General features: G+C 45.5%; 2 protein-coding genes across 2 annotated transcripts; both read right to left on the bottom strand.

Moving 5' to 3' along the window:
• Positions 1-63120: 63120 nt before the first annotated feature.
• Positions 63121-218762, bottom strand: BIN3 (bridging integrator 3). Its single transcript, XM_061556558.1, has 9 exons — positions 218573-218762; positions 204443-204491; positions 184951-184991; positions 182894-182955; positions 178760-178896; positions 164964-165004; positions 98159-98300; positions 87281-87415; positions 63121-67566 (listed from the first exon to the last, which is right to left on the bottom strand). The coding sequence occupies exons 1-9, from the start codon at positions 218578-218580 to the stop codon at positions 67420-67422; spliced, it is 762 nt and encodes a 253-aa protein (XP_061412542.1). The 5' UTR covers positions 218581-218762; the 3' UTR covers positions 63121-67419.
• Positions 218763-233405: 14643 nt separating this feature from the next.
• EGR2 (early growth response 2) lies at positions 233406-239407 on the bottom strand. Its single transcript, XM_061556557.1, is given in 3 exon segments — positions 233406-236570; positions 238538-238559; positions 238561-239407. Coding segments are annotated over 3 exon segments (1686 nt in total). The 5' UTR covers positions 238726-239407; the 3' UTR covers positions 233406-235071.
• Positions 239408-288358: the final 48951 nt, after the last annotated feature.

The following is a 288358-nucleotide window of genomic DNA, read 5'->3' as shown; positions in this document are numbered from 1 at the left end:
AGATTGGCCCAGTACGGTCTTTTGTTCTCGCAATATATTGAAGATTTTGTATCCCACGTGCTTGGAGCTTCTTAAAGAACGTGGAACAAAACGTCGGACATCACACGTAGTACAGCCTAACACGTCGGGAAAGCTATACAGTACTGATTATTTGGTTCTTTCGGTTAAGTCACGTCTAAAGATAAAATAATAAATTAAATTAAATAATAGCATACGACGTTTCGATTGCAACACAAGCAATCATCATCAGGTATAATGGAATCTTTAATAAAGTTCTAAAAGTAAGACTATACAGTACTGTTCAGATGAGGGGCGGTTTCTTCATTAGGGCGATTGGGCGACGCACCACCAATGTCATTCAACCACAGAGTCACGCTAGCAGTCACTGTGCCTCTGGATATAGTCCAATCAGCGTCATGTCACGTTCTGTGGAGTACCGCCTCTTTTTGGGCGATTTCCCTCCGGCTGAGAATCGCCCCGAGTGGCCCCATAGACTTACATTCAAAAATGTTTTTTTTTCGACCGGGGGCGCTGCAATGCATTCTCTATGGCTTCCGGGAGGGCTCGCACTAACGTGCTTACGTCATCATACGTAAGCACGTTTCATCCAACAATATAATTTGTCGTCACCTAGTGGAATCTTTAATAAAAGAAACTTGAGTGGATTGTATTAATAGTGAGTATAGAAACAAACAAGATGTATTATAAGAGTCACTTTATTTTTCATTAATATTAAAGAAGTGAAGTTGCCTTTACATGCTTAAGCTGTTAATTTATCCATTGCATGGGTGGACCTTATCCTTATCAATCATCCAGACATTTGCCCCCCCTGAGAGATTTTGCAGGAGCCGCCACTGGTTCAGATCATGGGACGTCCCTTGCCAGTATCAAAATACAAGAAGATGTCCCGTGATGTAGCTCCTCACCCCGAGCTCTCAATGCCCTGAGAGTGGCATTGTCTTCGTGCTGTTCGCCTTTTGGCGTCATCTGGTCTAACTCTGTTTGAGACGAGGCTCTAAAGAAAGCTGTCTCTGGTATGGACCAATCAGTTTCAAAGACAATGCAACATCATCTACTACCAGAGCATGTTTTTAGTTGCATGTTCACCACAAGTATATGCGGTTACTGCAGACATGATTCCTTGCAAAAGGTTTCAGTTTGGTGTTTTAGCATCTTAACGCCCGTTTTATTGCCAGAAAGGTTAAAACCTATTCTTATACGATCACTAAATCCTACACAGGAGCGAGCTTAGCAATCCGTGGCCTTCCAGATGTCACGATGCAGTCCCCTCCCGCGCCCTGCAGAGAGCGCTCCAGCCACGCTGCCGAAAGGACGCGTGCGGATCATCCGAACACACGATCGCAGCAGAAAGCAGAATGCTTTAAAACAAAACGGCCAAAAAAAAATCTCATCGAATAAATCTCTTTGCAACATGCCCGGAAGGGCCGATTCATTTGCATCGCTGTTGTGTGTGGAGAAAAGCGTCGGCGCAAACGTGGAGTGGAAAGGGAAGTTGTGAGTCAGACACTCGGCCCGGAGCTTAAAACAAAATTCAGCATAAAAGCACTCAGAACACTGCAGGTGCTTTTTATCAATTGCCTTTAATGTAGCAAACTCCCTTATTATTTGCCCCCCCCCGTACGATTTATTGTTCAAACAGAACATTTTGGCCTCTTATTATATCTCGGGATCATGTGTACATTAAATAATTGCAAGCCATTAGTGATGGCTCCATGTTCTTTGCCAGCACGGGGACTGTGCGGTGTTTGCTTCTCAGATGTGCGTGTCTGATACAAATGTTTGTGTAAACATCACGATTGTATTTGCAATGCAGCTGTGTCGCGTGTTACACTATATATACAAACAAAAACTATTTTATTTGACGAGATATGGCCCACTGAGCTATGTAGCTTTTTTTTAGAAGCGACCCGGTCACCACAAGCTCATCAAAGCGGCTTGTCATTATGAGCAATTTTATAGCAGCCAAATACTCGAAAGGCAGTGATGTTGATTCTGAATGTGGAGGGAAAAACTGGAGGACCCCGAGAAAAATCCACTCGACCACATTGGGGAACATGGAAACTCCAAATATACAGCAGCAGGCGTCAGGAGTCGGGATCGCACCCACGACCTCCCGTATACCAGGCGAGGTAGTTAACATCTCATGGCCACCGTGGCCCCCACAACACGCACGGTGCTTTTGTCTTATCCTCGTAAATAATTTAACTGTACTTTTAAAAATATATATATGCTTCGCCCTGCTTGCTAAAATGCATTTTAATGAGTCAGTGTTTGTTTTCATGAATAACCTGCCCTGAATATGCTTAATTCGGATTTAATTTGATTTTGCTTCGTGTGAAGGGTTTCTACAATATTAAGATAAAATAATGTGATCCTGCTGTAAACTGGTTTACCATATAGTGTAATGCATTTTACGATTACCACTGGTTATGACTTAATCAACAAGCCTAACCGAGTGTTATGACGTTTTCAGAAAACTGTTAAATGTCCGGACCCAATTCGGTAGAAAATTAGTGACAGGGGAAAAGCCCATGCAAATGCGGGGAGACAACTCAAATTCATGACCGAGATCAGTAACTGACTTGCTTTACTGCCTCTTGCAAGCACCTTGTGATCTCTATGAGATCTCTTTTACCAGTGGCAAAATATAGTAGTAGGGTTTTACCCTTTTAAACTGGTACAAAACTGACTACCTTTATTCAATGCATCATGTTTGCAATAACCACAACACAAGTAGTAAAAAAAGCAAACAAAAAGAAGCAACTCTGATAATGATTATTATTATCAGAGTTATTATCATTATCAGAGTTGCTTCTTTTTGTTTGCTTTTTTGACTACTTGTGTTGTGGTTATTGCAAACATGATGCCTTGAATAAAGGTGTCAGTTTTGTACCAGTTTAAAAGGGTAAAAACCTACTACTACACATTGTGATCATTACAATATATAATTTCCATAATCACTGTCTCATGTAATTTGCCTTGAGCAAAGGACAAACAAAATCTGCTCCCAGTCATAGTACAGAACAGTGATACCCCCGGTTTACGTCCGGGGATGCGTTCCTGAAAGGTGCGACGACGAATATCGAAACGACGTCAATCGAAGCGAATTACAGGGTAAGGTGGTGGAGTCGAAGGCTGAGAGGTGACAGATAACGAGATGCTGGACGGATGATGCTGTCAGGGACGTAGTTGTGGGTTGAGGCGACGCAAATCTGGCAGCGGTGTTCGTAATCTAGTGACGACGTACAGCATGTGCGAAACGACGTTAAAGAGGGAGACGTCAATTTGGAGATTTACTGAACATGCACATGCCTCATCCGATTCAATTCTAAATTACAAAAAAACCCTCCAAATACCCTTTAGCATAAGGTCGCGTTCATCTCCATATGTATATAAGGCAAAGTGGTGAATATCTGTCTGTTCAACATGTTTAGCGTACTTCCCGACATGCAACAAACTGCAAATTTGCCATGTGGGTACTTTCCAGACTGTATACCATGCAAACAATTATTAAAAATACACTTTTATTTTTTTTCTTGGGGGGGGGGGGGGGGGTGGGGAGCTCAATAATGCATTTATTTTTTTCTTAGGGGGGGGAGATTAATAATGCATTTATTTTTTTTCTTAGGGGGGGGAGATTAATAATGCATTTATTTTTTGCACGGCAAGTGAGCTGTGACGTCACATCTGTCACGTGACATGTGGAAGCGCAACGCATTGTGGTGCAGCGGTTAGCGCTACGCTGCGCTACGAACCCGGCGACCCGAGTTCGATTCCCGCTCACGGCCACCACCGGTGACGATTATTTCAACCGTTCCTGGGCCTCCCCTAGGTCGCCTCAGCCTCAAACGAGTAACTGGTGTGCTGTGTGAACATCGCCACTGGGGAGACAAAGGCGGCCGAGCGTCGTGAATCCAAATCCCGGGCGAAGCCGGGTAGTAAAGCTAGTTACTGATAAATTGCTTCCCACAAATTAACCACCATACCTCGCTGATCTCGTCAAAGAGCATAAACCATCACCACGCGAACTCCGCTCATCCTTGCTGCAGCGGCGGCATTTGGCTGTTCGCCATTGAACAAATACGGTGGTCACCGATGCGCTTCTGCGGCCGTCTGGAACGCTCTTCTGTCCAACATTAGGACGCTACACACTTTTAAATCATCTAGATAAAAAAACACTCCATCTCTTAAGAACTGCTTTTTGTGTTTAGTTTGCTGTCCATCCCGCACGCACCTCAGATCAGCGCGGTTGGCTACGTACGGTGCGAAAGAAGTTCAACACGCACTTGTGCTGGAGAGACCGGAAGCTGATTTGTGTGAGCCCGTGTGATCCGTGAGAGTTGGTGGTGGTGGTGTGGTTAGGTAGTAGCAGCAGGAGCGCCTCTGAATAGGAGGGGGGGGGGGGGTCAAAATCGAACTTTCCCGAGTCGTTCGCCCTCCTTGCTCCCTCACCGCTCCCACTGGATGTGCCTTAGCTCTCTTTTTTTATTTTTACGATCAGTGGAAACAAGAAGATGCTCAGTGTATTCGGCACTTTGCTTCGTTCATCATTTCGTAATTTTTTTTAACTTAGCTTTATGTAAAACCCCAACCTCTCGCTCACTCTCCCGCTCACTTTCTTGCTCACTCTCTCGCTCACTCTCTCGGTCACTCTCTCGCTCACCCTCTCGGTCACTCTCTCGCTCACTCTCTCGCTCACTCTCTCGCTCTCTCTCGTTCTGCACGCAGCCCTTCTTGCAGTCCGACGGCCTCCGACGGGTAGCTCATATCAGCATGCAGAGCTCCCCGTCATCTGCCACCGAGCACACGGCCTCCTCCATCGCCCACTGCTCATTGAAGGCCGGGACGGCGTGGGTCAGCCGCGCATGGCGGAACTCCAGCCCACACACCCTGGCTCCGACCAGAGCGCGGAAGATGCCCAGGCTGCTGGCCGGACGTTTCCCTTCTAGGGCCACCTTCCTCGCCCTGCCTTCGCTCTCACCCACGTGGCCCCTACGAGTTGCCAGCATGCGCCTGCTGGCACACCCTCGGTTATTACGTCTCGGATCGATGGACAACAAGGGGAGGGGGGGGGGCTATGCAAGATCCGACTGTGACCCCCCGCCTGCTCCTTTCTCCCGACTCACTTTTACTGAAATAGCTACGTCTGTTTTTGTTTTAATACGAACACAATGTTAGGCTATAACTATACAGGGCGCTTCAAAAAATGTTAACACTTACATGAGACTATTGTTATTAATGGATAAAGAACGGATAATACACTGTAATATAGCTTCAAAAAGTCAAAGAGTCTCCACTTATTAGCCAACGTTGTCAACACTTGGCCTGGAATCTTCTCCAGGTGGGCTCCAGAGCATGGAGGCACATTTCTTGCGGTGTTGTTGCAAATTGTCAGTAATATTTAAAAAAGAATTGAAGCACCCTCTATATATTATTTTGTCTTGCACCGTGTATTGCGTTTCGAGGAAAACAGTCTGACAGTGACAGTTATTTTAAAAACATATATTTAAAGGTACAATACTACTCACAACTAAGTTATCATGCGTCTTGATTTCATTCCGACTCCATCAGTCGAGGATTTCCTCAAAGGGGGTGGATCGTGTAACTGTATGCCGCTCTAATTGATACGATGGCCAGATGCGTTAATCGGGCATGGTTCATGGTAGACCGCATGTAATTTTATTTTTATTAATACATAAACAAATTCTCAACACGTTTGTTCTTTACACCATTGGAACCTCATTCGCTAGTAAAAAATATTTTACTAGCAAATGAGGTTCCAATGGTGTAAATGCTTACCCCGAGCTCTCATACTCTGATGGTGCATTGTCTTTGAGTTGTGCGCCTTTTGGCGTCATCTGGTCCAACACCATGTGAGACTAGGCTCTAAGGAAAGCTGTCTCGGGTGTGGACCAATCAACTTCAAGGACAGTGCATACATTATCAGAGTTATGTTTTTTGTTTGCATTATGACTGCAGGTATTGTGGTCTATGCAAACATGACTCCTTGTAAAAAAGGTGTCAGTTTTGTTGCCAGATAGAAGGGTAAAAAAACAATTATCACGTTTGTTCTTGTTTATATGTTAATTCGGGTCCCCCTTGTGGCCGACTGGGCCCCTATGCGTCGCATAACGCTGCCACGTACCCCCACCCATGGTTGTGCGCCATGGCCAACGTCTTTGAAGCCCTTTGCTGAGACATGGGGGAGGGCATGGCTCTCCTCGCACGCGAAGAGCGGGCGGAAGAGATCGACCAACCGATTCGGCGGTCACGCAGGTGGCTCAAAGCAAAGTTGTTGTAGAGCGCTCAGAGCAATCGGAAACTTCAGAATCTTTATTTGTGGAATCAGATTCTTGATATATTACTGGAGGAATCCGATGAGCTGTAAAGCTCTTTTTTCTCTCTCTCACAATTGGGGTCAGAAAGTGACAACGAACAATACAAAAACACGATACAAGTGTAAAGTAGAGGACAGGCGAGCACTGAGGAATCCATTGGCCACCGACGTAATTTTCAGCCGTCTTCACCTTCATCTTGCCATCGGGACTTTGATGGGATGGGCGCCCGGACGAGAGAGCGAGGCTGATGTCGCGCAAACTCTCCCTCAACCCCAACACAGCGCACGCGCGAGTCGTCGCACCACCGTGGTCCTCGTCGATTACGGTGGACAAAGCAAGAACATTCCGAGTGGAACGTCGAACCCAGGGCTCTCTCGTAACACAGACGCAGTACACGCAGCGGTCAGCGCTACGCTGCGCTACGAACTTGGCGACCCGGGTTCCATTCCCGCTCACGGCTATCACCAGTGACGATTATCTGAACCGGTCCTGGGCCTCCCCTAGGTCGACTCAACCTCAAATGAGTACCTTGGTGCGATGTGTAAACATCGCCACTAGGAAGACAAAGGCGGCCGGGCGTGGTGCTGGCCACCCACCCCCTCGTGTGCCGTGCCTGTCTTCATAGGGCCTCGCTAACAGCACTTGCCCCTATACTCTTAGGTTTTGTCGGTAAAGTCACGTAGGTAAAAAAATAAAATAAAACATTACTAAAAGTAATAATAGAAATCAAATAAAATAATAAATCACGACGTTTCGGAGGCAACACAAGTCTCCGTCATCAGGTGGGACCGTCACAGCTAAAATGACTGCATCAAGTGCCCCTATAGTCTGTTAAGGCTATACGGGGGTTCTTTGTGTTTGAGGGATGGGAGCGTGATCGGCGCAGCTCGTGAGAGAGATTTCGCGAGAGGTTCCCGTCGCACTCCTGACACCACGGGGACGGCACCAACTTCTCACGCATTACACGGCTGCGAGGAAGTGAGAACAGAGGAGAGCACTTTCCCGTCCCCTTTCGCTGCGTCCCACGTTGCTTCAATCTCACGTCGCCAGCAGCTGGAGTGTCAGGCGCGTTGCCCATCTCAATGATTCGAGTCAAGTTCATAAAAGTATCGATACGTACAGCCAGTACCGCGACGAGCCCTGGGGGCAGGGGGTGCCTTGCCCCCCCCCCTGTCCCTCATCCGGTGGCCAAAGCCACGAGCACGAGTTGGGTCCCCCTTGATAATCACATTGTGTAACTCGAGCAAAAGAACATTGGGCATAGAACTCTGATTCTGGGATATTGGTGTCATCAGATAACACTGGTCAACAAAAAAAAAGTTTTATTCTGGCCTGGACTTTTGCCGCTGTTTTAGACTAATTTCAGGGTGCTGATTCCAAATGTGATCTCAGATTTGCTCTATCACATCTCATTTTTATGCTATCGGCATACCCCATTTTCATTGATTTTACCCGAAATTAACTCTGTCACTTATGATTGCAAGTTGTTGCGAGTCCATTATATATACGGGGTAGTAGTTCTTGTGATCTCTCATTTACTTGATACAGCTGTCGTGGCTGTGACGGTTCCACCTGAAGATGGAGGCTTGTGTTGCTTCCGAAACGTCGTGAATTTTTTTATTTGTTTTATTTTACTTTTATTAATTTAAATTTTTTACCTACGTGACTTTACCGAAAAAACCTAAGAGTATAAACCCGAGTTTGTGTATGCCACCCACGATGAACAAGGTGACTCCAGCAGGCCTGGTTGGGGTTCCACCGCCGTGGCCACGCGAAACACGCGGATTGCGGGGGTCTGGAGCCAAAGTGCATGCAGTTTCATAGGTAGATCGAATTGAATGCATCGATGAGCACGAAGCGTGTGAATTGGGAAAGGGAGAGATTTGAAGCTCATGAGAGTCACGTGTAGTTCTTTTGTAGACGGCTCAAAATCCCAGCAGCAGGTGGCAGCAGCGACTGAAAATTCACCAAACCCCCGTTGGGTGCGTGTTGAACGTTCCACGTTCAGCAATGTACACAGCGCAACAGGTAAATAACAACTACCCGTGCACAGTGCCGGATTATCCTAGTAGCAAAAGTAGCTACATATGTAACTACGGGCCCCGCACTTTAAAGGGCCTCGCGCTAAATGCTTTCAAGCTATCAATTACGATTCAGTGATTCTGCACTTGCTCTATTACTGTAGTACTATACCGCCTTCAACTTTTATGAACGACTGGGTGTTTAATGTTAGCGTTTTATCGTATTATCTGGCTGTATAGCAAATGAAAAAATATAATTACTTTACTATGCAAGTTAAACATTTGTGTGTGTTTTTTATGTTTATTTAGTGCCCCTTTATAACATATGCTACAGGCCCCGCACTAACTTAATCCAGCACTGACCGTGCACGTGATTTTGTAGCACGTTGTTAAACGGAAACCAGTAAAACCGGTAACCCTTTTGTAGTTCTCTGGTTTGACACTGGTGGTGAAACGAGACCCTAAAGAAGGCTGTCTCTGGTGTAGGCCAATCCGTTTGAAAGACAATGCCCATATATTATAAGAGCGTGTTTGTTTGCATGTTCGCCACAAGTACGTGTGGTTAATGCAGACTTGATTCCTTGCAAAAGGTTTCTATTTGGTGTTTGAACATTTTAACACCCTGTTTTAGGGCCAGAAATCGTAAAACCTATTCTTATTTTTCATAACCCGTGACTGTAAACATGCTATTTATATTTATTGTTATCCATTTATATTTGTGCGGGTTTTTTTATTCGGGGTTTTGGTAAATGCCAAAAAAAGTCAACAACCCCAGTATTGTGTGTGTGTGTGGGGATTTTTCTTTATCAGCACTCATTTTTATCAGTTGATTTTCAATCAAACTTTTAAAAATATAAATTATAATTTAAAGGTCACATGCATACGATTTTTGTTAGTACTACTATTCCCCCCCCCCCTCCGTTGACACTTTCATTTTTTTTTTGCGGTAGAAGCGTTGGCAACATTCTTGAGAAAAATACAGCACCAAGAACAACCACTCGAAAATGTCCCCCCACCCCCACCACCCGACCACCCAACCCCCCTTTCTCGTCACGAGCGTGAGCTGCGATTGTGCTGAGTCCGCATATCTGGTGCACACATTCCCAAATGCACGACACCAGAACGGGATAATCTCTGCTACTACCACTACACACGATTTTTTTTTAAACAATGCAATATTTTGTGTTCATGCGTGGGAACACAAGGTCGGCGCTTTGCCCCTCCCCCCCCCCAAAAAAAACCGTCGGTGCACACAAAAGGACACTTGTATGTACGTCGAAATGTCTCTCGATGTATGTACGCTGAACTTCTTTCGCACCGCACGTAGCCAACCGTGCTGATCGGAGGTGCGTAGCAACGTTGCCCCGCGAGTCGCTAGGTGGATGTCACCGTGTCACGAGTGATTCACTTGGGGGGGGAAGGTTTCAACCACAGGCTACTGAACATTAAACGCGTCTCTCTTTCTCACTCTCTCATGGTCGTCTTTACAAAATTGTAATTTGAATTAGAAAAACCGTTATAGTGTTCAGGGAACGGTTAAAGTTGCATTGTAGCTTAATCTTTCGGTTCCGGTGATGAATGAATTGCATAAAAGGTTGCGTTATGTTTTTGTTGTTGTTGTTGAAAAGCAATATTGCTTGCTTGGTTAATCTGGTTAGGTTAAATAATCTCGTGATAACTTTTAATGGCGGGGTAATCTCATCTGCTGGAACATTTTAATCCAGGGCCCATGATAATACATAGTACACACATTTACCTTATCCCGTTCGTGAATTTGTATTTACATGTAAAAAAACTGACCTTTATGAAGTGTACACAAAGCCGATGAATAATGCTTGCCCAATCTAGGGGGGGAGGGGGGGTCGGTGCGTGATGATTGGTACACCGGAACAACGCCCGGGCGCAGATAAGGGCAAACACAGTGTTGTTGCATACTCTTTGTTTTTTTCGGTAAAGTCACGTAGGTAAAAAATAAATAAAAGTAAATAAAAATAACAAAATGTAGTTGGCAATATTTTTTTCCCGCCTTTTTTCCCCCTACGTGACTTTACCAAAGAAACCAAAGAGTATGAATCTTTGCAGTCACGAAAGCTTCAAATCTAGAAACAGCGTTGTTGCACACTTACACACTCCTTCTATAGTTGCCCAATTTGCAGGCATTGTTCAGAGAAAGAGCTCAAGGAAGCTAAACGTGCGACATGTAAGGATTGAACAATGCCAACTTTGTACGTGTTATGAAACGCATTGCATATGTATTCACCCAATTTGATTAAGCGTGTACGCGGCACACCCAATAATAATTATGTAAGTTGTCTCAAAGATTAGTTATGTAGATGAAAAAAAATGTTACGTACTGTAGTTACAAACCCATAAAAACATATTTTGTCCCGAATTTCCTCTGGGGGTGGCTTTCCCTAATGGAGGCCCCCTTCCGTGACCAGTACCGCGAGCAGCAATTGGAGGGTTCCACATTTACCTTTTCAATCTACCTCCCTTGGTAAATGAGGGCAAGCCTTCTCCACAACTTGTCAGTGAGCCCCTATAGGGGGATACGCACGCCTAAGGTATTTGTTGGAGTGTGTTTGCTCATACTGCTGTGCTGCTCATACAAATGTAACAACAGCAGCAGGGTGCATGATCACACACTGACTGTAATACATCAATCCGGGCTCAGTATTAATGACACTACCCAGGCACAGAATCTTGTCACATTTTGCAAACAGTGCCATTTTGCCGAGCCAACTGGATCTTGCTCCACTTGACGAACTGACAGTGGTATTGTGCAGGGGCCGTTCAGCAGATGACAACACATTGCTACACCAGGCAGGTGAGCTTGCGGGCCAAACTAAAAGTGGCATAACGGAGAACTGTTACGGCATTCGTGTCAGAGTGTGTCCTATGGGATTCGAAAGCTCATGCGATCCACATTAGTCACGACAGGCATGCAAAAACACACACACTCATTTTCACTATTAAATATTTGATATTTTGTTTGGTGACCGGTCAAAAAAAAATCAGTGTTTTATAAAATATCCTACAAATTTTAGTATCAAAGTATTGTAATACTTTTTGCAACGTACGTAGCCAACCGTGCTAATCAGAGGTGTTGGAAATACCTTATATCTCTAAGCCAAAATAAATTTTAAAACATCTTCACCTCATGATGGATTTTTATGTATTTTGTGAACAGGCTGAGCCTCTCAACTCACCAAAAAACTTGAGAACCCAGTTTAATCGAGAGAACCTGGAACCCATACGTGAACCCAGGAGCCCCAACAGCGCTCTGACATTTAAAATATATATATGTGGCTTGGACTGTGATGTTGCGTCACACTTTAGACCAAAAAGGCTTTAAAGAAACATCAGAAAACGGCGCTTAAAAAGAGTGGCTGACAGTGACACACAGAGAGGAATACAACGCACCCTTGGCACGCGGACCCCTTGGATGTCACAGCGTTATTTCCGTCACACTCGACACAGTGAAGCTCCGATGCCCCGCTGCCTTTCTAATCTGATTTAATTTGAATGTCACCTCTTTGTGAAGGGTCCAGAGACTGGGTCTCTCTACGTCTTACTTGAAGTGGTCAAAATTAGCCAGAGCTCTCTTATGCCATTGGCCCCCTATTCCACCAAACGGATTCCACAATGTTCATAAACCCTGGGCATCATGGGAGTAGTCCACAGTAAACAAAAAAAACGACCTTTGTTGTCGACCAACTGAGTCCATCACCCCTCCAGGGCCGATAAAACACATTCCACTTTTTGGGAAGTTAGCAGTTGGTTGCCCCATTGGTCGACTGACTGGGCCCTGCAATCTGAATGAGGAATTCCCACCACTGGCTCAGTGTTGGAAATGTTGATGAGCACAGAACAACGTCTCACTTTTTGAATGGAGTCACTTCTGCTGTTGACTTTTCGTGATACTCAACTGCCTACTCTATATTCCATGTAAATTGTAAGAAAAAAGCAAGTGGCTACTTTTAAATGTCTTATAGAGGTATTGACATTGCTTGAGTTGGATTCTGGCGAACCCAGAAAGCTCAACTGACAATTGCACACATCCCTTTTGGTCGTTTTCCCACATTTGTCTATTCTTCTTGCTCATTTTACCAAAATTATCTGGCGATGACTCATCTCTGGGTCACTGGCTCCTATTTAAAACATACATCCCTTTCCAAGTCCCTACACGTGATAATATCACACTGGCTAAACAGACGCATAGCCATTATGTATGTATGTTGAACTTCTTTTACACCATACGTAGCCAACCGAGTTACTTGGAGGTGCGAGGGAAGACCAAGAAACTATGCACAAAAAGCAGTTGTAAAGAAATGAGTTTCCAATATATTAGTACACACTGCAGACATGTTTACATTCATACTTGAGCGTAGGTCTGCGCAGTTGTTCTCTGTTGCTCTCCAAAGTGTTTTCGAGTTGTACCACGGAGTTGATTGGACTGATGTCCGACGTTTCACGTCCTGGGAGCTTTTTTCAGGAAAATAAATCTCAACGTTTTTTTCGGCACGCACACATATGGCTGACCCGGTAAAGAAGCTTCCCAGCGCTTGCGGCAAAACGCCGAACAACAAGCTGCACACCTCGACATCCCAACAGAGATGCCTCCAATCCATGTAATTGCTTCAGTGCCTTTTTCTTTGGGACATGGTGAGCATTGTGATAAATTGTAAGTCTATATAAAGATAAACTCTAAATTTCGATTTAAAGCTTTCGTGACTGCAGGGATTCATCTTCTTGGTTCTTTCGGTAAAGTCATGTAGAATGGAAATAAAAAAAACATAATAAAATAATTCTCACGACTGTCGAGAGACCTGTTCTCCACCTGAGGACGGCTACTTGCGTTGTGGCCGAAACGTCGTGAGAATTATTTTATTGTTTTTTTATTATGATTTATTATTTTATTATTTCCATTCAACGTGACTTTACCGAAAGAACCAAGAAGATGAACTCTAAATTATGTTTTTTTTTATTTTAGCAGGTAATGCCCACTGAACTATGTAGTGGCCAAGAGAATTACAACCGTTAAAGTGCTTTTCAGAAGCGACGTGGCTATCACAAATGATAGCTCAACCAAGTGGCTTATCACGTGGAAATCTATCGCAGCCAAATACTCGAAAAGCACGTTCCTAAATGTGGTGGGAAAACCCGGAGGACCCGGAGAAAAATCCACGCGGCCAAGGGAGGAGAGAGAGCGACACACGCAAACTCCAAATATTCGACAGGCGCCCAGGGTCGGCATCGAACCCACGACATTAGTTAACATCTTGCCACCGCACCGTCCACAATGTGAAAGTGGGATCCATGCCCCTGCTTGTTTGTGTGGACCAACGCCTCCGTTGCTCTGTAGCTGCTGTGGTTTTTTTTGGGGGGGAGGGGGGGGGGTTTCCCAAGCGTCGGCCGCTGAGTCACTCGCGGGCTGAGTTCGCCGCAAGGCGCGCCGGGCACCAGGCAGGGCGCGAGGGCCCTTCGCACCGAGTAGTTATCGGGCGTCCTCACACGTCCCCATTCACTTGCCTTGCCAACCGCACTCGGGTCAGCCTGCCAAAAATAGAAAGTCACCACGGGCTTAGTTATTTAGTTATTTTCATACTTTGGTTTGGTTTCCAGGGCCTCACTCACTGGCAACTTCTCGGTTCCGTTCTGCGAGTTATACGATGTCTATTTGTGTATTAATTTTTTTAGTTTTCGTGAATGTTTGTTTTTGTGTTTTTGGATTTCGGATTTTTCTTATTGACAGTGTCAAGCTTCTCAAATGAGCGCATGGAGGCAAAGGAAGTGGTGCTTATGTTTCTTGTTCGTTCTCAGACAGTTTTATAAATTGCATATTGCCATGGCGGTATCAGTGGCCAAGAGAATTACCACTATTAACGAGCTTCCAAATGGAACTCATTGTATTGACCCCAGAAGGCTGAGCAGACAACTGTGTGTGTGTATGTTGAACGTCTTTCGCACAGTACATAGCCGACTGTGTTTCTCTCTGGCATTCGAACTGAGCCCCAGCCTTCTGTCAGCTCAGTTGGCTACCACTGTGCCACCTTGTTGTTATTTTGAAATGTGACAATTGGCTGTTTTCATTGAATTACCTCAGATCATTTAGCTGATATGGACACGTAAACGTCCATACGCGGGTTGTCTTTGTTTGGAACAGAGACCTGTTTCCGTTGTATTTATATGCACAAAGACTATTCGATTTGCATGACATAATGGATGGTTTAAGTTTTAAAAATATGCCCTGATCTACCACAGTTTGGAGAGTTTCACAATAGGAACATTCACGTGGAATTAAACTTGTGTTTCCATGACACTTTTTACAGTGTATTTAGTTTATTTAGTAACTATCGGGACTAGTGTACGTAATTAACAATTTCAATGAAAGCATAGACAATGGCCTTCTGGGACTCCTTCAGTCAAACGAGCATCACTTCACGTCAGGGAATGGCCCCGGAAGATGACACTACAGAACTACGTTTGAAGTCACTTCACTCAGCCTCTCCTTCCAGAGTGGGTTCTGCTGCATGCCAATCATCCAACACATTTATTAATATTAATGCCCAAAGCTGGAATGGGCAATCTTAAGTGAAAATAATGAATGAAGTGTTCTATACTGGGCATTCATTGGTGTCGAGGCTAGGACTATAATTGAGAAATCTGCTCTATTCGCGAGTAGATGCTCAGATTCAAATCCAGCATCTCAGCAATATAATTCTGCTTGTTCTGACACAGGAATTATATTAGCATCAGTCACCGGGCCACCTACCTACGTTATTATTTTCTGAAAGGCTTTGCATTGTATATATAAAGTTACATCCAATTGCAGTACAGCGTCGTATATCGGGACTTGCAGGCAAATGAGGTATGGGCTGATATATAAATTGGTCGCATATGTGAACACCTTATAGAAAATGGAATGTTCACCACGCACAGCTATAGAACTGGGCATGGGCAGTTCATTGGAGAGGACAGATATGATATAGTCAGATATGTGATGTCATTTGCTGTTGTATACGTATGATAATAGGAATGCAAATGTATAAATGATGAGAAATCCCATCAAAATTAAAACATATAGCATGCAATCGTGCAGTTTAAGGAAGGCAGTTGTGGGCACGGTTAGTTGAAAACAGAAATTCTATTGAAACGCAGATTCTTAGAAACACAAAGCAGACCACACATCCCTCTGCCTCGTGTATAAATGTACTTCATCCCAGCTCGGTTAAAATGAATTCAAGGGTTCTTCTTTTGAATGACTGGATGACACATTTTTCGTAGAAAATCTATTTTCAAAAAACACTCGACAAAAATTTTACTGCGCCAGCGAATTGTATTATTATTATTAAACTATCGCGATCACAGATCAACACAGAAGTGTTTTTGAAGCGCTCGTGAATGCATTAACAATACCTTTAGCAAACTCAGAGACTCCTGGTTGACCAATCTTGTTGACTGCATCGAAAAACTTATTTCCAGAGAAATACATTTTAAATATTAAGAAAAGTACGTGGGCGAGGATAAATGGGGTGGAGTGTAATTTAATAAGAAGGTTAATTTCCTTTATTCTACAGGTACTGTGTACGGATAATACAGTAATGTCAATTGTCGATCCAGGTAAGGCTGAATGCACTGTGATGTTTGATTAGTGCGACCGCAGGTCAAAATCGGTTCTCGTGATGTCGAAGCAGCCGGACAAGCGTCACGACCAGCTGACCACGAAGCTGCACAGTCTGTTGCCGTATAGCAGCACCCAGCCAGATGACGATTTGGCCGGCTCCGTGTTCCAAAGGCGAAGATTTGACTCCTCGTGCTCGAGACTTGGTCGGAGGGTTCCTCGATTCAACGGATCCAAATCAACGGTCAATATTGACTTTTTTAGCAAGTCTCAGTAAACTGAATAACCTTCGAATCGTGTCAAATTTGGCGACAGGGTCAAATAAAGACTGATACACAGATTTGCTCATTCAAATTTAGATTTTGGACTGTTTTATGAGGACCGATGTGTTATGCTGCACCGGTGTATGTCCATTTGGCGACGTCGCAGCAAGCAGCCTCATGCCTACAAACACCCGGTATGCACTTGGTGATCACGTATCCAAGTTGTAACTAGGCACAGTTCCGCTTAGCTTCTGAGATCGGGCACATTCAGGGGTGATTTGGTCCTAGGCAGTACAATATATTGACCATATCGTACACTCGACATAGAGTACTATATGAAGGCAAAGTGACGGAGTGGCATTTATGTCTTTTGATGACCTGGAGCCAGCTGTCAAAATTCCACGTACCCATGGTCTTACAAAGTGATGAACCAAGCCGGACTCTGATTGGGGCTTTGCACTTACAACCCCGAATTGCGAATCGAGCTCCATCACAGCACCACAATATTCGATATCAACGAAATGATTAATTTCTATTCCATCTGATAAATACGTGACAATTGTAGAATACGAACACTTTCAATAGATTTACGAAGCCATTGTAACGGTTCTTTGGGGTCGAGTGGTGACAGTGTAAGCGCATTGTGCTCTCAAATTTGCGGCGTGAGTCTGATTCCCGGTAACAGCAAATTTTTTTACGAAAACTATTTTTATTTTACCAGGTAATGGCCACTGAGCTGTATAGCTCTTTTTCAGAAGCGACCTGCCCACAAATGATAGTGAATCGAAGTGGCTTATCATGGGGAAAATTTATCGCAGCCAAATACTCTAAAATCATGTTTCTAAACGTGGAGCGAAAAATCGGAGGACACAGAGAAAAATCCACGTGACCACGGGGAGAGAGACACGCAAACTCCAAATACACAGCAGGCGTCAGGGTCGCGCTCGAACCCACGACCTCCTGTATACCAGGCGAGGTAGTTAACATCTTGCGAGGGTGGCCCATATAGGGGGTTTCCGTTTATTTTAACACTGGCATTAAACATTTTTATTCTCTATTCTTTACGTTCATATTTTATCTCTTACCATTCTTAATATCTAAATGTTTCTTCTTCTTGTGGTGTCACCTCTAATCCATCCTTGACAAAACTCGACCAAGAATCCTTAATGAACTGAGTGAAAACAATTGATGAATGTTCAAAGGTTACACCTGTAATCTCAAAAAAAGTCCTAAATTAATTAAAAAAGATTATCCATGCACGCATTAACGTTAACGGGAGTCAGTTTTAATATTTGTCAAAATAAATTAAATAACCCAATGCGATGCCTTAAATAAACACATTGATTCTAGATTTTAAGTTTTCGTGACTGCAAGGGTCCATACTCTTTGTTTTTTTCGGTAAAGTCACGTAGGTAAAAAAAGAAAATAAATTAAATTACTGTATCACAGTAATTTTGCTGTGACTGTTCCACCTGAAGACGGAAGCGTGCGTTGCCTCCGAAACGTCGTGATTTAATTTAATGTAATTTCTTTTTTTACCTACGTGACTTTACCGTATCGTGGCTTTTGGGCCACCCTGCGTACGGCTCTTTAGCCAGTGCGTGTGCGTCAAAGAGAAAGGTTGTACAGGCAGCCTGTGAAAGTTCTAGATTTGCAGCTTTCGTGACTGCAAGGATTCATAATATTAGGTTTTTTTCGGTAAAGTCACGTAGGTGTGTTGCCTCCGAAACGTTGTGATTTTTATTTTTATTTTTTATTTTATTTTCATTTTACTTTTATTATTTTAAAATTTTTACCTACGTGACTTCACCGAAAAAACCTAAGAATATGAAGCCTAAATTTCGATTTAAAGCTTTCGTGACTGCAGGGATTCATCTTCTTGGTTCTTTCGGTAAAGTCACGTAGAAGGGAAGTAATAAAATAATAAAAATAAAACATAATAAAATCAAATAATTCTCACGACGTTTCGGCTACAACGCAAGCAGCGTTGTAGCCGAAACGTGACTTTACCGAAAGAACCAAGAAGATGAATATGAAGCCTGTGAAAGCTCGCTCACGGCACACAGGTACCACCACGAGAGGGCGCTCTCGTGCACACCGCTCCAACCCCAAGCACACGCCGCTGATGCTGTGGCTTTGTGATGGCTGTTGGCACCTGCAGGGTCTCTGATGTTCTTCACTGCCGTAGTTCCCTTCAAGTAAATTCTACCTCCACCCTTTCACTTTTTTCTTTCGTCGTGATGATGCTGTATCTCTATGGTTTATATATTTTTTTCACATGTTGTTTCAAACAAAACAACTGACAGGCCCGTTACAACGCATCACGGGGCAGGGGACAGGGGGTGTTATTTTCATCGCACAGGGTAAACCTGTGAGTTCCCTGAGGTCTGCGGATGTATTCTGTGGAGCATTACCTCTGGCATGGGAAGGGGAGCGGTGGAAGGGGGGGTGTAACCTAACTAACTTACACGCGGCCTTTTAAAAAACGTTTATTACCTTTTACTCCGATTCTCCGGCCCCCGTCTCTAGAGGGGTTATGGCTTTGTGTTTAGTTGAGGCGGTGTTTTCATGGTTTGTTGTGTTTCGTTTGAAATGCTTTGAGACGCCGTTGCATCGAAGCGCCTAAAAAACAAAACCTCATCCTGAAGTAGCCCCAATGCAGCACAGCAAGGTAGCCCGGCGGGGCTGATTGAGCATGGATGTTGCACTGATCCAGCACTGCCCAGGTGCTTAGTCCCAACATGAGTTGAAGTCACTCGTTAGTCATGAACCGGGTTTTCAAATTGCAGCGAGATAGTGTTCTCGACAATGAATACGCAGCGAGCACAACACGTAACCTTTTGGTTTTCTACTTCCATAAGGCCAACCCGCAGCCTCGGAAGGTTATCATTCACGCAACGGAACCACTGTTTACAAAGCACGAAGGTTTAGTCTTCCTGCTTTCTACCTACGCATGCTGAACTTCTTTAACGCACAGTAAAGAAGTAATACATGCCAACCGTGCTTACGGGATGAGCGAAAGATGCTCGTTGAAGTGACGCCATGAACATCGGTCGTGGTGTAGTTGTTCCAGTGTCATTCTCCGGCAGTACTTGATGTTCTCTTCACTAAAGGAGCTCTCTTTTTTCTCCAACGACACAATGATGGAATTATCATTATATATATTTACAAGAAAACACCGCAGTTATAATAACATAATTACGAGGACAACCTTATAAATACGCATTGACGATGGATAATATTCAACCCTTGTTCTGCCTCTCAATATAATCATTCTCATTACACGGAGGCAACAATGTGAAGGAAAATAGGGTTGAAAAACACTGGCCAATCACACACCACTCACCCCCTTCCTACCGGCCCTGTGCTGTGAACTTGTTGAACTTAAGATTGCCTCACTCAGATGTTATTAATAAGTTGTACCTTATTCCCATGAGTCATTGGGAATAAGGTACAACATCAAGAACCTGGCAGTTATGTTATGTTCCTTGTCAAGCCTTGACATTACTGTGCGATCTTGCCGCGCGACTTTTCAGTCGCATTGTATCGATGTCCCGCCCTGACCACGACAAGTGGGTGTGCGGTCAGGTAAACATCATCGCATATTAAGGAATAATTGTTTTGCCCTTTCTGGCAATGAAACAGGTGTCAAGATGTTCAAACCCCAAATAGATACCTTTTGCAGGGCATCAAGTCTGTATTAACCACACGTACATGTGGCAAAACATGCAAACCAACAACCTCTGATAACATATGCATTGCCTTTGAAACTGATTGGCCTACACCTAGTAACATCTTGCTTTATGGCCTAGTCTCACCAGTGTCAGATCAGAGAACGCCAAATGGCGAACAGTACAAATAACAATGCACGTGTAGTGTAGCATCACCGACTGGCGACCGAGAGTAGCAATTACGGGTGTACCCACACACGGGGAAGATCTGGGCCAAGGGTCATGGAAGGAATTCGTCTTTAAGCTCCCAGAACCAGCTAGATGGTTCCAGAAGAGGGGTGTGGCCAGGGCAGGGCCAGGGCGTGGCCAGGCCCCGCTGGAAGGATAAAAGAGGGTGACAGAGGGAGCTCGGGGCTGTCCGTGGGAGTCAGGGTCGTGCCGTCGTTGCTGCCGTCCTCGTCGTCGCCGTCGTCGCCGTCGTCGTCGCTGCTATCTTTGTCATCGCTCGACGTCGCCACCGCTATATAGTTAGCCAGCTGTCTAGTCAGTTAGCGCCGTCGTTGCTAGGCGGTCGGTCTTGTGTCATGTGCTAGCGAGTGTAACGGTGCAAGTTGTGAGTAATAAATAAGGTGCCTCTACAGTTGATTGTCTCCTGAGTCGTACACTACACATGTAAAGGAGCATTTATAGCTCGCGTTGAGCAGCTATGTCATCTCGGACCCTTTACTTACAGGAACAAAGTATGAAAAATAAGACTAGGTTTTAACCCTTTATGGAAATTAAACAGGTGTTAAGATGTTCTAAACACCAAATAGATACCCTTTGCAGGGCATCAACTCTGCATTAACCACATGTCTTTGTGGCAAAACATGCAAATAAACATGCATTGTCTTGGAAACTGATTGGCCTACGCCACAGAGAGCAGCCTTCTCTATTTCCAGAAAGGGCACAATATATAGATACATCCCACCCCCCCCCCCCCAATATTCAAATATGCTCAAAATGTCCCCCCCCAATATATGATATATAAAAAAAATAATTGCGATGCTACGACAGGCAACCACGCACCGCCGTCCGAAATAATCATTAGCAAGTGTCATCATAATCATAACTAAACTTAACACATTGCCATTATTATTACCACCGGTTCGAGTATTACGATGTACTGCAGTTCTGCGTGTGGTTTGTTCACGTGGTGTTGCCGTGCCCCCAGCAGAAGCCGTTGCTCGACTGCTGTGGGTAGGTACAATCAATGTTACACACTGCACTGTCTCTCCATTTCATTACTTTCAAATTTATTAAAAAGTGGAAAACTAGAATGTAATGTGAGTGTTATGTAGGCTATATCACTGTTGAGTGGAAACAAACGTTTTTGGTGAAAGCGGGCCGATTTGCGATTGCTAATCAATCAACCATCACTAACGTTAGCTATCACAGCTAAGTAAGTTACTGTACTTGGAAGGTTAATTAGCCACACATTCACCCAGCGACCAACAATGGCACTTGCGGGCGTATTCAACTAACGTTAATGTCTTTATTACGTTATAGTTGTCAGAAAGCCCACGTGAGGTCTGAGTAGTGTCAATCATATATGTTGCACTGCATGTGTTACACATGCAGTGCAAATATTACACATGTGTAATATTTGTAGACAGTAATAGCTTTTTGATTTAAAGCTTTCGTGACTCCAGGGATTCATCTTCTTGGTTCTTTCGGTAAAGTCACGTAGAAGGGAAATAATAAAATAATAAAAATATAAAACAATACAAATTCTCACGACGTTTCAACTGCAACACAAGCAATCATCATCAGGTGTGAAATCCACGGCAAAAAAATTTGAAAATAAATTCTTGCTGTGGATTTCACACCTCATGACGATTGCTTGTGTTGTAGTCGAAACGTCGTGAGAATTTTTGTTTTATATATTTTTATTTTATTATTTCCCTTCGATGTGACTTTACCGAAAGAACCAATAATATGATAGTAAGCTTTCATTTATTGCACACAAGCTTTACTACCCGGCTTTGCCCTGGACTTGGATTCACCACGCCCGTCCCGCTTTTGTCCCCCCTAGTGGCGATGTTCACACACCACACCCAGTTACTCGTTTGAGGCTGAGTCAACCTAGGGGAGGCCCAGAACCGGTTCAAATAATCGTCACCGGTGGTGGCCGTGAGCGGGAATCGAACTTGGTACACTACCGCTCCCCCCCCACACACACAAACGCGCACGTCCATAGGTACACATACACGCGCTTGCAGCAGACACACACAACTTTCAGGGTGCGTACGGCAGTAAACGACTGAAATAATAAAGCAATGCTGCGCGAAGAACGCCTTAGACCTGCAACACATTTGTATTTCACTTTACCCGCAATCAGCAGGCACACTCCGTTACGCTTCCACATGCGCGGGTCACATGACAGATGTGACGTCACAGCTCACTTGCCGTGCACAATATATGCATTATTGCGCCCCCCCCCCCCCCAAAAAATATATATACAAAAGTCTATTTTTATAATTTTTGCATGGTGTACAGTCTGGAAAGTACCCACATGGCAAATTTCAAGTTTGTTGTATGTCGGGAAGTACGCTAAGCATTTTTAACAGACACACATATTCACAAATTTCCATTTTTTACATATATATAGATCGTATAATATAGTGTATAGCTGTACCTGCTTAGGATAAATAGCGTTATTAGTGTTTATTTGATCAAAGTGCAAGCAGTTTTATTACAGTCGGCTTTCATTCACAGTGAGTGTCATCATGAGCAAGAGGAAGGGTGGCAGTGATATTCGTCAGTTTTTGGGCAGCCTCGGAAAAAAATAAAAGTAAGTTGAGAGCAGTGAGAAAATGAGTACCAGTCAGATGATAGAAGTATACAGTAGTACAAGAGATGAGTCAATGTTTCTCGATATAATAATAATAATTGCTATTCAGATCAGAAATGCTTATTAATCCATTCCTGAACATCATGGAAAGAAACCCCACTTCTTTACTGATAATATGTATTTTATGTTCATTCTGGTGCATGCAGAGTAAAGAGAGAGAGGGAGAGAGCATGAGGATGCCGAAAGGGCAGGGAGAGCAAGTGACATGGAGGTGAGTGAGAAAAGGAGCAAATATTGATGGTTCAGACCGAATAATGACATCACAACAGTCTAATCCTAATGTTAATTTAAGCTGAGATATTCCTCTAGGTATGGCTTCTCATGTGTATTTCAGATAATACAATCAAGCAGGGAGAGTGAGTTTGAGACAATGACAGAGAGAGAGCAGACAGGCAAGCGAAGATGAAGATGCAGGAGAGAGAGGGGAGGAGCTTGGACCTCGCCCAAATCAGCCAAATGTTAATGTCGTACCTAGTCAAATCCTATCAAATAGGAGAAATGGTTTAAAGATTATACTTGGCTCCATTGCAGCCCCTCCTTAAAGTGGGTCCTCTGTTTCTATTGTGCTAAATACTTTGCAACACAAAAGTCTAAGCTTGCGTCAAAAGCAGATTCAGCTTTTGTCAAGACTGGCTTTCAAAATTGAAAGAAGGCACTGGAGAAATGTAGTGCGCATAAAGACAGCTAGTGTCACAAATTAGTTGCGATGACTCGGATTCAGGAGCCAACACCTGTTAATGTGCAACTTTCACGTGAGTTTGAAAGACAGCAGCAACAAGCGAGGAGAAACCATATGAAGATTGTTGGGGGTGTGAATTACTTGGCACGGCAAGGTCTGGCTTTTCGATGCATTGATAAGGAGAGTGGGAATTTCAGCCAGCTTCTAAATTACAAGGCAGAGGGCGATGCAGAGCTGACCACCTGGCTGAAAGGTCACGTTGATTTCACCAGTCCCCAAATGCAAAACGAAATTTTGAAGCTGGTGGGCATTACAATCGTCAAAGGAATTGTGTCGGAAATAACATCAATGCCAGTGGTCCAGTTCGCACTTATCATTGATGGCACCCAGGATATATCAGGAGTTGAGCAGGAGTCAATATGTTTGTGCTATGTAGATGCAGATCTACAACCAAAGGAATAATTCCTGGGACTCTACGAAGTGTAATCAAAGACAGGGCAATATATAGTCAAGATGGCATGTGATGTGATGATGCGTCTTGGCCTTCCTCTGTCTCAACTTCGAGGACAAACCTATGACGGCGCCGCAAATATGGCTGGAGGATTGCAGGGGGTGCAAGCATTTAAGGAAAGAACAACCGCTGGCTATGTATTGTCACCATGGTCCACTCTGCATGAACTTAGTTACGTAGGCTGCCTGTATAGCCTCTCCACTAGTAAGATAATCAATGGGTCTGGTGCATGAATTGGGGGGCTTCTTTAATCAATCTGGCAAGTTCAAGGTGATTTTCCAGGAAATCGCAAAATCAGAGCATGGTTTCACCTCGTTGAAACCTCTCTGTCCCATCAGGTGGACTGTTCGCACCCCCTGCCATCCGCTCAGTTCTCAGCCAGTATGAGTCAGTGCTGACAGCCCTTGACGAAATAGCATCATGCAGCTCATCTGACACTACAACTAAGGCCAATGGTCTTCAAGGAACATTTCTAAAAGGGAACACTGTGCTCGGCCTGGTAATGGCTGAAGACCTGATGGGGGATTTGGAGTGCCTGAACACCTCCCTGCAGCTTAGGAAACAGACTGTTTCAGGCATGTTGGAGGCTGTGGACCATGTCAAAACAAGCATGCAGGACAAGCGAACGGAGAAACACTTTGATGTCTTGTTTGCAAAAGCAACTGCTATGGCAACAAAGTTGGACCTACAACCTATTCAGATGCCTCATATCCGCAGACCTACAAAGCGTTACACAGGTCAGGCTGCAGCCCACATCCATCCGGATGCCCAGTCTTTGTACAACGCCTTGGACACAGTGAACACTCAATTCATAGAGAGGTTTGATCAAGCTGGATTCCACAAGCTGCAGCAGCAGCTGGAGAATGTGCTGCTACGCGGAGACACGGACAAGGTGGTAGACGAGTCTCCTGAATTGAATTCAAGACGACTGCAGGTGCAGCTGGCCATGTTTGGGGCTAATTACTCATCTCAAACGAGCTCAGATGTTCCTAGAGTTATTAGGGAAATGGTGCCAGAGGTGAGAGGTCTCTTCAGTCAGTTGGAAGCTTTAGTAAGGCTTCTGCTGGTCGTCCCTGCCTCCTTTGTAGAGGCTGGGGAGTTTTAGTGCCCTGAAGAGGCTTAAGACATGGCTTAGATCTTCGATGAGTCAAACAAGGCTGAATCATGTGGCCATGTGTCACGTGCACCAGGAGAAACTGGACAGACTGGCCCTTGAAGGAATATGCCAGTTTTATCGGTGTCAACGATAAGCGCAAAAATGCCGTTGGATCCTTTGCTTGAAGAATGTCAAGTCAAAACACTTATCATTGCCTGGAGAGGAGAGGAGAGCAGAGGAAAGGAGCAAAAATGACTGCAGAGCAAGGGGAGAGGAAAAGAGATGACTGGAGAAGAGAAGAGAATATAGGACCAGAGGAGAGGATGAGAGAGGGCTGGAGAGGAGAAGATATGAGAGCAGAGCAAACGCTGCTGCCGCTGCCCACCCAAGTTTACTTGTAAATATGTAAATAAAAACAACAATTTGCTAAACCTTGGCCACAATATCTGGACATAACAATGCATAGTGTAGCGGTTAGCGCTACGCTGCGCTACGAACCCGGCGACCCAGGTTCGATTTCCACTCACAGCCAACACCAGTGGCGATTATCTGAAACGGTCCCCAGCCTCCCCTAGGTCGACTCAGCCTCAAATGAGTACCTGGTGCGATGTGTTATGATCGCAACTAGGGCGTGGTGCTGGTCACCCACCCCCTCGTGTGCCGGCCTTCATAGGTGCTCGCTAACAGCACTTGCCCCTACAGTCTGGTACAGGCTATACGGGAGATCTTTGTCTTTGGTTATGGTTGTACTTTATTAATCCCTAATCTCTGCCATTACATACAATGAAACAAGAAAAAGTAAAAAAACAACAGAGCAATGAAATACAATACACTATTAGACATTATTGTAAAAAAGTCCATATCATGTGTTAGTGAATTTTGTAATATTTTAGGCAGGAAATTAGTTTTCAAATTTAGATTTTTTTCTGGGGGGGGAGGCCTAGACCCCCTGGAAGATTTGGTCCCCCCCCAATGTTGACTCCATGGCTACGGCCTTGTGCCCCTGCAAACAAATTACATTTATCTTCGGCACAATACTTTGTATTTGACAAACAGACATTGCCAATGAGCCTGCTGCCTGGAAATTCTAAGGGAGACCTTTTTGTGCACGCGTTTTTAAATTGAGAAAATAGATAAAAACACCAACTATTATGAGTCTATTCACACTAAATGCGTCCGTGTCTCCATGCTAAAACTATCATTCTGAGTTTGTGCTGATCGCCATTGGCAGCCCTCTGTCCAGTGGTGGAAATTCCACGTTCCCATGACGGTGGCTAGATACGATAATACAGGCAGATGGTACGGACGTAGCAAATAAAATGCAGACACAATCTCGTGACAAGCTTTTCCATCGCGAAGTTTGGGCCAAATCAGTAACTTCTTGCCAAAAGTCGCACTCACTTCATGAATGTTAACATTATTAAACACCCAGGATATCTCGTATCTCTCTAAATGCACTGCGCGCAACCACATTTTGTTTCGACTGTAAACATAATATAAAACCATTACCGTATGAGTTTCTTCTATTACGAAAACCTATACGTTTAATTCGATCAGCATTCGTTCATATCGTCCGTCTTTTGAGCACCGGCAATCTTTCTGCCCTACCAAAGCCTGATGTTACGTATATCCATTTAGAAGTGGGGGGGGGGAGGGGGGGGGCATTCACCCATACAGGAGATACGCTTTGTCCTGAAGAAAGCAGCACTTCCTGCGGCTCTCAGTGGGTAGTTCTAACACCATTACGGCATCATTTAGCCACGACGATAGGACATCCGTCTAAAGCGCTGACGAATGGTCGCCCATTGACTTAATTTAATTGTGGGAAATAAGAGAAAGCCGCCCACAAAGGCGCATGAGACATTTCACGAAAGCCGGGCCCGAGTGCATCTCTTTGGTTTCCGCACATCGCCGTGAATGCAATTAAAGTAGATCCGAGATAATTGCCTTTCATCTCCATGGGAAACGCGGTGTGCTGCGGCCCAGCAGATGTTGCTGCCCACTCCGTGTATACATCCGCGCGCGACGATGTCTCCTCGTGTGCCGGTGGTGACTGACTGATGAAACTTCGCTCCCAAGTCATTGAGTGGCACGGGGCGTGTGGGGTGATGGGGGCCTTTGCCTATCGATCGCCGCTGTGCGGTTTGAGCCCTTGACTCACGTTCGAAAATGTTGCAAGTTCAAATGCCGGCAGGCGGTTGTTGACTCATCCTGTCTTTTTTGTTGTTGTTGTTGTTAAATCTTGGGTCAACAGCGTCGTGGGAAGGCAACAGTCGTCGTGTTGTGGATGGACTGAGACCCTCGCCAACCGTGGGAATGTGGAATTGACACTACTGGGTTAGGGTCGCCAGCAAAGGTCATTGCTGCTCCAGTGTTTTGTTTGTTTTTGATCGGCTTGACCGTGACTCGTTTAACAAAGCGTTTGTGTTGTATTTATATTTGCACTGAGTAGTTGTCTTAGATTTGTTTTACTTCTGTATCTTACCCCAGGTCTCTCTTGCAAATTAAATGTAATACATCACCTAAATGGGCTCTTAATCGTCGTAAAATAATAATTTGCTGCCCTTTTCCAATCCAGCGACGGATCATTCGTTAGCGAAAAGTTATTATAATTATTATTATGAGACTCCCCACGCTGTGTAGGTTGTGGGGGTTGCTTGATGTTAACTACCTCACCTGGTATGCAGGAGGTCGAGGGTTCGATCCCGACCCTGACGCCTTCTGTATATTGTAGTTTGCGTGGTCATGTGGATTATTCTCCGGGTCCTCCAGGTTTCCCCCTCCACATTTAGAATCAACATCATGCGTTGAGGAGTATTTAGCTGCTGTACATTTCAACATTGAAAGGCCACTTTGTTGAGTTATCATTTGTGATAGCCAGGTCGCTTCTGAAAAAGAGCTACATAGCTCAGTGGGGCTTCACCTGGTAAAATAGAAAAAAAAGTTGATACAAAGTTTATCAATAGTTTAAACTTCGCCACACTGGCCCGTGTGGCTTCGTGAAGAGGAGGGCCCAGGACGGGTTCATAGGTCACGGCGCAGGGCGCTCACCACTGGCGCTGCTGCTCCAACTGCTGCTGTGTGAATGTCACTGATGAACTCGGGGTGGATGAACTCTGCCCGTCATCCTGGTGGGGCTCGGTACAATGAGTACCGCTTGACGATGAGTCAGCACCGCTTGTCCTATGGAAAGACGGGAGCGAACAATGAGAATTTGGAATTTTTATCCGTGGCTCGACGCAGCTAAAGGATCGGAGCAAATTACCCCACGTTATTTTGAGCAGGAGAGACGCTTTGATTCGTGACCTAAATAAGTGCCTCCTCAGATATTTAATTTTAACACAGATGGTGTGTGTCTGTGTTTGTCGTGGTCAAATCTTATAATCTAAATTTCGTCCACTTTCCCTTGTCCAATCAATTCCACATTTGGCACACGTACTCAGATCCGGTGACAATGCATGCCTGTAGCAAAATCGGCATCAATTAATCAATTAATTCCCTACTTTAAAGCAATTTACATTTTGTATGGACGCCTTAGTATTTATAATATATGTGTAGGTCAAAAACGCCGTGGTCCCTAAACTGTGGAATTTTCTCGCACAAAACGCAGGCGCCATTGACGTACCTCTCGACCGTGGGCTAAACGAAGTAGTTAAGAAAACAGTTGTTTTTAAATAACTTTTTTAAAGGAGTTTATTCAACTGAAGACGGCTGCTTGTGTTGCGATCGAAACGTCGTGATTTATTATTTTTTCTACCTACGTGACTTTACCGAAAGAACCAAAGAGTATGGATAGGAGATGTTGACTACCTCGCCTGGTATACAGGAGGTCGTGGGTTCTATGCCGACCCTGACGCCTGCTCTATATTTGGAGTCTGCATGTTCTCTCCGTGGTCGCGTGAATTTTTCTTCGGGTCCTCCGGTTTTTGCCTCCACATTGATAATCAAAATCACGCGTTTAGAGTATTTGGCTGCTGTACATTTCCGCAAAATGAGCCAATTCGTTGAGCTCAGTGAGCCTTACCTAGTAAAATTATAGTTTAGTAGTAGTTTAGTTTAGCGTTGAAGAAGGGCTTCCTCGTGATCGCTGTCTCATGGGTTAGGTCGCGTCAATGTAAATGTGTTGTACACCCACCTCCACCCGGCGTAGCCAATCGGTATTTGTCACGTGAACAGAACGTGCCTTTTTTTCTTTCTTTCTTTTTCATGGCTGATGATGTAAATGGCAGAGCACCAACTAACAATGTCACAGTCAGGTGTGCCAAGCCAGCAGATAACCGCGTCCGGGGCAGCGGAGTGCCTGGCTCTGGTGTCTCCTTCGTATTTGTGGATCCGGCCATTGCGCCGTTATACTTTGTACGGTCTGTTCTGAAGGACCACAGTCGCACACTACTACTGGAGAGTTTTTAGTTTTCCATTCGTGCATCAGGTATCCGCATCTACCATGGGGTGTGCAGTGGATGCGATTTAGGGTGGACCCTGAGCTTCGTGGAAGACACAACTGCTTCAGCAGCACCAGCGTGTTAGAGAGCAAACCCACGGAATGTGCTATCGAGTACGACGCATCGCTGGTGAATACGACCAGCATCGTCAGGCGTTTCGCCAGAATTGTGACGATGTCTTCCTGTTGTCGGTCTTAATCAGGGGGAAGGGGATGTCATCACCATGCTCCTACAAGCGCGAAGGACCCAGGTACGCACATAGGTTGTAATAGCTTCCGTCTTCTTTACGGCCTCACAGTGGCTGTGTTGCGATTTCCACTGATGTGCCTGTTTGGGCCGAGCAAACTGTGGTGTTGCCAAGGGAAAGCACGTGGTGAAAGGGCAGACGGAACACAGCTTCCTGCAGGGTCAGCCCCAGACTCGAATTAATGATGACATAAAGAAACACACACACACACACTATATTCCCTTCAACATATCCATATCTTCCCATGTAATAAAATAAAAAAGCATATCTTACATAACTCATCCAGGGCCGGATTATGGTTAGGAGGCGTCTAAGGTTGATAGGAAATGAACTCATTAAATATATGTATGTACCTATGTAAAATTAACACATTTATTCGACTGCAGTTAATGCATCACACATAAATCAGCGACGACACTAATTTCTTCAACCAATATTCCCCCCCCCCTCGCTTTAGCTGTGGCGAAGTCATGAATGATATCGTCGTAATTCAAAGACAAAAACATTTCCGATGGCCGTTACTTCTGCATGAAACGGAGGGCCTTCAAGATACGAGGGTCTTGGGCGTTACTGGCCTGTGGGTTAATCCAGCCCTGGACCAATGGGCCACATACTCCGTCTGGGAGTGTGTGCGATTTCAGCAGCATTGAGTCAGCGCAAGCAAACTCCGGATCGATTTCGACGTTCAGCGTCCCAAAGAAATGACGCCTTTGTTTACAAATACGAATGGTGAGTTATGAAGTGTTGACAGTATGAAATGGTAAGTTGCGAAGGCTGGGAACGCATCCTCGTAGTACTAATGTTATACGTTATTCAATACACGACGATGCAATGCACAAACGAAACTCCATGAACGCATCTAGTTCGTATATCGAGGTAGTATTATACTATGGTTTGCTACGTACGGTGCGAAAGAAGTTCAACGTATTAAATCATCGGGGTTGTTGTGGTGGGGCAATCGTTCGCACTCCGCACGTACAATCAAGAGGTCGCCGATTCGATCACCCGGCACGGCATTTCCTAAATCCCTGCCCCCCCGCCGCCCCCCTAATCATCACTATAAATAACTGCAGTACATGTATAGTCAATCGGCAGGTCACATGAGTGGTGGGGTAAAGTGTTGCTACTCCCGCCTGTTACGCGACGTCTGGTCAAGCGTGGACGAGAAGGCCAAATATCTCGCAGAGGGGCTCTCTACGGCTCAATCTGGTGGAGGCCCTTTCACTGGCAGTGGCATAGGCAAGGAATTGCAGGGCTGCCCCTTGAGCAGCTTCTTCCTTTTTTGTTCAACGTGGGACTGTCTAAGTCAACGCTTGTATAAATGCCGAGACGTCAAAACGCCTCCTTCCTGAAGAAACATGAGGTGGCACATATCTGTTGTCAGTTCATAGCCGGTGATGGAATTCCACATTATGATGGCAGGAGCCAGTCTCTCCATAGGCTAACCACTCTGGGATTTCCCATACAATGGATTTATTTTCAACCCCAGTGAGATGATGATGATAATAAGATGTCTGCAAATGGTAAACTCTTGACCGTTAAATTCTGAGTCAAGCATTTTGCAGAAGCATCACCACCCAGCCACCTCTGACAACTACAATTTCTGCACCAATACCACGAATATTCAATAGTCGCACACTGATGGAAATTATGGATACATGCAGGGCCGTTGAAGTTCAATAAACATCTAAGCTGCTAATCAGAACCACAACATTCCGAAAATACAATGGGTATTTCCCGTGCCATTATTTATTTATTATTTCCCATGACGAGTATTTCATATAGTTCACCGTAACAGATATAAGCAATTCACCGTAGCAGATATATATATAAATTTACATAACTATAAGGGTGAACAATTTTACTTGAATTTTATTACATCATATGCTTCCAAACATTGTATAAAAATGTAAAACTGTTTTGCATTAATTTGCATGGTTCCTGAAAACAATTGGCTCTCTGAAGTACCCTATATTGTGTTACCCCCCAATATCTTGACATTAAAACCGGTATTTTTAGTAAGGCTGCCGGAAACCAATTTTACGTTTACAATATATAGAAGAAGAATAAAAAAAACCTCCAGATACCCCCCAACGGAAAATGTGATGACGACTGTCTTCCCAACCCCCCAGCTAGCGACTACAACTTGAGCTCAACAAGCGGGGCTGATAATGGGCGGGGGGGGGGTTAGTGGGGGGCTCCATCCAGGATGAGGAGGTGACGTGGCCGAGTTGGAGCCGCGTCTTGCCGCTCGTTGCGGACGTCTGCGGTTCCAGGTCCAGTGGCTGCTCTGGTTCATCGTGTCTGGGGGTGCATTGAGAACAACAACAAAAACCCCCATCGCTCACCGGTCCGCTTCACAGTGGGCGTTACATGTGGCGTGGCGTTATTAAAAAATTAACCCGTAAAAACAAAGTTTTTCACTATAAATCCTTTATATGCGTGGCATCGCTTTTATTTTATTATTCATTTCTGTTTTCTTGAGTAAGAGTTTCATTTTTATCACATTGGTATTTTAAATTAAATATGAAAAAAAAATATTCCTAAAAAGTAGAACATTTAGGAATTTTTTTTCACGAAAATAAATTGTCACGCACAACGAGTCTGTGTGCAAAATGTCAGCTCGATTGGATCACGGGAAGTGGGTTAAAAAACGACCGAAAGATTTGCACGGTCGTAAGCGCGCAAGCAAGCAAGCAAGTGAACTTAATATAAAGGATTTAAAAACAAAAAGGAATAGGCCGCGTGTGTTGGCATCGTGGTCCAAAAAATGTATATTTTCGTATATTAATTCATTGGCGAAAAGCCACTTAGCAACATCATCGCATCCGATTAGCGCGGTCGGCTACGTACGGTGCGAAAGAAGCTGAACATCCATACTGCAAAACATAGCGCGCTCATGATAGCCTTGTGCTTTAAGAATGGGGCCAACGGCAAATGTACTAAATTATTTATTGTTATGAATACATGTAAAAAAAAGCCCTTTTGTCAAGCCTCGACTGGAATGAGAGTATCCTCATCATGCAGTCGGATCGTGATGGGCTGTATTTGACCATACTTCACCATGCTGGTCAATGCGGGTTGGTGAAGTTGTTGGGAGCTGAGACGCGGGAAGCATAGAAGTCACCCAACCTGTGCAGCTGGGTCAGGATGTCCATAATGAGCTTCTGGCAAGTGACCCGGCTGAATCGCTTGACTCGCAACCAAGAGGTTACGAGTTCAAATGTCGGCTTGGGGTCAACTCCAACCTGCAGTGTCAGCCCTCGGAGAGGAGTGCACCCCTGGGTTACTGCCGAGCATCGTTGAGCACGATGTCTGAGAAACGGAAATTTTTCCCCGATACGAAGTCCGTGATACCCAGGTTCGCTGCACATGTGTTCTTCTTGTATACCTCTCGAAGGACTGTACGGTTGGATTCGTGAAAGAAAAAACCCGAAACGTTCCTGATACGTGCGCCGTCTGCTTCAACCGAAACGTTCCGTCAAGAAGCTCCCCCAGCACGTGGAGCGAAACGTCGGACGTCGTGCCGAACGTCGCGCGGCACGACAGCGCCGTGAAAACCCCCGTGGCAGCATACTCTTTGGTTCTTTCGGTAAAGTCACGTAGGTGAAAATGAAAATAATAATAAAAATAATAATAAAATTTAAAATACAAATGAAAAGAACTAAAAAAAACATTTTTATTTAAATGTTATTATTATTTATATTATAATTTTTATTTTCACCTACGTGACTTTACCGAAAGAACCAAAGAGTATGTATGGATCCTTGCAGTCATGAAAACTTCAAATCTAGAATTAACCCCGTGCAGCAGTTCCGCACGAGGACCGGTTTGTGGGAAGAAAACAGCGGGCGTCCTATGGATGGACTGGTCCCTGTCATAGGAATGCAGCGATTGATCTCCACTGGCTCAGCATCACCAATGGAATTGAGCGACGTCCAAAACGCAGTTGGGGTCGTGGCGCACTTTGGATTTCTGCGAGATACTTTCTTTTATTTCTTTTAGTTTTTGGTCAGCGATGCTCACTTTTCTTGCGATTTGTTTCGGAAAGGCTAGAGCACCATTCAGTCTCTCACTTTACAAATTAATATTCTCGCATTTACGGCGAGTTTTGCTTCGTCGCGACGTGGCCCCGGTGGAAGCACAGACGGGAAGGGGAGTAATTGAGTAATTGTGGGTAATGGAGCAAATTTGTCTTGACACGGGCAGACAAAGCCGTGGCTCTTGCAGACAATACCATGGGGACCTTAATACCCAGACAAATTGTGAGGCGGTGTGATTGCGAGTGATAATGGCCTTGCGATGCAAAATCAAGGAGCCGAGATTTTGTATTTGAACTGGTGAACTATGGGTGCAAGCCATGCAAACGCATTGAACGCAGGACGGCCCAGCCGACTTGCAGCAAATGGAGCTGTCGTGTTAAGAGCAGCACATTTGCTATAAAATGTCACCACCGCTGCGAAACGGTTGGGTGTCTGCAGTTGGAGAACGAGGAACCGATGCGATGAACATGAATGTTTATGTTTGAGGAGAGAGAAGGAACGCGTAAGCTTTAGAGGACATACGCGGATTCATGACGTAATTCCCACTGTTTAGAAACGTGAGCGAGCTTGGGCATAACGCACATTGATGGCCGATGGTCATCAATGTTGACGGAGTGGCCGCCAAGAGACTGAACATGCCCGAGAGAGGACGTCGGTAGGGGAGACGGAGCAACGAACCGAGTCCTCGTGTGCACGTGCTAGGACCGGTGAAACGTTAAATCGCGGGACCGTGAGAGATTGGCAACAACTGCGAGAGGGTGCCCCTTCATCCAGCAGTGGATTGACCATGGGCCAAGCGACGCTCATTTCACTAACACCAGAGGTCTGAGTTGACTCCAGAGTGACATTTGGCTGGAAGCGGTGGCGAGCTAACGAGACCAACTGAGGCTTTTGTTTCCCGTCAGTAAACACAGACGTCCTGCGACGTGTCAGTTGGACTCGTGATGATATCAATCAGCCAGCGGGAAATTTAAAACAAAATACTTTAAATATATATTCATGTAAATAACGTGCAAATGTTGAGTCACCGCGCAAACGAACGCACTCGTAATTCTGAAGAAAAAACTCGTGCCCGACGCGATATAAACAATTATCGTAAGGGGCTCAAAACCTTACGCCGCTCCTCAGAAATGAAAGTGGTTATGAATTATACTCTTAGTTCTTTCGGTAAAGTCACGTAGGTAAAAAATGAAATTAAAATTAATAAAAAAATAAAAACAATAAGAATCACGACGTTTCGGAGGCAACACAAGCTTCCGTCTTCAGGTGAAACTGTCACGTGACTTTACCGAAATAACTAAGTGTATGAATCATTGCAGTCACGAAAGCTTCAAATCTAGAACGGTTATGAGTTATTGTTTATTATTATTATATCTCGCCAAAATGTCCCACTTCGACGAATGTGAGTAACGGCCGCTAAAAGTCACACCAAGGAGGGTGGTCCCTGCAACCGCAAACTCGCACAGGAAATAAAGGGCGACAAAAAAACCCAAACCAAACCAAAGCGTCGTTTTCTTTTGTGAGGATGCCCCCCGTGCCACGCGTCCGTCGACGAGGACGTGGAAAGTCGCAGCGCAACGGAGCTTATCGGGGCGGGCGACGACGACGAGGAGGAAACGGGGCGCTTGCAGCAACCGGCGTCGCCAGGGATATTATCGGACTGAAGTTGGGGAAATTCCAAACACCGGGTTCCTCATTCGCCTCCGGCACGCGCCGGGCACTACCTCTTCGCACAAAACATTCAACGTTCGTGACAGCGACGAGGTCTGTCGCGTGACAGGCGCGAGGAATGTTTCCTTTCCTTTGTTTAGAACGGCGCGGCGTTGGCGATTTATGGGGTGAAAGTGAAATAATAAAAGAGTCAAAGTTGCCTTCATCCGCACATAAGTGTCCTCATTCAGCAGGGTAGATTCCACATTCCCCTGGCGCGGGCCAGTCGATCCGTAGGAGATGTGCAGAGGGCCATCACTGATGATTCCCTGATGATTCCCGCTTGCTGTCGCATTATTACCGCTGGTGATTTTGATCAAAGTGAAAGTTTTTTTCACAATACAGTACATTTTGTGGGAATGGATTTCGATTGCGTAGAACAATGTCTCTCTGTTGGTGGAGAGATTCCCAAGGTGGCTGACTGGCTTAGGAGTCTGGTGCTTTTGTCGGAGTACAAAGCCAACACTGCCGAATTTGAGCATTTAAATTTGAGTCGCTACTTGTCATTCAATTAGTTGTAGTACGTGTATGATTTCAACCTTCGTTATCAATTATGGACTGCTTATAAGGTTATACCTTTTCGGAAAACACTTTTTTCTGGTTATTTTTTCTGAATACATAAAAAAACACTATTCGGCTCAAAATTTGAATTTGGCCAAAGACCTAACAAGATAGCTTAACGCGGTGGTTTCCATAGCCATTGCAATGGTCCCCATTTGTTTCCGAGTTTGGCCACGTGGTGATAAGATTGCCACGTTTATACAGATATCAGTCACACGTGGTCAACAATATCGATCAAATTCTGACCGATGAAGATCTTCCTCGCTGGTGGTTTAAGGCTTCTCACGACTGAATTCACAAATCTAAGTCGTTCCTTTTTGTCGACTGAGAAGTAAAAGAACCGCAATTCGTTGCTCCCCTTAAAAAGTATGTTGGATTATTGACCAAACAAAAACAACCCCACGTACATGTGGATACATTGACACATAAAAAAAACAAGAACACACACTTAGATCAACGCACGTGTTATCCCTGCCTGATATCTCGGTTTTCCGTCCGGGGACGCGTTCCTAAAAGGTGCGAGGACGAATATCGAAACGACGTCAATCAAAGCGATGTACAGGATAGTAGGCGGAGCAGGCGAAGGCTGAGAGGCGATGGAGGCGAGAAAGGGCGGACGATGCTGTACGTATGTTGAACTTCTTTCGCACCTTACGTAGCCCACCGTGCTCATCGGAGGCCAGCGACGTAGGTGGTGGGTTTGAGGCGACGCAACTCATCAGGTAGCCGTGTGAATAATAAAGTGACGACGTATCTGCGAAACGACGTAGAAGGGGGACACGTAAGTCGGCGTATTTACTGCATCACCTTCGGCTGCTCTTCGTGCCACGATTTGTAGTGCGGCGCGCACGAAGCGTGCTGCGCCACCGCTCTGCACGTGCATACAGACCAGTGACGTGTGGCACTGGCTCGTGTCAGAGCCAGATTCATACACTGAGGTGGGCGGGTCCACATTGAGGGGGCGTGTTAGACACGTCCCCCTCAGTGAGGCAGATGTGATAGCTGCCTCCCCTGGTGCTTTTTCATTGCAGTTTCATGACGAGACCAGCGAGCCTAAATATCTTTATACACACAAACGTGAAATAAGTTACCTGGAGTATGGAAGGCGAGGACATGAAATGAAGGGGTCTACAAACATTACATTGGTGACATACTGAGATAGTAACAGGCACGCGCTTATTGCCCGCGCTCCATCCAGTTACTGAGGGGTTGCGCAATTAGAGGGGAGGCTGAGCTCGTCGCTGCCTCACCTCTCGTCTCTTCCTGTATTTGCAGCGGAGCTCCGCAAATTTGGCGATTTTTACTATAAAAATGATTGGAATCGTACAGAAATGACATGTATAACAGATCAGTGGAAAAATCGTAATATTTTTTAATTTTTTATTTAACTTTTTTTGCTTTTCGTAACAGCTATTTTCATTGGAGTATGACAGGCGAGGCTCTGCCTCTCCTGCCTGAGCGCACGTCCCTGATACAGACGCACGCACACACGTGCGCACACACGCGCTGGTTTGCAACGAGACATCGGCAAGGACACTCGAGTGCAACTCACAGCGTCGTCGGCGGCGCGAGGGTTCAAACAGCGTTCACCTCGAGTGGAAAGGAGCGGCCGGATAGAGGCTCGCAAGTGAAGGGGAGGGAGGGAGGCACGAGTGAATGTGCGGCTGCCACCCTGGTCGTGAACATCTCCGCTCGGCTGCTTCACGTGCAAATTTGGCTCCGAGAGCTTCACCGCGTACTTGCGTTGCATTTTTTTCGCACCCGTACGTAGCCACCTGTGCTCATCTAAACAATTTTTTTTATTTTACCAGGTAAGACCTACTGACCTCTATAGCTCTTATTCAGAAGCGACCTGGTCACAAATGGTAGCTCAACGGAGTGGCTTATCGCGTGGAAATGTATAACAGCCAAATACTCTAAACGCGTGTTTATAAATGTGGAGGGGAAAATCTGGAGGACCCGGAGAAAAATCCACGCGACCACGGGGAGAACACGCACACTCCAAATATTCAGCAGGCGTCAGGGTCGGGATCGAACCCCGACCTCCTGTATAGCAGGCAAAGTAGTTAACATCTTCTAGCCACCAGCATCAGTTGGACTTAGGAGAGACCGGCCCTGACATAAGAATGCAGAATTTCGACGACTGGCTCAGCCCATTCTTATGGATGTTTGAGGTTTGAGCAAGGATTCAATGAGAATAAGTTTTCCCCTTTTATCTGGCAACAAAACAGGTGTTAAGTTGTTTAAACACCAAACTGAAACATTTTACAAGGAATCATGTCTGCATTAACCACAATACTTGTGGTCAAAATGCAAACAAAAAAATACTCTGATAATATATGCATTGTCCTTGAAACTGATTGGTCCATACCCCAAGCTCTCATTACTCCGATATTGCATTGTCTTTGTGCTGTACGCCTTTTGGCGTCCTCTGGTCTAACACCATTTGAGACGAGGCTCTAAAGAAAGCTGTCTCTGGTGCGGCACTTGTCAAAACAGTGGGGCCTTAGTCTCGCGCAAAGCTCCCTCCAGGTGTCTCCAGGTGTCTCGTGTGGGCCCGGCTTGAGCTGCCTAGCGCCACGTTGGCACAACCCTCCCCGGCCCCATGGACTTGCTGCCCCCAATCTCATTGATCTCTACTCTTATTCGACTCTCTTTCTCTCTCCTCTGCACAACTGGCTCACAGAAAAAAAATATTGAGGGCCACGTGGTAACGTGGCACGCCAATTAACCCGCCCGCAACCGAGGGATAAAAACCCGCGCGCGGGTTTCCACTCAGCCCATCACCCCTCTCCAACGTTGTTGAAACAAGTCCCACTTGTATTCGCCTTCAGGGAGAGGCGCGTGGCGATGTTTAACGCGGCAACGTTGAGATTCCATCCGTGGCTCGGGAATCACCGACGACGATCAGTCAACGTTGGACCAACGTTGACCTAACCTTGGGAGCCGCCCATAAATGACGTCACGCGATTTTTGACGATTTTTGACCCCCCCCCCCCCCATCGTCACACAACTTCACAAAAAGTCAGACCCCCCCCCCTCAAATATGACGTCACAAAGCTCTGCCCCCCCCCCTCCCCCCAAAATAAAACATGCTTCAAATCGCTTTAAACTTTTGTCATTGTAGTGCGTATTTAATGTGCCGCTGCACTCTGATGTTGTAGAAGATAACATTTATTAAAAAGTATATTTAATTAGGTAGAACGCGTTGTCTATATTTATTTAAAGTTGCGCATTTCGAGGTGACGTCACATTTCACAAACAATCTCCCCCTCGTCACACATCGTCACAAATGTCTGACCCCTCCTCCCCCAGGTGCGTAAGGTGCGTGACGTCATTTATGGACGGCCCCTTGTGCGTTTTCTTGTATGTGCGGAGTGAACCCCAGACAAGGATTTGAACTTGAAACCTACAAACTCTGTGGGTCAAGCACTCTCTCACCGTGTCCTCGGCCAAACGCTTCTGAGACAATAGAAAACAGTGTGGGTTGCCATCGTTAAGCCCCGGTCACCTTGCCAAAACGTAGTTTCACTCCAAAGGGCTCAACTCTCTCTCCCCCCTCTCTCTCTCTCACCTTGGCTCAATAAAGAGTCCCACGTGCGTTGGAGGTGGCTGGGGTGGCCATGTGCGAAAGTGCCGCTAGGGGGCGCCATCGCGCCAGGCTGGGGGTCGGTTCCACTTGAGGCTTCGCGCTTGGGTCCCGTGAAGGTCAAGTACAGGGCGGTCCAAGATGTCTTGTTACACCACCCCCCCCAAGCCCCCTGCGGTGATTGTGCTGTGGAAATACTTGTCCCTTGCCATGGGAATGTGGAATTTCTCACCGCTGGCGAGGGCAGTACTCGCCACTTGAATGCGCCTCTCAAAGAGCAGAAACTGGAGGGCGACCCGGGGCTGATTTGGGGTGTTGGGAGTCGTCCATAAATGACGTCACGCGATTTTGGACGATTTTTGACCCCCCCCCCCCTCGTCACACGGCGTCACAAAAAGTCAGACCCCCTCTCAAATATGACGTCACAAAGCTCTGCCCCCCCCCCCCCCCCAAATAAAACATGCTTCAAATCGCTTTAAACTATTGTCATTGTAGTGCGTATTTAATGTGCCGCTGCACTCTGATGTTGTAGGAGAAAACATTTATCAAAAAGTCTATTTAATTAAGTAGAACGTGTTGTCTATATTTATTTAAAGTTGCGCATTTTTACGTAACGTCACATTTCTCAACCCCCCGCCCCCCTTGTCACACATCTTCACAAATGTCTGACCCCCCCCCCCCTAGGTGCGTGACGTCATTTATGGACGGCCCCTAACCCAAATTCCTCTACCGTGTTGTTTACTGAGTCGCGTGCGCGTACACAATTGCACATTTCTCTCTGCTCGAGCGAGAATCGGCACGTGGAGAGTTTCCGGCTGCTGTTGGTCAAGCCAACTTCTATTTGAAGGTTTCGTGACTGCAGGGATTCATCTTCTTGGTTCTTTCGGTAAAGTCACGTAGAAGGGAAATAATAAAATAATAAAAATAAAAACTATTAAATTTCGATTTAAAGCTTTCGTGACTACAGGGATTCATCTTCTTGGTTCTTTCGGTCAAGTCACGTAGAAGGGAAGTAATACAATAATATATTATATAAAAAAAACATAATAAAATAATATTTTATTTATATAAAATAATATATAAAATAATATATTATTTTATTATGTTTTACTTTATTATTTTTATTATTTTATTACTTCCCTTCTACGTGACTTTACCGAAAGAACCAAGAAGACAAGCCAACTTCGTCGAGCGATCGTTTGCGATCGCCAAGATCGCCACGTAGTAGCTCAGTGGAACTTACCTGGCAAAATAAAAACACGCGTTTAAATATGTATAGGGTAACACACCACAGAGCCGCATTGTAAACACAAGTGTGATGTTTGCGCCAACGTTTGTGTCAGACGCACACGCAGGCAAAGCCTCCAGCGTCAACAGTTTTCGTGCGTTTTTTTTTTAAACCTCCGAATAGCAAGCCGAGCGCTGTCCTCAGTAAACGTGGCGTGACACTGGAGGAGCCACCTCTTACACGTGGGCACGAAGAAGACCCACTCCGGCAAAAGAACAATAATAGGAGAAAATGTTTGAACCGCGCGAAGAAAACTGCGGAGAGGATGACCCCCGCTTGGAGTTCCACGAACAGAGAGACGCGGAGTGGAGGAATGCTTCGTTTGTACTCTCAGGTTTTTTAGGTAAAGTCACGTAGGGGAAAAAAATAAGTAATAAAAGATAAATAATAAAACTAATAGAAGAAATAATAGAAATAAAATAATAAATCACAACGTTTCGGAGGCAACACAAGCTTCCGTCTTCAGGTGGAACCGTCACAACACGATTGCTGTATCAAGTAATCAGTATATATACATGGTCGGGTCTCTTGGGATTTCTCTTTACTTGATACAACAATTGTGCTGTGACGGTTTCACCTGAAGACGGAAGCTTGTGTTGGCTCCGAAACGTCGTGATTTATTATTTAATTCTATTATTTCTTCTATTATTTAATTATGTATCTTTTATTATTGATTTATTTCTTACCTACGTGACTTTACCTAAAAAAAATAAGAGTATGAATCCTTGCAGTCACGAAAGCTTCAAATCTAGAATGCTTCGTTTGGTTTGGTGAGTTTGTTGAGCCGCCGCGTGGCCAGGATCGGGCAACAAAGAAAAACCCAAGAGACCACGTTTCAACCAGGCAACCGGAGAGCAGCAACAGACGTCAGTGTTTATAGCCTGACATTCCAACTAACAATACAATATTTAATCAATAAATAAACAACAGTATGCGTACTATTAACTCGAAGAATAAAAATCTCATAAATACTCAAAAATCTCATGAATTCGGAAGCCACTAAAGCTATGCACTTTTAAATAAAACTTGAAAACGAATTTTATTAGAACTGATTTTTGTGCTCAGTATTCTGTCCTTCCTCCGCACCTCCGATTAGCGCGGTTGAATACGTACGGTGCGAAAGAAGTTCAACATACTTGTAATCTAAGCAGATCGAAGACATTTTTATAAAAAAAAAACCAAAGGAACAAAAAACGTGATATTAAATTACAAAGTTAGGGGAAACTGATATCGCTAAGATCGTCATATCGTCAAATGCAGTGTCATGTTAACGAATATCTCGGCAACCCTGGGGGTGACGCGTTTGACTTTTGACTTGGTATCAATGTTGACATTATTCAAAACGTAATCACGGACTTCTTTCACTTTACCAATTTCCCAGCTGCGTCACGTCGTCATGTATCTTTGCCCGCTGCAAATCGAATACACGCGAGATCATATTTATCCTTAGAGCAATTTGCCATTGCACCCCTTTATGTCTTCTGACTCCGCCTTGACTGCCCTCCCACTGGGCCGTACATTGCCGTATTGATACAACCTTGAGTCGCTTTTGTTTACGTGGCGAGATCTGCACCGCATACTACGACTCGGAGGGTGTGGGGGGCGGAACGGGGGGTTTCACGTCTCACGGTGGAGCTGACGAGCCCTGGGGGATGTGTCCTCATGAATTAATTACGGGAAAGTGAGCGAGAGTCTAGAATAGCCAGCTGAATCTGTGCCTCGGGCGATTTACCAACCAACACCGCTTCTGCTGCTCTTTCCGACAGACCTGGTCTTCACCTGAGGACGGCTGCTTGCGTTGTGGCCGAAACGTCGTGAGAATTATATTTTATTATGTTTGATTTTTATTATTTTATTATTTCCCTTCTACGTGACTTTACCGAAAGAACCAAGAAGATGAATCCCTGCAGTCACGAAAGCTTTAAATCGTGAAACTATATCTCGTTTAGCAGCTATTTAGCTCTTTCTCAGAGGGGACCTGGCTATCACAACGATGTCGTGTATCACGTGGACATTTATAGCAGCCCAAAAAACATTAGTTTTAGAATTAACTGAAGTAAAACGTAGCTGAAAAGAACCATCGGTCTCGTTGCGGAGTATATAAGAAAAAGTAACAGAATAAATAAGCAAACCAATACGCCTCCCTCGTATATATATATCTGTCTCTCCGCATAGTAAACATTTCAACGCATCCCATCGGTCACACACGGCCGACTGGGAGCGAATGTTTTCAGCAGCAGCGTTGATTAAAGACCGTCAGACACCTCGTTTGTTGGTTGTGCAATGCTCCTCCAGGACCCGTTCTAACCAGTGCCGGATTATCCTCGCAGCCAAAGTAGCTACACATGCTACGGGCCCAGCACTTTCAAGGGCCCCGCGCTAAATGATTTCAAGCTATAAATTCCGGTTCAGTGATTCTGCACTTGCTCTATTACTATAGTACTATACTGTCTTCAACTTTTATGACCGACTGGGTGTTTAAGGTGTCGTATTATCTGGCTGTATAGCAAATGAAAAAATTAAATTACTTTACTACGCAAGTAAAAAAATGTGTGTTTACATTTTTACGTGTTTTTATTTATTTTATTTAGGGCCCCTCTATAACACATTCCTGCGGAGGGAGCTGGTAGGAACGTTGGGTTGCTCGGTCAATAGCCAGAGTCAACGGCGGCGTGGTGTATTCCGCAAATATGCCCAACTGTGAGGGCGGGCACAAGCCGGCGTGAGTAGGTTAAACGTTGAGTTTTATAAGGGCACCACGGGGTGACCAGCCCCTCCCCATCCAGCCCCACCCCTCCCACCTTCCCACCCAGTCCCACCCTCCCCACCCAGCGCCTCCCCACCCTCCCCACCCCACCCAGCCCCTCCCCACCCAGCCCCTCCCTGCATGACAGACACAATAATCCCCTGTGGGCTGGCTTAACCAGCAGGTTCCTACCAGTAACATCATGCTACAGGCCCCGCACGAGCTTCATCCGGCACTGGTTGTAACTCGCTCTCTCGCAATGTCGACGTTTCATGTTCTCGTTGTTGCTGCACGCACCACGGCACCTCCCGACTACAATAGCCGGGCCACTGGCTGAACGGGGACCTTCATGTACATTTATACACGATAAGCCACTTCGTTGAGCAGTCATTCGTGACCAGCTCGCTTCTGAAAAAGAGCGATATAGTTCCGTGGGACTTACCTGGTCAAAATAAATATTTTTCTTTGAATCCATGGAACAAATAAAATAAACTTTGAAGAGAAAAAAAACAAGCAAACTCTGGAACGGTTTTACCGTGGAGTGGCTCATCGTCAGGCTTGCTTCGATCAATGCTGGCGAACTGTCAGAGAGTTTCATAGGCACGAAGTATCTCTGTTCGAAATGAGACTCGTGATGAGATCCATTTCTACTGATGAGCCCTCCAGAGCCCTCCTCCAGGAACCCAGGAATTACTGCAAAGTAGCAGTGGGTGGTCGCAATCAGGAGGTCCCGGTCACTGCCGTCTCCACGCGCTCAAGTCAGCCACCCCGCTAAACGTGCGAGAGAGCGCAATGAGTGACAGCGACATATTCACCTGGGAGACCCCCACCCCCCGCACCCACCGTCTCAGAGGGCCCGTCAGCTTGACAACTCACGAATGTGGGAATGCGATCCGATCAAAACCTGTCGGCGGCACGCGCTCCGTACGCGGCCGCCGCCGCCGCCGTCGTCGGCATCTCAAAACAACGTCGCGTCATTCTTTAATGTGTCCATGTAAATGCGTCTCCAGGTTGGTCGGGTGGCTCGCTACTTTCAGGTGATGTAGCTGGAACGTGTTCCGCGTGCACTGGCTGCCCTGAGCGGAACCGTAGCTCTTCGCTGGGGGTAGGTTTCTCCAATAAGGCTTTTCACCTCCATGAGTCTTTTTTTTCAATGCTCTATGCCAGGAGAGGGCCTGGTAATTGATGGCAAAATTAGTGAAACCTTGACCTTGATAAAAATGTGTATATGTTGTTGACGATGATGATAGTTGATGAGGATGATGATCGAAGCAAGTCTAACCAGAGTATCTCCATGGTCAATAGAGAATTGGGGTAGCCCAGATCTAGTCATGGGAAATCCATGTTCTATATGTCAGGGGCCAGTGTCTCTAAATACTCATAAAAATTGCTGGGTTCCTGCAATCCCAGAGGTTCTGTGAGAGTTCCAAACGGATGTGTCTCTCCTAACGTGGCGCTAACGTTACGATTGAAGTGACATTTGTAAAGAGACAAATAATTCGATTTACACCGATCAAAACAAAGATGGACTTATGACAATTTGGGATATTAAACCCTGTAAATCTGTCACTTGCACGAGACATGTGGGGCTCAAGTTATTAATTCCTATTTTAACGCCAGGTCAAGATTATTATATATATTTTATAATAAAGTGGAAAATAAGAAGAATTGTACCGCTAAAATTACTCGGACTTCTCGAGTCTGCGTCTTTTCTTTTAATAAATCCATCACAGAACGATGCCATTAAGCGAGGTGATGTTAAAGTAATGAAAAACTGTCAGAGGCGTCAAGGTGCCAGCACTCGCAAAAAAAATCAACTCTTTCTTCGCAGACACCTGTAAAGATTGGGTATATCTAACAACGGCACTAATTTTAAAATTACAGGATAACAACCCATGGCTCAAAAATAGGCTCTGATTTGACCATTTTTGTCCTGGACAATTTAAACCTCATCTTTTCCAGGTCTGACTTCACACTCATTATTGTCTAGATTATTAAATAGTGGATGGAAATGGTTTTTGTCACCCCCTGTGTCGGCCCTACATCCACGCCAGGTTTAAAAAAAAGATCATTTAAGACGCAAGTCACTGATGGACTTTCATGGTGATACTGAATTACAAAACTGTGAAAACATCCACAGCATTGGATCGTAACTTTAACAATCCAATCTCCAGATCCGCTATCAATTGTTACACACAATCGATACTTACAGTTTCGGGATTACCAACAAACTACATCTCCTACATATAAACGTGTCTTTTTGGTTACACAATATCGCACCAGGTACTCGATCTAGGGGAGGCCCAGGACCGCTTCGGCCAATCATCACTCACTCGTGTTGGACGTGAACAGGAATCGAACTCGGGCCGAATCGAACATGGTTCGTAGCGCAGTGCGCTAACTACTGCACGACCACTCCCCCACTATACATTACAAATAAAAAGATCCCCCGTATAACCTTAACAGCAGAGTAAGCTACACTTAGCAGACACACAACCTTCACTTTTTATAGAATTAAAGTTTAGATGTTGTTCGATCAATGTCAGTGTCAACTAGACATGCAAAACGCACGCTGGAATTCTTGTTATGCGTTGTCTTTTGACGACACACATGTACGCAGACGCCGTATGCGCGTTTCACAAAGTGTTATTTTCTTCCATGAGCCGTTTTTGAAAGCGACTTTCGCTAACCAGGTGTAACACGATGCGGTCACACAAGGCTCACGGTAGAACGAGATTCACGCTTTGTTCAGTCGGCGTGGACGAGTTCAAAAAGCGCGTTTGGTGGCGCTCAACCGCATCTGTGGCCACGAGCCCTTCGCATCACAGGCACTGCTCTGCCTGTGATGCGCCTGTATATTGATCATCACACCGCCTGCGGTGGGGTGAAGTGTGGGTACCTCCCAACCTCTTCTCAGACGATTGGCCACTGTGGACGAGTAGACCAAATATAATCTAGAACGGTGGTGCTTCTTCTTCTTAACGCGGTGTGCACGCTGCACCCCCTGGGGATGCGAGATGCCCTTTTCGGGGGAGCGAGACGTGGCCAGATCTTTTTTTTAGTAGGTAAATAATCGAAAACACAAATAAAGCACGGGCAACGCAAGTACAACGACTTTGTTTCATGAAACCCCTCTGTGTGTGTATTACCATGATAGATGGGTCAACGGTTGAGAATCAAAGGGGTGCAGGCTGCAGATAAAAGTGAAGGACCACTGGTTGCGAAGGTCCTCTCCAGAGCTCGCTCCAGTCCAGGACTATTACTGGTAGGAACCTCCTGGTTACACCAGCCTACAGGGGATTATTGTGTCCGTCCGTCCGTCGTGCATCAAAAATGGGAGGGGTGGGGCTGGGTGGAGAGGGGAGGGTGGGGAGGGGCTGGGTGGGGAGGGTGGGGAGGGGCTGGGTGGCAGGGGTGGGGCTGGGTGGGGACGGGCTGCTCACCCCGTGGTTTTTAATTTTTATTTTATTATGTTTTATTTTTATTATTTTATTATTTCCATTCTACGTGACTTTACCGAAAGAACCAAGAAGATGAATCCCTGCAGTCACGAAAGCTTTAAATCGAAAAATGCCTCGCCATAGTATACAGGAGGTCATGGGTTCGATCCCGACCCTGCCGCCTGCTGCTGTATATTTGGAGTTTGAGTGCTCTCTCTGTGGTCGCGTGGATTTTTCTCCGGGTCCTCAAGTGTTTTTCTTCAGAGTTAGAAACACGTGTTTAGAGCATTTGACTGCTATACATTTCCACACGATAAGTCACTTCGTTGAGCTACCGTTTGTTGCCAGATCGTTTCTGAAGTGGACCTTATCTGCCAAAATAAAAATATAAAGTTTAGTTTAGACTGGATGATGTATTATTTGTGGGAAAATAATAATGCTTATTCTATCATAACCCAAAGCCTCTAATTCCTCTGAAGGCAACTTTTCATACCACAAGATGTTTGTTCCTTTGCTTATTTGGCGTTTTTGAGTGTCGAATGAAAGTGCAGTGCTGGAACAATCTCCTTGCACATGACGGGGGCAACACAAAATAACCAATCACAATCGCTTTCTCGATTGCTTTTATACAAACTTCTTCACAGTCATGCGGGCTGGATGTCTAACGTGCGGGGCGATCACCGCGTGGTCCACCAACCCCAGCTCCATTGCAGGCGTGCGCCGCCACGTGTATTCCGGGTGAATGCGGCAAAGTCAACGAACCCACGGACATGACGACGAGAGCGACAGGATTTGAATGCGCACAACCGCACAGAGACGGCCCCTCTCTCGTGCTCACTCCGAGTCGCTGGGGGAGCCGGCCACCTCGCTCCGCGCATCTACACAATGACGCCAATTATTGATTCCAGTTGAATTATGTTCGTCATTCGCTCACTCGCTCGCTCGCCCATTGTCCTCAAGATGTAATTGACTTTTGGCATTGCGGTGAAATTATATTCCTCCCCCCCCTCCCCCCCGTGCGTTCTCTCCCAAAGTCGGACTCTTCGATCAGATATTTTAGCGGACGTTATCGTCCGGTTGTTGTGATCTCTGCTGCATTGCGACTTTTTTGCAAGTTGTTTGGTGGTGGTTGCTGTTTCCGCTGATGCTTCGGGATGGCCCTGTTTTGCAACAAACGTCATGTCTAATCTTAATTTTGGAGCTTTCGTGATTGCAGGAATTATTCTTTGGTTTTTTCGGTAAAGTCACGTATAAAGATAAAATAATAAATTAAATAATAGCATACGACGTTTTGATTGCAACACAAGCAATCATCATCAGGTATAATGAAATAGCGACATAGAATCTAACCAGAAAACTGTACCTGGGTTGCTCTCTCTCTATGTATCTTGGTGATATCTGTCTGCTTATATGTCTGTCTATAGTTTTCTGGTTAGATTCTATGTCGTTATTTCATTATACCTGATGATGATTGCTTGTGTTGCAATCGAAACGTCGTATGCTATTATTTAATTTAATTTATTATTTTATCTTTATACGTGGCTTCACCGAAAAAAAACAAAGAAAACGTCATGTCTCTTGCACCGGGCCGGTTATCTTACCGTTGCTTTCGTCAGTGCCGGATGATCCTCGTAGCAAAAGTAGCTACATATGCAGTAGCTACACGTGTACTAGTAGCTGCACGTGTACTAGTAGCTGCACGTGTACTAGTAGCTGCACGTGTAATAGTAGCTGCACGTGTACTAGTAGCTGCACGAGTAGTAGTAGCTGCACGTGTAGTAGTAGCTGCACGTGTACTAGTAGCTGCACGTGTACTAGTAGCTGCACGTGTAGTAGTAGCTACGGGCCCCGCACTTTCAAGGGTCCCGCGCTGAATGCTTTCAAGCTATCAATTCCGGTTCAGTGATTCTGCACTTGCTCTATTACTATAGTACTATACCACCTTCAACTTTACGAACGACTGGGTGTTTAAGGTTAGCGATTTGTCGTATTATCTGGCTTTATAGCAAATGAAAAAATACAATTACTTTACTGTGCAAGTAAAAAAATGTTGTGTTTTAATATTTATGTTTTTTTTTTAATATTCAGGACCCCTTAATAACATATGCGACAGGCCAGCACAAGCTTAATCCGGCACTGGCTTTAGTCTAAGGCCAATGTTGCGGTAGAAATGTCAACTTCCGGAGACTGGTGCACTCTTGAGAACGAAGATTTATAACTGACAGTTAAAAAAAGCGATTTTCAGTTACAGTCCCCCGCGTTCATAGGTTGACATTGAGAGAGAGGATCGAATGTGATGCACTAAGTGGAACTTTTAAATCGTAAGAAATCAATTTGTTGAAAAGCCTTATGAAGCGTAGGCCTGAATGTGCATCAAGCTTTGTCCCATGGTACTAGTAGCTGCACGTGTACTAGTAGCTGCACGTGTACTAGTAGCTGCACGTGTAGTAGTAGCTACGGGCCCCGCACTTTCAAGGGTCCCGCGCTGAATGCTTTCAAGCTATCAATTCCGGTTCAGTGATTCTGCACTTGCTCAATTACTATAGTACTATACCACCTTCAACTTTACGAACGACTGGGTGTTTAAGGTTAGCGATTTGTCGTATTATCTGGCTTTATAGCAAATGAAAAAATACAATTACTTTACTGTGCAAGTAAAAAAATGTTGTGTTTTAATATTTATGTTTTTTTTGTAATATTCAGGACCCCTTAATAACATATGCGACAGGCCAGCACAAGCTTAATCCGGCACTGGCTTTAGTCTAATGTAATAAAAGGACTCAGACACTTCTTGCTGACTCCGTGTCCTTTATTTGGGGTTCGCGTTCTCCTTCCCACACGGCACTCCTCCTGAGACTCTCTCCCTGGCAGCCCCACATCTGCCTTCGCTCCCGTAGCCTTCCACGCTCCTGCAGCTCCGCTGCAGGCTCTTGGTGCAGCCCTCCGGCTGCCCCCACAGCAGCTCCATCGCTGCTCCCTGTTCCTCCGTGCGTGGCGATCTCGCCACCTCCCAACGCCAGCCCTTCGTGGCCTCTATGGCTATCTCGCCATTTCCTACCTCAGCCCTTCGTGGCCTCTGTGGCTATCTCGCCACTTCCTACCTCAGCCCTTCGTGGCCTCTGTGGCTATCTCGCCACTTCCTACCTCAGCCCTTCGTGGCCTCTGTGGCTATCTCGCCATCTCCAACCTCAATCCTCCACTCTCTCTTCCACCCCGCTGGCTGGCGCCGTCATGAGCCCCTCAGCCACCAGGCTGAGGCACGGCGACCACCCAACGTGTTCACCACCCTTCACTCCCCCGACTCCCCCAGATAGCTTCCTGTCTCCCCGCTATAACTTCTCCCCCACGTCACCCTGACTCCTCCCTCTTGGATCGTCATATCCGCCCCGCCCATTTACGCCCGCATTACACTACCCTCCCCCGTAGAGAAAATTCCAGCCGTCCTCGGCTGAAACAGAACAAAATAATGCGGGCGAAGGCATCACAATCAGGAGTCCCCCAGACACAACGGAGATTATAACAACAACAACACAAGCAACGAAAGGGGAGGTATCAGGAACTGGAACAGAACACCGGCCTGTCCTCCGCGCAACATCAACAAGAATAAGAATGGCACAATGAACAAAACGGCAACTGACACGCAAGAACAGCCAACGCGCACAACCCAGAAATGTGATGTTTTAGTGCGTGTCCATGTTGCAGTTCCATCCGCTCGGCTCAAGTCCAACGTCAAAGAGCAAGTGGTAGAGCAGAATGACGAACGGCGCTCAATTGCTCCTTCAAGTCCTCATCCAGCTAGCACACCAGGTAACACCCAGTGCGACGGGAGCTGAAGAATCTGTGACGAGAAGGAGAATCCAATCCCCTGAGGCACAGCACAACAACGCACATCCGCATGTCGTACACGACAGCCACCCGGCCTCAGGGTAGTGGAGATGATGTAAATCCAGCACGCTTAAAAAAAACTCCCCATAAATACCCAAAATAACGCAATGGATGCCCCAGTATTTACATTTTAACAACAATATTATTTACACGTGACAACAACAACAACAAAATTTCCTGCTCTTACCCACCAGCAGTCCTCCCTTGAGGACCAGCACAGACATCGCACGTACACAGCATGTACCCACGGTCACTCTCAGCAACCCAACAAAACACCTAATCACACACCCTCGCGTGGAGAGAGCCACGCTCCCCAGCGGTAACGTTTAACTCGCCCTAACCCCCACCGTGGTCGTCAACCCACAGCAACATCCACTGACCATACTCTCAGCTAGTGCAATTTCGGGGATGAGCAGCAACTCGGCCATGCTCCTCCCTTACTATCCCATCAGAGATGGACACACACCAGCCTCGTATAGTCCGATGCTTTATAGCCCAGGGAAGGTTCATCCCCCAGCAATGCCAGACCCCCTGTACTCCCCCCACGGGGCAATGTTCTCTTATAGAGACAATAACACCCTAACCCAGATCCCGTGAGCCCCCGGCACACCAGGTTCAGTCTGCCCCCGCACAACTGAACCATGACTCCCCGAGCCATATGAGCACATGGCCCATTAGTTTAAGACATACCACGGAGGTTTCGCCTCCGGGCTGTCAGGTCAGCCATCAGCCATAGGCCGATGTGACCACAACTCGTGCATCACCCAATCAACAATGGCAGGCATAACAGATGGAATATTTGCCCCACCCCGGTTTTTCCCGTGCGCTCAAAAATGGCGTCCCCCTTCGCCCAGCGCGTTCGCGCAATCTCTCGCGCGCACTCAAAATGGCGGCCCTTTCCGCAAAGCGCATCGTCGCCATACCCCGCGTGCGCGCAAAATGGCGGCCCAACGTGCGAACACGTGGCCAAAAAATGGCGGCCCAACGTACGAACACGTGGCCAGTTTTCTCCATTCGTGCACCCCAGCTTCCCTATGCTGGGGGTCACAAAATGCATCCCCCGTCTTATTGTAACAACCCCAACAACGATAGACGCACAGCCCCAGCTTGCTGCGCGCAGCAGTCATATCGGGGAATTTTTAACCAATTTTTTTTTTACCAACCACATTAGTTACACAACCCAACTCGCAAAGCAACTCGTGGCTGCATGCAATCAACCAATACACGACGCCACTTGGCGCCCATTTACGATCCCATTAGCATTAACATCTAAGCCACCCACAACGGCGTCATCGCGCACCCTCATTTTCAAAAAGCTCAATTACCCCTATAATATACACGCAATCTCGTGTGCACAACACCCATACAACCAAATGTTATGGTCCCCCTCTATAATATACACGCAATCTCGTGTGCACAACAACCATACAAGCAATATTTGGGTCCCCCTCGAATTTGTTACCAATTTCCAACAGGTACGCACAATATAATAACAATCTCAATTCCAATAGTCAACCACTGCATCGCACCCCATAACCATACAGAACGGTATAACAGCACATGCAATCAGCATATCGCGATCACACGCGTACATTTAAGCACAATAGCAAGCAGATCTGCAGGCAACCAACACACCATTAATCCTGTCGTAACTTTGCAGCAACAACACAATTATTCTCTCTCTTGCAACAATCGCATCGCACACAGCACCTCGCAGCACAATACACCAAAAAAAAAAAATATTTTTTTTCCAATTAAGCCCATCGCACAAGGTAACCCACAAATAATACAGCGCAAGATACCCGACGCTCCCAAGTTAATAATTAACTTCACCATCAAGATAAGAACTCCACGCAGCAGCGCACACACACAATTTGACACTCAGCAAATACAGCCGACTCTCCGTCCATTCTCAACACACGCACACACTTATATTAACACCAAGCAACAAGCAGATAGCGCGTTCATCGTTATTACACACACATACACACAGTCCGAACCGCGCTCCGCACAATCGAGTCATAAGAGAAAACCAAAATAGCCCCCCGGCCCTCGAAAGATGAGTGAGGTGTGTGTTAAGGCCGGGTGCGTATCGTTATGACTCGCCCGGGGCTGCAGCAAGAAGAGGACGGCAGGGTGGCAACTTGAGACGCCTCGCAGAACTCGTTCGGCGACTTGACGGCTCCGTTGTCACGCACCCGAGCCAGGACGGGGAGCTCCCGCCCCAGCAGCTGCAGCATCGGCGTCTTCTCCTCGCAGCACCCCCTCGAAAAACAGCAGCTCACAGCAGGCTGCTCACCCCGCGGCACCTCCAGATGGCAGCGCAAGGCTGCCTCTCCGCCGCGATGTTGAAGATGGCGGCGTCCTCCCGCCGCGGTGAAGACAAGATGGCGGCTTCCCGCCGTTTCTCCCCTGCCACGCCCAAGATGGCGTCTTCGTGCCACGTGGCAATGGCGCTGGCAGCGCAGGAAAGGCAGAGGCCTGCGAATCACCACCGGGCCTCCCCGACGTTGTCCTCGGCGTGGTGAACTCACACAGTTGCGCCAGCACGATTTTCAAGGTCCCCATCTGCATCGCCATCTGTCTCCATCGTAAGTTGGCGTCCTCCGGCTCAGACAGGTCCACCGACGCGGCGACACCTTGCTCACCCGGACCCGTACTCGTTCCAGAACGGATCTCCTCTTCCATCGCAGGCAGGTCCACCGTCTGAGGAAGGTCGTCGTCGTCGGATGATGTAGCAGGAATATTCTTTTTTTTTCTTTCTCTCAGTTGTTTTGAGATGCCGTTTCACTTCTGACTCCAGTGTAATAAAAGGACTCAGACACTTCTTGCTGACTCCGTGTCCTTTATTTGGGGTTCGCGTTCTCCTTCCCACACGGCACTCCTCCTGAGACTCTCTCCCTGGCAGCCCCATATCTGCCTTCGCTCCCGTAGCCTTCCACGCTCCTGCAGCTCCGCTGCAGGCTCTTGGTGCAGCCCTCCGGCTGCCCCCACAGCAGCTCCATCGCTGCTCCCTGTTCCTCCGTGCGTGGCGATCTCGCCACCTCCCAACGCCAGCCCTTCGTGGCCTCTATGGCTATCTCGCCATTTCCTACCTCAGCCCTTCGTGGCCTCTGTGGCTATCTCGCCACTTCCTACCTCAGCCCTTCGTGGCCTCTGTGGCTATCTCGCCACTTCCTACCTCAGCCCTTCGTGGCCTCTGTGGCTATCTCGCCATCTCCAACCTCAATCCTCCACTCTCTCTTCCACCCCGCTGGCTGGCGCCGTCATGAGCCCCTCAGCCACCAGGCTGAGGCACGGCGACCACCCAACGTGTTCACCACCCTTCACTCCCCCGACTCCCCCAGATAGCTTCCTGTCTCCCCGCTATAACTTCTCCCCCACGTCACCCTGACTCCTCCCTCTTGGATCGTCATATCCGCCCCGCCCATTTACGCCCGCATTACACTAAGGCCAATGTTGCGGTAGAAATGTCAACTTCCGGAGACTGGTGCACTCTTGAGAACGAAGATTTATAACTGACAGTTAAAAAAAGCGATTTTCAGTTACAGTCCCCCGCGTTCATAGGTTGACATTGAGAGAGAGGATCGAATGTGATGCACTAAGTGGAACTTTTAAATCGTAAGAAATCAATTTGTTGAAAAGCCTTATGAAGCGTAGGCCTGAATGTGCATCAAGCTTTGTCCCATGGTGCTTTCATGCATTTTGAAGTATAAACCCGTTACGCATCGCTCAGTCTCAGCCAGAGCAGTCTGCAACGCTTTAACAGGTCGGCTTTCGCGACCAATATGCAACTTTTTTTCTTCTAAATAATTTCCCCCCCCCTCCAGGCATTATTTTAGCATCCGGCCACAACCATCTCGCCTCCTCACTGTAAAAGAAAACTCCAGAAATACCCGCGTGGCCGTGCCACCTGGCGCACACTACATGGCCGTCCATAAATGACGTCACGCGATTTTGGACGATTTTTGACTCCCCCCCCCCCCCTCGTCACACGGCGTCACAAAAAGTCAGACCCCCTCTCAAATATGACGTCACAAAGCTCTGCCCCCCCCCCCCCCAAAAAAAACATGCTTCAAATCGCTTTAAACTATTGTAGTGCGTATTTAATGTGGCGCTGCACTCTGATCTTGTAAGAGAAAACATTTATTAAAAAGTCTATTTAATTAAGTAGAACGTGTTGTCTGTATTTATTTAAAGTTGCGCATTTTGATGTGACATTTCTCAAACCCCCCCCCCTTGTCACACATCGTCACAAATGTCTGACCTCCCCCCCTAGGTGCGTGACGTCATTTATGGACGGCCCCTACAGGGATTCCTCTGCGCATCGTTGCGAAGGGTCCGGCAGGTCTCCCGTGTGGCTGTCCCCGCTGTTCTGTGGCCGTGATGTGCTGATGTCACCGCCACCGAGTGGCCTGCGGTTGTTGTTGTTGTTGTCGTTGTTGAATAGTGCCATCAATATAAGATTGTACGTCTGTTGAACTTCTTTTGCACCGTACGTAGCCAACCGTGCTAATCGGACGTGCGATGGGAAGTGACAAAAATTGGAGGTGCAAAAATTGAAAGAGAGTGCTTAGGGTTAACGTATGGATTTGATGTATGAATGTACTGTATGTTGAACTTCTTCCACACCGTACGTAGCCAACTGTGCTAATCGGAGGTGCGGGGGAAGGACAACAAACTATGGATAGGCATACTATCTCGAGTGGCAGTGCCCTATGCCGAGAATCCGTTCTCCCGGCCAGCCCTAAAGCAGTCTTGTGACAAAATAAAAAAAAAAATAAGCCCTGTCTCTATGTACCCCGAGCTCTACGATTTATAAAACCACAAACGTTGCACCTAACCAAACATGACATTCATAATGTTTGTGTGTGTGTGTGAGAGGAGTTAAAAGAAATGGGCCAAGAAAAATTAGAGTATGCTTCTAATTTCTCGAGAAATAGATGATTAATTTAATATGGACCGCAAGACACGGTAGGCGATGGTTTTGATGGTGCATCTTGACAAAGGGCTCATGTCTGCGTCCGTTGGATCATTCGTGACTTGACAAGGGTTCTGTGGAGAGAATTGTACGGTACTTTAAGGCACAGTGGAAAATTACCCAGGTTTTTCATTGATAAGTCTGCCCGGAAAATGTCAATTGCTCCCATGAATGAACCCTTGCGCGGCCATTATAGTCCATTCAAAGCCACTGTTCAATGCCATAAACGCCCCTTCTATTAAGGTGTGATGCACAGGGTGTAATTTTCTTGTTTTTTTGTTATTTAGAGAGATGATGTGACCTTATTCAAGCAGGGGATACGGAACACGCCTGATAGTCCATCTGACGCCTGGGTTGTGTGCAGGGGAGAGAGATGCGTCACGTGCATCGCTCTGGAGGTTACATACGATAGTCCCCAACAAACTACAGCCATTCGCTAGCCACCGCTAGATGAAGCGGATCTCTGTACCTCGTTTGACGGCCCCTTGTAACTGATTATTTCAAATGCTAGCGCCGGGGGTGATAAGGAGATTCATTACGACAAATGTAAAACAACATTTCTAACGAAAAATGTGGACTGCATTTTCATAAACGACACTTCGTAAGCTTTCACGTGAATTGGTGGAGCGGCCTAGGAGAAGTCCTCTGGACAAATATACATACGTACATTCAAAGATACATACATACAAAGATACATACAAAGGTACATATATACAGAGATACCTACATACAAAGATCATCATCGTGATCATCACGATCCATGGGCAGATGGCCCGTGAGTGTCCACTGCACGTTTCGTCATTTGTTTCCACTTTCATCTGTGTCTTGTGCCAATGTGCAGTGGCCACATCTTGCTGGCACCGATCTCTTGTGAAGTCGTCATCAAGACATTCTCTGTTAGGTCTTCCTCTCTCTCCGGTTCCTTCCTTTTTCTCGAACATCCTACTACATGTGTCCAAATAGTGCCAGTCTCCTTCTCATCACTGCCTGCACCATCAGCTATTCTTCTTTGTGCAACTTTCTTTTTTTACTTCTACGTTAGTTACTCCTCGGTTCCATGAGCTTAGATGCAGCATCCTTCGGGAGCAATACATTTTTGACGCACTACCCACCAGCTTGAGACTGGCTGCTAACTTGCTGGGTTACACGGTGGTCATGATAAGCCGACACAGATCATTTGTTACTGTCCTATGCGTATACTCTCATACGCATGTGTGGAATCTCCCCACAGACCCGTTTCTTCCCGCATTTAATAAGGATATGGCCAAACATCCCAATGTAGGGCTATTTTGAAAATTGTGTTTGAGGGTTAATTTTTTTGCTAAATAAAAGAGCGATTTCGTTGTTAAAATCACCGCATCGATCTCAATGCGACTGTTCACCGATATCGATGGTTTTGATGAAGTCTGTGTCACTGTGCGTGTTATTAAGGCCTTGCGTTGTGAGAGCTTTGAATGACTGCATCAGTTCCCACTCAAATGCCTTTTCATCATACACGTAAATCAGGCGTAGTAGTATTTGATATTAATTTGCGTGTTTAAAAAATAAATGGAATCTGATTGATACGTACGTGATCAGCGGTAGAAGACACGTTCTGATTACACTGGCGGAGCAAGTGGGGGTGGCACGTGCCCCCCCCCAATGATCTGATCGAAATAGCTAATTTCGATCGGATCATTGGGGTTTATTAGTAATAAATCGGCATTTTGCGACCCCCACTGCCACTATGTATCATATTATTACGTGCCAGGGACTCTATGAGATGATAGGACAATAGTCTGAGTCCATAATTGGCAATAAGTAACGGCAAAGCAGCTATAAGTGACTCAGAATTGTGCGCAGTTGCGTATACAGCACACGACTTCCCTGAAGGCATTCACCTTCAGCGAGCGTGATGCAGATGACACCACGCGGTTCGAATTCGACCCTCGATCGATGTCTGCGCCATCGAATAAAAAGCAAGGGACAAGTCCTTACTTACTAGCAACTCCTCTATCATGTTTCATTACTGGAGGGGTTGCCCCCCCTACCTGAAAATCCTGGCTCCGCCATTGGTTCTGAATATAGCTTCCTGGCGTGACCTGTCGGCCTCTAAATTATCCGATATTTGGTTCTCTATGATCTCTGTAAAGCGTTGCATCTACCGGAGATCCGGGATTCTCCCCTTCTCTCACACTGCGAAGGGCCGTGGTCACCTTTTCAAATGTGACATCTCTCACATCGAAGTTTTAGTTGAGCTTGCTGGGGTATTCGATGGTAATTATTTGACGCCATTTCCATTAACCACTGGGTTAGTACATTGTGTGTCGGTGTGGAACTGCATTTGTGATCTATCCGAAAACTCCATCCATCCATCCACGCGCTGTTTGAAGATACACATTTATAAAGTAATCACCGAACTACTTCAGATTCACCTTCTCTCAAATGACCGTATTGGTGATGGCGAAACAAGCGTGAAATGACGACAGCGAATACAAAACCCCCACCCGAAATTCGAAGAATGACATTGTTTATATAAATGTTCATCCCCTTTAGTGTCACGCACATTCAAATTGCTTCCTGCGTCGTGCTGTTTGGGAGCCACGCTCTTTGACCCCCCCCCCCCCCACACTGACACGAGAACGAGAGGCATCTTCGGCCTCCTGGACGGACAACAGCGTGACCATCGGACCCGGTGGGTGGGGGTGGCTGAAAAACACCGCTACTTTTAAAGCCCTCCTACCACCGCCGCCACCGCCACCGCCGTACATTTGAAGGGGCACATAATTGGGTCCATTACGACGAAAATTAAGGCGCGCATTATCGAAATGTCAAGTTTGACGGAGGTCATTAATGCGCAGCTGTCAGTGAGTCACAGGTGAGCCTCGAGACTGGGCCTCAGAGCCGCTTGTTTTGCGGTTCTCCTGCCGGCCTCTCGGAAATTTTCCATTGCGCGTACGCGACGTTTGATGATGATGCAGACAACGCCGCCTTGGACGTGGAGTCGGTCAGATTTCTGGGGAAATGTTGGCAGCAGTACGAAGGAGAACTCAAGTCTGTAGGTGACAATGGAGAAAATCCACCACGGCGGGAAACAATGCAGGCTGGGAGTCAAACTGATAGAACGACACATAACCAGCTCAAAAGATCCAAATACGTGGGCAATTTCTCATTGCGAGGCACCAAGTCAGAGTTGAAAAGACGTACACAGGACAGTGGCCAGTGCTCACTGCTGCTCTACGCCTTGCGCTCAATTATTTTGAGACACGTGCTCAAAGTCACTCACCTCCTTGGACTTCTCCTCTGGGCGATTGTTGAAAGCGCGTCCTTTTGTTTCGAACGCAGCAATTTTGCATCGTGCGAAATTTTCCGTCCTCTTTTTCCCGTGACGCCATTTGTTAAGTGATTATGGCGGATTACAAAGAACAAAGTAAATGAAGGTGAAGCCTTGCAATTATTTTGCTCAGGCCACTGCTGAGCCACTTTGCCCAGTGAATCGCTACCCCAGCAATCCGTACTACTGCCATGGCCAGGGAGCGATTCTCTTAATGCGCCAGGAATAACTACTCCGTGGGACGTGGGACAACCCAACGGGGAGAATGGCAGGCTCGGAACATCAGTGGGCTTGCCTTTGAAAACCAGGTTGGATGTAAGGCAGCCAGCCGTCAGTATGGCTCCAGTTCGGCCAGTCTCCAACCACCAAGACAGCACGGTGCGCCATAAGCGTGACCTCCACTGCGTGCCTGAGCGGCGATCTATAACTTAATGTACAGCCCTTGTCAAATACAGCGCTGGGTGAAGGCGTTCAACACCATGCCTCGTTGACCGCAGATGTTGGTTAACCACCAGGGCGGTCAGTGCGGGGCGGGGAAGAAGCCCCAGGACCAGTTCAGGTTTCTCTCGCCGCCGATGTGAGCCTTGGTTGGGAATTCAACCCAAGCAAGCCAGGTTCATAGTGCAGTGCACCATGGCTGCAATTGCCTCGACCAAGTTAATTGGAATTGAATAACGAACGGGAACGAAAAAAACACGGCGATACATTTATCCCAGAACTTCATTGCTCAAACTGTGGTGGTCACGATCGCCCTTACAGGACAGGGCATCTGGGGAGGGCCGTGACCGTCAGGGGGTGGACGCAACCGCCTCGTCGAGTGAGTTCTGCGATGACACCCAACATGCAATTCTCGAGTTGGACGCAGATTTTTCCACTTCTCTGCGCCCCCCCCCCCTCCACAAAAAAAGAACTCCACGAGAAGACGCTCAAGAGCACCGCCACATTCTTGGCCTCTAAAGTAATTTTTTTTAAAGAGCCCTCGCCACATCTAACTTAGGGCGCCAAACGTGTTTGAGTTACTCTCTCGTGGTTTGCATGGAAGCCCGAGATTACATCTGGAGGAGGTGCTGATAATCTCCTCACCTTTGTGGACAATTATAATTGAGGGCAGAAGCCATCCAAGGTTGTAGCCCACGTGCTCTTCTGGACAGAGCCAGGGATATAAGCAACACCGTTTCTTAGCATCATATTCATATCTAAACTTTGAGGTTTGTTTGTCCGAATGTTGATTTATATTTAATTCACATTGATTCACGTGAATGCGTTACGTCTGACAAACTTCAAACGCACGAAACACCGTACACCGTTAAATAATGGCAAGGTAAAGCTGTCGTCATGACCATTGCCGCCGATGCCCTCCACACTTCAACCGACTTCCTTTTGGTTGCCGACCCGTGTAACGACTCCGACGACAAGTTATAAGAGCCACTTTCATTACAGATTTCCACAATACGGAAGCCTACTCTTGAGCGTCCTTACTCCTCGTGCTCTCCCCTTATATATATTCCTCAGCCCCCTTTCTCGAACCTTCTCCTTGTTTTACCTCCAGCCAATCCCTGTCCTTTCCCTTGAACGGATCCTTTTTCTCTCTTCTTGGTTCTTTCGGTAAAGTCACGTAGAAGGGAAGCAATAAAATATTATTTTATTATATTATTTTATTATATTATTTTATTATATTATTTTATTATGTTTTAGTTTTATTATTTTATTGCTTCCCTTCTACGTGACTTTACCGAAAGAACCAAGAAGATGGATCCCTGCAGTCACGAAAGCTTTAAATCGAAATCGGATCCTTTTTGTTATTCTCCAATCCCTTTAAAGTCTGCTTCCCGACCAATCACCGTGGAGGCCTCTTTCTTCCAATAGGAGACCGTTGTTTGTGTTTAAATAGCCGTTAGGCTGCACATGGCTTGGGGTAATGTTTTGGTCATTACACTTATACACGCGCTCCGCTCATTACCATATATCCCGCTGGCAATTCCATCCACGATGTTTTAGTGTCGCGTTTTATTCCAAAGGTACACCACGATTACCCCCGTGCCTCCATCAACACAGAGATAACCATTCAATATCAACATTTTCCAAAAAGGCATTCATATAATGTTCAATAAGAAGACACTATTCAGTAATATGTAATAATAATGTTCAGTAATAATACTGTGTTAATAACATAAAGCCAATTTACTGCTACATATATTAAAAAGATGTCACTCGGTAAATGAAAGATTTTATTACATTGCAAGACATATGCTGAATTTCAGCTCATACAGTTGTTATTCATTTGGTATTCAATTACAGAACCATTAAGAAAAATGCAATTCATAATCATTCGAAGTCAGGTCAAATGTGGGCGAAAATTAGTTCTGTAGCGAGAGGCATTCAACGTATGAACGGGAGTTGCGTTTCACATTTTATCTGTGACATTTTCATTTACAATGCGAACTCGAAATTTCACCAACTTTTTAATAAATGGGCCACCTTTTTTGCAAGATGTTGACCTATATTATCGTCACTATTTACAATCTGATTTATTCTATTTCAATAAATTCTATTTTAACTGTTCATATTAAAAGCCAGAATGTATTAAAAACAATGCCAACCATTTACGTGGCAAAAAGGTTGCGATTATTCGGACATTTTGAGAGTTATAAAAGGTATGTGTCAGCAGATGCTTAACGCATATTGTTGTGCAAATTATACTTTTAAAATACAATGAGGTTGTCAGGAGTTTAAGAAGTCTGATTAATAACCCAGCACGACTGACATTGTGTGTTTGATTCTGGACATCCATTCGTGATTACACGGATGCCTGCAAGTTGATGTCTCTGCCTAGGCACTGATTACTGCGATTTGTTTTGCACTTCATTTGACTCAGTTCCACCTCTATAAATTAAACATGTTTGTGTGACCTCCATGCAACCGTCCGACGACAATCTCGTAGAAGGGTGCAGGGGATAGTGCGCCCCCTACTGTGTAAATTAAGATATGGTCACCTGAAGGATTTTCTTTTGAGAAAAAAACCCATCTCTCTTGTGCAGCAATTCTCTGCCACACAGGGCACAATGCCGAGATTTCCGAATGTATTTCTCGTCGCACGACATGATGCCATGAGCACAGAATGGGGGGGGAAAAAGACAAAAGGAAACAACAGGATGCTGACCATCGTTCGCCGTATTCTATATCCTAACTCAAGATTTTATATCATGTTTTATGAAGGCCTGCCCCGAGTCATCGGCACTTCCCAAAGTTCCACAATGCCACAACTCCATCGCGCCTCTGCGCACGAGTTCATCTCCCATCTCTGTGGCAGTTTGTCTTCTCCGGTGGCCTCACTTCCCTGGCGTCCACTCTTCATTCTTCTGGGAAACTGGCCATCCCTCCTTTCCAGCAGTGTGCACTGCTCCAGCCCACTTCACCCTTCAGTGAACACGATGCCTCCGATTTTTAAATCCTTTATATTAAGTTCACTTGCTTGCTTGCGCGCTTACGACCGTGCAAATCTTTCGGTCGTTTTTTAACCCACTTCCCGTGATCCAATCGAGCTGACATTTTGCACACATACTCGTTGTGCGTGACAATTTATTTTCGTGAAATTTTTTTTCCAAAATTTTACACTTTTTAGGAAAAACTAAATTATATTTAATTACCAATTGCTTAATGGTGGCAGGCAATCATCTGACCCATATGTGGCAGCCATCTCAAGCCAGAGGACGAGAGGACTCTAGCCGCCACGCATATAAAGGATTTATAGTGAAAAACTTTGTTTTTACGGGTTAATTTTTTGTTTGTGTACTTCTCAGCTTCTGACCCAAATGTTGTCAGGTGTCCATATTTTGAAATCCACGTCATTGCGCGTAATTTGCCCTGATTGAAAATGTTCCTCTTAGGCACATTTGTTGTTTTTAAAATAAATCTAATTTAATGAAACAAAAGCACTCCATCCTGTTCCCGCTGTCAGTTTGATTTATGTTGATCCTGGTTCACCTTCAGTAATTGCCCTAGATTCACATCATGCGGTTTCCAGCATCCTTCCAACAAGTGTTTTCTTTTGTTCATCAATGGATAGATCATGGGCTGATGATAAAACCAGAGGTTTGGATTTTTGGATCACGTAGAGATCACCTCCCCACTTGCTGCACTCCGATGGCCAGGAGAGGGCAGGAGAGGAAATGGATTGCCGGCTTGTTTGGACAGATTTTTGAACGTGACTTCATGCTTCGTCTGGGAGACTCTGGTTAATCCGGGGTCGCCGTGCTCGTAACGCAGTGCGCTAACCAAGACGGCGGCGGCGCAGCCTCCTCCTTAGTTGTGTGCGAGCCAAACTCCGGTTGTTGCACGCTCGCCCATTGACAGCACAGGTGGGGCCTGAAAGTTTAAATAAATTCGACCTCAAGGGAGCTCGTGGAGGCTAACACGAACTAGGCAGCAACACCAAAGGGAAGCTGCTGTGGATTTACATCCAAGGCAATTTAAGTGGTTGGTGGCAATGTCGTGGACATTCTGAAACAGGAAACATACTGCATGAACTTATCATATGGGCCTGTGTTGAGTGCCAAAACTCACAACATACCAAGATATGTTTCATATTTCCACGGTAATTGTGAAATGACAAATGTGTGTACCATAGTGATACGTGTCTATACATATATATTTTTTATTAACGGTCCATTTCAGCCCAGGCTTACAAACAATACATATACATTTCACACACACACACGAAATAAGCATCAGAAGGCACAAGGCGGCATACACCATCTCACAGTTTTTGTTTTTACTTATTTTCTAAAATATAGTATAACATAATCAACCCAACAACGTAAGCTAAATAGCAAAAGTATAATTTCAGTGGTTTATACTAAGCGGTAGATGTTACTGGCACAAAGCGATTACAAAAAATAAATGTGAACCCAAGTACTGATCCATCACTACCAACAAGGAGGTTTAAACGCTGTAGGTATTTAGCATAGTGCTCGAAATAATAACCAACCCACACAGCTCTGCGGACACGACCATTCATCATGATTCAAGTGTGCGTTATTTGCCGTGAAGTGCGCCACTTTCTGCAGCCATCAAGCTCAGCTCAGAAGTTGATAATCCAGGGCTGTGATTAAAAATGCACCTTTCTTGGAATCACGACATGCCATCCATTATGTGAGCCATGGAGACAGCGCTTATCGTGTTTTTTGGAATTCAAAGTGAAACTGTCTAGTTGACACCCATCTCCATATCTGGGCGAGTGGTGGACATTCCATATTCTTGTGGTGGTGGCCAGACCGTTCGGCACTGTTGACTTCCTACAAAGCGGTACCAATTGTATCGGCCCTGGAAGGATAGGCTGAGTTCATTATGACTTAGCTTCGAACTTGTAACTTTGTGACCGGGCGTAAAGAGTTTTAACCACAGCACCATCGGACTGGACATGAACATGCACACTGCTTCCCAGAAACCAATCCTCCATTCAACCAGATGAGAACCCACAGTGAGAGGCCATCTAATTCGGGGTAACGAACAGCGGAAAAACACAAGACGCGATGCAGGACAGGCACATAGCTCATGATCACGGAACATAAAACACACGCACGGGCACCCGACATTCAAATATAAAGTTAATCTGTTGAGTCTTGTAAACCGTAGGGGTGAGTGATGTTCGTGAGCACTCACACACGCAGCAAAGCCAACGGCACTCCCGATTGCATCACCAGGTACCAATGGCCGAGTTGACCTAGAGGTCACGTTTTTGCAACTGAACGATGTGCACGGCTAGGGATAAAACCCACGTCTCCACAACTGTAGTGCAATGCTTTAAATACCAGTGTCGTTATTCTCCACACACAAAACATACACACAGAAATAACAAAAAAAAAACACAAGCAAAAACACACAAAGTGCAAGTTCACAAAAATACCCAGAACCTCTCGGTGGCTGCCGTTCCACCGTATCCTTGCTCCACTACTACCACTCACTCAATGGCATTAGATGTCCAACACTAGCCACATTCAATGGCATCACAAGCTAGCACTCTAACCGATAAGATACGGTTACCAACTACCACCTCTTTTCCACTGGCACATCTGAGCCGAGCCAGCGTGGGACACTAACAGTAGGGTGCTTCCCCACTGGCTATTTGCTTTGCCAAGCCTGAAACCAAACCTAGATAAGCTGGCCTTACAAAGACATCTGAATATGTCTCGGGGCCAAGCAGGGCCGAGAGACGGGGATAGGAACGTGTGTTCATTGCGCGTGGCATCAGTGGGCACACACACACACACAATTCAAACGCAGCGTCACCGCTTTCGCAGCTACGTGCGTTTTGACTCGAACACAGGAGCTCGGCTCAGCTTCTGCCGTGGCCAAAAACCACCCGGCTGGCTCGGCATGGCCCTAGCCCAGCTCGGTTGTGTGGTGGAAAACAGACGTATGTGGCAGATGCACATCCTGAAGGGAGTTGGTTATATTATGTAAGCAGGCCCAATCTCCCGTACGCAGTATCACTCTTTATACTTCCATGAGAAAAGTCGGTGCAGAGTTGACGAGGTGAATGTTGAAAAAACAAGCGAGAGGGGGCTGCCGAGATAGTTCTGAAATATTAGCAGCGATTGAACAATCCGTGGCTTGGCACAGATGCATCGACTAACCTCGTGGTCCCGTGTTATGTGTCTCCTTTCTCAAGCCACTTACTCTTGCACAGGCCCAATCACTCCACGAGCAAAATCTTTCACTGTGGAAACACGTGGAAGTCACTGGGACCTCGGTTTGGTGGGCGTGGCTTTTTGCGAGGTCTCTCTGGACATTTAAGCTTTTTCGCTTAAGGTACAAACACATTCATTCACCAGTAGCGATCACCGAGTTACCCTCTCGCGATGAAATCTGGATTTCAGAAAATATGTAAGGGTGCACGCGGAAGGTAAAGGCGCAGCCCTGCAATAGCTCACTCACACCACTGCTGGCGAAAGGGCCTCCACTCGAGGGAGCTCTAGAGAGCCCCTCTCGAGAGTACTGGCCAGACGTCTTTGAAGATGGAGTAATCACACTCTACCCCACCATACGTGGCCTGTCCATCGACTAATACTCGTCTTCTTCGTAGTGTTCCCTGTACAACCTATCGTCTTTTCCAAATATTCTGCACTGTCGTATTTATACTGCAGGGTGGACAGAAGCGTGGGGGGGGGGGGCGTTTTAAGACATTTGCCTCATTGTTTTATAGAACTGCCAACCTCTGGATTGCAAGTCCAGCGTGCCGACCATTTCACTATTGCAGCAGCCCCTTAAATAGGTTTCACTTGTGTTTTTATTCATCTCGGGAAAGTCTCACCGAGTTTCAGGAGGGTGCTGCAAAGTGTTTTGCAGTAGGGAGTAATGATCGTTACGTATAACCCTATTTGAGTTTTTTTAATTGTCAAATCTGAAGCGTGACACCAGCTCACAATAACCTCCTCTTGTGAATGACATCATGGGATCTTTAATGTCCACTGTGCAGCAGACAGCGCATAGTATTGTCATGGTTAATAAACCACCGCAGTGATAACCAGGGTGGGCTGCTGGATGCGAACCGTGAACTTCTGCAACGAGCAGGGAAAGCAGAAAGATAGCACCTGCTTCTCATATGTTAGGGCCACAGATTTGATCACCCTATGTAAGTGAAAAAACTCCTTCACCCGCATCAACGCTTTCGGATGCGCTTCTGCGGCCGTCTGGAATACTCTTCCTTCCGATATCAGGAAGCCACTGCAGCCATGCACTTTTAAATCATGTAGATTGATAATTCATTTCTTTAGAACTGCTTTTTGTGTTTAGTTTGTTGTCCTTCCCCCGCACCTCCAATTAGCACGACTTGCTACGTACGGTGCCAAAGAAGGTTAGTCACATTTATATTTACGCGATCAAACCCAAAAACCTCCATTATGGTGCCAAAGAAGTTCAACATACATACATGGGGTGGGGTGGGGGGGGCGGTGGGGGGGGGCGGGTGGAGGGTGGCTTAGTGACAAGGGAGGGGGTAGTCGGTGAGGCAAGGGTGAGGGGGTGAGTGGGGACGGAGGGGCGGCGGTGGCGAGCTCTCAGTCGTTGGCGACGATGGAGAGCGAGCGCAGCTCGGCGAGCCGCGCCTCGTTCTCCTGCTCACGCTGCTCGTCCGTGCGCTCCGCGACGTCAATCTTCTCCGACAGGTCGCGGAAGATCTTGGAAACCTCCGCATAGTAGTTCACCTGCGCGGGGACGACAAGCGCGCACACGCGCCGGGGATGAGGAGCGCGGCGGAGGGCTTAAAGACACCCAAAGAAACAATTATCTCTCATGCTTACGCTCGATTCGTACCACCCATCGTTTAGGAACGTTGGTGGCAGGGTTCGTGCAGTGCTTGATACAGAAAGGGCCTGGTTTAAATTCGTGACAAGGCCTCTATTCTGTGGGGAGTTTGTGTGTTCTCCCCCTGTTCTGCATGGGGTTTCTCCGGGTTCTCTGGTTTGCTCCCATCCAACGAATAAACGAGATGTCTACCAACCGAGACCTCAACAATGTTCCTCGCCACTGACTCCAGCCCCTTCTGGGATTGTGCCGCTGTCACCGTCCTAGCATCTCATCCAGTGGAACAACGTAGACGTCCAGAATAAACACCTCACTCAAGACCCAAACATCGCACCTCCTGGCTTTAGCATTCCTCCTCCTCCTCGAAGACACCAATGGAACCATCAACCGCATCAGAACATCAATAGGCCGATATGCACATCTCCATAATTCGGAAATTAAAGGCAGGCCACAGTAGTACGATTGTGGCCATGCAAAACAAACCATGGACCAAATCGTAAACCACTGTAGTCTGCGCGCATTCAATGAAGAAATAGCAAAACTACACAAACTCTCTCCTAAAGCCTTCTCGTGGCTTGCAGACCTTGACATTGGCAATATTTTATAATTGTTTCTATCTATGTAACTTTACCGAAAGAACCAAAGAATACACTGGTCAACACACTTTTTCTGGCATAAGGTATTCCAACGGTTTTAAGGTAATTTTGGGGTGCTGATTCCAAATCTGGCATCAGTTTTTGTCTATCACATCAGGTTTTTGAGATATCAAATATTGCATTTTGAATAAAAACTGCAGAAGAAAAATATTAAGTAAATGTGGATATCTACATAAAATTATATTATAAACACACTATCCTAAAAATACAGCACCATATTTTAACACTAAAGCAGTCACTGACTCGCAACAACTTGCAATCATAAGTGACAGTTAATTTCGGGTAAAATCAATGAAAATGGGGTATGCCGATTGCATAAAAATGAGATGTGATAGAGCAAATCTGAGATCAGATTTGGAATCAGCACCCTGAAATTAGTCTAAAACAGCTGCAAAAGTCCAGGCCAGAAAAAAATGTTTTTTGTTTGTTGACCAGTGATATGAATTCCTGCAGTCACGAAAGTTAAGTCAAAATTTAACCGCCTCTACGGGGAGGGTTTTCACATAACCACAACAAACTCCGAGACACGAAAGCACTCACAATTTCTGAAGAGATGCCGCGACTCTAAGGTAATACCCGACCTCATTCACACTGACCTCTGCTGCTGTCACATCTTCCAATGGCAAATAATTTTGTTCAGGGCTGGCTTGGCCCTGATCTCAGAGAGAATTAGACTGCTCCATACTGAACAAGATAATGTGAACAAGACACTCTTGAAATCACACTTAACATTGACAGAAAAAATGTCTACATCTGATTGGGAACATGTAGATAACATGACTACTTCATCAGCCGCTACAATGTCAACTAAATGTACAGATAACCTGATTTCCAAGTTCAACCTCCTTTCCACGAAGAAACCAGATCCACGCATTAAAAAGTTATACGTTGACAAGGTTGTTATTAATCTGAGTAATAGTCCAATTTCCAATGGTCAAAAATCGGTTTTGGCTAAAGGGTTGAACTTCGCAGTCACCTTTCTTGGATGTCCTCATCAAAAAGAGACCAGATGGCTCAATGAGCCATTCTGTCTACAGGAAAGCAACCCATACTGATGCCTACCGAAAACCTGATTCCCACCACCATCTTCCCAGAAAAATTACCTCATCAAAACTCTACACCATAGAGCGCAATGTATCTCTGACCATGAACACCTAACCAGTGAACTCAAACACGTACACCAAGCTCTCAAGGCGAATGGATATTCTGGCTACACAATCCGCAAAGCCATCACCCCAACCGTGAGGAAGGAGCCATCTGAGGATCCAATCAAAACCATCACCTTGCCATACATAGCAGGGGTAACCAAAAATATTTACAAAATCATGAACAAACACAAGATCCAGGTCCAATTTAACACAGTACATAAAATTTGTGATCTGATCCCATCTGTGAAGGACAAGATCCCTGACATGCAATATCCCGGCGTCTACAAACTAAGCTGTGTCTGCGGCAGTAGTTACATTGGGGAAACTAAGCGACATGTCTCGGACCGTGTTCGTGAACACAAGGCAGATCTGAAACACGGTAGGACCAATACTGACATTAACATTAGCTGCCCCGCCCATGCTGCTGACACTTGGGCTATGCCCATTTTAAACCTTTATGAACAGTTTGCCTTTAGAGGCTAACCCATTTTTCCTGATGACGACCGCTTGTGTTGTGATCGAAACGTCGTGATTTTATTTTTATATTTTTTCTATCTATGTGACTTTACCGAAAGAACCAAAGAATATTGGAAATATAGCTCCTGAACTCATTGTTGCCATCATGCGCAAGGATTGAATTATACAAGTGCGTAATAAAGTCACAGCGTCAGTGTGGTTTTATACTCCTAACCACAATGGCACCCGGTGTGTTGTTGCACGAGTACAAGCATAGATGTGTTTCAAAGCCTCTCCTCGCACAAACTAACACCGGCACTCATCTTCATTTGCAGCCTAGAGCCAGCGCTGGCAATTTCACACTCCCACTGTGAGGAGGACCAGTCAAAACATGAAACGGGGTAGAGTTTGAAAATGATATGTAAATATTGAGTTCCACGTGAGTGAAAAACCACGGACATCGCGCGGGAACAACATGCGACGTAGCCGCATAATTCTGCAGGAGTTATCAATGGCCAACAGTCAAAGGTACGAGGAGATGGTTTGTTCATTTGGCCAGCTTGCCTGACAGCCAACTCGGAGGCACAACAGGGAGCCCGTGTCTAGAAAGAGTCTGGATGCCCCGGAAATTGCTTCAGGTAACAAGGCAACTCGCCGCCTACAAGGAAAGCTCACCCCTCCCCCCCTATCAATGGGTTCGTAGCCTAATAATGCCCACAGTCTCAGGGCCGGACACGGCAAGGCGCAATAAATTTCCATTCACTAAAGACGGTAAAGTGGAAAATGTTCGTTGGGCTGAGAGTTTTATTTTCTTGCCGGCATTCATCAAGGGCACTATTAGACATCCCGTGAGTGAAGTGCGCGGATTTGAAGAGGCAATTAGTGTTTGGGTGCAGGCTGCAAGTAAAGAAAACACACGCACGCATTTCTCACCAACCTGTCATTACGTCGACAAGCTCCCTGCGCTCGGTAGGGGTGATACGAATAAATATTTATACATCCGTATTACAGCGGTGCATTCACTCACTTCTCATTACTTTGCCAATCAACGTGGCCGGAAACCGAGCGATGTGGAAATGCTTATTTGTGAATGGGCAGCGAAAGGGTCCTGCTTGCCCACCGCGGCGTTTACGATTGTAATCATGGGAGGGCATTACACACTAAGTGGACAATTTGGATGCATTTGATTTCAATTTTGAACGGGGAATTCACGCTTAATACTGTGCAATGTGCGGTTTCCTTTTTACAGAAACGTGTCCCTGCTAAAAGCAACGAAGAAGTGCTCATTTCTCTGTGCCTCTCGGTAATGATGAGAAGTGTGCATCCATTAAAATACTGTGCGCATCGTTTGGGCTAGATGCTTCAAGCATCGATGGACAAATTGCAACATTGTCCATTGGCATGTAGCGTTCCTAAATAGGCGAGATTCCCAGTAAAAAACAATTGGTATTCAATTGTGAAAAAAAATGTCCTTAATCACAACTCAAGAAACGCAACAAATATACTCGGCATTTAATGCCAGGATGTGTTTTATTTCACGAGTAGGGAATCTGTTGTGTTGCTCAGGAAAACAATTTAATAAAAAGGTGTCAGTTTGACACTCTTCTCACGTAAATTAAGCAATCATTAGAAAGATGTCATCAACCAAGTCAAACTTTAGCTGCCTTATAATTTTACAGCCATACCCATCTCTTCCAGCCTGATACACCACCATCACTCGCCGTGCAGCCACTGCACTCATGCACAAACTCCCCTCCCCTGACATCACAAAAGAATACAGATGGTTCTCTATCGGCTTAACTCATGCTAATCCCGTGCACCACCGTCCACACGGCCTGCCACATGCTTCCCCCCCACTAACACCCTATATAAACACGTTGTCTCTTAATAACTCTCTTCATACGCCTCAGTAATTTTGCTGGAGCAGTCAACACCTGATGACGGTTGCTTGTGTTGCTTCTGCAACGTCGTGATTTAATTGATCTGTTTTCATTTTAATTTATTTTATATTTTTTACCTACGTGACTTTACCGAAAAAAACAAAGAGTACTCTCACAGTCCTGTACTTGGAGCACGAGAAGTAATCCGCTTCTTGACGCAATATAATTCGTCGTAGCACTTTGTAGGAAACCAACAGAGGTTGTGGCTGTGGTGAGACCGGCCCCACCATTGGAATGTGGAATTCACACCACTGGCTCAGGGCTGCCAACAGAGCAGAGTACCACGCAATGGTGAGCACCGCCCCTTCAATAATAAAGACACTGTGAGCTTGGCTGACAGTGACTGCACATGATGCCTGCTGGAACCTATATAATGTATAACCATGGGGGGGGGGGGGGTGATTGTTCAATTATTGGTTAAGTCACCAGGGGCTTCTTGTGCACTTACATGTGCAGGTCTGAAGTAGAATAGAGTGACAATCAAGGAGATCGCATTCAAGTTGAGAGACAACAATGAGGCTGGCGTTCAGCCCTGTTGGGCATTCACACTCCCTCCAACCGCCGATTCTTGTGGCACGGGGCGCTGTTCTACATAAACTGAACGAGCCCCCCCTTCTTGGTCCTCCTGTTGCCGTTTGTCCAACTCTCACAGACGCATCCACAATGACATGCAGCCACGCTCTGGCAAGCCACACAAGGTAAACAATTCAAAGCGATAATGATGTTTTTTTTAAAATCTGTAAATATCTATTGCTCTACGACTGGAGTGATTTTCAATGGGCAACTTCCGTGGATACCGAAAGGAAAGAAACAAAAATCCAATTACAGTTTGACAATAGGTAATGGTTGAAATTCTCAGTATCCCATACAATTTAACCTCAGTGTTTCGAGGTGACATTTGAAGGTAAACATGTTCGTTAAATGTTAGATAATTACTGTATGCAATTCGCTTCATGAAAATTTAACGATTGCCCAAAACAAATTTAGCAATAGTCCATTTATGAAGAAAAATACGACCCTGAAAGCCGAAACAGCAACACACAGCTGCTATATGAAGATCACAGAAGCTGAGAAACCGATGTATCCTCCGTCTCAATATTAAGTACAGATATCCATTTATCTCTCATCTACTGCCAATGAACAAATCACCCGGGAATGCATTTGATCTCATCAGACCTCATAATCTAAGCAGGGTTGATCCTGGATATGGATTTGGATGAGCAACCACCATGCGCCGAACATTGTACGGTACTCCAATGCTCCCTCACCTGTGCTCTTCGCGTTCACCAACCCACACATTGATCAGCGGGGTGAAGGAAAACACTTTTAACTATAAACAATTTTTATTTTACCAGGTAAGATCTACTGAGCTCTATAGCTCTTTTTCAGAAGCAACCTGGCCACAAATGATAGCTCAACGAAGTGGCTTATCACGTGAAAATGTATAGGAGCCAAATACTCTAAACACACGTTTCTAAATGTGGAGGGAAAAACCGGAATCCACGCGACCACGGGGAGAACACACAAACTCTAAATATACAGGCATCAAGGGTCGGGATCGAACCCACGACCTCCTGCATACCAAGTGAGGGAATTAATATCTCACCAACGTGGCGCAGGGTCACACACTGTCCCCGTGACTTGCACGGCATGGGCAGGCACTCATCTAGCAGTGGACTGATCAAGGGCTGCACAATATGACTAACTAATGTAGCCAGCCACAGGGGGCAGAACTTAAGTTCAAATCCTGGCTAAGGGTTGACTGGGCTGAACCATCCCTCCAGATTCTATAAATTGAGTACTACGTCTGTCGTGGGAAGTCAATATGACCAACTAATGCAGCCAGCCACAGGGGGCAGAACTTAAGTTCAAATCCTGGCTAAGGGTTTACTCGGCTGAACCATCCCTCCAGATTCTATAAATTGAGTACTACGTCTGTCGTGGGAAGTCAACAGTGGTTATTCCACACGACCTCACCCAGTGGAGAACACCAATCCCAATGCTCACGTGAGCAGGGAAGCACTTTTTCCTTCTGACTTGCTTCTACGGCAGAACTACAGTTGGCGCATTCGTCTGGGGTCAACTCACAAGCGTCAGCGTTCCAGTTGTTGTGCGACGAATGTGTGGACGATGCCTCTGTTATTTTGGCAATCGTGACTGCCCAGACATACACTGCAGCTTCTTCAGTTCACCGCATTGACAAAACTGCTCTCGCATTCATAGCTCATGTCCAATTTGTCTACTTTGGGATTGGAGTTAGATAAAAATGTGGTCGGGCCCGTGTATACCGAGAGGAAAATACAACTCTTCACCTTTCTGATCTCTGGAGCTCAAATGAAAGCTGCACAAATAACACGGCTGTACCCGATAGTCCATTTAGATAGCTGACTCACCAAATCACTGTCTTGTCCTAATAGGCACATGTAGAGTAAACTGTATTCAAGCCATTTTTTCCATTCTGCTCAGACGCCACAATTTTTGAGGAACTTTTCATTAACAAAAAAAATGGCCGAGCACACTTCAATGACGTCACGGCCCATGTGACGCACAGACACAAGGGCAGGATGAACGAGCAGTACAAATCCAGTCCAGGAGGTTGCTCCCTCCCTCTCTTGATAGTTGACTCAGCGGTAACTGAGAGAGGTCAACAACACATTCCTGCGGAGGGAGCTGGTAGGAACGTTGGGTTGCTCGGTCAATGGCCAGGGTCAACGGCGGCGTGGTGTATTCCGCAAATATGGCCGACTGTGAGGGCGGGCACAAGCCGACGTGAGTAGGTTAAACGTTGAGTTTTATAAGGGCACCACGGGGTGACCAGCCCCTCCCCACCCAGCCCCACCCCTCCCACCCAGCCTCACCCTCCCCACCCAGGCCCTCCCCTACCCAGCCCCTCCCCACCCAGCCCCACCCCTCCCATTTTTTTATGCACGACGGACGGACACAATAATCCCCTGTGGGCTGGTGGAACCAGGTGATTCCTACCATCACCAATCTGTCAGCTTGTCTCAAGCCACTGAAATGTCCTCTCCATAACCAGATGCAAACCTATTGGGACTTAGGGCTGAACGATGAATCGATTTCAAATAGAAATCGCAAATTGAAACAATGCGATTAGCAAATCGCAAAGGCTGCGATTTCAAAAGTTCTATTACTTTCTTATTGGAATTGTAATTTATTATTATTATAACTTTATTTATTTAACCTAACAATTGTTCTATTGTGATTGTTCTATTTCAATATTTTTTTCTAAATAAATACATGTTGGAAGCAATTCATATATTTTAAGTTCTCATCCTTGCATTAGAATATATAGAGCAGGTCATATTTTGATGGTATCATGTGGCAATGCTCCATCACATGTGTGAAATCTAGTACACAGTGAATATTGAACTGAAGCTTGAAAAAAAAAATGAATCGCAAATCAAATCTCAACATGTCAGAAAAATCGCAATTAGATATTTTCCCCAAATCGTTCAGCTCTATAAAAATGGGACTCATTTGTCCTTTCAAAACAATGCCATAGAATACAATTACTGTATTATTTTATTTATTGGTACTTTAAAAAAAAGTCAATTTAAGTATAATGCGTTTCTGCTAAAACAAGCAATGGGGGTGGTGTTCAGCTCCAGGTGTGGCCCAGATCCAGTGTCAGAAATTCCACATTCCTCCAGTGGGAAATAATTTGGACAACCAAAATCTTGACTTCTACAAAAAATTTGAACCAATCATCTTCCAATTACGAGTCGAGTGCTCACACTGAACTTAATAGCAACCCATGTTATGCAGACGTCATCGTTTTGATTTGTCACATATTTTAAGGGGCCCATATAATTGTACCACTATATCAATACTTTACAATCTAGCAACTTGCCACGTGGACTGCTAACGGGGGCCATGTGATACGCTGTCAATTGGATCGGAGTGGCTTCACGTCCGCCGCGTCTAATTCACTCAATGAGAATTGTATGGAAAGCTATCAGGCTTTTTATTCTCCTTAATTGCCCGCACCTAACCGTAGGCGGTGGGGGAACGGACAATAGCTTTCATGTCTGTTGCTGCTGCTCGTTTTCCACACGAGGTCGTGGACGATACGTTAGCCCCCCCCGTGGGTTCTATACCTCTTACACACGTGGACTGGAGCTGCTATTTTGCTATTTTCATGGAGCCGGGGATCTCGAAGAGTGCACACGTGCAACAACTGCGCAGTAGGAGGACGTCGTCGGTGCATGCTACCCACTCCCCGCTTTGCCAGCTTTAGTACGGACTCCTGCATTCGTATGAATTAAAACTATATATTTTTATCTTACCAGGGAAACCCCACGGAGTTATACATGGTGCGTCACAAAAATGTTAATAGCTTTAACAAGTCAGTCTCCACTTGTTCGCCATCATTGTCAACACATCTTGACTTAACCACTTCAATTCCATACACCCAGCCATCAAATTCACCATGGAGGTGGAAAAGGATGGCAAGTTACCATTCTTTGATGTTTTAATCGAAACGAGACTAGATGGCTCAATGGGACACTGTCTACAGGAAAGCCACCCACACGGATGCCTACCTAAAACCTGACTCCCACCACCATCCATCCCAGAAGAATTCCCTCATCAAAACTCGGCACCATGATCACCTAGCCAGTGAACTGGAACATGTACACCAAGCTCTCAAGATGAATGGATATTCAGACTACACAATCCGTAAAGCTATCACCCCAACCGTTGGGAAAGAACCATCTGAGGACCCAATCAAAACCATGACCTTGCCATACATAGCAAGGGTCACTAAAAATATCTCCAAAATCATGAGCAAACACAAGATCCAGGTTCGATTTAATACAGTACATAAAATTCGTGATCTGATCCCATCTGTGAAGGATGTGATCCCTGACATGCAATACCCCGGGCGTCTACAAACTAAGCTGTGTCTGCGGCAGTAGTTACATGGGGGAAACTAAGCGACATGTCTCGGACCGTGTTCGTGAACATAAGGCAGATCTGAAACACGGTAGGACCAATACCTCGGCCGTGGACTTCATTGTTTTAATGCGGTGGGCTCACACGAAATTTATTTCTCCAAGACGAAGGTACTTTGCAAACGCACTGGCTATCAACAAAGATTCGTTCATGAAGCCATCCTTATTTATAGACACAATTTCAACTGAGAAGATGGGTATAAACTGAGCAATCATTGGAAGGACGTTATTAACCAGTTCATATCAAAACTGGCTGTGATGTTTCCGCACAGTGGTCTTGGACCCCGCTCTCTGATCTTACATTAACATGATCATCTCTCACATTAACATGATCATCTCTCACATTAACATGATCATCTCTCACATTAACATGATCATCTCTCACATTAACATGATCATCTCTCACATTAACATGATCATCTCTCACATTAACATGATCATCTCTCACATTAACATGATCATCTCTCACATTAACATGATCATCTCTCACATTAACATAGCCACTTCCGCGCCCTCGTTGTGGAGGTCACCCTCAGATCTTACATTGACATGCTAATTTATCACATTACCATCACTGGCCCCGCCCACTTCGTTTATGACCCTTGGGCTACACCCATTTTAAACCCTTAAAACAGTCTGCCGAAAAACCCAAAGAATATTGTCAACACATGCCTGGAATCTTCTCCAGGTGGTCTCTAGAGCCACACTTCTCAGTGGTATTGTTGCAAATTTTCACAAGTGTTCACATTTTTTTGAAGCAACCTGCATGTCTCTTTTACAGGAGCGACCTGGCCACAAATGATAGCTCCACGAAATGGCTCATCATGTAGACATTTCTAGCAGCCAAATATTCTAAACGCATGTTGATTCTAAATGTGGAGGGAAATACTGGAGGACCCGGAGAAAAATCCACACGACCACGGGGAGAGAGACATGCAAACTCCAAATATACAGGCGTAAGCTGGGACGAACCACGACCTCCTGTATACCAGGTGAGGAGGTTAACATCTCGACACCACATGCCCACCTACCATGGTCTCCCCAGTGCTGCTATCTATACATTGCATCATATATTCTTTTATGGCTGAGTCAACTTAAGGAAGCCCATGAAAAGTGTAGATACCACATGCCACTAATGCGTTCTATGGATGGGTATCGATCTCAGGCAACTAGGATTGTAGTGTTATGTGCTAACCACTGCACCACCACAACACTGCCTTCTGCCGCACACACAAAGAACTCATAAACAAACTGCTGAAGCAATTGCTGTTAGTAAGCACCTATGAAGGCGAGCACAGCACACGAAGAAGTGGCGTGGTAAACACCAGGCCTGGCTGCATTTTTCTCTGCAATGCTGTTGTTTACACACCACGCCAGGTACTCGTTTAAGGCTGAGTCGACCTTGGGCAGGTCCAGAACTGGTTCAGATATTCGTCAATTAGCCAGTAAAGAAACTCGGGTCGCCGTGTTCATAGCGTCTGCTTTTATCGTATTACAGCGCAGTGCATAAAAAAAACTATGGCACTGATCCCCAAAATGACAAACATATTTTGTATAGCCTTAAAATACTGTCGGGACAAGTGCTGTTAGCGAGTAGCACCTATGAAGGCCGCCACGGCACAGAAACACACAACCACACACACATATGTAACATACGTGTACGATACATACAAGAATATCCAACTAGGCACATATAAACGAGTGGGAGTTCAACAGCACAGTTGGTTACAGTTGTGTTCTAGGTACTCGTGTTTACGTATTGCGACGGGTACACTTTTGGCAAAGTTAACCGAGGCGAGGCCCAAGCCAGGCATCAACACCGACAGCCACTTCTTTGGCACATCTGCACAAACTCAGTGTCTCCCTGGGTCCAGTATGCCCGAGCGGGTGCGTTCATCTCCACTGACAGCCCTGTGCCAGCACTGCTCATAATTCCGTGTTCACATTCGTGGGGCCCATTCCTCCAGAGGGCACCGCTCCTGGCTCCGCGCACGGTGCTGCTCATGTTAGTGGTCCAGGTGGGACCATGGGCTCGGCTGATCCCCAGATTGTGATGATCGGCCATCCAATTGATAATCGAGACACTGCTGGATGAGGCCCATCTACGAGAACGATTGTCTGTGCTGGTTTTACACCACAGTGAAACAAGCACACTGCTGCTTCCCAAACGAATACTCACACGCACGCGCAAAGACAAAGCTCCCCCATATAACCTTGACAGACTGGAGGGACAAGTGCTGTTAGCGAGTACCTATGAAGGGGAGCGGTAGTGTAGCGTGATTAGCGTGCTGCTCTACAAACCCGGCGACCCGAGTTCAATTCCCGCTCACGGCCAACACCAGTCACAATTATCTGAATCGGTCATGGGTCTCCCCCAGGTCGACTCAGCCTCAAATGAGTACCTGGTGCGATGTGTAAACATCGCCACTGGGGAGACAGAGACGGCCGGAGGTGGTGCTGGTCACCCGCCCCCTCGTGCGCCGTGTTGCCCTTCATAGGTGCTCGCGTGCATGCACTCACACTCATACACACACATAAGTGCACACAGACACGTGCACACGCCATGCACGTAAAAAAAGCGGCTTCTCTCAGCGAGTCCACTTTAAACAAACAAAATGCTGCGGAGCCGCTAATCAATCCTTCTTCACTTAATTCGGGGCCCGTTTCACGCCACTTGTAGGTGAAATCGCAGCAGGTGGCACACACAAAGCAAGGTGCGCGCAGGGGTCGCGGTGTATTTAGAGAACTAATTAAGCAGTGCATTAATGCACATGATTGCTAACCCCCCCTCCACACGTTCTCGCTTTTGTGCGTGGCCTAATGCCCGGGGCCGGAGCCACCTCGTGTACGTCAGCGCCTCCAAGCTACACGACAACTCCCCCCACACTCCCCACCACCGCACGCAATCAGTGCACGGGGCACGTGTCAAGAGACCGGCAGAGGCGATTCACGTCGACTCTCTCGATCGAGAGTGACGCGGCTTCCACATTAGGGTGGCTCGCTAACAGCACTTGTCCCAGCGGTCGGTTGTGTGCGGCACCGACGGTCGACACTGTTCGGCCCCGGCTGCAGTGTTACATCCGAACGGCCATCATCGCTCGGCGCGGAGCCGAGAGCTGCCAAGTCAACAACAAGGAGACGGCCGAGCGCCGCCGGTGGTGGCCACGATGGCGCATCGAGTGCGGGCAGCGTGCGGGCCGAGTGTTCGTTCGGCGAGGAGAAGACGCTTCCTCTCTTTCGTACCCTCAAGCACGGGCTGCGACGCCCCAATTAATGGCGCGCACGTGAAAAGCATTCAAATTTTCCCTTCTTTCAAAATCAGGCAAATAATAATAAAGAGTCAAGTTCAGCGGGTTCAAACTTCGTGCATTCGAAAATCTAAATGCCTTTCCGGTAATTTGCAGTCGGCTTACGCGTGACTCTTGCACGTTAGAGGTTCAGGCAAAAAGCACTCACCGGTGCATTTGATCATTGCCATTTACAGGTGCATGAAGAGTGGAGTGTTCTCCGCTGAGTGCAAGGCAGTTGCTGATTAAATGTTGTCCCTCTACCCCCTTGTGACACATAAAAGAAGCCTGCATTTAAAAAGCTATTTGGTGATATTTAATTGCATTATCAAAACAATCATTGATCCGAGAAAATACAAATGTTCAATCCTAGCTGCTGGCTACAGGGCTGTGTATCAAAATTTGTCATCGTCAGCCATGTTCTATCCACTGATGGACAAAGGCCTGCACATGCCATTGCAATCCCTCACTGTTGCCCGATGTCATAATACACAGTTCCTGCACATACGTGTATGCATGTTGAACTTCTTTCGCACCGTACGTAGCCAACCGTACTGATCGGAGATGCGGAAGAAGGACAAGAAACTAAACACTAAAATCAGTTCTAAATAAAAAAAAGTTTTCATTCTAGATTTAAAAGTGCGAAAATCGGAAAGGCGTTGCAGACAGCCGCAGAAGCGCGTCTGAAAGCGCGCGATGCAGTCACCGTCTTTGTTCGATGGTTAGCCAAAAGCCACCGTTGCGAGGATGACTGGACTTCGTGTGACGGCTTATGCTCCTTGAGCTCATTGCGGAAGCGAGATGTATCGTCATCTCCAAGGTGGTCATCCTCTTGACAAGTTCCCTGTCTTGGTTGCCATTAATTCATCAATCTTGCCCATGGGGAATCAACCCTTTTGCAATGATTAACATTCACGATCATGCCTCGTTCGTTTTTTGCTATCTGATCGATTTGTTATTCTTGCCGTCTTTGAATATATTTTCCAGTATGCATCTATCCAACTGTTTTGATTTGAAGCTTTCGTGACTGCAGGAATCCATATTCTTTGGTTCTTTCGGTAAAGTCACGTAGGTATAAAATAAACCTTTTAAAACAGTCTGCATCAGCAGCAGACCGTGCGTTCCCACCTGATGACGGACGCTTGTGTTGCGCCCGAAACGTCGTGATTTATATTATTTTATACCTACGTGACTTTACCGAAAGAACCAAAGAGTATCCAACTGTTGTTCTGATATCTTTGTGAGTGTGCATGCTTCCAATCCATGGCTTAGCAGGTGGTAATGTTCTCCATGACATCTGTGAAAAAGAGCTTTGGAGCTCATCAGATTACTCCGGTCTCGAAGATTCTGATTCTGATATGCAATGATTGGAAACTTTCCTAATTATGCACAGGTTCAGTCGTGCAAAAGCACTCCAACCTGACCTCGCTCTCCATCTATGTCACGTAATCTTGACTCTGGTCCACCATTCAATAACCTCCCTAATATATACAGCACGTACAATTATATTCTTTACGCGCTGAACTCCGTAGTCTAACAAGGGTACGACTCACACCGTGCATTGCCCATTTCACGTAGCTAGCACCATACGGCCCTCCATACAGTTTCGGAGTGTCGTGGTTAACACGCCTCTTCAATATTGCATGGAAGGCGGGTACAGTGCCTCTGGATTGGCAAACAGGAGGGGTGGTTCCCATTTTAAGAAAAGGGGACCAGAGGGTGTGCTCCAACTATAGAGGAATCATACTCCTATGCGTCTCAGGTAAAGCTGATGTCACAGTGCTAGAGAGGAGGCTCTGCCCGGTCGTCGAGCCGCAGATTCAGGAGGAACGATGTGGATCCTGTCATTGGTCGTGGAACAATGGACCAGCCCTTTTCCCTCTCACAGATATTTGAGGGGTCATGGGAGTATGCTTCTCCCGTCTACCTTTGCTTTGTAGACTTGGAGAAGGCATATGACCGTGCTCCCTGCAATGTCTTGTGGGAGGTGCTGCGGAAGTATGATGTACTGGTGCTGCTTTTGTGCTGTATCCGGTCTCTGTATTCCCAAAGTGAGAGCTTTGCCTGTATTCTTGGTGTTAAATCAAAGTCGTTCATGGTGGGTGCATCTTGTCTCCACTCCCGTTGTGATTTTATGGACAGGATATGAAGCCGCAGCCGAGGTACGAAGAGTATCCAATATGGGGGCATGGCGGTGACGTCGCTGCTTTTTGCAGATGACATTGTCCTTTCCTCTTTGCCTCATCAGTCTGTTATCTCCAGCATGCACTCCCGGGAGATGGTGGATTGTTCTCTCCAGGTGAGGGCGGACCAGCCGCCCTTAGTGGAGGAGTTTAAGTTCCTCGGGGTCTCTTTCAAGAGTGATGGTAAGTGGCAGCGGGAGATTCGGACGGGGGATCGGTGCGGTGTCCACGGTGTTGCGGGCACTGCACCATTCCGTGGTAGTAAAGCGGGAGCTGAGTTCTCGAACAAAGTTCTCGGTTTACAGGTCGATCTACATTCCCACCCTCACCTATGGTCATGAGCTTTGAGTAATGACCGAAAGGATGAGATCGCGGGTACAAGAGGCCGAAATGAGGTTTCTCCGCAGGGTTGCCGGGCTCACTTTCTGTGATCGGATGAGGAGCTCCGTAATCCGGGAAAGCCTCAGAATCAAACCGCTGCTCCTCCAGATCAAGAGGAGCCAGTTGAGGTGGTTCGGGCACCTGGTAAGGATGCCCCCCAATAGACTCCCCCTGGAACTCTACCGGGTACGTCTCACTGGGCGAAGACCCCGGGGCCAGCCCAGTACACGCTGGCGGGACTATGTCGCTCAGCTGGCCTGGGAACACCTGGGAATTCCCGGGAAGAGATAGATTCTGTCGCAAGGGAAAAGGAGGTCTGGACCACCCTCCTCGATATGCTGACGCCGCGACTCTCACCAGGACAAGCGGACTGAGAAACGAACGAATGAACCCTTAAAACTGTCAGGCAGCATGTGATACATAGTCTAGACAAAGCAGCTATTTGTTTTTTTTGGGTGTGACTTCCCTCAAGGCAGCTGTTAGGCTAGGGATAAGTAACTCATCATATTAAAATGAGCCATGAGAACCAAGACAAACTTGTGGTTATAATTTTCAGAATTTCAATTGGTATAATTTCATAGAAACAACGAAGATGACAAACAATTGGCGAAAATAAAAATCACGCAAGCATTTTCCTACGTGTATTAAGGCAGCAATAATTAAAACGGAGCACTTGCAGTTTCGAAAATGCCACCCACCCCCGCCTCTGTTCTGCCATCGGAAATAAATGGGTACAACACAGTTGGTCAGTTCGGCAGTTGGCAGGCCACGTGGAGTGGGGGTTTACACGCAACTCTTCTAATACGTCTGGCTAGCTCAGACAATTCTAGATTTGAAGCTTTCGTGACTGCAAGTATTCATTTTCTTAGGATTTTTCGGTAAAGTCACGTCGGTAAAAATTAAAATTAATAAAAGTAAATAAAATAAAAAGTAAAATAAAAATAAAATATTTGTATTTTACTTTTATTAATTTAATTTTTTTACCTACGTGACTTTACCGAAAAAACCTAAGAATAGCTCAGACAAATTCGGCGAAATAACCCTCCAGATGGGGGCCTCTATGGAGCCCCCTCGAGTTCGGGGCACTTCCAACAGCAGTAGCAGTGGGCAAGCAATTGCAGGGCTGCATCTTTAGTACCTTTAACCTGAAGCTAAGTTCGTGTTCTCATAGCCTGGAGCAGCTGATTGAAATGGTATCATGAAAATACGGAGTATTATCACTCCTTAATATTCAAGGCCACCACAGAAGCGACGATTTGCTTCTCGTCTATTTTGCTCGACTATTGTAACTAATAAGTGCTAGTTCAGAAAAAAAAGAGACATCCAATGGAGTATAAATTGTGTTTGTAAAGTAACCACGCATAACTGCGTTGGGAATGGATGTACAAGTGACATCAGGTCAAGGGGGAGTGGGTGAAGGATGATCAGAGAATTTGGAAGGTGAGAATAGGTTTTACACTTCTTTTGTATATACAGGTGGCAGGAGAATTATATGCGTGGTGCAATGTTGCAGCGACAAGGGAGAAAATTGAAAAAATTCCATCACAGGTAACCCTCATCTATTCACACGTCAACTATTAAGTCTCAACCAACTGTTCATAATTTTTCACTGTCGTGGTATATGCTGTGCAAAAAACAAAACCCCACGGCTTCGATACGCCATGAAGCTACGACTGTTCACAACATATATTTTCCTTTTATTTTCAAAGCTGCTTCACCATTTCCACTCCAGGATTTAGTGCGAATAGATGAGGTTTGTCTTTTAACAGTAGAATAGGATCAGGATGAAGTTCAAGAAACAAGTGAGTCTCACGTGGAAGAAAAGAGGGCCGTCTTATCATGAGACCTCCTTTGCAAGTACCAAACATATAAGATTAGGTTTTTCCCCTTTTTTTCTTTCAACAAAACTGACACCTTTTCACAAGGAATCATGTCTGCATTAACCACAATACTTGTGGTCAGAATATAAACAAAAAACACACTGATAATATATGCATTCTCCTTGAAACTGATTGGTCCACACCAGAGACAGCTTTCTTTTGAGCCTCGTCTCAAACGGTGCTAGACCAGAGGACGCCAAAAGGCGTACAGCTCAAAGAAAATGCACTATCAAAGTAATGCGAGCTCGGAGTGAGCATCTACATCATGAGACCTCCTTTGAATCTAGTTTCAACTATTAACTTAAATGTTTATTTCATCAGGTAAGGCCCACTGAGCTATATAGCTGCTTTTCAGAAGTGACCTGGCCACAAATGATAGCTCAACAAAGTGGCTTATCAAGGGGAAATGTGTAGCAGCCAAATACTCTCAAGGCATGTTTCTACATGTGAAGGGAAAAATCTAAGGATCTGGAGAAAAATGCACCTCTGATTAACCAAAGCAAGGCGTTGCATTCTGAGAATGATTTGCTACTGCCACTCCTTTTCCAGAAATAAGGGTGTTCCCTGTTTGCTATGATTCAGTCCGAAAAATACAAACTATTGCGGTTTCAAAGATCTCCCGTATAGCCTTAACAGACTGTTGGGGCAAATGCTGTTTGCGAGCACATATGAAGGCTGGCACGGGACACAATGGGGTGGGTGGCCAGCACAACACCTGGTCACCTTTGTCTCCTGAGTGGCGATGTTAACACACTTAACCAGTTACTCGTTTGAGGCTGAGTCGACCGAGGTGAGGCCCAGGACCGGTTTTGATAATCGTCGTTGGTGTGGGCCGTGAACGGGAATTGAACTTGGGTCACGGGGTTCATAGCACAGCGTGCTGAGCACTGCGCCACCGCTCCCCACTCTACACCCAAACACACACGCATATACTCACCGAATTAAATCAGTGCAGTGTGTGCAAGTTCCGTGCATGTGCAAGAGCACAACCATGCGTATATTTAATTATTGAGTTTAACAGCAACAAATAGAAGCTGAATGTCAGGCCAACATTGTGGCAATAATACTGTCGACGTTGGGAAAAATGATCGGCTAAGTCAACATCATGTGACATCACAACCTGCATTGTAACCACAAGCATTTTATCGAGTGTGCCACCCTACTAACGATATCTCGTCATTCTAATTGTGCAATAAGCCATGATCCACTTTCTGGATGCACGCCGCCCCTCGTGCCGTATGGGTGGCAGGGGTGAATTGACCATACTTCACCACGATGGTCAGTATGGGTGAACAGTGAAGATGGGGAGCATAGATGTGAAAGCGTACGAGTACAATACGACACTGGATTTTGATGCACTGCCCTCTGCTGCCAATAAAATTGCCTGACACCTGTTATACATGCCGTTCACCCATCCGAGCCCTATCCAGGCTCAAAAGCAGCTTAGTTTATGATATCTGATTAGATTGATATCTGATTAGAGGGTATGCAAGGCGATTTTACGGGTAGTGTAGTGAGTTCGAACCCACTGGTTCCATCAGCCCACAGGGGATTATTGTGTCCATCTGTCCGTCGTGCAGGGAGGGGCTGGGTGGGAAGGGGAGGGTGGGGAGGGGCTGGGTGGGGAGGGTGGGGCTAGGTGGGGAGTGTGGGGAGGGGCTGGGTGGGGATGGGGCTGGGTGGGGAGGGTGGGGAGGGACTGGGTGGGGAGGGGCTGGTCACCCCGTGGTGGCCTTATAAAACCTACTCACGCCGGCTTGTGCCCGCCCTCACAGTCGGCCATATTTGCGGAATACACCACGCCGCCGTTGACCCTGGCCATTGACCGAGCAACCCAACGTTCCTACCAGCTCCCTCCGCAGGAATGTGTTATTCTTGGCTATAATAATCCTGATGAGAATGACACTATTCCATGAGCATGCAAATGGGTACTTTATGACACGGGTGCTTTAACATCTTCGTAAAGGACACACACATTTTTTCTGTGATAACATCTATACTTCTCATTAGAACGGCGTAGCCACCCTCGTTCAGTGTGGGTTGAAGACGAGAGAGACGATAATTGTGAACGACACCGTGCCTCCTTAAAATAAACGAGCCGCTTTGCTTATCAATCTCCCTGGGGGCTCCGTGAAGACCTTTCTTGCGGAGTTTTTGCCCTTTTCCACGGGCATGGCAACGAGGGGCAGTTCCATTTGTTGCAAGGTTGCATCATGACAACCACTCAAGACAATGGGTGCAACGCACGATATGTGCGGATTCTGCAGTTCAACGGATAATAATAGTAATAATACGAATTCAAAGTCACATGTCAATCTGCTGGTAAATGAAGGCCTCCCCAACGTGAATGGGTCATGGAGTACGTTCGACTATACTTCACCATAAACGTCAGTGCGGGTTGGTGACTGGACGGGTTCAGATTTCACTCACAACTGATGTGAGCCGTGGTCGGGAATCCAACTCACGTTCTGGGTTCGTAACGCATATCGTAAGTCACAGCGCCACCACTCCACTCCCCCACATTGGAGGATAAGTGTTACCCTGCTCCAACAGGCATGGGAGAGCTACGTACGGTGCGAAAGACGTTCAGACGTACATACGTACGACTCCCGTCGATTACTGAACGAATCGGATAGCCTCGGCTGAACTCACGACCTTCCGACCGTGATCCCAGCTGCGCTGAGCACAGTGTGTGGGCCTCTGGGCATACCTGTGAGCGCACGAGCGCCTCAAAGCTGGGCTGGAAGTACTCCGCTCGGCTTGTGTAGAGCTGAGGCATCTCCTCCAGCAGGGCCTTGTTCCTCTGTTCGAACTCATCGCGCACGGGCTTCAGCTCCTCACGCGACTGTGTGCAGACATGGAAAGACAAAGATCCCCCACAGAGCCTTACACACACTGTTGAGGGCAAGTGCTGTTAGCGAGCACCTATGTGCGTACACATGCAAATACAAAGATCATCTGTAGAGCCTTACACACACTGTTGGGGCAAGTGCTGTTAGCAAGCACCTATGTGTGTACACATGCAAATACAAAGATCCCCACAGAGCCTTAACAGACTGTTGGGGCAAGTGCTGTTAGCAAGCACCTATAGCCTTAACACACTGTTGGGGCAAGTGCTGTTAGCAAGCACCTATGTGCGTACGCATGCAAATACAAAGATCCCCCACAGAGCCTTCACAGACTGTTGGGGCAAGTGCTGTCAGCGAGCACCTATGAAGATTGGTACCACACACGAGGGGGTGGGTGGTCAGCAGCACGGCCGGCCGTCTTTGTCACTCCAGTGGTGATGTTTACATACCGCACCAGGTACTCATTTGAGGCCGAGTCGTCCTAGGGGAGGCCCATAATCCATTCAGATAATCGTCACTGGTGATGTTGGCCGTGAGCGGGAATTGAAGTCGGGCCACCAGGTTTGTAGCGCGGTGCGCTAACCGCTACACGAATGCTCCCCATAAAGAAGACACACAGATGAAGATGCCTTCATGGAGCCTTTCTCTCTATTGCTCAACCACTTAGCCCTTCAACACCGGCTGTTTTGCAGAGCCAAACCAGAACCAATCTTCTTGATTCTTTCGGTAAAGTCACGTAGTAGGGAAGTAATAAAATAATAAAAATAAAACATAATAAAATAATATTATTTTTATTATTGTTTTATTTATTATTTTATTACTTCCCTACTACGTGACTTTACCGAAAGAACCAAGAAGATGAATCCCTGCAGTCACGAAAGCTTTAAATCGAAACAGAACCAATCTGTGAAACTAAGGCATCACAAGAAATCTGAATCCCGCCTCGAGCCAAACAGGGCGACTCGACTTTTCCATTGCGTGCGACATCAGCGACACTGCTCGGGGTTCTGCGGTGTAAAAAAACCAACAACCTGGTGCCTCCTAAGCCATGCCAGGCTGGGCCCTGCACGGCTCGGTTGCACAGCGGTAAAGAGGTGAAGGTGGCCAGAAACAAAGAGGGAGCCACGTGATGGACAGTTAATGAGAGTTGATATGCTACGTACATTTTTGTTTCAAGTATAAAAATTATTAAAGTGTTTTTGTGCATTATTCCCAACACAGGGCACCAAACTCTCCATAGCATGACGATTACCACAGTCTTGAATTCGTCTCACCCACAACTGTGGTCTTGTGACAGATGGACTCTGTGATAACGGAAGGACAGGTGCAAACTTGAGCTGTGTGACGAGTCTGTTTTGCCCTGCTGTGAGACTGCTTCACTGAGTACAGATGAAAGGAGTCGAGTATTGTTAGTGAGCACCTATTAAGGCAAGTATGTGGTGAGCACTGTGTCAGGCTACCTTGGGTTCTCCAGTGAAGATGGCGACACACTGCACCTGGTGCTTCTTTGAGGCTGTGTTGAAATTTGAAGTTCCAGCCTTTATCGATTATTCTATAGATTATTGTTCTGATTAATCAATTTAATTCGTAGTCTTTCGCGACTAATTGGCTGCGTCGAGTGGTGGCGGGTTTAACGACAAGTTTATATTTATGTGATCTAAGCAAAAAAAACCTCTATTACCGATGATACAATGACTGCATATTGATAAATTTTAAGTATCTTATTTAAAACGTACAGAAAACATTCTCAATTGTATTACCAAGTGTGATTATTAGCGTCATGTCCCGAAAAGAAGTGTCCATTTGGTACTCTTACAGTGCACTCTATCACTCCATGTCAGAGAGAATGGCCCACAGAAGATGATATCATAGAGCTACTTCTGACAAGCAAATAGTTTTCAAAGGAGGATCCGTGGTACATCAGCAGAGAACACGAACAACAACGACATCAGAATAATCCGTATGGAGGAAACGGCAACATCAGAACAGAGCACGCCAGAGGGTATAAGTAAAAAGATCACTCATTCCATGGTAGTCAAAACTAAAAAGAAAATCAGCTTTTTTCATTAAGTCATATGTGACCATCAACTTAATAACCCAGACTGATAAATTGTGGCTGAAACTGGGAATCAAACCCAGAAACCTCAATGGTGCCGGTTCAGTGCCCCTGACCCCTGAACTAACAAGCCACCTTGGTTGTTCAGCAAACACACGTTTACACATGTGCAGTGAGTCCAACTGAGTCGCAGACGTTATCTTGGAAGCAACACTATTTATTCACACAACAGCACCAACATAACACAACCTACGCGTGGGTCTCGAACGCCCATCTAACCACGCTACGGCAGAACTAGACACGGTTCGCTATCCCGGTCCGGACCACAAGCTGGGTCCCGGACCGCGTGGCTAGAGGCTTCTTCTCCCCGACGTGGATCTTCGTAACGCCGACCTCGGGCCCCTTCTCAAATGTTCCCGAGAGCTCTCCGGGACCACGTGACCGTCCCTCGGCCCCCGTCCACCGGTGGCCCCCCCTCCAGTATCGTCCGGTAACGTGACAACAGGTCAACCAGTGTGTCATGCCCCAGAGTAACCCTGGCTGGCTGGCTGACGCTCACTCTCGCTCCCTCACTGGGAGCCGGCACCCCACACTGCTCGCGGTGCCTTCGCGCTAACCAGCGCTCACCCAACCACTGCTAGGGTTGGTACTGCAGCCCGCAAGCCGGGCTGCCCGCAATGACAACATTACCGGCCGTGACTTCGCAAGTCCCGGCACCACACAGTGACAAGTACAGTCACAATAATAATAATAATAGGGTTTTCCCCCTATATTTTGGTACTGGCAAAGGAGGTCTAATGATGTAGATGCTCACTCCGAGCCCTCATTACTTTGATAGTGCATTGTCTTTGAGCTGTACGCCTTTTGGCGTCCTCTAGTCGAGCACCAATTGGGTCGAGGCTCAAAAGAAAGCCGTCCCTTGGTGTGGACCAATCAGTTTTAAGGACAATGCATATATTATCATGGTATGTTTTTTGTTTGCATTTTAACTGCAAGTATTGTGGTTAATGCAGACATGAATCCTTGTAAAAAGGTTTCAGTTTTGTTGCCAGAAAAAAATGGGAAAAACCCTATTATTATATTTTGGTACTGGCAAAGGAGGTCTAATGAAGTACAGTCACTACACATGTATGATGTGCACACACACACATATTCTCAATTAAATGCAAAAAAATATAATGAAAAAGGAAACTCAGTGCCCTCTCTACTGAGTCCGGTGGGTAACTGCAGGTATTTTTCTTTTCTTTTTACACACTCAGTTTAAGAAAAGTACCTATAAAGGCGCATGTCGTGGCAAATAACACGGTGGGGCTCTACGGCTTACCAAGAATGCATTGCGCTCAGAAGGCAACAAAGCTCAGGGGGGCTCACGAGAGAGAGTAAAGCAGCTGACTCAAGTGGAACAGACTTTGAACCGTTTACATCTCAGCACTCGGTATTGACCCCGACGCCTGCGAGGTGTCAGGCGCAGTAAGGAACACCCAACACGTCCCGGCTTGGGTGACAGAAACTACGCAGCCTCTTGGCCCAAGTGCATATCTTTTCAAGGGGGCATTAAGCATGATATGATCCAAAGACATCTGCAGGCAAGCCAGGGTCTCGGGGCGACCATCCATTTATTAAACCATCCAGTAAAAATAATAAAAGTGCTTCTACAACGTGCGAAGCGGCTTCGCTGGTATGTTACCCGTTAGTGACTGCTAAGAAGTTTATGGGGGGGGGGGGGGGCGATGTAAAGGGCAGGGGAGATAAGGTGGGGATTTTTGTGTTTGTTTTATACGTTTAGTCCCCTAGTGCCAATGTCCACCACATCTTACTTCAATCAGGTCCAGGGTGTGGGTGGGTGGGTGGAATGAGAACGGATTTGGCTATGTATGGCCATGCTTACTCACTTCCTGCCAAAACACATGGCCAGCTCGATCGCCAGTGCGTACCAAAAGCAGAGGAAAATTCGAATGTCAAAATTAATTGTGCTCATTTAACAAGAAGTGTGTGTATATATATGAGAAAACATAACCGTTTTTAAAATATGCAATGAAGTAGATTATGTAACACCCTGCTCAGACAAGGAATGGGTTGGTGTTGATCTTTGTTGGCTGCTGTGGAGCCACTGAATACATATCCACATGCCTATGCTGTGGACCAGTTTGTTCACTTCCCACAAAACAGTATTACTTTTAACCAGCATGTAAGAATGATGGGTCACGTTCATTCCCGTCTGGGATACGGATTCAGAACATTCTGGTGGGTTAAGCACTTTCATTAGCGCGATCCAGTAAAAGTACGGTGTCACTACCTGATAAGTTTGTAACACATCTGTCTCTGTACAAACGTCTTCTTCTTTTAAAAATGAGCAAATACTGTATCGACCCATGCAGCGTAATTCAAACCAGAATGACCTTTGGAAAATTGCAAGACGATAATGGTTGGATGATCTTTGACCTTCAAAGAACATTTTTTAATCTACTCATCTGATTTTCTTATTATATTAACCACTAAGTTTCCATAAAACTTGACTTTCCAGCATCCTGGAACAACAAACAGGCGTCTTGATTGCAAGCTAAAACAATCCCCTGCTGTACGGAGTGGCGATACTCATCTCCACGAGCAGCCTTGAGTTGGAAATTCCACATTCCTATGGTAGGGGTCAACTAAAACTATAAACTAAAATATATGTTATTTTACCAGGTAACGCTCACTGAGCTACATAGCTCTTTTCAGAATAGACCTGGGCACAAATGATAGCTCAACGAAGTGGCTTATCCACGTGGAGATTTACAGCAGACAAATACACTAAAAACATGTTGATTCTAAATGTGGAGGGAAAATTTGGAAGGAAAAACCGGAGGACCCGGAGAAAAATACACGCCACCACGGATAGAGAGACATGCAAACTCCAAATATACAGCAGGCGTCAGGGTCGGGATCGAACCCATAACCTCCTGTATACCAGGCGAGGGAGTTTACACAGGATAAGCCACTTTTTGTTGGGCTATCATTTTGGTCAGATGACTTTTGAAAAATAGCTGTATAGCTTAGTGAGCCTCACCTGAAGCACTTCTGCGGCGTCTGGAACGCTCTTTATTCCGATATTAGGGAGCCACTGAAACTATGCAATACTGGATTGAAAACGAATGTCTTTCGAATTGCTTTTTTGTGTTTAGTTTGTTGTACCTCTACCGTACCTTTGATTAGCATGGTTGGCTACGTACGGTGCGAACGAAGTTGAGCATACAACGGTATTGTTCATTTTAGATACCGTCAACACCAGCCAGTGGCCACCTCCAGCCAGTGACCACCTTTGATGACCACCTCTGATTACCAACACGCCCAACCCCAGCCAAGTGACCACCCTGAGAGTTATTGGCGATGGTCTTAGGGGAGTCTCTAGCGCCGATGATAGTTACCCGTGGGATCAGTGGGTCCAATCTCTCCCAAGTAGTTTTTTTGCCGATGATGTTGCCCTTTTTAATTCGTCCCCTTTGCGCCTTCCGACTGTGTGCTTGCCCCTGTCGTTACGTTTGTTTCCTGTGTCTTGCAAGGCGCACGGTGCAATGTTGCCACGCAAGCAACAGCATAAATGTGATCCCTCTCGTTAACCTTACACGATTACAAACACATACAAGCTCCCGTTTGCACATGCATACATACACACACTTCCACATGTGCCAAACAGGAATGACCTCCTTACTACACTTTTGACCAGAGCAGCTAGGCTAAGGAAAAAAACACACAAAAAAGTAATGATGCAACCTAACGGGCAAGGCATGCTGCAAGTCAACAGTGAACCACAGTGGACCGCAAGACATGCCTAAATGTGTATGTGCACAGCCAAGGTTGTAATCACACACATGGGAGTACATCTTTAAATAACGGAGGTAAAGTTATGCAACAGAGTCACAATGTAATTCACAAAGCGATGCACTTTTTAAAAATGCATATACCTTACAAATGCGCTTTTGAATATAAAAAAAAATATATATAAAAGCACATTTCTTTGCAAACCATTGTAGTGCAGTATGCACATCTCTTTCACGAGCCGTGAAGCAGCGACAGAGAAATCTCAACGCTGCTGCGGGGGGCTCGGATGCTGCCGTGGTTTAACGGTGATCAGCACGCAGAAACCGGAATCCAGAGGTCGCCGGTTTGGTCCGATCTCCCAGCGCAACAGTTGATGCAACGGGGCACGTTTGGTAAATCCCTCGGCCTCTGTCCACCCAGCAGTATAAATGGATGCACCCACAGTTGGTTAATTGGCAGGTAGTGTGTTGGTGGGATAAAGTGTGGCTACTCCCACTTCTTCCATGACATAGGGCATGTGAAAGAGTAGGCCAAATACCATACTCTGTGGCTCTACAAAGGGCGACAATTGTACGCTCTGCACAAAGTCATGGGCTGAGATGATCGTGACTGGGATTTTAACTCATAAACGTGAGTGAGCTGAGCATACTATCCACAGATGATGTGGTTTACCATGGTAATGAGATAAAAATGTAATAATGAAACCCAATGCAACTTCCAATATTTTATAATTATTAGTACAATTGGAATTGGTGTCACTCTAATAAGCATCATCAACACGCTATGATTCACAGACGTAGAGTCTGCTAGTGGGGGGAGGGGGTGGTAGGGGGGGGGTCGTGATGTTGCCATGTGGTTTACACAATTAGTTAATTAGGTAATTTGCAGGTAATTGAAAAATTCGCTAAAACCATGTAATAGCAATATTAAACAATTACTTAAAAGTAATATCACACAATTTCGTTACTGCATACTATTACATGTTTAATTTACGATAAAAACATATCTTTGAGCTCTTAGGTACTGTATTTATATTTCATGTCCATGGGGTGCGTGTGGCATATCTGAATGCACAGAGTGGAGCGGTAGCGTAACGGTTAGCGCACTGCGCTACAAACCCAGCGACCCGGGTTCGATTCCCGCTCACAGACAACACCAGTGACGATTATCTGAACCGGTCCTGGGCCTCCCCTAGGTCGACTCATACACATACATTTGTACGGTTGGCTATGTACGGTGAAAAGTAAGTTCAACATACATACTCAGCCTCAAATGAGTACCTGGTGCGGTGTGTAAACATCGCCGCTGGGGAGACAAAGGCGGCCGGGCGTGGTGCTGGCCATCCACCCCTTTCGTGTGCAGTGCCGGCTTTCATAGGTGCTCACTAACAGCACTTGCCCCAAAAGTCTGTTGAGGCTACACGGGGGATCTTTGTCGAGTGTGTCGGCGCACGTCATCAAAGATCCCAGTTGAAGGCAGAGGAGCGCTGTGTCTGCTCTGCGAGAAACGCACGGTACTGATAATTCACTGCCACCAAATACCACTGTACAGATTCGTTCCTCGGTTGCATTCACAATAATTATCACAGTATAAATTAACACGTTTTCAGAATGCGTTGTGATTTCGTGCAATGCTAAATGGACATCATGAAGAAGGCTTCCGCGGACGGTGGCACTGATGCTGTAAAAATAATCATTGGGAGGGCCGCAAACTGAGTAATGAGGGCAATCGTTCAAAGGTTCACTGAAATTAAAATTCTGAAATGAAGAGGCGAACGACAGAAGAGCTTGCTGACGCAAAAGCTGATTTTGGATAACAAAAATCTACACACCAATGTGCCCGATGCAGACAGTTGATCAGAAACAGACACTGACAAAGGAAAATGGAACAAAAGCTAAAAAGTACGCAGATAAGGACAGATTTATGCTTAGAATTACGACTGAAAGACAGAGAAAGGATGACACGTCGATGAGATGAGTTCCTGTTCGCGAGCGAGATGGATATTGGCATCACAAGGACACCAAAGGCCTTTATTCCGCAGTAAATGCAGCATGACTAATGATGATGAATTTATATTTTATATACACAAATCCTTAAATGTTATTCATATCTGTTACATCTGATGAATACGCGACAATTGTAGAATACAAACATTTTCAATACATTACTAAGCCAATGTTCTTTGGTGTTGAGTGGCGACAGTGTAAGCGCATTGTGCCCTGAAATTGGTGGCCTGAGTTTTATTCGCGGTCACAGCTAAAATAAGTGTCAAATTTTACCTAAAACGATCATTATTTTACCAGATAAGTCCCACTGAGCTATATAGCTCTTTTTCAGAAGCGACCTGGCCACAAATGATAGCTCAACGAAGTGGCTTATCACGTGGGAACTTATAGCAGCCAAATACTCTAAACGCGCGATTCTATACGTGGAGGAAAACAACAGAGGTCCCGGAGAAAAATCCACGTGACCACAGGGAGAACAAGCAAACTCCAAATATACAGCAGGCGTCAGGGTCAGGATAGAACCCAGGACTTCCTAAATACCAGGCGAGGGAGTTAACATCACACCACTGCAGCGCCCCTCTCATCGACGTGTCAAGTGATATCTGAACTAATTCTGGCACTACCCTTCTTTAATCCGCACTGATCAGTATAGTGAAGTATGGTCAAACAACCCCTATGACTAAAAGGCATTTACATTAAAAAAAATTCACCATTCAGGTGTAGGGCTCAAGCTATAATGAAATAAAATATTTCAAAATACTTTTTTTTTAAAACACGCTTTAATGAAATGTCCTGTCCGAGCTGCCCCTCCCCCTGCCCCCTTCCCCCATCGCCCCTCCCCTCCTTCCACATCCCCCGCCCCTCGGCGTGGCTCCTCGAGGCTTGCCGTGATGTAAGGGACCGTGGTGATTTACAGCCAACGTGAGTTGAGCGTGGACAATTAGAGCCGTAAAAAAGATCGTTTAAAAATATATATTTAAATTTTCAATGATAGAATATGGCATTGTCATCAGTATGACACACCTATACCAAGTTTGCAGTCGATACGACATTGAGAAGACGGTTGAAATTGAGTTACAAGATTTGAGGATACAACAGAGTGAGTTAAATAAAAAAGCGTGTAAATTGTTTAAAAATATATATTCTTAGATTTTAATGATAGAATATAGTCTTGTCATCAGTGTGACATAAGTATAACACGTTTGCAGTCGATAGCACATTGGGAAGTGGGTATAATTTGAGTTAGAAGATTTTTTGAGGATACGACAACAGACGGAGTGAGTTAAATAAAAGTGTGTAAAAAAATCTGCTTATCTCCATAATCCCTAACTCTACAATTCTACACATTTCAGACTTGTTTTGGATTTTTTTGTTTTAAATCAGTCTTCTTCATAAATATTACAGTAAATCTGCGCGGTATTTTTTTTCCCCACACGAAAAATTGAGTACTATTTCTTCATACTATTGTATTGATGTTTCTCATTCGAATGGAACAATCTCTAAACATTTTAAGTAGTTACCAACCAAACTTAAAAAAACACGAGGGCAGATTTAAGGGCTTATTTGACGTTATCGTTAACATAAAACAACAAACACGAGGCAATGAAAAAATGTTCTGGTTTTTTTCATGAACACAACGGCAGGTGAAATCTCGTTTGATCATACAAATGTAAAAGCGTATTGTGGCTGTTCGAGTGTTTGTCATTCTTGTGGTTACAATGACACCGATGGTCACTCAACGAACAATTCGGGAGGTGTTGAAATCCACAATTTCCGAATGTCCTTTAATTACATTCACGGGAGCTCAATGATGTTCGTAATTTATTTAAATCCTCTAACTGTAACGTCCCGTGTTGATGCATTTTTGATCGATGCGTTTACACGTATGTGGATTATCCATGGATAAGTCTATTTACAATCAAATGAGCGAAAGGCAATAACCCTATCGATACTGGCAACCCTGGAGTCAGGAGTAAAAATTCCACATTCCATGAGACAACCACAGATAAAAAAAATTAAGGATATTTTCATTCTAACAATAAACATTTTTGTATGCAGAGGAGATAAGTTTGGTGCATTCCTGTAGCCCACAAAAATGTATAAACAGTGTTTTACACAGGACTAAAAACACGTGTTCAGAATGTTTGTGGCAAACTAAATCAGGCATATATTTTAACCTCCCCTTTTGTGTTATTTAAACTATTCAAATATAAACACAGCATCAAAGAGCGCATCCCGGTCGTTTGTAGCCTCGGCTAAAAAACAAGTTTCACTTGATACTTAAGGAAGACTTATTTACATCTGCATAAATTTGTCACTCATCTTCCCATATTTTTTTTGTAGCAGTCATTAATTGGCAATGTATGTTGAACTTCTTTCGCACCGTACGTAGCGAAATAAAAAAAAGTTATTTAATCTGGCTGTGTGGTAATGTGGTTAGATTACTGGACAATTGCAAGGTTGGGACTTTAATCCTAGTTGGGAGTGAACTCAGCTCATTATCTGTTTGGGGTCTATAAAATTCATATCGCTTGGTAGAAAATCAGAACAGTTGTGCTATAAGACCCGGCCTCCTTCATGGGAATGTGGAATTGTAGCCACTGGATCAGGGCCACATTTCTCATTCATTTGCGCAGGTGGACACCGACTTTGATCTCAAGAGGCTAACTCCAGAATGCTTGAAAAAAATTACACCCTCCATATGTTGAAGGGTTATCATATTTCTGGGGTCACAATACGATTAAATAAAGTATTATTATCTTAACCAGGTAGTGCTCAGAGTATCTATGTACATGGTTTTTATGATAATCACCCAAAACATACTTCATATGAATTGCTGCCAAGGCCGCCGCACACAATAAAACAAACCAACACACCTGATGTGTCTTGGCAATGTTTGGTCCCGTCTTTTCACGCTCCTCGTACTTCTCCAACTTGGCCTGGAGTTTCTTGCATTCCTGCAGGGCCTGCTCCCGGCGCTTGACTGCCACGTTCAGGCTCGGGAACACGCTGCTGAACCTAACCAGTCACAGGGAGGACCAGAAAGAGCATGGATTAAAACCACAGGAGGCTTGGGGCAATGGCTGAATTCGGACTGACAATAAAACACACGTACAAACACCAAATATGGTAGCTGTGGTGCTCATTAAAACCATGGGGACCAGTTTATGCATATATATGTTAAACTTCTTTCGCATTGTACGTAGCCAACCATGCTCATTGGAGGTGCAGGGGAAGGACAACAAACTAAACACAAAAAGTAGTTTTAAAGAACTGAATTCAAAAGCATAACAGACAGTATGTCTGCATAACATGATACCAATCTTATCAATGCTGGAGAGATTACTTTTGTTGACTCCCTCCACTAGGATTTGAACTCAGATCACGCCATACCAATGTGGAATTTTCACCAACGCCTCCGCCACTTCTGGTCGCGATAATGCACTCCTGTGACCTTGCCTCTGAGTGGCTCAGAGGCAGGTTAGAAGTGTCGAGTGTTATTCCATTGCAAATGCATAGACTAGGTTTTTGTACCCTGGTATAAACCTCTTCTTGAGTCAAAGCCACCATCCCCACAAGAGGCTTCTTTATCATATGTGAATTTATATTTCTAATACATATATTTTTTTTATAAATAAGATACTCCTGTGATCGCCGTAGACAGTGGCGTTGATGAAGAATAATATAACCCGTAAAAACAAAGTTTTTCACTATAAATCCTTTATATGCGTGGCGGCTAGAGTCCTCTCGTCCTCTGGCTTGAGATGGCTGCCACCTATGGGTCAGATGATTGCCTGCCACCATTAAGCAATTGGTAATTAAATATAATTTATTTTTTCCTAAAAAGTATAACATTTTGGAAAAAATGTTTCACGAAAATAAATTGTCACGCACAACGAGTCTGTGTGCAAAATGTCAGCTCGATTGGATCCCGGGAAGTGGGTTAAAAAACGACCAAAAGATTTGCACGGTCGTAAGCGCGCAAGCAAGCAAGCAAGTGAACTTAATATAAAGGATTTAAAAATAAGGTTTCACTTCGCAGCAAGGGGGTAGCAGTATCACGTGTTGCACTCTTGAGCACATTACAGCTCTGGCAGCAGACGCAACATACAAACTCTGCCATCAACAGTACTGGTCGGAATGAAATGTAGACCTTGGCGTTCTACCATAACATAGGGACTAAAACTGTGCACAGCAGTGTTATTCTTTCTGAAACCTGCACACCGTGTAACGTGTGTGACGGAATGAGCTCAAAATAATTGTCCACAAGCGCAAATCGTCGAATTGGTCCCAAGGCCATTCAGATGAACACAATATTCTGCAATTTACTACCTTGGTAAAACGTCAGCAACACGAAACATGGTATTGAGCGCAGGAGATGGAAAAACCGAGTAAATTGTTATATAAATGAGCACATTTTGGGTATGTAGGAATACACGTGCAAAGTACAAGCATTCTTTAATTAACAATTTGCCTGATTTGACAAGAAGAATAAAAACATTATGGAGGTGCAACGTTATCGTGGTAGTTGAATGTTTTATATGGTTGTGATGGTATTTATATGGTTAAGACGTATGTATGTTGAAATTCTTTCGCAATGTACATAGCCGACAGAGCTAATTAGAGGGACGTGGAAAGACAACAATTAAAAAAAAACATCTGCTTCTAATTATCCGGGTAAAATTTACTAATGTGATCTTGTGAACTGCGCACTTTTTTGTTTTGTCAATTTTAGTATCAACATAAGTAAGATAACTAGATTTTTTTTTTTACATAACGAGATCAACTTTGGCATATTCAGAAGCTGGCGGTGAAAATGCTGCAAGGGAAAGCGCCGCAAACACCTTTCACACCAAAACACACACACGAGCAACATATTTCAACATTCATGTGTGGGATATTTTAAGTTTAAACTAAATTATTCATCAAGATATGCTGGGGCTGTAATCCTGTTACATTCATAAGGACGGAGCCATGCAACAGCGAGGTTTCCTTTTTTAACCGGCTAGACGAGAAACCGAACCGATGAACACAGCTTCCTACACCCCTTTCTCCACCTCTGTCCACCCAGCAGGAAAAACGAGCGCACCACAGTTCATTGATCGGCAGGTCGTGTGTGGTGGTTTAATACATTCATGCGGAAAGAGCTGGTAGGAACGTTGGGTTGCTCGGTCAATGGCCAGGGTCAACGGCGGCGTGGTGTATTCCGCAAATATGCCCGACTGTGAGGGCGGGCACAAGCCGGAGTGAGTAGGTTAAACGTTGAGTTTTATAAGGGCACCACGGGGTGACCAGCCTCTCCCCACCCAACCCCTCCCCACCCAGCCCCACCCTCCCCACCCAGCCCCTCCCTCCCCACTCAGCCCCTCCCAGCACGACGGACGGACACAATACTCCCCTGTGGGCTGGTGTAACCAGGAGGTTCCTACCAGGAAAATTGTGGCTCCTCACACATCTTCCAGGAGGTCTGGCTAGCATGGAAAGAACTGACCACTGTCACCAGAGCGGATCTCTCTGTCTGTCGGTGATTGTCAACCTGGTTTCAAGGCTGATGGAGGGAACTCTAATAGCTCTGTCGAGCAGAGGCTCTTCCACCAGCAGTGGAGTTGGCAAGCGATTGCATGGCTGCACCTTGCATCCCTCCTTTGAACACTTTTTTGCAGCGATTTAAAGTGAACGTTTTGATGACCTCATTCGTGACATCAACCGACACTTCTTAAAGGGACGTAAGAGGTAAAACAGGAAATTCCACACAAGGTAATAAGCCTTTCTTATCTGCGTCTTGTAAAGCGGGAAATAAATACACAACTCTCATTCATTGCCATTAAAATGAAGGATGTTTGTCGCTACGTTTTCACCACCTGTCTGTAGGTGGTTGCCAACCAAGTTTAAAGGCTGAAGTAATAAGCGTTAAGAATTTAATAAAGTCGAAAGAGCATCTCAGCGCAGCCTATTTGTCCAACTTCAAAATTCCTCATTCGAATCTTTATTCGTACAAGACCTTCGCTGCGAAAGAAAGAACTCAACACTAAAAATCAACGAGCGAGATTTGTCAAACTGTTAAAACAGACCACCGTGATTCGTTATAACGGTGCTTTTGAAAAAAAAATGCCTGGCAAACAGCTAGAGGAGCAGCAGCGGCAGAAGCAGGAGGATTAAAACAGTCTTTATCATTGATCTACAACAAACAGTGCCGTGCAGCACACTTTGCCTTCATAAATTATGTAACCGTCCGCTGCACCGCTCCAAATTAGTCAGCACCACGCTATAATGGCTCTGACCCCCCCCCCCCACCAAAAAAAAAACGTAAAGTGAGACTGCAAAAGCAACAGGCTACCATGTGGAAGTAGTTTTGACGCCCCCACAGTCATGTTCTCACACACGGGCCCCCCCCCCTCCTCTCTTCCCATCCTCGGCCAAACGCCCCTGGGGCTGTATGCTTCAGCTGTCGTTTCCTCCGCGCTCCCCATGAACCGGGGATAGCCGCCTCCGCACACCGGTCTCGTCTCGACTGCCCTGCACTCTCGACTGCCCCTGCCCAAGGCTGCCCTATCCAAGGCTGCCCTACCCAAGGCTGCCCTACCCAAGGCTGCCCTATCCAAGGCTGCCCTACCCAAGGCACTCCTGTTCATTAATGGTGGCCATTAGACACAGTTTTTTTTTTGCTACGTTGATAAGGATTGTTGTATGTGCGAACTTCTTTCGCACCGTACGTAGCCAACCGTGCTAATAGGACAACAAACTAAACACAAAAAGCGGTTCTAAAGGAAATGATTTGGCTAGAGCCAAAAGTCGCTGCGAGAATGACTGGAGTTCGTGTGAAGGTTTATGCTCCTTGACGAAACCAGCAAGGTATTGTGGTTCATTTGCGGCAAGCACTTTATGTGCAATGAGAGGCTGTCCATAAATGACGTCATGCGATTTTGGACGATTTTTGAACCCCCCCCTCCTCGTCACACGGCGTCACAAAAAGTCAGACCCCGTCTCAAATATGACGTCACAAAGCTCTGCCCCCCCCCCCCCAAATAAAACATGCTTCAAATTGCTTTAAACTTCTAGATTTGAAACTTTCGTGACTGCAAGGATTCATAATTTTAGGTTCTTTCAGTAAAGTCACGTAGGTAAAAAGAAATAATAAAAATAATAGAATAACAGAATTATTTTATTTATATTATTATTTCTATTATTTTCAATATTCGATGTTTAAAATTATAATTTTATTTCTATAACTATTTCTATAATTTTAATTATTTATTTTTACATACGTGACTTTACCGAAAAAACCTAACTATTGTCATTGTAGTGCGTATTTAATGTGGCGCTGCACTCTGATGTTGTAGGAGAAAACATTGATTAAAAAGTCTATTTAATTAAAAGAACGTGTTGTCTATATTTATTTAAAGTTACGCATTTTGATGTGACGTCACATTTCTCAAACCCCCCCTCGTCACACATCGTCACAAATGTCTGACCCCCCCACCCCCAGGTGCGTGACGTCATTTATGGACGGCCCCTGAGAGCGACCTTATATATTCGTTCAGTAACTGGAAGCCAATGCAACTTGGCGAGCAGCGGACGGACACGGCCCGATCTATCTAAATCACCTATACTGCAGTACGAGGTGATGGTACTTGAGTGTTTTTATAAACTTTTATTGTCTGTTTATATTATTCGTAATCTTTGACGCTTAATATCTTCGGATCTACCAAGCCTAAAGAGCTGAAATTTTCAACACACACTCGTCGCCTCCTCGTGTGATAATTCAAAATTTCATTAAAAAAAACGGTCCAGGTCCCGCCCATCGTGGTCCTTTTCGTGTTTTTAACAAAATGTTACTCATTATTAAGCGTACATTTTACCCCCCATTTTTAAAATCGCAAATGGTCACGCCCACCTACAACGGCAAACGGCTGGACCAATCACAGCGGCTGTTGCTGTCCAGCCTATGGCCAATGAAAGGAGCGCTTCTATCGCCGCTCGTCATGGCGCCGGAGCGGCCGCTGTGCTGCCCTCTTCACGCGACAGCAACAATTACACAAAACAATTAGGCAATAAAAAAACAACACGCTTTCCAATGCACACACTTTATTTGCACTCAAAAGTAAATTATTTGTTATTTTGACCCCAGAATTAATCAAATTTTAAGTGTTCAATATTCGATGTTTAATTTTCTTTATTCAAAACACCCACTTTTATTGAGCACATAGAATTTCATTCATTCCGGGGTCAAAAACATTTTCTACTTTTGTGTGCAAATAAAAGTGTGTGCATTAAAAAGCTTGTTTTTTTACCCAATGTTTGTTTTAGTATTGGTGAAGTTTCTTAATGCGCACGTGTACAGAGGCCCATACTTTTCTCTTTTCGTAACACTGGGCCAGGACAGCAGGACGAATTCCACATTCCTACATTTGGAGTCAACACCTTCAAAGGGCAACCACATGACTTTTTCATGGTTATTTAAATTTTTAGAGCTCATGTTCTTTTTTTGTATATACAAAGCAGATAATTTAGTGCATTCTTTTAGCCCACAATGGTTAATGTCGGGAAACATTGCATTGTGAATGTTTTGCGGCCAACCAAAAAAATCTAAATGTTGCCCTGCCCTGGTGTGTTATTTAAACTATTCATAAAAACAGTGTTACAGACACATCGCAGTGTTTATTAAACTCAGCAAAAAATCACCATTAACCTGACCCTTAAGGAACACTTAATTATACCTACATCAACTTGCCTGCTTACCCTTCCCATATCTATGTCTGTAACAGTTTGTTTTCTTGCCTATAAGATGACAAATAAGCAAAAAACCCTTTTGGAGAGATAAAATGAAAACACCGTTCGCATGGGAAAACTTTGTTTAATCTGCTCCGGATGGCACTCTGAATTCCCAATCTTCCGAATTACTCGCAATCACACTGTTTGGAATTAAAATACTGGTTGGGGGTTGACCCAGAAGATCATCTCTGGCAATGATAAGGAGCATAAATCATGACGCCTGAACTTTGGTCTTCCTCACAGTGGCTTTCGGATAGTCATCGAACAAAGACGGTCACTGCATGGCTTGTTTTCAGATGCGCTTCTGCGGCTGTCCGGAGCGCTCTTCCTTCTGACATCAGGAAGCCACTGGAGCTATGCACTTTTAAATAATCTAGATTTTAAACAAATTTCTTTAGAAATGCTACTTTGGTTTATTTTGTTGTCCTTCCCCCGCACCTCCGATTCACATGGTTCGCGACGTATGGCGCGAAATAAGCTCAACATACAAGTACAGAAAAAGCCTGATATATAAAGTGGGTCAAGTTACGTCCCGCTAATAAATGTTTAACATGAACTTCATGGGAATTTTATATTGCTTGGCGTTACATCGCTGAGGTGAGAAGAGTCGAGGTATTCTTTTGAACTGTGGCTCTGCGCCCCCAGAGTTTTCGATTGAATGTTGCATACGATTCGTGAAATAAACCCACAACACTTACAATTCGAGTGGCTTTACTCTCCAATGTGCTGAACTAGTAACTAATTGGCACGTTTTGTTTACGTGATAAACCTTACTAATTGGGTGTGTCGGGCGGTGGAGGGTTTAACAACACATTTCGATTTATGCAATCTCACCCAAAAAAACCTCTTGTGTATAATATTGGTCACGAAAGCCTACATGTTAAACTTATACTGTATTGCCTTACAGGATGTGTACATATATTTTATCCAATGCCCCTGCCCATAGGAATGTAGAATATTCACATGTGGCTAAGGGCCACTGGGAAATGATCACTGCTTAACGCCTCTTTGAACATGGAGAAGATTGTGACTGACAACGTAATTTTCAACCACAAGCCTGCAACTGCTGTACCTTTCAAGAAAACACTAAAAACTAAATGTAGATGGTGTCACTACAGGTCTTAACATAAACATACCATTTCATTTAGGGTTCAATCGCAGTTCAACCTCATTTAATTTTAAATCTTACGAACTCCTTTAATCTCAAAGCGATTTCCATCTCTTTGACTCCATGGTGCATTGTTTGTGAGGTCATCGTTGACTGGGCTTAGACAATTAATTTTGATGCATCTGTAGTGACATGGAATTGGTCACTAAGTAGCATAGCGCTGGTTGCTGGCAGAGAAGGGGATCTGCAGCCCTGTCTGTCAGCAGGTCACGTGACAAGCCAGGGAGAGGGATGTAGGGGAAAGGTTACAGAAGGGGCACGTGAGGGAAGCCCGGGAACCCGCTAGTAGGTTCTAGAAGGGGGGTGTGGCCGGGGCGGAGCGAGGAGGATAAAAGGGGACCCCGAGCGAAGGCTCGGGGCTGTTGCCTGGAGTGGGATCCCCTCGTCGTGCTACTGGAGTCTTCGCCGCCGTCTTCATCTGCTCGGTGCCGTCAGTCAGACAGTCTGCCAGCTGTCCTGACTGGGGGCTGTCGTTACTCTGGGTGCACCGTGAAGGCTGTTAATAGAGTGTCCTCCTACTCGTAGTGTCTCTGAGTCAGTCACTACACATATAAACAGCTGCCTGTGCCTCACCTGGCCGATAGATTTGAACCAATGACCTTACAAATGCTGGCTGTGTGACCTGACAATTGCATAGATATATTCTCCTGAGCCACCCAGACGTGAAAATAAAGGGGAAAAAAATGCAAATCATAGACTAAATATTGACAATTCAGAAGAGTAAACAGGCTTGTGCGGGATACATCGCTCAACACGGTGATGGCCGATGGACGAGGCTGGTGACGGAATGGCATCCAAAGGACAGATCTTATCTCAGCGCACAGACGGAGAGATGAGATCAGTTCACACGCAGGAATGAGATGGATGGCAGCAGCACGACACCATGGGGGAAGGTGACAGCGTGGGGGAGGCCTTCATCCAGCAGTGGATAGACAACGGCTGACGACGATGATGGTTGAGGATGGTGATGGTGAAGCATTACTTGACTGTAAACAGTCTATACTCTTTGGTTCTTTCGGTAAAGTCACGTAGGTGAAAATAAAATGTAAATAGTCTGATGATATTTCTCGTGGATGTTACGTGAAATTCTTCTTCACATTACACTTCAGAGGTCGCAAAAGCCAATCTTAGACAGATTACATATCATACATTGAGCCATGCCTTTTACTATAAAGACACCGACGTTTACATTTCGTGAGGTCAGACTGCAAAGCGTAAACATAAACATATTGTACTCACATGCAATGTTGCGAGGATAAATTGTTTGTAAAATTCCTTGCATTTGTACCAAATTTTCTTGCGGAACGGTTTTGTTTCGAGCGTTAAAGCCTCCAAATATAACAAAAACACATCTTAAGCGTTTGGCTTACTCTCCGGCATCCATTTCCAGTCTAAACAAACACATCTGCCTCTGTCATGTGATAATGTTAAATGCATGATGGTTGGATGAACACGTGTACTGCAAATTCTGCTCTCTCACCATTCCTGCGTGATTAGCAAGAGGGAGAGCAGCGAGTACAACTTCACAGAACTTTTGTCATCTTGATTACTGCGGATGGAATTGGGAGAGAACCAGGGTAAACAGAACTGGTGGAAACTAGTTTTGAGCTGGCTGCAAGATGCCTCGAGAGACTTGATCTCTTTCTCTCTCTGCCTTCCCACATGCTGAGTTGTTGGGACTGAAAATCCCTTCCATGACCAGGCAGTTTCCTTGATGGCTTCCAGATGTTGTGATCAATGAGACATTAGCCTTGAATACAATGACTAAGCATGTTTTTACGGGGTGCTTTTATTTCATTTTTCCCCCTTTCCATTGTTTGTTTTCACCGCTGCCATGCCAACTTGAGCAAGCGTGTGGAAAATCGATGCATGTGACAAAGGGTTCATCCGAGGGAAGAGGGCCAACCATGTGGTGTCTTGGAATGAAATCACATCCAAGCTGAATCCACTCTCTTTTCCTTTGCAAATTTCAAGCCATAACTGACCCACCACTGAATGTTAGCGTTTTGGAAATTATATCAATAAAAAACACTGGGTTTGAGATTTTTTTTTAAGCTTCTTTGTGTATAACCCGAGCAGTTCTATTCATATTTTACTTTCATAACTTAAAACTCTTGTTGTTTTCTGAAAATGTATGGACTTAAATCATTATCAGGTGAAAATTAAAAGTGTCCCTGAGCTCATATCAGTATTGAGCTGAGCTCATTTTCATGAGTGGCCCTATAGCTCGTGGTTAAAGTTCCACATTCCTATGCTGAGGGTCAGTGTCCCCACACAATAACTACTGATGACCTCGCATAAAGTCTTACTCTTGCACATTTATTCAACGGGAACAATTCATTGGCTAATTTTTTTTTACAAAGTCACACTAAGTTAATTGTACCACGTGTTGTACATTTAAGATGTTTTTTTAAAATAAGTTCCCTACTTGCAAAACTTGATCCATTAATCATGTATTGTTGATTATTATTGTTGTTTGGATTTTATATCGAGTATTGCGTCTGAAGATCATTTAACCCCCCCCCCCCCCCCCGTCAATCTCAGTAGCGTCACACACTCGGCTTCAAGTTAAATCGTTCATTCATGAAAACTCTCGCCACAAGATTGTTCGCATAATGTCCAGCGTTATCGCCACAAAATACAGATCACACTGGCAATTGTAGTCACTTATTTCATAAAATAAAACATATGCTACAGACACTCTCCCAAGCTTTAAGCAGCTGCCTATTTCCATACTTATACACACGGGACAGATATTCGTAATAAAGAGTATGTCATGCTGACTTAGTGGGGGGGGGGGTTTCCACTGCACACTCTAATGGCACTTTTCTGCATGACTCACGCATGTTTTGTATAGCCACTGCGGAAGACACGATACACGCGGGTTGCGATGACCATCTCCCCCTGGGAACATGGAGTGGTAGCCTACCTTTGTGCAGATGGCAATTGCTTCGCCTCCTCCGAGGTCATTCCACAAACAGCGTCTCACTTTTGTTACTAGTTCCGTACATCACAGGGCTACGCAGCATATATGGACGTATTGGCAGTACACAGGTTCAGCATAACACACCGGTTCTCATCAAATAGTCTAAAATCTAAATTAGAATCAGCAAATCTGTTTAGAAAGTCTTTTACAGACCCTGTTGACAAGTTTGGCGCAATTCGAAGGTTTATTTAATCTACTGAGACTTGCTAAAAATGGTCAATTTTAACCGCTGATTTGGGTCCGTTGAATCGAGGAACCGTCCCGACCAAGGCTAGGGTACGTGGAGTCAAATCTGCCTTTGTAACATGGACCAGCCAATCGTCATCAGGTTCGATGCTATACGGGAACAAACTGTGAAGCTTCGTGTTCAGCTGCTCGTTATAACAATTGTCTTCCAACAGCTTCGACATCACGAGAACTGATTTTGACGCCCCACCCCGCAACATTTTTTGACCGGGGCTGCAAATTGTGGGAAAATATAATTATTGTGAAAAATGTGCTTCTTTTAATACCACACACCACCGGTGTACCGCCAATACGTCCATATGCTCCATGTTACATAACGCAACTCAACGAAGCTGAATGCTGGACCCTTAGGACGAAATATAAAAAAATATACCATGCAAGCGGATATCAGAAAATTACCGCTGAAATCATTTTATGTGACCCCTGACCTCTGTGCCATCAGCCCACCTATCCGAAAAAGGACTCTTGTCTGTTAAGTGTATGTTGCATCGTTATTGCCAACTGTTATGTTACTTTGAATTTGCAAAAGCTCACTATATTACACCTGTGAAACCTATTGGACATCTGTGAAAAAGAGCTTTATAGCTCATCGGATTCCTCCAGTATAAATATTCTGATTCTGTTTACAACTGTCGAGTATGTACATGCAGTATAATGAACACATGTCAACCTATTGTGTATTGATACACTCGGTATGCATCTAGGGTGGCAGAGTGGTACAGTGGTAATACTCAAGCCACTCCGCAATAACTCCCTAGTTCGATTCCTCACTCGGGCGCCTTTCTGTACAGAGTACGCTCTTCTCCCTGTTCCGAATGTGTTTCCTCCGGGAGCTCTGGTTTCCTCCCATAACTCAACAAAAAGATGTGCAATATAACTGGTATTGGCCAAACATCCTGATGCTGATTAAAGACTTGCAAATTACTCAACTGGGATTACGCAAAGCGACATTGCCCCATCCTGTGAAAACTGGGCAGGATCCCCTCCTGGGACAAGAGTCTTGAGATTCAGTGAGGCTTTCCTGGGTAAACATATGTAATAATAATACATCTAGCAAGAAGGGATATGTTTGGCTTTGGAATATAGTTGAATGCACGTTATGTTCGGAATTTCACGCCGGCGTAGGGTAAGAAACTTTATATTTCTAAAACGAAACGTGGTAAGAAAGCATTACTAGTATATATATAATTAAGAATGAGAGGTTGTATGTATATCGAACTTCTTTTGCACCGTATGTAGCCAACCGTGCTATTCGGAGGTGCGCCCTACACCGTAGGGGGCAACGATCGGGATCAGCAGATTTCCAGGGAAAGGGAAGAGGGGGGGGGGTGTAACCAAACAAAACCGAAATGAAACAAAATTGTCATGTTGTGGGCACGTGCAGGATGGAGGGGGTCCGTCTATTGAAACCGGTCGCTGGAATGATTACCCTGAGGTCGGCAATCAGGGGGAAGAGCTACACGTGGTAGGATATAGGGAGGGCAGCAGCAAGCGATAGTGGGGTGTTGTGGCATCAACAACATTGGCTGTGATGACCCCTTCACCTTGATCATACACCTACCAGTGGACTGAAAATGTCTTTACTCGCCTTACTGAAGCAGAAGTAATATAATTTGATGATTCTTTTTCCTACTTCTAAGGGATGCATGACTTAGCTGTGCCTTCCATGTCATTACAATGGTAATGCAATTAAGTATTCTAATAGCCGGGCATCGATTACTGACGTGAAATACAACAAATGTATTGGTTTAAACGAATTTCGGTTTATTTTACTTGCTGCATATTATTCCCACAATGCCTTCTTTCGGGTTCTTAGTCGAAAATTTTAACATTCTCAGCAAGTAGAAAAAAACTACTTTTTATTTTGTTGAAGTTAAAACTGTAATGTAAGAAAAGTTTGACCTTAAAAAAAACGACTCAATACTCTGCCTGTCAGGCTTTCCAGAATACACTTAGCAATCCACAGCATGGCAACCCCATGCACATTTTAGAATTACGAACATCTTTCTATCAGGCCCGTCAGTTAACACACAGAGCTGCATTTGATAGAAAGCTGAATAACATTATTTTTTACTTACTAAGTTTTCTAAAACAGCATAAACATATTTTAACGACCATTCCACGTTAGCCCAAAAGGGGCCCTACAGTTTATCTGCAGTTCAAATCACTTATGTAAGCCTCTGGGATTTCCTTGGTAAGCTGCAGATTGCAACGACTCGCTGACCAAAAGGGGAACAACACATGATGTCTCCCACGCCTGGCCAGTACATGATACCACTTTGGAGAGGTTATGCTATGGAGAGAGAGGCCTTTTCCTAGAAATGTGGAATTCCAACAAATGGTTTTGAATCAGTAATCTGAATGGCTTTGAATCAGTAATGTAAATGGGTGCTGAAGAAACTCGTTCTTTTGACTTGGAAAACGTATTTTTTTACGTTTATCATTAACATTTGCATAATCTACAGCTGGGAATGTATGTTTATCGTGTATTTATATGTATGCCGGGCCGCCTTAAAACCAGATATTGTTTTTCAAAATGTGATGAGTGGGGAGAGACTGGGTGTGGCCACCAGATGGTAACATGGTCATGTATATTTAAAAAATTTGTTGAAGGAAAACAAAAAAAAACTATTTGGATTGAATGCCAGTTTAAACAATGGAGATGCTCACTGCTGTGAACCGGGGGGTTCCCATCACCTTACGCTGGACTTCAGTGTTCAAAGGCAGAGGAACGATCGTGGGACAAAAAGGTTACTACTACACTTTTAGAGACGTTCCAAAAATAATCGCAGTCCTTCAAGTCTTTTTGATGGAATCGGTGCGTATATTACCCGGTCTGATATACGCTTCGGAGACATGCACACCGACAATGAAAGTGGCACAAAAGCCGAAAATTACACAACTATGCGTGGTGTCGAGGTGCACGCTTGGAACTACAATGAGACACGGATTCGAGAACATATTCATTTTTTGGACAATTCAGACCGTAAAACAAAAGTACAATAAGTGGGCTTGGTGAAGACTTCACTAGAAGGGTTGATCGCCTTTGATCGAGAATAACGGCCAAGTGGCAGCCGAAGGAGGCAAGGCGTACGAGGGTTGGTACACGGCGGAGAGATGACATCGGCTCGTACGCAGGTGCTCGTGGATCGTTACATTGCAGGATAATGGGAGACGGTGATTGGCTATGGGAGGCCTTCATCCAGCATTGGATAGATCATGGCTGACGAATCCAACAAAGACGTTCAACACCAGGTTCGTACTTCCATATTTTCATTATGGGCAGCTATAATGAAAAAGTGCATTTTTTAAATATATCATGGAATCTTTGATCAATAATATTCTAACATGTGAACAAAGTTAACATGGGTTATTTCTTAACCTAAATGGTGTTCACCCATCCTTAAATAACAGAGATTTCCACGAGTAACAGCTCATTAGACAGTTCTTGGTTGAATGAAAACTACTACTTTGCGAGACCAGAAACTTATATCCTAAAATTAACCTTAAATACAAATTACATGGATTTTTTGTAAGTAAAAGGATAGTTTAATAGCGCCGGCTGGTGGACAGTAGCGGCAACTGTGGTGGGCAGACAGTACACACGCCGGTGACGGTGTGCACGGTGTGTGGGCTGAGAGGAGGAACTAGGGTAAGGATCACGGAGGACCTCATCTGGAGGCCACTGGAGTCTGCTAGCGGGTTCGAGAAGGGAGGCGCGGTCAGGGTGGAGCCAGGCCGCACTGGGAGCATAAAAGGAGTCGAGAGTGGAGCTCGAGGCTGCCGGTTCTGGGAGTGGACTCATCTCCTCGTCGCTGTCGTCTCGTCGCCGTCGTCGCTAAACGTCTCCGCTAGATATTGCGCTACAAAGGATAGTAGTTGGCTATCTCAGTCAGCGCCGTCAGTGTTAGGCGGCTCGTGTTATGTACAGGCTCGGTTGAGACCGTCAAAGTTGTTAATAAAGAAACATACTTTGTATATAAGACGTACGCATAGGCATTCTGGCAGGGACTAACTGTGCAGAAAACAGAATATTTCAACATTCACGTCAATATTTGTTTTCCCGTGTCCCCACCCTGTTCCAAAGACAACACAGTTGTATCACATTTGGGATGAGGCAAATGTTTACGATGGTAAATGAGCACTTCAAAAGCTCACTGGGCACCAAGACTAACCAATTTGACAACCGACATCTTTGGCATGCCGGCCAGCTTTTTCTGAGATCCAGAGCGAACACGACAAAATAAGCCATGCTCACGTCAGGTTGCAATATTTTTTTACGTTTAAAACACAAGAAAGAAACCTGGTGTCCGTTGGGGTTTTCACAACAGTTTGAAGTACACGCAAGATTAAGATATGTTTAGACACAGCTTCAATAGTGTGCTGTTTGTTGTTGGCTGCTGAGCAGAGCACCCCACCGCTGAATTATCTCAGTTTTTCAAGGACGCATTGTGTGTAGGCGTAAATAATCCAGCTGGTTGATGCAGTTATAAAAGGGTGACTCAACTCGGCCATCAGACCCATGGGGGTCAATAAACGAAATTCTACTTGATGGTTCTTGCTACGGATAGACCGGTCCCCTTCCATAGAGATGTGGAATTTTAAACACTGGCTCAGGCCTGATAACAAAGCTACACACTTCCCCGAATTATTGTCATCATAACTGATATAAGTTGATGTAGATGGATGTATTCTACGTGAGCGTCAATTGGTATAATGAGCATAACATCGCTCAGAAGCTTCTCGCTGCATTACCCGTTTGTGGAAGCAATATCAAAGCAGATGAGGATTATCGGCACGCTCAACTACTTGATGCCAGCCCTGGGTCACTCTCTACCGTCTCCTTGCTGGTAATAAGAAAGCCAAGTTATAAGAACGCCAAACTGAATGCTACCCACAATTTGCAGTTGATTATATCTTCAAACGTGCCAGTAAATCCATCACAGGCAGATCAGGCGTACGCAAGCCTAAATGCACATTTAAGCATACACTATTGAAGACATTCATAGTCTAATTTTTTTTTTATCAAAACAATTTAATGTTGGTTCCCATAATTGGTAAAGTGGCATGTTTTTCTCATCTTGGGGGCGGCTGTTTTTAGGTACTGCGTGGGATTTGCTAAACGAGATCCCTATCTTGCATTGGCCAAAGCATACCCCCCCCCCCCCCCCCCCCCGTGCCACATTGGACTCTGCAAGCATTTATTTGCACAGAAAATACTGCAGGAAGAAACACCCGGGGTTAATATACTTAATGGTTAACCTTTATAGCAACTGGCACATGGAAACAATTAAGTGGGCGTTTTATTATTATTGCTATATATTATGTGCCATGCAGCCAAAGCTTACGGAGATGATCCGGTTAAGGCATCTATATCCATTCAGGGTGTGATGGACAACGTTTGAGATTTACACGTGCTCGAGAATTACGCCCTGCACTCGCAACATGTCATCCTTCTTGACGGGGTACTGCTTTACCGCTGTGGTATTTTTAGTTGTCGGATCTTCAGACGGCGCAGTGACAAGCTTACCAACTCTCAGCCTGTGGGCCACACTTTCCGCGCGAATCGCATCTGGGAGAAACGTGACCTGAAACGACCGCTTTGATTTTCTCTTTGCATTTTCCCTGCACGGTGTTCATTTTCGCCCCCCCTCTAACCCCCACCAGCCACACAAGACTGTCGATGCGTTCAAATCAAATTGTCTCAAATGCTCCAACGAACAGTGCGGCGGTGCTCATCCCTGTTGGTACCTTTGAGCCAAAAGGAGGACATTTCGTTTTGACGTGCACGAGGCTTCGTCTCGCCACGGCATAACTGCTGTTGGGTTCACAGAGGGATAATGGGCTGATTGGAGCCCTGACTGGGATTTGAACGTACACTTTATTGATTTTATTCCCTACCAACGGTGACAGTCAGCCAGACATAAAATGTTATGTAAGCAACAATAAGAATGATATCAGAACTTTTTAATGGATGCATGTTTTCATAAAACTTCAGTTGCACTAACCTAATGTCAGCATTATGAATTTTTAAGTCTCCAAATTTGTGTAGATTGTCATGTGATAGTATTGTTTTTTTAATGACGTAGTTTAGTGAAAGAGATTCAACGTACATATATACGTACGATTTAAGAAAGGCAGTGTCTCCCTGCTCAAACGAACACGTGATTGGTCACCATCTCAACATATGAATGCGTTTGGCTACGTACGGTGCGAAAAAAGTTCAACATACATACATACAAGCTTCACATTACACCGATAAACAAGAAGAGATACACATGGATTACAGAATAAATTCAAATCAGAGACATAATATTGCCTGTAAGGAAAATTAAGCAGGCTTCGGGCAGGGCACATCATGAGAAGGAATGATGGCCGATGGACGAGACTGGTGATGGAATTGCAACCAAAGAAGATAAAGAGTTGGATTGAGACATCAAAGGACTCTATGGGTAGGCCTTCATCTAGAAGTGGGTAGACCAGGGCTCCAGTAAATCCACACGTGTATGTGATGTATTCTAATTGTCACATTTGAATAAGGCCAACTGTTGATTTAGAATTTACCCGCAAGATTTTAACTGTGTTATTTTATGGGCAATTTATAAACCAGACAAATAATTTCTCCGCATAACAAAAACACGAATATGTTTATGAAACTATTTGTTTTCATACAGCTGACAAATTCCCCAATGGTGACATTGAATTTATTTATTTAAACAAATAAAGTTCAACCAAAAAAATCCTTTCCATTAGACTGCCATTTAAATTCAGCAGTTACATCATGTGCGTAGGTTGGGAGAAAATAAATCAGATGCTCTCTTAGGTAAAATTCTATTTAGTCTACATGGCATCATGGGAAAACACATGCAACACTCTTCAAGCTGACAAGAGTACATGTGCAGAACAACCGGATGTAGCCAGTATATATATAAAACATTTAATATAAAATTTTATATATATTGATGAAGATAAAAGGAGACAGTATTTTACATTTTCCAGCAGTAAGGGACCAATGAAAGTGTTTAAACAGTACACGAGTTGCTCACAATCGGAAGGATTTGGATTGAAATCTTGTTTGGTGGTCCTCAACGACCCATCACCCCCCAAGGATCGTTCAAATAAGTCCACAGTGGTTACATTGGGTAGCGATTGGCCGCTGACATTTAACTGTGGACTCTCACCCCACTGGATCAGGACGGCCAAGGGAGAAGAATGCCACCTCAATGTACATCATTTGAGCCGACGGACACTTACGCGTTGACTTGAATAGAGACCGTCAAAGCTGTTAATAAAGAAACATACTTTGTATATAAGACGTACGCATAGGCGTCCTGGCAGGGACTGTAACTGTGCAGAAAACTCTTTTCACCTAACCACCACAGCGCTTGCAGAGTACGCTAGAACTCTCCACGGCAGCGCAATTCGTGTCCACCTCCTCTTTTTCTGCAATATTTTGCTGTCTTTTCTTGGATTTTCTGTTTGCACATAGTCACATAGTCACTTTAAGATGTTTTACTGGTAGGAACCTCTGGTTACACAAGCCCACAGGGGATTATTGTGTCCGTCCATCGTGCAGGGAGGGGCTGGGTGGGGAGGGTGGGGAGGGGCTGGGTGGGGAGGGTGGGGAGGGGCTGGGTGGGGCGGAGCTGGGTGGGGAGGGGCTGGTTGGGGAGGATGGGGCTGGGTGGGGGTGGGAGGGGTGGGGCTGGGTGGGGAGGGGGTGGGGCTGGGTGGGGAGGGGCTGGTCACTCCGTGGTGCCCTTATAAAACTCAACGTTTATACTACTCACGCCGGCTTGTGCCCGCCCTCACAGTCGGGCAGAATGCGGGGGAAGGACAACAAACTAAACAAAAAACAGTTCTAACGAGATGAGTTTTCAATCTAGATTGAAAATTGCATAGCTCCAGTGGCTTCCTCGTATCGGAAGAGCGGTTCAGACGGCCGCAGAAGTGCACCTCAAAGCGCACCTGAAAGCGCGCGATGCGTTCACCGCCTTTGTTCGATGGGGAGCCAAAAGCCGCTGCTGCAAGGATGGCTGGAGTTTGTGTGATGGCTTATGCTCCTTGATGACATCAGCAAGGTATTGTAGTTCGTTTGTGGCATGCACTCTGTGTGCAATGAGCATGACATCGTGTATTTGTCTGGCAACCGGAAGCCAATGCAGGCGCAGCGGGCACCGGACGGACATGGTTGGATCAACCTCAAGTACAGACTCTGTTGCTGACACTCATATTGAAATGACTCAAATTCAAATGAATGTTCAAAGAAGTTAAAAGTAAAATCAAGATCAGATATCACCATAATTCCAGTATAAATACTGGAAAACAAGCACTACTTTTCATCACGGGTTCCGCTATGACTGCGGCGAGATGTTGCAATAAAACACAGCCCTGCCTGACCAGAGCCATTCCTTGGGTTCTTTACATGGATTGAGCTGGCTGGGTGGCTGGGGGGTGAAGGCCCATACGTCAGAACATTGAGCCAACACCCACTAACATTCTGAGTTTGAACATGTCAGCCACCTTAAGCATCTCCCTGCTCCAATGTGCAGTGCAAGGGTTAGCCACTTCATGAGATACACTGCACCAGTCACCGACACGCTCCGGACACAGACATTAGAACACCATTCCAGTACCCAGCACCCTGGGAACCTAGCTAAGGCATTAAATGTTGCATATACATTAAATACATTTGATATATACTTTTAGGCGTAGGGGCTCCCCTCCCCGTCCCCCCCTCCTCTCGGGGTGGGGGCCGGGGATCGAGCCCCCACCCACGTGACCTCCCCGTGGCCATCTTTCTTAGTGTTCAAATTCCCTGCTTAGCGAGACAGGAACTTGTACTGGTAGGAACCTCCTGGTTACACCAGCCCACAGGGGATTATTGTGTCCGTCCATCGTACAGGGAGGGGCTGGGTGGGGAGGGGAGGGTGGGGAGGGGCTCGTTGGGGAAGGTGGGGAGGGGCTGGGTGGGGAGGGGATGGGTGGGGCTGGGAGGGGTGGGGATGGGTGGGGAGGGTGGGGCTGGGGCTGGGTGGGGAGGGGCTGGTCACCCCATACGTTTAACCTACTCACGACGGCTTGTGCCCGCCCTCACAGTCGGGCATATTTGCGGTATACACCACGCCGCCGTTGACCCTGGCCATTGACTGAGCAACCCAACGTTCCTACCAGCTCCCTCCGCAGGAATGTGTTTTTACAAGAGCTTAGCGAATGAACGGCTACAGCCAGCGAGTGGTTAACAATCCATGTCTAATCAGAACCTTCTAATTGTGAGTCAATCGCTTTATCCCTGATCCTGCTACCTAGCCAGATGAGATAAATGAGACATTTCACTTAATTTGATCGAGTGCATCAAGGATACAATTAATGAATAGATATATCACGTGAGTGATATGTGGCAGAACACTCTTTGCATATCTTTAAGGATTGTCGTATAATTCTTATTATTATGGCAAGAGCCAGTCCTTTATAGCATCATCTTCCCTCGTGGTATGCTGCCTTTAGAAGTCCACAAGGACCATTCTTTACCTCAAGACTTGAGTATAATAACACATTTTGGATGTGACGAGTGAAAGACGCTCTATACAAGAAAAGCATGGAGGCCCCATCCATTTGGGCGGTGCTGTGGCAGTGCCCAATTCAAAACGATTGCGAATTCAACTCCTGCTCCAAGAAGAGCGGTGTCTGCCATAACACATTCCTGTGGAGGGAGCTGGTAGGAACGTTGGGGTTGCTCGGTCAATGGCCAAGGTCAACGGCGGCGTGGTGTATTCCGCAAATATGCTCGACTGTGAGGGCGGGCACAAGCCGGCGTGAGTAGGTTAAGCGTTGAGTTTTATAAGGGCACCACGGGGTGACCAGCCCCTCTACACCCAGCTCCACCCCTCCCACCCCCCACCCAGCCCCACCCAGCCCCACCCTCCCCCTCCCCACCCAGCCCCTCCCTGCATGACGGACACAATAATACCCTGTGGGCTGGTGTTCCAGTATAAATATGAAATTGGCTCAGTATCACCAACTAAGATGAGCACAACCCAGACACCAGAGGTCAGCTGTCACTACATTAATAGCCACATCGTTAGCCGAAATGATAATTACATTGTAATTGAAATTCATTACGAATCGCACAAATTACAATTGCAATTAACCCTGGGTCTGGCACAACCCAATAAACTCATTTGCACATGGGAAGAGACATCAACTGTAATATAGGCCAGTGGAGAAAAAAAGTCCCCCGTTAAAGCACTTCACAAACGTGCTTCTAAATCCAAGCCGCTGTCTGAATAATCAACACCTTAAACATCAAGTTAGAGGCCAATGTGAAAAGTACTCGTTGGTTGCTCGGGGGAGATTTCTAAATAAGAACTGCAGCCATGTCATGAATGCGATAAATAAACGATGAAATTGGGAATGACGTTATAATACCAGATAAAAAAAAAATGTAAGAACCACTTAATTGTCAATAAAAAGAACACACTTGATATTATTAGGCACTTGCACCTCTTGTAATTAAACCGAGTATAGAAAAACATGTTGACGTCGATCAGATATTTACAAACTAGTAAGTTAAAATTAAAAGTTCTGAATCGCCTATTAAGATATCATCTAATAAGTCTATTGCAACCCATGCATAACAGTTTTCAATTTGCACGTTTTGTTGTTGTTGGAAATATGCAGGCAAAATTACTTTACCCAAAAGCAGCGAATACAACTTTCACCTGGATATTTCTTACACCGTATTAGAAACGTACTTTTGTTTTAATCACACCGGTGAAACCACAGCCCTAGTTCGAAAACAATGCCAAACACTTGAAGAATGAACATAAACATTGATTGCAGGTGGAGATGTGGACAGGTGAACGTAGGTGATCCATAGCGTTTAGCGTTGCTTTGACGTTGAGAACTTTGCCAGGACTCCATAAAACACTCCGTGATTCGAGCATGGGACATTTTTGTGTGTCTTCAGTTTGCTGTCCTTCCCCCACAACTCCAATTAGCACGGTTGGCTACGTACGGTGCGAAAGAAGTTAATTATACATACAAATACATTGCTGTTGGTGTTTTTAATCCCACTGGCACAAAGTCACTTAAAAGGCGAATGGCACACCTGGCTTCAATACTCGAGTGTGAGCAGCACATTAAGAAGGCTTGTGTGAAGCACTTCAATCCCTGTATGAGATACTCAAGATGTGCCAATGCACTTAGACAAGATGTGTTAAAAGAAGAATACGCAAATAATAAATCAGATCTACAGTCTTGATTTGAAGCTTTCGTGACTGCAGGACTCCATACTCTTTGGTTCTTTCGGTAAAGTCACGTAGATAGAAACATAACAGATCACGACGTTTCGATCGCAACACAAGCAATCGTCATCAGGTGGGACAACCACAGCAAGAAAACCTGCTGAAGTATGCGAGAGATCTGCCGTGGCACGAGGTTATATAGGCCTCGGCAGTAGAGGGGGGGGGGGGGGGGGGAGAGGAAGATTGAGCGGCATGGAAGTAATGTTTAGTTGAGGTATTGTGGCTTCATGAGGAGAAATAGCTCAATTGACTTCTCTTGCAGGCAAATACTGCTTTAATTGCAGGCAATTGTCAGAGCAAACTTGACTGATAGATTACGATACCGAGTGGCTATATCACCATTAAGAAGATAACACGCGAAATGTACCAAGATAACGTCATGAAAGCATTGCCGAGATAAAACCAACGTTCCACTTGCGCGTGATTGTGGACGCATGACATCAGCGGTGCGACTGGGCTGTAAAGAATGCGAGTTGCTAAAATCACAATGAAGACAGACACTCTGTAAGCTGTTGCAGTGACCACACATAACCTTGTGAAAGGCGTATGAATCACCGACAGACTTCCATGCGGGAAGCAGCTAAAACTACATGCTTGCATGTAACTAAGTTCATCAAGGTAAGGAGTTTGCAGGTATGCATGCATGTTCTTTCGCACCGTATGTGGGCAACCTGTGCGAATTGGAGGTGCATGCGGGTGCATAGTTTCCCGAAGCAATATTTGAGTGAATTGAGTTTGGAACTTGACAGTATTCAACCCCTTCAAGTGAATTACATTGAGCACATTAGCAAGTAAAAAAAAACAACAGATCAAAACTTTAATTTGACTTAAGAAAATCACAAATGTAGGAATGTTAAGCTATATCAGGCAAAGAGGAGTCGGGGCAGAGTGTGTGACTCAAAATTTAAATCTCAGTTGGTAACCAACCCAGCCTATCATCCCATCTGGGGATGCTAAAGCGAGCACAGGGTTGTGATAATTAAAAAGTTGTTGCATCAATGGGGAGAGACACTTGAACCGAAATTTACTTACATAATGAGCAATGTCTAATCTCTAAATACCGAAAGCAAAATTATCACGGCAACATTTAACGACATGGACAGTTGTGACCCAAGGACCACGTGTTTTTGCTCAAAATAAACCACGCAAAAATGGCATTAAAATTGTACGTTAATTAATTAGAAGCCTTTTACAAATACTAGTTTTGGAATAATTTAAGCCTCCCCCCCCCAAAAAAAAACACTGGTAAGCAAGAGAAAGCGATACACAGCGCACATGTGCAACGGGCAGGGGGAATTTATAACCTAAAGAGGTCATGATTATATCTCTCACACACCCATCTTCCGCCCAGCCGGCTGCATGGTTTCCGATGACTCACGCATCACGGGGAGAGTTGCAGGCGGGGGAGGCTGGAGGAGGAAGGGGGGCATCTGAACAAGGGGTCTGAGCCCCGCAGTGTAGCCACTCCCAAACACCAGACGGGTGGGTGGGCGGATACAACCCTCAGTCGCACAAACCATACACTCGGGTTTCTGGGTAAATCCGGCTAACTGTCAACGCGCGGGGCCTTTAGGATCGGCCCACGCAAAGGTGTGGCCTGGCCACACCAGAGACCAGCAGCGAGATCAAAAGAGAGGGGAAAAAAACAGTTTCACGAGTTCACTTTCTCGGCCACGTCACCGTCATTGTGGAAGGGGGGGGGGGTGGCATTTGAAAATCCCAAGGCAAACTTCCCCGTCTACATTGATATGCGAGTCAAGTGCCGCAACCACAAAATGTGTGGGGTTTTTTTTTTAACCGAAAGGTCAGATCACAAGTTTAGACGATCATAGTTTTGAACAGCCGGTGAACCCGTGCAGGTTTTGTTTTGGGCAATCACGGGACAGGAAGAGAGCCCAGTGTCATTTGTTTTGCTACTTAAAATATATTTTATATGTCAGAATGCAAATATTGCACTATAAATAACGTCTTCTGATTGGAAATAAGTCTCAGGCAAAATATGTTTTAGAACTCTTACGATATGCATTCATTCGGCATGTCGCTGTGGTTTGAATGCTTTTCTCACAAAAGGAAGCTTGCAAGTTAATATTTGTTGTAGACTTAGCCCGTCATCCCTTTGAGTTTGTTAAAACAAGTACTCCACTTTTTCAGATGTAAAAAGCGGCTCTCCTATGGAGAAATTGGACTGCTACCAGAGGTTGTATGTCATTTCTACCATTGGCTTGGGGCTGCAAAAAAGATGAGCCTACAACCACGACTACATGTTGGAGCATGGAGACAATTTGACTTCACGTGTACACACTTGATTGCGTTGAGCATTCGGGTTGAATGGAAGTTGTTCGTCAGTTTTAAACTTTCCAGAATGGGTGCGCGATACAAGGAGCTCTCATTCACATCCACTGACTGATGCAATGTTTTTGGAGAACTGTCGTTTTGTAATGAGACTTGAAAATACACAATAACATTTCAAGATCTGCCAAACCTTCGCATTTTCTGCACAAGTATTCGCCGTCACTTGCAGGCACAAATCAGATTATCTTAATTTCCCTGCCATTCGTCACTCTACTACTGTGTCGTGTTGGTCAAAACGGGTTGTTTTAACCATATTTCACCACACCAGTAAATGCAACTTGGTGAAGGGCATGCTCAGGACTGGTTCATGTCCCACTGGCCACTGATGTTAAGCCATAGCTGGCAATGGAGCTCAGGTCGCCGGGTCAATCGTGTGGTGTGGCAACTACCATAGCACCGTGCACCCAGTAGCTGCTTAGGTGCATAGGAATAATTTCTTACATACAACCTACAACAAGTTATGGATAACAGTAAGCTTAAAGACATCAGTGCATTTCATAAAAGCACAGCCATATGTGTGCTAGCCACTGAGCCAGTTTACTGGAGTCAATCGTTCACCATTCAAGTAATTAATCTCTCTGTGTAATCGTTTTGTCAAAGTGTTCCATATCCATCAAAGTTCACAAGAAAGATTAAGTGGCATAATTCACAAGAGTAGGCTATCTCATATGGACATACCTCCTTTGGGTTGCGATCTTAAAAACCTGAACATTAATTGAAAATTTCGATTTAAAGCTTTCGTGACTGCAGAGATTCATCTTCTTGGTTCTTTCGGTAAAGGCACGTAGAAGGGAAATAATAAAATAAAAAAAATAAAAACGTCGTGAGAATTTAATTTTATGTTTAACTTTTATTATTTTATTATTTCCCTTCTACGTGACTTTACCGAAAAAACCAAGAAGATGAATTGACAAATTGTATATCGAAACGTATTTTCCCATAAGGTCCCATTATATGACCTAAAATACGTTCCAAAGAAAGTATTGTCTGACCCAAAACCATATAAATGAACACTTTTCAACACAACAAAAGATGTTTTAATGCTTCACTTTGTAGAATAATAACGAGACAGGTAATGTAAAAGAAACACCGTACGCCAATTTTACTAACCAGAAAACTGTGGTGCACGTGGTGTGAGTTGTAGAAGGGTGACTGGGGGGGAGGGGCAGTAAGGAGTGGGTGGAGCTTCTACACTTGGCTCTTCCTCTTCTGTACGCTCTCGTGGATTATCCGACAAATACATTTACTGGGAGGCGTTTTGATTTTTTTTTCCACCAAAAATATAATTTAGAATAGGAAAACGTAAAAATGTAACATACAAGATGCAAACCGAAAAAAAGTGTTAATTTATGATGAATGTAATAAGGAATCGTTGTAAATTGAATTCACGAACATCGGGGTACGCCTGCAGCCAAAACATACAATTATGACTGCGTTGCCCACGAGTTCGGAGTACTGGATCTTATTTTATATTTATAGAGTGCCTTACTTCAAGGAGCTTTACATATTTCGATTTAAAGCTTTCGTGACTGCAGGGATTCATATTCTTGGTTCTTTCGGTAAAGTTACGAAGAAGGGAAATAATAAAATAATATAAATAAAACAATTTGAATTTTTTTTAAGTCACGTAGAAGGGAAATAATAAAATAATAAAAATAAACCAATTAAATTGTTTTAAGGGAAATAATAAAGTAATAAAAACAATCCAATTACATCGTTTAGTATTATTATTTTATTATTTCCCTTCTACGTGACTTTACCGAAAGAACCAAGAATATGAGCTTTACATAGTTTAAAAAGCGGTAACAAAAATCGAGTGATTTAGATGGCAGGGGCGGTGCAAGGGCCGAGGAATGAGTGACCATAACAAAGGGGGACACACAGGGGTCACCAGAGGGCCACGTGGGAGGGATGGGAAGGAGTGGAGGGGCGAGGGGAGGGAAGAGGAAGGGAATTTGCAATGAAAAAAAGGCGAGGATTTAAGAGAGGAACGAAAGGAGATTAAAGAGGGGGTCTGCTTCATGTACAGGGGAAGTTGATTCCCGTGGTAGGATGCAAGGAGGGAGAATCGAAAACGAGATTGGGCACAGGGAGGAGGGACAGAGAGAGAGACAGAGAATGTTGGGAGCAAAGCGGACAAGAATGGACATAGGAGATGAGAGAGGCTAGATAAGCTGGGTAAGGCCATAAATATATTTTAAAGAACCAGTTTAAGCTATTTGAAAAGACAGCGGTGTAGTAAACAGGAAGCCAGTGGAGTTGATAGAGGAGAGGCGAAGTGTGATAAATTAAATGGGAGATTTAAAATAACCTGCGTAAAAGCATTTTTGATTTGTTGGAGGAGAGTGAAAGCATAGGGAGGGGAGACTACTAAAATAATAAAATTGCAGTCGTCCAGATGGGTAAAGAACAGAGCATGAACCATGATAGTGGAAAAAGTGAGGCATCAGTCAAAGGTGACACCAAGGTTGAGGGCAGAGGAAGTGGGAGTAAGAGAGAGAGAGAGGAGGGAAGGAGATGGTAGGAACGGGAGGGGGAAGAGCAAGATGCCGGTGAGAGAGTGGTGATAATGTTAGAGCACTTCACTGCAGAGTTGTGAGGTTATATCCCAGTCGAGGGTCTAATCAGCCCACCACATCCTTCTGGAGTTTATAAAATTAGTAGTACAGTAATTTACATTTTTACAGCCCTTTGTCAATAAGCTGCGGTCGTAGGTCTCCCCAATAACGTGTCCGTCATGGGGATCGTTTGACCATAATTCACCCTTTGTTGGTCAATGCGGGTTTGTGAATGGGGGCACAGAACTGATTTGGATATCAATGAGCATTGATGTTAGCCATGGCCGGGAATCAAATCTGGGACATTGGGTTTCAGATCACAGTGCGCTGCTGACCATTGCGTGAAAACTGATCTTTGCCATGCGGAAATATCCACAGCTGGCTGGAGAACGCTCACCGAGGACGAGCGCTGTGCCGACGCTCATTTTGAGCATCAAAACACTGACTCACCAACCTGAATTAACCATCAACAATGTAACAAGACAAAACATCGCGGGGGTGACATTCTTGAAATTAGCCGCCATCGGCAATTCTGCCATACGCAAACTCAAAGGTATATGGCAAAGTCTTGTTCATGGTTCGTAATGTCTCCCAAAACCTCTCTTTTGTTTTATGTTACCCTACATTAACCCAAACATGAAACAGGACGTGTTTTAAATGTCAAATATGATTAATATTTGATAGTATTATCATTTGTACAGTACAAATGATAATAATGTAGAGTACAATACTGGACAGTCCACATATACATGCCTCGCTGCATTCTGGGAAAACGTCGACTGGGACCCGCGATGAGTTGCATTGGAGAGAAGATGGCGTGCGCATTCTTCCGCGGCAGCATCATTGCGAGCAGTACAGTTAGAGAACAGTACTTCTTGACGATGCGCACAGTAACCTCGCAGTCAAGCCACAGGAACGCGATTGGTGAACTATACCTCAATAAAATGGGCACAAATGGTCAAATCCACGAAAAGAAAACTCGCGATGGGCAAAGTTGGGGTGCAGTTGTAAAGAGCAGGGTGGGTAAAGTTGTATTCATAATACCTCGCTGCAAATTTCAGCAGCAGCGCCCACAAGAACTTCACTTGCTCAACGTGTTTTAAATGTGCCGTTGGACAAGTATGCCACAACACCACGTCATTCTGAAGATAAATACAGTATATATATCATCTGTTGCGCATACGATAGCAATGCGTACATGTTTAACCGCAAAACGTTAGACATTAAGCGTAGCGTTGCTTTGACAGAGCGGTTGAGAGAAAGTTCCGCTTATTGAGTGTCCACTTGTTAGATCAAGTTTGCAAACTTGAATTTGGATAAGCAAGTGAAGTAATTTTTCCCCACGTTCCAGGGCAGTGTTCTTCATTGCAAGGCCCATGGGCCACTAGCAGCCCCTAGTGGCATTTAGTGTGGCCCCCGACAATATACAAACATGAAAGAAAAAAAACATCATCATCATCGTGCTGTCAAACCCCCAATGGTTTGAAATGTGTGGCGGCCCTAACACTGACTGATGACGTCTAATTCTAGAAAAAATCGTGAAAAACTCTGTTCTAGGGTATCAAATTCCTCTTTCCTGCTCACAACTTTCCAATATGATGCACATGAGGATACAACTAAATAACCCACCTTGACTGGGAATGCAGGTAGATGGACACCAAGAGAGGGCACCATTTGGGATTTTGCAACAGGTGTGGATTGGCTAGAGCAGCGGTTCTTCTTTACCTGGGGTGCACGCACCCCCTGGGAGCGCGAGATGCCCTTTCTGGGGGTGCGAGACATGGCCACATTTTTTTAGAAGGCAAATCATCGAAAAAACGAATTAATCACGGGCAACTACTTTGTTTCATAAAACCTATGTATTTATTAACGTAAAAACATTTAATGAATGAGAAGCAAATGGGTGCAGACTCCAGTAAAGGTTAAGAACCGTGGGGCTAGAGAATGCACGGATGGCTTCCTCTTCAGCTGTAAGCCACAACAGCAAACCGTTGCAACTCTGGCCCGACGGCAGAAGTTTGGGAATACAAGTGTGGGTTCACCGATTCCAATCGGACTCATGAAGGGGTATAATATCTATGGAGGCGTGTTAACACAGCGTCACCTGATGACAAGGTGACGAAAGTTAAGGCACGCTTTAGCCTTTGGATATCACTCAACGGCACGTACATTCGCAATCTAAACTCGTGTTGGATTACCAAAGGTACCAAACACCCGATACGCCTGCAAAACATCGGAAGCGTTTTTTGTTGTTGACGTTGGACCCGTTTATTTATTTTCTCTCAAATTATATTGCAATTGTGTTGGCACGTGGCAACACCTCATGTGAAGTGGGCACAGGGAGACGATACCATAGAACTACTTTGTAGTCCCTTTATTAAGTTTCTTTCATTCAACACGAATAAGTAATATTTAAAAATACTTTTTTTTTAAACACGCTTTAATGAAATGTACCCTACTCATAATGGCATAACTCCACGACTCCAGGAAGTGGCCCCGAAGCTTGCCATAACGTAAGGGGCTGTGTGGTGATTTACAGCCAACGTCAGTTGAGCGTGGACAATTAGATCCAATTTAACATATAAAAACGATGGTTTTTATTTTTGTAATTTTTAATGATAGAATATAGTATAGTCATCAGTATGACATAAGTATACCAAGTTTGCAGTGGATACCACATTGGGAAGTGGGTTAAAATTGAGTTACAATATTTGAGGATACGACAACAACAACGACAACAACAGACAGAGTGAGTTAAATAAAAGCGTGTAAAAAGAGTTTTTCTCTATGAGCAGTAAACATTGCTAGTTGCACAGCAAAAAACAAATACATTATAAATTAAGCGAATATATCAAATGTATTTATTGGGGTTATTTTTGTGGAGGCTTTGATGACTATGCGAACACCATAAACTTTTTTTTATGTTTAAAATATATAAATAAACTATGGAGTGGGTCCCGTGTCCCCTTGTGTTTTCTGTAATGATATTTCTACCAGTTATATTTTTTTATTATCAGTCACGGTGTCCGTATGCCTGCATGTGTGCAAATAACGTCCTTTGCATCATTCGACCACAAAGCATCAACGGTTCACAGTAACGGCCACATTTCTACTGGTCGCAAGGCAGCTTCCCGATATTAGCACGGATAGATGTGGTGTGCCTGTTACATGTTAACATGTAACAAAGTTGATAATTTCTTACTTATCAACACATGTGAGGCCCATGAGACTGACGCCTGGGTTAGATCTAGTAAAATGCATCCGCGCATCGCTCCAAATCATTTACGAGAGACAATTTCGACCAATTTAATCCTCTGGCGAGACAGTCTCGAGTCACCTAGCGAAGCGTCGTGTCTGGGAAGCTACGTGCATTGAGCGTACGGCATTAAACTATTAGGCACATCTGACGGAAATCCGTTGAGGCACCAACGTTTAACAAAACACCACCACTTGTTATTCAAGCAGCTGGAGAAATTGCATGGCAAAGTGCATCCGCGCGAGTGATAAGCAAATTGCAGCCTGCCAGCACTGAGGTTATCTGCAAGAAAACACGTCGGGTTTTTTGTTGTTGTTATGAGAAAGTTGAGCGGCTCACGCGGATTTTTGCATCGCTCGTGATTATCGTGCATATCACACCTTGTCTGAACTCCTTCAAGCCGAACTCAGGCCCGGCACACTACGCTGACAACGTAATTGCACCACACGGAACACAAAGTGCACCCATTGATTGGGTCACCCCCTTGTCTGCCGCCTGGATATTGCAGAATTACCCCATCACCAGGTAGCTCACAGCGCATTCGTTAGCCATCACAAGCAGATAAGTCTCTCTCTCTCTCTTTTTTGCGCAGGGCCGAAGGTTCGATTCCCCCAGCCGTCCCGATCCTGCCCCAGGCAACAACCAAATTGCTCCCCCTCGCTGCGTGCTGCAAGGTTAGCGTTAATGGAGGTCGTGGCGCGACTCAAAAGAGCAGGCGATTACGCGCCCGTGTTGCTCAAATTCCAAACGTGACAATCGCCAGCCACTAACATTGTAAACTGATGATGTGCAGTATGCCTGAATAATCAAGCCAATGTATCTCCACGCTCAAACGATTGATGGGGGGTACTCATTGTTGTGTAACTTCTACATTCCCAATGTGGAAGTCGGTCTCTCAGTAGGAGAACTACTCGTAACTTTGTGCAAATTAGAGACTCCATTTTTAACCTTAGAGGGATGAATAGATGAGCAAACACCCGACCGGAATTAGAAGTTGAACCCTTACGAGTGAGTTGGGCATTTTAACCGCTGGCACCACAATGATTTTGCTCACATGCCATTCTCACGGGCACTACCCGTGATAACTTACTAGAGCTGGGGCGATTGGTTGACTGATTCGATGAATCGACTAAGGCCGCTTTATTTGGGACAATTGAAAATAACGGCCAGTGTTGATGATGCCGATGATGTCCCCAAGCCCCACCCATCACCTCGCATCCAGCAGCATCCGTGTCATCCAACTAGTCATCAAACTGATAATCTAGAAATCCTAATACATTTTTGGGATTATCATTTTTGGGCGAGGCCACGTAAGGGTCTGACCAAATCTGTGCCATTAAGAACCGTCCACCACCCAACAAAGCCAAACAAATTAATTGTTATGCGTACGATAATTTAACTCGCCAGTTGTTATTGGATCAGTTCACCGGGAGGTTGATCAACAACCCTTATAAAATTTACACAGATTTAATCAGATAATTGCATGGCCTAATCCAAAAATCTATGAATCAAAATATTGTCGACAAAAGACTAGGTGTTTAAGGTGGATTAATCAATGACTTAACTAATTGTAGAGCCCAGTTCGAGAATAAATATCACAACAAACGTAATAATAAAAAAACCCACACATGCGAAACGAATGCACAATTGAATGCACGTGTGCGGCATGTTGAATACAATGTCTTGCCAGAGCCCATCTGTTTTAAGGGTAGTGCTTTAATTCGTGCAGCCTTAACTGAGATTATAAGCAACAGAAACGTCCTTAATAAGTTCAAGCATGCCAAGGGCATGGGCCTTGCGTACACGCAGCAGATTCAGATAGCGTAAACCTACGTTCACACGGCTGGCTCAAACCGTAATTGAGGAAAGAAATCAAATTACACATAAAGATGGAAAAAGCCAATGCACGTGTTTAACTAATCAAAAGCATAACAACATAAAAATTAAGAAAACAAAAATTTCAAAATATTCCCTGCCCCCCGCCCTTAAAAAAGGTCATCATGCATTGGGGAAAGTGAAACAATGAGGCTTTTGTATCAATTAGCCGCAATTCATTTGTCTGGGGTGTCTAGACACTTTGTTTTGCCTGCAAGGAACCCGAGTGCCGAGTCTGGTATTATGTTTGTCAAGGTGCCTGCCAAGGCTGTGGTATGTCTGGTCTGCATGAGCGCAGGTGTTCCTGGGCCAGCCAGGCGAGGGCAGTCCCAGCGCGCACACACATAGGGCACTTCCTGAACCACGCTCTGCACTCCACAGCCACTTCCTACAGAACCTGGCCCGAGCACGCGCACATAAACATCTCTGCACGTGCGCGTGTATCTGTGTGGACAGCGGTAATGTTGCGCGCTGCGCTATGGACCCCGGAATACCCGAGTTTGATTCCCGTCCTGATCCTCCTCTAGGTCGACTCAGCCTAAAATTATAACCTGGTGCGGTGCGTAAACATCGCCAATGGGAAGACAAAGGCGGCCGAGCGTCATGCTGGCCACCCACACGCTCGTGTGCCGTCCCGGCCTTCATAGATGCCCGCTGACAGCACTTTCCCCAACAGTCTGTTAAGGCTATACTGGGGACATTTATCTCTGTATCTGTCTGGAATGGGAAGCGGTGGTGGTGCAGTTGTTAGCGCGCTGCGGTACAATTCCAGTCACCTGGTCTCGATTCCAAACCTTGCACGGTATCAAAAGCAAATTTGGATGCCACATCCTGAGGTCCAAAAAAACTGGGACATAGCATGGGAAGAAGAATATCTCACAATACCGGAGGAGGAGAGAACGATATGTGAATTGTCTTCAATAGGTGTATTATTAAGCAACTGGAAAAAAAAACCTAATTGGACTCAATGTCCCGAGAAGACCAAGAGATTTCTCAGAACAGCTACCTCAACGAGAGGATGCGCTGGGAAAACTAGGACAGGTGGCAATCTTTGTAGCACGTGCCATCTGAACCTCGTGCGCTTGTGAGGACAGGTTCATCAGCACGGTGTGGATGGCTATTATCACGCAAGCTACACCACCCGACACGTTCCTCACTAAGCCTCCAACGAAACTGTGAGCCGTGCCAAATTCAATGGGTTCTCAAGAACAGAAGCCGACACACGACTGCCTTTGCGTGTGTTTGTGTACATGCACGGAACAATGGTCGTGGTGGTACGGTGGCTGGCAAATTGCAATATGAATCTTGGCGACACGGTTGTAATATCTGGCCATGCACCTGGGGACCTTCCCTAGGTTAACCCAGCATTAAAATAATATCTGGTACTACTGTGCATAGGTTGTATAAACATTAGCAATGGAGAAACAAACGTTTGTCCCAGAAGACTGTAATGGCTATCTGGGGGAAGGCCTTGTCTGGTGCACATATATAAGTCATCTGGATAGCCTAGTACAATCGTAGTGCCCTTGCAAGTGAGCCAGCTTGTACGGAGCTGACCAATGAACCCTGTCAGGTAATCATGTAGTGGTGCAGATGCTGGGGAGTAATGATGGAAAAATGGTCATCAAAAGACCCTTCCCACAAACATGTCCTTCTCCACTGTGCTCAAGAGTAGGTCCGTGCGTCATAACCAAAACCCCCAATTTTTAAAATTACCTGCAACTAAATCATATAACTCCCTTCCTGGTACAGCCACCGAGGGTTCCGTCATGGCAGTGACAGTGCTGTCCAAAGGGGCTCTTGCCCACTTAAATAAAGGAAAACAGCCAAAGTGAACATACGCAAATACATATATGTATAAATATGCATCTGTTAGGTGGGGAACAGTTTTACAGCCAGTTCTGAATCCAGTGACCCAAATTCGATTGTTGGCCACGGCTAACATCAGTGGATTGACAACGAGCTGCAAATTACCATTATTTTATTACACGTTATCTGTATACTGAACAAATCGCCCTCTTGTGTGCAAACAAATAATGTACATAAGTCAAAGATATCAACGTGTCGCCCTGCTCATACAAGCGACTGGGTGGTGATTATTTCCACCCGATGCCCCAAGGCAGTGGTGGAAATCCCACATTACGACGATGGGGCCAAAGCCTCCTTACTTAAACCGCGCAGAGCAAGATCTTGGTATTGTATACAGAGCTGATGAGTTATTAAACGCACTGTGCGCAACGGCTGACTGTGCTTGCAAAGCGCCTTTCATAGAGTCGCTCAGAGGAGGGATTGGTGATTCGCGCAGAGATCATGCGAGGGAGACATTCACCAAAGGGGGGGGGGGGGGGGGTTACAAGGAGCTTGTGTGAGGTAGTCGAGCAAGTAGGATCGCTGATCTATCTGGACAGAGCTTTTGCGTGCTATCCCCTTCTCCGTGCGAGTGTGTTTTCCACAGGTGCTCTGGTTTCCTCTCGGGTGCGAAAACAGTCGAGATGAAATCGGTGGAACAATCCCCAAGCATCAGCATCCTAAAAATAAAAAGTATTGCTCGTGTAAATAGGAATTAATTAGCTATGCGAATACCTGCGGCGCAAGCAGTCATGACTAAGGATTGGCATATCTTATCGGAAAAATTACAGCATCATTACGGTAAACTTGAAACTGTACATCAAACACAGATATAGATAGCTTTACAGGAATGAAAAGAAAACATGTGACAAAGACTGAAAACAGCAACATGTTGGTTTTCATAGTTTCTAAACGTTCTTACACGGCACGTTGTTGTGATACGTAAAAGAGCCGACTTCGTGAAAAAAAAGAGCTAACTTCATGACTCTGTCTGACATGCAAGTGACATCATGAATTTGACTTAAAATTTCCCTTTGTGACAAAAAAAATCTACATCTTCATACTCTTTGGTTCTTTCGGTAAAGTCACGTAAGTGAAAAAAAAAACAAGAATAAAAATAAAAAATTGAAATAACTAAATTAAATCACGTTTCGGAAGCAACACAAGCTTCCGTCATCCAGTGAGACAACCACAGCAAGAAACTAAATTACTGTAGTGGTTGTCCCCCTGATGACGGAAGCTTGTGTTGCTTCCGAAACGTCGTGATTTAATTTAGTCATTTCTATTTTTTTTATTCTTATTTTTTATTTTTTCACCTACGTGACTTTACCGAAAGAACCAAAGAGTATGGATCCTTGCAGTCACGAAAACTTCAAATCTAGAATACATCTTCATACTCAAGCATTTGGCAGTGTTCATATTTATTGTCAGTGCTGGTACCTTTCGATTTAAAGCTTTCGTGACTGCAGGGATTCATCTTCTTGGTTCTTTCGGTAAAGTCACGTAGAAGGGAAGTAATAAAATAATAAAAATAAAACATAATAACATAATTATTTTATTTTATAACATAATTATTTTATTTTATTATGTTTTATTTTTATTATTTTATTACTTCCCTTCTACGTGACTTTACCGAAAGAACCAAGAAGATGAGTGCTGGTACCGTCCGCTCTGCAAGACAACTACTGATGGCTTCCCACAAAGTAGCACCAATTTGTATTGACCCCAGAGGTATGATGGGCCGATTCAATCCCTTACTGTACTCTGAACTCATGACCTGAGTCTGGTGCTCTGCCAGTGTCACTTCATGATCCTATGAAATCAAAAGGAAGTGCAGGTCACTTGTGCTCGGTGTTATTGCCAAACCTCAAATGAAAGCGGTCTTTAATGGTTTCGTGCTCCCCCACCATGGTAATCTCCATATACACAAAAGGCAAAATTGTGAATGTGTCTGTTCAAAATGTTTAGCGTACTTCCTGACATGCAACAAACTGCAAATTTGCCATGTGGGTACTTTCCAGACTGTACACCATGCAAACATTATTAAAATACACTTTTTTTTGGGGGGGGGGGCTCAATAATGCATATATTTTTTGCACAGCAAGTGAGCTGTGACGTCAAATGTGTCATGTGACCCGCGCACGTGGAAGCGTGACGCATTGTCGTGTAGTGGTTAGCGCTATGCCGTGCTCACGGCCACCATTGGTGACGATTATTTGAACTGGTCCTGGGTCTCCCCTAGGTCGACTCAGCCTCAAACGAGTAACTGGTGTGGTGTGTGCACATCGCCACTGGGGAGACAAAGGCGGCCGGGCGTGGGTGCTGTCACCCACCCCCTCGTGTGGAATCTACACGACAGGCTCAAGACCATTCACAGAGAGAGCACTCGAACATGTATGTATGTACATGTGCGTGCTGAACTTCTTTCGCGCCATACGTAGCCAACCATGCTAATCGGAGGTTTTAGCCAGGAGACACTTTAACTTGACTGAACTTGCTAAAAAAACAACATAACTGACTGTCATCAACGAATCACAACGCTAAAAACGACTGCATGTAGTAAGACTTTATTTAAATGTCCATAGCTGGCGAGAGCATCTGCATTGATGTTAAGAGGTTACTCAAATTCATATTGCCGTTCAAGGCAAGGACTAGAATTGGTTTATCTCTATATATAAACACACACACAAATAACGATAATAACAACAATAAATACGGTATGTGAATACACGCAGTTTCGTTTCTCCTTTGAAAGAGAAAACCAAAAAAGCGTTGCTATTGCTCACACCTATATTCCTTGGACATCGCATGGCACGTGAAATTGCTCAGCCATTAATGTCACATTACATGAGCACAAGCAGAGAGGCAGTGGGTGGGGGGGGGAGGTCAAAAACTGGACGACCTCTTTGAGAAAAAAGAAAAGGGGGGCTAAAGCAAAGTAACTAAACGCTCGGCCGCTAATGCCCCGCACGTGTGCCCCTAAGTGGGAGCTGTGCAGGTGTAAGCTGCGCTCCCCGCTCCACTCTTCACAAGAACCGTTGACCGTATGGAACCCTTTTTGTGCAGCACCGTCACTCGCAACACTTTTAAATTGATTACCCAGTATCGTTCGTTCTGATGACTCTGTGAAGGTGTTCCTTCTCTTCCTATTTTTTTTGAGCAAAGGAACAACGTGCTAATGTACGCGTCTGCGTGTTTTGGAGACAAAGGCGGCCAGGCGCGGTGCTGGCGCCACGAACCTCTCCTCGTGTGCCGTGCCGGCCTTCATAGGTGCTCGCTAACAGCACTGGCTGCTATAGTCTGTTAAGGCTACACAAGGGATGTTTTTAGTCCATCGGCCTTGTGGCCTTCCAGAGCAATACTTGATCATCAAGCAGCATTTGTTTGAGCAATTCAACGTTGGACCAGTTTCAACTTTCGGGGTTTCATCAGTAGAGTCGGGCTTATTAAACAAATCCTGTTGGATTACCAGATGCTATTGGCATGAGCACTCAGTACATGCCAAAGTTACGTGTAGGTCAATTGGAAGCTACATGTTATACCGCAGGTTCCTGCTAGCGTTATATGTCATGCACGCATTAGCGGTATAGGGATATAACAATTAAAATTGATTGTTAAGCTGAACAAAATGTCTATCGAGGCATGCATGTAAGAATCAATTATTTCATACCGCGATCGTGTAATGCACCAAAAAAGGCAACGGGAGAATTGATTTGTCAATCAAATCGTGGCCTCTAAATCGTGGCAATTCAATGAATTGCGAGGGGTGAATCACCACATCTCTATTTTGTGGTGGTGAGGAGGCCGAGAGATGTAGTAGGGTAGCACGGTGGGTCTTCGAAGGACTACGCAAAACCAGTGAAGGGCAACTCTCGTGCTAAAAGACAACCGATTCCAGGAGTAATGTCCGCATTACTGTACGAGTCAAGCAGCTAGACATTAAAACAAAGCAATGAGATAAGAGAATAGGGCCAAATTTAGACTTTTAAGCAATGTATGTCATGGTTTCGTTGGATAAGTAATTGGGGAGGTGGTGAATTAAACCGTGGAAAAAGCTGCAGTGTACGTGTAATCAGCAATACAATGAAGGTTGCAATGAGAGGGATGTGTGCAGGAGGAAGAATATGCAAACTTGGTTAAGCAAATAAACTTTAACGTAATAAAAGTGTCAACTGTGCAACAGCTGAATGATCTGATGGGAGGAGGGATGAGATGGTGAGGTGGGAAATCATGGCACTGCCAGCAATGACCTCTTGACCTTTTGACCTTCACTTTGAAGCCCTGACTTGGCTTTGAGGTTCAATACTTAGTAGTTTAAAGATAATTGATAAATTACTGTAAAACCGACAGATATGAGATGATTAACCAGCACCTTGTTAAAACAGCTCACCAAGGCCAAGTAGGCTGCGGCCAAAAAATAAATATAAATATTTGACATTGATTTCCAAATGATGGCCTTATAAAATACTCCTTATTTAAAGCATGGAACCATTAACAGTTATATTAAATCCGGATCATTTCAATGTTGAAAACGACACCCAACTTGCCATAGTATATACCTCTCTTCACTGCGAAGTTAAGTTCCTTAAAATATTTCAAATTTAACTGGATAATAAAGTGAGGAGAAAAAAAGTGCATTCGTGGAGAGGACCCCTCACAATCGGAAGGTTAAAGTGAAAATCGTAATTGGGGGTTGTCAAAGCCCATAATTTCTCTGGACTTGATACATTGAGTATCATCTTGTGGGAATTAATCAGTGATGGTCCTTTACAGACACAGGCTTCAACCATTGGAATGTTGAAAGTGCACTTCTGTTTTGATGCTGCCAAGATTGAGCATTTAGATATGGGAGCTTTTTTTACTATTTGGGCAAGTGTCGTTTGCAAATTTAGCCAGCGGATATAAATGCCAATACAGCATATGATAGGGTAGTGAGGCCAGCACACAGCCAGACTAGCGTCTCTATTAACTGTGTTGACACTCCACACCAGAAATCCCATAATGCTTTGAGGCAGTCATTCTAACAGAGGTCCAGATCAGGTTCAGATACCAATTGCCATTGACATGAGGCATGGCCTGGTATCGATCCAAGTTCACGGAGATCACGGAAAAGTACACAAACCACTGCTCCTGCCACATTCCCTCCACACAAAGTACACTAACCACTGCGAGGATGTTTACACAGATGAGAGCACATGCCACACCGCTCTTTCATACATTATGACGAGGATTTTCAGTCCACTTAACCATCTCCGACGATGAGCGGCAGAGAGTTCAACTGCAGTCCAGCAGATTGTAAGGATCTGCCCACGGGTGTTTAAAAACCCTCTACTCCAGGTGCGGCTAATAAGAGAGTCATTTAAAAAGGCTGTTCTTTCAGGAGCACGTACACTAACTCTGCTGGCTACTACACCTGGCGTGGAGAATTCGTAATCCCATGGCTTTAAAACAGAGAGGCCCTGCGTGTTTGTTTACCTAGTCCCTTACCCACTTTCCTGCAAGGTTTACGAACGTACATTAATTCTGCTCGTGTACATAAAGCGGGTCTTGTTGTGCTTTTCCCAATTATCCCTTTTCCTATAGAATACAGGAAATCCCACAGAGCTGCAGCTGCATGTGTGTGGAATGCTCGGGAGCAGCATTTCGCACTTGGTGAGATAAACGGCTGCAAAATCATGGCAAGAGCAAACGCACAGCAAGTTCCTTCTGTGGCTTCATTGCCCTGCTGCTAGGCTCTCGAAGGGAAGTGATACAGCCCCAAGGCAGACCTGTATCCTTTTGAAAAGAACCTAACGATTTAAACTTTTTGTTTGGGAGTGGGATGCCATGTGCCGGAGCAGTGCAAATAATTTAAGCACCCCCCCCACATTAGCGCATGAGTACCATTTTATGAGAATTCCACAGTGGTTGTTCTTTGGAGAGATTGGTCCTTGCCATCATCATCATTATCATCAGCCATAATCTCTCCACTGCTGGATTAAAGCCTTCCTGAGTCATCACTATGTCCTGTGGCCCTGCAATGGCTCAATTCATTTGGCTCCTGAAAATGTACGTTTGGAATCACGCAGGCCCGGAAGGTGACATCAAAACTACTTCTTACGTCACCTGAATAAGCCTCAATTTATTCACGCGAGGGGCATGCCCTTTCATGCCCTGCAGAGGCTGCTCATGGCATGTCAATCACATTGAAATGTTTAAGCCTTAAGAGTTGTAATAAGCCCCAAAAAGACAAAACAGCACATATGAGTGTTGTCATTGGTGATCAAGCTAGAGACAATCAACTTGCTAGGCTTAAGAACTCAGTTTGATCACAGGTGAACGAAGCCTGGATTCAAACCCAAGGGTCTCAGTGGTTCTGGCTCAGTGCTGACCCCTGAAACAGAAGGCCAACACTATAGTCGATCCGTGTGCTCACGATACATGCATAGCATCATACATGTAAGAATAAATAATTTACTATTTATGTCAACTACATGCTAAGATATAAGCCCTACAATGAGAAAATGTATATTTTTTAATCTATTGTTACATTGAATTACAACCCTGAATCATGACACTTCATCAAGTCTCTGGAGATGTGCATTGTTTCAAGTTGGGCTAACATCCTACGTTAAAATCGCTGCATACGATTCACAGTTGCTGTGTAAATTAAGCCTTTTTAAAATGGGTTTGTTCCAAAAGGTTGAATTAAATGTACAAATATAGTTGGCAAATAATGCATTTTAATCGCTATTCAGCCAAAGGAATTAAAATACACAAGGCTCTTTTGAATGCAAACATGCACAAATGAAAACAAAATACTCATGACACATTCTTATCAACATCAGGAAGCATTTTGCGTGTCCAGACATGCGGTCACCACGAGTTTCCCTCCACCTCTTCCGATTTCTCGCTGACTGCACTGCTGCTGTTATTGTTAGGTTCCATTGTGCCAGGGCTCTGCCTACTGGCTACTGTCTTTCCATCTGCTCCGAGGTCTTCCTCTATTCTGCCTTCTGTGTGTCGGTTTCCATTGCATCCCTTTTCCTGGTAAACTCCATCCTCAGACCCATCCATTGCATTAGTCTTCTTCTTGATAACACGACTAACTTCCTCTTGTCATGTCCTCTTTCTGACTTTTTAGTCAAGTAATACTTGCCAAACAAATAGATGGGCAGTATGAAGTCAACGTCTACATGTGAAAACTAAGGTAGGTTTTCGGTCTGCATACAAATAAATAACAAAGGAGCCTTGAAACGGCAGCAAAGAGTGAATTTTTCTGACCCTTGTCACATTTTTGCTTTTCCCCTTGCATATCTGGGTATGCCCCATAACAAGAACGAAAAAGAAATTAGTATAACATCCCAAAGCAGGATATTATACTATACAGGAACACTTTGCACTTTCGTCTGGTTAGGGACCAGAGCATGGACGAATGTCAAAGATGGACGAATGTCAAAGCAGAGCCTTTACTTGAATTGTTTACAGTATAATCACACAACTAAGTACAGCATTAATACTATATGAATAAACACACACATATAAGAGATGCTCACTGAACGACTTCTATCAAAGACTGAACGAAAAAGACGGCGCGTGCGTGGCGCGAACGTCGTGGAAGGTTTGGGATGAAATCGGGCGAAAGAGAAAAGCGCGTGGACGAAATTTTAAATGTGGTGAGAGTTGAAAACGACTGAAAGAGTAAAGCGGCGAAGGTCAAGTGGACGCAGGTCCAGGTATCGCTGTAACAGAAAGAAGCCGGCTAGCTGACTGTTCAGCCCAGCGTGCAGTGGTGACCGTCACTGCACACATCCTTGTGATGATGTCATCCGCATCCCACGACGTTGAGCCTGGTTCGTGCGTTGTTCCCGACGTCACTCCTACCCCCCACCCCATCCACCCTCCATTCCAGTCGTGTATCCAGTGCAAATGCGCAGGCAGTGTTAGTTGATGTGTAAAACAAACTAAAACAATAACAAGAGGCAAGCAAAGTAATCTACGAGACATTCTCTGGTATGTCTTTGGGTTGTACCGCACGTTGCTCAGCAAGATGTCGGAAGTGTTTATCCACGTGCTGGGAGATTCTGATATCAGCTTCCAGCGCACGAGTAGTGAGCGACTTCCGCGACACGTCGTGTAGAGGGCACTCTTCTTCATTTCACATACGGGCACAGCACAGGCCAACGTTATCTTCTTCCTCTTCCGAGTACACACTTTAGATGTTAGCATCCTTACAGACTACACACACGGTTGATCACACGGCGGGGTTCCACCCGTCCACTCCCAGGCCTCGCCGCTGGCTGACGGCGTGCCGGTAAGGGCGGTGGAACTCCGTAGGAGATCCGCCACGTGGCTGAATACGGAGAGAGATGACGGCGAGCAGCGACGCAGTCCGGACCCAAGACTCCACACACCGACCATGAGTCCCCCTCCGCCTCCGCTTATATTGCCGCAGGCGCGGCTAGGCTCCGCCTCCGGCCAAGCCCTCTTGTGGAACCTTCTCGCCGGTTCCCGGAGTATTTCGGCCAGCCCTGCCCTTTACCTTAGGCCCAGATACCTCTCCCTTTGGGATTGGATGATGTTTATAGCAGTATTTAACACGTATTTGTCTTTTGTCAACGTGACACTTTTTTACTGATTGGCCGTGTCGGGTGGTGGAGGGTTACGACACATTTATAAATAACGCAATCTAAACCCAAAAACGTTGATTATGAATGTCCAGTATTGACGGGTCAGATAGTTACACCAGCTTCAGTCCATGGCCATGCACAACACCAATCACAAACTGTGTGAAGCTGGCCTGGAATTCCCTTAGGTTGACTCAGCTTCAAATGGATACCTTCAAATGGAGCAGTGTGTGAACATCAGCACTGGACAAAGGTGGCTGTGTCAAGCCTTGATAGGTTCTTGTCAACAAAGTCTGTATGGCTACATGACGAGTCTTTGTGTGTGTGTGTGAAAATCAGCATCATTAATAAATATTAGCAATGGCCAGAAACCTCTAAATTGTTTCACACATGACAGGTTATCTTAACAAATGATAAATCATTGCATTTAAAGTGCCTTTTAAATAAATCACAAGCCAATAAGCTGTTTAATTAGTGAATTTATATCAATCCCATTACTCTGACCTTTACAGTATATGCGAAACTACTTTGTCGGTTGTCAGATCAAACTAACAACGGAGGCTAACATTTTCCACATAATACGCGATCCCACATCACAGCCGGCAAGCCAAGTACAAAACAAAACAAAGTAGGACACTCAAACTCTGACGGCAACAGAACACAGGGTGCAATAACGTCACCCGGCAGCTGCCGCGGACTGCACAACTTCAAAAAATATTGCATTTGCACAACTTATAAATAAGGCACAGCCCCCTAAACGCCACTGTGTTTCTAACACCCCCAGCCATTAGCGCCGAGGTGTTGTGCCCGTGTTGGTTTTAGTTGCTGGTGAATACGTTAGTGGCACACGCACATGCTCACGGGAACAACAGAGCCAGGGAACAGGGAGATTCCAACACGCCGAAAGTTGAGTTATAATTCATGAAGTCGTGCTGCATTCATTAACTCCATCCATTTACGCCTTACATAACAAGAGGCCAAGTGAAAACCAAAACACCACACACACACACACGTAACTTTGCCATGTGGACTGTCGAGGCAAGTTCTGCGAGCGAGCTTTCAGGAGGGCCAAAGGGGGGTGTATGAAAAGTGATTGGCGTGCACGCACACCACACCCAGCTACTTGGCACCCTACCGTTCACGTTCGTGCATTGTGCCGGCGAATCAACTTTTGGGAGCCAACCAAAGAGAAGGAACCAGACATGGCCATGAATCGGGACCGAGCTGCTGAGATCGAAACACAGCGGCACCGACAACTGCCCCCCAGCTTCCTACAAGGAATCTCACGTGAAACCTGATGAACCACAGGGGGAAAAAGTGATGTTGGTCAGAGCCTACTCCCACTGACACGGTACACAAGGGAGCGGCGTGACCCACAGCGCGCCCCGTCAATCCTCCACCTTTCTCATCTACAGCTAAATGTACCGAGGAAAGGGGGGAGAGGGGAGTGGTGGCGCAGTGGTCAGCGCATTTCCCAATTAACCTGGCTACATTTCGATTTAAAGCTTTCGTGACTGCAGGGATTCATCTTCTTGGTTCTTTCGGTAAATATACGCTGCCAAGCCTGGTGGTGCCCATTCAGACGCTGTCTTTCCGACAGACCTGTTCTTCATCTGAGGACGGCTGCTTGCATTGTGGCCGAAATGTCGTGAGAATTATTTTATTATGTTTTATTTTTATTATTTCCCTAACCTGGCTACCTCAATTCGAATCCTGGTCATGGCTAACGCCAGCAGCAAGTGATACTGAATTGGGTCTTTGGCACTTTAACCAGCGTGGTTAATGTACGGTTAAACAAACACCAAGCCTGACGTGGCATGGGAAGGCCTTCATCCAGCGGTAGACAAAAGGGCTGTACATGAGTATTTGTACTCGGAGCTGGTGTACAAAACTGATTGTCCTCTGGAGGGAGAATGTGGAACGTTCACCAAGAGTGAGGGGCCACCAACTCTGTGATTTCCAGCCACGCACTCACCATGCACAGCTGGAAATTGGACAGAAATCGGTGTGATAACCCGCCGCACCGCTACTCCTCACAGCGTCCAGCGCACACACATACACACAATTCAATAAAGGGGGGGGGGAGGGGCGGTATGGGAGGGGGGACCGGGGGTGGCTTCCATCATATTTTTCTTTCCACACATGTGAACTCCAAACTCGGGGGGGTGGCGTGGCAAAGGCGTGCTCTTCCCACAGTAGGTGGCAGTGTGGCACAAGACACATCCCACAGTACCCGCCCCCACCCTATTGCCCACGCACGCATTACTCAGGCACCGAAAACACGTGTGTGATCTGTATGTTTTTTCCACCTACCGCCCCCTCCCACACCACACCACCCCGCTGCCTGCTGCTACTACTTGACTAAGCTACACACTGCTCGGCCGATTTACTACACTCTGCTTGTAGGGCAGAGGTGGGCGGGAAAGTGGCGCTTCACCTTGATTCGATAAAAGGGGTTGGCGGCGGTGGCGCTCAATTGAATTAAGCCCCCCCCCCTCCCTCGACACAAAACACCGCTGGGGTTGCCAACCTTCTCTGCTGGTTTTCCAAGAACTGTCCTCTCTTCTAAGTGAAGCCGTCCTGGGAAAATGTGTAAGTCTTTAACTTGAAAGCACTGCCTTTTGTCAGCTGCGTAATAATACGCCACTCAAGCCAATCGTTGGTACGTGTAGGCTTCTCCCCACTTCCAGTACCGTTGGGGATATGATTCTTCCCATGATGTCCCCGTTATTTATACCTCAGAGGTGGTGACCCTAAACACTTTGTTGCTAAAAGCTATTATTTAATAACAGCCCTTTAGTCAGGGAAAGACTTGACCGTGTCTCAAGACGCACTATCAGCAGGCCACAGCCACAGCAGGTCACGGGGCGGATGTTCAGTGATTTGTTTATTGAGTATTTCTTGCAAGGGGGACCCCCCCTCACCTAGCCCCCAAATAGTCGAAACAAACGTTGCTAAATGTGGGGGTGGGGGGGGGGGGAACTGGAAGACCCGGATAAAAAATCCATATAATTACAGGGAGATAAACTTGAAACTCTAAATATACAGCAGGCATCAAGGTTAGGATCGAGCCCACGACCTCCTGTATACCAGGCGAGGTAGTTTCCATCTCACCACCAAGCACTGTGGTTAAAAAATATACCATTGCTCTGACAAATGCTGCTGCCATTAGTAAGAAGCGCGTTCGGGGTCTATGATGAATGGTAATTGACGTGATAATGGGGCAGGCACACCATAACGTAAGAAAAATGGGAAGTGCCGCATAGTTCAGAGCGGCAGTGTTTTGCATTCTAGTGCCATGTTTCTCTCACTACTTCCAAGGTTAATGTTGCCATGAACTTCACTTACATATAGATTCCTCCACTCATGTTGAGGACTCGGTCGACAAGAATGTTTCGTACCACCAACATCGTGTTTAACCACCCCACTTCAGCTCACAACACTCCTCTTGCTGCTTATTTACTCGCACTGCTCCACTATGGAACTGCCTCAAGTTATTGTCTTGTCTATTACACCTTCAACGGTACTGTTTGTTGCTGGTCACTTGGAATTTTGGGCCTTTAGGCTTGCGCTTAGTACAGGCCTAAACAAAGAATACCTACATTATGGGACCTCCCTTTGCCAGTACCAAAATATGAGAATATGTTTTCCCCTTTTTTCTGGCAACAAATCAGGTGTTAAGATGTTAAAACACCAAACTGAAACCTTTTACAAGGAATCATGTCTGCATTAACCACAATACTTGGTGTCAGAATGCAAACAAAAAACATACTCTGATAATATATGCATTGGCTTTGAAACTGATTGGTCCACACCAGAGACAGCTTTCTTTTGAGCCTAGTCTCAAAACGGTGTTAGACCAGAGGACGCCAAAAGGTGTTTTAACATCTTAACCCCTGTTTTGTTGCCAGAAAAAAGTGGAAAACCTATTCTCACAGAATACCTACTATAATCACCCAGGAATGTCTGTCCTTAACACTCGTGACGTCACTCCACATCGACCAGCCCCCCTGATTAATAATCATGAGCAGGTGACGTCACTCAATATGGCGTAGCCCCCCCCCTAACGAATAATCATGCGCAAGTGACGTCACTCCACATTGAACAGCCCCCCTCATTAATAATCATAAGCAGGTGACGTCCTCCACATGGACCCCCCCCCTCTCATTAATAATCATGAGCAGGTGACATCACGACACATGGAGCACCCTCCCCCTCATTAATAATCATGAGCAGGTGACGTCACTCCCCATCGAACAACCCCCCTCAATAATCATGAACAAGTGACGTCCTCCAAATGGACACCCCCCCCCCCCCATTAATAATTAGCGATCGACGTCACTCCACATGGGGGGGCGAGGCGCCTCCTCCCCCCTCCCCAGCGTCAACTTACAACACTCACTACAAAGGCAGAACCCTCACGTCACGTGATCTCCGTAACGCTGTTGAGACATTGAAGTAAAAAGGACGTTATGATGAACGAGGGATTATAACCTTTAAATTATATAAGTCTGTGTCACCGCGCCCTTACAAATTGCACACGAAGGGATGCAATGAATATCACGTTGAGGTCTGCTTTTCGCTTGCAAGTTTCAGATTTACTGCAATACACCCGTCCTTGGAAGGGCAAAAGACTAGTTTAAAAAAATATATAAAATCCTTGCCCCCTGCCCCTTGTATTTAGGTCTGCTATTTCCTGGTATGTGCAGACTAAACAGCTTTACACTGGGCCATAATATATTCTGCGAAACATTGTACTCAGATTGTAAATGTTGTGGATTTTCTCCCCAACACACCGGTGTGCTGTACTAGTAACGAATTGGCACGTTCTGTTTACGCGACAATCATTACTAGTTGGCTGTCGGGTGGTGGCGACTTTAACGACACATTTATAATTACGCGATCTAACCCCCCCCAAAAAAACCTGTCTTATGGATGATATTGGTCGCGAAAGCCTCCTAGGTGTTAAACAGGAATTGAACTGTTCACTGAGAAGAAACTTGCTCAGTTGACAGCAAGCTTCACCGCTAAACCATCCGGCTGCTGCCGTATTGCGAACCACAGTTTATAAAGAGTACAATTGCTTGTTGTCATGAGCTTGAGACGATGACTCAGTTTCTGTCAAACATTCAGCAAATCGTAACGGTAAGGAGTTTTACAGATGGATTTTTTTGGGCCACGCAGGACATAACAATTGTGTTTCCGTAGTACGATACTGTGCAGGACCATTCCCTATGATGCACCATTCTCTGGGAGTATTTACACAATAGTGCGTAGGTTTACCGGACGACACATTCTGACTGAATTGAATGTAGGTTAACTGGGGTCAATTAATATTTACAGAATGAGTAGTGATAATGGGGATACTGGTCCCCCACCATTGGAATGTGTCATGTCCACCAATGGCTCATCGTCATAACGGAGAACCACCACGTTTGCGTTTTAAGAGCAGGCAAACACGATTAGTGATATTACACACGGAAAATAACTCGTTAACCTTGGACCACATAGTATGCCTTCGTGCGCAGTAATGATGCAACATGGCTAGGTGGCTTAAGGGGTTAATTCCCGCACAGCAGCGATTATTGACATACGTATTAAAAATGAGTAAGCAAGATTATATATTTATTTAAATGCGCAGCAGACACAAAGGGCTTCCGAACACGGTACGGTAAAATGTATACAGGGAACTCCGTATGTCCAGTTGTCTGTTCGGACCGAGTTTTTCAAGAGAGTAGAGAGGAAGCACGGGAAACAAAATGGAATTAGTATCAACATCTGAAAAAAATAAAGAGCCAGTTCCATCTACATCTGCAGAATGTGAAGAACTAGTGACATCTATAGCTACAGAACATGAAGAACCAGTGGCATCTACATCGACAGGAGATTATACAGCTTTTAAAACCATTCCCTGTGTTTAGTGTACATGCCGTACAAGATGTTTGGAATCGACAAGAATAAAGTTGGAATTACAAACAAATCGACTTACAAACAAATCGACTTACAAAAAGACTTCTGTAACCTAACTCGTTCATAAGTAGAGTCACCGCTCTATACAACAACAACAACAAATCTCCAGTTTACCCAACATATTTTAGGAAATAAGTAGCTTTTTAGTTTCTTTCTAAATGGGAGAATCTCGCCAGTTAGGCGTAGTTCTTCAGGCAGAGAGCGTTCCAAATCTGAGGGCCAAGGACCGAAAAATCCCAAACTCCGAAATGTTTTTGCTGAAAGCGAGCGCGGCTGATGAAAGAAACACGGTCGCGGGGTGGGGACCACAGACTCCAAGAACGAGGATCGTACACAGCTGCAGTTTATTAAGCACAAGAGAGAGAATAGTACCTTGATGTCATTACAGTCAATGATCAAAGTATTGATATGACGCACTTTTGCAATTTTTTTTACCATTCCTTTATTTTACACTGAAAGCTTCAAATAAAGTAAAAAATAAATAGACTCAGATAAATAATGAATTAATCGGTCTACAGTGCTATATAAATTTGAATAAAATTACGTTTCTTCGCCGTTTCTTTTATTTGTTAAAGTTTTAAATTTTATACTGTACAGTGTAAAATATAACATTATTTTCAATATAAATTGTCTTTGTTTGCAATACGAACGGTAATCTATTAAATGTTTACATTATTAAATGTTAAGTTATGAAGACTGGTAACACATCCTCATAGTAGTGTCATACTTTATTCAACATACGGAGTTTCAACATATGAACGAGCTCCATGAATGCATTTACTTCGTATATCGAGGTATTTCTGTCATTTGAATTGTGCACGGAGCTCAATGGGAAGCCAATGTAGGACCAGTAAAGTTTGGTCGATTGGGTCCCGACTAGAACGACCGGTCGGTCTAAAGCAGGGGTCGGCAACCTACGGCTCCGGAGCCGCATGCGGCTCTTTACGGGCTGCTTCTTGACGATATGTACGTATGTACAGTATGTACTCAGATGCATTGCGGCTCTTGAAATACTGAATTTTGTACCGAATTGGAAAGAAATGGCTCTTCTTATTATTTTGGTTGCCGACCCCTGGTCTAAAGTCATGGTAGAGGCGTTGCGAATGCCCTGGAGTGGTCTAACTTGACACCGTGGAAGGCCCACATTCAGGGCATGGCCATAGCTGCTGCTACCATTGATCATTTGGCTGCTGCTATAAATTTGCGCATTATATGAGCTATTATTTGTGACCAGGTCGCTTCTGAAAACTTTAATAATTGCTCAGTGGGGTTTAACTGGTAAAATAAAAATAGTTTTTATTCTTTGGGTCTTTCGGTAAGGCCACGTAGATAGAACAAATAATAAAAAATAATTACAATATCACGACGTTTCGATCGCAACACAAGCAATCGTCATCAAGTGAAAAATATAGCGGGAAAGCTGCTGGGGCAGGAAAAACGATATGGTAGGAGCGCTGCTAAGGGAGGGTGTTATAAAGGTTTAAGATGAGTGTAGCCCAAGGGTCAGTGGGTGGGGCTAGAGATGAAATTTGCATGTAAATGTAAGATCGGAGAAATCTTGACAAACGAAGCTGTGGGGGCGGCCATTGTATTGTGAGAGATTAGCGTGTCAATGTAAGAGATTAGCGTGTCAATGTAAGAGATTAGCGTGTCAATGTAAGACATTTGCTTGTAAATGTAAGCTCGGAGAGAGCTCAGAAAGAGCCATCGCCACATGGAGGTGGAAAAGGATGGCAAGCCGCCATTAACAAACACAGCTAACGGTGGCTGTGTTAGTGAATGTAACTCAGAAAGTAGAAAATAACTGCTAACATAGGTAGGTAGGGAGGGAACATCACAGCCAGTTATGACCTAAACTGGTTCATAACGTCCTTCTAATGATTGCTCAACTTGTATCCATCTTCTCGGTTGAAATTGTCTGTGTTTATATATCTGGATGGCTTCATGGACAAATATTTGCCTACTTTGCCTATACTTTGCACGCCTTTCATATTTTTCTGTGAAAGAGCTTCATAGCTCATCGGATTTCTACAGGATAAAAAAAACATCTGATTCTGAGTGCAATCAGCCACTTATAATCAAAGCATATTAACAAGTATAGGGCGGTTCATGGCCTCAACCTGGTCACTGATGACATGATATTCTCCCTCAAAGCCATATTCTAGCTGTGACAATTAAGAAGTCGGTTGATTGACCCACAGTGGACACTCTCTGCAGAAAATTCAAGAGCACCATAAACGACTGGATGAGATGGGTATCTACTTGAATGAAACAAAGCAGTCGTCACGCGATGTCATCTTCCCGGCACTGTTCCCCGGCATAAAATTAAACTTACGCAGTGATAAAATGTGCATATTTTGACGAATATTAAGCTTAAACGAGTCGACTACGCAGTGTGTATATTGCAGTTTCTGCTTTGAGTTGTTAAAGGTGAAAATATTCGTCTGACCATCTATCCAGGAGCAAGCTGTAGCTATGTGTCAACGAAAACATTGATGGTAAATAAAAGCATAGCGGTTGGCAGGCTTGTACACAAGCCACTTTCAAATCTGACAGTTGCATCCTGCCACGACCTTCACCAGGACAAGCGGATTGAGAAACGAACAAACGAGTTGTATCCCCCACTCATCCAGGAACATTTACAGGATATAACAAATCACATCTTATACAAAGTGGACATTAAAGGACACTATACAATTACGGTATTAAAATAGAACCGCTTTATACGTAGGTGTCATAGCCCGTATCCCAAACGTACCAATTACCTGCTGATAAAAAAAAAAAATTATGATCACTGGCGGAGCCAGTGGGGGATCATTGGGGTTTATTAGTAATAAATCTGCATTTTGCGACCCCACTGCCACTGTGTAGCATATTATTACGTGCCAGGGACTCTATGAGATGATAGGACAATAGTCTGAGTCCATAATTGGCAATAAGTAACGGCAAAGCAGTTATAAGTGACTCGCAGAATTGTGCGCAGTTGCGTACACAGCACACGACTTCCCTGAAGGTATTCACCTTCAGCGAGTGAGATGCCGATCACACGTGGTTCAAATACGACCCTCGATCGATGGCTGCGCCATGGCTGCACACGCGTCGCATGAAAAACAAGGGACAAGTCCTTACCTACTAACAACTCCTCTATCATTTTTCATTGCTGGAGGGGTTGCCCCCCCCGCCACCTGAAAATCCTGGCTCTGCCATTAATTATGATGAGAAGAATAACAATTGGCCCAGTGTATTGAAGGCTTCCACATGCCGCATGCAAGAAAGGTAATGATCCTCTCAGTGGGTTCTCACCCCGAGTAAAAAATGGGCACACAAAGTATAGACGAGGACACGTAGCTGACATGGGGCGAAACGGAGGCGCCCGGCAATAATGAATAAATTACAAAGCGAACAACGTCCATAAAGCGTTGTGTTTGAAGAACAAAGCTCGAAAGCCTTTGCAGAAAAGATGCAGGTGAACTAACGAAGCAATGTTCAAAGTGCGACCTGCATGGAAATTAACAATTGTTTTTGAACCGTACAAAAAAAGACGTATCGTGCACGTAAGTGCACGCTGCCTTTTAACACATGGGAATATTCATTCTTTGTTATTTCATCATAGAACGCAATTATTGTAGAAATAAAACCTGCTTTCTGTGGCATTAATCATGATAATGAGTTGTTGAAAGGACATATATTGCTCAAATTTGGAAGCGCAAGAGTTGGTGCGCATTCAATGTACGGCCTTTGTCTCGGAGTCTAGACTCATCGCAAGCCAAGTAACCTTGTACAAGTTGCAACTGTCGACAACCATTCCAAGAACACAACGCCATACAGAAATAAAATCACACACAAGAAAATATTCTTTTGGGCAAAATAACCTTCCACTATTGAAGGCTACCAATTTAATTCACAATTGACAAACAGTATTTATCAAATAAGATGATACAGTGGAAATCAACTTCTATTATTTTACAATGTGACAGCATATTTCTTGGGTCTTTCGGTAAAGTCACGTAGATCGGTTCAAATATGTGTCTAGAAATATGGAGGAAAAAAAAACTACGTTTCGATCGCAACACAAGCAATCGTCATCAGGAGAAAAAAGGAACGGGAAAGCTGCTGAGGAAGGCTGTTTTAAAGGTTTGAAATGGGTGTAGCCCAAGGGTAATAAACGAAGTGGGCGGGGCTAGTTATGTTAATGTGAGAAATTTGCATGTAAATGTAAGATCGCATGCGGAGGTGGCCCTTGTATTGTGAGAGATTAGCATGTCAATGTAAGATCGCATGCGGAGGTGGCCATTGTATTGTGAGAGATTAGCATGTCAATGTGAGATCGCATGCGGAGGTGGCCCTTGTATTGTGAGAGATTAGCATGTCAATGTGAGATCGCATGCCGAGGTGGCCATTGTATTGTGAGAGATTAGCATGTCAATGTGAGATCGCATGCCGAGGTGGCCATTGTATTGTGAGAGATTAGCATGTCAATGTAAGATCGCATGCGGAGGTGGCCATTGTATTGTGAGAGATTAGCATGTCAATGTGAGATCGCATGCGGAGGTGGCCCTTGTATTGTGAGAGATTAGCATGTCAATGTGAGATCGCATGCCGAGGTGGCCATTGTATTGTGAGAGATTAGCATGTCAATGTGAGATCGCATGCGGAGGTGGCCATTGTATTGTGAGAGATTAGCATGTCAATGTAAGATCACATGCCGAGGTGGCCATTGTATTGTGAGAGATTAGCATGTCAATGTAAGATTGCATGCGGAGGTGGCCATTGTATTGTGAGAGATTAGCATGTCAATGTAAGATCGCATGCGGAGGTGGCCATTGTATTGTGAGAGATTAGCATGTCAATGTGAGATCGCATGCGGAGGTGACCATTGTATTGTGAGAGATTAGCATGTCAATGTAAGATCGCATGCGGAGGTGGCCATTGTATTGTGAGAGATTAGCATGTCAATGTGAGATTGCATGCGGAGGTGACCATTGTATTGTGAAAGATTAGCATGTGAATGTAAGATCGCATGCCGAGGTGGCCATTGTATTGTGAGAGATTAGCATGTCAATGTAAGATCGCATGCGGAGGTGGCCATTGTATCGTGAGAGATTAGCATGTCAATGTAAGATCGCATGCAGAGGTGGCCATTGCATCGTGAGAGATTAGCATGTCAATGTAAGATCACATGCCGAGGTGGCCATTGTATTGTGAGAGATTAGCATGTGAATGTAAGATCACATGCGGAGGTGGCCATTGCATCGTGAGAGACTAGCATGTCAATGAAAGATCGCATGCGGAGGTGGCCATTGCATCGTGAGAGATTAGCATGTCAATGTAAGATCGCATGCCGAGGTGGCCATTGTATTGTGAGAGATTAGCATGTCAATGTGAGATCGCATGCGGAGGTGGCCATTGTATTGTGAGAGATTAGCATGTCAATGTAAGATCGCATGCGGAGGTGGCCATTGTATTGTGAGAGATTAGCATGTCAATGTAAGATCGCATGCGGAGGTGGCCATTGTATTGTGAGAGATTAGCATGTCAATGTAAGATCGCATGCGGAGGTGGCCATTGTATTGTGGGAGATTAGCATGTCAATGTGAGATCGCATGCGGAGGTGGCCATTGTATTGTGAGAGATTAGCATGTCAATGTAAGATCGCATGCCGAGGTGGCCATTGTATTGTGAGAGATTAGCATGTCAATGTGAGGTCGCATGCCGAGGTGGCCATTGTAATGTGAGAGATTAGCATGTCAATGTAAAATCGCAGCGCCACCGCCACATCGAGAACACGAGCAATGGCGGCTGTGTTAGTGTGAGAAATTTAACCTGTTAATGTAAAACCAGAGAGTCGAAAATAAGGTAGGATGCAAACATCACAGCCAGTTATGACTTAAACTGGTTAATAACGTTTTTTTTTCTCCTGATGACGATTGCTTGTGTTGCGATCGAAACGTCGTAGTTGTTTTGTTATTTTCAATATATATGGACACAGATTTGAACCTATCTACGTGATTTATTTCTATCTACGTGACTTTACCGAAAGACCAAAGAATATGAATTCCTGCAGTCACGAAAGCTTTAAGTCAAGATGTAATGTGACAGCACTTGATGATTAACCGGTCTTGCAAGTAAGATCTGGGAAACCTCAATTCCACCGTGACAGTTGTTTTCTAAACATTTCCAACTTAGCGCAGACTAATTTCAAAATATGGATTTTCAGCTGTAATATCAGTACACATTGGCCAACTCCTGTCAATCACATCACAGGGTCTAAATTGTCCTCATCATAGCTGACAAGAGAAATATGATGCTGCGGTCGAAGCACTAGGCTGACAATCAGAAGGAGGTCGTGAGTTAAAATACTGGCGAGGATTGACATGGCATATGTACGTGTGTATATTGAACTTCTTTACGCACCGTACGTTAAAACCCCAACCATGCTAATCGGAGGTACAGGGAAAGGACAACATACTAAACACAAAAATCAGTTCTAAGGGAACTAGTTTTAAAATCTTTATTTAAACGTGCATAGCTCCAGTGGCTTCCTAATATTGGAACAAAGAGCATTCAAGATGGCTGCAGAACCATCTTTGTACGATGGTTAGCCAAAAACTTCTGCAAGGACGACTGGGGTGTGCGTGATGCTTTATGCTCCTTGGCGAGATCGGCGAGGTATTGTGTGGTTCATTTGTGGCAAGCACTTCGTGTGCAATGAGTGCCACCATATGTTACATGCCGCTCGCGAATGTGAGTATTTGCTCCCAGCAAACGCTGCGATACGCACTTGTCACATGCTCTATATTAACGAGAGCGGATGTTAAACCTTCCATAATCAACCTGACGGGTCGTAGAAATCAAGGCACGTCCACGCTCAGAGTTAAGTTACAATAAATGTACAATTACACCTCGAACAGGGCTTCATCAGAATGAAGTCGCTTCATAACACCACAAGGAGACTACACAAGAGAAAATACAATAACAAGTGATGCATATTGTGTGGTGGAACCACGGCATTACCTGCTGCCTTGCTATGCTAACTACAAAGGACAAAGATTCGCCGTATAGCCTAAACAGACTATTGGGGCAATTGTTTTTAGCGAACGCCTATGAAGGCCGGCACGGCACACGAGGGGATGGGTGGCCAGCACCACGCCCGACTGCCTTTGTCTCCCCAGTGGTGATGTTTACACTCCGCACCAGGTACTTGTTTGTGGCTGAGTTGACCTAGGGGAGGCCCTGGACCAGTTCAGATTATCGTCACTTGTGTTGGCCACGAGCGCAAATCGAACTCGGGTCGCCGGGTTCGTAGCGCGACGCGCTAACCACTACACTACCGCTCCCCACATGCTGCATACAGTGCAAGTAAACACAAAAAACCCATGTGGATACCAGAAGTACAACAATGACCTTCATCTTCTTGGTTCTTTCGGTAAAGTCACGTAGAAGGGAAATAATAAAAATAAAACATAATAAAATAATTCTCACGACGTTTCGGCCACAACGCAAGCAGCCGTCCTCAGGTGAAGACCAGGTCTGTCGGGGAGACAGCGTCTGTCCTCAGGTGAAGACGATAACAATAATCCTGCTTTGGAGTATATGGGCTTTTTTTGTTCGTGGGAATTTTCTGCACCTTCGATTAGCACGGTTGGGTACGTACGGTGTGAAAGAAGTTCAACGTACATATCTACATACATGAGAGGTCGGGCTATGGGGAGACAGGTTCATGCCATAGAGGTGTGGAATTTACACCGCTGGCCCAGACCACCACTGAGGATGAGCACCTTCCTATACTCACATTTTAGAATGGAGACATTTTAATGTTGTGCTCATGTCACGAGTTCTATTGTGCTTTTGACATCATGTCAAAGTGAACTCTTGCTCAAACGAGCGTTGAGGCAGTACTCATCTCCAGTGGTGGAGATTCCACATTACTATGACGTGGGCAAGTCTATCCCCAGGATATCTGCTGTTGAGTTATACATATGTACATACATTTAGTGTGTAGGCAGGAAATTGGAGTATTCAGAGAGCACTCCCAATTACACAGAGGCATATACGTGCACCCCACGTGATGCCATCCCATTGCAGCCCTGTGGATTTCAACGTATCAAACAAGCGGCCACTTCACCGAGTATGCCATCTGTTGTAAACTTCAGAAGAATTTATAACATGACTTCAAAGAATTACAAATTGGTTTATTTTCAGCATGAACAGAACCTCCGATTAGCGCAGTTGGCTACGTATGGTGTGAAAGAAGTTCAACAGACATGCGTAGATATTTTATGGGCACCCTGCATCAGTACAGACGTTATGTCATACAAAGACTCAACAATTATACGACGGTGTCCCCTAACCTATACCCCAAAGTTTAAACATTCCCTGTACACAAATGTAAACCAAAAAAGGTAATAACTGTCCCGACATAACTACTCTTACTGTAAAGTCGTTGTAAATCTCATCGTGCACCCACACCCCACTTGCTTAAAGGACACAGCAATTTGTTAAAAAAAACATTAGATACCTAAACTTTGTTCTGCCCCATCCGACACAAGTTTGAAGCTTCGTTAACGAAGGATAACAAACCCATGATTGTTAGGCACGTCGTCACAACGTTTTCATAACGCCACGATGTCATCGTCGATCCACATCTGTCAAAGCAGTGACGTAACTTGGCAGTGGTTACCACCCTTTGGTCCATAGGCCACGTGGTCGCCTGGTTCGAGGAAACTGTTGCTGGTTGCATATTTTTTCATAAAACATCAGAGCATGTATTACAACACCGTGGTCCACGAAATATGTTTGATTTATTTGCATTACAGCATTTTTATGGACTTCCTAAAACATGATGCTGAAGTATTTTTTTCCACAAAGTCAACGACTCAAAATTGGGCTCAGACAGGCCTGATAACACGGTCGAGGAACCTCTCTACAACGTCAAAGCTATCGACAACTTTGTTTTGAATCTTCTGTAAATTAAAAGTTGATGAAGCCAATAGAAGTAATGCGATCTGTGACACACGAATGTGGAGCGGTGAGCTCGGCTTACTGGGTTCAAAAGCCAGTCGTGGCAAGTGTGGAACGTCGTGATTATATTATTTTTTTTTTATGAATTTTAATTTCATTTTTTACCTACGTGACTTTACCGAAAGAACTAAGAGTATGAAGTGTGGAGGGCTCCATCCCCCTTGCCTCACTAACGATTAGCCCCCATTGCAAACTACCAAGAATCCTGCACAAACCAGAGACCCAGCTGCAGATCCAAGAGCCACGGCTCAGCAAGCGGCTCCTCCTCTGGGCCGTCAACATTTCGTGAGAAGCCGATTATAGTGAAGCATGGGGGGTGACTGGATGTGTGGCGAGGCACAATCTATCCTTGGCACCGCGAGCTAATCCCCCGACCTCTCCCCTTTGCTGGGCGCGACTGGCGGTGCTCCCGACGCTTTCTAACAAAACGCGTGCCTCGAAGGGGAGTGGGCGAGCACCCCCCCATAACCGCACGTAAGCCCTGCCTGCCCCCATCACACATCTCCACTCAGCGCGACACTCTGCACCTCCGCGTAACAACAGCGAGTAATGGCAAGGCCAACGGTAACTACAGTGATAGCACTTGTGCAAATGCAACGCGCGAATCGCTATGTGGCACCCGTAGGCATTGCCAATCGCGGTACCGCAAATACGCTGTGTGTTGTCTACAGCCCCCCCCCCCAACATGTAGAACCTCAGTTGAACCCATGAAACCTATTTTTTTTATTTAAAGATGCAGCCCTCAATATGCTTGCTTGCAATAGAGAATCCACTAGAGGGAGTTCTAGGGAGCCCTCTCTCATGGGTATTTGGTCTATTTTCTCACAATTGTACAGGAATATAATGCAACATTTAAACACGTATAATATGAGCAGCAAAATAGAAAATCTTAACACGGCCTTCATCATGATTCTTTTTCAGGAATTCCTGTCTGTTGCTATTTTAATGATCCTGTTATTCATTGTGTACGGTCACGTGATACTTTATGTTACCATGTACAATGTATCCATTTCTGGGCACTGCAACATTGTATGAATAAAGGCAACGGTGTTAAAAAACAGCCATAATTAGTTATAAGCTTCTAATTAGAACATACTCCATGAGAATAGCTATCGTCTTCACATCAACACAAACTGTTGTGATAGAGTATTATCCACACAATGACAATGCAGGCAGTCCTTGGACCTGCGAGAGGTTTACGTTCCTATAAAGGGTGCTGCAAGTCGAAACGACGCAAGTCAAAACCGATTTTCCCAGAGAAAGAATGATATAATAGGAGTCACGTTGCTGACCAAGGGTCCGATATGCAACTTTTTATAGATGTGAATACAAAGAGGATATTTAGCTAACCACAAAATCATAAAGTATAAGAGTGTTTATAAAGTTCTTGCCTCGATTCGTCGTAATTCCTGGCTAATTTGGACTGGATACCATAATGGCCTTTCTGCTGCGTCTCTTTTAAAAACCGTCACTAGAGCACTCACCACCTGTCCTTTCATTAGCCATTTTAAAGGATGAAATAAATCAAAAATGCTTAAAAATCACGAAGAATGCACAGAGGTTTAGCGGCTGAACGTGGAGTCGGGTGGCAGACTGAGCGGGCGACGTACTGTCCGTTTGTTTGTGCGCAGACCCGGAGCCTGCGTCAGCATCACGCCATAAGTAAGGGACCGACCGCCGTGAGAAATAACAGGGGGGTGGCGATTGGCGACCTGCCTTAAGTACGGATCGACGTATTCTTGTTTCATAAGCTCAGGTTACCAGGTTCATAGCACAAACCAACATCCACCGTGCTACTGCTCCATCTTGCCATACAACAAACAAATAAAAGCTCAATTGTTATATTTTGTAACTCCAAAGCGTGCTATAGTTCTCCAATGTCTCACGACTATACTGGCCTTCAACTAAATAGCATCTACCCCACTCTCATCAATACAATGGCACTGACACGCAACAATGGATATTCAAATGGTCCAACAATGAAAATTATTAATGTTGACCTCCCATGTAGCAGCAGTCTTAAATGGATGCACGCGCTTTCTATACACATCAATGTAGGCACGGTATGTTTCACTGCTATGGAATTTTACACCAAACATGAATTAAATGATACCTCTTTATATGGCAATACAATTTTTTTTATTTTACAAGTATCTTTCATAAATCCTTGTGAATTAAAAAAACACCGCATTGTCCAACATGTTGTTTCATATGCCACACTGCTGATGCGACTCAGAGAATTGAAAACGGTCCGGAGTTTAATGATAAAGGCTTTTCCCTTTCCTAGCATAAATACAGGTGATAAGATGTTGAAACACCAAATAGACACCTATCGATATCTTGATACTGGCAAAAGGGTCCCATAAATATGGTCCAGAGTTAGTCTGCTAAAACAAATGCTGCTGATAAAACATTGGCCTAGAAGGTCCGCCCACACGATGGTGGACAAAAATGTAGTTTTATTTCACGAAGTAAAAGAGACCATGTCTGTGTATAACTTGATCACCATCATCTTCTTGGTTCTTTCGGTAAAGTCACATGACTTTACCGAAAGAACCAAGAAGATGAATCCCTGCAGTCACTAAATCTTTAAATCGAATAATTGATCACCATCCTTTCACCACAAAAAACAATTCGTACATTTTCCACACTCTTCTGTTGGATTTCCCTAAAACCATGACAAACCTACAATGCTGTAACCGGGCTACTCAACCGCATTCATACAAAACCACTTCACTCCAATCCTCAAGGTCCTCTATTCTGTAACTGAGGCTATACTAGTCTATTTATATCTTCGTCTGTTTCCTTCAATTTGTCCCGATTGTGCTATTGGCGGCATTGTCGCGAGACGCAAAATTAATTCGGACCACTCAGGCAGCAGTGCACCTTGTGTGTCCAACCAACAGTCAATAAAGGTGATCTGTTTTGTATTATTATACGAAGGCTTTCATGACCAATATAATGATGCATATTTGGTTTATTTTGGGTTAGGGCGTGTAAAACTGCCAGTTGTGAACTCTCCTTCAACTGACTAGGTATGGTACAAAAGAAGTTCAACATACATAGAATAAAAGTGTCACGTGAATAAAATGTGCCAAACTTATGACTGCTTCAGCAGACTGGTGTTGGAGAGTAATAAATTGGCATGTTTGATCCACGTGACACTTTTATTAATTGGCTGCGTAGGGCTGAGGAAGGTTTACGTCACACAATTTTACACTTCAAATCATTATTTCCAGTGGCGTTGTCATCCTTTACACAAGTGGGGAGGGGTCCACGTTCCCACAAAAGTCTGCTACGAGACTATCAGATGACGGTCAAACGAAAAGCATGTTTTTAACTCAGAGCAGGATTTTAGTCAAATCACGTGCAAATTGGCACTTTAGGTGCGCGCATTCGTTGGTGACCAGGCCGAGACCACCAACTCGCCACACTGGGGAAGCCAAGTTTAATCTGGGGCAGCTGACCTGGATTCAAACCTAAGATCTCGGTTGGACTGGCTCAGCTCTCTGACCGCTGAGCCACCTCTTGCCATTTCGTGAGTTTAAAATCTTTCACCAACTCTCGCCACTTACCTTCGCTGTAGTATCCTCCTCGTGCCCTATGTTCCGTACAATTACACTCTCATTCAAACTAAACTCTGCTTAGCGGAGGTTGCCTGGAGAGGGGTGGGGGGGGGGGAGGTCATTAAATTGCCCACTGCCTGTAATCCCCTCCCCCATACCCATATTGCTGACCCTCTCTTGTTCTATTTAGGACCTCACTCAAGACCTACCTTTTATCCTCTGCTTCAGATTGATTGCATACAATTACAGCGGAGATGTTTTATAAGTCTTTTTAAGTCTCACGCTTTTGCAAGTCATCTCACTTAAAGTTACACTGCAATGCTAACGCGGGCGCTCTTTTTAGTTTTTGCAATATAAAAATGTGTTGGCATGTAGATGCTTTGTAAATTAAAATTGCCATAGTATTAATTGGAATATGCCCATCTTCTCTCTATGTTGCAGGGCCATGTTCATAACATGGCGAGTAGTGTTGGTTTATAAAAAATTTTTACACATTTTTAAGCTTGTTAAGCCTACCACTTTTCACAAACGACAGTTTTGCTGTTGAAGTTATAATATATATTTTTGGCCGAATGTGTGATATAAATCATTCCTTTTCTGAGACTATGCAGCAGTGTCTCAGTGTGCTTTATTGTGTTGGCTCTCAGGCACACACAATGTCCTTATACCACCTAACGTACATCCTGAAAAGCACAGTGGTGATTCTATGCCATTTTTTCTTAAAACTTAATACTACTCTGCAATTACAAAGACACATATCCCCCAAATAGCCTTAACAGATTTTTGGGGGCAAGTGGGGGGGGGGGGGGGTGGCCAGCACCACGCCCGACTGCCTTTTTCTCCCCTCGTAGCGATGTTTACACATTGCACCAGCTATTTATTTGAGGCCGAGTTGGCCTGGAGAAGACCCAGGACTAGTTTGAATACTTATCACTGGTGTTGGCCTTTATCGGGATTCGAACTTAGGTAACTGGCTTTGTAAAGCAGTGCACTGAACAACTACACTACCCCAGCTCACAAAACACACAGACACACACAAATTACCCTACAAACGCAAGTTTATCATGCTAATGAGTAAATGTAATTGCTTGCTCATGCTAATGCTGGTGGAAAGCCCTCCACTATAGAGAACTACTTAAAAGTATAACAATGTGAAAAATAAATTTGATTTGCAATATCAATTTAACATTATCAAGTACTGCGTTAAATGTGTAGTGACATCGCGGATGTCATTGTGTGGTGCTGGCCCAAGAGAGGCACGGCGTGCGATGCACTTACATCGCGGACATCACGTATGTAGCGACATCGTGGATGTCACTGGGTAATGCCGGCTCTAGCGAGGCACGGCGTGCGATGTATTGCCATCGCAGACACCCCGTATATGTGGGTGTAGTACCAGCCCCAGAGAGGGCTCGGTGAGCGCTGGGTCATAGCGCTCAGTGGCACCACGCGTAGCGTGCAGTGTTGAAACCGACAGGAGGGAGTGTGAGAGTGTCAGCTATGGGATGAGGTTACCCCAGGCCATGGCACTCTGCTTGACCCTGGAAGGCACGTGACAAGTAAGATCTACACAGGGGCCCCAAGTGGGGGCTGGGGGTGGTCACGTGCCGGGGCGAGATCCTGCAAGTGGGTTCGAGATGGTGGTCGTGGCCAAAGGCGGAGCCAGCCACAGCCAGCGAGCATATCAACCGGGTCCCCGAGAGGGACCGGGGTTCTGCGTTTCTGTTGTCATCTGAAGATCTACGTTCTACGTCCAAGAAGAAGTCACCAACACGTGGACCTGGACCCAAGCTGGGGTCTGGTCTGTTGTAAATGTGTTGCCTCCAAAGAGTACATCTGCGACTCAGTTGAATCCACTACAAATGTACAGAACAAGAAACTTTACATTGCGGGAAATGTGAATAATTTCGAGATCAATGTAACAGTCTGTAACAAAATAGAAGTTGGGGGAATATTGTAACTCAAACATAGGCACGTGTACATGTAAAGCTCTGTTGGCAATCCACTGCTGGACGAGGGCCTCCCCACACCACATGGGTCATGGGAGTTATTGACCATATTTGATCGTGCTGATCAGTGTGGGTTTGTGAAGGTTGGGAGCATAGACTTGAGAAGATAACAGTAGAGTAGAACAATGAATTATGCTGCAATGCTCCATGTTGCCTACGTACGGTGCGAAAGAAGTTCAACATACATACAATATAGCTCTGCAGCCCTATGACAACCTGCTTGTGCATGATGGTCACCAAGCACTATCCAGGCTCAAACCTGCTTACCTTCTGTCACCTGATGAGATGGGATGCATTCTGGGTGATGTGGTCATTGGCAAAGATAATATGGCCAAGCTAATAATCAAAGTATCTACCTGCTTAAACAGAACGCATCTCCCCACTGGCAGTTGGCAGCCAGCTGAGGAAAACTACTGCTGATTTACAATTTTAAACTGGTACTTATTTTACTGGTAGGAACCGCCAGGTTACACTAGCCCACAGGGGATTATTGTGTCCGTTGTGCATCTAAAAATGGGAGGGGTGGGGCTGGGTGGAGAGGAGAGGGTGGGGAGGGGCTGGGTGGGGAGGGAGGGGCTGGGTGGGGAGGAGAGGGTGGGGTTGGGTGGGGAGGGGAGGGTGGGGAGGGGCTGGGTGGGGAGGGTGGGGCTGGGTGAGGAGGGGAGGGTGGGGCTGGATGGGGATGGGAGGGGCTGGGTGGGGAGGGTGGGGAGGGGCTGGGTGGGGAGGGTGGGGCTGGGTGGGGGGTGAGAGGGGTGGGGCTGGATGGGGAAGGGCTGGTCACCCCGTGGTGACCTTATAAAACTCAACGTTTAACCTACTCACGCCGGCTTGTGCCCGCCCTCACATTCGAGAATATTTGCGGAATACACCACGCCGCCGTTGACCCTGGCCATTGACCGAGCAACCCAACGTTCCTACCAGCTCCCTCCGCAGGAATGTGTTATCTCGCTTGAAATTGGGGGTTGGGCCAAGTAAATCTCTGACTGGGATTTGAACTGAACACCTTTTTGATTTCAAGTCAAGCACGGCAATGTCTATTAACTTGTCAGGTTTAACGATTACATTTTTGTAACAAAACTCAAAGGAAAAAAAAAACAGATGTGCAAAATAGAGACATTTATTAGTTATCATCACCTTTTCTACTTAAACAAGAACAAAAATTCACCCAAGCAATGTAGCAGAATGACTCACTTGCCCTGTAAGCTGGAAACCACACAGATAATTGCAGCTTTATATAGGAATGCAGCTGAGAGTTATGCGCTAAATCAGCAAATATCCCAGAGCTCTGAATTAACACCTGGGAGATGGCTGATGAGGCTGTGATTGCATTTCATTTTCGAGAAACACTTGTATCTGTTTGGGTTTTTGCTACACAATGGGAAAACCTGCCAAAATCACAGTGAGGCGTGTATTAAAATGTCATACCTACCGCACAAAGGCAAAACAGACACGTGCACTTGTTGGAATGCAATCTCTATAGACCAACTAGCTTCATGTGGCATTTTCTAATTTGCACTCTGCGCCATTGACAATTCAAAGGCGGTGACTCATAGCTGGTCCGTGATTCTAATAAAGTCAAGAAAAGAAGGAGCCCCTCATCGCTGCAGAGCAAAAGCACTGGTTACAATGACTGAAAGCTTCTGAGCTCAAAGAACACCTGCTAAATATCACCAGAATGTACATCATGGTTGCACATTGGAAATGTGAGAGTTGGGCCCCAAAAATCATTAAGATTCACACTCTAGATTCACCATCTCTCCAACAAAACTCGGCTTTACTGGAACAAGGTAGATAAAGAAGATTAACATGGCAATATGTATGGCTGAAAAGGACTTTGCTAGAATCTAAAAAATTCGTCAACAAATTATACATATTTATACTATTTATTCCACCAAGACCTAAAGTCAACCAAACCATTGTTCTACCATTCGACGATTATTATTTATGTATACGGTGTTTATTCCAATGAAACCATACTTGTGAGTTTTCAGTAATTTCTGTAGGATTAGAAGCTAATTAAAATGCAATGCTAACCTATATGTGAACTATAAATTAAATTAATGTGCAGTTCACAAATCAATGCATAACCCCCAAAACACATTTGCAAAGTATATGGTTTGAATCAGCGTTGTGATTTTAAACAAATGGTTTACATTTCAACCAATGGGAAACATATTTTTTAAGCATATAAAATAAATCACCAAAGCCACTGTAACAACCATGTCATGTGGATTTGAGACAAAGTAAAAAAATAAAAACAGGGCTGTCCAAACGATAGCCCGTCGGGTCAAGTTCGGCCTGCCAATTCATTTTTTATTGGGCCCACTGCCGTCATACAAGCTTAGCATTGAGAGTTGCCCAAGGTGGCTCTGACCTACATTTTTAAGTTAATTATTTCCCAATAATTATATAATATTTGCGGGGAGAGGGGTGGAGGTCTGTGGGGGGCTGTCTGGGAACAGAGTACCACGCGTTATCGATGAGTCTATCTCTTCTGTCTCTCAGATCTCTTCTGATGACATCCCTCTCCTGCCTATCTCTTGTATTTGGCTTCTGAATACATCTTTCTGATATTTAATTTCTGAAGATATATTCTCTTTTTCAAAAGCTCTTCCGAATACATCTCACTCCTACAGTTCTTGCTCTATATAAGCTACGTCCGTGGTTCGACTGTCTCTGCATGTTTATCAATCAATGCCTCAATATAGAATGTTTGGATACACTCGGCACAAGGCAAGTATCACATTGGGTACAAAAATATTTCTCAACATCGGTTGTCAGCTTCAAGGCATTCAAATGTCATACTTAATCAACACTACAGCAACGGTAAGATTGCAGTTTGGGATGATTGAATTGGCTTACAATGAGAGCGCTATTCATAATTTTATTCGATAATGTAACCTAGCATTATGCACAACTTGATAATGAGGGAAATCTCAAGTATTCAGCACACTAGCCTGCACGCATTACTCCTGATACAAGGCATTTACAATTAAACTAACAAAAGCAATACATTGTAAAAGTAAACGTGTGAAAACTGTACAAAAGTTACAAGTAGAATTGGTCAAAATTGAACTGGTTTGCAAAGCTGAACCTTACTGATGCCAAAGGTTTAAAACGACACGGAATAATGTTTAATAAAAACACAGCCTCTGTGCAGATATTTTGATGGGGTTTTCCTCATCATTTCCAGGTTTGATTTGCTTCGCGATGCCACGTGCTACAAAGGAAAGACTGAAAGGCTTGTAGTAATTTACACAGCTGAAAGTGGACATTAACATAACCAAAACCTTATTGGTTCTTTCGGTAAAGTCACGTAGAAGGCAAATAATAGAATAATAGAAGTACAGGTCTGTCGGAAATACAGCGTCATTCAGACGCTGTCTTTCCGACAGACCTGTTCTTCACCTGAGGACGGCTGCTTGCGTTGTGGCCGAAACGTCGTGAGAATTATTTTATTATGTTGAATGTTTATTATTTTATTATTTCCCTTCTACATGACTTTACCAAAAGAACCAAGAAGATGAATCCCTGCAGTCACGAAAGCTTTAAACCGAAATATAACCAAAACCAATAGTTTTTCGTCATTGACACACGTGACAGAACGTTGTTGTAAAGAAACGTAATGACACCAACAATGAAAAGTGAACGAACGACCAAGACTAAAAATGATACAAGTACTTTAATTGATACTGCATTCGTCTGAGATTGATCAATTAAGCGTAACCTACTTTGCATATCACAAAATGATCCCTGTAAAATTCCGTTAAAAAAATCCCGAATGCGTCAGAAACAAATACAAATTTACATTAGGATTGCAGGCTTGCATATTTTGCTTGAGAAAACAAATCTCGTACACACTGCAGCAATGTGACTCATGCTTAACGTTAGTAATTTATTATCAAATCCCAGGTTTTTAATTAAACTGATGGCCGGGTCTACATTTGCATGTCTCTGTTGGGCACATCATGTGCTAAACAATGGCATCAGGGTCACCTCACTGAGGAAAACTTAATTCAAGTGAAATTATTTACATATAAGGCGCACTGATTTATACACATGCATGACACCACTGCATAGACATTTATACATGTACGTACAACATGCTTACAGGATATTGTAAACAAATTTTAACTTACTTTTTCATAGGCTCTATTACGGTCTTCTGTAGTTGATTTACCTGAAAATAAAACACAAAAAGTTACTTCTTCCAATAAACTCAAAAGTTAATAAGGTTACTTACATGCCACACATTACCCAACCATCAGAGATTAAGGTCAGAATGCAAGATTTTAAAGAGGTAGCATTCTATTACAAAATGAATGGCATCTGCAGGTCAATTGCCATAAATTAACATTCCTATTTCGTTAATGTTTGAATCCTCAAAACCGTATGTTGTCATATAGAAAATATTCAAGATTGCGTCAAATGATTAACTTCTGATAAATATTTTCTTTCTTGAGCAGAGCTTTCCCAGTGTGTACTGTGAAGTTCAAAGCAATGTAGACTGCAAGGAATTTCCTGAGGTTACAAAAACCGGATTCTCTGATTTACAATAATAAATCATGGACCCAACGCCACTGGGACAAAAACATCGTGACGGTCAATATTCCGTCCTCATTACAGAATCCTGACGCATAAATCAAACCTTATTTAATTTAAAATATGTCGACTTACACTTTTCACCTACAAGCGAAAAAAAACCCCAAACCCAATTGCTCACCGAATATTTTTTTTCCTGCTCCAAAAAGTCAAAGCGTTGAGCAGCCCCCGCTGAGTTCCGGGATTCAAATCCAGACGGCTGCCCATGATGAAATCAGGGTGAAAGTAATTCTGGCTAAGTACTTACAACACATTTGTCGCTGTTACCCCGCACCTCCGATTAGCACGGTTTTCTACGTACAGTAGAACCTCTGGTCACGACCATAATTCGTTCCATAACTTTGGTCGCAACCCGATTTGGTCGTGACTCGAACCTAATTTCCCCATTGGATTGTATGTAAATACGATTAATCCGTTCCAGACTCCTACGAACTGTATATAAATATAGTTTTTTATAGATTTTTAAGCACACAAATAGTTCATTATGCCATAGAATTCACAGTGTAATAGTAAACTAAATGTAAAAACATTGAACAACACTGAGAAAACCTTGAACAACAGAGAAAACTAACATTGCCGCGTCAAGGTTTAGAATCGTTCAACAAGATGATTGTTTCGTCTGCTACATCAGTCGGTCGATTCTGAGAGAGAGAGAGAGACTATTTGTATGAGCAATTCATGTTTCTATTGAAAGTAAGTTAACATTTATATTTGAGTACAGTATTGTTTTTGGAAGCATTCACCGTAACATCGTATGAACGTTTACTTCACCGCATCATCGTATGAATGATGCGAGAAGAGATTAACGGGTTCTTATGTTAGCGATTTACGTACTCAGCGCTTTCGCTCTCTAAATTACGGCTTGAATGAGGGGGAGGGGTATGACTACACTCACAAAATGAATATCTTACTAGAAATTTTATATAACAAAAGTTATATGCATAACTGTTACGCTTTATATTGTTTATAATAAAACAACAGGAAATTTGGCGCTTACAAAAAAAAATGGCGCGGAAGGGGAAATCGGCCGCGGCCGTGTTTGATCGCCACCCGAGTTTGTGTTCGTGACCAGATTAAAAAATTTTGTGAATTTTTTGGTCGGAACTCGATTTGGTCGTGGTCAGAAGCGTTCGTGACCAATGGTTCTACTGTACGGTGCAAAAGAAGTTCAACGTGCATACAAACATCCGTACTAAGCACGGTTTGCATCGGTTCTCACGACAGGTGGGGGAGGGGGCAAGCTGGCCCTGCTGCGAAAGTACAACAATTAATTAACCAATTAAGTTATTGATAAAATATTTAATTGAGTGAGTTCTGAGTCCCTGGGTAGTAATGGTGTTTTAATGGTGTTGGTTCCGAGCGTGTCGGTGAGCAACCAGGAATAACCAGCTTCTTGAGTGTAGCGGGTTGATGGTGGGGTATCAATTCAGTCACCGACGACTGCCCACAAAAAAAATATATATTTTTTTTAATATATGACTGAAATTCTTCACTAAATGGTGGTGATGTCACCACGGTGCTTGTGCCAGGCTACGTGCACTTTAAGGCCACGTGAAGTGCCATGGGTTGACCGACTTAGATGACTGGCCGATGCACCACCTGTGCCCCCTATTGTGTCAACTTGAAGTGTTTTATCCACCTGCCACTTTGCTCGTTGTTGTGAGCTTCACTCCTCCGCCCTCCGTTTTTGCTGGAGGGTGACTGCCTCCAACTGCCCAGGAACGTCTTTCACGAGACTCCTCCAGAGGCTGATCTTGACACCGCTGATACCAGTCATCAGGAAGTCCACTCAGCTCCACATCCTCTTATACCACATCATTCCATATTTTCTCTAGCCCACGCCACGCCCGTTTAGCACCCTCTATCTGGCCAAACAAAAGCTGTTTAGACATGCGATGGCTGGGCATATGGGCTGCATCACCCAGCCAACGCAGCCTTGTCTGACAGAGGAACTCACCGATGGGACTTTGTCCAGATCTTTCGAGGATTTGTGAGCTCATCACACAATCCAGCATAGAGAAGGGAGGACATGACCATGGTCGAGAAGATCCAAAGCTCCGTGTCGCGCGACAGACCAGGAAGCTTTCAAACAGCATTACACAGCCAATGAAAATATAATTCTGTTCAACTGATTTGGCGTGAGACCTCTACTGTCAAACCGGAGGTGGCCATAAGCACACTGCCCAGGTATGGAAAAATCTCCACACTCTTGCCCCATCATCACCAATGGGGGGTGGAGTGTTTGATAGCACAACATACCCAGGCAGGTGCTTAGTTTTAGTGGGGCTGATGGTAAGGCCCCACCTTACCACCACCCACCGCCAATCGCGGTCACTGCCCATCACTTACATTAACATTAGCTGCCCCAACCATGCTGCTGACATTTGGGCTACGCCCATTTTAAACCTTGATAAATGGGTTCTCCCTTATCTCCAGTTGTAGGCAATGTTTTCATGGAAACATTTGAGACAGATGCCATCCAGGCATCCACTCAACGTCTGTCCTTGTGGAAGAGGTACGTGGATGACACATTCGTCATCTGGCCACATGGCTGACCAGCTCTGAACCAATTCCTCAACCACATCAATTCCATACACTCAGCCATCAAATTCACCATGGAGGTGGAAAAGGATGGCAAGTTACCATTCTTGGATGTTTTAATCGAAAAGTGACCAGATGGCCCAATGGGACACTGTCTACAGGAAAGCCACCCACACGGATTCCTACCTAAAACCTGACTCCCACCACCATCCATCCCAGAATAATTTCCTCATCAAAACTCTACACCATAGAGCTCGATGTATTTCCGACCATCATCACCTAGCCAGTGAACTGGAACACGTACACCAAGCTCTCAAGATGAATGGATATTGAGACGAAACAATCCGTAAAGCCATCACCCCAACCGTTGGGAAAGAACCATCTGAGGACCCAATCAAAACCATCACCTTGCATACATAGCAGGGGTCACAAAAAATATTTCCAAAATTATGAGCAAACACAAGATCCAGGTCTGATTTAACATAGTACCGTACGTAAAATTCGTGATCTGATCTGTGAAGGATGTGATCCCTGACGGCTGCTTGCGTTGTGGCCGAAACGTCGTGAGAATTGTTTTATTATGTTTTATTTTTATTATTTTATTACTTCCCTTCTACGTGACTTTACCGAAAGAACCAAGAAAATGCAATACCCCGGCATCTACAAACTAAGCCGTCTCTGCGGCAGTAGTTACATTGGGGAAACTAAGCGACATGTCTCGGACCGTGTTCGTGAACACAAGGCAGATCTGAAACACGGTAGGACCAATGCCTCGGCCGTGGCTGATCATTGTTTTAATGCAGTCTAAGACCCCACCTCTTAGTAGCATGCTCCAAGGTCTAGCAGCACCTCCAACTCCTCCTCTGAGTGAGCAGCAATCACCAGATCATCAGCAAACATAACATGGATGACCAATAGGGAACAATTCCTCGACCAGACCCGGGCTTCGATCAGCCTCCCATTGTATCTGTACCAGATGGAGATTCCTCCAGTACAGCTGTGAAAGGCTTCTCGAACTACATGGTCGAAAAAATACGTGAAATAATGTGGGAGCCAGAGGACATTTCTGTCGCACCCCATGGTGAACAAGCAATAGCTCCGACTCCCAGCCACATAGCTTTACCCGTGCCTGCCCACCATCATGAAGGTCCTTAATGATTATGAGCAGAGTCAGGGACTCCGAAAGCATGAAGAACCCAGAGCTCAGGCCTATTGATGGTGCCATAGGCATTCACTGGCTCAATAAAGCTGAGATGTAGGTCATGTTGGAATTCCCTACACCTCTACTGGAGCAAACAGATATAAAATACAGCATCTGTGCAGGATTGTCCTGGCCTGAAACCAAATGGGGGCTCTGCAAGCCTCTCCTCAGCGTGCCTGGCAAAGCGATGTTGAATAATCGGTGCCAGAACCTTTCCCGGCACATTGAGGAGGAAGATGCCCCTGTAGTTGTTACAGTCTGTGCAGTCCCCCACCAGGGCATCATTCCAATCCTGCGGAACCCGTCCAGTAGTCCAGCTATTTATTATGATGTCATACAGAGCAGTCTGCACACAAACGCCACCATCCCTCAACATTTTGCATGGGAGATCATCTCTGCCCAGCACTTTTCCTGGTCTCAGACTCTGGATCGCCTTCTGTACTTGAGGCACTTCAGCCAGCCACACACAGGGGGTGACTACTTCTTCCAATATTTGAGGCAGAGCATCCTCACTTTGCCCCATGACGTTTTCCAGGCTGAGGGATTTCCCCTCTCTGAAGACCTCACAGATATGCTCAGAAAATCTGCAAACCTGTTCCTGGGGGTCGGAGATCGGATAACCTTTCTTTGCACTAAGAAAACTCAACAGCCACGAGAATGCCCATGTATATAAAATGAGAACACTCAAACTATGCACAGATGGGTCTGAAATCTACTTCACGTACTGCCCTCCAAAAGGCACTCAGTTTGACCTCAGGTGGGTGCCATGTCTTTTTAAATCCTTTATATTAAGTTTGCTTGCTTGCGTGCTTGCTTGCTTGCTTACGACCGTGCAAACCTTTCGGTCGTTTTTTAACCCACTTCCCGTGATCCAATCGAGCTGACATTTTGCACACAGACTCGTTGTGCGAGACAATTAATGTTCGTGAAAATTTTTTTTCCAAAATTTTACACGGTTTAGGGAAAACAAATTAAATATTTAATTACCAATTGTTTAATACTGCAGACAATCATCTGACCCATAGGTGGCAGCCATCTCAAGCCAGAGGACGAGAGGACTCTAGCCGCCACGCATATAAAGAATTTAGAGTGAAAAACTTTGTTTTTACGGGTTATACTTATCCCTGTCTCGGATCTAACGCCCCTGCATTCTCAAACCGAGCAGTGGTTGGATAGAAATGCATGTGCGCTTCACCCCATCATTAATACATTATTTGGGCTGAGTCACTGAACCAGTGCTTTGGTTACCAACACTGACATTTGAGAGCAGGTCTGGGAATACGTAACACCGATTTACTGGTGCTGGTGACATGTAAATGCAAAATAGTGTGGCTAATTTTGTATGATACTATTGTGAGCTGCCAAATGCACATTTAACATGACTACATACCTCTAAATAACCAATCGCGTGAGCGCCTGTTGGGACATCAAATTGCCACCAATGCAATATTTACAGAGTTATTGATGCCAAAGTCATGCCATACATAAGTATTCCAAAGATGCCTCTTATAGACCATAGGGGCAAGCACTGTCAGAGAGCACCTGCTAAGGCCAACAAGCTTTCAAGGGAGAGGTGTGGCTAGCATCATTCCCAGTCACGTTTGTCTCCCCCTCTCAACTTGTTAGCGAGCGGCCAAAGAAGGCAAGCAAAGGGGCACGAGAGGGGAGGTGAGGCCAACAACATGCTCGACTAGGAAAGGCTCAGAACCGATTCAGTAACTCTGACATGTACAAAGGTGTCTTTATCTCAAGCATAAATCCATTCCAATGAGATATTAACGGAAAAAAAACAAGCAGAGTGAATACCTGAAAAGGCCTCCCTGCACACTTCATTAATTCCAGATGAAACTATTTGGTTATCTTCACGGGGCATCTTTAATTATCTAAGTGACATTTAATCCATGTTGACTTCAATCACAATTTATGGCACATCGATATATATGTATGTTTTTCAAAATGAAATTGTTATAATTCATTATTTTAGTGAAACGCCTAAAATTAGCTACAGGTGTTAGAAATTGATAGAGAGAAAAGACCGAGCCTTTAGCAAGTGCTGCCAGCTGTAAATTAGCATTTGTACAATAATTCTCGCGTGTGCTTTTACAGGCATACGGATTTGCACACGTGTTACACAAAGGCATTCAGGACATCGCACGAACTCCGGTCATCCTTGCAGCGGCTTTTTGGTGGCCATCGAACAAAGACGGTCATTCCATCGCGCATTTTCGGATCTGCGGCCATCTGGAACGCTCTTCCTTCCGATATTAGGAAGCTACTGGAGCTATGCACATTTAAATCATCTAGATTGAAAAGTAATTTCTTTAGAACTGTTTTTCGTGTTTAGTTTGTTGTCCTTCCCCCGCACTTAGAATTAGCGCGGTTGACTACGTATGGTGCAAAATAATTTCTACATACTAACAAAGAAAGTCAAATGTCTCTCTGCTCAAATGAGCAATGAGGTAGCCCTCATCTCTGCTAGTGAACCCAAACAATGGCAATTGGTTATTCTGATGGAAGGGGCCAAGCTACCCACAGAGTGACAACTGTTGTGATCTCAATATGACCACTTCTGTTGAGGTTTTGTTAAAGTTTCCAATTATCCCGAAGTTGAAATTTCTACAGACTACACTAAGCTACCAGTCAATGATCAAATCGATAGATGTCCAGTTAAGAAACTAAATAAATCCAAAGAAACTTATCGTGAAACACACATGTATGTGCCCATGTAGCTATTATTTGTATCGTATTGTGGCTTGTCACTGTGAATTATATGTTAAAAACAGGATGGGACAACCATTAACATGGGCAATTGCGATGTTGTTTTATAATGTCATGAAATCTGCAACAAAGTTTCGGTAATTAAAAAGGTAGACGAAGATTATCATACACAGCTCATCGCACAAACCAATCAGCTCGAGCTGAGATCCGCAGGAAAGGTGGGAGAACACGAACCGCTGTTGACTCTAGCGAAGAAACGCCCCAGCAGCTTGGACACATGACAACAAAAGGGGAGACACTTACCCAACATTATCTTACAGGGCACGGTCGAAGAGAAGGTGGGCACAAGCCAAGATCAGAAGGATGGCAAATGTGATATAGACTGACAAGCCAGACAATGACCGTGAAGGACATGCCAACGTGGAAGAGAGTTGACAACCGAGGCATCGGTGGTGCCCCAGTCTTTCCAAGGAACAATTATTGTTGATCTTGTACCGAGTGGTATGGCCTCAACAGGTGCGTACACATTTTGCCAATCCCTGATTGATGACGACTGTAGTGATGTTGATGACAACAACGATTATCTAGAGATGACATTGGTAAGGGTATGATCCCATAATTATATATAATCACATGATTGGGAGCACATTTTTATCATTGCCCAAGTCCATTTGCAAGTTGTGACTTACAGCTAGGCAGAGCCGACTGCAAGTTTTAAGACGTAGAAATATTCACCGGGAGCCTTGTTGTGTTTATTTCATATTTACACAAGTGAGTGACTAAATGTGGAGTTTGCTCTTGTGGACCTGGTGACGCAATCACAAACCCACAAAGGTACGATGATATAACCAGAATGCTATGCAGCTCTGCCACCCATAGCGATTTAAAAAGGGTTGTATCGATTAACGAAACACACATTCCAGAATGCCATTTTAGTTAACCTTGGGCATTTGCAGTGCACTTCAGCATGTTATTTGCATGCATTCGGCTAAACTTCCGCCACTATTGTCATGGAAGTCATGCCGTTGGTATTCCTAATGTTTAATGGATAGTGGTGCAAGGAAAAAATATAAAAATATATAATGTACCCTAAGAGCTCTATAATTCGAAGTATATTTGCCCACATATAGAACCAAATGGCCATATTTAAACTCTATGGGTCTTTCGGGCAAGTCGCGTAGATAGAAAAATAATTTTAAAAATCGCGACGTTTCGATTGCAACACAAGCCATTGTCTTCAGGTGAAAAAATACAGAAGGGGAACTGCTGAGGCAGGAGGAATATAGCAGCAGAGCTGCTGCAGCAAGAGGTTATATAGGTTTGGGATGGGTGCAACCCAAGGGTAGGTTTGTGGGGCTAGAGATGTAATTTGCATGTAAATGTAAGATCGGAGGGCCTGATTTTCATCACGACTACGGCGCTGAAGAGGCGGCCATTGTATTGCTAGAGATTAGCATGTCAATCGGCTGTATTTAATTCAAAAACACTGTCATAATAACTTTGAAGAACTGCCAAATCATCCATGTGATTGGTAACCCCTAACATGAATGAAAAGTAATCACTATCAACCATTATCTATCCACCGTTGGATGAAGGCCTCCCCATGTCATTGCCATCCATCATGGTCCTGCCAATGCCACGATACACGTGAGCTGATTTCACCGCCCTATTTATTTTTTGCACAGCCAAAAAGATACCTGTAATTTATATTTGTTCTGTGATCAGAGTTACCATTTCTGTCTCTGACTGTCATTCTTAGCGTAGGTTTCTGCATGCTTTTTTCATACAGGAATCTGTCAATTGCCTTATTGCGCGTTGTTTCACATTCACGTTGCCGATGAATTATGGAACATAATTTCCTTAGAAGTTTAACGTTAAGTCTTATATATTTTGTTAAAATTGTGTAAAACAAATTTCGCGCAATTTTTGTTACTCGGAATGCACGCGGTAAAAAAAAACTTAACTAATTAGTTGTGTACCAACAACAATCCTTCGCCAAGTGCTCAGTCTCCGTATGCCAGCAAGCCATGTGGCGTGTTCGTCGCACACGTGTGAGGTAAGAATGTGTATTGTATAGCATTAGGCGATAGTTGGAGGAAAAAAAGGTGCAAAGGGCTTTGAAAGATGAGTGCAAAACACACAGTAAACGATGATAGCGCGTGCCTCTGGCAACAAAAGGCAAAGGAAAAGTATTAATCTAGAGCAGGGGTCGGCAACCAAAATAACAAGAAGAGCCATTTCTTTCCAATTCGGTAGAAAATTCAGTATTTCAAGAGCCGCAATGCATCTGAGTACATACGTACTCATCGTCAAGAAGCAGCCCGTAAAGAGCCGCATGCGGCTCCGGAGCCGTAGGTTGCCGACCCCTGATCTAGAGGTTAAATCAGAAGTTTTTAGAACGTTTAGGTGAAAAGGCAGTCGAAATTTCCAGAATGCTTGGTCTACCCCAGACCTCACGAGATAACTATTCAAGCTAATGAGGGAAAACTTCTAGAATGTGCTGTCCTGGAAGCGAATGCTCGCAAGAACGTTTGTTTCCAGAGAAGACTTCCCCAGGTTTGCTCATTTACCACTTGGAGACAGTGAGGGCTACGAAAGGCTCTTCAAAAGAACATCTCCTTGTTATTTGGCGATCGAACAAAAAAGCCTTGGTGACAATGGCAGTTTTTCAAGAATAATTTAATTTGCATTTCTACCCAGATGTGAAGAAAATGAAAAAAACGTGTTCAGGTATTTTTTTACTGCCACCCAACACAACTGCATTGCTGCAGCCTATGGATCAAAGAGTTATCGCCAACTTGTAAGCTTATATAAAAAAGTAAGGCAAAACATTAAACTTAAAAGGTAATTGCGTTCCCTTATAATCCACACCACACCTCCTCCAAGCTCATCGGGGAAAAGTCAGAAAAGGACTTTTGACGTGGCGATAATTTCACGTCAGCCGCTGGCATCATTGAGGAGTCGTGGCAGGAAGTAAACTCGTCAAACACGAATGGTGTGGGTCGTAAGATCTGGCCCGAATGTGTCACCGACTCCGAGGCCATTCGAGGAGACGGTGGCCAGAAATTCAACATGACGTCGTAGGATTGGCCTAAGAAGGGCTCGACAATGTGGAGGAGTCGGACAATGTGGTGGAGTTGCTGAAGCCCCACGGTGAGGACCTGTCAATTGAGCTGATGGAGATGGAACAACGAGCAGAGGAAGAGGAAGATTAAACGAAAACACCATCACAAATCTTTGTGAAAACCAGTTGTGCAATAGTAGTAGGTTTTTACCCTTTAAACTGGTACAAAACTGACACCTTTATACAAGGCATCATGTTTGCAATAACCGCAACACAAGCAGTCAAAATGCAAACAAAAAGAAACAACTCTGATAATGGTAATGATATGCACTGTCCTTGAAGTTGATTGGTCCACACCCGAGACAGCTTTCCTTAAGAGCCTAGTCTCCATTGGTGTTGGACCAGATGACGCCAAAAGGCGTCTCACAGTTGAGCAATGCCACATCGATACATAGTTAAATACGTAGTGACATTACATTTGCCAATCCTCCCTCATTTCTGTATAGACAGAGGTTTACATAGACCCAAGCATTTTGCAAACGCATGTGCAGATGAAGCTGATGTCTCGTCATCTCCTCACCGATGTAAGCAACGAGAGCCCATGTTACAAGGTGGTCACCCCAACAAATTTCACTGGCCACAAGGCATGGTATCGTGTACAGGATTTATAAATTGGCATTAACAACAAACGCACGGAAATGTGGTTCACGGCCACCCACCGCTCAACACAGACCACAGGCTATAGTTAAACCCCGATCGAAGCACACCTGGTAGGTTTTTCCAGCAAGTACAGCACAAACATTCCTACCGAGATAGGAAACCAACTCAAGCTTTAAACACACGCACACTTGCTTATTCCTTAACCGCCTTCACGTTCACCGGAATTAATGGAATATTGTAGCTCTGCACAATCATCATTTCCTACTTTACGATGTTAATGGTTCGTATTCTTGCGGCGAGAGTTGCAGCAATGAAAAAGCATTTTGTGAACAAAACCTAAAGGTTTCTGCTAGACTTGGGTGTCATTTTGAAAGACGACCGTTCTTTCCCTAACGAAAACTACTTCGAGACACTTACGAAGCAAAGTATCCGTGCGTGTGCGAGTGGTTTGTTACATTAGGTTTTACAGTAATATTAGTGTAATTTCACAACACTATATTTTCATCAATGCAGAGGAGGTTTGCGTTCACACAATGCTACTGAAATATTAGCTCTTGTATTAAGCAAAAAAGCAACTGCATCTAATTTACCCCATTAAAAGATGGTAATCACTTCTGCTGAAACGTTGTGTTTTGCATCAATATCATTTTAAAATCAGCATATTAATTTGAATGCACTACCTGCTGTGTTATATCATTTGAACACATGTAAGCCTCATATAGGCTTACAATTGAGAACATAATCAACTCATTGCCTGGTTTGAAAAAGTCACCGGGGGCGGATTTTTATGATCAAGTCAATTTATATACATTTCCAGAAACCCTGGTTCGTCATTGTGAAAGCAGACTATCACCCAACTGTAGAAGGGCCGTTGCCCCAAACGTCGATTATATGTACAGGGAAACCTTGGATTGCGAGCACAATTCGTTCCGGAAACGTGCTCATAATCCAAAGCACTCGTATATCAAAGCGAATTTCCCCATAAAAAATAATGGAAACTCAGATGATTTGTTCCACAACCCAAAAATATGCATATAAAAATGATTAATACAAAATACTGTACACCTTTTATATTTGTTTTTAAATTTAATAGAAAGTAATCAAATGTGTTAATAAAATTTAACCGTGGCTGGTTTGAGGGAGACGAGAGAGAGGAGAGGAGGAGGAGGGTTATTGTGTAGGACGACTTTCACTTGCAGTACAGTTACTAAAGAACAGTCACTACACTTGGACACAACATTAAAAAATGCGTTACGCACACACACGTACTGTAGTAATCAGTATACGCTCGCACGGATGTTGACTATACGAGTGAGGCAGAGGCACGCCGACTGAGACCGAGCATGGGAGATGATTACCCACAATCCCACAGCGAGAGAAGAACCATTGGCTCAGTTGTGATCACGTGACGCTCGGCAGCCAAAGCGTATACTGTACGTACTGCTCGTATTGCAAGACATCGCTCGTTTATCAAATTATTATTTAAAAAATTTGCTCATCTTGCAAAACAGTCGCAGACCAAGCTACTCGCAATCTAAGTTTTTTTGTTAACTGTGCAGTGAAATAGGTACAATCGAAAACACGTGACTTGCTTTGATACATTTCCACTGGATGCAGCACTTTAGCAAGCGAGATACTATAGCCCTGGACAATACTCTGTAGAACAAAGTTTTACTGTGCAATGCAACTACGCACTTTGCGTCTTGATACAGCCAAAATCAAATTAGTTGCCACATGATCTGACTCGGTGAGTCTTAAAAACAACATGCACACGGCGTGGTGCGGTGGGGGGTGTGGCGATGCCGTACGATGAAAGGACTTGCGTACGGGCCCCATTTATTATACTGAGACCACGGGGGGCCATTCATAACCAAGTACTTTTCTATACACACACCACCTCTGCACGTTTGTACGGATGGAAGGCAGTGGCCAGGCGGTTAACACACAAATATTGGAGACATGAGATGGAATTACACTGGTCAACAAAAAAAACATTTTTTCTGGCCTGGACTTTTGCAGCTGTTTTAGACTAATTTCAGGGTGCTTATTCCAAATATGATCTCAGATTTGCCCTATCACATCTCATTTTTATGCTATCGGCATACCCCATTTTCATTGATTTTACCAGAAATTAACTCTGTCACTTATGATTGCAAGTTGTTGCGAATCAGTGACTGCTTTAGTGTTAAAATATGGTGCTGTATTTTTAGGATAGTGTGTTTATAATATCATTTTATGTAGATATCCACATTTATTAAATATTTTTCTTCTGCAGTTTTTATTGAAAATGCAATATTTGATATCTCAAAAACCTGATGTGATAGACAAAAACTGATGCCAGATTTGGAATCAGCACCCCAAAATTACCTTAAAACCGTTGGAATACCTTATGCCAGAAAAAGTGTGTTGACCAGTGTTATTGGCCTTAAACGTACCGATATATTACACACAACTACATGAAACCTCCCTGCTGCACTCCTGTAGCAGCAGTCACTGTAATTGATCACTATCGCCGAAGTTGAACATGGAACAGCAGCAGGTGGCACGACCAGTGCTGATGTTGTCCACAGGTACTTATTTTAGGCCGAGTCAACCAAAAGAAAGTCAAAGGCAATTACGGAATGCTTTTTTTGCCAGTGGTGTGCATAACTTGGAATCAACCCACATCACCGGTGGTCTCAACAAAGCGAGGGAACCACGATGCAAACACTCGCCACATGTTCGTGATGTACGTGCAGCGAGACCTCTATTTATGCTCTATGGGAATGTTCCATTTATACATGTACAGCCCTTTTTGTCAATCTACTACTGGATGAGAGCCTCCCGAATCCATACAGGTTAAGGAGGTCATTTGGCCATACTTCACCATGTGGACCCCGATGCCAGGACGCGATAGCCTACTCTTGTGAATGACTTCGGGGTTCTTTAATGTCCACTATGAATCAGACGTCGCACGTGGTGGTGGTGGTGGTATTATTACCGTTATTACGCCTGTGGTATAATAACCAGGACGGCCGCTGGATTTGAAAAACTTCGAACTTCTGCAACAAGCGGAGAACGCGCCCGCCGCGAGGCCACACAACGCACGCGGAGAGAGCGGGTGTGTTGTGTGCGTGCGTGTGTACGCTGGGGTAGCTGGCACTACTGACCTTCTCCTGGTTGTAGTTGTCCACTCGGCGGAAGGCCAGGTCCAGAGCGTCAACGGCCCGCGCCAACTCGTCATCCTGGAGGCTCGACTGGCTTGACTGCAAGTCGGCCGTGATCTTGAGCGCGGACTTTGACACGGCTGTCACGGCACGGAGGTAGAAGAGAGAAGCGGGATGTTAGGGGGTGGCAAGAGAGGACAAATGTCCAAACACTCATTGTACATATATATGCTTAACTTGCTGAACTTGCTGATCTTTTTTCACACCATACGCAAATGGACCGTGCTAACCGAGCAGAGCCAGCGTGGTGGTTTTCCAACGGCTGTTCGCCAAGCCGAACCGGAACCAAACTGCGATATACGACGGCAGGCTGTTATCTTGAATGCATAATCCGCTATGTGCTCATATTACTTAGATTTTTAACAAGGCCAACACTGAATAACAGAACCACAATACAAAGCATCGCCGCGTCCGGTATAGATGAATGTATTTAAAGAGGAACCCATTTGAGATTGAAGGCAGTAAAGAGAAGCAGTAGAGAGAAAATAGTAAAGGGAAAAAAAAGGGGAGATGAACCTTGTGGTACACGCTCCATGCTCAATTCGATCCGGCACAGCGGTGCTACGTTTAGAACACCTGACTTTCTATTGTGCTGGTCAAAGGTCAACCGAGCTCATTATTTTTTGGGGTGAATACAATGAGCACTACGTCTGGAGAACTATTGCTCGTCTCAGAGAGAGAGAGAGAGAGAAAGAGGCTGGTCCCACAACGGGAACGTGACATTTCCACCAGTGGCTTCGTGCCAACGACAGAAGAGGGCCACCCCACTGTTGGTTTCAGCAGGGGGACTTATTGACATCTTGAAATGAATTTACTTGCAGAGTGTGTGGAAGTAGACATTGTGTAAATGCTTGAAGACGATGACGAGTATTACTAGGTGCGTCTTCTTAGTCAAGATGCATGAAATCTTTACAGCATACCTCTCTGATTGGGCAGCATCGAAATTGTTTCTCACGGATTTCAGAAATTACTACCATAATGAGCCAAGAATGTATGTTTGTGTGTAACGCGCGTGACGTCACTCCACATGCTGCACTCCCCCCCCCCCCCGTCATTAATATTCATGAGCGGGTGGATTTTTACACTCACGCAGAAGAAGGTCGAGCGGAAATAATTTTTTTCTCGCAAATTCGCTTTTAATTTGACGTTTCTTTATTGAAAGTGAATCTAATAAATAATTATACGCAGCAACAAAGTGGATTTAGTGTCTTTATTTATTCCTTCAGCACTTGAGACAAAAGGTAAGTCTAATTTATGCTTTTACATTACGGTAAAATCGACATTTCTCGGTGATTTTCCAGATATTGTATCGAATTCCAATTTATTTCAACTCCAGCGACCGAAAGCAGAAGAAAATAAAGTATCAGAGCAGTGAGTTTGAACAAATTGAAGGTCAGTTTATATACAGTGCTACAGTGACATGAAGTGAGGCGTTTTATGATGTAGTTTTGTGCAAGAATCACTGCCATTAATACAGTGCTACAGTGAAATGCAGTTAAGTGTTTGATGACTTCGTTTTGTGCCAAATTCACTGCCATTAATACAGTGCTACAGTGAACTGCAGTGAAGTGTTTGATGACATACATTCGTGCAAGATTCACTGCCATTAAATTGATACAAGATACAATTATACCCTGCTCAATTTTTTCGTAAATATTACAGCTTCCGTCCTAGGACAGGCAAACAAGCTAGTGCATATTATAAACAGTTTTCCCATGAAATCCAAACTTTTGTCACGTTATAAAAACCGCTGCTTTAATAAGCAAATTGAATCAACATTTTACATTCAATAAAAAAAAAAGATTTATCACGAACAAATATATATTTTTTGCCACAACACTAACAGCAAAAATGTTCCAACCCCATTAAGGGCTAAAATGAAATTGGTATCTTACAATGGCTTTATAATAGAACTAGCTGTACTACCCGGCTTCGCCCGGGACTTGTATCCACCACGGCCGGCCGCCTTTGTCTCCCCAGTGGCGATGTTAATACGCCACACCAGTTACTCGTTTTGCGGCTGAGTCCCTCCCTCACCACTCTCCCTCCCTCACCACTCTCCCTCCCTCACCACTCTCCCTCCCTCACCACTCTCCCTCCCTCAGCACTCTCCCTTCCTCAGCACTCTCCCTCCCTCACCACTCTCCCTCCCTCACCACTCTCCCTCCCTCACCACTCTCCCTCCCTCAGCACTCTCCCTCACCACCACTCTCCCTCCCTCACCACTCTCCCTCCCTCACCACTGTCCCTTCCTCAGCACTCTCCCTCCCTCACCACTCTCCCTCCCTCACCACTCTCCCTCCCTCACCACTCTCCCTCCCTCAGCACTCTCCCTCACCACCACTCTCCCTCCCTCACCACTCTCCCTCCCTCACCACTGTCCCTCCCTCACCACTCTCCCTCCCTCACCACTCTCCCTCCCTCACCACTCTCCCTCCCTCACCACTGACGCACGGCCGCCTTTGTCTTCCCAGTGGCGATGTTAATACGCCACACCAGTTACTCGTTTGAGGCTGAGTCGACCTAGGGGAGGTTCAAATAATCGTCACCGGTGGTGGCCGTGAGCGGGAATGGAACTCGGTTCGCCGGGTTGGTAGCGCAGCGTAGCGTTAACCACTACACCCACCGCTCCTCACACACCACACACGCACAGACACACACACAGACACACACACAGACACACGCAGACACACACAGACAGACACACACACACAGACACACAGAGAGCACGCTAACCACTACACTACCGCTCCCCACACACCTACACACGCACACACACAGACACACACACAGACACACAAAGATCCCCCGTATAGCCTTAACAGACTGTAGGGGCAAGTGCTGTTAGCGAGCACCTATTACAGACACACACACACATACACACACACACATACACACACATACACACAAACACATACACACACATACACACACATACATACACAGAGACATACACATACACACAAACACACACATACATACACACAAACACATACACAATACACACACACATACATGCAGACACACAGACAGACACATAACACACATACATACACACACATACATACACAGAAACACATACACACATACATACAAACACACATACATACACACAAACACATACACACACGTACATACACACATACATACAGACACGCAGACATACACATAAACACATAAAAAAAACCGACATACATACACACACACATACAAACACACAAACACATACACACACATACATACACACATACATAGAGACACACAGACATACACATAAACACATACATACACACATACACATGACCCGGCTTCGCCCGGGACTTGGATCCACCACGCCCGGCCACCTTTGTCTCCCCAGTGCCGATGTGAAAACGCCACACCAGTTACTCGTTTTGAGGCTGAGTCCCTCCCTCGCCACTCTCCCTCCCTCGCCACTCTCCCTCCCTCACGACTCTGTAGAGGACGTGAAACTTTTATGAATTTACCTTAGATTCGCGTGGTGGGTGTCGAGGCCTAGCACCGTGCAGAGCCTCCCGCCTCGCCTGATTTTCCCACCCGGCTGACGCTGGGTACGGGTGCCGGTCCCCCCCCCCCCCCCCCCCCTAGCGCTCGAACAATACTGAGTAATGGCTATTATTTAATTAATTACGGAGCCTATGAAAGTGGCGAAGGCGTGGCTAGCCATTGGCAGGGGCAACCGCCGTCCAATGAAACTGCAGCCCTTGGCGAAGGCGTCGCTAGCCGTTGTCAGGTCCAATGAAAGCGGCGAAGGCGTCGCTAGCCGTTGGCAGGGGCAACCGGCGTCCAATGAAAGTGCGTATGGTCCGGAGACACACAGACACACAGACAGACAGATAGACAGACAGATTCACGATTTTATATATATAGATATATTAACACTTACACTCAAGTATGCTATTATTGCATCTAAGCTGCATTTTGAGCAGGGTTTTTGTTTGCCGTAATCCCCAATTTAAGTCAACAGAAAATGCCTGTTCGTCTGTGTACCAATTAGGGTGATTCGGGTCACACAGGGAAATCCCCAACACTCCGTTTATACACATTTCACCGTCTCACCTCCGTCTGCCTCCGCGCATTTTTTCACGTCTTTGTAGAGCTTCTTAATTTGCTCATCCAGCCTGTTGGTAGGGAGGAGCACGCATGAGCATCGCAAGCCAATCCCTACCCTCTCGCAAGATCAAAAGGTCATCAGAGCCAATGCCATGGATGCCACACCACTGCACCAACACTCCCACGCTTCTGCTAGATTCCTGTGACTGTAGGGACCAGTTGATGCTCGACCTCCAAGGTCTGCTCTTGCAGCATCCGAGCATCTGGACGTACGTTTTTTTCCCTTGGTTCCCGACCTCTGGGTGCCCACTGCAGTGTCTACCTCTATGTAATGTGCTTCCCCCCCTCCACCCTACAGACATGTTCCTACCCCATCATAAATTCATCTTCGTGATTATCTGGATGTTAAGAGCCATTGACAACTGCCAAACTTGTTTTTAATTGTTCTATATAGAGAGGAGGAGGTGGCTGGGGAGCTAAGAGAGATGATGCCCATGTCAGAACACCGAGTTGGCAACCATCATAACCTGTGCCCCCTAAGCAGGTATTAGCTGTGATTATACCAGCTTCTTAAGTGTAGCGAGTTAACTGTATATTATTGTTGAACAAACACAAGACCCATCACGATGTTTTCAAATTAATTCAGCTAAGTCAAATGATTGCAGCTTACAATGTAAAAATACACACGATTGCTGTGCGGCCAAATCACTCATCAATATAAATAAAGGTGAGTCGTCTAATGTTTACAGTCCTACGAAAGTGACTCATGGTGCCTTCTTGGGTCTCATCCTCTGCGGTCATTCCCTGGCACTGGAACGCCACGCGTTGCTCCGCTCCACACGACTCATGGGACAACTGTGACAATATTTGACGTTAATCCAAAAAAAGAGATGTGTAGTGACTTGTAGCGTCACTACCATGTGGACACACACACATGACGTAATCCCATCTGGGGGCGGGAATGACGTCACGGCCGGTTCAGGGGATCTGGAGGTCGTGGGTGAGTGCCCCGGGGGTTGTGTCAGGCCGTGGCACTCTGAGTGAACCCGGCTGGAAACGTGACCGGATCAAGGTGGGGGCGAGGGGCCCCGGGGGCACCTTGGGGGGCCACGTGGACAGGAGGGGAGCCTTCTCCAGAGTTCTCGAAGGTGGGCGTGGCCGGGGTGTGGCCCGGACACGCGAGGCGCATGTAAGCGGCCTCCGCCCCGGGTTCGGGGCTGCTTGTGTCCGGGATGAAGATGCCTCATGAAGACGCCTCGTGAAGAAGAGTCAAGCCCTCAAGTCAGCGTGGCCATCCAGTAGCCCTCCTGGCTGGGCCACGCTAGTTTTGTCCGAGAGTCGGTGATGGTGTGTGTTAGCGAGAATAGGTCGGTGGTCACCACCCTAAGTTAAGTGTTGCCGTTGTGTTAATAATAAATAGTGCTGCCTCCCAAGAAGTTGTGTGCGCCTAATTCGAGCCCACTACAGATGTATGAAAAAACCATCGCAACACAAACAAGGAAATTATCACTTCAGGGGAACCTCACTGAAAAAAAGACAGTGTTCGCCAACACGTGGTGGGAAACAAAGGAAATATGTTCTATTTGTTGTCCCTGATTTGAGTATTACATCCTCTGGCTACCAGTCAATGTGTGCTACCTGAGCCTCCACACATCTCTGGCTAACAGGCAAGCACACTAACACTACTGTTCAGCAGCAACCCAAGTGACATTCCAGTGTTTTGCATTGGTGACTAATATGCACGGTTGACTGGGCTAAAACCATTCACCCTTTTGAAAATACGTTGCGCCATTGGAACCTTGCTTCATAATTCCTTGCGCTTGTGCGCTTTATTTTATCTGAAACTATTTACCCAAGGTAGCTGCTCGCTTGCACTTTTCGGAGCTCGTCTTCAAAAGGGGACCCCTGCTCAAGCGTGCCATACATCACCCTCGCAGATGGTGCTATTAATCACGCGGCAATACCCGCTATTGAGAACAATTAATATTATAAATGGCCCAAAAACCGTGTCGTGACTAAAACCGGCGAAAGAATGTGGCTCGCTGCAACGTTAGTCTACTCACTGTTGAAGTTTTCCATATTCTCGTTCAAAGTCTCGTTCCACCTAATGATAAAAAGACAAAAAAAAATCAGAGATGTAAGTGTTTGTCGCGATCACAATTAGAGAACTGGAAAAAAAATCGTTGGCACCGGTTTACTGCCTGGCAGCCTTCCAGCTTGTCTGTCATTCCACGGCGATGATCGTGAGATCCAAGCTGCATCAACGGCACCGTATAAAATGAATCGCTAGATTATAATTTGCTTAAAAGTGCCCGAAGAAATACCCAGAGATCCAAGCTTCCAGGATAATATCCTCAAATGTTCCCATGGTATTTCAGCATCGGCATTTCAATATCTGACCAAGTGGGAAAGTTAGCCAAGGACTCTTTAATGTTCACTAGAGAAAGGATCTTTACCCCCATCAAGTCAACAAAGTAGCCAACTAGGAAAGAGATAATGAGATGCACTTTCACAGTTACAATGAGAATAATTTTGGGATTTGGATTATTTAATGAGCACACGTGAATTATGGAACGGGGTTATTTACACCCACTTTACAGCAAAGAGGTGTGCACCTTTAATTACCTAGAGAGATAGTAACGACCGCTTAGAAAATTAAATCGCCGGCCCGTTACTAACTTGCTCATTGGCATATAGTTATTAACCATTAGGCGTAATTATCAACCACCATACATCCGTACACCTGAAGTCGCCAAATTGACGAATTGTAACAACACTGTCACGCAAACACGGGAATCACATCTCGCTACTGGGTTAATCACTCATGAGGCCTAAGGGCTTTTAATGTATAAAGCAAGCCACAAAAATGTGGGTTTGGGTTACTTTTCAGCAGCTGCATGGAGGTGTTCAGGTCAATAATACGACCCAAACAAAACAAAAATCCCCCCATTGTAATTGTTTGCTACAGGTGTTTAAAATTGCCTTACTCTTTCTGGGATGTGGTTTATGCTGTGGTTTGCATTATGGTCGGTGGTGCTGTATGCTCCTTCATAGCAATGGCCAGCGTGTGGAAAAGCTGCACGTGTCAGTACGTGCCACTGCAATAGGTGATTCAACACCACAGCCCTAGTACCTCAAGCACGCTACTCCTAATTCACGCTACAGGACGGTTAAGCGGTCACTTTGCTTGTGTTGAAGGCGTGCCGTAACTGTTGCCCAACTATCTCCACCAAAGGTTCAGCTCCCATTCAGATATTTGCCCATTCCAGTATGCCTAGCCTAAAAACAACACACCTTGTGGGTGATACTGTGGGTTCGAGCAACCGGCTAAACATTGGAAGGTTGAGAGCTCTCGTTTCAGTATGGGAGATGGTCAACTTATCCCATTATCCCTTCCAGGTCTATAAAATAAGTACAAACTTGCACAAAGTCAAAAGTGGTTGCCATATGGAGGAATGTTTCACCACTGAGGCCATAGGTATCATTGAGTAGTGCCTGACACTCAGCAACAACAGAACAATTCATAGATTAAAAAAATATTCATTCTTAAACGACATGCATTCAGTTGCAAATATAAGAACGGATGTTTTTGTATGCATATATTTTGTACGTAACGGGTCCACATAACCCCTACAGCCACTACAGTCATAACCATTTATGGCGGTGTTAATATTGACAATTGATACAAACGTTCTGAATGGTGTAGTTTTTAAATACAGGTTAATGTACTGAGATGTGTATTTTTATCTGCAAATTTATTTCTTATTGTCACATCTAATTTTAATTCTTTCCGTATTGTGCCACCACGCCATATTCCCCCTTGACTTTACACCACAAGAGCAGCTCGTATTGGTACCACAATCACCATATCCTTCTGCCATTATCAGATGCTGTTATATTAAGGTGACAATAAATTATAGAATACAGTACACCAATTCACAAATGATGGAAAAATTTTACTAAAATCAGTCTAATGTATGCAATGCCACCAGCACCAGATCTGTGCTCTAGCATACATTGAAATTACATTCCTTATCAATGTTATTGTGTTCCACGCGCCAACAAGTGAAACAGAGAAATTCCATGAAGTTCTCAATTGTGTTTCTATTTTTAAAAAATCAACATCCATCGGACCACAGAAGAATTCCATTAAATCTATAACGGTCCAGCTATTCAAAACCAAAATTCCATATTGGTGTTGAAGAATTCCTTGATATCTCAATAACCACATTCCAATTTGTGGGCAACATACACATGATATTTTCCATGATTTTTCAAAAACCTTTATTCCAAAGAGCCAAAAATAAATGGAAGAATATTTAAAATGATATTTATAATTCGACGATGAGAATGCTACTATTAGCGATGATTGTCCTGTTGATAATGCAGAAATCTATATTGTATACACAACGTAATATTTATAATCACTTTATAACCACCAGAGCTCTTCGACACGTGTTGACAAACCCTGCTAATGCAAGCAAAAGGTAATTTATCAATGCATACTAACATTATCCGTATTTTACCAAGTTAACTTTGTGTCGGAATTTTATATAGATTGTACTCTGAATAATTCTGGGGTGATATCAATCGTCTACATAATTGTTTTACATTGCCTTTATTATGTAACATATTTATTGAGCAATAAGGCATTTTAAGATTTTTGTTCTAAATAAAATATGCTTTAACCGATTAATTTCAAGCTTGCATCAAAGCATCGCCTTGATTTGCATGATATAATTGAGCCGATATTACAAAACTTAAGCGCTCTTTCGAAAATATAAGTCCTAACAAACGTAACTTTCAAAGATACTCATACTGATAACATGAATGTCACCTTTGGACTTATTTTGAAACATGTACCGGGCTAGTGTTGTGGTCTGGTTGCTCGACTCACAAAATAAACTGAGAATTTGAATTCCTGACAGACATCAACGTGGCCCACCATAACGTCGATGGTTGATCAAAAAAAAGTACAGATTTTTTTTTGTAATGTCAAGAATGTTTGGAATTAAAATACTGGTGCCCACCATAAGCAAGCGGAGTTTCCACCAGTGGCTCAGGGCTGCCAGCGGAGATAATCACTGCTCACTCAGGGCTGTGTTATTTTGTTTGCTTCCACTCACTATATACTAGATCTTCTGGAGATGCTGTCGAAACAATGGTGAACATTTCTTAAATCTCCCACCTCTGTCCACTCAGCCATATAAACGGGTACACCGCAGTTAGCCAATCGGCAGGTAGTGTACGCTGGGGTAAAGTGTGGGTATTCCCACCTCTTTTGAAAAATTTCCACCAGCGTGGAAGAAGAGGCCAAAATAACCTCCAGAAGGGCTCTGCAGAGCTCCCTCTAGTGGAGGCCCTTCCTCCAGCAGTGGTGTGAGCAAGCAATTGCCATGCTACAAACACCTGTACATTTTTATTATAATCTAACATGAGATGCAAGTTAACAAATTTAATAGCTCAGTGGTTTTGCCTCCTATTTATTTAAATTGTAAAGTAAACAGACACGGATGTAAACACTCATACAGTGCGCCCGTCAAAAGCGTAGAGTCAGCGTGCCTATAACAAGCAAGGTTCCCATTGAAAATGCAAATGCTTCGTGGTACGATCTTTGTGGATTGTTAAATTTAGCCGCCAATCGTTGCTATTTTCATCCGAACGCTAACATATGGTGGCAGCGCCACCGAGATTATCGGTGCAGGAAACGTGGGATTTTTTTGTGTTGTTTTCTTTCCTTTCTGCGGCCACTGCACTTTTCAGGTAAAGGTCTGCGCTTACCAATGGCACAGCCGCCCACACGCCCCCCACTCGTTTCCCCTTCTCGTTTTCTTTTTCCAGTCGTGCGCCTGTTGACCATACCCACACAACGAGGTCCCAAAACTGAATGGCCCAACTCATAGCGTGGCCTGGCCACTGAAACAGAACTGGCAGAGCTTTTCCACTCTCTCTCTTCTCCCATGACACAGCAGGCATTCCTATTTTTAAAATCCGAGTTGACAAACTTTCCACGGTATTTTATAAAAAGGCAATAACACACGACGTGTGCTCTCAAGAGCACGTGCTGACGATGATCAGAAGGCGGTTCTTATGAACCAACGATGCCAAGGCACACGGCATGAAAGTGTAAGGGAAATGGATTTAATGCTGCCAAGAATAATGTCACAACCAATGTATTATAATCTGGTTACGTGGGTGCAGAGCAACCATGTGCACTTTAAGCTAAAGATATTCCCTAAGATTACAGGCCCATTTCACTAACACAGACAAAGATCCCCCGTATAGCCTTAACAGACTGTTGGGGCTAGTGCTGTTAGCGAGTAGCAGCGCCTGTGAAGGCCGGCACGACACACACAGGGGGTGGGTGGCCAGCACCACGCCCAGCCGCCAATGTCTCCCAAGTAGCGACGTTTACACACCGCACCAGGCACTCATTTGAGGGTGAGTCGACCTAGGGGAAGCCCATAAGCGGTTCAGATAATCGTCGCTGGTGGTGACAGTGAGCGGGAATCGAACTCGGGTCACCGGGTTTATAGCGCAGCACGTTAATTGCGACACTACCGCTCACCCCTTTCCATTAACAGAAGGCGCTGGTTGCGTTATTTATAAATGTGTCGTAACCCTCCACCACCCGACACGGACAATCAGAAAAAAGTATCTCGTTGACAAAAGACAAATCGTTCACTACTTTAGCCCACCGGTGTGTTGAAGAGTGAAACCACAACATTTACAATTTTTGAATACGACCTTTCGCTGGTAATTGCATCCAGCATCATCAGGCAATTCGCCAGAAAAGTGAGGCTCTGCTCTTGCTCCCGGTCTTAAATAGAGCAGCAGCAGAGTGACGTCATCATTTAACTCATCAGGTGCAACGATTTGAGGCCTCAAATCTAACCCAAAAACGTTTATCATGAATAATATTGGTCGCGAAAGCCTACGTGTTAAACTGAGAAGGAGCTGGCTCATGAAACAGCTGTGCAGCTAGCACACTTTATAAATGGAAACACCTTGTACCCAGGTGTCTTGGAAAGTATATTTTGGCCAAAGTACAGCACCAAGCTGATGAGATCCAACGGTTCAAAACATGCGCGCCCGTGACTGCTTTTCCATGCCAAACACATAAAAGTGTAAAATAACCACATATCTGTTAATTTGTGTGTACATGAAATATCTCGGGTCTATTGCCAAATGGCCAAAGCCAAGACATCTCTGTGCGGTTTTAATTTAAGTTTATCCCAGGACAAAAATAGCTCGATGATGATGATGATGATGTCATTACATGCACAATGATGTAATATATTTCCCTAAAGGTACCCACTGAATTTGAACCGTCGGCTAGACATAAATTGGCTGAGCGGCAGGTGCGTCAAACCACCTGACCTATCTTTTCCACGCCCACCCTGTGCCCAGACGCAGGCGTTGACTCTTTCGGCACCAGCCGCGGGAGACACTAAAAATACGGCTGCGTATGCCAGCGGCCGGGCGCGTGGGGGGGGGGGGCGGCTCACGCCACATGCTCGGCATGCTGGAAGCCTGCGGGGGGGCTTGGGCGCAGCCGCCCCCGCTCCATCCTCATCGCAGTGACAAAAGCGCACGGTGTGTGTGTGTGGGGGGGCTGACGTGGCAAGGCCGCCTCGACGGTGGTGGCGGGCCACACCCCGCTGCTGCCGCCCACTGCTTCCTCTATTGTCCTTGCGCAAGTCTCGAAAAATGAGCGTGGGGAATGTGCGGCCATGGCCCCAGCACACGCGCGGCACGCGTCCCCCCCGCCGCTTAAGGTCCAGATGGAATGCAGCACTGGTTGTGTTCCAAAGATATACCAATTACACGGTGTAGCGTCGTGCCAGGAGGCATTGAACTTCACAGTCCCCCCTGTCCAGAATAGCTCTCCAAACCAGAAATGGCAGCCGGAAGTTGCCGCCACAGAACTCCTTCTGAAGGCACTTCAATGGGCATATTTCAGTCAATGCTAGATGGTGTACCTTCAGGCAATGTCGATGAGGAGCTTGTCACATGACAATCAACTTGAATATTTTTAGATCTCAAGAGCTGGAAACTGCTGAATTATGTGAAAGATCAAAGGCCAGAGGTTACCATGGCAAATTCCATTGAAGATACCAGACCCAGGCATTGCTGCCTTCCTTTGGCCAAATCCCACAACTATTGCCAAGTTGACACCAGACCCCAAAAGACCTTAGGTCTTCCCCTTGATTGTCAATCTCTGAGTATGAAGCGAAATCACAACTTTGCAAATCCAACTTTAATGTGACGCATTATTTGCGTGCATTCTTTGGTGGCCAAGCCGAGGCCATCAACTCACCGCACTTGATAACCTTCTTTAATACCTTAACCAAATGCCTGCCTGATATCATCTAAGAAGAACCCTTCGAGATTTACTGCACCGCAGGTAAGACGAAACCAAGAGCATCGTTACAGGACGCATACGTTAGGTATTAGCTGCTGCCATTGTCATCTTCCTTGATATAGCCACGTCCTTGCTGTCCTATAGAGTCATACCAGAGGCCATCTCGCCGCTGCCCACACGCTAAGCTCATCCTTCCATCTCCACCATGGTCGTCCTCTTCGGAACGTTTCCTTCTTCGGTTGCCATTCCATAATCGAGACTATTGCGTTGGCCACCATCCCCTTCTCGCGATGTTTTCTGCCCAAGCCTCCTTTTCTTCAGAGTAAATTATGTTTCAAAATTGTGTTTGTTCTCTGATGCATGCATTCTTCTTTCCATGTGTAATTCCCTGCATATATCTCTTCACGCTTATTTTTGTTCACTCTTTAGCCTTGGTTCTATTTTCCTTGCCAGTGTCCGTGTTTCTGATGAATGTCAATAGCAGGCCATATGGAATAATTGAAATGTTTTCTTTCATTATATCGATGTTTCTAATTTCCAAATTATTTTTTTCCAACAGCACTTCATCCTGATCTCACTCACCTCTGTAATTTGTCATTCTGTTTCCAATCGGATTTAAATAATTTCCCTCGATACATAAACTGTTTTGTTTTACAATTGTGTCCTGATAACAATACTTTTCCTTTGTTCAGCTAACTCCCTCTGAGCTTATGTCCACATTACATCTTCACTGTAAGGCCTTCACATGTCACATGTTTGACAAGACATCCATATTTGGCCAAATTGTGTGTAAAAGTACTTCACATATCCGCCACATTATTTTTAACTGTAAAACATTACATCGGGCATGATCAGCGGTGAACGCACTGTCAACCAAATGCTCATGATCATATTTTATAGGCTGGGGATTTTTTTTGGAATGTCATATAAACCTGACGGGATAGTTATTAGCAGGATAACTAACATTTCAGATAAAATATTTGCGTAAAGGTGCAACTTAGCAATTGCTTGATTATGCCACTAAACTAAGCAATTTTTTTTATTTTACCAGGTAAGGCCCACTGAGCTATATAGGTCTTTTTCAAAAGCGACCTGGCCACAAATGATTGCTCAACGAAGTGGCTTACCATGTGGACATTTACAGCAGCCAATTACTCTAAACGCACGTTTATAAATCTGAAGGGAAAAACCAGAGGAGCGGGAGAAGATTCCACGCGACCACGGGGAGAACATCCAAACTACAAATATACAGCAGGCATTAGGGTCACGATCGAACCCATGACCTCCTGTATACCAGGCGAGGTAGTTAACATCTCACCACCGTGGTGCCCACCAACGGTGGAAGAGCCTCCACTGGAGGGAATTTTGGTCTACTTGTCCAACCTGCGCAGATGTCTTGGTGGAAGAGGTGAGATTACCCACGACACTTTACCCCATGACACGCGACCTGTCGGTCAACTAACTGTGATTTACCCCCCCCCCCACCACCCACCAGGTATGATGTTGGGTGGACAGAGGAGGGAAACATTTATTAACTTGAACGTTGTTTTAACTGCCATACTGGGTGATGGAACCAGCGACCTCTGGATTTCAAGTCCAGTATGCCAACGATTACACTTTTATAGCAGCATTCACAACTGACATCTCACATTAACTTGCAACAAATTGAAAATGCCAATCTCTAAATATGATGTTGCTGACGTCCAGACCGCTCCATTTATTTATCCTTCAAAGAGCAAATGATGCTGAGATACTGGGGTGGGTGTGACATGATGCAATGTATCTAAATGTTAAAATCTAAAATTTCTCCAAGCTGTCAATCAAGTATGCCCCTGGGCAACTTTTTTTTTAACTGACGCACCAAGAAGACGCTCCTTTTTTTGCGCATGTATTTCATTGTGGTGACTGTACAAACAACCACATCTGTCTGAAGAGGTTGATAACAACCACTTATATTCTGTGGCCCAGGTCAAATGTCACGTGCAAGATGTTACCTTAGTCTGGACAAAAGCATCACGTATTCCATGATATCCACCATTCTCTTATTCGTTGTAAAATGCACATGGCACTAGAATAGATCATGCAATACTTTTTTAAATGCTACAAAATATAGAAGATTGGTGAACGTCTTTTCTAAGGAATACTTACACAGAATACTAGTTTAATCTTTAGCCTGGATAAAGTCAATTACAAATTACGTAAATTGTAAATGAGGATTGGTGGACGAATGGTGGACGTTACACTCAAATGAGTACTGGGCAGTGTTCATCTCCAATGTATGCCTATGGTGGGTAGGTATGGTACCAGTCGTGGATAAGCAAAACAAGCAAAAGCTTCGGGATCCAAGCAGCTTAAGGGGCCCCAAATTCAGAAAAAAATAGAGGGAATCAAAAGAGCCCTATGAACATAAAAAGCTAATCATTATAAGAGAACTGAAAACAAAATTAAATGCATGTAGTGGAATTTAACGCACAGGTTTTGCAGCCAATATTATGATTAATAATTTATGTTTTTTGGTGTGGGCTACGTATTGGGCTTACTACAAAAATCAATTATGCGTTTAGTCTATTAACTTAATTGTTTGACACAACTCTGTGATATCATTTAGTTACATAGTTTGTCCAGCAGTCTGTGAACACATCTCTCCTCTCGTACTTATTGCAGACACACTTCGCGTCTCCCTCCATGTCATCCGGATACATCTCTCTGCTGTCTTCCTCCTGTCAATGGCTCATATCTTAGCTTGCAAAGGCAGTAAACCTGGAGACTTCGCCTCTTTGGAAACATTTTCCGGGACGGACACCTCGGCCGATCGCGCCGGAGCACTATGTGCTCCACCAATCACTGTCAACAACGGTGGCGCTACCGCAGGACTGGAGCCGACCTCGGTGGGGGGGGGCAAGACCAAGGTGAACGGGGATGCGCACCGCTGAGGCTACCGTCAAACTCCACGGATTTGCACCATGACCTCGGCGTGGCGACGCGCTCAGGATAGGGTCGCGCCCTGGCGTTGCCTTGAGGGGGTACTGTTTATGCTCCAGCCAGGGGCAAGCGACTGGTGATAATCTTGGCGATGATGTTTATGGCAGTATCTAGCTTATGCGAAGGAGCAAAATGAATCATGGGGACTGCCGTGAGACCGAGAGTGACGACTGTGACGACAGTGAGGGGAGGCCTTCATCCAGCAGTGGATAAAGGGCTGATGATGATGGTATAAGGCAGTGTTAAATGGAGAGGCGATGAGTTTTAGTTCTGATAGGACAGACATTCCAAACAAGATGACGTGACGCGGTGCATGATGTAAGCTTATTTGAAAAAAATACACGGACATAGACTGCGTGTCCCACACTGTCCAACACACGTTTGAAGCCTCGTTAATGAGGACTTTTTTTGTTCAAGATAATGTCAGCAGTGCTCGAGTGACATCAAATGAACATCACCCTTGTACTTTTTAACATGTCTTACAGTGACATCACTAACTACAGCATGCCGAGTCATGACTTTACATGATTTTTTCCACTGCTGAATATTCAACCCGTGCCACTGTGGCACAGTGCTCAACTCATAATCGGAATGTTTTTTCAGTTAAATTCCCAGTCGTGAAAATGGACTAGTCTGTTATCTCTCTGGGGTCAACACAATAGGTGGCGCTTTGTAGGAAAAAAACGGTTGTCATTTACAGAGAATGGCCTCTGCCATAGGAAATATTCCATTAGTTCAAGGCCACAAATGAAAAGGGAGCAACCACCCAACATTTGCTCGAGAGTGGAAACACTTTCATTTTCACTGTTGCCGATGCACTGGGATTAATATATTTTCACATTAAGTTCACGAGTACTGATTGTAGTAGGTATGTTAGGTAGCTGCCAAATATCACCACACTCCTGCTCACTGCAGATGATGTGCTAAAACATTACGTTTTCTAGATAATGCACAAACTCAGGAACTCATTATCCGTAGCACTTTCCCTTTCAACATTAAACATTGGCATACAATTAAAAGGACAACTCCAAGGTGATTAAATTGCAATCAAACAGCTGAATGCCTACCCAACGTTTCCCGATTGTTTCTAAAGATGCACATATAATTTTACAATTCATAATGTCGTGTACTTTAAAACAATGAGGGGAAAATCGTGAAATCCTCTTCGGTAAATGAATACACATGGGTCTTAACCTGAAAACACCTTGGAATTGTTGATGGTGCCGATCTATTATTTACCACTGGATTACACACCGCATTTTAAATGAGTCAAGTTGCAAACATTGAAAACCTATTTTACACAAAAGGGATTTCCCACAGCCCCTAGAGCCATTTTCCAAGCAGCAGCAGCAGCAGCAGCCTCACCTTGTGATGCAATACAGCACCCCCGCCTCCTCTCTCTGCTATCACGAGGCATTCCAAGCGAAACCACCCATGTTTAAATACGACTGTAGTTTTTTGTGTCTGTACATTTAGTGCGGAAAGAAAAGTTGACGTTGAATATTAAAGTAAGGTTCAACTCAAAGTCCAATTTAAAATTGTAGAACTCTATGCGTTTACAAGGATTGCACTGAGGAAATGGTGCAGGACCTTAAATGTAGTTAAAATTATGATTGAGAATGATTTTTTTTTTACCAAAAGTGACTTGAGGATATTCCACAGGGTGGTGCCGTGATGAGAAACATTTAGCAATCCAGAACTTGAGCTCAAATTCCAGGCAGGACGCAACTCCGTTGATCATCCCTCTGGTGTCAATAAAACAAGTAGCACGGAGAAGTGTGCACTTTTCTCTACTGCAGGGATGGGGATCATCCGGCCCGCGGGCCGTATGAGGCCCACAAAATCATTTGATTTGGCCCTGCCAAGGCAACCGCAGGCGGGACTCGAAATTCAATAAATCTAGGAGCAAACCTGGAAAAGCAGTTGCGAGTAGCAACATCATCAACACCAGCTAACATCACACCCCTCACCAAAGAGAAGCAGTTCCAGCCATCTCATTAGAGGTGAGTTAATTAAATGTTTGACCCAATATAAACAGGCTAATTTTGAAGTTGATCATTTTGTATGGCCCGCGAATGCTGTTATAAATATCCAAATGGCCCTCGGCAGAAAAAAACGTCCCCCACCCCTGTTCTACTGGCTCAGAACTACTGACAGAGATGAGCACTGTCCCTTGATCGCTCGAGAGCAGGAGAGACAACAATTTCTGACAGCGTCACGCACATTAGTCCCCGGGTGTTACTTAAATTACAAAACGAGCTTGGGGTGCGCGCAGGTATGAGCTTTTGTTTCCACGGAGCAGGGAATGCGAGGCGCGCGATCGACGAAGCACGTCCGCTTGCCCGAGGGCAGGACGGGAGCAGGAGGGGCACATGCGAGGCGCGCCGCTCCCCCACAGGTCAACGACTCCGCCGACGCAATTACCACGCCTCTTTACTTCCGACACCGCCGTGACAGCTGGGCACTGGCTGTGCTGCTGTGTAGGTCTTAGCGGTTGTGCTGTGTAGGTCTTAGCGGTTGTGCTGTGTGGGTCTTAGCGGTTGTGCTGTGTGGGTCTTAGCGGTTGTGCTGCATGGCTTAGTGGTGGCGCTGTATGTGGGGAGCGGTAGAGTAGCGCTGAGCACGCTGCGCTACGAACCCGGCGGCCCGAGTTCGATTCCTGCTCTGGCCAACGTTGATAACGAAGATCTGAACCAGTCCTGTGCTTCTCCTAGGTCGACTCAGCCTGAAATGAGTACCTGGTGCAGTGTGTAAACATTGCTACTGGGGAGACAAAGGTGGCCGGGCGTGGTGCTGGCCCCCCACCCCATCGTGTGCCGTTCCGAACTTCATAGGTGCTCGCTAACAGCACTGGTCCTCAGTCTGTTGAAGGCAATACGGGGATCTTTGTCTTTGTTGCATGGCTCTCCAATGCATTTTCGGGATTGTTGCGCGTGTAGTTCGCAGTGATGACCGATGCGTTGCTCCTAATGCTGTGAGCTTTTTCATAACTCAGTTTCTGAAGAAGCACCGACTGCATTGCCATCCAACTTCTTGTCATGTAATACTCGACTTATGAAAATGAAGTGTCCACATTAATGTGCTTGTGAAGATTTTTTCATAATTTTCATAAAAGTGTTCATAATTAAGGAAGGGAAGGTATTCATAATAAGTCACATTTTTTTTGTATCATGTCTTTGTCAAAAGCACCATGGCAAGGCCACATGGCTCAGCGGGGCCCCTGCATGCCAAATTCTGATGGGCCAGAGAAAGATGAACGGGGCCCCTTTGAGGAGAACCCTCTAGAGGAGGCTTCAGAGTCTGAGAGGACCCAGGCGAAGGAGAACCTCCCGAGAGCCCAGGAGAGAACATTGTCACAAGGGCTTGGCAAGGGCTCATACAGAGGACATTTATTGGCTCAGCCCAGCCGGACAGCAGTGACTTATTAAAAAAAAGACTCTGTGCTTGTTGGTGGTCCTGCACAAATGTGTCCTGTCCAGCAACTGACTTAAATACACCAAGCATCTTGCGTACTGCCTCCCACTAACCCCGACTAACTCGGAGATAGGCAGTAAAAGTCTGGCTTAATTAAAAACATGAACATATTATCTGTAGGCACCTGTGCAAACCTTGACTGGAAGAACCTCCCCGCAACTTTCATGTCAATTGGTCTGCATTGTCCCGTGACAGAACTGAGCTCCATCGACAACAGAAAGTAGCTGACCGGCAGCAAAACAATGCGTCAGACACATGCTGGAAAAAGACAAAGGAGCTTTTTGTCAAGGTATGCAACAAATAATGTATGTATACGGGTCTGTTTTAGCTCCAAAATGTAAACAATATTTACATCCATCGATTCTGAACTCGTGTTTTCTTATGCAAGCAAACCATAAACTGGCATTGCTGCTCTGAGTCTCATCGGTAACATATGACCACTGCTGGGTTTCCCAGTGTTATAAACAGGAGCCTTTCACGAACACCATCCGGTCACTTACTGCCCAGCTCCACGAGTAGGCACTATGAGTGTGCAAATATATAGTTTTCTTCTGTATTAACCCTTTCCCGTTCCAACATGACTGCAAGTTGCAGGGTGGGTCCTGTTCACCGCTGAATCTCGGAACGCGCAAGTGGTTCAGCATTAATTTAATTTAGAGGCATAGCGCCGATGTTTTTAAAAGACATTGCACTCACTGTATAGAACAGTAGCAACACAACTGCACGCTATGATAGCTGGCGCCAAACTGCGCCACTCCCTCCCGCATGGCCTTGTGGGAGCCTCGGTATCGAGAAAGTTATTTAATTCTGAAATGTATGATGAATTTCTTTTGCACCATAGGTAGCCAACCGTGTTAATCGTATGCCATCGGAACGGAATTGGAAGAAAAACTGATGACGTAGGACAGGATAGGGTTAAGCTACTTGCAATATTATACTCAGAGCTGCCCTTCCCTCACATTAAGCCCAAACACTTTATCAATAGTGATTTGGTTTTACCAGTGATAGGTGTGACACCATCAAACAAGCAACCATTTTCTTCTGGCTGGGATGCCATACAAGTGCAGCACACGTGTGATATGGAAACATACTTTTAAATGCAAACGAAGTCCAATTTTCTATAACACCACCTATCTCTACACACTCTGCACTCCACCCTAAGGAGACGCCATTATATTGTCTACAAAGTGGCATGCCCAGGTAAGAGTTGCAGAAAGCAATGGTATGTATGCTCACTGAACCCCTCTCGCACCTAACGTGGCCAAAGGTGCTAATCAGAGGTGCGGGTGCAAGCAATGGCACACCAACAGCATTGTGACTAAACATTCACAGGCCATTTGACACCGTGGTCGTCCAGACATGGAATTAGAGCTGATTACAAGCATTACGTTACATTTCACTGCTGATGGTGTGATAACAGACAATATACAATGTGTTCAGCAGAGCCACTCCTTTCCCTTGCTGCCACCAGTTTGGAACTGCGTCCCACTTGGTGGTACTGCCAACTCCACCCCTTTGGCCATGGCTGAGCGTTGAACAATTACATCCCCGCGTCCTGACAAGGAGAGCACTCAACCATGTCTCCACGTTGTACACACAAACACCAATGTACAACTTGGCATGACACCCCCTTCAATGTTAATGTTGCATTACTTGCAAATTGTATTTAATAAACATGTCTACACGCAGTATTGTACGCCACATTAATGTGTGAATCGGTGCGTACCACATGTGTTTATCCAGCTGGGTTATGCTGTGAAATTTCGATTTAAAGCTTTCGTGACTGCAGGGATTCATCTTCTTGGTTCTTTCGGTAAAGTCACGTAGAAGGGAAATAATAAAATAATATTTTAATATTTTTTTATATTATATTATTATGCTTTCTTTATTTTATTTTATTATTTCCCTTCTATGCTGTGAAAGGTTGTTAGTCCATGGTCACGTAAATAACATTTGGATTTCTAGAGCGTTATAAGGAGTATAACTATTGTGCAGTGCTTAGTTAAATGCAGAATTAACCCGGCATCCGGAGTTCGATTGCCAACCACGGCAAACATCAATGGTGAGTGATATCTAAACTGGTCCTGGGAAACCCCTCCACCAACCCACACTGACCAACGAGGTGAAGTATGGTCAAAAACCAAACACGACTGACAGGCAAAGTAATTCTGCTATCCAGCAGTGGAATGATAAAGGGCTGTAAATTACAATTATACTATTTGGTTCTTTCGGTAAAGTCACGTAGGTGAAAATAAAGTAAAATGAAAAAGCATTATATATGTTTATTTATTTATTTTTCACCTACGTGACTTTACCGAAAGAACCAAAGAGTATGATTCCTTGCAGTCACGAAAACTTCAAATCTAGAATTACAATTATACTGTAATACAGTCAAATGCAACTAGTCCGATTATCCAACCAGGGTCAGTAAATTGAGTAGCACTTGGAGAAAAGTTACCAGCTACTGTCATATGGAGAGACTGCTACCTACAATTGAAACTTAAATAATTTTTACTCCCAGCAGAGATTAGCGTTGCGCACTGAGTAGTTTATCAGGGAGACACTTTTGACTTGACATAGGTAAGTAATTTAAACGAATACAAGCAAGCAGTGTGAATCACAACTCGTAGCTTAATATTTAACTCGGCAGTGTAAATATATAGGTTAGAGAATAAGCTCACATCGAGCTCACATCACGCGTCAGTGCTGGCAACTGAAAATATTCCCATGCCTGTTTTTATCTGTATACACTTAACATCCTGCATATCACACGACAGCAATGTGACTCACGACCATTGCCAATAAAAAAAATCATTTTATTACACAAACGTACAAAAAAACGGGTCAATACAGGCATATATCAGGCCACTTGAGAAGGTGGGACAAAAGGCAAATTGTTCTTCCCACACTCGATGACAGGGTGGAGCAAGTGATGTGGCTGGCTTCTTGCCATCTGGCTGCACGCAGCCTGCAATCGGGTGGGATTGCAAATTCACTGTCGCTTCTACTCCTTCCAATCTATTAAACTATTTTTATTTTTCGATTTAAAGCTTTCGTGACTGCAGGAATTCATCTTCTTGGTTCTTTCGGTAAAGTCACGTAGAAGGGAAGTAATAAAAGAATAAAAATAAAACATAATAAAATAATTCTCACGACGTTTCGGCCACAACGCAAGCAGCCGTCCTCAGGTGAAGACCCGGTCTGTTGGGGAGACAGCGTCTGAATGATGTTTTATTTTTATTATTGTATTATTAAACTATTTTTTATTTTATTTTATCAGGTAAGGCCTACCGAGCTATATTGCTCTTTTGCAAAAGCGACCTGGCCACAAATGATAGCCCAACGAAGTGACTTATCAGTGTGGAAATGTAGAGCAGTCAAATACTCGTCCTGGGCCATGACCACTGCTGCTGTTGCATTGCCAAATAATTGGAAGCAAGTACAAGTCACCACCACGAACTTGCCAGACGTGTGCTGGAGAAACGCTGTTATACACGAGTGCCGACTTCTTTTAAATGGACAGATGCCAGATATTCAGCGGCAACATTAAGGTGGTACTGCTGCAATACAGACACTAACTCCACGATGTCAGTTGCCTCGCTCGGTCATCTGCCAGTGTTAGATTCGAATCAACACATACAGCCCCTTCGATACGCTACTGCTAAATGAGTGCCCTCTCCACTCTGCGCAGGTTGTAGGGAATATTTGACCATATGTCATCACGCTGCTTAGTGCGGGTTTGTGAGGGCAGGGAGCATAGACGTTGGAGCACAGTAGTGGTATGACACTGATTTTTGCTGCACTGTCCCTCAGCTGAAATCAATGATAGCTGACGTCTTTGAGAAAGGACATGGCACAAGGAACAGATCTCTGCTGACAACATATCTCCGCAGCTGACTGCAATGCCTTTTCATGAAAGGTAGCAAGCAATCCAAGCCCTATCCAGTCTCCACGCCTGCTTAACTTCCAAGACTTGACAAGAGCAAGCGCAATTCCGTGAAATGTAATTAGAGGCTTCAAAGCAACTAGGGGAGGAATTATAAAGAATATAATTTCAGGTTTGTGGCTGTTGTGAGAGGCGTATTGAAAGCACACCTATTGAAGTAGGTTTGTGGTGTCTCCTTTGGATTAGTTCTCCACCGTGACGTGAAGTTCCATCATCTGTAGGAAGTGACGGAGATGAGCGTGTGTCTTAGCTTTGCGTCTTGAAACCGGTCGTACAACTACGACGCTACGGGTATTTAGAAATACTCACACAGGCCTGGATAAATTAATGGCCAAGTCCAGACATAAAGTGTATCAGTAGTAGTGATTTTGCTTTTAGCAATAAGACACAGTGCAATTGTATAGAATAAGAGTTAAAATAAGGGAAGAAGATAAAAAGAGAATCAAAGTCGATCAATATCACTGATTGGACGTAGAAATGGGCAATAATTAAATCCTAACGATTGTACATCCATTTAGGGCAGGGGAGTAAAACTGTAGTTAAAAGGGCTGTTCATGCCATAAGCAAACCCTTGCAATCTGAGGCTTATCTCAAAACCCATCTGTCAAGTCCCAAAAGTAAATACAAAATAATTACCAACACAAACAGCATAGGTGTAATGCCTCAATTATTATCTTTTCCATCATGATCAAATCAGATTTCACAGTTTGAATCAATGACTGCAAACATGAACATAAACATTTCGGAAGCTAATGTGCATGCAATTACAGCACCAACTACAAATAGTCCTCATTTAAATATGATTACAGTATTACATTTCTATTTTGCAGTTGCACATGCTTTAATTTCAATAAATGGTTATTTGTAGTTAGGAATTTGTATTGTACTTTGTTAATTTAAAGAAGATTGTTTTTAAGTATCACTTGATGCACAATAGTTTTGTGTGTAATATTTTTCTTGCTTCAGAGTTGTACCCGGTAACTTTGCTCAAACACTGTTATAGTATTTCCATAGGTTTCATACTATATGAGAAAAAAAATCATTCTGGATGGATAACCTGAGTATATTCCTGTCTGTCTGTGGCTCACCCAAGTGCAAGGCACGGCGGTGACGTCATCATGCCGTCTGCGCGATGATGTCGCTCAGAACCAGAATATTTGTCTATACCGGAGAAATCCGGAGCTACAAATCTCTTTTTCACAGATGTCTCCAGTAGGAGGCACGGGGGGGTTCCAAAAACAAACAATACAAAAATATGATAGCAAAGTACAAGAAAGGTAAACAAATCACCCAAACAGAATCCAACTGAACCATCCCCATCCTACCAGACAAAGCCCATTGAGCTATTAACTTATTTTTCAAAAGCGACCTGGACACAAATAATAGCGCAACAAAGTGGCTCATCATTTGGACATTTATAATAACAAAATAGCCTAAATAATCTAAATGCATGTTTCTAAATGTGGAGGGAGAAACCGGAGGACCCGGAGAAAAATCAACGCGACCACGGGAAGAACATGCAAACTCCAAATGTACAACAGGCGTCAGGGTCGAGATCGAACCCACGACCTCCTGTATACCAGGCGTGGTATTTAACCTCACAGCGGCGAGGTGAATCTCCTACAGGGCCAAACACAAGGTGCGCATGCAGGGATGTCGGGGGGAATTAACGGGCGTTTGGGGTATCCCGCCCCGGGGATACACAGGAGTTAAATAACTGCTCTGCGGGACTTAAACCGACGATACGTTCACTCGGCACGTGTAGGTTATTTCATTTGGAAGATTTTGTTACGTGCACCCCCCCCCCCCACCACTCCTTTTTTCCGTTCAATTGTGTTCCTCTTCCCTTGCCCAAATAAACCCCTACACTCGCACAGCTCGCAGTCTCTACTACATGAGTGGGGCAGTGAGCCCAATCTTCTCCCCCCTTCCCAGACCCCAGGAGCACTGAGATCAGACTTCAGTTCGCAGAATTTCTGGACCCCACCCCCTCCCTTATTACGGTTCGTGCCTTTAACCGGGGCTCTCGTAAAAAAAAGAAATCTATTTGAATTGCACCCAGCACACGCAATGGCCATTGCATAACCTGTGCTTAAATGTCAGCACGTAGCTTCAAAAGTAATTTACATAGTTCAGAAGGATGCAAAAGTCAAGCTATTTCTCGACATTACACACAGGTCATGTGGGCTGCAATGCTTTGAATACAAAAAAACCCATTGCAAAACTTCACAGATGCTGCCAAGAAAGTGCGCACTCCAAAGCTCTTTTAAAGTGTAAATTCTGAGGCTAACAACACCTGTGTCAAATGGAAGGGCTTTTCAGACGCTCTTGTAAGTTGGTGCTGGCACACGGATGTGTAAACGTGCACACATCTGGATTCACTTAACAGAGCAAATGGCACATGCGTGCCCTTTTTCAGCTCAAAGGTACCAAGCGATCCGAGTGAGGGCTAAGGCTCCAATAAGCCAAGACTTGCACCTAAAGTGGCTGCTACGAGTTACTTATGCAATGCACTTGACGCCACATGTTGTTAGACAATTTAAAAATATATATTATTTCATGTAGAGTACCATAATGTATCTCAGCCAGTCAAATGGCTAACACGAGCTTATGTAAAGGAAATCATGTGAACAATATGGACATGTGTGTTTTTTGTGTTCAGTTTGCTGTCTTTCCCCCGCACCTCCAATTTAGCACGGTTAGCTACGTACGACGCAAAATAAGTTCAATGTACATACATACAAGGGAAATATGCGACAGAAAATGTATAAAATGTGGAGGTACTTACAGTTTTTGACACGACAGGCCTTTTGGGTTCTTGGGCCTTAAATGGGTTCCTGTATTTAAAGAATAAAAATGTAATCAATGTTCAGCAAAAAAATAAGTTTTATATTGTGCAAAAATGCTGGAACGAAGCTGGCAGTATTTATTCGAATATTAAGTCAATAACACACCCCACTTAAAATGCCTCCAGCCAAAGAACATTGTCAATGATGCAAACTATGGCCTTTTAGCAACAGTGATGAAAGGGCTAGTGGCCAAAACAGTCATCAGTTTACATTTTATTTGTATATTTTCTTACAGCATTTCAAGTAATAAATATGGTAACATAGTGCATGCAAGATAGAACTACTGCTGGGGGCATTACTGATCCACACCGATGTGCACAGACAAGGGAAACACAGACGAGGGGATGACCAAAGGGGAGCGAGAGCCATGGGCACGCGCACTGCTGCAGGAACTCGATACACGCTTCTCAGGCAGCAACGCACACGTGTTAGAAGCCCTCGTTCAGCAGTGAATACTTATCAGGAATGGTAAAAAAAGTTATGCAAACAAACACCGTGTTAAAACACGTAGGCTTTCGTGACCAATAGTATCCATTAATAATGGAGGTATTTTTGGGTTACGTCGCGTAAATATCAATGTGTCGTTAAACTCGCAACATTTACAATTCAAGTGAGTTGGTGCTTGCTCTCCACCACACCGGTGTGCTGAACTAGTAACGAATTGGCATGTTTTGTTTATTTGTTTACGTGACAAATCTTACCCAATGACTATGTCAGGTGGTGGCGGGTTTAACATGCATAAAGGGTGCTTCAAGAAAAATGTTAATACTTAATTGGACTATCGTTTTTTAATGGGAAAAAAACAGATAATACACTGTAACATGATAACAAATGTATGTTATTATCTGGCAACAAAACTGGCACTTTTTTACAAGGAGTCATGTTTGCATTGACCACAATACCTGCGGTTGGAATACAAACAAAAAACACAACTCTGATAATGATATGCACTGTCCTTGAAATTGATTGGTCCACACCCGAGACAGCTTTTCTTAGAGCCGAGTCTCACATGGTGTTGGACCAGATGACGCCCAAAAGGTGCACAACTCAAAGACAGTGCACCATCAGAGTATGAGAGCTCGGGGTAAGCATTTACACCATTGGAACCTCCTTTGCCAGTAGCAAAATATGATAATTGTTTTTTTACCATTTTATCTGGCAACAAAACTGACACCTTTTTTACAAGGAGTCTCCACTTGTTCGCCATCATTGTCAACACGTGCCTGGAATCTTCTCCAGGTGGTCTTCAGAGCCCGGGGGCACATTTCTTGTGGTATTGTCGCAAATTCTCAGAAGTGTTAACAAAAAATGTTGAAGCATCCTGTAACAATGTGATCTGTACTGATCTGCCCAAAAAAACCTCTATTACGGAAAATACCAAAGGAGTCACGGGGGGAGGGGGGGGGTTGCATCATCGCCAAAATAATTTAAGAACAGCTTCCTACCTTAGCACAGATAACCACAATCAATTGCTGTTTTATACAGATGATCCAAATAGGTTGTGCATTTAGACATTGTATTTTTCACGAGCACTATTGACATTCGATTGGGGTTAATAGAGAGGCAGCTGCAAATGAGTTGAATCAAGCCACTGGCTGTCAGCTTATAGTCCATCACGTAATGGAATACTCAATCTCGAGCGGTGTGTGATCATCAGCATCTAGTTAGGAGAATGGCTCTGCCTCAATTCTAACACACACGACCCGTTGTTCTTGTGATCCTCGGGTAGAAGTTTCTCCCGTGAATAACGACGCTTTAAAGAGATAACAAGGGACCTACAAAGTGGGCTACAGTGGAATTGACCTTTTCCACTTCTTATATAAATGACTGTTAAGAACACAAATACGATATCTCTGCTGGCGGAAGAGTTCATGGGCGGTTTATGTGAACTTACAAATGAATATGACAAACCCACTGATTTGGTGATTGTAAAACACTAAGATACACGACTTGGGCACAAATCAAGACATTAAATGAGCAAAATAAAAATTATGGAAATAGTTCACACGAACGCATTTGTGGTTCAATTTATCTGGTATTTTCACCATTAATTGACATTTGCCAGTCACATGGAATTGAATCAAATGAGTCACCCTCGTGCAAGTGTATATGGCACTCAAATGTCTCCAGTAACGAACTGTATGGCACTTTTTATTAAAATTGCAATTCTTGTTAACATGCGGATATATAAAACGACCCTTTTAAAAATGTGCACAATTATCAATGGACGAGTGAAAAGACAATTGCGGGGGGAAAAATATATGAATAAACAGTTAACGATTACCAGTTGCTTACCAATGATGATCACAGGATTGCTTTAAAAATATATATCCGTGCAGAAACTTTGTTTCTAAATTACGTAAAAAACTGTTCCAAGTCAATTGTAATTACACCACACAGGTATTTATAGTAAAGTGTAAACTATCATTTTTCTGTTCATGACTTCACTTGTATGCAATTTGTAATTGTTACAATTGTTTAAACCCATGTATTGTATCTTAATTTCCTATTTCTATTAAATGAGAGAATGGACTAATTTATATTGGCAGAATCCACCTATTTCATAGCACTCAGCAGCAATTTGGCCATTTTCTACTGAATCCTGGCAGAGAGGTACCCCATGTCTCAATGGGCCTTCACCTGGTCAAGTGAGGTACGCGACTGATATTATGACGGGCACAATTATTTTTGGGTTTTCAATGAAGTATCACGTACAAGTTCACTATTTAGTAAACACAACAATTGAGTACCTCATAATACAAAAACAACCGCTTTACACTAAACTCAACCAATCCCATCTTTATATTATCTCCAAATCTTCCGTCATGAGCAACAACATTGCACAAAAGCACACAAAGGCAGAGACCCCCCCCCCCCCCCCATATAGCCTTAACAGACCTTTGGGGCAAGTGCAGCTAGCGGGCACCTATGAAGGCCGGCATGATACACGTGGGGGGTGGGTGGTCAACACCACACCGGCCACCTTTGTCTCCCTAGTGGCGATGTTTACACACAACACCAGGTACTCATTAGAGCCTGAGTCGGCCTAAGGGAGGCCCAGGACTGGTTCAGATAATCGTCACTGGTGTTGGCCATGAGTGGGAATCGAACTCGGGTCACTGATCTTGTCGCGAAGTGCGCTAACCGCTGGGCCGCTGCTCTCCATAAGCACTTCTTGTCCTTACTGTGAAGAAATGTGGAACCGCCAAAAGGGAAACATTCATAAATCCCTACCGTAGAAAGCAAAGCAGAATTATTATATTTAACCACTGACTGCCAGAACTGTCAGTTTGCAATGTTGATATCAACTTCCCAATAACATTTCTGTCATAAATAATAAAATTAAGTTAAAGGTTACGAGTGCTTCTGCAAATTCCTAAATGGGCAATGAATACAATGAACAGCTGTTCACGAAAAAGTTTGTGGTTTCACTTTATTCTTCTTTGGTCATTCCCTTTTTAAACTGAGAAAATGTGACCTTAAATCCCTACAAAAACACATTTTCGCATGACAATTACAGCGCAAGTGAACACCTATGAGCTATTTCTTGAAATAATGAGGTAATAGAACTAAGAAATTCCTATAAAATGAAGTCTTCACACAAAAGTTAAGGGATCCATTCTCTTACGCTACGCGAATAGGGCATCAGAGCAGCTACCAAACACATTCCTGCGGAGGGAGCTGGTAGGAACGTTGGGTTGCTCGGTCAATGGCCAGGGTCAACGGCGGCGTGGTGTATTCCGCAAATATGCCCGACTGTGAGGGCGGGCACAAGCCGGCGTGAGTAGGTTAAACGTTGAGTTTTATAAGGGCACCACGGGGTGACCAGCCCCTCCCCACCCAGCCCCACCCCTCCCACCCCCAACCCATCCCCTCCCCTCCCTCCCCACCCAGCCCCTCCCTGCACGACGGACACAATAATCCCCTGTGGGCTGGTGTAACCAGGAAGTTCCTACCAGTATAAATAATTTCATGGTTTAGATTTAGTTTACAGTATTTAGACTGGTGGTCGATCGCCTCTCTATCACTCTTCTATCGCTACTACCATACCATGGTTACTGTTCCCACGAACTTCACTCCTTCATTCTGCCAACCACATGAAAGATGTGTCTACCACTCACTCTCTCGTCTAATCCAAACTATGTTCAACCAAATTTAGAAGGTCGGAACTAATTATTACAGAAACTCCTCTACTTACAAACATTTGACTTACGAACATTCAGAGATATGAACAAGCCTGGCCATATGTCCAGTTACCTGTTCGGACCGAGTCGTAAGTTCAAACGCCGCGCAATAGATAGCGGTGGTGGCATCTACATCTGCAGAATGTGAAGAACCAGTGAAGTGTACATGCTGCACAACATGTTTGGAATCGACAAGAGTAAAGTTCGACTTATGAGCAGACCTCTGGAACCTAACTCGTTCGTAAGTAGAGGAGTCCCTATACGTACAATCCTTCTTTCCCCACCTTCATCATAAGCCTCCAACAGAGGCTTATTCATTTCATGGAACAATATAGTCCAGATAAATATTCCCAAAATCAACAAGGTTTACGATTCCATGGAAAACAATCTCTTGAAATCACAAATACAATGTACTATGATGAAGACCGAAGATCATGACGAACTTTAAATTACAATGATCTATACAAGTAAAAATAATAATTTATGGCCCTTTACCAAATTCACTGCTGGATGAATCCTCTGGAAGTTGTGCCAATCGTGAGGAGTTGTTTAATCACACTTCACCATGGTGATCAGGACGAGATGTTGAGAAGGGAGGGGGAGGACAAGGACCAGTTCAGATATCGCTTGCCAATGATTTTAGCCATGGCGAGGAATCGAGCTCCGGTCACTGTGGTCACTGACGCAGTGCCCCAACCGTTGTGCCACAGAGAACAGAATTAGAATCTTTATTTATTCTAGAGGAATCGAATGTCCAGTAGGGGCGGGTCAGAAAGTTACAACAAAAAACACGATACAAAAACACAATCGGAGTGCAAATTATACAAAAGGTAAGCAAATCACATGTTTTTTTTATTACAATAAAGATTTTAATTTTCCCAGGTAAAACCCACTATTAGCTTATTTTACAGAAGCGACCTGGCCAGAAATGATAGCTCAACGAAGTGGCTTATCATGTGGACATTTATAGCAGGCAAAAAAATCTAAATAATCTAAATGCATGTTTTTTAATGTCAAAACAGGAAAACTCAGAGAAAAAATCCACACGGACATGGGGAGAACATGAAAACTTCAAATGTGCAGGCATCAGGGTCTGGATTGAACCCCTGGCCTCCTGCATACCAGTCGAGGAGGATCACGTCACACTGGGTTGGCACTGGATGGCACTGTGAGACTAACTCGCAAGTTCAAACCCAACGGGAGGGGGAGGTGTCAACTCAACCCATCATCCCTTAGAGGTTGTTAAAATAAGTAACCAGTGCGTGAAAATAAGCCTGGCTATCCTATAGAAAAACTGGCACCCCAATTTTATCCAATGAAGAAACTGGCCCCCCACGATCAGAATGTGGAATTTCGACCAACAGCTTGAGCCACTAATGTAGGAAAAACTCCAAACTTACTTGACCAGGGCCATCACTGGTTCGACCGGCTTGGCTGTATACAGCAATCACTACAAGATGCACCTGCCATTAGCTTATTACGTGAAAATAATGGGCTCCTGCAGAAGCCTACAATCAAGTCAGTTAAACTGGTTTTAATGTTGAAATGTTAAACTTCTCTTCATGCCCAACATTGTGTAGTTCTTAAATGACTGTACATGTGGTAAATGACACAATTCTACTGCACTATATAGGTATGTCCTAATGTACAAAGCGTTGATTAAACAACGCATTCGGAAAAACTGTTTTTCTCGAATGTTTCCAAACACTGCGAGTGTGAGTCACACAGAGCGGTTTAATATTTTAAACGTGGCGTGGTTAATAATAATCACACCTACAAGTGCTGAATCACACTGGGAATTTCAAAGCCATTTGTGGCTGTGCAAGATATTGTAGCATGCATGGCTTAGCCGTGCCATTTGACATTTCGTTACCGTTTTTTGTGGTTTCTTTGGTTATTTTTTTCCCCTCGTGAAAAGGAATAAACAAGTGTTATTTCAAACGGTTCACTTGAATATTTCCGTACAAAAAAAACCTGTTACATTTTTAGCAACTAAAAAGAGAGTGAGAAATGCGAGGATAAGTGAACTTTTTTTTAGCTAAGCAGATACTTTTGGGCAAATTACATTTTGTGGGTTTACCGACGCGATGAGTTTGCTCTAAAGTGATTACTAAAGAGCCTTTAACAACATGTGGAGGTCAAGGTCACTTATCACTGTCAAAGCCCGGATATTTAACTTAAAAAAACTCCAAATACATAACAATGTAGTAAGTACACTATTTCATTTTTACCCAGACACTTAGATCTCATTTAATCAAGGGACAAGTAGAAATACACTTTTAGCAGTAAATGCAGTACGTTTCAAATACACCACAGGTGGTCATCCTTCCTTGTTAACAGAATATTAATTCCTTCAAATAAACCAGAGATCTTTTTCACTTAAATGATAATAAGAAATAATGCAGATAAAACAATACCGTGAGTGGAAAATTGGTTAAGCTGGAAAAGGCAAACACAACTTTTTTTACAAATACGCTTTCAAATTTCAACTGTACGGATGTGAGCTAATATTAAACTGCCCCTTAAACAGGAAGGGATATTGGAAAGGGAAGTGGTTTTTTTCGTCATGCGTGTGATGTTGGTTGTGATTCTTGTGACTTGGGTGCCCAGAAAAAAATCCCCAGCGAAGACGAAAATGTAAAAGTGACATTTCGTTTTTTTTTTCCAATTGCGAGGCGGACGTTACGACCAAAAATGTGACGACAAAACACGAAGAGACCTTGGAAAAGAGAGCACACGCACGTGCATACGCATGTGTTTAGCTAATATAAATGCTTACAAAATTACACGGCGTCCCATTTAAACACTCAGTTCCACTCATGGATTAATGGTGATGGCAGACGTGCAACATCAGGGGAAATTATTTCATATTCTAAAAGGGGAAAATATGAAAAAAAACGTTCTCCCTAGCTCTGCTACATTTTGGTTAGCCATGTGCTCTCACCTGGTTATAATCATTTGTCATTTATTTAAATGATGCGATATCAAAGTGTTGCTATGATGTGATATAAAAGTACTCTCTCCAAACACACCGGTGTACTGTGCTAGCAACGAATTGGCATTGGCTGTGTCGGGTGGTGGCCGGTTTAACGACACATTTATATTTACGCGATCTAACCCAAAAAAACTCTATTATGGATATAAAACAAGAGGAATCGAGAAAAAAAACTTCAAAACAATTGCATTGCATATATTGATAGGCAAATCTAAATATTCTGGAGATGGAGCAATGAGGTCAACTCATGTGCAGGAGTGAGATGTATTGTCGCTTTGCGAGAGGAGGAGACGGCACAGGTGGTCTTCATTCAGCAGTGGAAAGGCAATGGCTGATGATAACCCTTGATATATATCGTACTCTATAGAGTACTTCAAACAATGCTGATTTACAAGCTGGATTATTACACTGGTCACATTTCAGTGTGCAACTAATGGCACTGTTGGAGATCACATTGCGAAGAATTGGCATGTATGAAACAACACACTACTTTGTTGTGCCGTTGTATATATTCTGTCAAAGTAATTGCAAGCTACCTTCATTCACTACCAGGGTTTTTGAGCACTTGTGCCAACATTATAAGGCAATGGAAGGTGACCGTGCCCAGGAGTAGCAGTTTAATTAAGCTATAACGATATATTCTTGGTTCTTTCGGTAAAGTCACATAGAAGGGAAACAATAAAATAATAATAAAAATATATAAATAACATTTTCACGACGTTTTTTCTAATTTTATTGCTGTGGATTTCACACCAGATGATGATTGCTTGTGTTGCAGTCGAAACGTCGTGAGCATTTTATTGTTTTAAATTTTTATTATTTTATTGTTTCCTTTCTACGTGACTTTACCGAAAGAACCAAGAATATGAATCCCTGCAGTCACGAACGCTTTAAATACAAATTTAAGCTATAACTGTAAATATTGCAAAATAAACAGAATTGACGCACTCATGACTAACCTTGCTGTCAGGACACACCTGTGAATGTCACTACGTGAAGCCTAATCCAGTGCAGGGCTTTGTCTTCTTCAAACAAATATTAAAAACGTATGTTGAGTTATGAGGCCCATTTCTCAATGGACATTTCGTATTGGTGACCCTGCACACGTCCTCGGACCTATCACAACCTCCTCTTCTTGAGTTCATCTATAATCCTTTCCTGTTTCCTGCTCTGAATTTCCATGTGAAAATTTCCAAGTCCCAACCATTAAATTACTAATGACCTCAATATACACCAAATATTCGAAGGCCTGAAGCGTCTTGTTTTGTTGTTGTGTTTCTGTGCAGGTATTATACTGGAGGAATCTGATGACCTATAACACTCATTAGGGGCGAATCAGAAAGTTACAACAAACAATATAAACACACAATCGGAGTGCAAAGTTTAGGAACACGTTTTTTTTTATTATTTCACCAGGTAAAACCCACTGAGGCTATTTGCTTATTTTTCAGAAGTAACCCAGCCACAAATGATAGCTCAACGAATTGGCTTATCACGTGGAAATTTATAGCAGGTAAATAATCTAAATAATCTAAAGGCATGTTTCTAAATGTGGAGGGAAAAACAAGAGGATCTGGAGAAAAAATCCACACCACCACGGGCAGAACATGAAAACTCCAAATATACAGCAGGCATCAGGTTCGGGATCAAACCCCTGACCTTTAAACCACCGTGGCAATACATTAACCTTGCCTCCAACATCCAACTCTTTATACTTAGGCTACAATTTCAGTTAGATTTTTACAGTCCAAGAATAACACACCCTGCTAACTATACGAGAAAAACGTTGCAATAATATTGTGACTTAAAAAATAATAATTAGTGATAATAATTACTGACCAATGCACATTATTGGAATTGTCTATGGGTACTTGGGCACTATCTTAAAAAAATTCGCCCCATCGTCCATCCAGGGATAATAAACCTAGTACCATTTTATAGCAACCAGCATTGTTCATTGGTCTGAATGTCCCTACCGTGGAAATGTGGTATGGGGGTGCACTTATTTTACCACTGGTCCTTATCTGCCAGTGGAAAAGAATACCACCCCATTGCTCATTGGAGCAAGGAAAAGCTTTTAATTCGTTTAACCCTTTTCCACGAGTACATCGGAGCCACGCCAGGGCTGTGCCAAGCGAAGCCATAGCAAGTCAGGAGGTGGCAGGTCATTTTTCGACTGCAGAAGCAGGACCATGATGCTGACGTCACACGCAATGTGCGATACCGAGTTGCGCAGTGACAGGTCATTGATGCGTTGTTAGCCCTGGCCCTGCTGGGCCGCAAGGTGGATTCAGATGTTTGGTGAGACACATTTTGCCAATTTGGTCACAGCTCTGCATAGAAAAAAAACAATGAATGTGCCAGTGTTAAACGGGTATTTAAGTGATAAGACTACACTATATCCAATCCCAAACACATGATAAAGGTATCAAACAGCTGTTTCTTCAAGTTAATCTCTCTTGTGGAATATCTATGTTACTCAATCGTCAAGCATAACTCAACTTGCATACTAAAAGGCGTCAGCAGTGTATTTACTTTGAAAGTATGATGGTGGTGTAGGGTGGTATAAATACTTAAAATAAAAGTTATTCATTTGCTGGTGCAGACAGGTCCTACGACTGCAACTATATAACACATCAATATTTCAAGCATCTTCTACTGAAAATAATCCCCTCAGAAACTGAATAAACTCCATAGTTGTGGTAATCATATTCCTATAAAAAAATACCACTGGATATTTACTTCGTTAAATAGAACGCTGTGTAGATAATTTTTTTACCAGAGGTAAGGCCAACTGAGATTATTAGCTTTTTTTCAGAAACGACCTGGTTACAAATGATGGCTCAATGAAGTGCCTTATTACGTGAAAATGTATAGTAGCCAAATACTCTAAACGCACGCGTCAAGGTTCGGGATCGAACCCACGACCTCCTATATACAAGGAGAGGGAGTTAACATCTTGCCACCGTGGCGCCCACCATATAAATAATTTACAAAATGCAACCACATCTCCAGACACCCCACAGGAGTGGGAACTGAAGCGATCGGAAAAAAAAATACCGTATTCCAGGATATGAGAGGCTACTGCAGGAGATATATGATGAAGAGAGGAGTGTTCTTTCATTGAACTTGCAGATTTTTATTTTCTTTGGGCACTCCAGTTTTCTCCCACACTCTGAAATGCCTAAAATAAGCTGAACATCCCGAGATGAACCCTCGTGACAAAGAGTCTTGGGATTAAGTGACTACTTCCAAAGTAAATACGGGACATTACGTATTACTAAGTAAACGCATAACACTACAATCCTTGACACTTTGGACAGATAAATCATAAGAGATACTTGGTCATCATCAATCATGATCTACCCACCACTGCTGGACTAAAGCTTTCCCAGGCAATCACCATCTCTCACAGTCTTGCAATAGAACAATCCATCTAACACCTCCACATGAGCTGATTTTATCACTCCATCTCCATAATGAACAGCCTCTTGGTCACGTTCCCTCCTTTAGTTGCAACTTCCTCAGGAATCTCAACCTCCAAGCCCACTTGCTTTTCTGAACAGTTGATAATATATCCCTAACTTGGGTATGTTCTCTAATCCATACATTATGTTGCCTACCTCTCAGTGTCATTTGAAACATGCACTGCTCAATTCTTCTACTTTTTCCCATTATCATTGTCAATGTTCATCTTTCTGACCCGAGTGTCATAGTTGGTAATATACACAGATCTAGAACGTTCTTTTTAAATACACAAATTGGGGAGTCCCTTCATCCAGGAGTGTATTGATCATGGCTAATGATGAAAACATCATACATTTAGCACAATACTTTACATAAACACACAAACATGAATAAAAAATCGACATATGTATAATCCTCTAAATATTAATACGATGAATTGCTATCAATGCTATGTGGAACGTATTCAGTATTTTGTCAGAAGTTCTCAACCTGTGAGGGGTACCCCCCCCGCCACCCAAGATTTTCAGAGGAGGTGCAGACTGCAGAATGGATACCGTACAGGATGATCAACTAATATTGGGCTCAGTAGCGTCCTATATTCTTTCTCATGGTGTGTCATTACACTGCATCCAACAATCGATCAAGAATGAGCATCATGTGGGGGTTATCTGAGAGACATGCCAACACGTGTAGTTCTGGTCAATCCGCATCCAGTGCCGCCATTCTGTAATATGATTTCTAGATTTTTGAATAACGCCCGCAGCACCTGCCATCGTTTAAGTTGTAACCTATGTTTTTTGGCTCTGAGACAAAACTGCCTCCGGGAAATAACTGGCAGATTTTCCTCCTCATAACAGTTATCAGCTAGAGTACTTTCCAACAATGATTGGGTAATTTCTTTTAAGCTAGTGCAGTGCATATTGTGGGCTGTTTTTGATTGTGAATGATAAGTGGGCTTGGTGAGACCACGTCATTGATAGCAGAAATGATGGTTAGCGGTCTAGGCTATGAACTATTTTTTATTTACCAGGTAAGGCCCACTGAGCTATTTAGCTTTTTTTCAGAAGCGACCTGGCCGCAAATTATATCTCAACGAACTGGCTTATCATGTGGAAATTTACAGCATCCACATTCTCTAAATTCACGTTTCTAATTGGAGGGGAAAAAACGGAGGACCGGGAGAAAAATCCAAGCGACCACAGGGAGATAGACATGCAAGCTCCAAATATACAAGCGTCAGGGTCTGGATCGAATCTCCTGTATACCAGGTGAGGGAGTTTACATCTCGCCACCATGGCACCCCCATAGAGTAGCGGCCAAAAGCATTGAGCACACCCGAAATGGAGATCATTCTTCTTCTTAGTGTGTGATCGATACGTTCGACCAACTCATGCACGCCTACAGAGATATATCAGTGCCATGCGTGGCGCTGAGGGGCAGTGGTCTTGATTGGAGGGGGCTATCATAGTTACCAAAGTGTAGGTACCAGAGATGAATAGTTTAACAGAAAAAAAACTCTTAAAAACCTCGAGAAAGACGCAACGTAGAATAAATCTCAAGTCGTCTTGTGCGACTGTGGGCATCCACAACAGACCGTAACAACACATAATGACCCAATGATGCCCCGATCAACAAATACGAAGTAGGCATTGCAGCGATACAACTCCAGCTACCCCTGACGTGGTTATCTATTGGATTGACCACCTGAATGTGACATTGTTAGTTGCTGTTCTGCCATATATCAGCTATATACGACAGAAAAAAAAGGTACCATTATATTACCTCGACCAGTGGTTCTTAACCTGGGGGTGCGAGATGCCCTTTCTGGGGATGCGAGACATGCCAGATTGTTTTAGAAGGTAAAATCATCAAAACACAAATTAAGCGCAGACACGTAAGCGCACCAAATGTTTCATCAAACCTGTTTTTATTAACATTATACATTTCTTGTCAACGAATGAGATCCAAAGGCATACCTGTCAACCCCTTATCAATGCCTACCTTATTACAGACCAATTCAGACATTATTGATCACCCTGTGCCCTTAAAAATCTCAACGTTCATCCGACAAAGTCCCATCACAAGGGAGAAACACAAACAAATAGATAAAAAAAGCGTCTGCCCATATTATAAACGGCTGTACGCCGTATGGACCTGAACACTCAATTCCCCTGCACAAGAATACGGGGTTAAACCGTACGTGTTGACATATATGCAAAGGGCCCCGCAGGGCTGCAAGTAAATGGTTTTAAGAAGCACTGTCCTCGGTCACAAGGGGCATCCAGGACACGCGGTCCGCACGCCGGATTGGCCAGCGGCACAGCCATCAAACTTCGTTCTTCTCTCGTATGACGACGGCCCCTGACGATGTAAGACGGCAGAGCACCAACTAAACACATTCCTGCGGGGGGAGCTGGTAGGAACGTTGGGTTGCTCGGTCAAGGCCAGGGTCAACGGCGGCGTGGTGCATTCCGCAAATATGCCCGACTGTGAGGGCGGGCACAAGCCGACGTGAGTAGGTGAAACTTTGAGTTTAATAAGTGCACCACGGGGTGACCAGCCCCTCCCCACCCGGCCTCACCCTCCCAACCCGGCCCCACCCTCCCCACCCGGCCTCACCCTCCCAACATAGCCTCACCCTCCCCACCCGGCCTCACCCTCCCCACCCAGCCCGACGGACGGACACAATAATCCCCTGTGGGCTGGTGTAACCAGGAGGTTCCTACCAGTACAATGTCTCGTGCAGGTGGTTCAAGCCAGCGGATAACCGCGTCGGGAGTAGTTTGCTGGGTGGCCTCCTCCGCATTTGTGGACGGGGCCATCATAATTGGCGTCGTTGTATGTTATGGGGTAGTGATCGGGGCAGTCTCTTTCGTTACGGCTGATGCAGATGCATAGAGCATCAGCTAAACATGCCAAGTGCAGGTGGTGTGTCAAGCCAGCAGATCAAGGGGCTAGTGGCTGGAGTGTCAATCTCTGCCATGTCTCATTCGTATTTGTGGACCGGGCGGGCCATCATCATCATCATTGGCGTCGTGATTAGGCGGCACGGCGTCGTCAGGGTCTGTTGCAGTGGATGTCGGCTTGGGGGTGGAGGAGGGAAACCCGTGAGCGTCGTGGTGGCCGGTGGCAGATCAAAATCGTTCGCAGTTTCCGCGTCTAAATGCGCGCTGCGATGATCCAAACGGAGGCGAAGTTGGCGTCTTTATTTAGAGTCGCCTCTCAACAAAAGCCACCACCACCACGTTCACTCAACTCCCGGTGTCTCTCTCTCTCGCTTCGCCACAGAACAAATCGCCAGCACGTCGGGTAACACCGAATGAGGACGGCACACGGTGAAGCGAACACCCTGAAGGACAACAACAACAACGACGACAACAACAACAACAATTCGGGCGAAGTTTTTCGTTTGCGCCACTCACCAACTCATGGCTGTCGCCCGCTGAGGTGAACCTGTCCACGAGCGAGTGGGAGAGTGGGACGGGGGAATTCGCGGCGTTTGTTGTTGTTGGTTTACGTACGGGGTTTCAGAACAAACAAACAAAAGCGGCCTAACACCGAGTCGCCGACACGACGACTCAGGCGGCCGCAGTCTTCTGCTTCCTCACACAACACAATGAAGAGGGGGGGGGGGGCCGGTGGAACTCGATTGGGGGACTCGAGGATTCGCACGCGCGGGCGCGACAAGCCGCGCGTTCGTTGCCGTGCAGATTCGTGATTCTTGGTGTTGGGTGGGTTCATCTTCTTGGTTCTTTCGGTAAAGTCACGTAGACGGGAAATAATAAAATAATAAAAATAAAACATAATAAAACAATTCTCACGACGTTTCGGCCACAACGCAAGCAGTCGTCCTCAGGCGAAGAATGAAGCACCACCAAGCTTGGAGCGTATATTTAAGCTGGGCTAGAGAGGGGGGAGGTGGGAAGAAGAGCGCCTAAACAAAATAATTTGCATATCAAGAGGAATTCAGCATATGGAAAATGCGTAGGGGGTGGGCGGGTGGGGGGGTTCCAAATCAATACTATGCCCGTGCATTATGCAGGATTAGCAGCATCAAGGGGGGGGGAGGGGGTAGCATTAACAAAGGAAAGGAATGTTAATAGTATGTAGCTGCAGTTACTAAACAACCACGTAAAAAACTAAAGTATAAACTGCATAACAAACTAAAGTATAAACTACATAGCATCATCAGTATACTTATTATACTCTACAATAAGTTGAGTTACTAACAGTAAGTAATACATAAAAAATGTTCTACGTTGTAAAAAATTATATAATATGCTTCCATCTAAACTTTATTCTCTTACATCACACGCGTCTATACCGTACTATATACTGCCATAGGCAAACCCAACATTAAATTACATACTGTATTGCTATAAACCACCCTATACCTTATACATTTTAATATAACACTATGTATTATTCTACCCACCCTAATGTGTATCAAAATGGTTTATTACGTCCTTCCAGTGATTGCTAAGCCAGAATCCATCTTCTCGGTTAAAATTGTCTCTGTGTTTGTATATGTGGATCGCCTCATGAACGAATCTCTCATGATAGCCAGATGGCTATCATGAGAGATTCGTTGGTGGGTTTTTTGTGGATTCTAGATTTGAAGCTTTCGTGATTGCAAGGATTCATATTTTTAGTTTTTTTCGGGAAAGTCACGTAGGGGAAATATATTTATTTTATTATTTTATTTTTATTTTACTTTTTTGTGGAGTTTGTGGCGTTTTTCTCTCTCTCACAACACACAGAATGGGTACTCATACTCTTAGGTTTTTTTCGGTAAAGTCACGTAGGTAAAAAGAAATAATAAAAATAATATTAATAATAATATAAATAAAATTATTATTAAAATTAGAAGAATGGGTTCTAGATTTGAAGCTTTCGTGACTGCAAGGATTCATACTCTTAGGTTTTTTTCGGTAAAATCACGTAGGTAAAATAATAATAAAATAAAAATAAATGAAAATTACTAAATTTATTGGAGCGTGTGACCCATATGTTCACCGCTATAGTAATTTTCCGAAACGTCTATTATGTTCATTTTATGGCAGTGTTATTGACGAATGTGCTGAATTCACAAGCATATGCTTAGTTCATAGGCCAGAGAGGAAACGGGTACCAGCTAGGGTAGAAAAAGGTGAAGTCGTGTCGATCTATGCGATCCTTTTTGCCAATACTGTATCAAGATTATAATCACTATGGGGACCTCATTTGCCAGTAAAAATATGATAATTGGTTCTTTACCCTTCTATCTGGCAACAAAAAAAAAAGGTGTCAGTTTTGTTGCCAGATAGAAGGGTAAAGAACCAATTATCAAGATTATAATCTTGCCATGAGTACATCTTTGTTTATACGACTCAGGAGAGGCATTATACTAGTAGAAACCACCTGGTTCCACCAGCCCACAGGGGATTATTGTGTCCGTCCGTCCGTCGTGAAGGGAGGGGCTGGGTGGGGAGGGGAGGGTGGGGAGGGGCTTGGTGGGTAGGGTGGGGCTGGGTGGGGAGGCGAGGTTTGGGAGGGGCTGGGTGGGGAGGTTGGGGAGGGGCTGAGTGGGGAGGGTGGGGAGGGGCTGGGTGGGGGGTGGGAGAGGTGGGGACTGGGTGGGGAGGGGCTGGTCACCCCGTGGTGCCCTTATAAAACTCAACTTTTAACCTACTCACGCCGGCTTGTGCCCGCCCTCACAGTTGGGCATATTTGTGGAATACACCACGCCGCCGTTGACCCTGGCCATTGACCGAGCAACCCAACGTTCCTACCAGCTCCCTCCGCAGGAATGTGTTTTGTTCACCCCCACTCATTTCAAATTGCACGGTTGGCTACGTACGGTGCGAAAAAGGTTCGAACATACATAATTAAATCGCTTATTGGCCATATAAAGAAGTTGGAACCAATAAAAACTCTGCATGCCACACGTGTCCAACATCTGGTCTAAACTCATGGACTGACTGGACTAAGACGCGTGATTGCATACGCTTCTCAAACACGTGTGTAAGATGACATCAATGGTTATATTTGGCAGCGTCTGGTGGTTATAGGTTGTCATTCCTCTCGTGATTACCCGGATTATTAGACGCTCCGGAAAGGAAGACGCACCGAAAAACGTGTGGCCGGGTGTCAATACAAAGTGACGTTGGGTGACACGCATGGACGCACGCGTGCCGGATTATAAGATGCAACCACAACTCTTGCTTTCAAATGCAGGTGGAAAGTTCAAAGTATACTCCGGAAAACCACGAGTTACTTATAATTGCAGAATTATAAATAACACAGTACAAATAATGAGCTTGTATATTGGAAGCGTCTGACTTAAGTGGACATTATTGTGCCATCATATTCACGGTTAACGAGTCAGTAAATCAGATCCATGTGTTTGGGTGTAGTTGGGAGATGTATGCAGCATATTAATTTTAAGGATTCCAGCGTAATTTATAATAATAATAATTAGTCTTATCGTCTTGTAATTGCCACATTCATTCACATATGCTATATTCCATACACTAGCACTAATGACATGTACAATTGTTAACAGATTAACGTTCGATATGCATTCCTATTAACCCATCCGGTTTACCCGTATTCTTGTACAGCGAAATTGAGTAAAAAAGTATATTTTTGGTGTTTCTCCCTTGTCACGTGACTTTGTGGGATGAACGTTGATATGTATAAGGGCACGGGGTGACCAATAAGGTCTGATTTGGTCTGTAATAAGGTAGACACCGATAAGGGGTTGACAGGTATGGATATACATATACACCGTACACACTAAAACAAATATGAGGAGGAGTGCAGCCATGCAATCACTCGCTTACGCCGTTGCTGGTTGCGAAAACACTGCCCGGACGTAGGTGGGTGCACCCACACATCATTCCAGCACATGCGGCGCGCTTTGCTGATGGACTAACTGGTTCCCCCATTGACACTGTCGGGTGGACAGAGCTGGAGTGAAAGTAATTTAAAAAGCTCTTGTTGCAACTTCCGCGCCGAGAGATTGAACCGACGACCTCTGGATTGCAACTCCGGTGTGGTTGGGAACCGTCGAACGATGGCTAGATGCTTTTACAGTGTACACATTTGATGGGAGAGAAACCTTACCTAAGCCCTTGCCTGATCACGTGGTTGTTGACTCAATTTTTTTTTACCAGGTAAGGCCCACTCAACTATATTGTACATCTGCGATCTGGCCACAAATGACAGCTCAACAAAGTGGCTTATTATGTGGAAATGTATAGCAGCCAAATTCTCTAAACGCGTGTTTCTAGATGTGTAGGGAAAAACCTGAGGACCCGGAGAATAATGTACATGACCACGGGAGCATGCCAACTCCAAATATACGGGCGTCTGGGTCGGGATTGAACCCACGCCTCCTGTATACCAGGCAAGGTCGTTAACATCTCACCACCAAAGCACCCTCATGATCTTTGTGAACAATGATTCTGTTTCTCATGGTCTTGTGAATAATTTATATAAATTTCAGAAATGGATTGACCATGGCTGTTCACAGACTTTGACTTGGATGGTATTTTCAAAGTATGGGCTGTTTTGGAGCCTAGAGAACCGATGCAATCCACACAATGCCAGGACACTGGCGCTATGTACTTTGCAATTCCACACGGTGTCTGTTTGCTCTCTGAGGCTCTGCTGTGATAATTCAATTTACAAAGAACATTTTCTAAAAGTAATTAATGTGCAATTCATTATGAATTGCATTTTTCAAGCACCGTGCCATGAAATTGTAAAATAGTTGCAGATTGAGCTGAATAGTGCCATTGTATGTACGATGGGTGTTAGGGCATGCTGCACACACGCACATTGATGCCACATCTCAGTTTTATTGACATATGACGATATGTTGACTCACTTGCCTTGTATACAGGATGTTGTGGATTCTATCCCGACCCTGACGCCTGTATATTTAAAGTTTGCATGTTCTCACTGTGGTCACGTGGATTTTTTTCCGGGTCCTCCGGTTTTTCCCTCCACATTTAGAATCAGCATGTGTTTACAGTATTTGGTTGCTATAAAATGTCCACGTGATAAGCCACTTTGTTGAGCTATCATTTGTGCCGAGCCGCTTCTGCAATAAAACGATATTGTTCAGTGGGCCTTATCTGGTCAAATAAAAAATATTTCATTGTAGTACAGTATTTTAGTTTCATATAATGTGCCAATGTAACTATGAACACTGGCAGTATACTAAATACAGTAGAATGACGGCTCAAATATGTGGTGTTCAGATATATACTTGATAAACGCAGTGCCTATGAAACTCGCTAAGATGTGAAATGCCTCATTGCTCTCAGCAAAAGCTTATTACAGTATATTTCATTATAACAGTAACCACTGCTCGAGAAACTTGCGAGCGCATTTATTCGGTGCAGTGTGTGTAGCCATAGGATACTGAACAAAATGTGCTCATTTAAATCTTGGGGTGTCATTTTAATTTTGAATCCATTATAGGGCAATTTTTACAGCCATGAGTCCCTGATGTGCAACAGAATGGAGTGCAAGTGTTTATTATACACATGCAATTCCTTATATATTAACACTTATACAAATCTCGAGTGTTGGGCTCTACAAACTTGGAGAATTGTTATTAATCTAGAGAAATATTGGTCGTCTAAAGGTATTTTTATGATTATTATACGTGCACAGTGTGCCAAGGAAACTAAACATACATTCATACATTTAATTAATTTATTTTGCAGGCAGACTCCATAAAGTGAATGGCCCAAATGGTTATCTAAATGGATACTATCATACACTTCTACGTGCCATACTTGGGGTTACATGGCGAGACAGAAAGATGAACGTATTCGCTACGTTAGATATCAATGCAGGTACATCATGGGATCTCCTTTGCCAGTACCAAAATATGATAATAGGGTTTTCCCCTTTTTTCTAGCAACAAAACAGGTGTTAAGATGTTAAAACACCAAACTGAAACCTTTAACAAAGAATCATGTCTGCATGAACCACAATGCTTGTGGTCAGAATGCAATCAAAAAACATGCTCTAATAATATATGCATTGTCCTTGAAACTGATTGGTCCACCCCAGAGACAGCTTTCTTTTGAGCCTCGTCTCCAACGGTGTTAGACCAGAGGACGCCAAAAGGTGTTAATAATCACCATCGTTCGTGAAAATAAGTCATAGCAAAGCTGTATCAGGATATTTGCTTGCAATGTCATATTTTATCGGACATTTTTGGGCATATAAATGCATTTTTTCAAGTTTGCATCTACTCGGCAATAAATTGCAGCAATTTATTTCATTGCCTTTTTATTTGTGTTTGCTAACATTACTATGCACGTCATGACGGATGTGTGTGTGCAGTCGCCCTCCAACAACAACGGAGGGCGGAGGAGCGACGCTCACAACAACGAGCGGAGCGCCGGGTGGCTAAAGCACAGCAAGTTGGTACAGTAGGGGGTACAGGTGGTGCATCAGCCAGTCATCTCAGTCATCTCGGTCATCTCGGTCAGTCGACCCGTGGCACCTGGGTCTGCCCCGTGACCTCCTGCCAGCGGGCGTTCGACACTTCACGTGGCCTCAAGGGGCACTTGGCCTGGCACAAGCGTCGTGGTGACGTCACCGCCACTTAGTGGCGAATGGCGGTTGCTGTTGTTGTTGTATATGTGAATCTTGTGGCCACCCTCTGCCGAGTGACTGGCTTATGTGCCACATTCAAAGATGCGAACAATGATCCAAAGCCCGAGACGAGGTAAAGCGACGAGCGGAAATTGCCGCCAACTGTTGAGGGAGGGTGACAATTGTGTGCAGGCTGCCTTATGTGGCATCATTAAAACTTATCGGGACCATGGGACACGCTTATGTCCTCTCGTCGCTGTGCTTGCGAACCGTGGACCTCTTTGCAAGGACACCTGTGTCAGCTCACAACATTCAGGCTGGCGTGCGAATGATACAGCCTTGGTTTAACCAGGCTGGAATATGAGCGGCTCACATCTTCGAAGGAGCTGTGCAAAGTCTGGTCAATGAGCTCCCTCGGCAGGTGAGGTTGTATTGGCTGGGTCATTTCTTCCAGATAACCGAAAGGTTTTGTTTGACCGGATAGACGGGGCTATATGGGCATTGCGTGGGCTACATTGGGAGATTGGCTAATGCGGGAGGACTTGGAACTGAGTGGACCTGTCCATGACTGGTACGAGTGGCATTAAGATTGGCCAGTGTGGAGGAAGCTCATGAAGGTCACTACAGGGCAGTAGGAGGACGCCATTGTCAAGCAACAATGGAGGAGCAAAGGAGCGATGCTCACAACAATGATCAGAGCAACGGGCAGCTAAACACGGGAAGTTGGCAACAACTGAGAGCACAGACGATGCATCTACCAGTCATATCAGTCAGCTAACCCATAACATTTGTGTCTGTCTCGTGACCTGCCAACGAGCCTTCAACACTTAATGTGACCCTTAAAGTGAAACCAATTTGCTACAGACACGGGTGACATGACTGTTGCTTAGTGTTACGTGCATAAAGTCCAGTTATTACATACGTATATACGTGGGAAATCGGTTGTGAATCACGAGGCGCGTGTACGTACGTGTGAACACTCATAACAACATTACGATTATTTTCGATAAAGTGAACCACATAGTAAACACACACACACACACGTATCTTCCACTTTACACAACCGGTGCAATATCTCTCCACGTGCTTGAGTAATGAAAAAAGGGATGTTGCTTTTAATAGCTCCTGCCAACCCACCGCACACGTGGGCAACATGCGTCGACTTCGCTCACGGTGCGTGGCGAACGCCGTGGAAGAACGCGCAACACGCCTCGTGCGCACAACTGTAGCGCAAGTAGCAGCGTGCTGGAAAGCGTCGAGAGTACGTGATGCATGTGTCATCGGAAGAAGGTGCGTGGGCGTTTTAGGGCCAACACAAGCCCCAACTCCCCTTTTGCCTTCTGTGGGCGGACCGGCCGTCCTACATTTAGACGCTAACCGCCAAGGTCTGCTCATGTAATGTACAAAGACAAAGATTCTCCGTGTAGCCTTAACATGCCGTTGGGAGCAAGTGCTGCGAGCGAGCACCTATGAAGGTGCGGAACGGCGCACGAGGGAGTGGGAAAGCCAACAATCACGCCCGGCCGCCTTTGTCTCCCACGTGGCGATGTTTACGCATCGCACCAAGTGCTCATTTGAGGCTGAGTCGTCCTAAGGGATGCCCAGAACCGGTTCAGATAATCGTCGCCGGTGATGGCCGTGAGTGGGAATCGAACTCGGGGGGTCGGGTTCATTGCGCAAGCGCGCTGACCACTGCGACACCGCTCCCCAATATAATGTACAAAGACCCACACACACAATAGATCGTTGGGGCAAGTGCTTTGTGAGCGCGTATTAAGGCTGGAACGTTGCACGAGGAGGAACCAAAGCCACGAGCACACGTGTTTACACACCGCTCCGGATTTTCATTTGAGGCTCAGTCGACCTAGGAGAAGCCACGGGTCCGGTTTCAGATATCACGCCCCACTCACTGACGATGTTCGCAACGGCTGGAAGTCGAACTCACGTCGCTGGGTGCCAAGCACAGTGCGCTAATCGCTGCGCCACTGCTCCTCCCTACGGAGCAGAGCTTGTTGTTGGTACGAGAGAGTCACGTGTACTTTGTATTCGGTGCCAATATCGACACACTTTTCCAACTCGAACTTGCGCTCGTTCAAGGTTCAAACGACCTGGAAGATATCGGGACCACGATGACCCTGTGGAGCAAGGCCGTAATTATAATATTTATTGGGGGACACATCCCCCCCAATATTCAAATAGGCTCAAAATGTCCCCCCATTATATTGCTATAAAATAGATTTCTGTTTATGTGATTGTGGTTATGGTTGTACTTTATTAATCCCTAATCTCTGCCATTACATACAATGAAACAAGAAAAGGTAAAACAGACAGAGCAATGTAATACGATACACTATTTGACATTATTGAAAAGAAAAAGTCCATCCTATGTGTTAGTGAATTTTTTTTATATTTTAGGCAGGAAATTCGTTTTCAAATTAGATTTTTTTTTCTGTGGGGGGGACCCCCAGACCCCCTGGAAGATTTGCTCCCCCCCCAATGTTAACTCCATGGCTACGGCCTTGCTGTGGAGGTTACATTCCGCGTATCGATATGAAGTAGCACCGATGCTCACGGCTGCAGGGATCGCGCGGTTGACTAATCGCATCGTTGTTAATCAAGACAACGAGTCTTCGTTTAGCCGAACAGATTATAGGGCACAGGCTCTGCAATTGAGCTCCTGTTAAGGGCAGCAAGGCACACGACGCAACGGTGTCTCCCCAGTGCTGATGTGTTACGAAAGTCTCTTGCCAGATATCATAGCACAATATCAATAAAGAGACGCAAATACAAAGATCCCCCAGACGATTGGGGCAAGTGCTCTAAGTGAGCGCCTATCAAGGCGGATATGACCCCACGTCCGCCCGTATGCCTCTCCCCAGTGTTGCTGTTGCTGGTCATACCGGGGGTACTCTTTAAGGCTAAGTCGACCATGGGGAGTCCCATGACCGGTTCGGATATTCGTCGCCGAGAATCGAACTCGGGTCACCGGGTTCGTAGAGCAACGCGCAAATCGCTACACGTCCGTTCCCCGTAATAATAAAAAACACGAACACAGGCATAGACTGTACATCCATAAAACAAGGCTGTTTAAATGCAGCAGCAATTGTCAAGGAGTCACTTTGCCTCGTGTACAACGGCTTTTTCTTTGTAATGAAATGCACATTTTTATCATCATATATTACATTCTCAATTCCCCAAAGGAGAGTATGTCACGTCCCGTGTGTTCTCATCCAATTAATCTAATTCAGTGGAAACATTCTAAATTGAGATCCACGCGGGGAACTTAAGAAATTTCTCTTCTCTTTCTTCGAGATGATGCATTCGGGGCGAGTACGCATCACCGCCAATACACAGCTCCGTGTGTTGGGGAGAATTGGCGTTGCTCCTGAGAGAACCAACGTGAAAAGTCGTTAGGTTTCGTGAGCCCTGGAGTGCGCCGACAAAAAATCTATCCTACATCGCACCTCCGATTCGCACGGTTGACTACGTAGGGTGCGAAAGAAGTTCAGCATACATCCATCAAACGCAAGTGCCAGATCCACATAGATGGCATAGTGGCCTTCTCTACCCACCATGCCACCCAATTTGAAGCTTTCGTGAGTGCAGGAATTACTCTTTGGTTCTTTCGGTAAAGTCTCGTAGAAAGAAAATAAATTAATTAATAGAATACGACGTTTCGATTGCAACACAAACAATAGTCATCAGGGTGAACTAAATTTGAGAGAGAGACAAAACACAGACACGGAGACACACAGAGAGACACACAAGCAGAGAGTTGTGCGTCTCTCTCTGTGTGTCTCTGTGTTGTCTCTCTCCGCTTGTGTGTCTGTCCGTGTGTCTCTGTGTGTCTCTCTCTCTGCGTCTCTGTGTGTCTCTCTCTGCGTGTGTGTCTGTCTGCGTGTCTCCGTGTCTGTGTTTTGTCTCTCTCTCAAATTTAGTTCTACCTGATGACGATTGCTTGTGTTACAATCGAAATGTCGTATTCTATTATTTAATTTATTTTCTCTTTATTGATATTGTGTGATGATATCTGGAGAGACACCGTTGCGTCGTGTGCCTTGCTGGCCTTAACAGGAGCTCAATTGGAGCGCCTGAGCCCGATCGTCTGTTCGGCTAAATGGAGACTCGTTGTCTTGATTAACAACGATGAGATTAGTAAACCGCGCGATCCATGCAGCCGTGAGCACCGGTGCTACTTCATATCAGGCATCAGTGCAACTCACACCATCCTTTACAGGGGGTGGGGCTGTCGTTACGACGACTACCACTGAATCTCAAATGAACACTGGACAATCCATGCTCTCTCAGTTAAACTAAGGGGGGGTCGACTTAGCTCATCATCTCTCCTAGGTCGGTAAAATAAGAGACCACTTTGTAGGAAGTCAAGAGTGGTTGCGACGCTAATGTAAAAAAAACAATTCATTCTGTTGTCCATTGTTTCACGCAAACCAGGATTCATACGCTGCAGATCGTTATGTCACGTGACTGAAGTACCAATCTGGTTCAGGGGTTTGCATTTTTTTTTGCATTGTATGTAGAACTTCTATCGCACCGTACGTAGCCAACGTGCTGTGCGAAATAAGTTGCTCTGAATTGCTCTGAATCGCACATTGTAGCGGCTAATTAAACGTCATTGCATGTTGGTATTCATACAGCAATGTCTCGGCGGCCAAAAGTGAATCTTCTCTGGATATGCTGGGCCCTGTCGTGTTAATATGGAATTTACACCACACTAATCGAAAGCCACAAATGGAAGTATGCACTCTCCAACGACTTGACCTAACATTACCTGTGGAGGCAAGAGCTCTGCCCCAACAGTCTTATCTCCAGCATCAGAGGTTGGCATATTTTTCTACAGCTTTTGAGTGAAAAGTATGGTGCTTAAGCCATGCGTAGAGCTCATTATGTGGTTTCCTATCAATGAGTTTCCTGTTTACAAATGGAAATGGTTGATACGTATCCCCTGGGTAATTCCAATGCCACATTTATATGTTGCATATGCTGCAAAGGAAATGTTGCACTTATATAACAATAATTATAATAAATACATTGCAATTGACTGTATAATATTACATTTTACTGTTTAATCCACATCAATGCAATGTTTTTTGCTAAATTACTTCAGTAATACTGAAAATTAAGAGATTATGTAATTAAAGTTTTGAGAAAATTGATGATATTCAAGACATTACATGGTGTAATAATCGCAAGTGCTTTGCTGATGAGATGATTAAGAATCATCTTCAGCCACGAGCAATCCACTGCTGGATGAAGTGCTCCCTATTATGTCGCCATCTCTCACAGTCCTGTGATGTTAACGATCCACAGAGCGCTTGATAATGTGGCTACATTGAGAATAAATGCTGTCCAGCAAGTGTGAGTTTCTACACGCAAGTTTTTTTTCCCCACACTCCCCGCTTTTTACCTTAACGTGGCAGGGACGAATCTATCCATAGGACTTGCTATCTCACTATGTGGTCACCATTTTATCAAGCTGACCGATGATGACGATGATGATGATCGTCATCATCACCATGATCATAATTAGCCATGATCGATCCCCCGCTGGATTAACACCGCCCTCCCCAATCTGTCACCATTTTTCCACGATCCTACGATGAAACAATCCACCGTCCAGTTGCACAAGAAGTTTATTTCATCGCCTCAGCTCTCAGTGGGCAGCCTTTCAGATGCGTTCCATTCCTTGGTTCCCAATTAGCTTGCGTATGTTCTACAAAACCACGTGTTCCTCTCTACGTCTCAATGTAGTTTAATTCAAGTATTGACCCGCCCCGACTGGATATCTGTAAAAAAAATAGCTTTTAATAATCATCGGATTTCTCCAGGATAAATAAATATTCGGATTCTGTATGCCTCTTCCACGCTTTGTTGTCCCCTATTTTTAAAAAAATCGGGTTTTCTTAGGAATGATAAACTCCGAACGACAATCTTTTCGGAACCGAGTCCTCAAACGTCACCGGAGGATTGATGGGTTTCACAGGACAGGACCGACAGGGATCATCGGCGAACCAAGAAGTAGTTCGTCTGCGGTTGAGTGTGACACTGCAGCCGACGCAAAGCGGGCAAAGATTCCTCTTGGGGAAATGTCCTCGGCGTCTCACACATTAGCATAGCGACCCTCAACATGAATCAACAGTAATAGCATCAGGCATGACCGCAACACAAAGTTCAAGACATCAATACGCTTAGGCAGCAACAACTCAACGGCCAAGACACATTGGTGGTGCCTCTTTGATGACTTAATCCGCTTTAAAAAAAAACATAATTTTACAAACACCGCACGTTATTCGTGGTTGCTTGTTTATTGCACATGACCCTGGGAATCTGGTATACAGAACATACAATCCGAAGTGCTGGTGGCGGTGGTGGTGCTGGTGACGTGCAGCGGTTTGCGTATTGCGCGACCCCAGTTCGATTCCCGCTCACGGCCAACATCGGTGACGAATAGATGAATATTCGGCCCACATCGTTGCGGTGTGTAACCATAGCCACTGGTGCTGAAAACTCACCCTCCTCACACGTAACCGCTCCAGCCTTAATAGATGCTCGCAAACAGTACTTGCCCCAACAGTCTGTGGCATTAGCGTGGTGTGGTTGGCGTGGGTTCCCGTGTCCCTGTGACCCCTTCCTCTCGACACATCCGCGGTGCCTCCACCCCTCGGGTCCGCGGGCCGCGTTGCAGTTGCACTGCCTGCACACTCGACAGCTACCACGCCCCTGGTTGTTGGTGATGGTGATGTTGGTGGTTCTGTTGGTGGTTGTGGTGATGGTGGTGTTAGAGCGCTGCGCTACGAACCCGGCGACCTGAGTTTGATTCCCGCTGACGGCCAATGCCAGTGACAATTATCTGACGAGGTCTTGCGACTCCCCTAGGTCGACTCAGCCTAAAATGAGTACCTGGTGCGGTGTGTAAGCATCGCTACTGGGGAAACAAAGGCGCTCGGGCGTGGTGCTGCCTGGCCACCCACCCACCCACTCATGCATGTGTGTTGAACTTTTTTCGCACCGTACGTATCCAACCGTGCTAACCGTGTGCCGCGCGGGCCTTTGTAGGCAGCTCGCTAACAGTACTCGCTCCTACCGCGTCTGTTAAGGCTTCACGGGGGGGGGGGGGGCGGTGGAGGAATCTTTGTCTTCGGTGCTTGTTTGGGTTGATGGTGTTTGCATTCGTCTCACACCAATTGCCATCACCCGGCGCGGCGGCGCTGTCACTACGCACGTGCCCGAGTGGTGAAGCCGCACGATTTGCATCGGCGGACCCGGCAGCCGCTTCGCTTCTGTATAGGGGCGCTGTTGGTCTTGAAATCATTTCGCTGCCATTAAAATGATCTCGCTGATGGTAAGACGCAGGCGGCGCGTGACACACGTCTTAGATTCCACGTCTGCGGGGTGCGAATGGGATAGAGCACGAGATAATGCCGTTCGTTTCCTCTTGAATTAATTGCCTTCTGTTTGACTTGAAGGAGCTGGGTTACTATTCATGTGTGTGCTAAATCCATGGGTTGCCCAGCGTTTGATATTCGAGTTTGACACGGGCTTTCCCCTAGGTTACGTGTTGATGGTGCGGCGTGATAAATATCGCCACAAGGGAGACAAAGGCGGTCGGGCCTATTGCCGTTGCCAAAACAACCTATCAGGTGCTTGATAATAACAGTTATCCCTTCTTGGCAGAGTTGCCACCTCTTGAGGTACATCGAGCCGGGAAATCTCACGGGAAGTAGATGAATATCTCACACTCGGAGAAAGGAGAAAATACACGTACATGAGTTGTCTTGGGCGGTGAATTATTACGCAACTGATAAAAAAAAACCCGGGGCTTTCAGCGTCCTGGGAACACATATATTTCCCAGGACAGCGACCTTTAAAAGAGGACATCCTGGGGAAATTAGGAGCAGGTGACAACCGTACTTCCGTGTCGTTAAAATAGTTATTCTATGAGGGAGAGATTGGCTTCCGCGATGGGAATGTGGAATTTCCATCATGGCTCAGGACCTCCGAAAGAGATGAGCATGGGAACACACTGCATTTGAAACTGGCTGAGGCGAGAGTTCTCGATGGCAAAGAAATGTCTGAGTGTGTGTCTCTGTGTGTGGGAGCGGTGGCACATTCGGGGTACAGCTGGTGCATCCACCAGTCAGCTCAGTCAGCCAACCCATGGCACCAGGGTCTGTCCCGATACCTCCTGTCAGCAAGCCTTCGACACTTCACGTGACCTCAAAGTGTACCTAGCCTGGCACAAGTGCCGTGGTGACGTCACCGTCACTTCGTGGCGAATAGCGAGTATTGGTATTGGGAGCGGTGGGGTAGCGGTTAGCTCACTGCGCTAAGAACCCGGTGATCCGAGTTCGATTCCCGCTCATGGCCAATACTAGTGACGCTGCTCTGAACCGGTCCTGGGCCTCCCCTAGGTCGACTCAACCTCAAATGAGTACCTGGTGCATTGTGCAAGCATCACCACTCGGGAGAGAAAGGTGGCCCGGGCGTGGTGCTGACCACTCACCCCTCGTGTGCCGTGCCAGCCTTCATAGGTGCTCGCTAACAGCACTTGCTCCCAACAGTGTTGAAGGCTATATGGGGGATCTTTGTATCTTTTGGACGCGTGTGATGAGTTCCAGACTTGCGAAATAATTTCTCATCTGGACTTTATTTCGACACCTTTTACACATCAATGTGCAGCTATAAAGCATGTATAGGAAAGCAACAAAAAAAACTTTAGTTCCTTTTGAAAACACAAAGTGATTGTCTAATTAAGTGAATTAATATAGAAATCCAACAATTTTTTTAGAACACTGGCCGACAGCTACAAATGTGTGTAGTCTGCATTTAAAACTAAACATGCTATTACATCAAGTATACAGCAGTTACACAGATACAAAAATATATCTTGGTGTCATAGCGCAAACAATTTGCAGCTTATACTGACCAAACTATATACACGCATTATACTCTAGCAGTTAATTTAAGGCGGTTTAGAACTGTGTTCAATCTGTACATTACAGCGACTCTTGAACGTACCTCGGGCAAGCCCAGCTTGGCCTTTAAAACGGGGTTTTATTTCTCTCGTAAATATTAACAATAATAACAATATATATTTTTAGGCTACAGATATAGCCATAGTTCTAAAACAGTACAAACTTTAATCGTACCCTTCTCGCAAATCCTTGACATGCCGATAACGTGGACTCTCGTGGAGAGAGGAAAATCGCGTGTCAGAATTAAACAAAATATATAAACTCTACTCTCGCACGCACACACGCGGTAAGTGCTCATTTACTTACAAAAAGAGAAGCGGCTCTGAGACAAAAAATGTAGCGCTTGTTAAAACTGCGTACAAACACGTCTTACGAAACCCTATAAACACTTAACTATGTACACATAACAGTATCCATAAGCTGCCAATTATTCAATATCACAAGAACGACCCTCCAAAAAGTGAGAGGGAGGGAAATATGGCAGTTTGATATACATCTATTTCTGTTTTGACTTAAAAGGTCAAGCGTGTTGCTCTTATAAATGTACATTACGCCACGTGTTTATACAGTGCATTTGTCAGATCCGTTTGTTGTAATGGCCATAGTAATGTTTAACGCGACGCGAGGCTGCTTTAAAATCGTCTTGAGGGACGGAGACGCCGCTGTTGCTGCTGCTGCTGAGACAGATCCTCCTTGTTCAATCACTGGTGTGCCGTGATTGAACGCATACCAAAACATCATCTGATACACCACCACCGCCGCCACGCCTCTCCAATCAATCGGTCATTCAATTCGCGAGCACGTGTAGAAGAACACCTGTAGCAAATCACGATGTAAAAGGTGGTAACGAGACACGTGGCGAGCGGCGGCGGCGGCGGCACGGCAGAAGATGTCCATCAAACGCAGACTCACGCCTCGACACTCGAGTTCCAACTTGAGCGAGAGAAGAGGCCCCCGGACAGATCGAGTCCGAAAGCGGGTCTCGTGTCTCACTCACTCGTGCCGAGTCCTGCGCACGTGGGCGGCGCGTGCGCCACGGTGCGAGAGTTGTTGGTGTTTGTTTGGGGGGGGGGGGGGGACTTCCCCTCCACCCACCCCCGCCTCTCGATTCTCACGAACCTGCTCCTCCTTGCAGCCACCTCTGGCATGCGCCAGCCAATGCAACCACGGGTGTCACTTTGCACACTCCGGGCTCTGTGGCTTGGCTTAAGCGCATCTAGACACACGCGCACACACAAACTCCCGTGTGTGTGTGTGTTTATGTGTGCATGCATATGTCAAACAAAGACGATGTCTCGTCACACCGTCCCCCTCCCCACACTGCCCTACGACAGCACGCCGTAAGAGTCATTGCTGGTGACTATCTGGAGGTGGCCCGGCGCGATGTTGTTGCTGCCGCCGCCGCCGCTGGTACGATTGTTGCACAAATCTCTCGACATGTCCCCTCCTCCCAGTCCAACTCCACCTCCCATGATCATCCCCACGCCAGGGGCATCTCCGACGGCCACCTTGACGTCACCCCTCGTCGCCGCAGCGGCGGCGGCAGCAGCAGCAGTGGATCCCTTGGAGTTGGCGGCCGCGTCGCGACCCTTGAGATGAATGCGTCCGTGCCTCTTGCGCTCATCGGAGCGCGCGAAGCGGCGGCCGCAGAAGTCGCAGGCGAAGGGTTTCTCGCCCGTGTGGGTGCGCACGTGGGTCGTGAGGTGGTCGCTGCGGCTGAAGCTGCGCATGCAGATGCGGCACGTGAACGGCTTGTGCCCCGTGTGAATGCGGATGTGGCGCGTGAGCTCGTCCGTGCGCGAGAAGCGCCGGTCGCAACCCTCGGCCGGGCACGGGAAGGGCCGCGCGTGCGGCGGCGTCTTGCACGGCCGGTTCGGGTACTTGCGGAGGCGCACGGGCCGCAGCAGCTGCTGCTGCGACAGCGCCGTGAGCAGCTTCTTGCTCTCGGCCACCGACGTGGAGAACGCCTTGATGGTGGACAGCGGCGTGATGGCCAGGGCGGGCGGCTTCGTGTCAACCCCCACACCTGCTGCTGAGGCTGAGCAGGGCAGGTGCGAGCGATGATGCTCGTGCATGCTCGACGCTTGCATCGCCTGCTGCTGCTGCTGCTGATGATGTTGTTGCTGGTAGAGCTGTTGGTGGTGGTGTTGATGTTGCTGCTGCTGCTGTTGCTGCTGGTGCTGCTGCTGCTGGTGCTGTTGCTGGTGGTGGTGGTGATGGTGGTGGTGATGAAGTTGCGGTTGGTACAAGTAGTCTGAATGGATGGGAAATACTGGCGCGTCCTCAACCTTTGCACCAGACGAGGAGGAAGATCCGGAGGGGTAAGGAGGTGGTGGTGGTGGAGGAGGCGGTGCGAAGACGCCCGCGTGGCCCGAGCCGGTGTAATACGGAGACTGAGGCTCAACGCACGGGAAGGGGTCCCCGCAGGCCGATGGGTAGGCGGGCGGGGGGTCACCGCAGGCCATGGGGGCCACGGACAGCCCGGGACAGCTGTTGGGCGTCAGCAGCCCCGTGTTGGGTGCCGGCGTGTGTGACGAGTGCACCGAGCCGGGAGACATGTCGTCGCCCACCACCTCGGCGCTCACGATGTTGATGGAGCCCGAGGAGTTGGTAGAGGAGACGCTGCCGTTGGCGGCCGCCGAGGAGACGGTGGCGGACGGCGCATCGGTAGGCCACCAGCTGGTCCCGGGCTCGATGAAGAAGGTTCCCATGTAGGTGGGCTTCTGGGAGCCCGACACGGAGTCAACAGCGCCGCCGAACATGCTCTGGTAGGACAGCTCGGCCGAGCCCTTCTCCGTGCCGATGGACACGCTCATGAAAGCGTCTGGGAGGAGCAGAGGAGCGCACGCTGTGTCAGTAGTGCCTCTGCGCGCGTGTCTATATAAGCCAAACAACCAATCAATGTGTGTGTGTGTGAGTAATCGGTGCAGCACGAGGCATACACACGTAGAGAAAGCACCGTGCACACGTTGCGTGGAGCAGCCCGAACGCAACGCGCGCGGCTCGCTCGGCGCTCATTGGAGACGCACGGCAGCTGCAGCTGCAGCATCAGCCGGCGAGCTACGGACCACGCGTGCGTGCCCGCCCGTCCGCCCGTCCGTCAGCGCGCGCACGCACGCACGCGTGCACTGCTATTGTTGTGGTGTGTAACGCCACGTCTAAACATTCGCCTTAATTGCGGTCGTCATCGAGGTGTCATGCTTTGGGGGCGGTTCTGCTTTCATGCAGATTTTGCGCGCAGCCAGCTGGGCTCCGGCTCCGCTCCTGCTGCTGCAACAGTCTTCCTTTAAATGTTCGGCCCAAATGATCTTGGAGATTTCGCTTATCGTTTACGCATACACGGGGCAAGAGCTGGTACAGTATATATATAGACTGCGCGATCAATACGTGCAGCATAACAGCGTGTAATTTAGAATGTATAAGGGGCTGTTCTCTAGGATACCTCTGTGGCTGTGTGTACATCTACGTGCGTTTGCAGAATTGCAATGGCATATGCATGCAGTCAGCGAAATGCACGCTGTACAAAACACACCCCACCAGCAACAAACATATCGAGACCTCAGCCAATACAGCACACGATGTGTCTCCTTGTATACGTGCTCACGTGTGTGCTTGCTTGTGTCAATGCGCACACACACAACAGACACGGGCGCAGCGGAGTAATATTGATAGAGCTGATCGAATATGTATATGCGGAGTTGCAAAGGCCAATATCTATATGCGCACTCCCTATTGATTTGGGAAAAAAAAGACCTTGGGTCATTAAGTGCACGGACACTCTATGCACGGCTGTGCGAGATACGGGCTGCAGACCGTGGCACAGTCCATGTATCATTGCGACGCCAACGTCCGCTCGCACACGTGCACACACGTGCACCTCATTCGATCATATACAGACTGTCGACAGGCAAGCGCTGTTAGCGAGCACCTATTTAGGTCGGCAGATAGCCACGCAGATCTGTCCGCCGACGCTTAATTCAGCTGCACCGGGCTGTGCACGAAGATTATACACACAGAGTGGACACAGACACGGCTCAGCCCTATAGCTTCAGATACTGATTTCGCCCGGTGTCAATGCGAGCTACAGCCGGGAGTCAAACAGAGGTTTCGCTGCGGTTTTAGTGTGTGTGTACATCACGACGCCACGGCTCAGGAGCCAAACACAGTCACCCCCCCCCCCCCCTCGCACAGATCGTATGGGCAAGGCGCTGTTAACGAGCCACGGTTAAAGGCGAAAGAGCGCACGAGGGAGTGTGGGTGGTGTGACTGATCAGCATTACTCCTCGCCGCGTTCATCTCTCCAGGGATGATGTTCACACACACACACACCTCACCAGACACTCATTAAGGCTAAGCCGTGCACCCTACAGTGAGACCCTAGGACAGGTTCAGGCACCACTTGCCTACACCGCATGTCATAGCCACGGTGTGGAATCTAACCCATGCCGTCGGAAGATCGTAGCGCAAAGCCACGAATATCAACGGTAGCAGCGGCAGCGCTGGCTGTCCGCTGACTGACTGCAGAGTCAAAGACCCCCCCCCCCCCCCCCCCCACGTGTAGCCTACAACAACACAAGCGTGTTGGGGCAAGTGATGTTAGCGAGCACCCATTGAGGCCAGCAACGGCGCACGAGGCTGGTGGTGTTGGCACGTCCCGAGGGGGGGTGGGGGGGCCTTTGACTCCCGCAGTAGCTTGGAGTTCACGCAGCATTTAAGTCTCGAATGAGCGCAACACACACAGTACACACAGACACACAAACACGCACGGACACTCGGGAAAGAGGGGCTCACCTCGGTTCATGCCGCAGTTGAGGACCGGTGTATTGCTCGAGGGTTCCGGCAGGAAAGAGCTGTCCGTCCGCTGCCGAGCCGGGAGTGTTGACAGCTCCGGATGTGCCAAATTCATCCAGGTTAACGCACGCTGCTGCATCGGGCAGAGGATGGAGAAATGAACTAAGCAGGGGCATTATCTCCGTCATGACGCGCGCAACCACCAGCAGCAGCGGCTGTAAAGATCGACAACTTAACCCCGGAGCGAGGGGCTGATTGTTGATTTTTGTTGTTGTTGTTGTTTGAGATTTTTTTTGGTGTCTTTGCTGTTTCTACTACTGTTGCTGTTGCTGCTGCTGTTGCTGCTGCTGCTGATGATGATGTTGTAGTTTGTTGCTGTCTCTCGGTTTGATGCGCTTGATACCTGCGTTGCTTTTGAGCTCTTTCTTTGAACACAGCAGCCAGGGCATTCGCTGGATACCAAAACAAAAAAAAAAACCTCCCAGAGAAGCAGAAGATTAAGCGGTAGTTCAGTCCAAGCTGGGTGGGGGGGAGGCTTTAATATCGGTTGCTCGGGGTGCCTTCACACAGGCAGTGTGAGAGTTGGCACCGCTGGCAAATGAATAAGAGCTCAGCTCTGGGCTTGAGGATGCCGATGCTTGATGATTACGGCTGGAATTGCTTTTGCAGCCAGAACAACAACAGCAAAAAAAAATAACCCAACAACAACGACGGGGTCCGCTGTGCGAGTGGCAGATATCTTTGCAAAGGTGCGTTAAGTCAACGGAGTTGCCGGCAGTCGTAGCTCAGCTGCTGCCACCGCCACCGCCGCCTGCTGCCTGCTCGGCTTGCTGGCTGGCTGGTTGGCTGCAGGAGCAGGAGGAAGAGGAAGAGAGGCGGAGAGTGAATGAATGAGGGGCTCCCAGCACCGGGTGTTCCCTTTTAACTACAAAGTGGGCGAGTTTCGTGACGTCACTGCCCTTATTTGGGCATTCGGGAGGACCGCGGGGCTCGTGCCGTGACGTCACGCGGTGGGGGGGGGGGGGCGGAGAGACCTCGCGCGGCCCCCCCTCTCGCTCTCTCTCGCTCTGCGCCGGCTTCGTTGATGTCGCTCGCTCTTGTGCTCGTGGCTTTCCCCGTGTGCGCGTGTTGTGTGTGTGTGTACAGCGTGCGTGTTGTGTGTGGTGTGTGTGTGTACAGCGTGTGTTGTTGTGGTGGTGTGTGTGTGTGTACAGCGTGCGCGTGTTGTTGTTGTGTACAGCGTGCGCGTGTTGTTGTGTACAGCGTGCACGTGTTGTGGTGGTGTGTGTGTGTACAGCGTGCGCGTGTTGTGTGTACAGCGTGTTGTTGTTGTGCCTACAGCGTGCGTGTGTTGTTGTGGTAGTGTGTGTGTACAGCGTGCGCGTGTTGTTGTTGTGTACAGCGTGCGCGTGTTGTTGTTGTGTACAGCGTGTTGTTGTTGTGGTGTTTGTGCAGCGTGCGCGTGTTGTGTGTGAGTGTGTACAGCGTGCGTGTGTTGTTGTGGTGGTGGTGTGTACAGCGTGCGAGTGTGTTGTTATTGTTGTGTGTGTTGTGTTTGTTGTTATTGTTGTGTGTGTTGTTATTGTTGTGTGTGTAATGTGTACAGCACTCGCGCGCGTGTGCCTTTAAAACGCAGCGGGCCACGTTATATCGAGCAAAAAAAAATCACATTGGGACCGGCTACTCTACACCAGAATATACGAACCCGCCTTCATAATTATAATAACAATAATACAAGCAACAACTTAATGAAAATTAAACAATAAGTTCATTCATTGGTAGCCTTTTGGGTAAAGTTGGTATCGGGAAAATCTTGTTGGAATCGCTCTAACGCCAAGGACGCGAATTAAATACAATTGCCACGATGGCTTTGAGATGTTAACTACCTCGCCTGGTACACGGGAGATCGTGGGTTTACTTGGGAGTTTGCGTGTCTCTCTTCCTCCTCGATTTGTCTCCAGTTTCCCCAGGAATCAGAGATCCACGCGGTTTGGAGAGATTATTTGGCTCCTGTTATAAATGTCACCACGACCATGATGACGATAATCCAAATTTCGATTTAAAGCTTTCGTGACTGCGGGGATTCGTCTTCTTGGTTCTTTCGGTAAAGTCACGTAGAAGGGAAATAATAATAATTTAATGATGTTTTATTTTATTATTTTATTATTTCCCTTCTACGTGACTTTACCGAAAGAACCAAGAAGACGATAAGCCACTTCGTTAGAGATATCCAAATGTGATCGGCAGGTCGCTTCTGAGAAAAAAAGTATGCAGCTCAAAGCGGGTCTTTACCCGGTAAAACATATATTTTTTTTAAATTAAAATAATCGTAAAATCGTCGAATCGTCCACAGTTGTATTATTTCAAATTGGCAACGCGCCTCGGCTGCTGCAGCGGAGGGAACCCTGTCGGAAGCGCCATGCCCATATTAGGAGCGCGCGCTCGGAAGCGACGCTCGTGACGTCACAGCCGCTTCCCCACCATATATGGGCATCGGTGCTTCCGGTTTGGCACGAGATCAAAAAAAAGCGCGGGAGCCCGCTCGGCGGACCCCGCCCCCCGCCCCCCGCACCACCCCTCCTCCCGGAACTTCCTAATAAGGCGCGCCGGGGGGGGGGGGTCGCGCGCCACGGAAAATAAACTCTGCCCCCCCCTCATCCTCCTCCTCCCCCCCACCACCGCCCCCCCCACCACCGCCCCGCCCCCCACCCCTACAACCACCACACCAACCGCCACCGCGCGCTCCCAGCCACAGAGGCCCTGGGTAGCAATGAAATCAGAATCAGAATTTACACTATGAGACATGTCCTTTAGCAGTGGCAAAATATAGTAGTAGGTTTTTACCCTTTAAACTGGTACAAAACTGACTCCTTTATACAAGGCATCGTGTTTGCAATAACCGCAACACAAGCAGTCAAAATGCAAACAAAAAGAAACAACTCTGATGATGGTAATGATATTTGCTTGTTTGCAATAACCGCAACACAAGCAGTCAAAATGCAAACAAAAAGAAACAACTCTGATAATGGTAATGATATGCAAATATCATTACCATTATCAGAGTTGTTTATCAGAGTTGTTACTTTTTGTTTGCATTTTGACTGCTTGTGTTGCGGTTATTGCAAACATAATGCCTTGTATAAAGGTGTCAGTTTTGTATCAGTTTTAGAGGGTAAAAGTCTACTACAACAGACTCAGAATGTTTCTACTGCAGAAGGAATCCGACGAGCTATAAAGCCCCTGTGCACGGATGTCCAGTCGTTACATAAGCAGACGATATGCGATTTTCCTCCTGTACCGTATATATGTCTTCTCCCTCGACGTGACAAAAAATATATATTTTTGACACATCCCATCAGCCACACGTAAGGGTCTCATGGGAGTGCATCATATTAGCAGCATTGGTTGAAGAAAAGCAAATCTCTGCTGCACCGGGTTTCTGAATTGCACACGTGTTGTGAGCAAGGAACATCCTCTGCACGATTTGGCTGCTGCTGGGAATGTCCACGTGATACGCCATATTCGTTGAGCTATCGTTTGTGGCCAGGTCGCTTCTGAAAAATAAGCTAATAGCGCAGTGGGCTTTGCCTGCTAAAGGAAAAATTGTAAAAAAATATATTTGTGATTTGCCTACCTTTTTCCAAAACTGTGCACTCCTATCGTGTTTTTGTTTTGTTTGTTGTAATTTTGTGACCCGCCCCGACTGGACATCTGTGAAAAAGAGCTTAATAGCTCATCAGATTCACAATTATACTCTAAATGAATTCCTCTAATTAATTGGCTGCGTCGGGTGGTGGTGGGCTAGCGACACATTCATATTTACGTATCTAACCCAAAAACATACCTTTATCATCGATGCTATTGCTTGCGAAAGCCTCGGTGTTTTTATGATGTTTGTTGACTACACTATCCCCTCCTTGCATCTTTCCCACTTTCACAGCCGTGTTTCGGAATGTTAAAGGTCTTTTTTACGTAATATAAAGCATAGCTTTATTTCTATCCTAAGTGGTTATTTGGGCTTCTTTGTGTCTGTGGATTCATCAATGGCAAGTCGTAGCTGAACTGAAACTGAACCCCATATTACCCCCGTTCACTAACCTGGGCATTGACCAGCGTGGTGAAGTATGGTCAAACAACCCCCGCGACTTACGCAGCGTGGGGGTTGGGGGCATCTTCATCCAGAAGTGCATTTCCCTTTAGAGCGGTAAATTATTCATTATTATTACGTGGGTTTGATTCCCGGCCATGTGCATCATCAGAAACACGGTTTCGAGTTGTAAGTAGAACTAATTCACGTGTAAAACACTTTCTAATTTATAAATGAACAAATTCATTTATTGAACAACGTAAACGTAATACATGTAAATGTATGGCCTGGTGATACAAGCGACAGGACACTATTACTCGTTCGACACCTCCGTTGAGTGTGGGCATTCCACGTTCCCATGACGGGGCGAGTATATCCATTGGATGGTCACGTGTCTTCCAATGAAATGGCCCTCTCGGCTATGTCTTGAATATGTGCTCGCTAATTTGTTTTAACATATACCAACGGGTGTCCAGTCTCTAAAGGAAACATAGCATTTGTTTGATTTACATATGGACAATATTCAGGACGTTGAATGTTCAATTACCAGCGGACAGCCATCAGCGTTACTTTCCCTCTTCACATTCTCATGTCGCTCTCACTCATTCTCCATTCATTCAATCCATTCATCCTCACTGATTTCACGCATCACAGATTTGCCCATTGCTTCCTGTCATCTGATATTTCATTCACCTCATCTCCAGCATTACATTCACATGTACCATTGTTATTTCTGTGCAAAGCACCTTGGATAAGGCGCTATCCCCTGTGGGCTGGTGTAACCAGGAGGTTCCTACCAGTAAAATAAGATCAGCGTGCAAACTGCGACAGCTCCAACCAACCACCGCAGTTTGCTTTCTGCGACATCGTCTCCGTGTTCACAATGGAAACCGCTCCGTCCAAGTTGCGCAAGCGAGGCGTGACACCGACTCGAAAACGAGATCGAAGACTGTGTAGTGGCGATGATGGTGGTGGTGGACACGATGATGATACGAGAGACAACGTTGGTAGTTTTCGCCCATCTTGCCGCCGTGAGCTTATGAACATTGCAAGATGTTGCGCGCACAACTCCCCGACACGATTTCTTTGCACGAAAGCGATACGAGTTGATTTATTTTGGGAGGCGTTACGCTGTTGTGTTTTTATTTTGGAGCAGGAGTATTGAACCCAGCTCTGAAACCGAAGGAAGGTGCAATACCTGCAACTGCCGTGTGAATAAAAACAATCCTTACATGTGGGGAGTCAAGTGAGCGTAACGCTACTCATTGGGAATTCTTACAATGTGTGTTACTGAATGCTGGTCATCGTCATTATCATCAGACATAATTTAATACTGGTAGGAACCCACTGGTTCCACCAGCCCACAGGGGATTATTGTGTCCGTCCGTCCGTCGTGCAGGGAGGGGCTGGGTGGGGAGGGGAAGGTGGGGAGGGGCTGGGTGGGGAGGGTGGGGCTGGTTGGGGTGGGGCTGGGTGGGGAGGGGCTGGTCACCCCGTGGTGCCCTTATAAAACTCAACGTTTAACCTACTCACGCCGGCTTGTGCCCGCCCTCACAGTCGGACATATTTGCGGAATACACCACGCCGCCGTTGACCCTGGCCATTGACCGAGCAACCCAACGTTCCTACCAGCTCCCTCCGCAGGAATGTGTTTTAATCAGTCCACTGCTGGATGAAAGCGCCCTCCACCCACCACACTTGTCCTGACCTCTCGTCACCTCGAGTCACACATTTCGCAGTGCATTTTAATAATAATAATAAAAACAACCCTCGACATATTCGCCCAGAACACTGCGACTCTAAAATTTGAGATATATAACAGGCGACGCTTTGGGCAACGGCCCTCTTTCACAGCAGGGAGGTCAAAAGAAGAGCCATTTCCGGACACGTAACTCATTCCAGTTTACTGCACAGTATATATTTGTTGATTTTTTTCTGTTTGTATTTGTACACCACTGCCAACACAGCATCACAAAATAATGCATTTTATTACTAAATCAATTCCCCCCCCCCCTACTACCTTTGTACTGTAATGGCATTGTTATTCCGAAGCCAACGTTCAAACGAGGTAATGAATTGCAATGTATCACCCACCCGGTAAATTAACAGGGGTCGATTCACACATCATCCCTCTGGGTTCAATACATTTAGTACCAACAGTGGCTATTCTATGCTCCTCCATGGAGAGACTGCCACCCTCCCGTAACGGGAATGTGGAATTTCCATCACTGTGACTCAGGCAAGACGACAGAGACGAACATCACGTGGTTGGTCGTTTGGGTATGGAAACTCTCTCTCTCTTTGACTGTTGAAATAAATATCTTAAACAGTACTGCACGCATAAACCCTTAAAGAATATTTTTTTCTGGAAACAAAGCACAATAACATCGAATACTCATCTAAGTTTTCCAGAATTCGCTGTCCTGAAACCCAACAACAACAAAAACCACTCGCAATCTTAAACAATAACCTCCCACAATGTACCATTTCCGAGACAGCGTGGTTTACAAATGTTTCGCCCACTTCTCCGAGCGTCTGTGAATCGACGTACGAGACGGCTCCTGACTTTTGGGGCGTTCCATTCCGTCCGGTCTGGAGTCTGCTGGGCGCAACGAACCAAACAACGCAGCAGACATGAAAGGGTCCCCCATCCCCGCCATGCGTGGGCAGCTCTTGCCCTCATTGCGAAAGCGTGGGGGATTCCCCGGTTCTTAGACCCGATCACTGAAAGCCCGGCGGGCCGGAGCGCATGCACCGCCTGGTGGCCGCTTCCTATCATCCATTCAGAAGCACAGTCCAAGCGGGCCAAGGTTATGACCACCACCACCACCACCCACCTGAGCGATTTTCTCTAGATAGGTTTAACGACTTTTTTCGGCGTGTGTGTGTATTTCTGTCGCGACATTTTTTGGCGTAATTTTTTTTTCAAAGTGACTTTTTTTTTATTCTTCCTGTGATAACGCCACGACGCAGATCTAGGAGGGAATGCAGCTGGTATGTGGTGTGCGCGTTTGGATCTTGTATCAGCTCACTGTTCAACACCTGGTAAACTGTGCGGCAACATGATTCCGGGACGATATGTATATATTGTCTCGTGATATTTTGATGATTCTATAAGGTTAATCTAGCGACATCTGGCAACTATTTGAGGTCAATTGGTTTCTTTGGTGACGTGTAGCTCTAATATTTACCTTCAAAATCAATACTCTTAAAGAGTAACTCAGATCAACTGTGAGAATGTATTTTCTTCGTCTGGAAACAAGCACAATTACGTCTAAAATTCCGCGAAGTTGTCGAGAACTCGCCTTGCAAACAAAGTCCCGCAAAACAAAGCTTTCCATAATTTCCAATAAACTCCCACAATGTACGATTTTCGAGACGGACTGGTTTCTGATCGTTTCGCCCACTCGATGTCGAGACGAGTTTTGGACTTCAGTGCGTTCCATTCCGTCTGGTCTGGAGTCTGTGGGCGAAACGAACCAACACAGAGAGTACGATGATGCTGCTATGAAGAAGACGCTCTATTTCCCGAAACGTCGCATATTTTATTTTGAAGGCCACAGTGGCATTGACGCATGTGTTGAGTTTGTGTTGTTGCTGCTGTTGTTGTTGTTGTTATACGCGCTGTTGCACAACGGCCAACGCAGCAGCAGTTAGCAGCATCACCAACATAATTTGTTGAAGAATTAAGCCGCATCATCTCTACATAACAAAAAGGCTCAGTCCCTTTCACACGCACCTTTACATCATCCGCACCTAGTTTGCACAACAAAGGCTCATTCCTAACAACGTGCTTCAACCGCACCGAACCTCACAAAAATAATATTCATGGCCTACCTTGGCTCCTCCCACCCTCAACCAGTATATATACAAGGACTGTTTTTCTTGGAATTTCTCTCACTTGATGCAGCAGTCGTGGCTGTGACGGTCCCACCTGAAGACGGAAGCTTGTGTTGCCTCCGAAACGTCGTGATTTTTATTTTAATTTTTATTTAACTTTTATTAATTTACATTTTTTTCTTACCTACGTGACTTTACCGAAAAAAACTAAGAATATGAATCCTTGCAGTCACGAAAGCTTCAAATCTAGAATTAAAGATGCGTCGAGGTTAACTCGGGACAAGAGTCGCAGCGGTTTCTATACTGGGAGGGGATGCTGGGGAGGCCATGGGGATTCGAGGCGGATGCTACTGGGCTTGCAGCAGTAACAATAGAAACAACTTCATTTTTCGATTTAAAGCTTTCGTGACTGCAGGGATTCATATTCTTGGTTCTTTCGGTAAAGTCACGTAGAAGGGAAATAATAAAATATAATAATAAAACTTTATAAAATTCTCACGACGTTTCGGTCACAACGCAAGCAGCCACCCTCAGGTTTCTTCACCTGAAGGATGGCTGCTTGCATTGTGGCCGAAACGTCGTGAGAATTTTCTTTTATTGTTTTATTTTTATTATTTTATTATTTCCCTTCTACGTGACTTTATCTAAAAAACCAAGAAGAATAAGAAACAACTTCAGTTACAGAAGTAATTGGGAGGCTGCTGGTCACGCTTGAGACAACGGTGCAGATTTCTTAAACACCTCCCGCCGCATCTGTCCAGCCCACAGCGGTGCCAATGGGTCAGAGGTCGCAACCGGGTACCCGATACCCGTACCCTACCCGATACCCGGCTACCTGTACCCGGCCGGGTACGGGTACGGGCTACCCGTTTGCGACCCTGGTGCGGCCGGGTACGGGTACGGGTAGGCCGTGAGTCACCGGTGAGTAACCGTTTGTCACTCATTTCGGGTAGGGTAGGGTGTACGGGTAGCGTACCGGTACCCGTTTGCGACCCTGGTGCGGCCGGGTACGGGTAAGGAATCAAAACCCGTTTGCGACCTCTGCAATGGGTGCACCACAGATGGGCAGTGCGCGTGTGCTGGGGTACAAGTGTGGGTACTCCTGCCTCTTCCAAGACGTCTGGCCAGCGTGGAAGAGTAGGCCAAACACACTCTAGGATGGCTCTCTAGAACTCCTTCTGGTGGAGGCCCTTTCCCCCTCAGTGACGTGAGCGAGCAATTGCAGGGCGGCGCCTTTACCCGTTTACAGCAGCGATTATTGTACCAAAGCTTGCAGATACAGTTGCTGAGATTTACAGCAGAAGTAGTGAAGGCGACTCAATAAGTCACGACCAGCACGCGGACTCTCACAGCATGAGAGGTCCCGAGGTTAACTTTCCGCAGGATTGCCGGTAGCGGTGGTGACAAAGATCACGTGTCCCAGCAGCAGGAGCAGCGTGAGCCACAGGGGCAGCTGCAGCAGCAACAGGAGTGCCATCAACCGCAGCAGCAGGAAAGCTATAGGATCAGATTCATGATCTTTATTTAGAGTGGAGGAATCTGATGAGCTATGAAGCTCTTTTCCCACAGATGTCCAGTTTGGGCGGGTCAGCAAGTTTCACCAGCTAACAATACAAACAACGATATGAATGCAAAATAGGGAAAAGGGTAAGCAAGTCATTACATGTAAATAAATACGTTATATAAGTCCGATTTATAAAGCTTGGGGAAGTCACACAAAACAATATCACACAGTCCCCCATGTGAAGTTTCGAAGGTCCGCTGGCAGGTCATGGGACAGACCCTCAGGTGCTTTGGGTTGAATGACTTGAGATCATTGGTAGGTGCACCAACTGTGCTCCCAACTGTGCCAAGTGGCTACGTTATAGCTGCCCGGCACTCCGCTCACTGTTGTGAGGGTCACAACTTTGGCCTTCACCACTGTTGTTGGAGGGCGTCTGCCCCCAGCTGCCCAATAGCAGCATTCACGAGCCACTTCCACAGAGGACGATCTTGGCACCGCTTGTACTAGTCATCGGCAAGTCCAATAATTTCCACATCCTCCTATATTTCATCAACACATCACTTCTCTAGCCCGTGCTGATCCCGCCTCTTTTATCCCCCTCTATTCGGCTAACCAGAAGCTGTTTGGGCATGCGGTGGCTGGGCATATGGGCTACATGACCCAGCCAATGCAGTCTCGCCTGCAAGAGGTGCTCATTTATGGGGATGTGTCCAGATATTTCAAGGATTTGAGAGCTCGCACAATCCAGCTTGGTTAGATACAGGATGAATCATCGGCAGGCCAGCTTGAATATTTCAAACCGGCGCAGATTTTCCTCAGAGGGGTCCACAAGCATAGAAAAGGGAGGGCATAACTGTGGCTGAGAAGATCCGAAGCTTCGTGTGGAGTGACACACCAGTTAGCTTCCGCATAGCGTTACACAGCTGATGCAAATATAATGCTGCATGATCATTTCAGAGTGAGACTTCTGCTGCCAAACCAGACCTGGTCATAGGCACACTACCCAGGTATTGGCATTTTATTCAATGTCTCCACAGCTGTTTTATGGCACAAAATAACCAGGCAGGTGCTTCGTGGCATACTCCAGGTTCAGTAGCAGAGACTCCAACTCATCTGCAGAGTCAGCAACAACTACGCGATCATCAGCATTCATAACATGGTTGACCCACAGGGAGCCATCCCTTAACCGCTCCTGGACATCGATCAGCCTCTTCTAGTATCTATACCCTTTGGTACAGGAATGGAAAGTTCTCGAACTACGTGGTAGAAGGAGATGTTAAGTAATGTTGGAGCCAGATGACACTACTATCGCACCCCAAGGTGAACAAGGAATAGCTGTTATTCCTGGTCACGCAGGTTTACCGGGGCCTTTATTACAGCAACAACCACCACCATAACCCACTAAGTGACGGTGACGTCACCACGGCGCTTGTCCCAGGCGATGTGCACTTTAAGGCCACGTGAAGTGTCGAACGCCCGCTGGCAGGAGGTCATGGGACAGACTCAGGAGGCGCCATGGGTTGACTGACTGAGATGATTGGCAGATGCACCCACCTGTGCCGCCTACTGTGCCTCCTTTATTTCACCACAATAAGCACACGCTACCGGCTGGATCTGAGATGAGAAGTTTGTTATTCCACACACGCAGTTGTACGGCACTCAAAGGTCTTGTATTTGTCGTTCTAACGTCACTGTTTCAAATGGGCAGCGCCACATCCTGTGGCACCGCTAGGATGGTACTCAAAACCTTCTAGTTGCCTCTCTCCTCCCTTGCGACTACCCCCTTAAGCCCGAGCTGGCGACTAGACCTCCTGCTTTACTTAATTTGGGTTACACCCAGTGGCTCGGATAACCCCCTAACATTCAACAGTCCTCTGTTCTGGTGGATTTTGGGTCAACTCTGACCAATCATGACGTTGTATTATCGTGGGAATCAAATCCAGGGTGATATCTGCTTTCAATCCTATCGATTCCAAATTGGTTTTCATTCCGAATCGAAACCAGAAATCGCACCTTCCGAGTCACGTTTTCAAGTCCATGGACATTCGCAGCGCAGAGCTGAGTCTCCACGTGCCCCTCCCTTCCACGCCTCCAAACGATGGCAACGGCTACGTTCTCTGTCGTCCCACCCTGCCACCTCAATTTGCCAGTAGCCGGATACCAAGTGCAACGAAGAAAATAACTTACTCAACTCAACTATTTTTTTTGTTATGTTTACCAGTTAAGGCCCACTGAGTTATGTAGCTTCTTCATTTTTTAAGCGACCTGGCCACAAATGATAGCTCAATGAAGTGGCTTATCATGGGGAAATTAATTGCAGACAAATACTCTAAACTCATGTTGATTCTAAATGTGGAGCGATAAACTGGTGGACCCGAAGAAAAATCCACGCGACCACAGGGAGAGATACATGCAAACTCCAACTATACAGGCGTCAGGGTCGGGATCGAATCAACGTATTCCTGCATACCAGGCGAGGTAGTTAACATCTCGCCACTGTAATTATAGTGCACTCCAGGGTACTTGGACAACATGAATTGATGAATGTCCTTTATTCGACTAAATAAGAGCCTTTTGAGATTAATATATTTTAGCAAGAGGCGACGGTGCATCTCTTAGCCTGGAGGCGTACATTCCACATTCATATGGCAAACAGGACCCTGCGGGGTGGGCTGGTAGGAATAATACTTAGTACCGGTACAGAGATATCGACCGGGTATAGAGGAGTTAAATAAAAAATTACTGTATTCTAGTGTAACGTTAATTAAAAGTGTTTGTTTTGACAAGAAACGCTGTGAGATTTAAAGACTCGTAGTCTTTCATTTCCAACACCACCCTCAACACCACCCCTCCCACGGACGGACGGACGGACGGACGGACAGTCGGACGGACGGACGGACGGACGGACACATTAATCTATTGGTGGTCTGGTCCACTTCGTTCCTACCAGTAACAGGACCCTGCGGGGTGGGCTGGTAGGAATAATACTTAGTACCGGTACAGAGATATCGACCGGGTATAGAGGAGTTAAATAAAAAATTACTGTATTCTAGTGTAACGTTAATTAAAAGTGTTTGTTTTGACAAGAAACGCTGTGAGATTTAAAGACTCGTAGTCTTTCATTTCCAACACCACCCTCAACACCACCCCTCCCACGGACGGACGGACGGACGGACGGACAGTCGGACGGACGGACGGACGGACGGACACATTAATCTATTGGTGGTCTGGTCCAGTTCGTTCCTACCAGTAACAGGACCCTGCGGGGTGGGCTGGTAGGAATAATACTTAGTACCGGTACAGAGATATCGACCGGGTATAGAGGAGTTAAATAAAAAATTACTGTATTCTAGTGTAACGTTAATTAAAAGTGTTTGTTTTGACAAGAAACGCTGTGAGATTTAAAGACTCGTAGTCTTTCATTTCCAACACCACCCTCAACACCACCCCTCCCACGGACGGACGGACGGACGGACGGACAGTCGGACGGACGGACGGACGGACGGACACATTAATCTATTGGTGGTCTGGTCCACTTCGTTCCTACCAGTAACAGGACCCTGCGGGGTGGGCTGGTAGGAATAATACTTAGTACCGGTACAGAGATATCGACCGGGTATAGAGGAGTTAAATAAAAAATTACTGTATTCTAGTGTAACGTTAATTAGAAGTGTTTGTTTTGACAAGAAACGCTGTGAGATTTAAAGACTCGTAGTCTTTCATTTCCAACACCACCCTCAACACCACCCCTCCCACGGACGGACGGACGGACGGACGGTCGGACGGACGGACGGACGGACGGACGGACGGACACATTAATCTATTGGTGGTCTGGTCCACTTCGTTCCTACCAGTATAAACATTTCTTCATCCACAGGACAGCCACGATTGCCTTCAAAGTGCCCACAACGTGGTCCACCATTTTTTTTTTATTAGCCAGAGGGATTATGGGAGGAGTTAACCTTTGGCTAGGATTTGAACTTCTGACTCTGAGTTGAGTGCTCTGCCCACAGTGCTGGCCACCCAGCTATGTGTATTTACAATAGGGATAGTTATTCGTGATATATTTATAGCAATTTATTTGTGAATCATCTTAAAATCTTGGATGTCGGTGACCTGAACTGGCATATGCACAATAGCCTCTCCTCTTGCAATTTATATCAACAGGGCCTCTGCCATCTACTTAACAACAGACACATGTTAAGAAATTAATTAGATAAATGGGTAAAGAAATATATCGTTGCAGATACTGTAGAGTGGTTGAGCTGGTGGAACATTGGTTAGCGCACTCCACCGTAAAACCGGGTATCTGAATCTGATTCCTGGCCATGACTAACATCAGTTGTGAGTGATATCTGAACCGGTCCTGGGTCGTTCCCACCAGTTCACCAACCCACATTGAGTAGCGTGGTGAAGTATGGTCAAACAATCCTCATAACCGACAGTGTGGGGAGGCCTTCATCCCGCAGTGGATTGGAAAGGAGCTGTAAATTACGTATTATTTTACTGAATATAATGTACAGGGCGATCCAAATGTCTTGTGACCCCGAACTAATTGATCCCAAACATGTTATCCTTTGCATATTAATTAACGTTTTAAATAACGCTTACTGAAAAATCATAAAGTTTTAGATAATTAAATGGATCACCCTGTACATTGCATAAATATAGTGAGATATTAAAAAAGCTTTTAATGATATTTTTGTCTATTTTAATCCTGCAATATTTGGTTTTATAGCACGTGGCCTTTAGTTTAAAATTGTTATCTCACACATTAAGACAAAGCTTGGCATGGACACACACACAGTGTGTGTAACAAGAGCCATTTGATGTCAGCAAATGGCCTCAACTAATGTATTTGTGATACCGATAATAACATTAATCCATTGATTTAATCGCATTTGCGCATGCAAAAATAGAAGCGATTTAGGCAAATAATCAATAGGCGTGGGGTGTTATTTACCCGTTGACCCATCTGTGCATCCACCGATTGTCTCTCTGGCACGGGGCTTGCCTCTGTATTTATAGCCCGTGTTGTTCCTCGTCTATTGGACCGTGTGACGTGGAGAGTGGCTAAACACATGCACAGAGGCGAATCCAGATGCCCCCCTTCCCCCCGCTCTTAATGTTCCATTAATGCCACCGTACACCCTTGATGTATAGCATTGATTTGTGTGATCTCATTGTGGCGCGGCCTTATTAAATTTTTTACGCAAACAAGTATTCCTCCACATATTTGCGTTTCGCCCCTATAAATAGCAGGGATCTAAATGAAAGAAAGATCTCCGGCAAACCTCGTGGCGTGTTTGTGCGTGCCTGCGGAAGACTCTCTTGTTATTAAAAAACAGCCGGAGTCAATGATCATCTTGCCCCGAGTTACCCATTCACTCTCGTCTACATATACTTCTCTGCGGGAGGAGTATTCCCCCATTTCAATGCCGAATCATCGCGCGTAGAAACGTAAAACGTGCTTCATTTGATGCATTTTCAATGCAAAATGAGACGTGTGATTCATAAACGTGGCCATCAACAGCGACAACGTGAAAGACAAACCAAAAAGTGCTCAAACAAACGTGGAGAGATGCCACGCTTGGAATGGCATCGAGAAACAGAAATGCGACACATGGATTAGAGCACACGCACAGACCAATGAGTCATCATGATTAAAACTGCCGAGACGAGTCAGTGGGCTTGGGCGGAACAATGTGGCAGGAAGGACTGACGGCCCATGGTTAAGAATATCGATAAAATAGCAGCAAGAGAATGGAGCGTGTCGGAGACAGCGTACAACCTGGGAGATGGAGCGATAAAATCAGATCGTGTGTGGGTACCGGGTTGATTGTTATATCGCAGGATTGTGAGAGAACGCCACCACTGGGGAGGCCTTCATCCAGCAGCGGATCGACCATGGCTCTTGATGGCAATAGTGGTGATATGCAGGGGTATATGATTTTAAACCTTAAGAAAAACAATGCGAACATGTTTTACATGTCTTCATACATGCTTCGTCATCACTCTGTATAGCTTCTTGCTGCATTGTGTACGGTACACACAGTACATATGATAATGTTAAAATTATTCAACAACAACAATGTTGGTAATGTAAATTAACTATGCTGTACTTGTTGTAGAATACGTACGTTGCAGAAGGGGATGTCAACTCGTGGGTCAGGGGGTGCTAATTCCCGTGCGAGTGGTAAGCAGGCTTACGGAATTAAGTTGTAACCTACGGTGGGTTTTTTTTTAGCCTTTGGTCAACACTAACGTGGCACCGAGAGAGATTCCTCCTCTTAAATGTTGACAGCTACTTTCCAAGAATGGTTGGATATTGTTTCTAGATTTGAAGCTTTCGTGACTGCAAGGATTCATATTCTTTGGTTTTTTCGGTAAAGTCACGTAGGTAAAAACTTAAAATTAATAAAAGTAAAATAAAAATAATATAAAAATCACGACGTTTCGGAGGCAACACAAGCTTCCGTCTTCAGGTGGAACCGTCACAGCACGATAGCTGTATCAAGTGAGTAATGTAAATTAACTCACTTGATACAGCAATCGTGCTGTGACGGTTCCACCTGAAGACGGAAGCTTGTGTTGGATATTGTGTTTGAAACTGGGACAGTGGACATTAGGGAGCGTTCGATATTGAATGATGACAACGGCGGGCTTGGTCAGGCCACTTGGTGGCTCGCAGGGCCGATGGCCGGTGGTCGAGGCCAGTGATGGAGTGGCAGCTAAAAGAGGGAGCACGCCAGAGAGCAACGTGTTTGAGCAACTCATGCACGCCTAACAGAACGGTGCCGTAGCACCGAGCAAGCACGCCGAAAACCACGAGCTTTTTGGTTCTTTCGGTAAAGTCACGTAGGTATAAAATAAATTCAACCACGACGTTTCGATCGCAACACAAGCAATCATCGTCAGGTGGGAAAACCACAGCAATTTTTTTGTTGAAGTGGGAGAGAGATACCGTGGTTAGATGTTATATAGGTGTAGTGAGTTCCCAGGGAGACAGACGACGTAGTTGAGGCACACACTTTTATTTAGCCAAAGGGCGGTAACAATACTTGAAGGGGTAACGGACCCTTCACCCGTACTCAATGGGAAACACCCCTAGCACTATCCCCTGACTGTCCTATTCCCAGTCCTCCGCTATGAGTGCCATGGGAAGCTATCTGATCCGGCCCTGGTCAGGCACGGATCCCGGCACCCAGCTAACCAGGCCGTGCTCTTACAAGAGCAGAGGTCCTGGAGCTCTTGGGGCCGCGCCACTGGCTTGCCCTGCTCGGCCCTGACAAGGACAGCGAGCCAGGGGAGTCCCAGGGCCTATTCTGCCGGTCTTCACTCTTCACTGGTAAGCTTCTAACACACTGGCCCCGAGCCCTCTGGCTCCCCGCCTTTTATAGGAATCCTCTCCGAGGGGCGGAACTATGGGGGATCACAGCGCCCCCATGGCCCCCCAGGGTTAACCGATGCGGACGTGGATGTAGACACCCGTGTGTGGGTGCAGACACCCTTGTGTTTCTGTCCGCCTTTCTCCCCGTAATAACCCCTACATAGGTAAGAGAGGGGGGAGGGGCAAGGGAGGGGGGTAGGGGGAGGGGGGAGACGTGAAGCTAGGACGGGGGGGGAGTGGGCGGGGCTCTCTCCCACCTGATGATGATTGCTTGTGTTGCGTTCGAAACGTCGTGATTGAATTTATTTTATTTTATACCTACGTGACTTTACCGAAAGAACCAAAGAGAATGGATTCCTGCAGTCACGGAAACTTCAAATCTGGATTGAAAACCACGAGATTAGAAGTTTTCATAAAAGTTAATTACCTATTATTTTGTACCCGATTTACAACAGGAACTCAAAATCTAAATTTTTTTTAAGCCTAAAAATGTTTTTATTTGGGGGGAGGGGGTGGCCAATAAATGGTACCAATTCGTCCTATGGATAGACTGCTCCTGCCATAGAAATGTGTATATTTCCACCATTTGCTGAGGGTCACAAGCAGAGATGAGCAACCAACCCCCACGCACCGAGAAACCCTTTCACTTTTGACTTAATCTTACAAACTGTCAGTCAATTGCAAATATGATTTATTTACATCATTGGCTCATTTCATACTACTTAAAATAATGTACTTCCACTATTTCACCTTGCAGCAATCTATTCGAAAAAGTTGACTCGTTAGGACGCTCACCTTTGAATTCAACTAACAAGAGGGGATTTTACAAACTTCATGGAAGTTTGAATAAAGCTTTCATGCAATAGTTTATATACCTGCGGCAAACTGAATTCATTTTATGTTTTTCTTTATAACCCCACAATAACAGCCGGGATTTTCCAAGAACATTAACACAAGATTGAAACTAAATGGTCTGGCAAGTGAAAACAAAACTATTACCTCGCAAAAAGGAAAGAGCATTTCGCTTGTACAAAAGGTACTGCCTAAAAAAACACACAGATGGGGCATGCATTACTATCAGTTGAGGTAAATCTACGCATAGATTGCCACTGTGGTGGAACACTCATCTCACCGTTGAAAGATTGCAAGTTTAAAATCCTGGACGATCATCCACTCAGGTCATCATACTTTTGGAGGTGAATAAAATGCGGTACTCATTTATGGACGACGGCCTCCCCCTGCCTTTCAGTCTCACGGGTAGGGCTTCATCCAGCGGTGTATTGAGCATAACCGATGATGCTATTTCTCCGATTAGCTTACACGAAAGGAATGTTGTAATTTCCGCCACTGGCTCAGGTGACAACATGTGGAGCTGACAAGATGCGATTCGTGCGCGGACACGTCTATCCTGCGGCCAGACATCCCACAGAGCGTGCGACCCACAAGGGCCGTGCAACTCTCAGACACCGTTGCCGCCGACGGCAGCGGAGTGGAGCGCGCACTGAGAAACGCGCCCGGGGTGGCTGCGCTCCCGATAGACGGAGTTGGGGGAATTCCGAGTGGAGGTGACGACAACGCCGACGTTCCCTCTGAGCCGACCCGTGGGCTCCTCCCCTCCGCCCACGTCGCTCCGGTCCTCCCCTCCTCCTCTACCCCCCCCCCCCACTACTAACCCCATCCGCCCCCCACCTACTCTCATCACGAGTAAAGGGGACATCCATTTAGTACGTACGCATGGAAGGGGGAGGGGGGGTTAACCCCAATGCGTCCACTTGCGTATATGGGTGGTCTACTGACAATGTGCGTACGCATAGGAAATATGGGGGGGAGGGCGGTGAAGCCTCGATAATAATTTGTCTACATTGGCCTTCAAATGAGTTAGATAGTCCGGCGCTGGACTGTTTGCCTAAATACGTTCATATTATTAATCCTTGATCGTTTCTGCGTGGATCAAATATCGGCCGTTCTATAGGATTCGGTGGGGGGGGGGGGGTGCGTCAGGCGGTACGTACGCAGGTGGGGAGGGGGTGTAAAGAATCCGCGTGTCTACAGGGAGGGGGGGGGGGGTCACGTTTTGACAGATTTGTGCGTTACCTACTGAATGGATGGCCCCGAAGACAGACAACAACGCGTGGTGTGGGGGGGGGGGGTTTGTGCGCCGCGTCGCTAGGGCTGGGGCTGATTTGCCGCACGGGGAAGCCCCCGTGTGCTGCTGCAGCAGCAGCAACAGCGGCAGCAGCAGCAGGGGGGGCTCAGGGAGCAGGGCTTGTCGCAGTGGGTATGGGATTCTAGGGGCGACGATGATGATGATGGGGGCAGGAGAAAGGTTGCTTCTGGCGCCGCTGTCGATGCGCGCGCGTCGCTCGCAAATGAAGATTCTCTGCCGCGCGAAGGGAGGACGCGACGCGCACGTCCATCAGCTGCGCGCGTGTGTTCATTGATTTGTAGAATGTTCTTTTATTACCCCTCTCCTCCTCCTCCATCCCTGGTATTCCCTTAGTATGCTGGTTATCTCTTCCACCCCCATTCCCCCTCCCCACACAACCCCCCCCCCCACTCGGAGGGCCCCCCACTTGGTATGGCCTACGGGGCCCTCTTTCACCCCCCCCCCTCTCCCCATGAATGTTCTCGACGCGCCGATCGGCAAACTTCGGCGGATGTTGTTGTTGTTGTCTCCCTCTCCTATCGAATAAACCACTCCAATATGTATACATGAAAAAAAATGCTTCTGCTGCTGTAGAGAGCCGGAGACATTCACGCTCGCTCACGCAGACACAAAGACGCACCAAGATCGCCCCACCGTAGCGCCTCGGCACATTCGTCTGTTTTTTTTTTATATGACCACGAATCCGTGTGTCATAGCGGGTAGTTCAGCACTGATCATTATGAGTGCTATCGTTAGTGTGTACGATATGTAATAAATACACGCGCCCCCCGTTTATACATAGATACTGTTGGGGCACAGCAGTGGGAGAGGGGGGGGATTTGTATTTATATTTACCAGAGAAAACGCATTGACTGTTGTAGCATTATAAATGTAGGATCCTATTTGACAGGCCTGACATTTCGGGACCACCCTTAATCCTCCTCCCCCCGCTTGGGAAGCTTCTAGCGTCTGTCCACCTTGGTGGGCACCAGCGAAGGGCGACCTCGCAAAGCAAGCTCCCCCCGCTCGGCTGCCTTTGTCTCCCCGTTGCAAATCATCACACGACGTTCCGTTCAAGGCGAAGTTTAAAGAGTTGAATTCTCTCGACAGATCGTTCAGATAACCGCTGGGCCGCCACTGACATTGGGCATGCCCAAGAACGTTAACCCAGGTAACTAAGGTCATAGCAAAGAAAACATCTGAGCAAATGTGACCTCTTTTTAAAAGGAGAGTCCTGCTTTAAAGACCAGAGTAATTGCCAAAACTAAAGTACACAGAGAAACCCCAATATATAGAGAGGCAGGCAGGCTACAGCTTGCTACAACCCATCAAGCTGAAGCATTCCTACTTTTATCTTGAGTATTTAAATATTAACAACTGTCTAATATTCATAATCAACGTTTTTGGGTTAGATCGCGTTATTTATAAATATGTCGTAACCCGCCACCACCCAACAGCCAATTAGTAAGGTTTGTCACGTAAACAGAACGTGCCAATTCGTTACTAGAACAGCACACCGGTGTGTTGGAGAGCAAATCCACAACATACTCTTTGGCTCTTTCGGTAACGTCACGTAGGTATAAAATAAAATAAATCATAGTGACTTTACCGAAAGAACCAAAGAGTATGGATTCCTGCAGTCACGAAAGCTTCAAATCAAGATTAAATCCACAACATTTACAATCTGAGTACGACGTTTCGCCAGTAATTACAACTAGCTTCATCAGGCTGTCGCCGTCAGGTTCAAACCGCGATCTTATTACTCGGCCACGTGCCGGTCTATCCACGTGCTCACCACTGTTGACTTCCCACGAAGTGGTACTCGTAGCGCCACTCAGTAGAGATGGAGGAGATCACTAAAACAAGGCCTCGACTCACAACGTTCGGATGGAGAGTAGAGTACCCAAACCACATTATCACTTGGCTAAATATGTAATAGAATTTGTTTAAAACACACGTAAGTACACAAAACAATACTCATTGTGGCTTCAAGCATTGCGTGGAATTGTCATCATTATTATTATCATAATAGACCAATGCTCTTTCCAGAATCAGAATATTTATTCATACTGAAGGTATCTAATGAGCTATAAAGCTAGATTTGAAGTTTTCGTGACTGCAAGGATCCATACTCTTTGGTTCTTTCGGTAAAGTCACGTAGATTAAAAATAAAAATTATAATAAAAATAATAAAATAAAAATAACTAAATTAAATCACGACGTTTCGGAGATAACACAAGCTTCTGTCATTAGGTGGAACAACCACAGCAAATTTACTGTAGTGAATAGAGAGAGCTATTTGTGACAATTGGTTATATAGGGTCCTAAAAGGACGTTATTAATTAGCTTAATCAGCTTATCTCAGCTTAACTCCCCCCCCCCGACTCCGTACGGCCCCCCCCGCATCCCTCCTCTCTGGCTCCTCCCCCCCTCTTACCCTATATAATCGCTTGTCACAAATAGCTCTCTCTGCTCACTACAGTCATTTTGCTGTGGCTGTTCCACCTGATGACGGAAGCTTGTGTTGCCTCCGAAACGTCGTGATTTAATTTAGTTATTTCGATTTTTTTATTTTTATTTTTTTTATTTATCATCGGCGTGACTATACCGAAAGAACCAAAGAGGACAGCTATAAAGTTCTTTTTCACAGATGTTGCTAGTACGGGCGGGTTATAACGTTACAACAAACAATACAAAAACACGATAGGAGTGCAAAGTATAGGAAAGGTATGCAAATCACGGAAAAAAACACCAATAAACCCAAAATCTTTGTTCTTTTACCAGGAAAAGCCCACTGAGCTATTAGCTTCTTTTTCAGAAGCGACCTGGCCACAAATGACAGCTCAACGAAGTGGCTTATCACATGGACATTTATATAGCAGCCAAATGATCTAAATGATCTCAACGCGTGTTTCTAAATGTGGAGGGGAAAAAACCGGAGGACAAGCAGTCTCCAACCCCCATGGTCTCGTCATGCAACATCCACCTTCCGTAGAGGAGCGCATCTCATAGATCCATCTCCGTGGCGGACGTCTCTTGAATGAGTTCTTTCATTTGACTGGCAGTCCATGGTTCGTCTCGGCCACAGGCCATCGTCTCTTCAAGCGATGTGGCCTGCCAAAGCACACGTATTATAATAATTAGTCATGAGCCCGGTTGGCTACGTACATACTTAGTCAATGTCGTCTCTAACATGCATATCTTTCCAATCCACATGTCCCTGTTTTTGTCGCTTAGTGTAATTCCCAGCATGCACCACAGCGTGCTTCTTATGCGCAATTTTCAGCTTTCATTCCCATTTCAGTTTTTTTTTTTAACATGAACATGTTTGATCTGTATGTCACGGTAGGTGATATAACACATTGCTATTATTGCTTACGACTTGCCGCATCAAAACAATTAAACGAATTAAAAGTTGATCAAAGGCATCACGGGCAGACGTCGTCAATAAATGTTGCAAATAAACACGCGTCCGAAATCATTAGTCTCATCACACAGCTGCACATACCAACCACGCACGCGATATTCGACACGATATATATATATAAAACAATGACAAGGATTACCCGTATAGCCTTCAATGACTGTTGGGCAAGTCCTGTTAGCGAGTACCTATGAAGGCCGTTACAGCACACGAGGGGGTAGGTGGACAGCACCACGCCCGGCCGCCTTTGTCTCCCTAGTAGCGATGTTTACACACCACACCAGGTACTCATTTGAGGCTGAGTCGACCTAGGGGGAAGCCTAAGACCGTGAGCGGGGGGAATCGAACTCGGGTCGCCGGGTTGGTAGCGCAGAGTAGCGCTATAACAGCCGCTACACTACCGCTCCCCACACTATATATACACACACACGTGTAGCTATGCCTGCGGGACACGTGTGCATGTTGGCAGTGTGGGTGCACTGTGGCTCTGGGTGTTTGTGCTGGAGGGGCTCGCGGGATGCGGGCGGTGTGGGCGGCTCACGAGAGGGGGACACCGGGAGGGGTTTTACAGGTGGGGGGTGGTGGTGGGTGATAGGGGCTGGTGGCGAGAGAGAGGGAGGGAGGCTATATTTTCACCTTGTGTTGGATTTCCCCCGCAAGGGAACCACTGTACCACCCCATCTCCACGTTCACGGAGAGCACCGTTCAGTTTGTGATCCCGTCGCTGCTACTGCTGCTACTACTGCTGCTGCTGCGAGCGCTGAGTGAACGCATCTCGGCCACGGCAATGAATGCTCGGCCGTGACACGCGGCGCTGTGCGGCGTATGGGAAATTGTGGTTTTAATCGCGAATCGCGATCGAACGAATGCACCTCTTTATTTCGTGTTTTGCCGCGAGGGGAATTCGTGCGCGGTCGTTCTCAGTAGAGGATGGAACCTCCTCCATCCCCAATCACCACGGGAATGAGGATTTTCCATTACTGGCTCAAAGCACGCTGATGGGCGCTCCCCGTTGTTCATTTGAGCACGGTGACACGATGACTAATATGACCGTCATTATTATTATTGTACGATCATTGAATTGCCTATTTGGCTAAAATTCATGCTATGAGAAGGGATTTTGAACCGTAAATTTGGGACCGCACCGGTAAGAATTCTGTCAATTATTTGAACTCCGGCGTACAAATTCCATTCGCGCAACCTCCCCCCCCTACGCCTCCCCCCCCCCCCATGGAAAAATGATCCCCGCCAAACTTAGAACCGGGTTATGGTTCCAGCTAGGGTTAGGGCTAACTCCCAACGTAATTAGAGTTATGATAGAAGAATGACCAAAACTGGCTGGCGGGTTGAACTACCACAGGGAAGAGAAAGGGGGTCAAATAATGTGAAATATCTTTGATCCCAGCGTCAGAATTCTACAGGGGGTCAACAATCTACCTGGCACAGGGGAACGAGGCCATCAGGAAACCATTCCCCGGGCTCGAGTGACTGAACTGTGGCCTAGGAGGTGTTAACGACCTCGACTGGTATACAGGAGGTCGTGGGTTCGACCCGGACCCTGACGCCTCCTGTATATTTGGGGTTTGCGCGTCCCTCTGTCCGTGTATATGTCACCGGGTCCTCGGGTTTTCCCCTGCACATTTAGAGTCAACACGCGTTTAGAGTATTTGGCTTCTATAAATTTCCACGTGATAAGCCACTTCGTTGAGCTATCATTTGTGATAGCCAGGTAGCTTCTGAAACAGCGCTATGTAGTCCAGTGGGCCTTACCTGCTAAGATGAAAATATCTAGTTAGTAAATAGTTAGTACGACCGGGGGCCTGCTCGTGCTCGCACACACATTCAGCCCTCCCACCTGCTAACTCACACGTGCTGAAATGATACTAAATTTACGTGTAACATTTTGCAAGTCTATATGTGTAAATGTTAATTTTTTTCCCCCTTCGCTTTCACACGTTGTGATTTTTTTTTTATTTGAGCCCGAGTGCGAATATTGATTATTGTTCGTGCATACAGCCAGACATTAATTAATGCGTGCTCAGAAGTGTGAATGTTCCTTTTTTTGTTTTAGTTTTTTGGCGTTCGTGCCAGCACGTCTCGCGATAATGCGACGTCTTTGCGAACGCAAGCGCATTCCTTGCGTGGCGAGTATTTTGAAGACCGTCGCTTTCAGCCGCGGAGGACAATTTTATTTGCTGACTTTGGTCGAGCACTGCCGCTAATTTACCACAGTTGCCCTCTACAGCAGCAGCAGCAGCAATGGGTTGCCGCAGAAGCGCACACCGGGACGGAAGAGTAGAGGTAGGAGGAAACATCGTCATCGCAGCGATCCTGCAGCCATGCCCAAATCAGTGCCCAAATTATTCGACAGGCACTAGGACCGTACTACCGCGTAGATCATCGTGGCTGCGCTGTACCGCTGTCCGATCTGATGTGTTTACAACTTGTGCCGAGTGTTGTTTGTACGCGTGATGCCTGATGTGGTTTGCTCCACGTCCTCGACCCTGCTCTATTCTTTGTCAAGGAGGTGAGTGCCAATGTCGAGGTTTGCAAGTGTAGATGGGATGGGTGACGGTTAGCCTTCTCACGCAGCCCACCGATTACGCCTGTGTTTTCGTGTACCTTACAACGCAAATAATATCGGCACCTGTAGGCGAAAAAATTGACGTCCTTAATTCGAATCCAGATATGATCAGAATGCAGTTCAACACTCCGAAGAAGTATTGTGCATTTCACAAGTACCTTGGTAATCCTGAATCAGTGTTGGAAATTCCACATTTATATGCCAGGGAGCAATCTATCCCAAAGGACAACAACCACTGTTGGCTTTGTGTAGAGAGGAATTCATATTGGCCAGGGTTAAAACGCACGAACTGTTCAACGACAAGGCTATATTAGGCACATACGGAAAGAACAGTTGATAGATAGGGGTACCATTCATCAATCCAATTAAAACCCATTTGATTTCAAATAGCTGTGATGTTCCATGATTGTCATTTGAACAAATGCATAGAAATATTGTACAATTCAGCTGTCTTTAGTTTACCACGTAACAAAGTGTAGATTAATAAAAATTGGAATGGATTAATATCGACTTAAAGCTTTCGTGACTGCAGGAATTTATATTCTTTGGTTCTTTCGGTAAAGTCACGTAGATAGAAAATTATAAATAATAAAATAAAAATACAAATGTATTTTAGGCCACCTGCGTTTGCAGAGATGGACCCCCCACTCCAGTGTTATTATAAAACAAATGTGAACGCCAAAGCGTTAAGGCCGAGGCCAAGAACGATCATCGTGGTGGGTTATTACTTTCTTAAACAAAGTCCAGCAGCGCGGCACGTGCGTGAGTGAGTGCAAATGGATCTTAATGCGCACAAAACAAAAACGCGAGTTGCATACTTTCCAACCGAACCCTTCTGCGCCTGGGAGCCTGCCAGAGTCGGCTTCTCTGGCCATTTAACTGACCCATTTACAACTCCATTTTAAGGTCCCTTTTCAATGTTTTGGGATTACACCTATTACACTGCTAGCCTGGTTGGGCGACGTTAGAATGAGGTTAAACGCCCTCCGCAGTTTTGCCTGCAGACTTCCAGAGGCGCGCTTGTTAGCTGGCACCACAGCAGCCGAGACAGAAGCTTGGCATGCATGAGCCATAGCTGCGGATAACATGTGGCCCAAAATAAGCAGCACGTGTTTCTGTGGCACACTGGTGAAACAAATAGCACGCTGCTTGTGAAAGAGTAATAATACATATTATTAGAAAACGTTGATCTATACCAGGCTGGAAATCAAGATTCAAGGATGCCATTATTTACAAGATGGAATGTGTCCTCACACTCGTTCAATATCTCTCCCTCTGCCAGTAAATTAACTGAAAGTGGCTAGGAGATGTTAACTACCTCGCCTGGCACACAGGAGGTCGTGGGTTCGATCCCGACCCTGACGCCTGCTGTATATTTGGAGTTTCCGTGTTCTCCCCGTGGTCGCGTGGATTTTTTTCCGGGTGCTCCGGCTCCACATTTCGAATCATGCGTTTAAAGTATTTGGCTGATATACATTTACACATGATAAGCCACTTCAATGAGCTATCATTTGTGGCCAGGTCGCTTCTGAAAAGAAGCTATACAGCTCAGAGTGGGCCTTACTTGGTAATATAGAAAATAGTTTAATAATAGTAAAAAAGAAAGTTTGATATATTAATTACTTAATTCATTTGTTCTACATCAATCAGGCGAGAGTCCATTGAGAATTCAAGTTTATTTTTCTTTTAAAGGACATACCCGGTTTGCAGACCAATACAATTCGACTGGACAATCTTCGGGCGGAGCCAGGTAATTGTGGTCGATATTACAGGTAGGAACAACAGGTTCCACACTGCCTACCAGGGATTATTTGTCTGTCTGTCGTGCATGGCCCCGCCCCACCAGAGCCCTCCCATTGGCTCGGGGGTGCCGGCCAATGGGAGCGGTGGATTGGGGTTGGTAAGAGGGGGGGGGGGGGGGGGGGTTGGCGGGGGGGGGCACCACCGCGACTCGGGCCAACGAGGAGACGGGCAATGTTTCATTCACAAAGTGGAACTGGGGGAGGGTGGCTCCATTCATAAAATTGGGAGCCTTGAAAAGAAAAAAGCGGATCTTTTTGTTTCTTTCAACATTCCCAATGATTCAGTTGGGGGTGGAGAGGGGAGGGGCTGGGTGGGGAGGGAGGGGCTGGGTGGGGCTGGGTGGGGTGGGGCTGGTCACCCCGTGGTGCCCTTATAAAACTCAACGTTTAACCTACACACTACACTATACACGACACGATACACTACACTTATACAGGTAGGAACAACAGGCTCCACACCGCCCACCAGGGATTATTTGTCTGTCTGTCGTGCACAGTCACGTCCTCGATTTGTATTTCATAGAGCGCTTTGGGCGGGCTCAGCACCACGTGACGCGCCGCCGCCCCACGCAGCTTGCGCCGCGTGACACGGATCGCACGAATGCGCTGTCCAACCAAGTTCCTACCTGCCCACTCCGAAGGAACGTGTTTGGGATCGTGGCCTCTGAAGGGAGTTGCAGAACTCACATGGAGATCACCATTCCCTCCATCACTCGCGTGCCCCTCAGACGTGATCTCGGACAGAAGAACAATTGAAGAGCGAGATAAAGAAACGAGAGTGAAATTAACGGTGATAGGAGTCGTTTCTTTAGAACTGCTTTTACTGGTAGGAACCTCCTGGTTACACTAGCCCACAGGGGATTATTGTGTCCGTCGTGCAGGGAGGGGCTGGGTGGGGAGGGGCTGGATGGGGAGGGGAGGGTGGGGAGGGGCTGGGTGGGGAGGGGCTGGGAGGGGTGGGGCTGGGTAGGGAGGGGCTGGTCACCCCGTGGTGCCCTTATAAAACTCAACGTTTAACCTACTCACGCGGCTTATGCCCGCCCTCACAGTCGGGCATATTTGCAAAATACACCACACCGCCGTTGACCCTGGCCATTGACCGAGCAACCCAACGTTCCTACCAGCTCCCTCCGCAGGAATGTGTTTGTGTTTAGTTTGTTCTCCCCCCGCACCCCTGATTAGCACGGTTGGCTACGGACAGTGCGAAATAAGTTCAACATACACACGTACGTAGAAGGACGAGAGACAGAAAGGGTGAAGGAAAAAAAAAGAGCAACGAGCGGTAGCATCGAGCGAGGCGAACGGATCAAATCCACAACGAGGCAACAACGCGAGGCCAACCTCCTTTCTACGAACCACCGTCAGCGAGCCCTGGCGACAGGGCCCGAATGTGTTTCGAGCGTTGTTGCCTCGTGTATCACATTTAGCCAGCGCTCCAAAGTGGGTGGTTCAGGAGTCTTCCGTCGCCTCAACTGCCAGCGTATTTGTGCGCTAAAAGCCCGCTCCTCAATAGAGCGAGCGCCTTGTGAGAGCGCTAAATCGATGGTGGGTAGAAAGCCCCATAATTCCAATCGTCTTAAAAGTGAAAGTCGCGTCAGAGCATTGGGCCAATATTCCTCTCTGTTTTGTCAGGCCAGAGCCGGTGGTAGTCAGAGCCGCCCAGAGTGGGTGACAAAAAGGAGACATTTTCTGTGGGCCTCACACAAAACGGGGGGAGGGGAATGGCACAACGGGTCTAGTTTTTTAAAATGTATACCCAATAAAAGGACCTCACCTGGCACTCTCCTTTGGGTTTCCAGTCTCAGTACCCCCCCTTCCCCAGGACCCTCTGGCCAGCCGTGGTGGTGGAATTGCCACTGTGCTATTGCAGGGCTAGCATCTCCATAGGAAAACCAATTTCTACTTCCCACCAAGTGGTACTAATTTTACTGACCCACAAGGAATCGTTTTCTGAGTGAAACCCCTGACCAGGATTTGAACTCATTGACTACCTGATTGTTCATTAAATGCTCCACCAACAGTGCCACCTTGACCAGTTAAGGTGTTGATAGCTGGAAATTGTCTCTTGATTCAAACAATAGCTATAAGCAAAGAGGCCATGCATGCACCACGCTTGGCCATATTAGCAGTCTCACTGAGGGGGACATTCGGGTTAATTAGAATTTTGTGAAAAATTGGCCTGAAATTCTTAAATTGCACCATTAAGGTAAGTTTTACCACTGCAGATTCCTGAGCTGAAGATGAGCTAGAAATGTTTTAAACTTTTTGTTAACGTTTTACAGGTATTCATACAAAGGACCTACTTAAAACGTTTAAACTTTATCGATTATAATTTATTTTTCACAAAAATAGCAGACATGTTTAACTGAACTCACAAGAGATTACACAATTACACAAACATATGGAATGCTTTCAGCAAAATAATTCTAAGAAGACGGATCAAAATAAATACTTTATAATGCATTGCTATTCTGTCCATCGCTTGTTCAGATTTGACAAGAAAAAAACCTCCAAAGTGCTGTGAAATGTAGCAATATTATTTGTTATGAGAAATCCCTTTGTTCAAAATCACATTGGTTCCCTGGACGCAGACAAAAAAAAACCACTACACAGATAACATGCTTTTTTTCCTCTTTTTTTTCACAGCAAGAATCCTTGAAGCTTGTGGGATCAATTGAAGTGAAAATATAGAATAGGGCCCAGGGACGTTGAGGCGTCATAAAGACCCACGATGACAAGTGAATCATAACAGTCCGGCAGAATAATCAAAACAAACCACGCTTTTTTTTTGCTTCTGCCACCGATTATGCAGCAGCCATTGGAATGATACAAAAAAAAGCTTCGCGAGAACTTATCGAAAAGTCCGTGACCTGACGTGGAAAAGAGCACTGACCTCGATGTAGCGGCGTTATTTTCCTTCCTGTGCGCTCAGCTGGATGTGGAAACGCGCTTTTGTCTAGAGACGTCGTGAGGCTTTAATCCTCGCCGGTAAAATAGGATAGCTTTTGTTTTGCTCCTTAAAGCAACCCACTTACCGGTCACAAACACTGGAATATTATATCCCCAGTAAGTGATTATTTAACTGTAGAAAGCATGCGGACGTTAGTGGAAGCCCAGATATATCGTGTTTACTTGAAAATGTTGTTGATTTTTTTTGGAGGTTTTCAGATGTATCATTGTTTCAGTTAACATACACACAATCACTTAATCTACCTTCCCCAACTTGCTATTTTAGTTTAAATTAGATTCGCATAGCTATCCTCGCATATGACCTTGTAGTACTGAATACCGTGCACTTGATTCTCAAGCAGAGGGGTTTTTCTGTTCAAATCCTGTCAGGGGTCAGGTCAGTCCATCAACCTGTCAGGGTCAATACAACGAAGTCCACATTGAGGGAAGTGAACAAATGTTGTCCTTTCGAGAGAGTGGGCCCCACAATTAAGAAAGTGCAAATTAGCACCACTGGTTCGCGTCACCGCTTGGGGTGCTTTTATGATGAGGGAGACAATTTGATTGTTTCATAATACTCGGGAGGTTGGACAAGCTCGCCACTGATGAGAGTGTTTAACAACAGCAACAAAAATAGTTTCTTGAATTGTGACCTCGGATCGTGACGATTTATCGCATCACTGAAGAAGGAATCAATGTGGACGTGTAAATGATAAGAGGGAATCACCGTGCACCTGTCAGAGAGATCCAGCCCACGCGAGACTTGAACTTGGTCTTCATTACGCCTTCCAAACAGCACATCGCACATCTCGTCTTATACAAGGTGCTTCAAAAGAATGTTTACACTTACATGAGACTATCGTTTTTGATGGAAAAAGAACGGACAATACACTGTAACATGATAATAAATGTATGTTAATAGCTTCAAAAAGTCAAAGAGTCTCCACTTATTAGCCATCGTTGTCAACACGTGACCTGGAATCTTCTCCAGGTGGTCTCCAGAGCCCGGAGGCACATTTCTTGTGGTATTGTTGTTGTTGCAAATTCTCAGAAGCACCCTAAAGATTTAAATTGCACCTTATTCCAAGGCGCTTGACAGCAATCATACAAATAGTGCATAACATTAAAGTGGTTGAGATGAAGAGAGAGGTTGTTAGAAGTGGTGGTGTAGTTATGGTGACAAGATCACCGGTGGGAGAGGTTAAGGAGGGTTAGGGGTCGTGATAGGGGTTGGGGTAGTGATAGGGGTTGGGGTAGTGATAGGGGTTGGGGTAGTGATAGTGTTAGGGGTTGTGATAGGGGATGGGTAGTAATAGGGGATTGGTAGTGATAGGAGTTGGGGTAGTGATAGTGTTAGGGGTTGTGATAGAGGATGGGTAGTAATAGGGGATTGTTAGTGATAGGAGTTGGGGTAGTGATAGGGGATGGGTAGTAATAGGAGATTGGTAGTGATAGGAGTTGGGCTTGGCCTGGTCGTAGCTGAGGGGCAGGAGCAGAATGATGGGCGAGCAAGGAAAGGAAGCGGGTGAGTGATGATGATCGCTTCATGTGCAGTTGGAGGTTGTTCCAATTAAGGGGAACAAGAAGGGAGAATGAACGAGATCGTGGCTGAGCGCAGGGCGAGGGAAGCACAGCAGTCAAGCGAGATTGGGAGCATAGAGGACGGGATGAGGCATAGTAAGAGAGAAGCAAGAGAGGATGGGGCAAGACAATGGAGGGATTGATAGACCAGAGTGAGACATTTCAACAGACAGCGATTGTCGGTGCAGTTGGAAAAGTAGAGCAGAAGTGTGGCAATTGTGTGGGGAGGTTAAACATGGTTGCCGTTGTTGCAGAGGAGTGAAGGCGCAGGAAAGGAAGGCCGATGAAAAAAGAGCATTGCAGTATCATCATGGGACCTCCTTTGCCCGTACCAAAATATACTAATAGGGTTTTTCCCCTTTTTTTCTGGCAACAAAACTGACACCTTTTACAAGGAATCATGTTTACATTAACGACAATACTTGCAGTCAAATGCAAACAAAAAACAATACTCTGGTCGAACACCATATGAGACTAGGCTCTAAAGAAAGCTGTCTCTGGTGTAGGACCAATCAATTTCAAGGACAATGCATAAATTATCAGAGTATTGTTTTTGTTTGCATTTGACTGCAAGTATTGTGGTTAATGTAACATGATTCCTTGCAAAAGGTGTCAGTTTTGTTGCCAGAAAAAGTATAGCATTGCAGTAGTCAAGGTGAGTGAACCCAAGGGAGTGAATCGGGAGTTTAGCGGCAGAGAGTGAGATGAGGGAACGGATTTTTACGAATATTGAACGGGTGAAGGCGGCGAGTGCGAGTAGTGGCAGAGATGTGGTTGGAGAGGGAGGAGCTGAAGATGACGCCGAGGTTGCGAGGAGACAGGATGAGTGAGGCAGAAGGGAGGGAATGAGGTGGTGCAGGACGGGGTGGAAGGGAGAAGGGAAGAACATTATTTCAGTTTTGGAAGGATTGATGGAGAGAGAGTGGCGTGACATCCAGGATTGGACAGTGACCAAGCGGTCTGAAATGTGGGAGGCAAGGTCATGGGTAAAGGAGGGAAAGGAAAAGAAAATCTGTGTGTCGTCGGCAAATACGTCATTGGGGAAAGTTAAATGAAGAAATGCCTGGGAATTACTCCGTTCAGGCACCCTGAACCCCGTTCTCCCCCCCCCACCTTTCCCAACTTTTTCGAAAAATTTCGTGACTCTCCACCAATCCCCTCCATTTCTCCTAACGGTCTCTAAACCGACCCCTCATTTACGTCTGGTGTTCCCCGACGACTGATCCGATGTGAACGGTTGTCTAAATTCAAATCCGATTTGGCATGCCCCCCCCCCCCCCACGTCTGCTCCCCCCGTGATAGCTCCTCGTCCATGAGAGTGGGGCGCGATATTCGAACTCGCGAGCCGTTAGAGGCAGCGAGTGCAAATATATTCATTTATTTCCTTACACTCCTATTGCTGTACTTTCTGGATTGTAAGGTGATTTGTAAAGTAGACACAGCCCAAACTTGGGTACAAAACTATTTCAAATTATGAACTTTTTATTTTATTTTAACAGGTAAGGCCCACTGAGCTATACTGATCTTTTTCAGAAGCGACCTGGCCACAAATGACAGCTCAACGAAGCGGCTTATCACATTCATCAGTCAAATACTCTAAACGCATGCTTTTTAATGCGGAATGACAAACCGAAGCACCTGGAACAAAAATCCACGCGACCACGGAGAGAGAGAGAGACATGCAAACTCTGAATATAGAGGCGTCGGGGTCTGGATCAGCCCCACGACTTCCTGTATACCAGGCGATAATCATTGGTATAAAGGAAGTTGTAGAATCTGGTCACACACAAGAATGACATGTAATGATTATGTGGCGAGACGGAAATGTGAAGGAGACGTTTTTTGTCTGCTTCTTTGTTTCGACTATTTATAGTCTCAACAACGACGCTAATTATGATTTTGAGTTGTGTAGTGCCGGCTCATAAGGCTCACCCACAACTCTTGCTTCACAATACAAGTGTAGTGACATGGAGTGGGTCACGATGGCGCGTAGCGCTGGTTGCTGGCAGAGAAGGGGATCTGCTGTTGTAGCAGCCCTGTCTGACAGCAGGTCACGTGATAGGCCGGAGAAGGGGATGTCGGGAAAAGGTCACAGAGGGGGTCACGTGAGGAAAAGCCCGGGAACTATTATGGTAGGTTCTTGAAAGTGGACGTGGCCGAGGGCGGAGCGAGGCCACGCTGGGAGGATATAAGGGGGACCCCGGGCAAAGTTCGGGGCTGTTGTTGGAGTGGAACCCGTTGAGCAGCTGGAGTCTTCGTCACCGTCTTCACCTCCTCGGGGTTGTTGGTCAGGCAGCCTGTTAGCTATCCTGACCATAGTTTAGTTACTCCCTGTACCTGTGAAGGCAATAATATATAGAGTGCCTCCTACTATTAGTGTATCTGAGTGAAGCACTGCGCATCTAGAGGGGGAAAAGTGCATCATCATGCAGAGAATATGGTTAAAATTGTTGATTCCTTGTGCACATACAAAAAAAATATATTACAAAAAAATATGGAAACTACAACAAAAAATTACCGTTACTTTATTTTTCAGATTTATTCGTATTCTTTAATCAGATATTCCATATTCAGATTCCAAAGAACACAGGATGAGATGTTACTATCCTTTGTGCAAGCACTTCCAAGAGTTCATGAACAGTGAGCCTGGTGAAATTTGGGGAGCGCATCGTCAGTAGTGACCCTTTGGTTCCTAGGGTGTTTCGGCCTTTCATACTATACACCCTCCCCAAAGGCGGCCAGCGACAGGGTGATCAATCCTACGCTTGCGTCCCATTCCCAATTAGTCATAGGAGTTGCCTTGTTGTTGGTAGCCAACATCCCATGGGACTATGCATGGCAGGGGCGTCCTCCTCCATGAACATGTTAAAATGCCATAAGTGTAATGCTTAAATTCTTGTCTTACTAATTAAAACAAGTTTAGAAAACCTCATCATCCTCAATATGTAGGGCAATTTTAAAATGTTCCTGGTGCAAACAATGCATTAAGTTTATATTATTTGTTCACATTTCAAAATAGCTCAATCGTAATATGGCACTATAGAGAGTGTCTTCTGAAATTGTAGGCCCATTCATTTATGCTATGTTTAAAAATGAAAAGGTGCAATTTATTTTTTCATTTTGTCGGAGTACACTCATTACGAGCGTTTTATTGCGAGCAATTACCTGGCGCGCACACAAAAAAATAACTTGCGTGCATACCATTCGTGGGCACTATTATAAGTTGAAGCCAGTGTTTTTGAAGTAATTGTCAAAGTTGGTGTTTTGACTGGCAAGCCATAGATATCACTATACACAAAGGAAACGTCTCATGTTGTTGACAACTGTCGACCACCACCGCCGCCGCCACCATTCTTCACACCCAGAAGATATGACACACTCCAGAGAGATTAATAACATCTCCCGCCAAGTTCAACACTCTCCCAAACTCCACACTCGGGGGCTTCATTTCAGCCGGAGTTGCTCTGGGGCTGAGCACCAGAAAAGTGACAGTGAGCAGTGGGGGTCAAAAGCCAAGTCAGAAGAGTGGGGAATTGGCAAGTCCCAGAAAATATTTGCAATGTGTGGGGAGAGTTGTTGTGTGACCTGCGGTGATGTAAATGTTGTGGATTTACTCTCCAACACACAACCGGTGTGCTGAAGTCGTAACTAATCGGCACGTTTTATTCACGTGACAAACCTTACTAATTGGCTGTGTCGGGTGGTGGTGGGTGAAGGACACATTTATATTTACGCAATCTAACCCAAAAAAACTTTATATGGATAATATTGGTCGCGAAAGCCTACCACGTGTTAAACCAACCCCGCGCTTACTTTTCTTTATGGTGGAGTAGTGGCACAAGGGTTAGCGTGCTGCGCTGCGGACTGCCTCGACTTGACACCCTGCCACGGCTAACGCCAATGGCGAATGTTATATCCGAGCTGTTCCTGGGCCTCCACCCTTCACCCACCCACCACTAAGCAGCGTGGCGAAGAATGGGCCAAGCCGATTAGCATAGTTGACTACGTACTGTGCGAAATAAATTCAACATACAGTGCATACATGTGTTATGACAGGGTGCCATCTGTTGACCAGGAGGGGTAATCACGAGTCTGGGTGCGTTATATAATAACCAACCAGAAGGGGGACGTAACTGGGTTCAAGGTAAAAGGCGGGGTCAGTCGGGAAGCTCCGGTAACCTGCTCGAAGGTTCTAGAAGGGGGCGTGCATGGAGGCGGGGCCTGACCACGCCGAGAAGTATATAGGGGGGATGTCCCCGAAGGTTCGGGGCTGTCGTGGGGTCCCGGGTCTTGGCTGCCGTCGCTGTCTTCACCAGCGTCTCTCTTCATCGTCCAGCCGCGTGGCCGATCCTGTGCACGGCTCCCATCGTCGTCGTTGCCATATTAGCCAGCCAGCTATATAGTTAGACGCCGACGATGGGGCTGTGTAGATGGGTCAGCTATGCGTAGCCGTGTGTATAGATGTCGCCCAGTGATTGTCCCTGAAGTGTGTGTCTCGGAAGTCGATCACGACACACACATGCCACCCCTTCTGGACCCAAACGATGTAGAGAAGCTTTCGTTCAGCAGGGGATTGAGAAAGTGCGGTATATATTCTTATTATCACCTTTTATTGACATTGAGATGCTACCATGGGCTAACGGTAAGCACACGGGACTTGGATCTCCCGGCGCGGCAGTTGAAAGAGTGTGGCGAGTTTATGAAGTCTCTTTCGCCTCCTGTCCACCCAGCGGTGTCAATGGGTTTGCCACTGTAAGTCGATCGGCAGCTCGCGTGCGGTGGGGTAAAGCGTGGGCACTCCAACCTCTTCCCAAGACGTCTCTCCTAGAGAGGCCCTTCCACCAGCAGTGGAGCGAGCGAGCAGTTGCAAGGGCTACGCCTTTACCTTTTCCCTCGTAACCTGTTCGCGCTGACGGCTGTTTTCCGGTGCCGTTGCAGGACGGCCGACGAACGATCGCGAAGTCGCGAGTTCAAGTCCCGGTCGGAAGAAGGTCGACTCGTGCTCTCGTTCCGTCACGGTCCTTTGAATTACGAAGGAGAAAAAGAAGGAGAAAAAGATTACTCTCAATGGGCTGCTGGTTAAAAAATAATTGAAGTTCAGTTATTAATTCCATGTCGGTCACATTACGGACACATTACGCACCTGGGGGGGGGGGGGGTCAGATATTTGTGACGATGTGTGACTGGGGGGGGGGGGGGTGTTGAGAAATGTGACGTCACATCAAAATGCGCAACTTTAAATAAATATAGACAATACGTTCTACTTAATTAAATAGACTTTTTAATAAATGTTTTCTCCTACAACATCAGAGTGGAGCGTCACATTAAATACGCACTACAATGACAATAGTTTAAAGCGATTTGAAGCATGTTTTATTTTTTTTGGGGGGGAGGGGGCAGAGCTTTGTGACGTCATATTTGAGGGGGGGGGGTCTATCTTTTTGTGACACCGTGTGACGAAAGGGGGGGGGGGGTCCAAAATCGTCTAAAATTGCGTGACGTCATTTATGGACGGCCCCTAACGGCGGAAGTGCCCTCACCCCTGGCAGAAAATTAGTGCCGAACGCTGAACTGGAATACAATCGAAAACTCTGAAATAGTAGAATTCAGCTTCCCAAAAGTTACAGCTGGAGGCTGATGGTTTTCACTTCTGGGGCAGACTCTGACTAAAGTTCTCCATCACTTTGTCTCATATAATATCTACAATATATACACAATATACTCATATATATACAATATACTGTCATCAGGGAACCGATCAATTTGCCTGCTGTCGAGTGTGACGCTACAGTGTTATGAGGACAGCAAGCAACGCAAACAAATATGTTGCTACATGTATGCAAGTCTGAGTCAGCAAACAGGTTTAATGGCTTACACATGTGTCTACGCGTTCGTTCATGGCGGCGTGACCCAGACATTCCCATCGCGAGGCGACAAAAACGTTCAGCGATTGCTCCACCACTTGGATCAGAGTCAAGCAGCTCACTCAACGCGTACAAGTTGCGTCACTGCAGGGGTAGTTCCACTTTCAGTTCGGTGTGTCATGGGGCCGGATGCTCAACGCATCCGTGGAGGAAAACGCCAAGATGTGCGTTGAAGGGAAATAATAAAATAATAAAATTAAACATAATAATATACAATTCTCACGACGTTTCGGCCACAACGCAAGCAGCCGTCCTCAGGTGAAGAACAGGTCTGTCGGAAAGACAGCGTCTGAATGACCTGTTCTTCACCTGAGGACGGCTGCTTGCGTTGTGGCCGAAACGTCGTGAGAATTGTATATTATTATGTTTAATTTTTATTATGTATTATTTCCCTTCTACGTGATGACTTTACCGAAAGAACCAAGAAGATGAATCCCTGCAGTCACGAAAGCTTTAAATCGAAATATGTGCATTGAACTTCTTTCGCGCCGTACGTAGCCAAACACGCGCCATCGTAGGTGCGCGGAATTAGGACAGCAAACGAAGCACAAAAATCTATTCGGAAGAAATGCGTCTTCAATCTCGATACACAAGTGCAAAACTCCGGTGGCTTCCTAATATCGTAAGGGAGAAGAGCGTTCCAGACGGGGCGTATAGAAGCGCATACCGAAAGAGCGCGATGAAAAGACGGTCTAAGATATCACCATCATCATTATCAGCTGCTGGCTGAATGCCTCGACCAAAGCACTGCCCCACCGCTCGCAATTTTGGTGATGCAACGACCTGCGCATGAACATCACTTGATCGCTTCAATCCCCCGAGCAGACGTCCTCCGTGGCATGCCTTCCACTCCTCGGGCGGCCACTCTCGTTGAAGCCATTCTCGACCATCCCTTTGATGTTGTCAAGTCTCCTGCCCAAGCACACACCCGCTCGCTCTCGTGAGACGCATTGCCTCCATGCCATTCACCTGCGGTGTATACGCTCCAGAATCAAATGGAGGATTCATCTTTCCGCCTCTCGATGTGAACAGCAAGCGTGCTCACTCTCTACTTACACGTCTACCGTGCCAACGCAGCGTGCGGATAGAGCATGACTCATCCAGATGGGCCCCCCTCCCCTCCTCCTCTCCCATCGTTAAACACCTGGCATATGGGCTACGGCTCTCTAATGATCGTCACTTCTCCGCGCGACGATTTTGCGCTCATTAAAGTCTCGGCATATTGACTGCGCAAATGCAGTGCTCGCTGCGCGCAGGGCGGTGTTGTTTCTGCGCGCAATTGACGTGAGCGCTGTGGCTGCCAACAGCAGCGGCGGCGGCAGTAGAGGCAGCAGCGGCAGCAGTAGAGGCAGACCGAGCCCGTGATGAGCGCACGCGCGCGCACGTGGAACCTGCACGCGCGCACGCGCGCGCACGCACGTGGCACAGTACAACCTCGCCGTGTTTTTGCTTGTTTCGCCATCATCGACTACTACAACCACACACACGGGCGGGGGGGTGTACATTTTGCAAAGGCGAGCACGGTTTGCTACGTACGGCGCGAGATCAAGTCAGCAGCATAGAGTGGGCTACGTAACGTGCACGCACAGTCAATGCCCCGGTTTACGTCGGTGGGGGTGGGGGTTGCGTTCCTTAAAGGCGCGAGGGCGAATATCGAAACGACGTCAATCGAAGTGATTCACAGGGTAACAGATGGTGGTGGTGGTGGTGATGAAGGCGAAGGCTGAGAGGTGACGGACACATACCTATCAACCCCTTATCAGAAACGGCTGCACGCCGAGTGGACCTGAAAACTCAAATGTCCTTGTACAACAACACGGGGTAGTAAACCGTGTGGGTTGCCAGCTATGCGGATACGCGATGCTGGACGGACGATGCTGTCAGCGACGTAAGTGTGTGTGTGTGGGGGGGGGGGGGTGACGCAAATCAGGCAGTACCGGTGTAAATGATAAAGTAGCGACGTCTTTGCGAACACTAATCAGCGCCTTCAATAGCCCAGCGCCACAGTGGCGATTTGTTAACTATCTCGAGGAAGAGCGCGTGGGTTCGATCCCGACCCTGGCACCTGCTGTCTCTTTGAAGTTAGGGGCCGTCCATAAATGACGTCACGCACCTAGGAGGGGGGTCAGACATTTGTGACGATGTGTGACGAGGGGGGGGTGAGAAATGTGACGTCACATCAAAATGCGCAACTTTAAATAAATATAGACAACACGTTCTACTTAATTGAATAGACTTTTTAATAAATGTTTTCTCCTACAACATCAGAGTGCAGCGGCACATTAAATACGCACTACAATGACAATAGTTCAAAGCGATTTGAAGCATGTTTTATTTTTAGGGGGGGGGGGGGGCAGAGCTTTGTGACGTTATATTTGAGGGGGGGGTCTGACTTTTGTGACGCCGTGTGACGAGGGGGGGGGGTCAAACATCGTCCAAAATCGCGTGACGTCATTTATGGACGGCCCCTTAGCATGTTCTGTTGCCGCGTGTGTGGGTACCCCAGCCTCCCCCGGGGTTTCCCCTCCACGTTTAGAAACATGCGCTTAGAGCATTTGGCTGCGATACATTTCCACGCGACGAGCACGCTTCGTTGAGCGATCATTTGTGATTGCCAGGTCGCTTCTGAAAATAGCTCAGTGGGGCCTTACATCTGTAATAAGAGCCTATGTCCGGCTCACGTGGTGATCGGCTCTGCCGGTCCTGCTTTACAGCCAATGGGGGGAGAGCCTGGGAGCATGGCCCTGGCGTGATCGAGGGGTGCCAGCTAGGGTGATTGGTTCTGCTGGTCTTGGCCTCAGCCAATGGGGAGACAAGTCAGGGGCGTGGTCCCGGGAGTTGATGGGGAATCTAGAAGATTTGGCGCAGGCTACCAAGGATTGGCTGGAGCGTATCACGTGACCCAGGCATTAAATAAGGGGAGAGATGAACGACACGTGGTCAGACGAGTAACGAAGGAAGAGAGGGGCCACGCGCGAGCGGGGCTCCGAGTGCCACGTGGCGGTGCGTCTCTTGTGGTCTGTCTGCCCACTTCCCGTTGCCTGCCAGCAGCGGGGAGTACTTGTGAACTGGAATAAATAAATGGACCGATTCCACAAGTCGTCTCCAAGAGTATTATTACACATCGTACAAAAAAAACCCACAGTTTAGTTGAAAGCTTAGTTTAAAATAGGTAGATGGAAATTGGGGCATAACCGTACATTGCAAAGGTAAAGATGCGCCATGTATATGTCAGGGGCTGGTGGGGCAAGTGCTGTTAGCAACTGCCTGTTGAGGCCGGGGCAGTTGACGAGGTGGTGTGGCCGTCACTTTACGACCACCGGCATTGAAGATACAAACAATCACGGTTGCTGAGCGTAGGGCCCAAAGTCCCGAAACAGCGAGTGGCCGGCAATGAACGGCACTATCTCTGGAAGGTGTAGTAAGTATGAGTCCGTGTTTATTGAATGGAGCACGGTTGTACAATATGTTGAGGAGATAAACAATGGGTAGGGGATTCCGAAGCGGAGCAGTGCGCGAAGGAAGAAGACTGTCAGTGTGGTGAGTGAGTGGGTGGGTGAGTGGGTGGGTGAGTGAGTGAGTCTGTGAGTGGATGGGTGGATGAGTGAGTGAGTGGGTGAGTGGGTGGGTGAGTGGGTGGGTAAGTGGGTGGGTGAGTGAGTGGGTGAGTGGGTGAGTGAGTAGATGAGTGATTGAGTGAGTGGGTGAATGAGTGGGTGAATGAGTGAGTGGGTGTGTGGGCGAGAATTCATGCGACATGCAGTACTGTGGTTGACCACAGTACGGATGAGGCCAAACGGTCGGTCCGAGTCCTCAACATGGCGAGAGAAATGAATGAGTTCGGTCACGCAAACAGTAACCATGGTAGTAGCAATAGAAGGGTGATAAGGAAGCAACTGACCGTCCGTGAGCGAGAGACTGGAGTCAATCGGCGAGTACTGGATCATCAATCAACCCGTCATCGTCCCAGCGTCCTCTCTCATCGACGCACCAGGCCACGCACTGTACGCATTTTAGTCTGAGTCAACCTAGGATCACGACCTCGGTGTGCCACAACAGACGGCGGGCTGGTGAGGGCTAACAGGGCTTAGCCCCCTCACACACATTTGGCAGCTTGTGTCCACAAACTGCCCATGTCGCACCTCCGATTCGCACATTTGGCTACGTACGTCGCAAACGAAGTTGTACGTACAGGGAGGGGTTAGCAACCAAAAATAACAAGAAGAGCCATCTTTTTTCGAATTCGGTAACAAACAAAAAAAATCCCACTCTAAAAATTGCAAGAGCCGCCAATGCACGTGAATGCGAGAGACGGTGGTGGATGCTTAATAAACAATGTGACGAAGCGGTCCTTAGAGAGCCACCAGGTTAACAAGCCCGTGGCCTTAACGGCAAAAACCTCCCACAGCCATATTCTTAGGTTTTTTCGGTAAATTCACGTTATCTACGTGACTTTACCGAAAAAACCTAAGAATATGAATCCTTGCAGTCACGAAAGCTTCAAATCTAGAACTCCCACAGCCAGGTTGGGCGAGACAGTAACACGGTCACCGCCAGCAGAGCGCGTGGTCAGCAAAGTCCAAGTGATCCCCTGCTACCCAAATGAGTACTGCGCCATTGGTGCTCATCTCCTTCAACCGTGATGATGGGTACAAACTGAGTGCTCATTGGAAAGATGTTATTAACCGTGTAAAAAACATTTAACTACACATATTTGTACCATCTTATTTGACAGGTACTATTCTACTTTACCGAGTGTTGACATCCCCAGCGTTTAACAACACTGCTTTCTTTTATGCTTGTTATCAGCTAACACCGGCCGCAACCCCGAGTCGATGTGCACCAATTGTTCTCTTTTAGCCCCGCCCCCCCCCACCGTTCCATTCACTGGCTACCACATTCAGATAAGCCCCTCCCCCCCTCCCCCTTAACTTGTATTTAAGAGCTTGTCTCTTGGATTTTTTCCTCACTTGATACAGTAAATGTAGCTGTGACAGTCCCACCTGATGACGGAGACTTGTGTTGCCTCCGAAACGTCGTAATTGATTATTTTCTTTCTATTATTATTTATATAATTTTTTATTTTTTTCCTACGTGACTTTACCGAAAAAACCTAAGAGTATGCTCATCTCCTGTTTATTCGAGCCCCGAGTCGGCAGTGGAATCACCACATTGCTATTGCCGGGCGGGACGGGGGGGGCGAGTCTCCTCCACGAGACTCCAACTGTTGACACTTCCCCGCTAAAAGTGGGACTCATCTATTCGACCTTGGACGGACGATTGCTCGAGTTAACCCTCAAACCAGGATTTGAGCTCGCAGCCTTCTGATTGCGAGCCGCTCGCTCCCCCGTTGAGCCACTGGGCCCGCGTGCGGTAGACGGACGCGATGGGTGAAATCACCCTCTTGAGAGTGTCAGTTTTTGCCGAATGGCTCTTGCGCGAGTGGCATGTCCTAGCGCTCCCTTGTTTTTGTTGCGTTGATTCATTAATTTCAGCTTCCCGGAGAACGTTTTCAACCGCGATCCCCGGTGCCAATCGCCGCACGAGCGCTTGCAACGCAATTGCAACATTTGAATTATCACGAGGGACAAATTGGAGAGCCAGATCCATTGTTGTTCAAATGTAGAGCTCATACAGAACGCACATGATGTCTCCTTTCACATCATGATAAGAGGGGGGGGGGGGGTGTCTTTATGAAATTTAATAGGAGCCCAATATAGAAGTAAAATGCAAGCCAAGAAATTGATGGAACATCACATGAGAAATTAATAACCGATTTTGATCATTTATAGTGTTTGGGCGAAAATTCGCTTGACATTTTACACGTTCATCTTCTTGGTTCTTTCGGTAAAGTCACGTAGAAGGGAAGTAATAAAATAATAAAAATATGTTTTATTTTAATTTTATTATTTTATTACTTCCCTTCTACGTGACTTTACCGAAAGAACCAAGAAGATGAATCCCTGCAGTCACGAAAACTTTAAATCGAAATTTTACACGTTATTATAGCGCCCATGTCCACAGACACAGCAAACCGGGTGGACGGTGCAGTGATACATCGCTTGGCCCGCGAGCTGAAAGAAGCCAAAGTCGAAATCCCGATTGGGGTTAATCGCAGCCCATGCGGGGATAACGCATCGAGCATGCCCCTTTAAACACTGGGGCCCTTTTGGAACAAAAGAAAACTGGGTCATGTCATGGGAATGTGGAACTTTCACCACTGACTTAAGACAACCAATGGGGATGGGCATGGCCCTACTGCTGATTCGAGCAGAGAGACATACTCGACTTCAAATGTTACAGGCATAGAAATCAAAGTGCATTTCGTAAAATGTATTTCATTCGTATTGCGGATGGAGCACGCAAACACGCGTTGACAAAATTCGATTCCGTTTCCGTGGCCTTCGGCTATCAAGTCCACGTGATATAAGAGAAGGCGGCAGACTTAACGAAGTGACGTTCTCTTAAAATTCCCAAGAGACGCACAATTCCCAAATTACTGGGGGAGCTGGCATACCGTGACACGTGATCGTCGTCGTTGTTGTTGTTGTTGAGATTTAAGAGAGATATGAGAATAGCGTTTCCCCCTTTTTTCTGTCAACAAAACAGGTGTTAAAGATGTTAAAACACCAAACTGAAACCTTTGACGAGGAATCATGTCTGCATTAACCACAATACTTGTGGTCAGAATGCAAACAAAAAACTACACTGATAATAGATGCATTGTCTTTGAAACTGATTGGTACACGCCAGAGACATCTTTCTTTTGAGTCTCGTCTCAAAACGGTGCTAGACCAATTCGCCACGGAACCTCCGTCTCCAATTTAAGTGCCGTGTAAAATAATAGAACTGATCTCCGCTGTTAGGATTCATTTTCTTAACATGAATCAATCCATTCGCTGCATTTAAAACGCGTGACTCACGCGCCCGTGGCTACCGGGACGTTTTGTTCACATTCTCAATGATGTGCAGCATATATAATCACTGCCGTGGTAATTCACACCATGAATCAATGCAGACACTTAATAAATAATAAACGCGACTCGACGAATGTTAATCCAAATATGCATATCGGGGAGGAAATGACTGCTTGCTTTGCTGCAAATTGTGTCATTAGCATGACAAAATAAACAACAAAAAGTCATCAAGACAGAAGCATTACAATAGGACTCGCCAATCTTCTTGCATTGTGTGACGTTGAGTAAAAAAAAAATCAATTGAATTAAATTCGAATTCAATGCCCTTGATTTCGCCCGAGGAAAGCCCATCGAGTATAATCCATTGTGCAGTGCACACCTACCTCGCAGAGGCGAGGATCATTCTATGCGTGGGTCCTCTTTGAATTTCAGATTGGACGATGGCACCATCACCTAGGGACTCACTCGCGTGAATGATGTCACAGGATCAGTAGCACCCTCGCCGTCGTTGGGTGGAGGCTGGGGGTGAAATGTTGGCTTGATGCGTACGGTCCCAGCAGTGTTCCATATTTAAACCCAAGTCCGGTGGGGGGGGTGGGGAGGGGGTGGTGGCACAGTGCTTAGCTCACGGCGCTGGAAACCCAACGTTCTGGCCGGGACTGACATCAGTGACACCTGAACTGGTCCTGGACCTCCCGGCTAACCCTCTTTATCAACCCGCACTGACAGGCGTGGTGAAGTATGGTCAAACAACCCCCATGGCTGTAGCGGCAGTCGGAGGCTTTGTTCCAGCAGTGGATTGACAAAGGGCTGTCAGTTATTATTATTGGCCCCTAGATTATTAATCAAACACGTTAAGGTCAAGACCAGGATGAATAGGTCGTCACCCTTGATACCACCACATATCAGCATCACTTCCTTCTATCTGCTAGATTCCTCAACTGTTGCACGATCAACAGCCAACCTCCAAGGTGAACACTCGCAGTGTTCCAGCATTAGCACCGACAAGCGAGCACACCGCCCGGGTGAGGCGGTGCAGGGCGGGCGAGCGCGGAGCGAGTCGACAGCCGGGGCACGAGCGGCTTCCCTGCGGGCACTGCGGCCAAGGGAGACGATGGTGATGACGACTACGATGATGATGACGATGATGATGACGACGAAGATGATGATGACGATGATGACGGCGATAATGATGATGATGACGATGATGATGACGATGATGATGACGACGATGATGATGATGAGGATGATGACGACGATGATGATGACGACGATGATGATGACGAAGATGATGATGACGACGATGATGATGATGATGACGAGGATGATGATGACGACGATGATGATGACGATGATGACGAGGATGATGATGACGATGATGATGACGACGATGATGATGATGAAGATGACGATGATGATGACGACGATGATGACGATGACGATGATGACGATGACGACGATGATGACGATGATGATGACGGTGATGATGACGATGATGACGACGATGATGATGACGACGATGATGATGACGATGATGACGATGATCGTTCCACCATCTGGGTTTAGGTCTTCCCCTTGGTCTGCAGACCTCTGGATGCGCACTCCCAATGCCCGGCTCGGAAACCTGACGTCCTCCATCCTCCACACATCGCACCCATCACAGCCTCCTCTTTCCGGATACATCAACAACATTTTCCTGCCACGTTCTATGCTCAACTTCCAAGTTGCTTACCCTATCCTCCTCCATCCTGAATGTGTGCGCCAGCCATCGTAACCTGCTCTTCCTCGTTACGTCGACAATTATTTCCTGCCACGTCCCATTCCTCACGATCAAGTTTGTTTAAACCCTGTTCTGCCGCGTGTACTTATGATCGAATATGAAGGTTTCCGTTTTTTTTTTTAAACCTGTAATGCAACACGAACCATTGCAGTTCATGTGTCGCCACGTTATACCACACCACGCTTTCCAATGGCCTGTGCAAGGCGGATAATAGTGATAATAGCATGAACTGTAAGGCAAAATGAGTTCAAGCGTGTAGGGTGTGCCTCGAGGTTTGAGGGGTTTACTCGAGATGTACGATCAGAGGATCCAATTACAGCCACACTCCACATGCCCTCTGACTCTCTCTAGACATAACACACAGAGGACGCAGTCATTGTCGAATGCCCACAGTCGTACGGAAACCAAATCCTGCGTGTGAGCCGGCCAGGTGACAGTGTTTGTTGACAGAAATTCGTGAACTCGAATCCCGCTCGGGGTCTGGTGCTCAGCGTTCGATCCGTCGATTTGAGGATTTGAATCGGTGGTTGGCTCAGGCGGACTCCCCCCCCCCCCCCCCCCCCCAGGGTCGATAAGAGGAGTACCGCTTTGTAAGAAAACAGAGCCACGTTCACCGCCCTCTGGGAAGGGCTCTTCGGCACCTTGGCAAAGTGGCACTTTCACCGCTGGCTCGGAGCCACCGACGGCAAAGATGAAGCGCCGCTCTAATGCTCATTGAGCGGGGAGACGCCGTGGCTTGAACTCGATTATAATCAATTCCAGCATGAGCCATATTTCTCATCCGTCACACGCTCCAGAATCTACCCAGGACACACTGGCAAACGTCACTCTCCTGGTGTCTGTGAGTTCTCACCTCGTTATGCAACGTAAAATAAAAGAAATCCATCCAAATACATCCTATCCCTTCTGTCAGTTTCCGCGGCAACGGGGGCCTCGTGTGTGGTGCCTCCGCTTGCGTCTGCTCTGCTCCAATCCCCGTGCGCTGCTCACGTCTCGCCGTCAACGCTCTGCACAACCTCCTGACCCTTCATCTCGACCTCTTGCTCCGACTCCTCGACTCTGCATCGCCGCGCGCACCACCGCCTACTGTGTCGTTTCTTTACAGCGTTCCCAAACCATCGCGAGTAGTCTCTCTCCCGAATTTCAGCTCTAAACGTGATTTATTTCCCCAGTTGTTTTCAAACAGCTGAATTACCTTACTTGCCGCGGTTCCAAATACGACACCCTCCGCGGGGACGCCGTGGTGGCGAGATGTTAACTACCTCGCCTGGTATGCAGGAGCGCGTGGGTTTGATCCCGACCCTGACGCCTGCTGCTGCATATTTGGAGTTTGCGTGTCTCTCTCTCACCATCACCATCATCATCACGGTGGCGAGATGTTAACTACCTCGCCTGGTATGCAGGAGGTCGTGGGTTTGATCCCGACCCTGACGCCTGCTGCTGCTGCATATTTGGAGTTTGCGTGTTCTTGCCGTGGTCACGTGGATTTTTCTCGGGGTCTTCCCATTTGTCCCTCTACATTTAGAATGCACGTGCAGTTAAGAGTATTCGGACAGCGATAAATTTCCACGCGATAAGCCAACGCCGTTGAGCAGTTATCATTCGTGATAGTATAGGTCGCTTCTGAAAAAAAAGAGCCGTAGAACTCGGTGGGCCTTACCTGGTAAAATAAAAAAATAGTTCTGCGGTCTGTGCCGTGCAGCTCTGATCAGTCCCGAGCGTCGGCATCAATCGCACAAACGCACGAACGCATGAACAAACGGTGGCCGTGCGATGCTGCTTTGCCACTGAGAAGGGGGGGGGAGGGCTTTTTGAAGCCAACGCTGCTTACGGCCCGACACCCAGAGGCCGCGCACGCTTCGAAGGCGACCGGCGCTTGTGAATTAAAGGCAAGTTAACAATGGAAGATCTCGGGCTGCTTTGCTCTCTCTTTGCCAAGACCCAACGCGGTTTTTGTTAGATTATCCACGAAGGGATGAGAAGTCTACCTCATTTCTCGGGTTAATGAATAAATGGACTGTACATCAGTTCCGCTCGGGTTTAGGAACACCGGTGACATCTGCCTTGGGAGAGGCTATAGCATTAAAGGGCTTGGTAAATTCAAACACTTTTCAAGACAAAGGAAGAATAGTCATGCACACGCATGGATTCTGTCCAGGATTATTTAATTAGTGAAAATAATGTTCCGTTTCAAGCCGCACAATGAGATTGCATCAAAACGGCTTTTCGTGTTACTTGCAGCCATGTCACACGATATTATGTCATGGGTAGAGGAAGCATGCACGCATGACCTATGATGTCATCACCTTGGCCAAAAAAGGCTTATCCATTTACAAGTTAATTTATCACCATGTGTTGTGCTACCCTTTGATCACTAGATTTAACAACGCACAACAGATGTGCATTTCTAAAGTACAAAAGCTGTCAGCCTTATCCATACCACGAGCTCACGAGAAGTGAATGTGCGGCCATTTTGTAGTTTAGAACTTCCAACTCAAAAGAGATGAGGAAATATGGCCATCCTAACAGGCAGCAGTGAAACAACGACATCAACTCTCGACCTGTTTCATCAACATTAGGACTCATCAGCACAGCAATGTCATCATGCAGTACAGTCATGCGCCTCTGGGAGCATATGTTGCCCCCAAATATATGGAAATGGGACACCTTTACACTATGAGGACCCATTAGCGTGTCATCATCATCAACATCATCAATCATCATCATTCCTTTAAGCTCAGTGAAATGAGAACTACCCAGTAAGTCTCCACGTCTTGGTGGGGAGTCAACAGTTTTCGTGCTACAGACAGACCTGGACATGCCAAAGTCACGTGAATTTCCACCACTGGATCAAGGACATCGACAGATACTTAACGTTCGGGAAGTGTGTTGCCAATTTTCGGTTACTAGGAAAAAAAACTAAGATCAGGCTTAGTTAGGAAATCTCGCACGATCCGATAACCAATAAATCAGGTTATTTGGGTATTTCGGTAAAGTCACGTAGATAGAAAAGATAATAACAATAAAATGATGAAAATAAAATAAAATAAAGTGAATAAAAAAATATCACGACGTTTCGATCACAACACAAGCAATCGTCATTAGGAGAAAAAGAGGGGAAAAGCTGCTGAAGCAGGCTGTTTTAAAGGTTTGAAATGGGTGTAGCCCAAGAGTCATAAACGAAGTGGGCGGGGCTAGTGATGTTAATGTGAGAGATTTGCATGTCAATGTAAGATCGCATGCGGAGGTGACCATTGTATTGTGAGAGATTAGCATGTCAATGTGAGATCGCATGCGGAGGTGGCCATTGTATTGTGAGAGATTAGCATGTCAATGTAAGATCGCAAAGCGACCGCCACATCGAGGACACGAGCGATGGTGGCTGTGTTAGTGTGAGACATTGAACCTGTTAATGTAGAATCAGAGATCAGCATGTCAATGACAATTGCTTATGTTGCGATCGAAACGTCGTGGTATTTTGATTAATTATTTTATTCACTTTATTTTAATTTATTTTTATCATTTTATTGTTATTCTTTTTTCTATCTACGTGACTTTACTGAAAGACCCAAAGAATATGAATTCCTGCAGTCACGAAAGCCTTAAGTGAATAAATCAGGTGTTAAGATGTTCCATGGTATAGCTGCTCATCCTGAGCATATAAATGCTCTGATACGTGCATTGTCTTTGCCTTTTGGCGTTTTCTGGTCTAACACTGGTGGTGAGACTAGGCCTAAAAGAAGGCTGCCGCTGGTGTAGGCCAATCAGTTGCCAAGACAAACATACACTACCAGAGCGTGTCTGTTTGCATGTTCACCACAAGCACGTGTGGTTAATGCAGACTCGATTCCTTGTAAAAGGTTTCTATTTGGTGTTTGAACATCTTAACACCT

Source organism: Lethenteron reissneri, chromosome 22 (genome assembly GCF_015708825.2).
Source record: "Lethenteron reissneri isolate LAM-NWPU_2019-01 chromosome 22, ASM1570882v1, whole genome shotgun sequence".
Lineage (NCBI taxonomy): Eukaryota > Metazoa > Chordata > Hyperoartia > Petromyzontiformes > Petromyzontidae > Lethenteron > Lethenteron reissneri.
This window is presented reverse-complemented; position numbering and strand designations above follow the sequence as displayed.

Bases quoted from the DNA above. Each gene is read 5' to 3' on its own strand.
- BIN3 (XM_061556558.1), bottom strand. The intron at 182,956-184,950 runs GTGAGTAGACTA...CCCTACCAACAG, and splicing joins GAATATGGAAAACTTCAACA to GCTGGATGAGCAAATTAAGA. The intron at 178,897-182,893 runs GTGAGACGGTGA...GTGCCGTGACAG, and splicing joins ATGCGCGGAGGCAGACGGAG to CCGTGTCAAAGTCCGCGCTC.